This window comes from Vulpes vulpes, chromosome 14 (genome assembly GCF_048418805.1).
Source record: "Vulpes vulpes isolate BD-2025 chromosome 14, VulVul3, whole genome shotgun sequence".
NCBI classification, from domain to species: domain Eukaryota; kingdom Metazoa; phylum Chordata; class Mammalia; order Carnivora; family Canidae; genus Vulpes; species Vulpes vulpes.
Window position 1 is genome coordinate 48049129 of NC_132793.1, and position 288358 is coordinate 48337486.

Genomic DNA, 288358 nt, shown 5'->3' on the forward strand with positions numbered 1-288358 from the left:
AGCGCTGAGAGGGGACCTCCTTGGCTTGTTCCCGCTCACAGGAGATGATTTCAGGTTTTTACCCTTGAGGATGATGTCAGCTGCGGGCCTTCCTAGCGGCCTTTATTCTGTTGATAGACATTTCCTCAAAACCCACTATGCTTTTGATGTTGTATTTTGTCAAATGCTTTTTCTGCAACTCTTGAGGGTATTGTATGCATTTTGCCCTTTCTCTTGTTTTTTGTTTTTTGTTTTTTTTTAAAGATTTTATTTATATATCCTTGAGAGACACAGAGAGACAGAGAGAGAAGCAGAGACACAGGCAGAGGGAGAAGGCGGCTCCATGTAGGGAACCCAACATGGGACTCGATCCCGGGACTCCAGGATCACGCCCTGGGCCGAAGGCAGGTGCTAAAGTGCTGAGCCACCCGGGCCGCCCCATGTCCTTTCTCTGGTTAATGGGATGGATTGTGCTGACTGATGGACAGAGGGACCGTGGGTAGGACATGGGCAAATGGATGAACAATAGGAAAAGCTACAAGCGTCTGGTTCTAAATAAATAAATCTCAGAAATTTAGAAAGTACAGCCTAGGCAATAGAGTCAGTACTGTTGTGACAACTTTGTATGGGGCCGACAGTGACGTCGCTTCTCGTGGGGGGAGCTGAGTAAGGCACAGAATTGTCAAGTCACTAGTTGTAGCCCTGAAACTACTGTCACATTGTGTGTCGACTGTACTTCAATAAATATCAAGGAAAAGGGGTTTCTGGTAGGACTCCTGGTGGGTCCGTGAAAGGCATTTACAAGGTCGTTACACACTCGAAGGCACCTCTGCAGAGGGGATCAAGATGCTCACATGTCTTCATGTTAATTTTTAGAAGATTTACTTGAGGGAGGGGCGGAGGGAGAGGGGGAACCTGGAGCAGACTCCTCATCCACCAGAGCCCGAGCCCCACGCAAGGCTCTACGCCACAACCTCGAGATCCTGACTTGAGCCAAACTCAAGAGTCGACGTGGAACCGACTGAACCACCCAAGAGCCCCTCAAATGTTCCTAACTGCAACCCCATGCTGTGAACTCTGGGGGTCGGGGGGGGGGGACGTCTGTGACCCCCAGTCTGCCTTGAAGGGCAGGAGGCCTGCAGGGCCCGAGGATGGGAACTGAGGATGTGGGAGGCTGCCTGCATCCCCTTCCCACCCGGTGTGGGGACAGGACCCTCCCCCGGGACCCTCAGCCTTCAGGGTGAAGGGCTAAGTGCTGATTGGACCCTGCCTGCCCACAGTGATGATGCGGGACCCCACTCTGGGTGGAACTGTGGTGCCCCCGGGTTCCACCGCTGCCTGATGCCCACTCTGCATCTGCAGACCTTCGGAAACACCGGTGCTCCGGATCTGGCCCGCAGCAACCTGACTCTCCTGCTCTCCCCAGTAGCCCAGTACTCCTCTCTCCTCAGTACCCCAACTCTCCCACTCTCCCCAGTACCCCAGTACTCCCACTCTCCCCAGTAGCCCAGACCCTCCCACTCTCCCCAGTACCCCAGTACTCCCACTCTCCCCAGTACCCCCACCCTCCCACTCTCCCCAGTACCCCCACCCTCCCACTCTCCCCAGTACCCCCACCCTCCCACTCTCCCCAGTACCCCAGTACTCCCACTCTCCCCAGTACCCCCACCCTCCCACTCTCCCCAGTACCCCCACCCTCCCACTCTCCCCAGTACCCCCACCCTCCCACTGTCCCCAGTACCCCAACCCTCCCACTCTCCCCAGTACCCCCACCCTCCCACTCTCCCCAGTACCCCAGTGCATAAAGAGGAGGCACTCACACAGCGACAGGTCACAGGTGAGTGGCAGCTGATCCCTGCTCCCCGCGGGCCACAGTGGGGCCTGTGGGGCCGGGTGGGGGCACAGGCCTCCCACGCTGGGGTCCACAACACCCCGACTCCCCATGCAATGACTACAGCCCTTCCACAGCCCCACGGGGTGAGAGCGGCCACCCTACTGCCCCCGTCTAGGGAAGGAGGCTGCAGTCGGAACTCAGGCAGCTCCCCCGGAAACCCCGCTCCCCTGTAAGCCCTGGGCTGTGCAGAGACCCAAGCCATGACCTTTCCAGCCTGTCCTAGATGCATGGACCCCGACAGGGGTGACTGACACCCACCCATCCCACCCTGTGCCCGCTGGGTCCCCCTGGCCCGTGAGTAGGCTTGCTCTTCATGCACTGGAATGTGGAGTCCCCCGTGCTCCGCCAGGCCCCCCTCAGGCTATTTACACATCACTGCCCTCAGGGTGGGGAGTTTGGTCGCACTCTTGCTGGCATCAGGTTTTAATTTTGATGAAGTCCAGTCCGTCACTTTCTCCCCTTGGTCATGTGCTTGTGGAATCTAAGAGAAACCTTCGATACCTCCCCCCCCAAGCCCGCAGGGACACTCGCTGGCCAGCCCACCCACCACCATCTCTGCACCAGCCCCGGGCTGGGAGTTGTTACCCCCAAGCATCAGGTGGGCAGTTCCCTGGAGCCCCTGGGTCCCCCGCCCGTGTGCTCCTGATACCAGGGTGGGAGTGCTCTGTGACCCCAGTATGACGGTGTGTCCTGGGACAGTGGCTGGGAAGGTGGACTGTAGGTGGGCAAGGGACAGACAGGCAGCGAGGGCTCGTGTGTGATGCTCCAGCCCAGCCTGTGCCCCTCGGGGCTAGGGGGTTGTCTCCGGCTCCAGTCAGACAGAGAGGCACCTGCCCATGGGGAGCACCCGGACACATGTGTCCTCGGAAGGTTCTCACGCCCCGTCATTCTTGGATGTGTTTGGATTGCAGCACGATGCAGGAGGACCCGGAGACCCTGCTGGCCTTGCAAAGGGCCAATATCGTGGCCCAGCACCATCAGGTGAGGCCCAGAAGGGACCATAGACACTACACACCCACAACAGAGGGGACAATACCTGCAAGAGCAGGTGAGGCTCAAGAGGGGATCAGAGCCAAGGATGAGCCAGGTCAGTCCAGACAAGGACTATAGTCACCAGGAACAAGTGAGACCCTGGGGATGGTCCCAGTGTCAGTAGCAAGTAAGGGTCCATCCTGGATCCTAGTCATTGGCAGCTGAGGAGCCCAGTCACCAGGTACAGGTGAGGCCCAGGTGGGGACCACAGTCACCAGGTCCAGATGAAGACCACAGCTACCAGGTCCAGGTGAGCCCAGGTGGGGACCAGAGTCACCAGGTTCAGGTGAGGCCAAGGTGGGGACCACAGTCGCAGATCCACATGAGGCTCAGGTGGAGACCAGAGTCACCTAGGTGAAGCCCAGTTGGGGACTAGAGTCACCAGGTCTGGGTGAGGCCCAACTGGGGACCAGAGTCACCAGGTCCGGGTAAGGGCCAGGTAGGGATCAGAGTCACCAGGTCAAGTGAGGCCCAAGTGGGGGCCATAGTCACCAGGTCAGGTGAGGCCCAGGTAGGAACCAGTCACCAGGTCCAGGTGAAGCCCAGTGGGGGACCACAGTCACCGGGTCCAGGTGAGGCCACAGTGGGGATCACAGTCACCAGTTCCAGGTGAGGTTCAGGTGGGGACCAGAGTCACCAGGTTCAGGTGAGGCCAAGATGGGGACCAGAGTCACCAGGTTCAGGTGAGGCCAAGGTGGGGACCACAGTCGCAGATCCACATGAGGCCCAGGTGGGGACCAGAGTTACTAGGCCCAGGTGAGGCCCTGTTGGGGACCAGAGTCACCAGGCCCGGGTGAGGCCCATTTGAGGACTAGAGTCACCAGGTCTGGGTGAGGCCCAATGGGGGACCAGAGTCACCAGGTCCGGGTGAGGCCCAGGTAGGGATCAGAGTCACCAGGTCCAGGCGAAGCTCAGTGGGGGACCACAGTCACCGGGTCCAGGTGAGGTCCAGGCGGGGATCAGAACCACCAGCTACAGGTGAGGTCCATCTGTGAACCACAGTCTACTGGGTCCAGGTGAGGCCCAGGTGGGGACCACAGTCACCAGGTCAGGGGAGCCCAGGTAGGGCCCATGGTCACCAGGTCCAGGTGATGCCCAGGCGGGGCACCACAGTCACCAGGTCCAGGTGAGAGCCAGGTGGATACCAGAGTCACCAGGTCCAGGTGAGGCCCCGGTGGTGACCACAGTCACCAGGTCAGGTCAGGCCCAGGTGAGGACCACAGTCACCAGGTCAGGTCAGGCCCAGGTGGGGATTGTCACTGATAGATAGAAGCAGGTGAGGCTGTCAGGCTGCGCCCACCAGGCAGACAGGCCCTTCCTCTGTTGCCTGGCCAATCTCAGAGGGGCGGCGCTCCCTCAGGATTCAGGGGAGGGAGGAGCCCTTCTGCTCCCTCCTGTCCCCATTTCCCTCTCTGATCGGTCCCCACCACGGAACCCCCTCTGTTGCAGGCGCACCAAGCAGGGTATCCGCAGGACCTGTCACTGTGGAAGGTCACCGACCACCAGGGCTTTCTGCAGTGAGTCCCCTGGACACCCCTCATCCATCTCAGGGGGGGTGGCATTTGCAGGAACACCTCTCTGGAGACTGACCACCCCCCCCCCAGGTCAGGACCTCGTCCCCTGGAGCCCTCTGAGGGCCATGTCTGCGCTAGGCTGCAGCTGAGACACCCCAGAGGCCGACCCGGGTGTTGGCAGGAAGGGAGCTGGGCCCAGGGGAGGCCCCTGGACACTCAGAGGAGGGGCCTCCACGCCTGCTTCGGGCAGGCCCAGGTGTCTGCCTCCTGCATCGCGGGGGGGGGGGGGTGAGGCGGGCAGGGGGGCGTCCAGTCCCTTCAGCAGGGGATTCCGTGGGTGAGGGGCTCTGGGGCCAGGGCATGCTCTCCGTTGGGGGATGGCCTGGTCTGGGGTGAGTCTGCAGGGGTGCTCTCACCCACACCCCCCAGCCAGGGCCCCCACAGTCCCGAAGGCTTCTGCGGGGCTGCAGGTAGATGCCGGGGACCAGGCCAGGGCAGGGAGGGAGGGGGAGCCGCAGAGGGAGGGCCTGACCAGGCAGGAGGAGGGAAGAGGAGGAGGGGGCTGCCCTGGGCGGGAACAGGGAGGGAGGGGATAGCCCAGTGGCCTAGGTCACAGGGAACGAGGCTGATGGGTCAACAGCTCCACGAGAACCTGATGGACGCTGGAGACCCCAGGTGGGGCCCCCTCAGCCCTGCTCATGGCCCAGTGGCTGCTGGGATGGCTCATGGGTGGGTCGTGCTCAGGGGCTCCGACAGGACAGGAGGTGAAATGGGCCAGAGGCAGAGGTGACAGCAGAGAGGGGAGTCAGGGGACAGCAGGGGGACGGCCAGGGGGCAGGGGGAGGCCAGCTGGATGCTGGGCAGTCAGGCCCTGGGGAGGCGGGGGGACCTCAGCGGGATGGTCACGGGGCACCCAGGCCACGCTGACAGCTCTCGGGCTGGTCCATCGAGGAGGGGGGCAGGTCACCCCCTGGGGGTGCCGAGGGGTCCCCGCCCAGCCCACCACCAGCAAACACCCTTCTCAGACCCCCCCAGAACGCCGCCCCCACCCACCCTCAGGCCACTGGCAGCCCCTGCCCTCCGTGGAGGAGCCCTGCCCTCCCCAGGCCCCTGGGTGCAGACAGGGGGTGGGGGCAGTGCTGTGGGGCCAGGGCCTCAGGGCTCTGCGTCTCTTGCCTTCCAGGGACAAGGAGCTGCCCCGCCCCAGCCCCCGGGAGGCCAAGGTGAGAGCCCGTCCTGGGCCCCGGGCAGAACGTGGAGGGGGGCTGTCTGCACCCCATCCCCCAGGACAGCCCCGGGCGTCTCCCCAGTCCCCTGTCCCAGCGCTGCACGGGCTGCTGGGAATGCACCCCAGACCCGGAGCTGTGGTCCGCGGGGGGCCCTGTGCCTTCCTGGCTCCTCCGGGTCCCCGCGGGGGACTAGACGCGGCCCGAGCGCCCACCTCCCATGGCTGGAGCCTCATCTGCGGCCCCCGCTTGTCCTCTTCCAGAAACTCCGCCAGGAGACCCGGTGCGCAGACAAATGGATAAAAATGCTCAAGCAATGAGACCACTACCTCCCCAGCGAGAAGGTGGGGTGCTGGGTGCCCCCAAGGTCTCCGTCCTGACAGGGCTGGGGGGCCGCCCTCAGTGTCCTCCTGCCCCATCCTCGGGGGAGCCCCCTGCCTGGGGTAGTCTGCTGGGAGCCCGGGTCTCCCTCCCCAGGCCCCGGGATGGCAGTGGGGGAGCGTCGGGTCGGGGCCACAGTCCCTGCTCCTCATGGGGGACGGGGCCCAGCTCCAGGGAGACTCAGCCTCTCCGCAGACACTATGGAGCTGAAGCCGGAATCTTTTTTTTTTTTTTTTAATTTTTTTTTTTTAATTTATGATAGTCACAGAGAGATAGAGAGAGGCAGAGACACAAGCAGAGGGAGAAGCAGGCTCCATGCACCGGGAGCCCGACGTGGGATTCGATCCCGGGTCTCCAGGATCGCGCCCTGGGCCAAAGGCAGGCGCCAAACCGCTGCGCCACCCAGGGATCCCTGAGGCCGGAATCTTCTAGATGCCTCACGCTCCCTGGGCTCCAAGGGGCCGCCCTGGGCCCCTCTCACCAGCACTGCCTTCCTCCCCGCAGCTGCGACGCCGGGTCTACAAGGGGGTCCCGCCCCAGGTGCGGGGACAGGTGTGGCTGCGATTGCTGAACGTCGACCAGGTTAAGGCCAGGAATGCCGGGAAATACCAGGTGGGACCCGACCCGTCCACTCCCCGTGGACCCTCGGTCCCCTCCCTGCCCAGGGCTGACCCTCCGTGTCCCCTCCCCACCCAGGCTGATCCTCCACGTCCCCTCCTAATCCAGGGCTGACCCTCAGTCCCCTCCCCGCCCACGACAGCTGGGCACAGGCCCTCACGCAGGCCCCGCGGGCACGGTGGGCACTCCCGCCGTCCCCGGCCTCCCAGGGGAAGGGTGGAGGTTCCTGCAGGACACACTCCCATGGTGGCCCCGGGGCTCCCTGCCCAGGACGGCAGCTGCTGACAGGTCGGGGTCTGTGTCCCTGATGCCAGCTCCTCCTCCCAGGGTCTCCTCACAGGAAATGAAGGAGGCGGCCCTGGTCTCCTCCAGGGACATCACGCAGGTAGACCTGGATGTCAACCGGACGTTCCGCAGTCACACCATGTTCTGGGACCGCTACGGGGTCAGGTGAGGCTGCTGGGCCAGTGGGGTTCGGGGCCCCAGGGGAGGCCCGGGGGCTTCTGTGCAGGGGACACGGGGTCTCTGAGGCCGGGAGGAGCGACGGCAGCAAACAACACACTGCTGCATGGTAGGGTGCTAGGGATGACCCCTATGCCCCCACCCCCAGGGTCTCGGGGATGGGGAGGCCCCAGGACGGGACTCCATCTGGCTCCAGGGGTCACCATCTGAGCTGAACCCCAAGGGGGTGAGGGGCGGCCCCATGAAGAGCAGGGGGCCGGGGTGGGGGCGTGGGGGGCAGTAAAGAGATCTGGGGGCCAGGTGGCCCGGCCGCGGCTGGACCGGGACACGTGGACCCGACGAGGGTCGGACAGGTCAGGGTGACACCCCCTCTCGGTGTTTTATGTACTTCTGAATTCTGGGCATTTTATTCTAGATAGTTTGCAGTTGGTGAGCACACACAGCATGACGACCCCCAGACGCCGCCCCGGTCCAGGCAGGCCCTGCGCGAAGCACACGGGGCCCCAGGGGCAGGGGTCACAGCAAACCCCAGACTGGGGTTGCCTTTATCTGTAGACATCTCCGTGTGCACCTTAGAGAAGGGGGTGCCCTGTGTCCGCAGCCCCCCACCACATTCCCCTCAACCACCGCCCCCACGCCATCCCCCCACACCATCCCCCCACACCATCCCCCACCCCCCCACCCCCCCACCCCTACACTATCGGTCCCGCCCCCCCCACAAGGACCCGGTGCAGCTGCCCCCTGTGGGACATGCTCAGCCTCCCCGGCCACCTTGGGGTTCTCTGGACGGCCTGCTCCCGTCAGAAGCCCGGGTGTCCCGTAGAGTCCCCAGGGGCGGTGCGGGGAGGGGGAAGGCAAGGAGCCCCCAACGGGGGGTGCAGGTGGGTGGAGCAGAGGGTGCAGCTCCCTCTGTGTGCAGCGGGCGGGGTGTGTGGGAGCCCGGGACCCCAGGGGTGACCTGCAGGGGCAGCAGGGGCGAGGCTGGGGAGCCGCCAGGCAAGGGTGGCTGGGCTTCCCGGGGGGCCGCTCGGACCGTCTCCCCACGAGAACTCGGTGCTCCTCCCTGCAGGGAACCTGCTGCCCCCCGGGGCCCCCGCGGCCCTCAGAGCGCGGCCAGGTCAGGCTGACCTGTGACCCCCGGCCCGGGGGGAGCCGGCCTCCAGCAGCCCGGGCCGGGGGCCGCAGAGACGGGGTGCAGACTCAGGCCGCCGTGCGAGGGGCATTGGGCAGCTCCTGGCAGCGCTGAGGGGGCCGCACCCCGTACCACCCCCCCGTGCTCAGATAGTGACCCCAGGGGTTCCCAGCCTGTATGCGGGTCACACCTGCACGATGTTCCCTGCTCTCCTCACGGCGGCTCAGACCTGGAGCCCCGAGATGCTCTGGGATGGGTGGACCTGGGGTCCCCCCCACAGAGTCCAGTCCAGGGACACCTGGGTAGGCCTGGGGGTGTGCTCAGGGCCACGGATGCCCCGGCAGCGTGGGCTCAGGGCAGGGGCCACGTGGGGCTGGTGGTGTTCCCGGGACTCGGGGCCAGGCCAGGGCAGGGGAGGAGAGGCGTCAGGGGCTGCGGGGACCGGGGCAGGGGGAGCGCTGGCTCCCAGGGGGCGTGCAGGGGGGACTGCTCCAGGGCTGGAGGGGTGCTGGCAGCGCTGGGGGAACCTGGAGCTGCACACCCCATGGCGGGAGCCGCACCGAGGCGTCGGACACCCCAGGGTGCACTGAACCCCCGGCACGCTGCACGTGTGAGGTCACCGCCTGTCCTCGTGCGCAGACCTGACCCCAGAGATCGGCCCCCGCGGAGGGGCCCTGAGGGCCGTGGAGCCTGCAGGGCGGGTGTCGGCACCTCGGCGGCCTCGCTGGGCGGGGACTGATTGAGCAGAGCCCCCCGCTGTCCCCCCTCCTAGGCAGCGAGCCCTGTTCCATGTGCTGGCGGCCTACTCGGTGTAGGACACCGTGAGTGTCCCTGCCCCCGCCTCCTGCCCCGTGGGCGGCCTTGTCCTGAGTGCTGGTGACCAGCGGGACTCACAGTTAGGGCCCCAGCTCCATGGCCCCAAGATGCCGGGAAGGGTCTCTCTCCTCCGGCACGGGCAGGGGGCGGGGTGCAGACCTCCCAGGGGAGGCAGGGCCTGCGTGCCCGAGGGCCGGGGCTGCCCGGGGCCCCCGCGTGCACCGCGGCCGTCCTAGAGCTCAGGTCTGGACCCTGACAGACGGCACGACTGACGAGAGCCCGGGTGGGGAAGGCTCCCACTCCCCCGAAGGGCACGAGGCCGAGGCACCCAGGAGGCCGCCCCATTCCATGGCGCATTCCAGAAGGGTCCCCGAGGACCCCAGCTCACACGCTCCCCAGCTCTGTGGGGTGTCCTGGCCCAGCTCCCCTCGTGGGACCTCCCAGGGGCCACAGTCAGGTCCCCCCCACCGACCTGCCCCCCGGGGGGTCTCCAGACCTGGCGGGTCCCCTGCAGCCTGGCATAGCTCATGGAGGCCCCTCCTGCTGGTCTGAGGACGGGGACCCTGGCACGGCGGCCACAGGGCTCGGTAGCAGGGCCCGGGGTGCTGGCCCCCGAGCTGGTCTGGGTGGCCCTCACCTGCCCCCCTGCCCTTGGGGGCCCCCTCCAGGAGCCCGGGCTGTGAGGGTGCTGGGGGAGCCTGACGCCCGCAGGGAGGGCTCAGAGGGGGCCTCGGGGCGCACGCCCTCCGTGGGGCTCTGGCGCAGCTGATGACAGACGATAGGCACGCCATGCACGGTAGGGGCCCGCTGGGCCGCCGGGCGGGAGGGGAGCTCAGGAGGGCCTCCCTGCAGGCTGCTGCATCGGGGGGCAGGTGGGGACCCCCCAGCCCGCTCCCCCCTCGGGCAAGGGCCCTGCCTCCCAGGTAGCCTGGGAGCCACGGCCACCCACCCCACCGTCTGCAGGCCGGGCTCGCACTCCCGCTGCTCCTCCAGCCTCCCGCCCGGCTGCCTGCTTGCCCCCCAGACCCCCTGCCAGCCCACGGCCACACGGGGCCCAGGGGGCAGGGTCTCCCCCTCCCGGGGGCCCCCAGCCTCACTCCAAGCCTCACAGAGGGCCGTGCATGCTCATCACCCTCCCCGTGGCCTGCACCTACTGCCCCTCGGGGCTGGGGACCTGCCTGTCCCCGTGGTGGCCTCTGCAGGAGAGAGGGTGCTGGGTCAGCCGGGCCTGGTCCTTAGTCCCCAGCCCATGCCCCACGGGGTCTCTGTGAGGACGAGGGTCCCCAGGCCCCGCACCCCCAGCCTGGGAGGCAGCCCTGCCCTCTGGGAAGAGTGGGTCCAGTCAGGGCTCCGAGGGCGGTGGGCACACAGGGGGCAGGGCATGGGGGGAGGCCCCTGCCCCGACACCCCCCACCCTGCCTGGTGCAGGAGGAGGCCCTGACCGTGGGGGCCTTGGGCCTTCTCAGGCTTCTTTGTCCTGGGCTTCCAGAAGCTCCTCAGGTTCCAGGCTCATCATGAGCGCGTCCTCCAAAGAGCTCTTCCCAACCTGAGGAAGCACATGGCGAGTGGGAGCTCCTGAGGCTCCATCCCCGGGGCCCAGGGCAGGGGGTGGGGGGCACGGCCCTCCGAGCTGCCCAGAGTTGGGTCACGTTCCTCCCCCTGGGGCCCGGGGGGCGCCCTCGGGGCTGGGTAGGGCCGTGGGGAGCGCGTCCACCCAGCTCCAGGGGCCGCAGCGTGGGGCCTGAGCACCTCCTGCCCTCCTGCCAGGATGAGGAGCAGATGTCCACCGGCATCTATACCCCAAAGTGGTTCCTGCAGTGCTTCCTCAGCCGGGTGAGGCCCCCCCGGGACCCTCGCTCCCAGACCTGCCCCCTGCCCCCGGGGGGGGCCAGCTCAGCCCCACCCTCCAGACGAGCCAGGCCCGACCCCGGGGCCCTGAGGCTGAGGCTGAGGCTCACAGCCCAGCCCGTCCTGGAGAAGCCCAGAGGGTCCCTGGACGAGGTTCCGGGGGGCGGGCCGTCTCTGCCTCAGCTCCCCCGGGGGAGGCCGGGTCAGCCCGGGGTGTGGACGGGCCCTCAGCCCATCGGACGGCCAGCCTGGGGTCCTCTCGAGGCGTGGTATCGTCAAGTGCGGGCAGAGTCTGTGCCCCCCGGGGTGCGGGAGGTGCTGGCCGGGGTCGGAACCCAGAGCGGCCGGAGCCCTGATCTCCCTGGGAGGAGGGCACACACGGGGGGGCTGTGGGGCCTCGTCGGAGGCAGCCGGGGGCCAGATGGCAGGCCTAGCCTAGCTCTAGCCGAGCCCCCCAGGGGCCCTGCTCAGGCCACTCCTCCCACCCCGCTGTCCCCTAGACCCCCTTCTCACTCACCCTGAAGCTGTGAGATGTTTATATCCTGGATGGGGAGAGGGTGCTCACAGCCATGGCCTATATCATCCTCAAGGTGCACAAGAGTAAGTGAGCCCCTGGGAGCCCAGGTGTGCCAGGGGCGGGGGGCAGGGGTGGTGACCCTGTGCCCTGAGCAGCACCCAGACCTGGGTCAGGGGGATGGCGGGGCAGGTGGGTGCAGCGGGGCTCCCTCAGAGGAGCAGCAGGCAGGGGCCACCCCGGCCAGCACACTGCCCATGGCGCTCCTGGGCACAGCGGGACCCCAGCCGCTGGCCTGGGGGCACCGGGGGCCCCAGGGCGGGGCCCTCTGGGTCTGACTCTCGCCCACCGCCCAGAGCGCCTCCTGAAGCTGCCCCTGGAAGGGCTCCGGGAGTTCCTCCAGGACTCTCTGGCCCAGCCCTGGGCCCTGGAGGACGAGGCGGTGCTCAGACACCTTCGGGCCTCCATGATCCAGCTCTGGAGGATTTGGTGCGACCTGCCCCCGCCAGGTGGGCTCAGGGCCCCGGCCCCTCCCGACTCGGCCTGCTGGGGCCGCCCACAGGGGACAGAGCCCCCAGGTCCCCGTCCTCATCTCTGGGGCTCTCCTCTTCCGCTCTAGCCTCGGAGACCCCAGGCCAGGGCTGGGCGTGCAGGCACCCACTGCAGGGCCCGGGCACCAGTGTGGGGAGCTGAGCACAGGGTCAGGCCGGGGGGCCACGCAGAAGCCGTGGGGACCCCTGGGGCCCCCAGCAGGGGACACACAGCCTGCTGGAGACACTGACCCCGTCGGCCTCTTTCCAGCGGGACCTGAGGAGTTCCCCATGAGGCCCCTGGGCCTGGAGCGAGTATCCCCGGCACCCGGGCCTCTCCTCCCTTCTCCGGCCTCTGAGACACCGCCCAGGGTGGAGGACCAGGCCTCCCCAGGACCAGCCACCCAGCCTGAGTCACCCGGACCACCTCCCAGCCAGGCATCATCCAACTTCCTCCCCAGTGATGGAACTCCCTCCCCACCCTCCCAGTGCAACAAGACGGTGCAGGTAGGCAGCCCCCAGACATGGGCGTGAAAACAAAAAACGGGGTCCCCTTCCCTTCGGCACCTGCCTGGGCCATCCCAGAGGCCCCACAACGGACCAGGCCTTGGAGCACCCCTGGGACTCCCATCACGGGGTCCCCCCAGCCCCCTAGGGACGATGCTGTCAGGCCCAGGACACCCTTCCTCCCCGTGGCCACTGCAGCTCGTGCCCCTCACTGGGCAGTGATGGGCACAGCCAGGGCAGAGCCAAGGCGGCGCTGAGCCCGCTGCCCCGAGGCCCCACACAGGCCCGGGACCCTCTGCCCTCCGTGTCCATGGGGCAGCTCGATGCTCACAGGCCTCGGGGGCAGAGCGTGATGGTGAGTGTGGGGGCCCGGAGGCTCTGGCCCGCCATCACCGTGCCCTGCCTCGTCTCGCTGTCCCTCCTGGAGGGCGGCACCCCCCACACAGGACACCAGCCCCTGACCCAGAGGGACCTGGGTTGGCCTGGCCCAGGGCTCTGTGGGGGTAGGGGTGACTCGAGCCCCCCCGAAGCCCAGCACCAATGGGACCCAGCGCCCCGGGGCACTGGCCAGGCCTGCGTTCTGGCCCCGGGCTGAGCGAGCCCTCTCACAGCTGGACGTGGCCTCCTGGGCCCTGGGAGTGCCCCACAGATCCAGGTCGCTGACCTAGGGCAGCCCTGGGGATCCTGGGACACCCCAGGGCAGGGTAGCAGGGGCAGACCCGTGGGCCCCACCCACACCCACACCAGGAGGCAGGCTCCTCCACGTGCTGGGGCTCCAGCAGTCAGTCACCTGGCCCCAGAGGGCCCGAGGCCGGGGTCCAACTGCCCTGTGGGGACCCAGCACAGGAGCCCATGGGCCGCAGGTCCAGGTCAGCCCTGCTGTCCTCAGAACCGCCTCTCAATGTCCCAACCTCAGGACACGCGCCCCCCACCCGGAGTCCGCACACGCTCCCAGGTGGGGGACTCCAGCACCCGCACTCCCTTGGGATTCCCGCTTTCCTCTAAGGACAAGAAGGTCTCCCAGGGGAAGGCACGCACCCTCGGCTCTGAGCCCTTGTTTGCTGTTGCAAGTTCAATAAAGTGTTGTTGTGTGAAAATGCATGGCCGGCTCGTTTCTGCGTCTCCCGGAGCTCTGTGCACGGGGTGCGGAGAGACCCCCAGAGAGGAGGAAGGGGCACTGCCCAGGCCCCGACCAGCCCCTGCAGGGGCGCCGCCAGGCACACACAGCTGACGTCCCCAGGCTTCCAGGGGCAGCCAGACGCCAGGGTCAGGACCCCGCAGACTCTACTGCGACTCAGCCTGTGCCCACGGCCAACACAGGCCTGGGACAGAGAGACAGCGGGGAGCCTCAGGTCACCAAGGTCTGTGCTAAGCGCCCTGGGAGGTCTGTGCTCCCTCTGTTCAGGGGGCCTGGGCTGCCCGGGCTCCGGGGCGCTTCCTCCCCTCCCCGCCCCATGCCTGTGCACCTGAGGCACAGAGGGCCGGCGGGGCGGTCAGCGTGGCCCTGGAGGGGACGTCAGGACAGCAGGCCCTTGCAGCTCACACACCTGGGCCACCCTCACCGGGCGGGCTCAGCATGCACACCTGGTGCTGTTGGATCTCTCGCACCAGAGTGTGGAGGGCACCCTGCACGCCCTAGAGAGTAGGGGCTGGTGAGCGTGGGGCTCGGCCTGAAGGCCAAACAGCGCAGGGGACCAAGGGACCCCAACCCCATCCCCACCCCGACTCCCACACACAGGCAGCCCCAGGGCTCCCCCCATCGGCAGCCGGCTCCTCAGGAGCTCCCCCCAGGGCGGCCCGAGGTCTGGCTCCCCGCTGGAGAGGCATCAGGGAGAAGAGAAGCAGCTGGCGCTTGGCGGGACCCAGTGCCGACATGGGAATGTGGCCGAGCCGGACCTTCCAGCTCAGCTGACCCTCCGGCAGGATGGCACGGCACAAGGGAGCCTGGGTCGGCCAGGAGAACCCAGCTAGCCGCCCAGCGCCAGCACCAGAAATGATGGTGTTTCAACCATTTTGGTGTCAAGATGACGCGCCCCTAGGATCAGATCACTGCACAGTGACAGACACACACACACACACCCCAAACCCAACAAATGTCGGAATCCCCCGAATGTTGTCAAACAGCAGCCGGATGGTTACAGACACGATGCTGGGGTCCCCGGTAGGACACATGGAGGACGCTACAAACCACGGCTGCAGAGGCACTGGAGGACCGGGTATGTGCCTGCAGGTGCCGACGGGGTGCGTGGGGCGGCGGGAAGCACCCTACAGAGGGGGGCCCCTCCTGGGAAAGGATGCCAGGCCCCTGCGAAGGCTCCGGATGCTGACATCTGTCCTCCTCTCCTTCAGCTTCTGGTTTCCCCCCTATTTTGTTCTTCCTGATTCTCCTTTGGCCTCCACTCTGCATCCGAGCCACTGACCACCCAGGCTTCTTTACGACGTCGGGTCCCAAAAGGAGGCCGAGCTCTGGCTCCCGGGATCAGGAAGGATCATCGCTGAGATTTATGCTGATTCCCTGAGCTCCTGCCTTCCCGGCTCTTCTGTCCTGCAGAACGAGGGGAGGCACAGGCCTTACAGGGAAGGAGGCCCACTCCCACTCGGGTGGGAGGATCCCTCGTGGAGGACGTCATCTGGGCCAAGGAGTGCAAGCGGGGCCATCAAGAACAGGTCGCAGGTTAGACATAGTCTGCTTTGAGGTTTGTCCTGAAGCGAGCACTTACCTTCGATGTCACGGTTATTAGTTCATCCATTTATTATTTGTTAAAGATTTTATTTTTATGTCCTCTCTACACCCAACATGGAGTTCAAACTCACAATCCTCAGATCAAGGTCCCCTGACCAGGCCAGCCAGGCACCCCAGGGCCATGTTTCTCATCTCTTTGCTGGCTCGCCTGTCTCTGCATCCAATTGGGACATCAAGTCCATGATGGTGGAGCTTTAGCTACCTCCGAACCTAGAACGTTTTCGCTGTGTCCCCATCCTAGAACGACCTTCGCCGTTGAATAGCAATTTAAATTAATCGGCAGTCAAATGACTCCTGGTAAAGGAAATGGCCAACGTGTCGTGTGTGGGCCCTGCTCCCTGGGCTCCCGGGGAGGATCTGCTTTCTTTAACATCAATCAAGGTCCCAATGACTCCACCGCACCTTGATGCGGGGGCTCAGTTTCTGCCCTGACACAGGCAGCACGTCGGCTTCAATTAATACCTATCAATCAATCAAAGGGAGCCTGGCCGCTCGGTGTGGTTCTGTGGTTCGTAAGAACATGTGACTCTTGTTCTTGGGGCGGAGAGTTCAAGCCCCATGTGGGTGTAGAGATGACAGAAAAATAAAATCTTAAAAAGAAAATCAGTCAGTCGGTCTGGGGGAGACACAGCCCCGGATCCCACAGGGGCAGGGAGCCAGCTGACGGGTCTACGCACAGTATTAGAAGCAGCAGAGCACAAAGTCAGAACTTCCAGAAGTCTGCTAGAGGGGGGGACACGCCGGCCTCGACGGTGCTCGGGAGGCGAAGTGGGGGGCGGCCCCTGGAGCGACGGGGTGGGCTCAGGGTCCCCGGGGTCCCAAGGACGGTTCCCAGGCCCAGGAGCGGGGACCCCGGGCGAGAGCCGCGGGACTAGGGCCAGCTGTCTGCCCTGTGCAGCCATAAACTGCAAACCCCTGTGCAGTCTCGGGGCCGCGTCCCTGGGCCGGGCCAGCAAAGGCCACAAGTGGGAGGAAACACTCCGGGCAGGAGGAGCACGGGTCTCCCCCAGGGCAGCCCCTAAAACTTGGAGGTTTGAAACTCAGTCACTTGTCCGAGATCAATAAACAAGCAGAAGCTGGGCCGCAGGCAGGGTGAGCACAGGGTCTGTAGAAGCGGCGGAGGCCGGGGGCCGGGGACTCCTCTGCGGAGGCCCCTGCAGACCGGGGGGCGTGATGCTCAGCCCCAGGCCCAGGGGACCCGGCCCCCCGCCCGCATCCCGCCCTCAGCGCCGAAGCTCCGGGGCAGCACAGCGCCGCCCGCGGGAGGCCAGACCCCGCCTCCGACCCGCAGGTGCATTCCCCCCAGGCAGGTGCATCGCTCCCGAGGCAGGTGCGCTCCTGACGTCAGCGCAGCGGCCCCGCCCCCAGACCCCGCCCCGACCCCTCGCTGCCACCAGGTGGACCGACCGCAGAGGCCGTCCAGCTCCAGCTCCGCGGGGCCGTGGTGGAGCTTCCTCTGTACTTTATTTGCTTTATTTTCATTTTACTTGCTTTATTTTCATTTCTTTTCTTAGATTCTTTTGTATTAATTGCTTAACTTTAATTTTTATGTATATACCTTATGTATTTCTTATTTTTGCTTACTTACATTGTGCTTAATTTTCTTTCTCATTGTGCTTAATTTTCTTTCTTATTTTGGGATTTAGATTCCTTTAACAAGCAGGCCAAAACACACACAGGATCTAGGTTTTTTTGGGGGGCAGTTATTGTTGTTTTTCTCGTTTTTTTCTTTTTCTTCCTTCTTTTCAGGAAAAAATGATGAGGTGGAGAAATTCACCTCAAAAAAAGAACATGAGGTAGTACAACTAGGGAGTTAATCAATACAGATATGAGACGTCTGAACTAGAATTTAAAACAATGATTAGAGCAGCCCGGGTGGCTCACTGGTTAGGCGCCACCTTCAGCTCAGGGCCTGATCCTGGAGACCGGGGGGTGGAGTCCTGCGTCAGGCTCCCTGCGTGGAACCTGCTTCTCTCTCTGCCTCTCTCTCTGTCTAGCATGAATAAGTAAATAAATCTTTAAAAAAATAAAATAATGATTATAAAGATAGCAGCTGGGCTGGAAAAAGAGCACAGAAGAAAACTAGAGAATCCCTTACTGTAGAAATAAAAGGTCTAAAATCTAGTCAGGCCAACATTAAAAATGCCATAACTGAGATGCAACCCAAGTGGAAGCCATAAAATCAAGAAAGGTAATGGACCACAGAGGCAGACTTAGGGAACTCAGACATACAAAGTGAACTTGCAGAAATCTGTTGCATTTCTATGCAACAATAATGAGGCAGCAGGAAGAGAAATTGAGGACTCAATCCCATTTATACTAACACCAAAAACAATAAGACATATAGGATTAAGCCTAACCAAGGAGGTGAATGCCCTGTACTGTAAATCCTATAAAACACTGATGAAAGAAATTGAAGATGACACAAACAAATAGAAAGGCATTTCATGTTCATGGATTGGAAGAACAAATATTGTTTTGTTTGTTTGTTTGTTTAGATTTTATTTATTTATTCATGAGAAACAGGCAGACACAGGCAGAGGGAGAAGCAGGCTCCATGCAGGGAGCCCAACATGGGACTCCATCCCAGGCCTCCAGGATCACACTCTGGGCTGAAGGTGGCGCTAAACCTCTGAGCCACCCAGGCTGCTCTGTTGTTTAAAAGGCTATATACCACTCAAAGCAATCTACACATTTAATGCGATCCCCATCAACATAGCAATAGCATTTTTCACAGGGCTGGAACAAATGATCCTAAAATTTGTATAGAACCACGAAAGATTGGAAATAGCCAAAACAGCTTTAAAAAAAAAAAAAAAACAAAGCTGGCGTTTCAGACTTCAAGCTATATTACAGAGCTCTAGTGATCCAAAGAGTATGGTGTGGGCACAAGAAGTAGACCCTTAGATCAATAGAACAGAATGGGAAACCAGAACAAGACACACACCTGTAACTCTATGATCAATTAATCTTCAACAAAGCAGGAAAGAATATCCAACGGCAAAAAGACAGTCTCTTCAACAAACAGTGTTGGGAAAACTAGGCAGCCACGTGCAGAAGAATGAAACAGGACCACTTTCTTACACCATGTATGTAAAAAATAAATTCAAAATGGCTTAAAGACCTAAATGTGAGGCCTAAAACCATAAAAAGAAGAAAAGATAGGCAGCAATGTCTTTGACATTGGCCATTGGATCTTCTTTCTAGATACGCCTCTGAGGTGAGGGAAACAAAAGCAAAATAAACTGTTGGGACTTCATCAAGTTGAAAACATACTGCACAGTGGAGGAAACAACCGTAGCTAGAAGGCAACATAAAAATGAAAGGAGATATTTGTAAACGACACATCCAATAAAGAGTTAGTATCCAAAATACATAAAGCAAATATAAATCTCAGCTTCCTAAACACAAATTATCCAACTGCAGATGGGCAGAAGACATGAATGGACTTTGTCTCTGACAAGACATCCAGATGGCCACCAGACACATGGAAAGACACTCAGTGTCACCCATCATCAGGGAAATACAAACCAAAACCACAATGAGATGTCACCTGACAGCCGTCAGAATGGCTAAAATTAACAACACAAGAAACAACAGGTGTTGGTGAGGCTATGGAGAAGGGGGAGCCCCCTTACACTCCTGGTGGGCACGCGAACAGGTGCAGCCACTGTGGAAAACAGTGTGGAGGGTCCTCAAGAAGTTACAAACAGAGCTACCCTATGATTCCAGAATTGCACAGCGAGGTACTTGCCCCGAGGATACAGAAGTACAGATTCGAAGGGGGACGCGCAGTCCAGTGTCTGTAGCAGTGTCATCAACAGCAGCCGAACGGTGGACACAGCCCAGGCGTCCACTGACAGATGAGTGGGCACAGACGATGGGGGAAATACAGTCACTTCGACGTCACTCGGTCATCAGAAGGGATGGAATGAAGCCATTGACAACGACGTGGGAGAACCGGAAAGGACCGATGCTAAATGAACTAAGTCAGTCAGAGAAAGACAAATACCATACGATTGCATTCACATGTGGATTTTAAGAAACCAAACAAACTGGCAAGGGGCCGGGGGGGGGGCGGCGTGATGAGAGAAGCAAACCAAGAAACACACTCTTAACCATAGAGAATAAACTAATGAATACCAGAGGAATCTAGGGAAATGGGGGATGGGGATGACGGGGGGCACCTGTGACAAGTACCAGGCATTGTAACCAATGGTTGAATCACTACGTGGTACACCTGAAACTATATTATACTGTGTTAACAAACAGGAATTCAAGTAAAACTTTAACAATTGCTAGTATTGATGAAATGGAGGTAAAACAAGAGATAAAAACATAAAGGAAACTGAAAATCCAAATAAAGAGTATTCAGAGCTAAAAACCCCCTCCTTATCCCAGCTCAGGAGATGCCTGCCATGTCTATTCTCACCCCAGCAGAAGTCTGGGGTTTGATTCTCTGGAGAGGCCTCTGAATGGAGGAATGCCAGGCACATACCCTAACCCAAAACCTAAACAAAACACTTAGAACTAACCCATGAAGATACTGGAGGTCCCAGTGCCAGGCACATGACCAGATCCAATCTCTACCCGTATACAGACAATAACCCTAACCCTAATCTTAATCCTAACCTTCACATAGCGTAACACTAGACCTATTATTAACTGAAAACCAAACACTAACTACTAGCACTTAATCCACACACCCAACCCTGACTCTAACAATAACACCATGCCTACCACTACCCCAAGCCTAACCCCTAACCCTTAAACCTAACCCATAACCCTAAACCATAACTCCTAATGCCAACCCTAACCCCAACCATAACTTCAACCCTCACCTGAACCCCAACAAAAACCCTTACCATACCTCCTAACCCTAACACTTAAACCTAACCCTAAGCCTAACCCATACCCTAAACTGAACCCTAACCCAAACCCAAACCCTAACCTGAACACAAACCATAACCTGAACCCAAACATGACCTAAGACTGAACCCCTAACCCGAACCCTACCCTAACCCAAACCCAAACTCTAACCCAACCCTAACCAGAACCCTAACCTGAGCCCTAACCCAAACCTGAACCTGAACCCTAACCCAAAACCAACCCGAACCCGAACCCCTAACCTGAATCTGAACCCTAACCCTAACCCAAACCTGAAACTTAACCCCAACCCCAACCCAAACCCTAACCCGAACCCTAACCCGAACCCCAGCCCTCTAACCTTAACCCTAACTCTAACCCTAACACTAACCCTAACCCTAACCCCTAACCCTCTAACCCAAACCCTAGCCCTAACCCTCTAACCCTAACCCTAACCCTCTAACCTTAACCCTAACTCTAACCCTAACACTAACGCTAACCCCTACCCCTCTAACCCGAACCCTAACCTGAACCTGAACCCTAACCGTAACCCTAACCCTGACACTTCCCCTTCCCCTAAACCTATGCCTACCTCTACCTCTAGCCCTAAGCCTACAATTACCATTACCTCTATCCCAACACCTACCCATACTTTTAACCCTTTTCCCTACCTCCACTCCTAACCATTACACAACCCTACTGTAAACCTCCTCCTCCTCCTACCCCTACATCTAGTCCTACCCCTATCCCTATACCTACCCCTAAACTTTATACTATGCCTCGCTCTACTTCTAAATCTACCCCTATCCCTACCCCTAACCTAGCCTTTTTGTACAGCACATGTCCATTGTGCCTCCACACATCTCTTATGATAGGTTGTTTTTTTTTCATCAAATTCATTTGTTATTTTCCTTTTTGGTTAAAATGTAATTGAATATTTAACCTATCTCAACAGTAGTGTGTAGGCGCAATGGAAAATAGCCATACTGAAGTCTGAGAAACATAAGTTTCTATACCATAAGTTGCACTAAAGCTGAGATATTTTCTAAGTTATGCTTTGAATCCCCAGTGCAGAGAGTGTCCTTGTGTGGTGGGCACTCTCTGAACAGTTGCTCATTAATGCCTCGGCTAAGGAGTAAGGAATCACCAAGTACGTGTTGCGGTTACTGAGGAGTTGGTGGTGGGATGTAAAAGCCTACTACAGGGGCACCTGGGTGGCTCAGTGCTTGAGCGTCTGCCTCTGGCCCAGGGCGTGACCCCAGGGTCCTGGGATCGAGTCCTGCATCGGGCTTCCTGCATGGAGCCTGCTTCTCTGTCTGCCTGGGTCTCTGCCTCTCTCTCTCTCTCTCTCTGTTTCTCTCATGCATAAATAAATAACATCATTAAAAAATATATATATATATTCCTTTAAAAAATAATTTCTTAATTCAAAAAAGTCAGAGATACGATCTCTATAACCGTTAAGAATTCTATTAATTTCTTGTCCTGGATGAAGGGATTATTTTTGACTAAAATTTCAGAAGCTAAGTAACTAACACACTAATTACTATGTTGAGTCTTTGAACAAATGTTGTAAGCATGGTAGATGCCGGCTTGTTTTTCTTTAACTGAACTTTCAAGCATCTTAACTGGGAAAATATGTTTGTCTCATAGCATCTGTAACATTGAATTCTTTAAAAGAAAAGGTTCTGTCGAAACTGCAAACGGATCTAAAGAGGTACTTCTCCAACCACACATTCTGGAAATAATCAGCTCAGTTTGGCTCCGTAAGTTTCCTAGAGTCTGCACGGGGCTCAGAGTTTGGATATTGCAGACAGAGGCCACCGGTGATAGGGCGGCCTTCGCTTTCCCCAGAACATACGAGGAAGCCAGAATCCCAAACACCAACAGCCTGTTTTTAAATTTATACCAGCAGGGGGTGGACGTTCCCTTTTCCCATTTTTAAATTTTATAGCACAGGCTGACTTTGGCTGTCCCCAGGAAACTACTTCCAAGGAGGTAGTGTAATCACATTATTTTCTGGCTAAATGACTCAGTCTCTGAAGAAACCCTTTCCTACATAACAAGACCTTGAACCCTTAGAATTGCCCAGTGCTGACCCTCTCTCACTCCGTATGTTGGTTTTATATTGCAGCTCTAACGAGCTGCCACAGATTTGGTAGCTTTTAAACAATACACATTTACTTTTTTTAAACTTTTATTTATTTATTCATGAGAGAGAGAGAGAGGCAGAGACCCAAGCAGAGGGCGAAGCAGGCTCCCTGTGGGGACTCCGAGGTGGGACTCGATCCCGGGGCCCCGGGGTCACGTCCTGGGCCAAAGGCAGACGCTCAACCGCTAAGCCCCCCAGGCATCCCAACAATACACGTATTATCTTAGGGTTTTCTTGGTGAAAAGCCCAGCATGATCTCACTGGACTGAGACAGAGGCGTCGGCAGGGCTGCATCCTCCTGCGGGGGCTCTGGGGCCACGTCCTGTCCCCTGCCCTTCCCAGCTCCCGGGACCATCTGCATTCTTTGGCTCCTGCCCCCTTCCCCCATCTTCCAAGCCAGGACAAAGGTGGATTCCTCTTACATCTCCTCACTCTGACCTGCATCATCCCATCTCTCTGTGACTCACCCCACCTCCTCTTCCATCTTTAAGGACCCTTGTGATGATGTTCAGCCCACCCAGAGGACCCAGCACAAGCTCCCCATCTGAGAGTCAGCCAAGCAGCAACCTTAACTCCAGCACCAATTATTTTTTTCCTTTTCCTTTACATATTTATAGATTCCAGGGATTAGGATGGAGATTTGGGGGGCATCAGCATCCCTGCCCTGTAGCTTTCTCTGTGTCTGTCTCCCCTCTCACTCCCATTTCCAGGAATCAGGGACTACACATTTTTTTCAGCACATGGAAATTACTAGTTTTAGTAATTTGAAATTATGGAGTTATGTCTCCCTTGTTTGTTGTGCTTGGGATCACTAAGCATTTTTAAATGTACCAGTTTGAAATGCAATCAAATTAAAAATTAATGAGATATGGGATGCCTATGTCTCTGCCTCTCTCTCTGTGTGTCTCTCATGAATAAATAAATAAAATCTTTAAAAAATTATTGAGATATAACTTACAATGAAATGCTGTTGACTTTTACAAAATTAAAACATTTTATTTTGAAGAAACTGTGGAGTCATATCTAGTTGTAAGACAAGAGACACAGTTGGCCCTTTCCCTAGTTTCCCACGACAGGAACATCTTACAAGACTATAGCATATTATCACAACCAGCATACTGACAGGACACAGTCAAGACAAACCACATTTTCATTGCCTTTTATGTTGTCTAGGTGTCAAGTGTTATGACATATTCCAAATGAAAACCTTTCTATGACTTTTATGTGCCTTTCTCTCAGCTTTGCTGAAGAGCATCACCTTAAAATGACCAAAACCTATTTTTCAGAGCTGCCAAACATACTGCAAACATAATCCTAAAATTGTACTGACTAAATTTTAGGTGCCATAGATGAACTAGCAGAATATAACCTCAAATAAGGGATTGAGAGCAATGCACAGGGTAGCAACAGGCATCTGGGAATTCCGCCCCCCCCCCCCAAGCAGCACAGTGGGGAGGGAGGCGGGCAGTCAGCGTTTGCCACTTTGGTGACCAGAAGTCACCAACCATGTGACCTACCCTACTAGTGCCAGCTGCCGCCTCTACCATCCATTCTCCTCCTCCCCTCAAAGGGCTTGCTGAGAAGCCTCATTTTCTGGCCTTCTCACAGCCTCACATGATGAGATGTGGCAACTGTCTTTGGGTAAGGAGATGTGAGCACAGGGTCGCTAGCCTAGGACTTCTGGGAAGTTCTCAAAAAAAAAAAAAAGTGGCCGACTTTTCTTCACTCCTTTCTCTTTGTTTCTTCCTGTGCCAAATCTGTGATCATCTTGGCAGAGAAGCAAAATAGTAGATTTTGTGGTCTCCAAAGACCTGGGAGCCACCAAGCCAGCCCCGGAGGGCCTAACTCTAGACTCCTTTTACTGAAAGAGTGATAAACTTCTATCTTCTTTAAGCCAATATTGGGCTATTTTCTGTTTTATGCAGACAGTAGTCCAAACCAAGGTGGGTGGTCTTCTTATCTAGAGGCAGAGACCGTTCTCATTTGAGGCTTGAGGTTGCTCTACGGATTTAGGGGAAAAAAATTTCAATAGGCCTTTTGATCATACAAAATCCAAGGCCCCAAAGGATTCTGGACAGAAGATTTTCGGGTCACTGGAAGGTAAACAGCTCTGCAGAATGATGCAGAGTTGGAACTTCCCTTGAGCAGAGAAAGGGTTAGGACTGTAGAGAAAGGAAAAGGCAGGAGGGTTTGGGTTCCCCTCATTTTAGGAGGGAAACGAGGTATAGGGTAGAGTTTAGGGTCAGGGATTCCCACATGTGTCATCTATTCTCTCAAAGATGTCCCTGCCAGCAGGGGCCAAAGGAGGGTGACAGCCAGTGTAGCACCTCTGCAGGGATGGATCCAGACCAGGGTATCAGTATGCATTAATTTAAAGTGGATTTTTTTCTCCTTTTCTGCTCAGTAATTTTCTTTGCTCACGTTAAGCACAGTGAACATCGGTTTTGTTTTATTTTGTTTTGTTTCGTTTGACTTCTCAGCATCCAATCTCCCCCTGGTAGCATGAAGATGTCTTCCTTCAGGGGCTGTTTCTCCCCCACTCTCCTCCCTGTGTTTGGGTGGCTCTGACTCCCCATCCCCAACCCCTTCATTGAGGCTCTCAGTCTCCAAGAGCATTCGTCACAGTGATTATTTAAGGGATATGCTAGGAGCCCAAGCCAAGTCCAAAGACCCAATGCTGGATGTTTGCTGGGCTTAATGGGAAGGAAAGAATCGCCTTCTTTCTGCTCAACTTGCTAAAGTGCTGGCACATAAGCCCTGAGATTCTGTGTGTTATGTAACACATGGAGAGAAGAGCAGCATAAAAAAATTATAAGAGATTGACAGTAATTGAGCAATAGCCCAAAGCAAGAGGGTAACCTTGGGGGTGGAAATGGGAACTTAGGCTCTGCTCCTTTGGCACTGAACAGTCTCAGAAACCTGAAGAAATCAGGAACGTTCCAGTTACAATAATAAAATCAATATATCATGAATGAAATATGATTTCATCAGAAAACTGCTCCCAGGTCCACGTGGAAAGAGCTGAATCAGACAGTTGGCTAGCGTCCTCTACATCTCTCAAAAGCACAATGAGCCAACAAGGCATGGAGGGGAGAGCCTGCGAGAGATCCGAGAGGCTGAATCTGGCGCTGCCTTTCCAAGTCCCAGAGACTGAAGACACACTGAGCAGCCACCTTGACCGTCTGCTTTTAGGACTTCATATAATGGCACTGAATAGACCCTTACCCTTTCAGTGTCACTCAGCTGAGGCTCTGTGTCAACTCAATAGTCTTCCACCAACAGGAAGAAAATATCACAGGATGCCTGGGTGCCTCCGTCAGCTCAACTTTTAGCTTCAGCTCAGGTCATGATCTCAGAGGCATGAGATTGAGCCCCATGTTGGCCTCTGGCTCAGCACAGAGTCTGCTGGAGATTCCCTCTCCCTCCTCCTCTGCCCCTCCCCCAACTTGTGCACATGCTCTCTCTCTCTCAAATAAATAAATAAATCTTAAAAAAAAAAAAGATGACAATATCACATCTGATGTAGCTTCCCATTAGCACTATTAAGGCTGATGCAGGGCCCTCCCTAGGAGATGGGCAGAGTCCACAGCAAAACCAATACAAACTGCAGTTGGGGGGTCCCTGGGGGGCTCAGCAGTTGAGCATCTGCCTTCAGCTCAGGGCATGACCCTGGGTCACATTGGGCTCCCCGCAGGGAGCCTGCTTCCCCCTTGGCCTGTGTCTCTGCCTCTCTCTCTCTATGTTGCTCATGAATATGTAAATAAAATAATTTTTAAAAAACCCTTACAGCTGAGAGGCCAAGTCCAAGTCTCAGATCTGGATGGTCCTAAACAGAATCAGAATTTGGGGAAAGGGCATGGAATTGGAAGAGGGGTTTTGGGTGAGGAGGCTACACTTTCTGAGTCATAGACACAGTAATAAAAGATCAAGTTGGGGGCCACCCAGTGTCCCAGTTGGTTGGGCATCAGACTCTTGGTTTGGCCTCCGGTCCTAAGATCGAGCCCCCCATCTGGCACCATGCTCAGTGGGGAGTCTGCTTGAGACTCTCCCTCTCCCTCTGCTCCTCTGTCCGTGTCCCCCAAATAAATAAATAAATAAATCATTAAAAAAATGTTAAGTTGGAAATGAACAAAGACATTTTAGCAATTGTTCTGATCAGCTGGGAGGGGCTGCAGCCTAGCCTTTGCTGGCTGGCCTCTGAGGAGTGGAGCTGGTCTAAGCGCAGGGAGCCGGGGGATAGGAACAGGGCCCTATTTTTGGTTCTAATCCTTTACATGCTAGAAGGTTCCCTGCTCACTAGGGGCAAAAGCCATATTCATTAATGTTAAAATGACTATTTTAAAATTCCTTTGTCCTAAAAAGTGTAAACATCCATGAAGAGGATAACACATTAAACTTTACCCCTCATATTTACATTCTTACTGAGAAATTTCTTTTTTTAAGCAAAACTTAAGTGCCCTCTATTTTATTACTTAAAAGAGCTACATTGTTTCTACTAGTAAATTATTTTCTAAAAGTTAATTTTCCTAACTTTGAAAATGAAAAGTCCATGCAAATCAATGAAGGAATCATGCTGGAAATAAATAACATATGTAATTTTTGTGGATAAAAAGCCAAAGCCATTATATTATTAATATGCAAAAATGGATTGTTAATTTCCATACATTTGCCTATATACATATTATTGTTTTCATGACAACGAAGCATATAAACCATAAATTTATAGTTTCCAAACTTATATAAGTCTTTTTTTTTTTTTTTTTTTTTGCAATTAGCAAGAGGGTTTATTGGACGTTTGCCCAAACGGGCTCTCCGCCTCCGAAGAGGAAGAGAGCCCCGATTAGCAATTACAGGTATCTTTTAAAGGCAAAAGGAAAAAAAAACCGCTTAAAGACAAAAGAACCTCGGGAGTCGCATAGCATTCAGGTTATTGATTTCACAGAGGGTCAACATGAACCTATTCAGGGACATTCCAATCAGGGTGTGGGGGGAAATGGTTTTCTTATTGTAAACAGAATGCTTTTAGTTGCTAAAATTTCAGGAAGACGCCTGGATGGGCTGCCTCTGGATTAGGGCTGGCCCTACTTACAAGGGGGGAGGTTTCTTCATTCCCTCCTCTTGTTTGGGCTGATTTTAACCTTAAAATCTTAGGGAACATTTATTTCTTCAGTTTGGAGGGCCCGACATTGCTGAGTTAATACCAGAGCTTGGGTAATAAACAATCTTTCTCGGATGAACTGGAGCGGCCAGTTGAGGACTCAGGGGACGAAAGTTAGCAGCAGGAGCAGGATAACTAGAGGGCCCATAATGGTAGAGATTAGGGTGGTTAACCAGGGAGACTGATTAAACCAGCTTTCAAACCAGCCCTGCTGGGCCTCCCGGTCCCTTTGTCTTTTATTTAACCTTTCCCTGAGTTTGGCCATGGAGTCTCTGATGACTCCAGAATGGCCTGCATAGAAACAGCATTTTTCTCCTAGGGCTGCACACAGTCCTCCCTCTTTCAGGAATAGTAAATCCAAGCCTCTCCTGTTTTGGAGTACTACTTCTGAAAGTGAGGTGAGGGACTGTTCTAACTTAGAAACGGACTGCTCTAGTGCCCGTAGATCCTCATCTACAGCTGCCTGGAGTTCTATATAACATCGTGAGCCCTGGATCAGAGCAGCTGCGCCAGTACCCACCCCAGTAGCGACCCCTAGTCCCAACATAACGGCTAGGGTTAGGGAGACAGGTTCGCGCCAAAAACGGGTGGGATGTTCATTATACTGATTTTCTAGAGTTTCAGCAGGGTGATAGAACACCCTGGGTATGATCTGCACCATGACACAGAAGTCGTTTGAGCTATTTAGAACCTTAGCTAACACACAGGGGGTGAGGACTTTGTTGCATGCCCACCAAGTTCCCGGCTGGGGCTCCAGGTAAGAGTCAGTCCCTAAAATCGGGGCGGTAGTATTGCAGAGTTCCTGGTAACCCCGGGTGAGTATAGTTAGCCTTGACAGTGATGGAATCCCAGGAGGAGGAGGGCCTCTCATCCTGTATCTCCCTAGTCTCGCACCCTCAATTTTTACAATAGAAGTATTCCCCTCCTCCACAGGTGGGATTTAGCCTGCGATCTCTGTGGTACCCGGGACAGACATAAAAGGGAAGAGTGCTTAGCATGGCCCTTCTGTCAGGCGTGCCACATCCTCCCCATGGGTCTAATCCCAGTCGCCCTGGAGGGCTTTCTCGGTTAGAGGCTCTAGAGGTGTCGAAGTATCCCTCTAGGTCCCATGGGCTAGGGGCCCCTATGGTTAGCTTGCATAGGTCAGGATATAGGTAGGGCCACCAGGTTCCCACAGGGGCGGTCTTAGTTATAGACCAAACCTCGTCACCCCCAGACGTTAGTACCTGCCAGGTTAACCTTTTGAGGGCATGAGGGTCACCTCTGGCGGAGGTGAAGAGCGCTAGGAGAGGTAGGAATATAACAACTGTCATTGAACAATTTTTTGAAAGTCTTATCTTGAGCGGGTTTTGGGTGCAGTGGAGCTTCCATTGGAGTGGCTCGTCCAGTCCGCCTGGCTGGTGTCAGCGGTGCTCGTTGATGGGGCGCGCTTGACATGTGAGGCGTGGACCCAAGCAGCAATGCCGTCTACCTTTAAGGCGGTTGGGGTGGTCAGTAGTACAGTAAATGGGCCCTTCCAGCGGGGCTCAAGCGTCCTGGACTGATGTTTCCTGATGTAGACGGAGTCACCGATCTGGAACGGGTGTGGGTTGGTTGTGTCTCCGGGGCGGTAGACAGCCGCAAGGGGTTTCCAGATCTGGCGCTGGATAATCTGGAGCGCCTTTAGCCTGTCCTGTAAACCGGGAGTGTTAGCAAGAGGGTCAATAGCAGAATCTAGCAAGTCCGTTACTGGTGGGGGACCTCCATAGAGAAGCTCGTAAGGAGTTAGCCCATGGCGCGCGGGAGAGTTCTGGACTCAGAACAGGACCATAGGGAGGAGTTGGACCCAGTCTCTAGTGCCAGTCTCCAATGTCAATTTGGTTAGGGTCTCTTTAATTGTTCTATTTATTCTTTCTACCTGCCCTGAGCTCTGGGGTCTGTATGCACAATGTAATTTTTAATTTATCCCCAGTAATCTGGCCACCAACTGACTTACCTGGGAGACGAAGGCGGGGCCGTTGTCCGACCCTATTACCTTGGGCAGTCCAAACCAGGGGAAAATTTCTTCTAGGATTTTCTTGACAACCACCTGGGCAGTTTCTCGTTTGGTGAGGAAGGCTTCTGTCCATCCTCCTGTGGGCCTAGTGCAGCGGCTCGTGCTGTTTCATCGGCCATCCTGTTCCCCTCTGCTACTGGGTCGTTGCCGTCCTGATGCCCAGGACAGTGAATTATCTACCACGGCCGCCCCGGCTTTACGTTCACCATTTCGTAGAAAGCTACTCCCCTCGGTGTACCAGGTTGCTTCAGCATCTGGCAAAGGCTGGTCCGTCAAGTCCCTTCTGGTGCCATGGACCTCAGCTAGGATCTGGTGGCAATCATGCATTACCAGGGAGGGGGACTCGGCTTCTGGAAGCAAGGTGGCCGGGTTTAGGGATGTAGCCGTTCCGAACCGTATCCGCTCAGAATTCAGTAACATGGCCTGATAATGGGTGACCTGGCGTTTGAGAGCCATCGATCAGGGGGCTGGCGGATGACTGTCTCTATGGCATGGGGGGGCCACCACAGTGAGGGGTTGGCTGAAGGCCAACTTATCTGAGGCTTTTACCAGGACTGCCACAGCCACTATTATTCGGAGACATGGGGGCCATCCTGCAGCCACTCTGTCTAATTTTCTTTTGAAAAGTATGCCACGGGCCTTTTCCAGGGTCCCAGTTTCTGAGTTAGGACCCCTTTGGGTATTCCTTGGTGTTCATCAGCATATAGCGCAAATGGCTTGGTTACATCTGGGAGGCTCAGGGCAGGGGCGGTCAATAAGGCCCTTTTTATTTTGTCAAAAGCCAATTGTTGCTCCTTTCCCCAGTGGTAGGGGGTGTTGGATTTCGTGAGAGGATATAGGGGAGCCGCCAGCTCTGCAAACCCGGGTACCCAGAGGTGGCAGAACCCAGCACTGCCGAGGAACTCTCGTAGCCCTCTGGCACTAGTGGGTGCTGGGATCAGGGCTACAGCCTTTTTGCGGCCCTCCGTCAGCCACCTCTGGCCTCCTTCCAGGAGATATCCCAGATAGGTCACTCGTCTCTGGCCTATTTGGGCCTTTTTGGCGGAGGCCCTATACCCCAGTCCTCCCAGTCTCTCGAGCAGGGCCCCCGTACCTTTTACACAATCCTGTTCTGTCTTAGCTGCTATGAGCAAATCAAACACGTACTTCAGGAGAACGAGGTCCGGATGGCCAACTCAGAAGTCTGCCAAGTCCTGATGCAAGGCTTCGTTGAACAAGGTGGGGGAGTTTTTGAATCCCTGTGGTAGCTTTGTCCAAGTGAGTTGTCCTGAGAATCCCGTCTCAGGATCTTTCCATTTAAAGGCAAAAATAGGCTGGCTTTGAGAGCTTAACTTTAGGCAAAAGAATGCATCTTCTAGATAGAGCTTAAGGGTCCTTCTGCCTCAGTTAAAACTGAATGTTGAGCTCCCGTAGCAACCAGGAAGGTCACTGGTTGACCCCCCCACTTTAAGGGTTATCCGAGGCTGGGGGGGGGGGGGGCTCCTGGCCCTGACATCCCTACTCTTCATCCTCTAGGGACAGTACGGGAATGGGCTTCTTCTTAGGTCCCTGCGTTTGGCCCTTCTTTGGACAATCTTTAACCCAATGTCCTTTTTCCTTGCAGTAGGCACGCTGGTCTCGTTCAACCCGTGGTCTTCTTTTGTCTCCCAGGTCCTTACTCTGTCCTGACTTACTCTGCCCTGAGCCCTGTACTACGGTGGCCAGTATCCCAGTCAGTTCTTTATTGCGTTTCCTTTATCTCTTTTATTTTGTCTCTCTCTCTCTCTCTCTCTCTCCTCTCTCTCTCTAAGTATACATACGGTAGCCCTCCATTAATCTTTCCAGAAAACCTGCCGGCGTCTCATCTTTTCCCTGCACTATAGCACGTACCTTTGCCAAATTGGTGGGGCGACGCCCTGCCCCTCTGAGACCCGCTAGGAGTACCTGGCGATAGAGACGGAGCCGCTCCCTCCCAGCAGCAGTGTCATAGTCCCAGGTCGGGGGAACCAAGGGGAAAACATCCTCAATTTCATTAGGCAGCTGGGTCGGCCTCCCATCCGCCCCGGGGACGTTTTTCTGTAGACGCGCGGTCTCTCCTCCGTGGTGAGGAGAGTCTGCAGGAGCTGATCAGGGTGCCCATGGGGTCCTGGCTGAAAGACCGGGGCCTTCACCTCCTACCGGTCTTAGGATTGAGCCTGGGGCGTCTCGGATCCCGGACGAGCCCCCAAATGTTGGACCCTGGCTCACGGGTGCCAACGTGTCCCGGCGGACGCCCCAGAGACTCAGACCCCAGACAGGCAGATGCAATTAGCAAGAGGGTTTATTGGACGTTTGCGCAAACGGGCTCTCCGCCTCCGAAGAGGAAGAGAGCCCAAACTTATATAAGTCTTAAAGATTATCTACTTCTGGCTTTGGAGTGCCATTTCTTCAGAGGTATTTGTTTGGGAAAGAATAGCAAATAATGATGAGCAGGCCGACTGCCAGGTTTCTTAAGAACTGCTGGCTTGGCCTCGTTTTGGTACTTACATTAAAGACTGTTTATTTAATTTTCTACAGAAGAGAATTTGCATCACTAAACTTGAAATATATACTATGCATCACCTAACTTGGGTAAAACACCCATCCTGCCAGTACACCATAATTAGAAAACAACCATAAAAGCTATGTATAAAGCTATGTATCTGTAAAAAACATATGTTAGTTTTTTACAAATTTAAAGCTTTATTTGCAAAGCATCAGCCCACTCTGTACAGGTGCTACGCCTATCATGAATTCTCACTTAAGCTTATGTCCCTGGTCCTGCTTACTGCTCTCTCTTCCCTTCTCCCAGCTAACTCCACCCCCCTGCTCTGAGCTAGTTAGCCACATCTGTGTGCCCTTGCACACTTTGTACTTTTTTTTTTAAGGTGTTACTTATCTATTCATAAGAGACACAGAAAGAGGCAGAGACACAGGCACAGGCAGAGGGAGAAGCAGGCTTCATGCGGGGAGCCCGATGTGGGACTCCATCCCGGAATCCTGGGATCACGACTTGAGCCGAAGGTCAGGGCTCAACCGCTGAGCTCCCCAGCGGCCCTCTACCTACTGTTTTAATTAGACAAACTCATATATGCGGGTATTTCCTCCTCACTGTTTTACAAAATAAAGGGAGGATTATAAAATTCCTTGTATTCCCTTTCTTGGTAAAAATACATAGTGGAAATCTCTCCAAGTCACTTGAAGGATTGCTCACTCACTCTGTATAATAGTCTGTGTTGCCTAATCTTCGATGATGTGAATATTCCATTGAGTCAATTATTTCCTTAGTGATGGTCATACACTTTGTTTCCAATTTTTTGTCCCTACAAAAAGTGCTGCAATAAAATAGCACATGTTTTTATGTACTAGTGTCTTTTTTTAAAATTTTATTTGTTTATTTATTCATGAAAGACACACAGAGAGAGAGGCAGAGACACAGGCAGAGGGAGAAGCAGGCCCCATGCAAGGAGCCCGACGTGGGACTCAATCCCGGGTCTCCAGGATCACACCCTGGGCTGAAGGCAGGCGCTAAACCGCTGAGCCACCTGGGCTGCCCTGTACTAGTGTCTTTATTTGCAAGGACCAGCAGGAAAAAGATGATCAAGGCAAAGGGATATATGTTTCTTGTTTTAATAGGTCCTGCCAGATTGCACTGGCGGTGATGTGGACGGAATCCATAGCTCCCAGTGTAGTGTATGAGTGGGCCCTCCCCTGTCCTCCTGCACTCCCCACTGCTGCCACTGGCCACGGATATTGTTCTTCTCCATGATCCCATCTTCGGAAGAAGTAACTTGTTTTTTTAAATATTCATCTTTGTTAATTGTGTCTCACATGCATACACGAGAAGCTCTGGGTCAGGGTCAGGTTCCTGGGGCCTCCCAGGATGTGAGTGGGCCGCCCCCTGCTCCCATTCTAGTCCAGCTGATGTCTCTCTCACCCATGGGGGCTCCTGGGCTGCCCTCGTCTCTGCAGATGCACACAGACCTTTCTTTCACCCTAACAGGTGAACTGTACCTAAGCTGGGTGAAGTTTCTTGGGTAGGGTTTTTGTTATTTTGTTTGGAACTGCGTGGGCATTTTATTTTATTCTCTCTAGTTTTAGATTTTTAATGCAAAATATGATGTCAGGCTGATATTTTTCCTTTTTAAGTAAATTCTTCTTTCTTTCCAATAGATTCTAAAATTAGTATTTTGAAAAAAATAAAATAAAATCAGTACTTCGACACTTAGAACTTAGGAATTTTACCAGAACATGCTTGTGTTTAAGTAGGTATATCTGTTGTTGCTTTTAATCAATCTGACTGGAATTCTGTAAGGCCTTTCAATCTCCAGATTCAAATTTTTCTTTAGCTCTGAAAATTTTTCTTCCTTTTTTTTATTCCATTATTGCCTCTCCTCCATCTGTTCCTTTTTCTCCTTCTAGTAATCTTGCATCTCCTGCATCTGTCCTCTGCGTCTTGATTTTTTTCACCATTTCTATTGCTCTTTTTCCTCTGTATTTTGAAATATTTCTTCCACTTTCCACCACTTACTCAGGTTCCAACATTACCATCTTTTCTTTATTTTTATTTTTTAAATTTTTATTTACTTATTTTAAGTACTTTCTACACCCAATGTGGGGCTCAAACTCATAACTCCAAGATCAAAAGTCAAACACTCTCCCAACAGAGCCAGCCATGTATCCCATTCTTTAAATTTATCTACTAACCAGTAAAATGAGAAAATAATGCTTAATTATTTTCAGATATTCTCTTTCATGTTATTACTGAATCTTATTAAAGTGTGTTACTTTTGGGGGGCACCTGGGTGGCTCAGTCAGCTAGGTGTCTGCCTTCAGCTCAGGTCATGATATCCAGGCCCACATCGGGCTCTCCCTATGTCCCTCCCCCTCACTTGTGCTCTCTCTGTCTCTCTCAAAATAAGTGAATAAAATCTTTTTTAAAAAGTCCGTTATTTTTTTGGTAGATGGCTCAAGCTGTCATCTTTCTCCTACAGCAGTTTGCATTTTGTAAGGAGTCATCTGGTTCATTCATTATCTATTGCTGAAAAAAAAATCACCTCAAAACGTTGTGTCTGAAAATAACAAGCATGGATCATCTCTGGAGAATTCAAATGGAATAAAAGGGCACCCAAGAAAAGTAAAATCTTTCTGTCCCAGGGATCCAGTTCCATCTATCCAACCACCTACCCAGAGATAAGTATATTTTACCGCTAAAAATATTTCTAAGTGTAAATAACAAAATCTTTGCCTTTTTGTTTTGATAATTTCAGATTTACAAAAATAGTACCAAAAAACCCACATACCCTTCACCTAAACTTCTCAAATGTTAGCATTTTGCCACATTTGTTTTATTATTCTTTCTCTCATAAATATATAATTTTCCTCTCTATATAAGTGTTCTCTTACTCTCTCATACACACATACACACATACATATCACATGCACACTTTTTTCTGAACAAGTTGAGATTGGATTGCAAATATAATGCCTATTTATATCTGTGTTTCCTGAAAATAAGATCATTTTCCTTTATAAACATAGTATAATTATAAAAATCAAGAGAATAACATCAATTTGATATTATTATCTAATCTACAGACCTTATTCAAATGTTACTAACTACTCTACTAATGTCTTTTATAGCAGAAGAAAAAGAATTGTTTTCTGCTTCAAGATCCAATCCAAGATCACACATTGCATTTAGTTGTCATGCCTGTTTAGTCTCCTTTAAATTGGAAGAGTTCCTCAGTCTTTGTTTTTCTATAGATAATATTTTTATAAAATCACAAATATAATAATTCTATTTATACTTATGTCCCTTATCTTTTTCCCTTACCAATCTAATGTTCCATTTCAGTACATATGTATTATCTCATTCCCTTCATCGACTACACAGTAATGTATCAGTCAGGATGATCTGGATTTCGCCATGATAACAAAAATACCAGAATCTCAGTGGCTTAATGCTGCAAATTCTTGTGCATGTGACATCTGTTTGTCCTCCTTATGAAGGCGCAGTGGTCTGGCTGCTTCTGTCTCATGACTCTCCCTCCTGGGGTGTGTTTCTACAATTGTGGCACCAGAAGAGCTTGGGGAACCTCACGTGGACTCTTAAAATCCTTTAAAATTTTCAGACGACAAAACAAATCACATCAGCATGCCCACCCTCAAAGGGGCAGAAATGTATTCCTTCCACCTACCCAGAAGGAAAAGGAATCAAGAAATACTGGCAAGACTGGTAATATCAACCACATGTGTCATTGACTGGGCATACCATAACTTATTTAAGTAGTTCCTTATTTATGTACATTTAGATTGCTTCTGTTTTTTTTTATCTTTACACATTTATTTTTGCCACTCACTTGCATATCTACGTATAAATTCCAAGAAATGGAATTGCAAAGCAAAGGGAATGTACATCTAAAGTTTAGGCTGCCATTTTGAGCTTTACGCAAGATGAGTGAACAGTGGGAGCCAGACAACAGAGGCAGAGACAGGAAAACAAAAGAAAGGAATGGGACAGGCAGAGAAAGTAGATTTCAAGACTGACTTTCCAATTTACAAGCCCCTTGAATCTTGACTGTTCGTGTCTATTAAACTGCAGTTTGCATTCAATAAGCTCTTGTTTTTACTTCTGCATGTTTGGGTGGGTTTCTGCTACTTGCCCTAAGTTGCAGCACAATTGGAGGGGACAGAAAGAAGGATGGCATAATCATTGCTCTCAATTCAGTTTCCAACCCAGTAAAGAGCTGAACACTCAGTCACCAAACCAAAGTTCCTCCACTGGACCAGTGTTTTGTAAGCTCAGCTGCTTTTAAATTCAGTGTGATGGTTGATAGAAGTGAAGCTTACCTAGATCTGGAATAAGAGCACAGCCAAGGAAAGTCAGGAAAGTCTTGCTTTTAAATTCCCTCTCAGGATACATTCTTCACATTTTTGAAAACCCAGCTCAGGTTCTACTTCATGAAGTGTCATCAGTTGCTACCAGAGCTCACCCTGATCTCCATTTTTCTAAATGCTTGTAACACAAGACAATCAGCCCACATTTGATTTTATACTGTTCTCTGTCTTAATGCTAGAATGAGTTTTTAAGTTCTTTGAGAAAATATTTTATATCTATTTTGAATTTCCGAAGAACCCTGTGGATAAAACACCTAATAAAGGTGCAACTATTGAGTGACCGCTTCTACCTAAGTTATATAAACCTGACTTAAGTTGAGTGTATTTATAAACCATAAAAAAATGAAGGACAACTCATCTAAAACCAACATGTGGTTCCCATCTGCCACATTTCCCAAGGAATATGGATTATTGCCTTGGTGATATAACTGCAGCAATTCTGAAAATGGAAAGCAGACACCTGTGGTACCATCCTAGGGACTACAGACCTTTTTCTCATACTTGTATGAACTTACGTGAGCCTACCCACATTCTAGATGCATATTTGTAGAATATGATACTTACTGTCACTAATCACTCTGTAGGTTTATTTATTCTAAAGTATTAGAAGCCTCTTTCCCCCTTTCTTGGACAATCATTCTATAAATGTCGGTATATATCATTCCCCTGAATTTTTTTTGTTACTTTTACCATACTACTACGCATCCATAAATAATATATATCATTGTTAGGGGTACCTGGCTGATTCAGTTGGTAAAGCATGTGATTCTTGATCTTGGGATCATGACTTCAGGCCCCATATTGGGCACAGAGCTTACTTAAAAAAGAAAAGAAATATATATATATATATATATATATATATATATATATATACACACACACACAACATTGTTGCCCATGCATGCTTTAAGTTATAAATGCTGTCATACACTTATTATTCTACAACTTCCCTTTTTCCTCTTCATAATATATACTTGTTATTTATCTCATGTTAATATGGTAACTCTCAATCACTAAACTATCTAGAATTTCATTTTCACAAACCAATTTTCCTGTTGATGTACATTTAAGTTACTTCCAGTTTTTCCTAGTTTCAAAAATTTGCTGCAGGGAATGTTCTTGTACATATTTACCTATGTACATACACAAGAGCTTGCCTGTGGTATGTACCTAACAAATGGAATTGCTGGAGAAGCATATCAATTTTGATAATGCCTCCATTTGATAAATAGCTCTCCAAAATGGTTGTAGCATTTGGACTCCCACCAACAATAAATGAAAGTGCCATTTCCCTTATACCCTTCCTTGATTTGTGTTAATTTGGTCTGTCACAATGCACAGACTTTAATAAAACAAGCCTTGCCCTGACCACTGTATGGTTTTGAGGAACAATATCTTGTGATCCACCAGATGGAAAGCTCTCATTCCTTTGTTATATATCAATTCAATCAAGATTTTCAATTTTATTTCTTTTGGCCAGCTTTATCTATTAATTAAAGGGATGGTAAGATCTTCCCTCTTGATTATGACTTGGTTAAACATCCTTTCATGGTTCTTGATTGCTCTATCATCTGGTAAATTATTCTTTTTTTTTTTTATCAAAGAGTTTTACTTGTAACTCCAAATGATGCTTTTTATCTTAAATTCCATTTGTTTGCTACTAATTCCATTAAATGCTCTTATTCTTCTGCATGCTTTTCTTTTTCATTTGTATTTGATTGTTACAATTTTCCTTTTATTTTCAAATTTCTGGATAGTTTTAAGTGTGTTTCTTATGTATGTATGCAGCAATCTCTACACCCAATGTGGGGCTTAAACTCACGACCTTGATATCAAGAGTTGCGTGTCACATATTCTACTGACTAAGCCAGCCAGGCACCCCTTAAGTGTGTTTCTTGAACTAGATACAGTTTTATTTCTTTGTTAGCTTGCTTGCTTAATAACCAAATGGGATGATTTTTTTTAGTAAATGAGTTCTATCCAGGGAACTGAAACAATGATCCTGGTGTATTTCAATTTATTCCACCATCTAATTTGGGTCTTCTCTTTACTATCCTTCTCCTTTATTTTTATTCCTTTTCTCTCTTCTTTAGGGCTGACAAAGTTTTCTATATTCTCTTTCCTCCTTTGTTGATTTCAAAGCAATGCATTGTTTCTATTTTTTTTTTAATTTTTTTTTTATTTATTTATGATAGTCATACAGAGAGAAAGAGAGAGGCAGAGACACAGGCGGAGGGAGAAGCAGGCTCCATGCGCCGGGAGCCTGATGTGGGATTCGATCCCGGATCTCCAGGATCGCGCCCTGGGCCAAAGGCAGGCGCCAAACCGCCAAACCGCTGCGCCACCCAGGGATCCCGATCTTTTTTTTTTTTTTTTTTTTTTTAAGATTTTATTCATTTATTCATGAGACACACACACACACACACACACACACACACACACACACACACAGGCAGAGTCACAGGCAGAGGGAGAAGCAGGCTCCATGCAGGAAGCCTGACATGGGACTCGATCCCGGGTCTTCAGGATCACCCCCTGGGCTGAAGGCGGCACTAAACCGCTGAGCCACCTGGGCTGCCCAGTGATCATTTTTTAAAAGATATATTTATTTGAGAGAGAAAGAGACTGAGATAGAGAAAGAGATCATGAGCAGGAGAGGCAGAGGGAGAGAATCTCAAGCAAAATCCATGCTGAGTGCAGAGCCAGACGCGGGGATTGATCCCAGGACTCTGAGATCATGACCTGAGCCGAAACCAAGAAAGAGTTAGATGCTTAGCCAACTGAGCTACCCATGTGTTCCTATCTAAATTATCATTATCTGAGCTCACTATTTTTTCTTCCATCTAATTTCTTCCTTCTAGGTTAGCTATTCTTCCTATTGCAGTATACCTTTTAATAGGTCTGTGGTTAGTAAGTTCTCTTATTTTTGTATATCTTTTTGCATATTTTGTCTTTCTAAGTATGTATTTTCACCAAGCATTTATGCTACCTTTCCTTTTTTTACACACTTCTAAAACCTTACTTATACAAAAAACTCACTTGTGTTTAAAAGAATTAGCACGAGAGAAAGAAAAACAGGAAAGATAGAGCAAAAGACATGCCCCTTAGTAATATTCAGTGTGGAGGTGGGATTTTGGTTTCTCTAGAATTGAGTATTTAGTGCTTTTTATAAACAACAACAACAAAAATAGAGGTCCCCCAGAGCCCATGGCTATTCTGTTACCCACATCCCACCAAGAAAAAGAGTGCCAGGAAAAGAGCCAAAGAGAAATCAAGAAAGGAACCAGGTCCAGATGGTGGCAATTTCCCCTGTGCAGTATGTTCTTAGGGTCAAAGAGGAGAAAAGGCTCCTTTTTTGCCAGAAAAGGAGTGGGAAGAAATGGGAAGGGGGAAAGGGTAAAAAAAGGATTTTAATGCACAGGGGAAGGAAGAGGGGTGATGAGTTGTGCACTTTTCTCCTACCCCACAGTATCAACATATAAGGAGTTGGGGAAAGAGAAGGATAAAGATTTCCAGTTGTACTGAACACTTTCAATAGAACTAAGTGTAACTAATAAATTGAGGAGTTTTCCATTATGGAAGTATCTTGCCAACTAAATAAAGAAGTAAAAATTACATTTGAATATCACCATTTTAATTTTGTAGTGAATTAATGTAGTACTGGCTGCCTATATCACACAGAGAGATAATTAGCTATTACAGATCTCCTACATGCCGCCTACAAAGAAGCTGGACCCAAAATTATGTCTGATTTTGACTGAGTTCATAAATGCATTACCAGTTAATAGAAAATACAGAACTGGGTAAATTACATGAAAATGCGATCAGCAAAATCCAGATGTGAGAGGCCATACAAGACAAATCAAACAACCCAGTTTCTTCCAGAACTAAGCTCTAAAGGGAAAGGTGGAGGAGAGAGGCAAAGGTGGAGATTTGGAAGAATCTTGAAAGATGTATACTCTTTAAAAATCAAGTTAAGTCATAGGGTTTAGAGATGTCTTGGGTGACAGTGTATAAATAAAACAAGCAAATGAAGACCATATAAGTGAAGATGTGGTTACCTTGAGGTGAAAAGGAGTGCATCGGGACTGGGACAGGGTAAATGAAGGAAGTCTGGAGCGCCTGGGGAATGGACCCACTTGGGTTAGAGCACAGAGCAAGACCAAGTCCTCAGCTCTCAGGGAGTCTGCATCGTATTGGGAGAGATACGCCAATAAATGTATAATACCACGACTGTCAGTGATATTAGTGATAAATGCTCAAAAAAATACAAAGTGTGATTGAGTCCAAACCTCTAAATAAATGACAACTGAGTTTCACTCCTAACATAAAATATATGGAAAAGATAATTAGTTGATAAAGTCAATAAGCAACATCATTTTTTCCTATGTATGGCCAATTAAGAGAAAAAAGTAAAGACAAAAGGAAGGAAATGAGAGAAAAAGAAGTAGAATCACAGAAGGCAAGGCTGAAGATAATACACGGGAAGAGAGACACCCACCAAGGGATAAAGGAGTATGCACATCCCAAAGCCAGAATTTCATGGAGTAAAACCCTTTACTACTGCTATAGATTCACGCCTCTGTGTAGAGACAGGGGTATATTCTCTTGGAGCTCCCCTTTCAGATGACCTTAAGTCAAGGTCTGGAGACCCTAGGTTTGCCCTAAAATTTGCTTCCCATGTGGATTCAAACACCCCGGACTGAAGTGACACTTTATAACCACATTTCTGAGAACAGATTTTGTAAGGAAAATAACAGTGAAAGATGTGTACCTGCCGCAGAGGTGCCTGAGCAAACCCCCGGGTTGGCCGGGAGTGCTGACACGACAGGTCAGGCTTCCCCTTTCCTTGCAGGCAGGCAGGGTCACAAACGGATGCCAGAGGATGCGGAATGTGTGCTCTCTGTTCACCTTGGAAGGTTCATTTATAGCTCATTTCTCCGGATGCAAAAAGGAAGTCAATCTCACCACCTACAACAGTAACAAAAATGGCAACAAAACTATGGTTTTAAATTTCTTCCCCTTGTGGAAGCTTCAGTTTGTCCTGTTATTACTGGATTTATTAGAAATAACTATCCAAGTCAATAAAACCACAAAAAGTTATAAGCCCTATCTCATCTAGAACGATGGATCCCAAACGCAGCCACAATTCACTTTAAATATATATAGTTTATGAATATTACATTATATACAAACTTATATATTATATAATAATTGTATAATAATATTTTGGCTATATTTTGACTTATAAGGATAGAGATTATTGACATTAATTTGTAGACTGAGAGGACAGAAGGTCATCAGAGCAATAATCCACATTTAGCAGTACAATCTCAACCAAATGCTGTCTCCTAAGTTTTCCTGTAATACTGATTTTTTTCTTTGTAACAAAAATGGATTTTATCTTAGTTATAAAAGTAATATTAAAAAGTAACACATTAAATTAATGGACTAATAAACATTAAAAAAATGCTGCGAGGGATGCCTGACTGGCTCCGTCAGTGGAGTGTGCAACTCTTGATTTCTGGGTTGAGTTTGAGGCCCACATTGGAGCAGAGATAACTTAAAGATAAAATCTTTCAAAAAAAAAAAAGAGGGGCATCTGGGTTGCTCAGTCAGTTAAGCATCTGCCTTCAGCTCAGGTCATGATCTCAGAGCCCTGGGACTGAGCCCCTCTTTGGGCTCCCTGTTCAGTGGGGAGTCTGCTTCTCCCTCTCCCTCTGCCGCTCCCCTCACTCGTGTGCATACATGCACTCTCTCTCGCTAATAAATAAATAAAATACTTTTTAAAAAGATGCTTCAGAAAAAAAAGTAATACAAACTCCTTATTTTTAAAATTTAAACACTAGAGGGGTGCCTGAGTGGCTCATCTGACTCTTGGTTTTGGCTCAGGTCATGATCTCAGGGTTGTGAGATGGATCCCCCACAACGGCTTCGTGCTCAGCAGAGTCTGAATTTCAGGTTCTCTCTCCCTCTGCCCCTCCCAGTCATGCTGCCTTTCTTTCTCTCTGAAATAAATAAATAAATCCTTAAAAACTTAAACAGTAGAAAAAGTAGGAAAAACTAAAAAAAAAAACAAAAAACAAAGGAGCAGAAAAACTATAAATCACTTGTACTCTCAACCAAGAAATCTACATACCTTTGCCTGTACATATGTGCACACATGGGCACACACACACACACACACACACACATTTTACAAAAGCAGGATCACTCAAAACATGTTGTTTTATAACCTTATTTCTTACTTAATATATCATAGATATTCCTGATATATTGTACAATGAAAAAGGAAGTGACTGAGTAATATATATACGTTCAAGTATGACTCATATTTTCTTTAAGAACTCTATAAGAAGAGCACACCAACCACTCTTGATCTTAGGGTTGTGAGTTTGAACCCATGTTGGGTGTAGCAGTTACTTAAAAATAAAATCTTAAAAAAAGGAAAAGAAAAAGACTTTTATAAGTTTATATCTAGATATAAATATAAATCTAGATACACTGAAACATGATTTTATTAGCACAGGAAGTGATCTGGCAAGGTACAAACTGAATTTTTAACAGCAGGAAGTGGGATGAAAGAGTAAATAAAAGAAACATTACATTTTTATTTTATATATGTCTGCATTATCTATTCCAAAAATGCATGTACTATTTCAGAAATTAATAAAGGTACACATCACAAATAGCTTTTCACATTAATTAAAATTATTTGTGTTACCATTTTTAATTGTTCTATACTATTCTGTGGCATTAAATTAGCATTTAGCCCATTGTCTACTTACAGGTTTTTTTTTTTTTTTTTTTTTTTTTTTTAAAGATTTTATTTATTTATTCTTGAGAGATAGAAGGAGAGACAGAGCCAGAGACACAGGCAGAGCCAGAGACACAGGCAGAGGGAGAAGCAGGCTCCATGCACCGAGAGCCCAACGTGGGATTCGATCCAGGGTCTCCAGGACCGCGCCCTGGGCCAAAGGCAGGCGCCAAACCGCTGCGCCACCCAGGGATCCCTACTTACAGGTTTTTAAGCTGCTTCCCATCTTCTGGTATTAAAGTGATCTTGATATCCTTATCTGTGCTATCTGCAGTGTTTCATCGGCCCTGGGTATTATCAGTATTAGTATTTTTTTTAACCCATTAACCAAAAATAGTATCTCGTTATTTTAACTCACAGTTTTGGATTATAAGTGAGATTAATGTTTCCCGAGCTTGTTGTGTATTTTTCTTATGAATTGTAATATTCGTGTATTTTGTCCACTTTTCTTGAAATTTTCCTATTTTTTTTTAGATAAACTGCTTACATATAAAGTTATTAACGTTGTCCGTGATATATATATGAAATACTTTTCCAGATATGCCTTTTCGCTTTTAGATTTTTGTTTTGCTTTTTTCTTTTTTTGCCTTTCTTCTTCACTTTTTTTCATGTATTCATATATATATATATATATATATATATATATATATATATATATATAATGGTTTCTGTCCCTATGTTGTTTTACTTCTCTGGTTTGTCCATTCTTGTACCAGGATCCATGGTTTCAACTGCCATAGTTATATACCTTCTAAGGCAATCTCTCCTCATACTTTTATTTTTTTGAATGTTCCTAGTTATTTTTGCATGCTTATTCTTTGGTGAAATTTGGAAACCTTTTGTCAAATCATAAATGTTGGGATTGTGTTAAACTTATAGGTACATTCGGGGAGAACTAACTTATTTATAATACTGAATATGTCCCAAATCTTTTATGTTCCTCAGTCAAGTTATATAGTTTCCTTCAAATATGTCCATCACTTACCTTGTCAAACTTTTGCTAATCTATTTTATGTTGTGTGTTAATTAATGCCAATGGGAATTTTTATTTTTGCTTAGCAGTATCACCAACATTTTGCAGGTATTCAACAAGCACTTGTTGAATGAGTAAGTGCAAAACAGAATAAACTTTTAAAAGACATGAAAGCTTTATAGGCTAAGGGAGCAACGTGCCTTAATATCTGAAATAGCTGAGTTTAATTATACTAACACAAAAGAAGCAGCCAACCTCGCTTGCTTAGGGCTCATATTTCAAAGTGACTCGGAGTCCAGGCCTCCCTGTCACTAAACCACACATGGTGCACCTGGGGACATCACAGGTACTCCGAGGAGGAAGTGGCAGCTATGCTTCTCCATGCCTAGATTTCACCGCTTCGGGTTAAGGGCTTCCTTTCTCTGGATATGCAAACAATTCTGCGAAAGGTGATAGAACACTAAGTGCTGAGCCGCTACAGTTTGGGACACCTTTGTATGAATTCCCTCTCAGTTGCTTCCCAACTTGCAGCTAACTAGGAAGGGTTTTTGAGAAGAGAATTACAAGAGCAAAGAACAGGGATATTGGACATATGGGGTGTGTAGAGGTAAAAAAAAATAGAGAGAAGGAAGCTAAAATTTCTGAATTTCTTTGGGCAGGAAATGCATCTTGTTGATCCTTAAGGTACCGCTTCGCACAGGACAGTTACCGCGCAGACGTGTGTAAAACGGGTGAGTCAGAGGGTGGACAGCTCTGCTCACTTGCCTCTGAGCAAGTCTCAGCTTTGCCTCTGAGTTGTTCTGCCCAAAGCTGCAGTGTCTGGGCTATTTTGGGGTGCCCCTTGCTCTGCTACTCTGACCTCCTTCCCTCAGAATTACTCATACAGGATGGGATGCCAGATGCTCATTGCTAACAGATGTTTGTTCGCTGCTACAACAAACAAACGCTGACTGCTAACACAGCCTGCGTGGAAGTAAACCCGTAAGCTGACTACTTATACAGGATAAATGCCTCCGTGTAGAGTGAAGAGATGATGATCATCAGATATTTGGTCAGTCAACAATTAGTTCTCCTTCCCACTCCTCATGGTTCTGATCATTTCAATACTGACCCCACTCGGGAAGTATGAGGAGACCAGGAGACAAGGAATAAACAACAGATCTTTTCCCACTGTTGGTGTTTATGAACTTATTATATAATGTAGAAAACAATGGCTCAACCCGGGAGTCACCAGTCCCCCAGCTCCGGTTGGATCTGAGGAAACAGGAGGAAAGCTAATGGAGCAGGAGAGCATCTGCTGCTAGCACAGGAGAGGATGCCGGGTAGAAAGCGAAGAAATGGGATCATGTGATAGCCAAATTGAGACTTTTCTTATTGATAACAATTTTCTCTTTGGTGATGAAAAAAATACATTGTGTTAAGATGCTAAAGTTTATTTCAAATCCTCAGTGATGGACACCAAATGTTGCTATGGCAATTATCTCCTGTGAGATTCACAAAGCTTGGGCCTTGTCTATCTTGGTTATCTTGGTTCCCATGAACCTTCAGCGCTCACCAGATAGTGGGTACTCTGTAAATAGCTGTTGAATGGATGATTCATTATTATTATTCATTATCCTTCTGAAAATGAGTAGAAAACCTTCAACAAATTAAATTTAAATAATTGGGAAGGGACTTCGAGGGTGGAGGAGTGTATTCTGTGATCTATTTTATGCCTGACAAAAGAGTGCTGACCATTCCTTGGTCTCAAACTAAGTCACCCAGGAAAAGCTACCCAAGTCCAGTTCTCTGTTGAAAGGTCTTAACCTGGGGCTGTCTACACCGAGTAATTATTCATATAACTTTTACTGGCAAAATCCTAAGATACATGCTTAACTCTCCACTTTCGTCTGTCAATGTAGGTGCGATCTAAGGCAAGGGAAAGGAAGTCACGCTAAACAAATTGATGCAGGTTTTCAGTCTAAGCTGACTTTTTCCCCTTTATTCTCCTGTGAATTAATATGAGTTAGAGAAAGTGATTTGAAGTAACTCTATAAAATAATTTGTTTTTAAAAGATTACTCTGAAATAGAGCTGATATTATCTTTCCATCAATTAAGATTAACTGCCTATCCTTCACTTGATTTTGCACTCAAACCTTTTGTGGCTTATTTAAGACATCTGCATCTAGTCCAAATTGTGGCATTGTTTCACATCAAATAGAAGTTGTGAACCTAATATGAAGCAAACTAAGTGTAAAGGTCCTCCTGCACGTTAAAGACACAAGTTGTGAGTAATCACATCCCCAGAGAATCCAGCACCAGAAACGCCTCCTTTAATCCATTTCATATGCCACTGTGTGGAGCTAGAAACATACCAGATATACACGTGATACAGATTTTGGTACTGTGTTCAACATAAATTTAGTTTTTATTTACAAAATCAGAAGTTACAGTTCTAATGATTGATGTTTTCAAGTTCCAGCTGTTTCCATAAGAACGATCATTAAAAATATCAACATTTTCAGTAAATTTGATAAAGCTGGCTACAATTACACACACAACAGTTGGTGCTTTTTGGAGATAGTTTACATCATGATCTCTTAAACTAATAATTTCTCACTTTCAGCAGTTTTTGTTATGGTGGCCAATAGGTAGAGTTGTTACAAGCAAAGGTGTGAAAAAAAAATCAAGCTGCCCCCCACTCCAAAACCATATTCCAAAGCCTCCAACACAACTTTGTTATTAATCTACAACAGCAATGATTTTAAATGGAATGTTCTGGATAATAAGCTAAAGGCCACATGGTCAAGTCATTCCCACCTAGTTGTACTGCCCTGCTCATAATAAAGCAAAAGTTACTTATGTATTCAAAGGAAGAAGCATGTCCTTGAGTCAACATAGCATGATCGATGTCTAAGAGCTGGAAGATGTTGAACCAGAACTCATCCAGAAAAGGCTGAAAGGCAGAGACCAAGGAGAAGGAGGGAGCATTTGGAGACTACACAGTGGTAAAGGGCTGCATAAATCAGCTTGCTACATGTCAGAGACCAGCTGGACTTGACCTGACACACGCTGTAGGGTCAGTTCCTTGCTCCTATCTATGCAGGACTGGAGGGTCCATTTCCCTTGGCCACTGATTAGTCAAAGGGTCCTAGACAAAACTAGGAAATTAGAAATTTTGTTGTACTACCGTGTGCCTTGGGAAAGCCTACTCCTTTAATTCTCAAGCACCTGGTGCCTCCACCTCATTAAAATGTGTTCTCAGATTCTTCACACACACAAATTGCTTAACACAAAATAGATGCTCAGGATAATTTTTCGTTTTCCTCCTCCTTTGCCACAAATTACTGATGAAAATGTGCTTTTATCTCTTCTATTTTTATTTTCACAGATACCAAATCCTGGAATCCACAGAATGAGACAAGAGGGAGGAATTTTAAGCAATTTTTAACTCTTGAGACTGTCAGCTTCATTTGTATATGGGTCTTCTGGGATAGCTCACACCTCAGCACACTCCATGAGGCCAGGCAATCTTCAGAGTGCTTTACATGGAATATGTCGTTTCCCCCACAACCCTATGAGGTAATATATTAGTCCATTTGGGCAGCTATGACAAAAACAGACTGGGTGACTTAATATTTATTTCTCACAGTTCTGGAGGCTAGGATATTCAAGATTAAGATACCAGCAGATTCGGGAGCTGGTGAGAGCTCACGTCCTGGTTTATAGAAAGCCACCTTCTCTGTGTCCATACAGGGTGGGAGGGGTGAGGAAGCAATCTGGGGTCCCTTCTAAAAGGGCACTACTTTCATCATTAAGGCTCCACTCTCATGACCTAGTCACTCCCTAAAGGCCCCGCCTCCAAGTATGGTCAACTTTCGGGTTAGGTTCAACATGTGAATTTGGGGACGACACACACAGTGAACCGATAGCAGGGAGTTACTAATGTTAGCTTCATTTTATAGGCTGAGGAAAGTGGGGTTTGGAAGTTGAGAACTTTCCTAAAATGACACAGTGAGCAAGAAATGGAGCCAGGACATCTGCTGTGGGGCCCATGCTTAGCCTGTGCCATGTCCTGAGTGGGCTCTCACTGTGAGGGAAAGGACTACCAGTTGATTAATCTCAACATGTTCAGTTTTTTCAGGGACCCTGATGCTGGTTTATGGATCCCCCATCTAAGGCTGGTGTGATAGACAAAATAATGACCTCCCGAAGATGTCTATACCCAAGAATCCAGAATTTGTAAGTTTGTCCCCTTACATGGCAAAAGGAACTTTGCAGATGTCATTAAAGCTATGGACCTTAAAATTGGGAGATTATTTTGGATTATCTGGGTGGGATCAATTTAATCACATGAGACCTTAAAAATGGAAGTGGAAGTCAGCCACTGGGGCAGAGAGATGAGACCAAAGAAAAAAGGAAGAGAAATTTCAAGTATGATAGGGATTCAACCCACTGCTGCTGGCTTTGAAGATGAGGAAGGAAATGGGGACCTCAGTCCTACCCCCACAGGGACCAGAGTTCTGCTAACAACCGCAAATAACCAAATACACACACACACACACACACACACACACACACACACAAACAAAAAACCCCACAAAAAACAAAAAACAAAAAAACCCCCAAAAAAACAAAAATGAAAAAACCCTGATCTCCCTCTGAGCCTCTAAAAAGGAATGCAACCCTGCTGATGATAACTTGATTTAGTCCAGTGAGACTTGTGTCAGATGTCTGATGTCGAGGACTGCAAGATAATAAACATTTGCCGTTTTAAGTCACCAAGCTTGTGGTAATTTGTTGCAACAGCAATAGGAAATTAATAGCTGGTTAGTTCCTTTATTCAAGTTAACTAAATTCCCCTAATGCCTAGACAAGAAAGGAAATGCACAAAATTGTGTGACTCTAGTCCTTCTCTTACATGGAGAGAAAAGCAAAAATGTATGAGGCGAATCTGGATTGTTCTCTGTGGTTTAAACCACATCCTAGGGGCAGTGGACACAATACCACCCTAGTATGGGTCTAAAAGCCATTGTTTGTCCAGAACTGGATTAACTGGTCTCAAACCTAGAGACATCATCTCTCAGGGACTTGTTTTCTATCTGTCTCCTGAGCAGGTGCCATTAGAGGAGTGAAAGGGTGAATCAGAGCACACTTTTATATCTGGTGAAAGATTTTGGATTTATGTGCAATAGTAATGACATATGGCATTTGATTTTAGAATAGAAATAGTTTGCTAAAGAAAAGGATATTCCTAGGTTGATTTATTTGCAATTATGAGCAGTAATTTTCTAAAATTCAGCTTCCTGTTTGATCAATGGTAATAAAATGCTTTGTTTACGTTTTTAGCAGAAAAGGTTTAAGAATAAGACAAAAGAGGGGCACCTGGGTGGCTGAGTGGTTAAGGGTCTGCCTTCAGCTCAGGGTGTGACCCCGGGGTTCTGGGGTCGAGTCCCACATCGGGCTCCCTGCAGGGAGCCTGCTTCTCCCTCTGCCTATGTCTCTGCCTCTTTCTGTGTGTCTCTCATGAATAAATAAAGTCTTATTTTAAAAAAGGGATTAAGAAAAATGAAAAAACAAAACATAACTCAAATGCATTCAGTGAAACCCTGTAATGTTCACGTATTATTTCCTTGAACTCTCTTGCCTAAGTTGCACCCAGGCTGCATTGCCCTCCCGTTGCCTGGCAAGTCAGCGTCTTGGGTTTTGTTCACTTTGTCTCTCCCTTCTTTGCATCACACCTCCGGCCATCCTCTGGCAGCATGAGGGGCTGTGCCACCATGGCCTGGGGGTCCCCTGACTGGGAAGCGGCTGCCTCATTGGTGCCAGGCTCCGACAAAAGCCAGGGCCGCCGCCACGTGGGTTCGTTGGGGGGTTAATAGAGAGAGTACCGAGGAGGGTATGCATGCCTTCTTCCTGACATATGTGACAGAATCATGACTTCGGACAGTTCCGAAATTTTAACCCGAAGAGACAGGTTATGGAGAGAGCACAGATCCTCGGCAGAGTTTTCTTCTGGAGCCTGTGAACGATACAGTAATAACATTTGCATCATCCCGGGTCGGTTGGGCTTCCACCCTAGGAACTGCCAAAGTCAACCTGCTTCAGGCCAGCCTTGTCCGCGGCCTTCCCGGCAATGACCTGGTTGTCCGGTTCTGGGTCTGCCGCCAGGATACACCGCGTAGATGCAGGTGAGTGAATAGCCTGAGACGTAGGGCCAAGTTCTCATCTTCTGCATCGCTTTCTCATCATGCAAGGGTCTACACTTTGTAGACATGACTGGATGACCTAAAGGGCTCACACTCCCCACACTGATTGTATTTCTTAAAAGTAAGAATTATGTAATATTCTTCTATCTCAATTTTAGTATCTAGCTGTGCTTTTTTGTTTCTTAAATTACTTAAGTCTGATTTTGCATTAAACACTCTTCTGAAAATCTTGCAAATTGTGATTTATTTAACCATCATGATGACCCTGTGAAAGTAGGTACTATTGTTATCCCTATTTTATGGATGAGAGAATGGAAGCACAGAGAGCTTATGTAACTTCCCTAAAGTCACACAGCTAAATGGTGGTGCTGGGCCACCACCCATCCAAGCTGGATCCCAGAGACAGGGCCCACAAACTATGCCGTACTGTGCTGCTTTGTCTTACTAGTACTAGGTAGAGTGCTGAAGGAAGGAAAAAATTTGGAATCTAAGTCAGGAGAAAATTGAGGAAGGAGCAATATTTATACAAAAGAAATACAAATGAATAGTATGTTTCCAGATACTTCATGCATAATTGATATAGTACAAATGGTAACACTGTATGAAACAGTGATAAAAATCTAGGCTGATTTGAATATATAACTTAAAAGAATTTGGCTCCTTGGCTAAAAGACCTTAAACATTTCAAATTGTGAATCATTTGAAGCACTCAAAAATATGACCCCGACTTCCAGGTAAGTAATAATTATTGTATTCATTTAGTAGGTAATTAAACAAACTTATAACTGGCTTAAAAGTTCCAAATTCAGCTATTTTTGTAAGCAGTTATGATGGTTTTCTGGGGCTGCTATAACAAAGTACCACAAAATGATTGTCTTAAATAACAGAAATTACCATCTCACAGATCTGGATGTCAGAAGTGTAAAATCAAGGTTTCCACAGAGTTGCTTTCTTCTGCGGGCTGTGAGGAAAGGATCTGCTCCAGCCCTCCTTGGCATAGAGACAGCAGACTTCTCCCTGTGTGTCTCACATTCTTCCTCTGTGTATCTGTCTCTGCGTCCAAATCCCTTTTTTTTTTTTTTTTTTTATTTATTTATGATAGTCACAGAGAGAGAGAGAGAGAGGCAGAGACACAGGCGGAGGGAGAAGCAGGCTCCATGCACCGGGAGCCTGATATGGGATTCGATCCCGGGTCTCCAGGATCGCGCCCTGGGCCAAAGGCAGGCGCCAAACCACTGCGCCACCCAGGGATCCCTTTTTTTTTTTTTTTTTTTTAAGAGAAAGAACATGCAAGGAAGACAAGGGCAGAAAGAGAGACAGGGAATCTTTAAAAACATTTTTTAACGATTTATTTATTTGAGAGAGAGAGAATAGGAGGAGAGGGAGAGGGACAGGGAGAAACTCAAGCAGACGCATCATTGAGCATGGAGCCCAATGTGGGGCTCCATCCCACTACCTTGAGATCACGACCTGAGCTGAAACCAAGAGTCAGAGGCTTAACCAACTGCACCACCCAGGTGCCCCTAGGGAGAGAGAATATCTTAAGCAGGCTCCACATCCAGGCTCATGCTGGGCTGGATCTCACAACCCTGAGATCATGGCCTGATCCAAAATCAAGAGTCAGGTGCTTAACTGACTGAGCCACCAAGGAACTATTGGATCAGAGCCCATCATAATCACCTCCTCTTAACTTGATTGCCTTTGTAAACACCCTTTCTTCAAAATGTCACATTCTGAGGTATGGAGGGTTAGGATTCCAACATATCTTTTTTGGGAAGGACCAATTCAACCCATACTGGCAGCATAATATAGGGGTAAGAGACTGGGTCTGAATTCTAGCTGATATTTATTAGTCATGACACCTTGCTATATCTGATTTCCTTCCCTTATATGAGTGTAAAACAGGTAGTAACTGCCCCATGCTAGCATGAGGATTAAATGAATTAGTACATGTAGCACTTAGATTACTGGGTAGTACAATGTGTGTTACATATCCATTTATTCAAAAACTAGTTTCTGAAAACCTATTAAGTACCAGGCAATATTCTAGGTGTTTGAGATACAGGAGAGCACTTGTGTTTTTGTTTTTGTTTTTTTGTTTTGTTTTGTTTTGTTTTGTTTTAGATTTTATTTATTTATTAATGACAGACACAGAGAGGCAGAGAGCTAGGCAGAGGGAGGAGCAGGCTTCCTGCAAGCAGCCTGATGTGGGACTCGATCCTCGGACCCCAGGATCACGCCCTGGAGGCTGCCCAAGAGCACTTATCTTGAGGAGCACCCAGGAATGTGCAGAACTGTTGAATCACCACATTATATACCTGAAGCTGACATAACACTGTATGCTGACTATGCTGGAATTAAAATAAATGAATAAAACAACATCATTTAAAAAATATATATTTTTAAAAAGTAGAACATGTGGACTGTCAGACATACTATGGGCTATGGAGAAAAATAAAGCCAGACACGGGGTAGAGACGCTGGGGGTTACAATTCAGGGTCAGAGAAGGTCCGGCTGAGGTGCCATTTGAGCAAAGACCTGCAAAGTGAGAGGACCCAGCTACGGGGTTACCTGGAGCTCTTCAGTTAGGAGACCCTCCACCCCGAGGGTCTGCACCCCGAGGACCTGCATCCTGAGGGGCCTCCACCCCGAGGGCCTCCACCCCGAGGGGCCTGCACCCCGAGGGCCTGCACCCCGAGAGGCCTCCACCCCGAGGGGCCTGCACCCCGAGGGTCTGCACCCCGAGGACCTGCATCCCGAGGGGCCTCCACCCCGAGGGCCTCCACCCCGAGGGCCTCCACCCCGAGGGGCCTGCACCCCGAGGGCCTACAGCTGTCCCTGGGCCGTCCCGAGACCACGGAGGAGGCTGGGCCGAGTTCCGGCCGCGGGAGAAGCAGGCCTCGCGCGGCGCTGCCTAGGGTGCCCGCCCCGCCCCGCCCCGAGCGGCTCGCGCTCGCTTTACCTTCCGCCGGGAAAGGCTGCGGGGGGGCGGGGCTGCGTCCACCGGCGCGGTCCGCCCCGCCCCGCCCCTCCCCTCCGCCCCGCCCCTCCCCTCCGCCCCGCCCCGCCCCGCCCCGCCCCGCTCGGCGGCCCCGCAGTCGGAGCAGCCCGGGCGGCGCGCAGGTCCTCGCCAGCCTCGCCATGTCTGCGGCCGTGAGGCAGAGGTTCGACCGGTTCCTGCAGGAGAAGAACTGCATGACCGACCTGCTGGCCAGGCTCGAGGCCCGGAGCGGCGTGAACCGCAGATACATCGCGCTCGGTGGGTGCAGGGCGGGGCGGGGCGGGGGCGGGCGGAGGGGTCCCGGGGCCTCGCGGGGCCGCCCGTGCCGGCGGGGGAGGGGAGGGGAGGGGAGGGGGGAGGGGAGGGGAGGGGAGGGGAGGGGACGGAGGGGAGGGGATAGGGGGGAGGGGGAGGGGAGGGGACGGAGGGGAGGGGAGGGGGGGAGGGCACGGGGGTGCGGCGGCGCTGACGTGTCGGTCCCCGCGGCCGAGCGCCGAGTCCCGGTGGCTGCGCGCAGGCTGGGCGCGGGCGGCGGGGCCTCTGCGGGCGGGGCGGGCGCTCCCGGAGGGCGGGGGGGAGCGGGGGGGAGCGGGGGGGGAGCGGAGGGAGCGGAGGGGGGCGGAGGGGGCTCTGCGGCTCCCGGTGGAGCGCGGCGGGGCGGCGGGGGCCCGGGGGCGGAGAGCGCGGGGCGCCCGGCTTAGGACCCGGGCCGCGGCCCGCTTCTCCCCTCCCGCCCCAGGTGCCGTCGGGCTGCTGGCCTTGTACCTGGTGTTCGGCTATGGAGCCTCTCTCCTCTGCAACTTGATAGGATTCGGCTACCCAGCCTACGTCTCGTAAGTGGCCCCGGCAACCCCCCCTCCCCGCCCCTCTCCCCTCCCCTCCCCTCCCCTCCCCCCCTCCCCTCCCCTCCCCCCCCTCCCCTCCCCTCCCCCCCTCCCCTCCCCTCCCCTCCCCCCCCTCCCCGGCCGGGGCGGCCCCAGGCCTGCTCTCCCCCGTCTCCCGGAGCGGCCGCGCACTAGAGGGCACACACTGCCCGAGGTCACGCACTTCGGAGCCTCCCCTGATGACAAGCCCAAGTGCCTTCCTCCCCGCAGCCTGGGGCGGCGGTGCCGGGTGATGCGGGCGCAGCAGAGGGCCCCGGAGTCCCGCCTGCAGGGCTGGGGAGGCCTCAGCGGGTCCGCAGAACTGATCCCTCCTCCTCAGTGATTATCTTACGATATAAGTCACCTTATACTTACGTGCATAACAGTAAACCCCATCAAATGAGACTTCCATAATTCAGAATTAAAGTGAATGCTTGGGGGACAGTTTTGCCTGCTTCATTTTGAAAAGACTGGCCGCTTACTACAGGCAAATGGAAAACATTTACCCTAGTATAAAAACAAAAACAACCTTACAAGATGTATCCCTAATATATAACTCCTTGGTTCTATAAATTTCTCATTTATGTGATTACACTTAAAAATCAATCTTAGCAGATTAGGTTCTGAATTTGTTAGTACCTGACGTTTTTACTCTACAGTGTTCTCTCCCTTTTTTTTTTTTTTTTTTTTTTTAAAGATTTTATTTGGGCAGCCCGGGTGGCTCAGCGGTTGAGCAGCGCCGCCTTCAGCCCAGGGCGTGCCGCCAGGGTCCTGGGATCAAATCCCAGTAGAGCTCCCGGCAAGAGGCCTGCTTCTATCTCTGCCTCTCTCTCTGCCTGTGTCTCTGCCTCTCTCTCTCTCTCTCATAAATAAATAAATAAAATCTTAAAAAAAAAAAAAGATTTTATTTATTCATGAGAGGCACATGGAGAGAGGCAGAGACACAGGCAGAGGGAGAAGTTGAGCAGGGAGCCTGATGCAGGACTCGATCCCCAGACTCTGGGATCAGGACCTGAGCTGAAGGCAGGCCCTCAACCACTGAGCTACCTAGGGGCCCCTACAATGTTTGTTTTGAAAAATATTCTACAGTTTCATGTTTTCATTCACTCAAATCAGAATTCTTCACCACAAATGAACTGTTTTACTCTGTAGCTCTACCTAAGAAAGCTGGTGGGTTTTATTTTCATTGAGTTGGTTTCTGCAACTTCTCTCAACCGTAGTAATGATAAAGGAAAAAAGAATTTTCGGCTGGGAGGCTAACAGATGACGCATTTATTGTATCTTGTGTCTATTACAGGACAAGCTAGAATTTTAGTATCTGACTAGAAAGGAGGAAACATGTTTTAGAAGTGGCAATTTGAACAATTAAATTGAAGTTACATAAGTAGTTACTGTATTAGTTTCCTGCAGACACTTAGCACTCCACAAAGTCTGGCTACATTAGGATGCTACTTGTTAGGAATTTGGAGCCCCTGTCTTCATGCTCAGAAAAGCATTTACCCTCTTCCAGCATTACCCGCTGAAGCACCATCCAAGTTGCATGTGTGTACCAAAGAAGGGCAGACCAGGAAAACTGGTTTGTTTGGCTTTCGGGTCCCTGAAAAAAAGTACAAGAATAGCGGTTTTCCATTATTGACTGATAATACGGTGTGTATAAAAAGTTTGTAGTTAACAGTGATTCAAATGGCTCACACGATGTGTCTGTGCCATCAGACAAAATAACATTAAAGTACATTCCTTTTCTTTTGATTGTGTATTCTGCTCGCAAGAGTTCCTTTAATAAGAGTTTGAAGGATTTTTCAGGTTTGGGCTTTTAAAAGTTATTGAGCACATTTTGAACAGATCTTGGGTGGCAATTTAATAATTGCCTAGCTGCTCGAGCTATTTTGAACCAGCAGGGAATATGAATTTTTGGAAATACTGAATAGCATAAAACTCTTTTTCTATATCAGTACCATTTGGTACATAATCCTGTGGGAAAAATAACCTTCTCTGTTGGTGTGATGTCATTGGTGTGGGCTTTAGAACAGTAAAAATCTTTTTCTCGGGGAGATATGCAAGTCCAGGCGTGTGCAGAGGTGGATGTGACCGCAGACAGAACTCCAGTATGTTTCTCCTTCAGCTGAAGTGAATTAATTCTAGCAGGAATCTCTTTTTCAGTCCTATTTTTTTTTTTTTTTTTTTTAGATTTTACTTATTTATTCATGAGAGGCACAGACCTCAGGATCATGACCTGAGCCAAAGGCAGATGCTCAACCACTGAGCCACCCAGTTGCCCCCTTTTTGTTTTAAATCATTTGTTTGTGGTCATTCTTTCATTCTCTGCATAGTCAACTGAATAGTATTGCATCTTTTTACTTCCAAGAAGCTAAATGTTCCTGTCTATTGCTCGGGATTCTGTGAAATGATAGAGACGTTCATATTTCTAAGTGAGTCAGGTATGTGGGTTTTTCATGTTTTGGAATTATTCCATTCACTAAATATATATACTTTTCTATTTGAATATTCTGAGACAAAGTGATATATGTACTACACTATACCAGGAGCTGGAGAAGTGCTAAAATCTAATATTATTATTAATGATTTCAGCAGAAATTCAGGAAATAATGAGTATCTCTAGGTGCAAGTATCTCTGGAGTATTTATTTATAGTAACATATAATTATATGTGAATATATTTATAGTAAATATGCTTCTTTTTATAGACCCAACTCTTTCACCTTTAAAATACGATTCTCTGACCATATAGAGTGAAGGTAATGGAGTGAAGATTGCTCTCTGTGGGTACTTGGACTTTTCCCTGAAACAGTGGTTCTCAGCCCTGGGTGCCCATTGGAGTTATCTGAGGAGCCTTCAGAAATACTAATGCCTGGGCCCCACCTCCAGAGATTCTGGTGTAATTGGTCTGAGGTGCAGCCTGGGCTTTGGGGGTCTAAGTCTCCTCCATCTTTTAATCTGTAAAGGATTCTAACATCAGCCAGTGTCTTGGAACCCTGATGTCGAGCGGCAGCAGAAACTGGTGCGTGTTACGCTTGATGGAGTGAAGGATGGGGAAACACCCTACTGCCCCTGGGACCCTGCCTGACCTCTGCTTTGCCAGGGTGGCTTGGGACTGTGCACAGAAGCAGACCGCCCCCCACTGAGTAGCCTTCAGGCAGTCAGTGTTAAACATGAGTCTCATCAGGTTCGTTCATTGCTTAACCAGGGTAATTGTGTGACTGCTGGGAAATTGTTGACAATGGTGCTATTAGTTCTTCTGAAAAGTCTGGGTTTATCTGTTTAGCAGGAATCGAGTCCAGCCCGTTCCAGGTGTGGGGGGCAGCACTTCAGCTGTGCTGTGGCCCACGGTGGCCGCGCGCTCCGTGCCCTGAAGGGACCAGAGTGACGGCAGTAAGCGGGGAGGTGCGGGTGGTGGGTGCCATGGAGGCCATGAGCCATGGGGAAGGTCGGCAGGGAGCTGGGCTGCTGGGCAACGGGAAGGGTCCCCATGGGTATTTCTGGGAGCTCCTGCTTGAGCTCGGCTGGAGAATGGCGGGGCCGCGTGTGCCCGGGCCGAGCAAGGTGAGGAGCCCGGGGGCAGGTGCCATCGTGCGGGGGCCACGGCCGGGGGGTCGGTGCGCGTGTATTCCGGGTGGTTGTAGGGAGTTTGCAGGTTTTCGGGTCGCCTCGGCTGGGTTTTAAGTGGGTGACATGCTAGGACTTATGTCTTGCGGTGTCGGGGCTGCGGCGAGCTGCCTGGCCCAGTGTCGCCAGCCGGGCTGTGGTCACCGCCTCCGTCCGGGCTGCCGTGCCATCGGGTCAGCGCTGGTCTCAGGGCTGAGCCCTGGGAGACGGCGGCTGGACCTGGCTTACCTGGCTTCAGGTCAGGGCGCGGCCAGCGGGGACCGGCAGTGGGGACCCGGCGCTGTGGCTGCCGCTCTCGCCTCGGGAGGCCGCCCCTCTGCTGCTCACGCCTGTTTTCTGTGCTGTCATTTCCGTTGGAGCGCAGAGCCTTTGATCTTCTACCTGTTTGCAGACCTTCTGGCCAGACTGTACAGGAATCTGAAGCCTGATTCTAGCCGCCTCCTGTCGAGCTGTCGGCAGGGTCGCCGTCCTCCCTGCTGCACTCCATTTCCGAGAAGGAGGGCCCCTGCATCGGGCGAACCCCTGTCACCACGGTACACCACCCCATGTCGCCCCATTTCTCTGCTGACCTATAATTCACATGCAGCCCTTTCAGAGTGTGCGGTTCTATGCGTGGCGTATTCATAAAGTTGTGCAGCCCATCAGCGCTGCCTGATTCCAGCACGTTTTTGTTGCCGCCCCCCGCAAAGAGACTGGATCCGTTAGCAGTCACTCCCTGTTTCTCCTGTGTCTCAGTTTCCAGAAACCACTTAGTGCTCTCTATCCCCGTGGGTGGGCCTTTTCTGGACAGTCCGTATCTGCGGAATCCTATAACGTGGCCTTTCTTCCCAGTGTAGCCCTGCTGCCCGTGGCATTGCACAGATCAGAGTCTGAGAGATGCCCCCAGGAGCGGGTGCTGTGCTGTGCCCTCCTGTACAGAGTCCCTTGCCACAGACCTAAGGCAGCCCCCACCGGGGTCCCCGACTGGGTGCTAGTCTTGTCCTTGCTGCTTTGGTCAAATGGAATTATGAGGGAAAGTCTAATGACTTTATTTTCTATTTTGATTTTTGCCCTGCTGAGAAAGGAAAGGAGGAGAGTTTTTCATCCTGTCCAGCAACTTTAAACAATTTGACAAACAAAACAAAAACTATTTTTCATTTTATTTCCTACTTAAAAAAATATGTTTTATCTGTTTATTCACGAGAGACAGAGACACAGGCAGAGAGAGAAGCAGGCTCCCTGGGAGGAGCCCGATGTGGGACTCGATCCCGGGACCCCGAGGTCACACCCTGGGCCACAGGCAGGCGCTAACCCCCTGAGCCCCCCGGGCGCCCCAGTTCACCACCTTCCTGGGACTGTCAGAGTTGGGCTGTAGAGATCAGGCATGTAATCTACTTCCTTTCGTTTTCAAATGATCCAGGTGCAGAGGGAGGTAGAGTACGTTTCCCAAGGTCGCACCGAGACCCAGTTACTAAACAGGAGTGTGAAAGCGCAGTTAGGCGGGTTTTAGTACTAAGCTCAAAAAGACTAAATGTGAGTCCAGCATTTGGTGGCTGTATTCAGACTGATGTTTGGCAGCACCTTTGAAATCTCATGCCCCCTTCATTGAGGTGTCATTTTATCTTCTGTGTCGTCACCAGCCCACGTTAAACTGTGCCACCAGGCCAGGTAGCTGTTTGTGTGGCTGCTTACCTGTGTGGCACTTGGTTTCCCAGACACCTGTGTATCCCTGTGTAAGTGCTTTACAAATACAGCGTGTTTAACGCTTACGGCACCCTGATGACGTAAGTACTCCATTCCTATTTCACAGATGAGGAAACAGAGGAAATAACTTGATCAGGTTCTCACAAACGGTAGATGGTGAGATTATATATAAACCCAGGGAGCCTGGCTGGGCCGCTCGATGGAGCAGAAGACTTTTAATGTTGGGGGTTGTAAATTCAAGCCCCAGATTGGGCATAGAGCTTACCTTTAAAATTAATAGATGGGGCACCTGGGTGGTTCAGTTAGTTAAGCGACTGCCTTCAGCTCAGGTCGTGGTCCCCGGGTGCTGGGATCGAGTCCCGTTCTTCCTCTCGCTCTCTCTCAAATAAATGATTTAAATAAATAAATAAACCGAACAAACGCGGGGACTCTGGTTCCAAAGTCCACGTTCTAACTTTTCTGTTACGCTGATTTCCGCGTGGCCTTCCAGCTATCTCGGACCCACGCCATACCCAGGCGGAGATGAAACGTGAGCTGTTGATGCAGACTTTCTCTCCTCCGTATGATGCTCTCAGTACCTTGTCTGCAGGTGGTGTGTCTTTCCTCTCAGATAGGGTCCTGCTCTCCCAAATCATATATCTGCATGCACACAGCCATTTGCAGCGTTTTGTGGACAGGAGTTAGAATGTATTACTAACAAGTTCTTTCGCTTGTTACGTAGCATTGGTTTATAATAGCAGCAGCTTAAGTAATTATTTGCAGACTTGCTCTGTTTTCCCAGGCAAGCCCGTCTGATGGTGCTCACTGACTTGGATTTCCTGAGGGAGTGGGGCCCTGCCTTTGGTTCTCTATCAGGAGGCACACAGTCTCAGGAGAAGATGTTTGGGGATGACTCCTGTGAGGACAGATCAGATCAGAAAGGGGATGGTGACGGGGGTAAATTTGGAAAACACACTGTCAAAATAACTAAGAACTGTAATCCAGGATCCCTGGGTGTGGCTTAGCAGTTGAGCATCTGCCTTGGGCTCAGGGTATAATCCTGGGGTCCCGGGATCGAGTCCCGCGTCGGCCTCCCCACAGGGAGCCTGCTTCTTCCTCTGCCTGTGTCTCTACCTCTCTCTCTTAATGAATGAATAAATAAATGAATCTTAAAAAAAAAAACAACTGTAATATAATTAACCACAAGTAAAAGACACAGCATTTTCTTAGTTAATGATTCACAGCACACAAGGTGCAGGAGCTTAGGTTACAAAGGCCTGAAACCTCCTCATTTAAGATTTGCTGTGTCGGACTCCTAGATGGAGGTTTGGTACCCAGAGGAGACTTGGAGAAGGTGGCCCTGGCATGACTGGCAGTTGAGCACCACTTGTTTCAGAAAAGCAAGTCGTCTGAAGCACAGTCCGGCTTCCCCAGTGGCGCTGCACGATGTGTATTTGTGGTTCTCAGACTCATTAGTAAGGGGCTTTGTTTTCTTTGTGTCTGTGTGTGATGCCAGAACTGGTAATCATATCTTTTTTTCTTTTTTCTTTATTTATATTTTCTACTGAGTTGCTGATGTTCCTCATACACTAGCTCTGCCCTCTGCAGCTCTGAGTGCTTACGAGCAGAGCAGTGGATGCCCCCACTTTGACTGCTCTGGGTAGCGTGACGCACATGCATGTTCTGGCCAACCCCGCACTTGGATCGGTAACTGGCATCTTGCAAATTTTTGTCTTGAGTATCCTGAGATCTTAGACTTTTAAACATTTTACTTTTGTCAGCTTTTTTACTGTTTTTTTTTACTTAGTATTACTACTAATGCTGCTGAACTATTTTAAGATGGAGTTGTAGGGAAAAAAAACTAGGAAAAGTAATAAAATATCCTTATAACAGCATGTCACTACTTTTGTGGGTGATTACAGCCAGCGTTTTGGTCAGTTTTTTTCCTCCCTTGCCTGTGCTGTAAGAGAAAAGAAAGTCTTAAGGAGCAAGTAAGATGAATGATTTAAATTACTTATTCATGATCTACTTTGTGGCTCAAAAGCAGTTGTGGGGAGAGCATTCCTAATGCTCTGTTCTAGAATGTGCCTGTGAATTTTAGTGATGCTTTCCCCCCCTGTATATGAGGGCCCTGGAGATACAGTTTATCTGTCCTTCTGCTTTTACCTACTCCATCCTGGAGTTCTCTCTGTCAGGACTGGCTTTAAATAAATATTCCTCATCTCTTAAGGTATTTCCAACGACTAGAAATACATACAGAACATTTTAAGGTATTTTGTGACTGTTGACAACATTACCAATGAATGAATTTTGAGGAATAGTGAGTTAATATATAGAAGTTGAGGGGCGCCTGGGTGGCTGAGTTGGTTAAATCTGCCTTCGGCTCAAGCCGTGATCTCAAGGTCCTGGGATGGAGTCCCATGTCCAGCTCCCTGCTCAGCGGGGAGTCTACTGCTCCCACTCCCTCTCCCTCCGCCTGCTGGTCCCCCCCTGCTTGTGTTCTCTCCCCCTCTGTCAAGTAAAATCTTAAAAAAATATAGAAGTTGAAAAACAGTTTCAAAAATTGTTCATGAAGTGGCTTTTTGTAGCAGTCGAAGTGTGAGTGGGTGCTGTAGAAATCTCCTCTGCCTTCAGTCTGTCATACCCCTCGCGCACTCTCCTGGCTCCCAGGAGTCACTTCTCAGCCCTTCTCAACCACGTGGCCACTGTGTACATCCTGCGGCCTCTGATAGGGAGGCCAGGTGATCTGGTGAAGGGATCGCTTACACGTTCGAGGTAACTCACTGTACCAGCCTATCTTCATGTGGCCCCCTTTGGGAAAGGTTGGTTTAGATTGTGCTTGTCCAGGTTGCACTAGAGACTCAGTGAAACTTGCTGATGCTATATTTGACACAGATATCATATTTACAGAGCCATCAGTTTTAGTGACAAAGGTTGTTCCAGTAGGATTCACATCTGCTGTTTTATTGCTTTAGGGATAGGTTTTTTAACTGTCACATACTGTAAGGCATTCAGTTTTGAGTTATAAAATGTTAGAGGCACCTCAGTGGCTCCGTCAGTTAAGCATCCAATTCTTGATCTCAGCTCAGGTTGTAGTCTTGGGCCTGTGGGTTGGAGCCCTGTGTTGGGCTCCACGTTGGGTGGAGTTAGCTAGGTTAGGTCCTAGAGATGAAGCTGCGGGGGGAGAGGCACCTTTCACAGATTGGAAGACCACAAACGAGCTACTGGACTTGGGTCACGGGTCTCTTGGGGCAAAGTCAGGCGTAGGCGTAGGTGTAGGGATGCCGGAATTCTCTGGCCTGCACGCTTTAACATTCCTCATGTTCTCTATTTGATGGACTGAATCTTTCATTTTGCATTAAAACACATAATGGTGGACAGTTGGTAAAAAAGACCATTGTAATTAAACACCAAAATGTTTGACTAATGAATGACGGCTTTTGTTGTAATATTCAGTCTCCATTAGAGATGTTTTATAGACTCATCTTCAAATGTATTTGCCTGTGAATTTAGCTAATTTATGTATTTCGCTTAGTCATTTTACATAGGAGAACACCGTATTATAGAGTAAATGAGCATGGTGTTTTTTTCATTGTCCTTGTATAGTCACCTCAGAAGATACTTTTCTACATATTTAGGAGGCCTATCTAGCTAGCTAGCTTATATCTTTTTTCTTTCTTTTTTTTTGAATGAGGAAGGCTGGGCATGATATAAACGGTAAATAAACAAAATGGTTTTATTGTATGTACAGGATCCTTTCTCTTGCTTTGAGGGCACAACTGCTCTGTGGTGGAAAACAAGTGTAACTTTGAGTGCCCATAGCTTCTTACCTTTTTTTCCATAAAGAAGACAAATCTTTTCTTTATAAGCATGGAAACAAATTAGTGTTTGTGTCTTAAAATGTGTAATATTTTTCTCTTGTAATTTTTTCCTTGCAATTTTTTTTTCCTTCTCATTTGCAATGGCATTCTCTTAAACCAAAGTAATAAAAAATAGGAAAACCATTTTGAAGTCTCAGGAATTCCCACATCACACTCTGGTAAACACAGCAGAAGCAGCCCTACACCTCTTAGGTGCTGTGGATGGTCGTGCTGTGTGTCTGCTGTATCAAAAAGGGTTATAAACATTACGGTCTGTAGTCTTCATATTCAAGCTTCAATAATCTACCTCAAACTCTAGAGTACTTGCTATTAAATAGGACTTACCACATTCAAAATAAAACAAAGCAAATGGATCCCAGGCAGATTTCTTTCTGTTCTTTACCAACAGCATATCTCAAAGCTGTTTATTATAGGGCTTTTTAATTAAGTGTCTGGCAATATAGTTGACTCATTAAAATTAGAATTCTCTGGATGGCTACAACTGGTTTTAGTAGTAAAGCCAGTGCTTTGAAGAAATATATTACTTAATTTTATGTTACCTGGCTAATTTGAATATATGTGAACCATGTACAGTACAGGTGGCATGTACTGGAATTTCTTTGGTGTGAGTGATCAGAAGTGTATGTATATGGATCTGATAATTCCTAGTTCTATTAACCCTTGGGCAAATAGCTTAAATTTCATAAACCTCAATTTTCTTACAAGTAAAAGGGGTGGGTAGTATATGTCAAACAGCACGGAATCTAATAATCAGTAAGTGCTTAATTAAGGGTGGTTACTTTTATTAACCTACAAAGAAGAAAACTGAATTATAGTTGTGATTAATTTGATGTCATTGAGCTTTTAAATGATTAAAAGAGGCATCTGGGTGGCTCAGTCAGTTAAGCATCTGCCTTTAGCTCAGGTCATGACCCTGGGTCCTGGGATCAAGCCCCATGTCAGGCTCCCTGCTAAGCTCTCGCTCTCCCTCTGCCCCTCCCCCACTCCTGTTCTCTCTGGGTCTCTATCTCAAACGAATAAAATTTTTATAAAAAAGGCATAAACAGATGGGCCACGAAGGCTGGTGGAGGCAGCCATTACCTGTCACTGAAGCCCAGTGGTCTGGCCAGTGGGCTCTGTGCGCATCAATACCAATGCAATGCTAACGCAAACATTTTTTTAAAAAATATTTATTTATTCATGAGAGAGACACACAGAGAGAGGCAGAGACACAGGCAGTGGGAGAAGCAGGCTCCCTGCAGGGAGCCCAATGTGGGACTCGATCCCGGGACCCCGGGGTCACGCCCTGAGCTGAAGGCAGACACTCAACTGCTGAGCCGCCCGGGCGCCCCTAACAAAGAATTTTTGCCAGTCCACCTTCACACCATGGGCCTGAAAATTGTTCTCAGCAGTGTCCAAGTTCCCATTGGCCTGCAGATGGGATCTGGGGATTTCAGCTCTATTCTCTGTAGCATTTGGGATTTGGAGAGTGAGGGATAATTAAAATCCGTGGATAATTCTCTAATTCCCTTGTAGGCTTATTAACAATGCTGTTAACCCTCTACAACTTCTACTTAGTCAGGAGGACTGGAGGATTCTTATCACTTGCTTTACTTTTCAGTCTCTTACTTCCCTGTAATAATAAATTACTACCAGGTTATAAGTATTTATCTATTAGGGTAATATTTAACGAGAGCTTACTTGGTTTGTCATTGATTCTGACTGTTTTATGTGTATTAATTTAATCTTCATAACAACATGATAAGGTTTATCGTTCCTGCTTGACAAATGAGGACAGGAAGGCCCAAAATAACTTGCTCGAGGTCCTGTGGCTACTAAGTGGTAGAACCAGATTACAAGGTGCGTGCCAAGGATGGTGAACTGATGCCAAGCCAGATGAGCATTGGGAAGGAGTGAAGGGGAAAGCCTGGTGATTCCACAGTCCAGTGTAATTAGTAATTTTTGATAGTTTAATAGAAGATTAGAATGAGTCCGTCCCATGTGATGGGCTGTTGGACTCTGTTCTCTTCGGTATTTATGTGTGTATTGTTGAAGGCCTTTTAATGCTCTAAAATACAGCAGTGTGTCTGATCATGGTTAGAGAAGTTTGAGTTGTTTCCTCAAGAGAGAAATTAAATGAATGTTCCTGATGCTCACCTCAGTGTGTAACAAAGCCCTAGAGAGGGCTAGTCTCATAGGAGGAAGTAGTTGTAGAAAGTCTGGTGCTCATTTTTTTTTTCTCCCATATAGAAATCTTTTTCCTTCCTCTTGTTACGAAAAAATAGTACAGGCTCATTGCAAAGACCTTAAAATGAAATTCCGCAATCCCGATGCCCAGGATTAACTTTATACAATTTGAAATTTATATTTCTGGACACCATTCTTAGTCTGTAAACACAAAAGATTATGTGTTTGCCTCTTTTTCAAGATACAGAAGTAGTGATCTTTTTACATTCAGCACTGTATCTTGGGCATCATTCTCTGTTAATATCCTTTTTAAAGGCTTCAGAATATTTCGTTGTGTGGACCCACCAGCGTATAATCACACCATTCATTGCTGTCCTTAAAAAGCGTGTGGACCTATGCTTCTGTAATATTTTATTTTGAAGTTGAAGTTCAACAGTATTTTATTTCCAGTTGAAGTTCATTTTAGTATCCGTCTTTCCTCTTTGAGCTTCATATTTCAGCCTATAAAATAGAGTAGGAATAGTTGGTCTCAAAGATAGCTTCCAACTCAACGTTGTACAGTTTCTGCTCTCTGAAATTTTAGAACTGCTGGCCACTCCCATACCTATTATTGACTGTCGTCTTCAGCAGCCTGGCTGTGTCCTTACCGCTCACTCAGGCCTCCTTTCCTTTGTGCCACTTGCTCCCGGTAGGCCAAGCCCTGCCCCTGGAACATGGCAGGTGGCTGAGTTGAGAGAGAACAAAGCCCTGAGAGTGGCCAGGCAAAGGGCCGGTGGTGAGAATATGGCAGTAAGAGTCTGCACAGAGCAAAGACCATGATGTCTGTCTTTTACGAGTGTGTTCCCCCAGAAGTTGTTCTGAAAACAGGTTCAGCGTCGGTGGTGCAACGAACGTATCCCACCCGAGGGCAATGTAAAACAGAGATCATTTAAGACAGTGGCCGAGGCCTGTGGGAGAGTGGTTGGAATTGTTCCCAGCTGCTTTTGGGACAGTTCCAGAGCTCCTCTAGGGTTTAGCTGGGGATTGAAAACCCTGGGGGAGGTGAGTGTTCTAGCCAAACAAATAGAGGACTTTCAGTTGTTCTTGAAATTTTAGCAAAGAGTCTTGATGAGCAGATGTTTTTACTTTGAATTCTTTTACAAACTTGAGAATGTTCAGGTGGGCATTCTAGATCATCATAGAGTGACTCATCCTGACTGTAGCAGAGGCTTTATTCAGTTTGCCTTCCCTCTCTACCTTTTCTTTTCTCTTGGCCTCCTATTCATTGCTGGAAGGGGGTAGCTGCCTACTCTTTGCCACACCTGAGACTCAGCCTTGATTGGCAGGACTGAAACTTGGCTCAGCCTTAGGATCACCTGTACAACTTCCTTAAAGCGTATACCTATGCTCTATCTGCCAGAGCCGCCTTAGGATCACCTGTACAACTTCCTTAAAGCGTATACCTGTGCTCTATCTGCCAGAGCCGGAGTACCAGGCCTGAAAAGGCCCCAGGCATGTGTCTGTCTAATGAGTTCTGTAGCTGGAGCAACAGTGGACTAGGGCACCACCTCAGAGTCCTGTCCTGTGTCCTTCCAGTTGCTCTCCCTGCCCTCCACCTAGGTAAGCAGGGTGGAGGGTGGAATGGCTCTCTAAGGATCTGGACCTTGAGACCGACATTGCCTCTTGTTTGTCTTCTGTGACCCAATTTACCACTGCTGAGCCTTGGGTTTCTTCAGCACGAGACTGGATCATTGTGGTCTCTTCCAAAAGGAAGACAATGAACTCTTTTTGTATTTATATTCATGTACATATTTATTAAATGCCTACTTGGTACCAAACATTTTGCTAAGTGTTGTACAGCCTGGTGGTGAGTTGTTCTAGGAAACAGGGAAACTAGGAAAATAGCCTGGAATAGTGAAACAGGCACAGGCTTTGTTGGGGTTAACTTTGGGTATAAATCCAATCTCTGCTACTTCTCCTCCCTCCCCTCCTCCCTCCCTCCTTCACTCCTTCCTCCCTCCCTCCTTCCTTCCTCCTTCCCTTCCTCCCTCCCTTCCTCCCTCCCAACACGGGGGCTTGAACTCATGACCCCGAGATCAAGAGTTGCTTGCTCTACCCACTGAGCCCGACAGGCACCCCCAATCTCTGCTGCTTGTAGCTAGGAGCCCTGCACCTGTTCTTTTTCTTCCTTAAGCCTCAGTCTTTTCCTCAAAAATGAAAGTAACAGTACCTATTTCCTAGGGCCAATATGAAGTTAAATAATTATTAGGTAAAATTTAACCAAGGATGTGAAAGACCTGTACTCTGAAAACTCTGAGGCATTGATGAAGAGGACACAAATGGAAAGATCCCACGCTCATGGATTAGAAGAATATTGTTAAAATGTCCAGACTAACTCAAAGCAATCTACAGATTCAGTATAATCCCTATCAAAATGCCAATAGCACTTTTCAGAGACTTTGAGGAAATAATCCTAACATTGGTATGGAATCCCACAGCAATGCTGAGGAAGAACAGAGCTGCAGGTATCACAGTCCCAGATGCCAGGATCTGCTACGAGGCTGCAGTAAAGCAGTGGTATCTGCGCAAATACAGACACGGGCCAACGGAACCGAGTAGAAAGCCCAGAGATAAACTCATGCTTATGTGGCCGGTTACTCTACAATAAAGGAGGCAAGAATTTGAAGTGGGGAAGAGAGAGTCTTGTCAGCAAATGACGTTGGGGGAAAATTACTGGTTCCTACATCTCCCAGTCTTTGTGCCATTTTGAGCAGAATGGAAATGACCTAAAGGCACAGAGTGCTTCTTCAGATTTAAGATGAGTCCCCATGTGGCCTGAGAAGTTGCCACCTCCTCGTGGCTGGCCTGGGTTGGGATGTGACCCCGTATATGTGCGAGGCAGGAGAGTGTATTGCCGAGTATCACCTGTGTCCACTCACTTGGAAAACGAAGTATAAAAGTAAATAGCATTCAGGAAATGACAGGTTTTTTTTGTTTTGTTTTTGTTTTTTTTTAAGATTTTATTTATTTGAGAGACTGAGCACGAGCAGGGGGAGGGGTCCAAGGAGAAGCAGACTGTTCTGCTGAGCGGGAAGCCCGACTTGGGGCTTGATCCCAGGACCCCAGGATCGTGAGCTGAGCAGAAGGCAGACGCTTAACCTGCTGAGCCACCCAGGTGCCCCAGGAAGCAGCAGTTTTAAGCCCTTCTCTTCCCTCCCCAAACTATACTGGGGCGCTTCGTCTCTTTGAGCCTCAGGCTTGGCACCTGCAGACTACCTCTTACGTTCTTTCTTTTGCCTAATTTATGATGTTATGACACGTAGACATTTTCATGTGAACTTTGTGCTATTTTAGATTAAAACAATAATTAAATGTTCAATCCAATGAGAGATTCTATTAAAAATCTCTTCAGCATAATAAGACTCTGGGGGGTGGCATCTGGTGGCTCAGTGGTTGAGCATCTGCCTTTGGCTGAGGTCATGACCCCGGGGTCCCAGGATCAAGTCCCGCATCGGAGTCCCCGGCAGGGAGCCTGCTTCTCCCTCGGCCTGAGTCTCTGCCTCTCTCCGCACCTCTCATGAATAAGTAAATAAAATATTTAATAATAATAGTAATAAGACTCTGTGGTCTTGTCCTGTCTTCTTTCATGTGCCTTGGTTTTCTCCAAAGCCGGGGTCAGCCTGCGAGGTCAGTTTTGGTCTCTCCAGCATTCTGCACGGCGTTCTGAGTGTATTAACTTGGAAGCTTTGAATGTGCAGTGCTCATGGGTTAGAGGACTCACCATTTATTTTTTTTTTATTCCTTGAAGCACTGACCTTGAACCGTTGGAGTGGCTTTTCTGGTTTTGAATCTGTGGATCGTGACTAACCTCTTAAAAGTGATGACACAGATGGAATTGAAAATATCAGGATGTTTCCGTGGAATGCTTGTTTCAGTTTCTGCATGTGGGTTGGCTTCTGGACCTAGTCACGAATTGCTTTGGTTCCTAAAAGCAGGACCACGCGGGAGCTAGAACTGCACCCCTTCTGCCCAGGTGTGACGTGTGAGAAATCTTTATCACGCTCATAACCTAAAATATGCACTGCAGTAGAGATGCGAGGAAGGTGGCCTCGCGTGGGGCCGCTCTTAGGTGTCTGGTGCGCTTGCCTCTGCTTGTCCTTGGGTCTCCGTTACTCTGCAGCCCCGAGGAGAGCGGAAGCCCGAGCCCACGCGGCGCAGCGACGCCTCCTCGGGCTCTGCATCCACTTGCCCATCCTCCTGTGTGAACAGACCTCTTGCGGAGCCTTGCCTCTGCGAGTGTGGGCTTCACGGCTTGTGGCCTCCCTCCCGCCCTCCCGCCCTGTGCTCATCCCTGCAGCTGCCCTTGGCCTCCTTGGGGAGCCCATGTTACCAGGTGTTTTCAGGAGTTAGCCCATCTCATAGGTAACCAGATGCATACTTCTTCTGGTTTACTATTTTATTTTAGTTCAACTCAGTTGTGGTAAGTGTCCAGACATATGTCAGGACAGGGTAAAAAAATAGGAATTCAGGTTTACCTGAATTCTGAAGAATGAAGAAATTTGTAGGCCTGGGAGAAATTTCTGTGATTCAGAAGTAAAAGATTATTTTAAATTTATTTCCATTCATTTGCAGAATGGAATTTGAGCAGTAGTTGCTGCTGAGAGAGTCCTTGATGTTAAGATGAGGGGAGGAGAGCCCCCACTCTAGGCCCCATGAAGTAGTCAGAAGCGAATGGATGCCATGACGTTGGTTTTCACCTGTGCATTATGCAGCAAGTCGTAGACTTCAGCAGTATCTGGACTGTGTTCCAGAAGTTCCTTTATGGAAATTTCTACTTACCCATAATACACCTCAGTTATTAAAAGCACGTAGGGGCTAAGTTCCCACAAGAGAATTATGTTTGTTTTTGAAGATTTTGAGTAATCTCTACCCCCAACATGGGGCTACACCAACAACCCCACGATCCAGAGTCGCATAGTCCACCTACTGAGCCAGCCTGGCGCCCCACCAAGAGAGAATCCCTGATGTGTCCCTGGGGCAGGATGCTGCTTGGGGATTCTCGGTCATTGGTGGGATCTCTGGTGCCTGGAGGGAGGCACAGGCAGGGTGGAAATCTGGGGGGGAAGCTAGTGCAGGTTTCTTTGGTGACCAGAAGACGCGTAACCAGTGGTTACCATGGCTTGTCTTATTTCCACATCGCTTCCTTCTGTTGTATTCTTATCTCAGGGGCGTGTGCAGACATTTGCCTGAGTTTCCTACGTGGTGTTGGAGGGCAGGCTGTCACAGTCTACTGTGTGAAAGTGTCTCATTGACGTTACATGTTGTTATATGTGCTTTTTTATTGCCTTTCAGAATTAAAGCCATAGAGAGTCCCAACAAAGAAGATGATACCCAGTGGTTGACCTACTGGGTCGTGTATGGGGTGTTCAGCATTGCTGAATTTTTCTCCGACCTCTTCCTCTCATGGGTCCCCTTCTACTACATGCTGAAGGTATGTTGGCTTCTCTTGAACTGCTCTTTTTCTTTCCATCTATGTATTTGCTTTGCGTCCAACCACTAAAATAAACTCCACTCAGAGTCTATATAGAGGAATAGGGACAGATGCTTAAATGCTGAACATTTGTGGCTCTGCCTCCCCTTAGAAACAGGAAGACTGAGTTTGAGACATCTAACTTACTTTGTATACCGTCCTGGAAATAGCCAAAGCAATTGTGTATTCAAGATGTGTTTGATGATCAAAGTTGGAAACACTGTGACCTAGCACAAACATCGCTGCTTACCAGGATCCTGTCTGTAAGCGGAATTGTCTGTGTTTGAGGGGAAGCACTGCAAATTTTGGCCAGTCATTGGTTATTCACTGGTTATCCTGTACACTGCTGTGCAGGAGTTATTGTTTCTAGAAGAAAAAAGTACTTACTTCTTATATAGGTTCAGAGAAAGATGTGAAATGCACTCTCTGGGGAAGTCACTTTGATAACGTCGCAGGTGTGGTAGCCAGGGATCCGCCCCACCACACCTTGTGTCTGGGAGTGAACTGACCCTGGTGACCACCGAGGCAGGAAAAGGATTAGGAAGTTGAAACTCATTCCTAATGGCACCTGTATCGATTCTGAATGAGAAAGTTAGCATCTTTCAGTAGCTATGGTGCACAGTCTATTGGAAACCTTAAATACTCTTACTAAGTGTTTTCTCTGTGTGACTTTTTTTTTTTTAATTTTTATTTATTTATGATAGTCACAGAGAGAAAGAGAGAAAGGCAGAGACATAGGCAGAGGGAGAAGCAGGCTCCATGCACCGGGAGCCTGACATGGGATTCGATCCTGGGTCTCCAGGATCGCGCCCTGGGCCAAAGGCAGGCACCAAACCGCTGCGCCACCCAGGGATCCCTCTCTGTGTGACTTTTAAAGGATTTTGTTTATTTGAGAGAGAATGAGTGGTGCAGAGGGGTGGAGAGAGAGAGAAGCAGACTCCCTGCTGAGCGGGGAGCCCGATGGTGATGATGATGATGATGATGATGCAGATGCAGGGCTGCGTCCCAGGACCCTAGGATCACGATCTGAGCCAAAGGCAGACGTGGAACCAACTGAGCCACCCAGGCGCCCCTCTTTGTGACTTCTGTAGTTTGCCTCACTTCTGTACCTCAACGTTAAGAACATTTTCCTATACTTTTTTTTCTGAAACAGTGGTTTTGGCATAGAAGTCCTGTCCTTGCTGAGGCGCCAAGGAAAATGAGTGGAACTGAGTAGCCAGGGCTCTTCCTCCTCATCCCCTCCGGCTCTGCCCCCTGAGCATTACAACTTACCAGCATCTCCTTCTAATGCTGCTGGGGGAGCGGAGGGTGCTCCCTTGGCCCAAGGGACGATTTAGTGGGAGAAGGGTGAGGAACGCTGGTTCCTTTAGTGTCTGGGGCTTCCTTCCCACAGCCTACTGGGACCAGCATGGACTGGCATATGGCTTTCCTCCATCCCATGCCTAACAGACTAGCTGATACTCCTGGAGGAAAGCGAGCTTACAGGCCACCGTAACAAGATATTTGAGAAGTACAACCATTTCAGAAGCAAGACAACACTATCAATTAGAGAATCCTGTCAGCAGTAGAAATACTAGAACCGAGTAGCCAAGATCTAAGTGAGGTTGCTAGCAGGCGAGACATAACAATATGAAATAGGAACAGGAAAACATAGGAGAGAGCCAAGGAAAAATAGGAGATAGGGAAAGAGTTGAAATAAAGAACACACTGTATTGCATAAATAACAGAAGGAACAAACTGGGAAACTAGAGGGGAAGATCGAAAATACACACGTACACATATATTTCTTTTTTTTTTTTTTTTTGTACACATATATTTCAAAGTAATCTATAGACTCAATGCATTCCTTATCAAAATACCAAGGGCATTTTACATAGAACTGGAATAAATATTCCTCAAGTTTGTATGGAACCACAGAAGACCCCGAATGACCAAGGTAGTTTTGAAAAAGAACAACAGAGCTGGAGGTCTCGCAATCCCAGATTTCGTGATATGCTGCCAATCAAAATAGTATGGCCCTGCCACAAAAATAGACACATAGATCAAAAGAACAGAATAGAGCCCCCAGGAATATGCTTTATGATTAATTAACCTATGACAAAGGAGGCAAGAATATACCATGGGGAAAGGATAATCTCTTCAATAAATGGTGCTAGGAATACCGGACCACTTTCTTACACCATATACAAAAGTAAACTCAAAATGGGTTAAATACTTAAATGTGAGGCCTGAAACCATAAAACTCCTAAAAGAAAATATATAGGTAGTAATTTCTTTGACATTGAATTTAGCCATATATTTCTAGATCTGTCGTCTTAGGCAAGAGAAACGGAAGCAAAAAGTAAACTCTTGGGACTACATCAAAATAAAAAGCTTTTGAGGGAAACTGTCAACAAAACAAAACAGGCAACCTGCTGAATGAGAGGAAATATATGCAAATGATGTATCTATGGAGGGGTTAATATTCAAAATATATAAAGAATTCATGCAACTCAACACCTCTAAGCAACAAACCAACCAAACCCCAAAAAATCTAATTAGTAAATGGCAGGAAGCCTGAGTAGGCATTTTTCCAAAGAAGACAGATTGCCAAGAGACACATGAAAACATGTCATTTCAACGTTATTAATCGTCAGGTAAGTGCATGTCTCAAAAGCCACACTGCGGTATCACCTCACACCAGATTGCCTAGTATCAAAAAGACAAGAAATAGCAAGTGTTGGTGAGGATGTAGGGATAAGGCAACCTTCATGTATTTTTGGTAAGAATATAAATTGGTGCAGCCACTATGGAAAACAGTATAGAAGGTCCTCAGAATTAAAATTCTATACCATATGATCCCATAATTCTACTACTGGGCATTTACCCAAAGAAGATGCAACTGCTTATTCAAAAAAATACATGCACCTCTATGGTTTTTGCAGCATTATTTATGGTAGCTGAAGTACGGAAGCAACGTGAGTGTCGTCAATAAATGGATTGATAAAGACACACACACATACACGTGTACACACTGGAATATTACTCGGCCATAAAAAAGAATGAGATCTGGCCATTCACAACAACATGGAGGGACCTGGAGGGTATTAGGCCAAGAGAAGTAAGTCAGAGAAAGACAAATACCATATGTGAATTATACATAGCATTTAAAAAAACAAAATAAAAACCAGAAACAGAGAACAAACTGGTGTTGCTAAAGGGGAGGAGGGTGAAGGGGATTAAGAGGCACAAAATTCCAGTTATAAAGTAAATAAGTCACAGGGATGAAAAATACAGCCTAGGGAATATAGTTGGTTATTACCGTGGTAACTCTTAGTGGTGACAGATGTGCCCGTACGTGGTGGGCCTTGAGTAGTACGTGTAACTGTGGGATCACTGTGGTATACCCGAGCCTCAGATAACGTTGCTGACTAAACAGCCATTAGACAAAAAAGACTGAAGGGGAGGGGCACCCGGGTGGCCCAGGGGGTCCGGTGTCTGCCTTCAGTTCAGGTCCTGATCTCAGGGTCCTGGGTTGGAGCCCCACGTAGGGCTCCCTGTGGACGGGGGAGCCTGTGTCTCCCTCTCCCTCTGCCTCTCCCCACCCTTGTACTGTCTCTCTCCCTCTCTCTCTCAAATAAATAAAATCTTAAAGAAAAAAAGACAAGAGAAAACAACATAGGAATAAAAACCCAGTATATCCATATACAGTTAAATGGAATGAAATGATCTATATCTATAGAAATTTTGCATTATTCAGTAATTATAAAAAATTGTGGAACGTTACATATTAGGGCACCATTTATGGTAAAAAAAAAAAAAAGAAAAACCCAAAAAGCAGTTAAAATTTTTAAATTTTAAATGAAATTTAAATGAAAATTTATATTAAAAATTTAAATGAAAATACACCCATTATAATTTCTTTACATTTTTAAAACTTTATTTATTTGAGAGAGAGACTGAGTGAGAGAGGGAGAGCACAGGCAGGGGGAGGGGCAGAGGGAGAAGGAGAAGCAGACTCCCCGCCGACCAGGGAGCCTGATACGGGACTTGATCCCAGGACCCTGGGATCGTGACCTGAGCCAAAGGCAGACCACTCAGTTACCCAGGCACCCTATAATTCTTAATTTTGAGTGACACAACCACAGAATGCCTTGTAAGATGGCTGAAAAATTTTCAAGACAAACTTTTTTAAGGTCTGTGGTAAGATTTAAGCTTTCAGATTGCTGGGTTTTCTGTGTGTTTTTGTTATACGGAGACATTTTGCGTTTACAGAAATATTTTTGTAATCTTATTTCGGTGTCACATATTTTAAACTACAAACAATGTTCAGGTCCTCAAGAAGATTCACTTAATGGTAGTGACGTCACAATGTAGTCTCTAGGGAAGGGAGCTGGGCCTTGCCCCTGCTTGTTGCAGTGCCCAGGGCCCTGTCACTCACCCCGGGAGCTGACCTCAGAGTTCCAGCACGTGACCCCAGCCTGCTCTTGATCACCTCTGCTAGTGGAGGCCACAGGTACAGAGACGATCCCAAATAAGAGATAAGTGCTAACTCATTTATATTTGGTTTTGAAGGACGTTACAAAAGTGGCTTTGCAGCAAAATTTTCTTCCCTAATAGTAAAACAAATGTGCATCCGTTAGTAGTCTTGTGGCATCAATGAGGAGGAGAGAGTTTCCTGCACATTCCAAATTGGTAATGTACTTGAGATGATTAAAAATTGATTGTGCTGTCAATCAAAATGCTTTCTTCGTTCAGTAGTGCACATTCTGAGTGGCTGCAGAGAACAGACTGAGAAAAAGCCTCGGAACTGCAGAGTGGGTAGGAAAGTGCCCCCCGCCCCCGTTTTTTATTATTTAAAGATTTTATTTATTTCTTTGGGAGAACACACAAGCCAGAGCAGTGGGGCAGAGGAAGAAGCAGGCCCCCCCCTGAGCAGGGAGCCGGTTACGGGGCTCCATCCTAGGACCCCGAGATCATGACCTGAGCTGAAGGGGCCCCCCGAAAAGAGCTAGCATAGGGCATCCGCAGTTGCTACAATCACCTGGTGATGTATGAAGTAGGAAAAGAGGCCTGAGTAACGACGAGTTTAATATTTATCTTTTGTATAATTAACATTGTTGGTATTTCCTCTAAAGCAGCTTAAGACCAGTAGTGGCAGGGTGGCTCTGTCGGTTAAGCATTTGCCTTTGGCTCAGGTGACGATCTTAAGAGTCCTTAGAGTCCCCACTTTGGGCTCCACACTCAGCAGCGTCTGCTTTTCTCTCTGTGCCTCCCCCTCCACTCACGCTCTCTCAAAAAATAAAATAATAATCTTTAAAGCAGCCGAGGATTGGAGGAAAATAAGAGGAATCAATCATTAGGCATCAAAGATCAGTTGACAATGTACAGTCTCTTCAGCTAGAGCGTTACTCTGGGGTCGGTCTTTAAACAGGAGGGGGTTAAAAAATTAACAGGAGGGGGTTATTTTTTGTTTTTAAAATTTATTTATTTGAGAGAGGGAGCAGCAGGGAGAGGGAGAAGCAGTCCCCCTGAGCAGGGAGCCTGATGTGGGGCCCCCTCCCAGGACCTGAGTCATGACCTGGGCTGAAGGCAGATGTTTAAGTAACTGAGCCACCCAGGTGTCCCTTAAGCAGAAGACTTTAAAAAGAAATGTAAAAGCCCTTTTTTTTCTCCTCTGATCATGAAAGTGTTCAGTTCTTCATTCAGAAGGTATTTAGGGACGCCTGGGGGGCTCAGCGGTTGAGCATCTTCCTTCAGCCCAGAGTGTGACCCTGGGTCCTGGGATTGAGTCCCTCGTCGGGCCCCCCCGCAGGGAGCCTGCTTCTCCCCCTGCCTGGGTCTCTCACTCTCTCTGTGTGTCTTGTGAGTAAATAAATAAAATATTTAAAAGGGAAGCAACAAGGATACTTATTTAGCCCCTCTAGGTCTAGGGCCGGAATCTGCTGTAGGTCAGGGGGTACTTGGGCGAAGGGAAGCCTGTGGCTGCCGGGCCGTTTGCACCCGTCGGGCCGGGCTTGGGTCCACGCTGTGCGCTCAGGGAGCAGCGCCTACAGCCCCTCTGCCCTTAGCATCTCCGTCGTCCTGGTTTTTCCGTGTGTGTGTCAGTCCCGGCCACGAGGCCGCGCGGAGCCCGGGTGTGCTTGGACCACACACACGCACGCTGGCTCCGTTTCCAGTTCTCATGCACGGGCAGTGCTCCGTCCTGCAGCCCAGCCTTGTCTGCCCGCTTGCCCACCGTGGGGGCAACTGCTGGCCCGAGTGCCCGAGCGGGCCTGGGGCCTGCAGGCCACGGCGTCACACCTCCTCTCTACCCTCTGGGTCATTTCCCAGATTCATTCTTAGACTTTTGAAACAAGGTTGAATAAACCCAACCGTCACCTGTCCCCGACCCCTCTGGGTTGGATGCCTGTGCTCTGGGCGGCCCCCTGCCAGGTGTCCTGAGCCTGTTTCTGATCAGGCGACCGGGGCCTGTCAGCAGGTCGCGGTGGGGATGTGGCTGCCGTGGGGTTGGCACGAACTCGGGTAGCCGATTCCCAACTGCAGGGCCGTTCCCCAAACTGCAGGCCACAGTGGGCTCTGTGTGCTGTGCGAGTGTCGGCCTTGCTGCTTTGAGGGCAGCTCGACTAACAGGCCGCTGGGGGCGCCTCGGTGGCTCAGTTAAGCATCTGACTCTTTTTTTAAAAACTCTTTTATTTATTTATTCATGAGACACACAGAGAGAGGCAGAGACCCAGGCAGAGGAGGCAGCAGGCTCCCTGCGGGGACCCTGACGTGGGACTCGATCCCGGCACCCAGGGTCACACCCTGGGCTGAGGGCAGATGCTCAACCCCTGAGCCCCCAGGCAGCCCAAGCAGCTGACTCTTGATTTCGGCTCGGGTCATGATCTCAGGGTCCTGGGATTGAGCCCCACATCAGGCTCCTTGCTCAGCTGAGTCTGCTTGTCCCTCTCCCTCTGCTCCTCTCTCTCTTTCTCTCAAAAAAATAAATAAATGCAGTCTTTAAAAACATAATAAAACAATGGTCAGATCTGTGTACCTCGGGTACTCCTGGGCCCTAGAATACTTATGCAGGTTGAGAGAAGGAAGTGAGTTATAAAAGCTGGTGGCTGAATCACCGTGAGAGTTGAACAGTAATTATCTTTATTCTTTAATATGCGTAAGCTATTTCATTTGAAAACTGGAAAACGCTAATGAGAGCAGTAATTATGCCACGGTCCCAAGAGGGTACCGGGAAGCCAGCAGCAGAGCAGAGGATAGCCGGTGACGTCAACGAGGGACGAGACTATAGGCACTCAGGTCTGCTTCTGTCCAGTGGTCTCGCCTTCATCCAGAAGGGACGAGTGAATGAGCTCCTCTGGGTTGCCGACGGTGGCTGTCTGCACGGGAGACCATGCTTCAGAGGTTCTCAACAACAGTAAGAACTGTAGGACTTGGTAATACTACTGCCATCTTATATACTTTTTAAAAAGAATCTGTGTATTTATTCGTGAGAGACACACAGAGAGAGGCAGAGACACAGGCGGAGGGAGAAGCAGGCTCCATGCTGGGAGCCGGACGGGGGACTCGATCTTGGGACCTCGAGGTCACGACCTGGGCCGAAGGCAGACGCTCAACCACTGAGCCCCTCTTACATACTTTCTTCAACTACCTTAATTTGTGATTTTCCTACAATACTACAGAAGAGCAAATTGACTCTTGAGAGGTTATGACTTTACGTCAAGTCACAAGATGAAATAGGTAATCAACGACGGCTAACCCAGTGTGTCATTTCCACATCACGTCGATGCCTGTGCTTACATACGGGCATCCATCTCTGCATCACTATCCATTCCTGAAGATTAAACATCCTGCATAGGAACCAGCCAAGAGACTATTTCCTACACTTTTAAATGGTGAAAATTAAGATGTGTAAATCTAAGACTCCATACCAGTTTTCCCAAATTATTAGTCAAACACATAAAAATACCCCATATAAATAACAAATATGCAACACGCCAAGCTCTCCAAAGAGCATAGTTGGTAAGAAGTTGCTGGCTTCACAGCACACCTCCCTGAATACTCGGCATATTCTTTAAATATCCACATGGAATTCTACTTTAATGCCAAGAACATGGTTTTTCCTTTTCCTGCGTATCATTTTATTTAAGTTGTTGTATAGAGTTTTGAGTATGTATGTAAGCAGCCAATGGAAAACATCGTACAATGTTTGGATATTAAAAACCAGAAGTCCTGGGGCGCCTGGGTGGCTCAGTCAGTTAAGTGTCCGACTCTAGGTTTCGGCTCAGGGTGTGACCCCGGGGTCCCGGGATCAAGTCCCACGTCAGGCTCCTTGCATGCTTCTCCCTCTGCCTGGGTCTCTGCCTCTCTCTGTGTCTCATGAATAAATAAAATGTTTAAAAGAGAGAGAGACAGAGACAGAGATGGCTAAAACCTCTTGCAGCTATAAACTAAAAAGTGATCCAAGTTAGGAAGGAAATGAACACTAGGACTCGGTGTGTTTTCCGTCTTGGCCTTTCCTCACTAGGCCGTGTTGGGTGTTTTTTCCATCTGACAAGAGCGCCCTTGTACCTAGAGAAGGCACCGGAAATGCTGTTGGAGAACGCAGCCGAGGCAGTGCCTGGGCAGAGACGGGGGTGGGGTGGGCCCTTACCAAGGCCGCTGTGCTGCTGTCTCTGCAGTGCGGCTTCCTGCTGTGGTGCATGGCTCCGAGCCCCTCTAACGGGGCCGAGCTGCTCTACAGGCGCATCATCCAGCCTGTCTTCCTGAAGCATGAGTCCCAGGTGGACACCATGGTGAATGACTTCAAGGATAAAGCCAAAGAGACTGTGGATACCATCACGAAAGAAGGTAAGACTCCGGGGCAGTTGAGGGCAAGCAGGTAGGAGGGCCTGGGAGGCCTGGGAGGCCTGGGAGGCCTGGGGCCCAGGTAACAAGCTGCTTCTCCGCCTCCCCTGCCAGCTGCCCTCAGCTAAATGCCGAGGCTACTCTGCGATTTCTTTACCAACACTTTGCCTGTTGCCCTTTACTTTTCCCGAGATTCTCCCTCCAGGCCCCATTTAAGGCACGGTTCAGTCAGTGTGTTAGGAAAACTGACTTTCCTGTGGTGGGCAGACATCTTAGAGAACCGTCTAATCATATACAAGTATGAACTGTCTCACTCATTTCAGGTTGAACTGTTTGTTTTTGTTATAGGTCAAGAGAATGTCCTTCCAGTTCTCATTCGTTTATGCAACATTTATTGATGCGCGTAACACGTGCCAAGCCTGTTCCTAGCCCTGGGGCTGGGCCATTGAGCCACACAGACCATAGTACTCAAACTCATGAAGCTGACGACACTCATGTTGAGAGAGAGTAAAGTTTTAGAAGTTATATGATACAGTTAACAGGTGATAGAGAAGTTTTGGGGCTGAAGGGAAGTTACAATTTTAAATAGAATGATTTAGGGAATCCTCACCAAGAAGGCGATACTGAATCAGACTTGAAACCACAGGGAAGAATGTTCCAGACAGAGAAAGCTGCGTGTGCAGAGCGGAGGTGGGAACGGTGTGGTTGGAAGGGGGTGATCCCGAAGAGGAGGAGGAGATAGGTCAGAGAGGTTGGGTAGCAGAGGCTGAAGAAGAGAGGTCATGGAAGGCCTTCTAGGCTTTTGTGGAGGCTTTGGGTTTAACTCTGAGATGGGTGCTGGTGGAGACTTTGAGCAGGGGAGCCGCATGATCCGTCCTGTGTTAAGAGTAGACTGAAGGGACAGGGAGGGACTCAGGAGAGCAGTTGGAAGTTGCCTGCAGTGACCCGGCTGGAGAGGTGGCTTGGGTCAGAATAGTCCCAGTAGGAGACCAGAAGGCATTGGGGTCTGACACACTGAAGGTAGAGCCAGTAGGATTTGCTTATGGATCAGGTGTGGAGTAGGAGAGCCGGGTCATGCATGAAGCCAAGCTTTTCAGCCAAAACGGATGGGAGGATAGAATTGCCACAGAGCTGGGCAAGACTAGGTGTCCTAGGGTTAGAAGGGAAAACGGAGTTCAGTTCTGGACATGAGACCAGGTGAGATCACAAAGGGAATGGATATAGTTAGGAAAGCTGAGGCCTAACACTGAGCCAGGGTCCCCGGTGATGAGACACTGGGGAGATGAGCAGCAACAGACAAAGCAAACTGATAAGGAGTGGCCAGTTGTGATAGCCAGAGCGCGTGTGACTGGTTCCTCGGGGCCAAGGGAGTGTTCCAGAGGAGGCAGTGGCTGTGTCACCCGCTGCAGACAGGTCTTCTGTAAGGGGCAGCTGAAAACCGGCCATGACCCTTGACGGCCAGGAAGGCCCTAGTGGTCTTGGCAAAACAGGTTGCGGAGCGAAGGCGCTGAAATCCTGGTCCCAGGGGGTGTGGGAGAGGGGAGGCAAAGTGGGGGAAAGAGAAGCCTTTGGGAAATTCCTTGGAAAAGGTGAAGAATGGGGTTGCAACTGGGAAGAGGCGCTAGGGTCCTGGGGCTGTTTTTTTTCTTCTTAAGGTAGAAGGAACAACATACGTTTGGAAGTTCATGGGAATGGCCTGGTAGGGAGCAAAGAACTGATGGGAGTGAGGGGAGTTCTAGAACCCCGTCCTTGATTAGCCCTGAGGAGCTAGATCTCGAGTCCAAGCAGGCACGGTCCGGGGTAGGCAGTCTGCTTACGGAGCGGTGAGGGTTCGGAGGGTAGAATTCGGTGTTTCATCACTTAGATACCCGGCCCCGCGCTCATCACCGGCGGCCTCCCCGGTGCCGGTGCCTGGCCCACCTCCTCTGCCTCCCCTCGGTGCGAGGCTCATACAGGCTCCTTCTCCTCCCCCTTCCCGTTTGCTCAGCTGTTCTTCCTTACGTTGCACGCGTGAGAGCACATGCTTTGTCTGTGACCTGGCGGCGTGGCCGCTGCCCGCATGCACATCCCCGCACACAGCAGCTGCTCGGTCTGTCCATCGGCCGTGGACGTGGCCTCTGTGCTTTGGCTTCTGCTGCGTAGACACGGGTGCGTGGCCCGGGAGGCGAGTGTGCGTGCGGCGGGGCCTCCAGGGAGCTCGCCTTGGGCTGCTCCGGGGTGGGCAGTGGGCCGGGCGGCCACGGATTCGGAGCTGCGGGAGGCTCCTGGGCGGCTGTGGGGGTGCTATGGGCCTCCTGGGCCCGCTCCCTGGACGCCCCTGCCTCGGCCTCCCGCAGCCTCCCTCCTGCTGAGGTGCCACACCGGGCCCCGAGTCGCCTTGACACGATTCTCTTTACCGCTCACAGCCAAGAAAGCAGCAGTGACCTTGCTCGGTGACGAAAAGAAGAGCACCTAAGCCACCAACCTCGCTGCCCTCCGCGTAGCGCCCGTGTTGCATTAGGGACCGCGCTATAATCATCTTAGTAATGTTGCCTTGGAAACATTTTTGATATATTAAAAAAGAATGTGTTAAGGTTTCTTGCTTACTTTTACTGTCTGTATACACAAGGAGCATTTACATGCATTTACTGCAGTGGGCAGTGTCCAAATTTTGGAAAATATACTTTGCCTCTGAGTAGGACAAGACGTGTTAACTATCCTGCAGGAAACACAAACTGGAAATTATTTGTCCCACAGGCTTTGTACTTGTGCAGGCTCTCTCTGCATGCGTTTCCTCTGTACTTCTATTTTAGGGTGATCTTTAAGGTTCTACTTCATGAAATGTACAAATTTGTATTAAATGTTTTTAATGTATTTGTGCATACATATATGTAGGGAAATGTTACTGCCTGATGGTGACACGTATGCTTGTAGGGAGCACCCGCCAAAACCTAAAGGCTCTAGTGCTGGTGTGATGTTAAATACTTCAGAGAACTAGTGCAGATGACTGTTTCCGGTGAATAGCTGAATGATGAGCGAGCTTGAGTGGACACTGGTCTGGTTGTTCCCCTAACCTCATAGCACCTGGACACCAGGACAGCTGCGTAAAGCAGTCACTTCAGTGACAAGTGGGGAAAGGTGCAGACACACCAGGAAGCACACAGCTCCCTGAGAACCAGGAACACTGTCTGGTGGCCTTCCAGAAAACCTGTTTAGATTTGTCTGTTTCCAAGATGCCGTAATGGAAACAATTCCTGGTTTCTCCTTCAAAGCTGAGCAACAAGTTGGTTTAGTCTTGTTTCGTACCTAGTCTTTTTTTTTTTTTCTTAAACCAGTTAAAGGCGCCTCTAGACTTGCCCATCTCTAGTGACATGTGTGTCCTTGTTTGTATCATTAGTTGCATGCTAATGATGACACCAGGCTCCAAGAGCAATTCTGGGAGAATGAAACCACGATACAACCTATAATCTACTTGGCAGTGAAGTCAAACTATCACTTTCTTTCTCTGGCCTTTAAAGTCAATTGCAAGAAGCCTCCCCAGTTTACAAGTCAGGATCTTTTGTGGTCCATTTAAGTGCTTTTATCTTTGTACTTGGAAATATTCTGTACTTCGTTTTGATAAACTGCAGATAACTAGTATAAGTACAGAACAAAAAGTTAAAATTAAGGTTTCCACCATGATCAGCCAGCTTACAGGAACCTTGTCAACTCATCTGGACTAGAAAAATGGAACTTCACACCAACCAGACTGCTAGGATCATTCTGAATTAGACTACACTGACTAAAACAAAACCGAGTGTAACAAAACTGACAAGTTTTAATACCCAGCCTGGAAAATGCGTTTTAAGGCAAAAGAAAGGATTAGTTCTCCTTTGGGTAATAGGCAAGACCATAATGACGTCTTATCATGTAAAAAATATGAAAGATATCAAAAGTTTGGGACAATGTCACATAAATATTATTATATGGATTAAGGCACTTTATTTCCTGGTGACACGGTGGTGATCATAAGGCATCTTATTAAAGAAAAAAAAAAAACTTTTAGAAAACAAGCAGTTAATGGTTATCAGGAGAAAATCAGGCCTTAGATCAAAAAAAAGTACCTCTACAAGTATTTAAATCCCTTTCCCAATGATAAATTACACTTTTCTTGGTGGCAGAAGAATGAAAATTAGCAACTTCTATCTTACAGAATGTATAATCCGATTGTTAGTATATAGAATGTACGACTCACTATATACAAAATATCAGGCAAGAGGGGGAAACATAAATGCTACTATTGCTCATAACTACTTACAGGCTGATACCAGTTTAGAATCTATTACAGTAAGAAAACATATTCTGAATGCATTTTTTTCTTTTGTCCTTTTAGCTTTTTCCTATGGTGCATTCTGTAAGAAATTTAAGTTGCTGTTTTTGGCCGTCAAGGTGTACATATTGACGACAGAAGCTAATGAGTTGAGCAATTCTGTCTCAGATTTCCCAAGTAACATATTGCCAGGGCGAGAGTATTTGAAAAACTAATTGAGCCTGTGTCTAGCTAGAAGACAAGCACTTATTTGTGTATGAATGGTGTTTGAGGGGTACCTCAAGTCAGAGAATCTCCACAATCTCCACGGTTCTTCCCCCACTTGAAAGCTTTCAGACCAACAGCTTCTGCTACTCTGGGATCTTCTAACCGTAGCCTGAGGAGAATGAGCAAAGCCTTTTAAACAGGTTACTACCACCCATCCTGAAGATGTGATATATTAAATGGAAAAGGATGTAAATAAAACTGTTATCCTATTGAACTCTGGTTTCATTTTTATGTTCTGGGGCTTTAAACAAATTTAGAATCATTTAAGCAAAGTCTGAAGTAAATCCAGACAAATGAACCTGCTATTTCTCACCCCATTTCCTCACCTGGACTCAGCTTTTCCCCTGGTGGTCACTACCTATCAGAGGAAGGACCTCCGAGGGAGAATATACCAATTATGAAGTTTCTAGCAATTACCAGGTTTAAAAGGAACCTAAGTGCTTTCTCCTGCGTATCATGTTATACACCGTCTCACAGAAGTTGATGTAGGAAATGCTTCTTGTAGGTACCTCCAGATTATTCTGTACTTTAGAGAGACCAAGGAAGGGGGAACTTGATAATTTTATTAAAAATACCTGCTTGTGGAGCTGCTTCAGCTTTTTTTTTCCAGCATTGGCTTTTACACGTCTGTATACCTAGAATCGTGGTGTCTCACGGAGTTCACATCCTTAGCCATCCCGTATGAAGTTCTATGTAGTACAGTGGGAAAGTAAATATATGTGAGAGTGACCTTATACATTCTACTGGCAATATTAGCTTATAAAATCTTATAAACCTCAGAGAGGATTAAGAGCAATAAGGAGGTTCTTTGGTTAAATCATTGGTTTTCAAACTTGAGTGTGCGCTGCATTTTCTCTGTGGGGGAGGGGATTGTTACAACTGATTGGCGATCCCATCCCCCAGAATTTCTGATTCAGTAGGTCTCGGGTAGACTGAAAATTTGCAATTTCCAATAAATTCCTAGGCAATGCTGATGGTCCAGGAACCACACTTAGAGGTAAAACCACTGGGTTAGGTAAATGCTGTCTTTACTTAGTAGACAGTGGTTTAGCTCTGGCTGCATATTACAGTCGCTTGAGAAACTTTCCAAAAATGCTGGTATCTGCTCCCACTACCAGAAATTCTGACTAATCTACTATATACCCAGGCATCATTATGCTTTTAAAGCTCTAGGATGAGGGCCGCCTGGATGGCTCAAGGAGTTACGCATCTGCCTTCAGCTCCGGTCAGGATCCCAGGGTCCTGGGGTGGAGCCACTTGTCGAGCTTCCTATTCAGCGGAGAGACTACTCCTCCCGCTGCTTCTCCCCCTCCTTGTGCATGCTCACACTGTCAAATAAATCATCTTAAAAAAAAAAAAAACAAAAAACTAAAGCTCTAGGGTGATTCTAGTCTGTAGCTAGGGTTGAGAGCTCACATACACTAATGAGGTCAAGAATCCCAAGGTCTGGAGAGTTTGTCTTAGCTCATTAGTTCACCAGGCGTGTGCTTCCTGATGCTGCTCTAACACATTGCCACAAGTATAATAGCTCAAAACAGTAGACACTTAGTAGCTTACCGTTCTGGAGGTGAGACATCCAAAAAAGTGTGCAGGGCTGCATTCCTTCTGGAGACTATAGGGGGAGAATCTTTTTTCCCCTTACTTCCTTCAGCTGGAAGCTGCTCGCATTCATTGGCCTGTGGCCCCTTAGTCCTGCAACTTCGGCTTTTTAGAAGGATCCTAGCAGGCTACATTCTCCAGCTGAAGATACTTCACATCTGCAAGGCCTTTTGCCATGGAAGGTACTATTCACGAGGGTTTTTTTTTTGGGGGGGTGGGGGTGGACAACATTATCCAGCCTACCACACCTAATCTCTTTGGTACAGAAACTTCATTATAAAGTCCCCAAAATCTTGGGGCACCTGGGGGGCTCACCGGTTGAGCATATGCCTTCGACTCAAGGAGTGATTCCAGAGTCCCAGGATTGAGTCCCACATCGGGCTTCCCCCTCAGGGAGCCTGCTTCTCTGCCTCTCTCTGTGTCTCTCATGAACAAATACATAAAATCTTAAAAAAAAAAAAAAGTCCCCCAAATCCAAATAACTCCATTGAGAAATCTTAATATTGGGAGGGAACTTAAAAAAAAAAAATGAAGAAATACCTATCCTCTTCCAAGTGGAAGATTGGCAGTTTGTCCTCCAGAGACAGTGAGTACCTTTGGAGTGGGAGGACACAGGAAGAGTCAAGGGAGGGAAATTGCATTAAAAACAGGACTGAGGATTCATCGCTGAGACCCATTTTGCCCCATCTTCCCCCACTGGGCTCCCAGACCCTTATCCTCCTGGAAGTTTGTCAGACTCCTCTAGGGAACAGATCAGGCTAAGAGGCAACATTTCTGATCTTGGAAATTTTCCCTAAAAGGATATCGGAGCCAGATACCCCTCTAGGGAGACAGTCTACAAACCCCTTATGTGCTCAGAATGTCCAGTCAACTTTTATGTTTTTTACTCTTAAATTTAGCCATCAGTGTAAAGCAATACAAAACCAAAAAACTCATGAGTCTAAGGAAAGCAACCTAACATATCAGGAATCAAAATTAAACAAAAGAAACTGGAAATAAAAAAATATAAACCATATCTTTTGAGAAATAAGGACTACACCTATGAATTAAGAACAGAAATCAGGTCACCCAGGTGGCTCAGTTGAGTGTCTGACTCTCGGTTTCGGCTCAGGTCATTATCTCAGGGTTGTGGAACTGAGTCCCGGGTTGGCTTGATGGTCAGTATAGAGTCTGCTTGAGATTCTCTCTCCTTCTCTTCCTCTAGCTTGTGCTTTCTCTCAAATACATAAATAAAAAATCTTTTTAAAAAAATGCTAGAAAAAGGAAATATTCAGATGACGAGAACTTGGAGAAGTTGAAAATACAAGAAAAATGAGAAGTTCAACAGAGGGGCTGGAAGAGCTAAGGAATTCTAGGAGATAGAACATAAATAAGCAAAGAAATGGAAATGGAAAAAAAAAAAAAAGAGAGAAAACTACGAACTAGTCCAGCACATCCAATATCCAAATAAGGAGTCCCAAGATCAGAAACGGTAGAAAAACCATTGATGAAATTTTCAAGAAAATTCCCAGAACTGAAGAATACAAGTTTCCAAATTGAAAGGGTCCATCAGGTACCCAGTACAATAGACAACGAAAGGGCCCACACAAAGCACACAATTGTGGTATTTTAGAATACCGAGATGTGGTTAGTTTCAACAAGAAAAATGTGGGTGACAAAAAAAATGTGGGTGACAAAAGATCATGAACTACAATGGCTTAGACTTCCCTGCAGCTGTAACATTAGAAGACCATGAAGAAATGTCCTTGAACTTCTGAAATAAAATTATTTCCAATTCTAATTCTATACTTAGCCAATCTGTGTGGGGGTAGAATCAGGACACTTTCGTACGAGGTCTAAGGACATTTATCTCCCTTGTGTTTTTCCCAGGAAGATCCGGAAGATGGGCTCCAAACAAGTGACCCAAGGAAGAATGCATGGGATATCATAATACAGGATGTACAAAACAGCAAAGAAGTAAAGCAAGTCACTCTGGTGAAGAGAACCCAGAGTGAAGCTGTGCACTAGGCCTACAGGGTAATAGGTAGAGACTAGAGCCAGGTAAAAGGTTCCAGAAGAAACTTCTTTAAAAAGGTGAAATTAAACTATCCAATGTGAACAGTTAGGTACTTACATACTTACTTATCTCCACGCCCAGCATGGAGCCCAACACGGGGCTTACTCAAGACCTTGAAGCCAAGACCTGAGCTGAGATCAAGAATCAGATGCCCAACAGACTGAGCCAGGTGCCCTTGAACAAACTTTTTTATAAAAAGATTTGAGAGAGATCACAAGCGGAGGGGCAGAGGAGAGTGAGAATCTCAAGCAGACTTCATGCTGAGCTCGCAGCCTGAGTCAGGGCTCGATCACTCCCATGACCCTGAGATCATGACCTCAGCTGAGATCAAGAGTCAGATGCTTAACTGCAGCACCCAGGTGGTGAACAAACGTTTGAAAGGACATTTTGATAACTGATAATTTATGAATGAATTTTAAAAATTAAGCAAATAAAATTAGCTCTGAGGAAAACACAAATCCAGAAAACAAAAACAATAGCATACTTCAGTGTTTCTCACTTTAATGTGCATAGTTGTACGTAGGGAATCTTTTAAATTCTGGGCTGGGGGCCAGAGTTTCTGCATTTTTCACAATCTCCTTTCACAGCACAGGGGAGAGACCAGTGCTGCTGGGCCCCTGACCATACTTTTGAGTAGCAAAGTACAGCTATGAATGAAATACAGGATAAACTATGAATAGTGATTAAATTTGTTAGGAGGGAGGATGGGAAGTATACATTAGGGGTGAAGGAAGGAAAACTAAAGCGCCCTCTTCTATAGATTTAAGTTAATGCCCAAAACTGAAATTATTAAAACTAGCTGGCCCTTTAAATTATGTATCATATTGGTAATAAAGTTCTTAAAAAGTAGGCAAAGGATGTGAATAGAAATCACTGAAATGAATACAAATGGCATTTAAACATGACTAAATGCTCAGTCTTGTTCACTAGAAAAGATTCTATTTTCAACTTGACTAATTCAATTATGCACTGAATCCAACTGTGAAGAAACAGCAACACAATGTTGCAGCAAGAGTTCTGAAACCTTTTCTGACAACCTTCACTGCCCCATAACCAAAGTAATTTTAGACTCAGTCATCTTTCTGTGACAAATTTTTAAGGCGACTGCCCCCAATACCCAGTCTCAATTTTCTTCCTTGGCTGCCTCTATTTTCATTACTGAAAAAGCCATATAGTCCCTCCCCTGGCACTTCTTGCAGCTGAAGATGGACCTGAGCCACAGTTCTCCACAATGGGACTTCAAGAAAGTTGGCTGGGAGGGATTTCGAGAAATCTTTAGCTTTCCTTTTAAGGGGGGAGGCAAAGTGGCTGGCACAGCTATCTTTTCATTCTGCCTTCAACTCTGATGTGACATTTGATGCTCCATCAGTCCTGTTATAAACTTGAGACAACAATCCTAGGGATGCTGGAAACCATGGATAGTGGAATGGAAATAAAGAAGAGAGCATCACTGAGCAGCTGAACATTCATAACAACCTTTGGATTTCAGGCCTTCCCCCCAAAAATAATTCCTGCTTAAGATCCTCATTGTTTTGTTACACATATTCATAAGTGATACATTTTCTAGAGGGCTGCTTGGATACTGCCCCAATATTTATTTTTAAGTCAAATATATAAACTGCTATACTATTATGTTCACTCTAAGACATGTTAACAACACAAATTATTAGAGGAAAAAGAAGTAAAGACTAATATCTCTCCTTGCATGTCCTGGATCATCTTCATAAAACTTGGGTAAGTCCATCTAAAACTCTGGGTTCACTTATTTTGTAATCAAGTGGAATTTCTCAAGCAATAAAAACTTACAGAAAATGGGATTTACTAGAAGGATATAACGTACAATTCATAGAATTCACAGAAGAGCCTCAAGAACTTAGATATTTGTAGACCATTACGTATGTTAGCTGCCATCACCTGTATGTCCATGTTTCTGATCCAGATTTAAATTCCTGAGAAATAAAGCATTGGCCTGGCTGGGGTCATACGCTGTGTTCAAGAGGCAGCCCTGTAATTAACAGCCCTTCCAGAAGCATATGGAGTCAGAGAAGGCAGTTCCCCAAATGACGCTCAACAGACAAATGGCTGGACGGGGACCTTCCTTTCACAAAACTACCACTTTCAGAAACCGTGCTTTGGAATAAAGGCAGAATCACCAATCCAATTCAGTTTCTTGAAAAAAAAAAAAAAAAAGTACATATCAAGGTGTTAAAAGTGTGGATAATTTTAGAATTCCAATTAAAATAATGTTCTTAAACCTACAAAGTAAGCAAATCTAAAGCTTAAAATCCAGGACTTTCCATACATCAAAAAAACTAGCAATTGAACATTCAATTATGACAAATGATTAAAATAATAGGAGCTATAGACTGGCTGGCTGTTCATAAAGGTCCAAGAGAATTTAACCATTTTCTTCTAGTTTTAAGCTCACACTAAGCTTCCAACTACCCATTTATTCTCTTAAATTATTTCCTCTACTGGCACTGATTCACAAGCAAAGGAGCAAAAGCTACAAAAGTCAGTTTCAAATTTTATTTCATGAACTAGATGTTGAAGAAAATGTGTATTTCGAATCTTTAATTAAACTCATTTATCTAAAACATGTTTACACACAGGATACAGGGTTTCAAGTAACTTATGGTAGAGTTCACTGTCCATTTAAAAGTATGCTTCTTTCTTCCACAAAAACTGCATTGAAAAGCAAACAAATTTTCTTTTATACTGCGTAAGAGCTAGATGCAAAGTTCTGATGCAAATTTACTTCACTGTCAACTCTGATGCTGAAGCTGAGAGGCAGAGATGTCCATAGTTCGGTTAAATGATGCAAATAAAAAGCTTCTGTTTCTCTTAAATTAGAAGCCTTCGTTCATGGTCTCTCTCAGTAGTACCAGACGTGGCTCCCATACGCGGTCACTTCTTCTTCTTTCCTTTTCCTTTTTTACTTCCCTCTCCTTGCTGAAGACTTTGGTCCCCACCTCCTGTTTTTTGTGTCCTTGTTTTTAGTTTAGGTATCATTTCTGCTGCATACAACATTACTGACTTACCTGGGAACAAGAAGTTAGGCTTAGTATATACTCTAAGGACTAAGACCTATAAGCTCATTAATCTGAAAATCATAAAGTTCAAGAAACTGTCACCACATGAGGAAAATGACAGATTAAAAAAAATATATATATATATATAAAGACAGGACTTACTCAAGTGGGAGCTTTCCTGGAGAAAATGTGCTAAGAACAATACTGAAATATTAAACTGAACAAAATAAAAATTTTAAACATTTTATTTGAAATGCAAATCTTGGTCCTGGTTCTAATAGTTGACTTGAAGATCAAAGAAGTTGAAATATAACAATTTGGAACCAGAGACATGGTATCATTGATTTTAAGCTAAAGAAACATGCAGCCTCTCAATCTTGTAACAAAAACCCAAAGTCATCCAGCAACAAAAGATGTTACTCATGCGCCCAGATGATTTACTGTGCACAGGTACCCTGCTCTGTGCACCAACTACCTCCTCCAGATCTAGTAGCTACTTTCCACACTCTGAGCCCCTCAGCTCTTTCTCTTTTTCTTATTGGACACAGCAACATTTTTCAACTGTAATTTTTACTTATATTTTATTTACTGGTCGAAAGTTTTTTGTCTCTTGATTGTTGTCTTTTGCATTTTTTAAAAAAGATTACATTTCAGAGAGTGAGCATGAGGTAGAGAGAGGGGTAGAGGGAGAAGCAGGCTCCCGAATTGAGCAGGATCCTGGAATCATGACCTGGGCTGAAGGCAGATGCTTAACGAACTGGAACTGAGAAACCCAAGCTCACCTGTCGTTTGATTTTTAAGAGATAGTAAAGGAAGATGTCAAAGAGTAGAAATATACTAGAATATACTATCTGTTATTACAGAGTCAGAATCCTGTTTTTAGAAATATCTACCTATCTGGACAGGTTTTAGCACAAAAAAACCCAATCTATTTTAATTAAACTAAAAGTCATTTAATTGCCATTTTGAGGTTATTGTGACAAAAAAATTTAACAGCTCCATTTAAGAAGTTAAATTTTTTAGAAATAAAGAATTCAGAGAAGAATTATGTGCAAAAAAAAAAAAAAAGATTCATCTTCCCAAAACTCATTAGTTATTTTGGAATACTGATGTCCAATTCTGTTTAGTTTAGTTTTTTTTTTTTTTTTTTTTTTTAAAGACATAAAACACTAGAGGGGTGCCTGGGCAGCTGGTTGAGCATTTGCCTTCAGCTTGGGTCATGATCCCAGGGCCCTGGGATCAAGCGCCACATCAGGCTCCTATTCCACGGGGAGCTTGTTTCTCCCTCTGCCTCTGCCTGCTGCTCCCCTTACTTTGTGCTGTCAAATAAATAAATCTTCAAAAAAGTAAATAAAGAAAACACTATAGAGAGAATATTAGTCTTCTCTGACCACCATCACTGTGACCCCACTTCCCACCCCCTGCTCATCATTAAGTTACCTTCTATTTTAAGACTGAGGTTTTCTTTCAGTCCATTTAAAAAATTTACATATACAGTATCAATAAACAGCATTTTATATATACATGTAAATAAACAGTAACATTTTGTCTTTAAATGTACCACAGTGGTATCACACCATGCATTTCTTTTGCTGTTTTCACTCAGTATGGCTTTTTAGATTAATGACAGAAATTATTAACAGACCTCAAAGGCCTCCAGGATCTGAAATGGCAATTAACATCTGACCATTCAATAATCTTACATTCTTAACCTGGGAATAATGACAGATTTCCAGAGGTTTATAAAAAGTTCATAAAACAAATTTTGAGAAACAACTGGTAGGTTTAATCACATTCTCAGAGGTCCTTTATTTAAAAGAAGCGAGAGCCACTGTTTTCCTTTATCTCAGCAGTAGTCCTTTCCTAAATTCATCTGCAGAACGCAAATTATGTTACCTTTTAAAAGGTCAGTTTTGGAACCTTTTTTGCAGAGTAGAGGAATAACCTGTCCCCAGACTTTATTCGTTCATTAAAAAAAGCTTACGTGATGGGAACTGTACGAGACAGAGGCTGCCGTCTTCCTGCTTGAGTTGGACCCGGACTCTGCCCCTGTACTGAACATCACGATTCCACTCTCTAGAGTACATTTTATTTTTCTAACATAAACAAAACAAAACATACACAAAAAACAGGCTTTAAAAAGTTGTTACACCAGTGAGACTAAGTAGGAAAAATAGTGAAGAAAGAACCACCTCTTACCTCAAGGAATACATTAAGTCCGACTGCTGAGCACACATCTTGAATCTCAGTAGCTGTAGGATTTTCAACAGCCTGAACAGTTAAAAACAACAACACTCAACAGCTAACCTTAAGTAGATGCTGCTATATTGTTGCGTAAATCATTTCAAATATGAGGATCACAACACTTACCAAAACCTTAGACTGCTGTTTCCACTGTAATTTTTAATATTGCAGGAATAACACTGATTTCACACTGTGTGTCCATCTCCCTTCTAACAGAACATGAACATCACAAAGGCAGGGCCGGTTTGGTTTATCAGTAGATTCCCAAGTATCTGGCGTGATGTTTGGAACATAGTAGGTGCTCAATGAATACTGATCAAACTATTACAGGTACCACCACATAAGAAAATTGTTTGGTAGTATCCACTAAAGCTAAACACGTGCATTCTTTATGGCTGTCCAATTCTACTTTTAGGTACGCATCCAAAGATAAAAAACAGGTTCTGTAGAAGACAAGCTCAAGAATGCTGACAGCACGGGTATGTATAATAGCCTCAAATTAGAAACCACCTCGTTATCTATCAACCGTAGAATGGGCTGTGATACGCTGATACAATTCAGCACTAAAGAGCAGTGGTTTTCAGCAAGGCATTTTTGCCCCATGACATTTAGCAATTCTAGGAGACGTTTTTACTTGTCACAGGAGTCAGGGAAGGCACTGGCATCTAGTGGGGAGAGGCCAAAGATGCTGCTCAACAACCTAAGATGCACAGACCAGACCCCATAACGAAGACTAGTCAATTTGGCTCAAGATGTCAGTGGTGCTGCTGCTGAGAAACCCTGCTACAGAGCAATGGGAATTAATAAGCCACACTAATAAACGTGAATAAATTTAAGCTTAAAGTTTGGTGAAAAAAGACAGACACTGAAATACATAGTGTATAACGCCTTTTACATAAACTCAAAAACAAGCAAAAGTAATGTATTGTGTTGGAAGTTAGGACAGTGGCTATCCCCGTTTGTGAGTACATGTGGCGTGAGAAATGACTGGAGGAGGCAGAGCAATCTTCCTGGGTACCAATCACGTTCTTTTTTTAATCTGGGTGCTTGGTTACCCTTGTGTATTCAGTCTGTAAAAGTTAATCAAGACACACACCTGTATGTACGCTGTACATCAATGCAGTTTAAACCAAGTCGGTTATTCTCCAAAATACGTGAGAGCTTGCTGGCAGAGGCCCGTCACAGGGGTTGACGTTGGGCACTACCCTGGCTCAGGGCCCTGGTGGCTCTCCCACCCGGGGCAGCAGAGCACACTTCCCTTCGCATTTAAGTAGCAAAACAGGAGACATTAACACAAAAATAACGCGTTGCTTCAGGCCAAGTTGCCTCGGATCTGTTGTTAATTACAAAATTTAAGCAACTCTTAAAAGGCAACATGACATTAATTTTGAAAGTAAGAAGTGGGCAGCCCAGGGTGTGACCCGGAGGTCCCGGGATCAAGTCCCACGTCGGGCTCCCTACATGGAGCCTGCTTCTCCCTTTGCCTGTGTCTCTGCCTCTATGTCTCTCATGAATAAATACATAAAATCTTAAAAAAAAAAAAAGGCAGCAGCTACAAAGCCCCATCACTTGGCATTAGGCACTTGCACACAGGCCAGCAGGCCAAACGAGAACTTGAATTTTCCCATCCAAACAGCGCAAGGGAGAAATCCTATTATTCAAAACTGTGACACCCTACTTTTTAGAGGTATTAATTTTAAACTTTACCCCTCCAAACACACACACACACAACAGACAAGAGACATAAAACCATAAAGGTCAACAGATCTAAACTCTCTGCACGTCTCGGGGCACCTGGTGGCGTCGGACGGGTGACTCCGGCTCAGCCTGCGGTCTCCGGGCGGCGGGGTGCAGCCCATGCGGGGCCGCGCAGCAGGGAGCCTGCTGGGGGGTCTCTCCCCGCACCCCCCGCCCCCTTGCTCTCTCTTTAGAAAACGAAGCTCTCTGCGGGTCTGGCTCGGTGACCCGAGTGCCCCTGGCACGATGCTGCCGCGCGCTGTCCTCCGCCGGGCCGGGCAGCCCGCAGCCAACCGCCTGCCGACCCCTGCCGCGCGGGCTCCTCGGGCTCCGGCCCCCACAGCCCCGCCAGGCCGGGCGACGCAGGGAGGGGCCCGCAGGCGCAGGCGCAGGCCGCCCTCACCTTGCTGATGGGGATGCGCCGGCCCTCGGCGATGGTCTTCTTGTTGTTCAGGTACGCGGGGTAGATGCAGATGAACCTGCGGAGGAAGCATGGCGGCGTCCACACCCGCGGCGTCGGGGTCGCCGGCGCCCGGTCCCCGCGGACGCCGTTGCCCTCCGGGTCGCCCCCTCCCGCTCCACCGCCTGGGACGGAAACCACCTCCCGGGCCCGCGCAGCCCGCCGGGCGCTCAGGCCCCGGGTCGGCAGCCAGCAGGCCGGGCCGCCGGGGCCGCTCCGCGCGGCGGGCGGGGGCGGGGCGGCGGCGGCGGCGGCGCGCAGGACCCCGGGACCCACCTGTCCTGCTCGGCCGGGGACCGCGCGGCGGCGCACGCCATCTCCGCCGGGGACCGGGGCGCGCGGGCCGGAAGCGCGCGGAGAGCGCCGGGCCACCGCGGCTTCCGGCGGAAGTCCTGCCCGCCGCCCGCTAGGCGGCCGAGCGCCGCCGCTCGTTGGCCGTGGCGCCTGTCTCTCAGCGCCCGCCGCCTAGTTGTGACGTGGCGTCCGCGCGCCCGCTCTCGCGAGAGGCTGCCCAGCCCCTCCCGCTGTCCCCCGGGGCGGGTCCGCGCCGACTTGCCGGCCGCGGGCTCCGCTCACCCTCGGGGTGGCCCCGGGCGCGGGGTCAGCTCGGGGGCCGCCGGCGCTCAAGTCCCCGCGCTCCGGGCGCCGGTGCGCATCGCCGGGGGGCGGGCAGGTGCGGCCCGTCACGGAACGTGCAGGGCAGGTGCGCAGCACCTGGGAGCGTCCGGGGCGCACCTGCGCGGTGCAGGATCGGCCGCCCGGGTGGGGGGGTTGGGGGCGGGAGCACCGCGCCGCGTGACGGGCCGCGCGTCGGGGTCAGGGTTAGGGCGCGGACCACCGGGGGGCTGCGCAGGTGAGGCCGGAGAGGCCCCGCGGGTGCCGGTCCCCGAGCGCAGGTGGAACAGGTGCACCGGGCGTTGGTCGCGGCCTGTTGCTGTACGTGCCCGGGAGCACAGAGGCAGCAGAGGTCGTTTCAGGGCGAGAGGTGGGACCGGAGAACGGAAGGTGATGCGGGGCCTTCGGGATTCAGGTCGGGTTTGCAAAGGTGGCTTTTCTCCAACAGTCTTCCTTCCCTGACCGGGTGCTTGAGGCTCGGGGGCGGGGGGGACTTAGGGCGACATTTTCCAAGAACGTTGCATGAGACCCGAAAGCAGGAGGAAGAGAGGGAAGCGCAGGTGGCGGGTGTCCGGCAGGGGCCGCGCGCTCCGACAGGTCGGGGTGAGGGGCACGTACGGCTGCGTGCTCGGCCAGGGCGTGACCCCGGTCCCGGGATCGAGTCCGCCTGGGGTGCCCGTGGGGAGCCTGCTTCTTAAAGAAGTGATGAGGGAGGAAACAATGAATTAGATGGCGTCTGTGCGGCAAGTGACCTCATGTCTCCGTTGCATCCAAGGCACTTGGAGAAGCTGCTGCAGCCACTGCAACAAATGTCCGGGATGCAGATCGAGGTCACGAGGTGCCTGTGGTCCCGTGTGTCGCCGGCGAGGGGCCTCGGGCACTGTGGTGCGGCTCCTGCCGGGCTCAGCCTGTTGGTGGCCTTAGGGTGTGACGGGCCGGTGACGTGGGGACGCACGGCTGTGAAAGCCTGGTTTCCCCCAAGGCTGCGGTTAGGGTGGTGCCCGGCCCCATGGAGCCTCCCCGAGTCTGCGCTTCGGTGCGAGGCCGCTCCAGGCGGTGACGTGCCTGCCTCAGCCCGGGGCCGGTGCCAGCGTCCTGGTGGCTGCCGCTCTTCCTGGTGTCCCGGGCTCTTCCTCCCCATGCTCACTCCCTGTCTCTCTCTCTGTCTCTCCCTTTGTCTGTCTCTGTCTCTCCCTCTGTGTCTCTCTCCATTTCTCTGTCTCTTCCTCTCTGTCTCTCCATTTGTGTCTCTCCCTGTCTCTCTCCCTGGCTCTCCATCTCTATCTCTCTCTGTCTCTCTCCCTGTCTCTCCCTCTCTCTCCCTCTCTGTCTCTTCCTCTCCGTCTCTGTCTCTCTCCGTCTCTCAAATGAATAACCACCAAGCCCCCGGCGGTGGCCACCACGACCGGCCTCGGAGCAATGCTTGCAGCACTGGGCCCTGGGCCTCGCTGCTGTGTGTCGCCCGCGGGCCGGCGCCTGGAAGCCTGCTGCGTCAGGTGCTGGTGCGGGTCCCAGAGGCGCGGGCCGCGGGCCGCCGTGGCTCTGGGAGGGCACCAAGGGGCAGGAGGGCAGGCGGCCGGCGGCGGGCAGCAGTGGGCCCAGGTCAGGTCGGGGGGGTGGGGGGGATGGGCCCAGGTCAGGGCCTAGGTCAGGGCCCAGGCTCCCTGCCCCGGGTGAAGGCGGGTGTGGAGCGGCCTGCGGGCCTGTCCCGGGGACACGGCCGCAGAGCTGCGCAGGCATCCAGGCCGGGTCAGCGACACAGGGCGTCAGGCTTCGCAGTGGGTGGGCCGCGCCCCCCGTTACCCGGTCACCCGCATGTGTGACCCGGGTCCTCCCTCCCTGTGGGTGCCTCAGGGCCCGTGGCCGCGGCTGCAGATCCCGGGGAGGCCGCCCAACCTTTCCGGCGCCTGCGTCAGCTCGTGTGTCCTGTGATGCAGCTCGGGGACGGGGATAGGGATGGCCCAACTGTGGCATCTTTGAAGGTATTCCTACCAGAGAATCAGAAGTCACAGTTTTCTATTTTTTCTTTTCAGATAGGCTGCACGCCCAGCGAGGCGCTCGCCGCGGGGCCCGAACCCCCAACCCTGAGACCGAGGCAGGGGCTGAAGTTAAAGTCCCGCCGCTTATCAGAGCTGAGCCATCGGGATCCCCGAGGTCACTCCTGCGGGGGACAGGGTTTGGCCCAGGTACGCGAGCGCCGGGGTCAGCGACCGGCCCGGTGACCGAGCTCCTAGCACCAGGGGGTGGCACAACACGCTGCTGAGGCGTCAGCCCTTTGGCATGGCGTCTGTAGCCGGGCTGGGCCAGTAGCCTCGAAGGAAAATCCCCTTTAATGAAACTATCTCATTGACAGTCCCTTAAGGCTTTGCGCACAAGCCGCGATGGGCGCTGCTTCCGTTTGTAGAGGATCGCAGCGCAGCGTGTGGACCCGAGTGGCTCCCGACAGCCGGCCGCGCGCGCAGCTCCGGGGTCGCCTCCGGGGACAGACAGCTGATCCAGATGGGTGTCGGGACAGTATCACGGCGCGGTTTCTGCTCCTGCAAGGTGACAGAGGTGGCAACGCCGGCGCAGCAGCAGGAACGCGGGTCACAGGAGAACATTGACCGGCCCGAAGACTCGGGGCCAAAAGGCTCACGATCAAGAGTCAGGGTCATGGAAGAAAGAGCTGGACCCAGGCCAGTGCCATTCCTGTATTTCAAGGACAAACGTAAAACCCTACGAACACCAAGATGGGAAGTGGAAGTTGTGTCCAACGGAAACACCTGGACTCCTACTTGAGCTTGTTAGCCACAGCGCACACGGACGAGTCGTGAGCGGAGTTGTGACCCCAGTTATCCTTGGTGTAATGGCAAACCAGGATTTTTATAGACTTTAATGATTTATGCGAGCGAGTGAGCGCACACATGTGCACACGAGCGCGGGGAGGAGGACGCGCAGAGCGATGGGGATGAGCAGGCTCCTTGCTGAGTGGTGACACCGACTCGGGGCTCGTCCCAGGAGCCCAAGTCATGACCTGAGCCGAAGTCGGACGCTTAACGGCCCGAGCCCCCTGGGCACCCCAAGAAAACCATTTTAACCCAGCTGTCGGACTTAGAAGGTGGTCCCCACCTGCTTCACCGGGGACAGGTGGCTGCAGGGATGCTGCGCTGAAGCCAAGCTGTGGGAGCCCACGGGGCTGGGGACGGAGAGAGGCAGCTGAGGAGCCGCGTGGACGCTTCCAGCTACTTGGTAAACTCCGAAAATGGAGGAGAACGTGACGGTGAAGCGAACCGCAAGTGTAAGGATCCTGCGAATCAGAGCCAGGGGAGCATGCGGATCCTGGAGCCGGACTCGCCAAGCACGTAGGCTTCCAGCCCCAACAGCCTGCTTCTAAAGTGCCGTCGCCACTGCACCTCCAGTTTCTCGGACCCCGACCGCCCCTTCTGCGGGCTCCTTGTCCTTCGTCCTCATGGGTGTCCCATGAGTCCCCCAACCTTGCCTCCCTCCAGCAGGCCGGTGACCTCTCCCGCGCCTCCCGCCTCAGTGCCCCGCTTGGCTTCACGGCCCAGCAGCCGGCCACACCGTTGTCATAGCAAGGACCTCGAGAACCTTCCTTGAGCAAAGGCCCGGCGTCTGGAGGGAGCTTGCGGCTTCAAGTAAAAACGGCTCCTTTTGTAAAGACCAAGTCCTCTGTCAAACACCAGGGCTCACTTGTTACCCAGATTTTGTTAATATTTTGTAATTTTGATTCATGTGTTTGATGCTAAGTCATTTGAGAGGTAAGGACCGTTGCGATGTTCATATCCTTCTTCATGATGCCGGATGCCTTGTCCCCGAACGGGACGGACATAAGTTTGCCTTAACTGCTTTCTTTGCATTCATCTCTGCAAGTGTGTTTGTACTTTTAGTTTTGGCCGTTCTGGATCATTGCAGTGTGTCTTTTAGGAACAGTAGTGCGGCCGGAGGACCCTATTTGATTCCAATGAGAGTCATTATTTTATTATATATGTTTAATCCATTTTTCCATGGTATTACTGTGTCATGCTATGCTTCTTTGTGGCTAATTCTCCCTTTATTTCTCCCGTTCTTTGATATCTCCACCAAGCATTCTGAATTGTTGTCTTTGGCTAGTGAATTAGGTGGAAAATTTTATTTTTTAACTTTGGGGTTACCATTAAACTAAATAATTGAATTTTTGCTTTTTGTTTAAGTTAAAACATTATTGACACTGCCAAATAAAACTAGAAATTTAGCATACTTTTACATCTTTCCTCCCCTCGTAACTCATTTTCCAATTTGGGTTAGAATACTCTGGAATTTAAGATCATGAAAATTATCAAACATTTCATCTTTTCAGTTTTCAGTTATGTAGACATTCACGCTGAGATGATCAGATTAATCACAATCATTAACATATTTATTCACCTTTAAAAGTTTTATTGCTCAAACTTTGTTTCCTTAATACTTTTCCATTTAATCGTTTGGGCAGCAGGAAGTTTTCGTGGCGTCTGGTTGCTCGCTGCTTTGGAAGGCCGCTCGGGGACTTGGAGTGTTCCAGACCATAAGCCCCTTCCTCTGGGGAAACAAGTCAGAGCAGCCCCGTTCCCCGGCCCCAGCCCGGCCCCAGCCGAGCCAGCCGCGCGGGCCCGCCCCTCCCCGGTCCAGCCTGCCCGTGAGCCTCTGCGGCCTCCTGCGTCCTGCAGCGCTGAGCAGCCGTGACGGCTGCAAGGTCCCAGGGGTGCAGCTGTCGCAGGTGAACCAAGTGTTACTTCAGTTGCTCGCGGCACTCAGGTGGCACCTCCAAGTCCCTTCCAAACACTGTACATATGGTTCCATTGTTTTGCTTTTTTGCAGGCAAAGCTGATACCAACCTGATTTTTTTTTTTTTTTTTTGGCAGCCTATTCCCCACAGATGTTTTTAGAAAAGTTTCTCTTTGAAATTAAGAACCGGAGGTGTGTCTAACTGAGGTCTTCAACTCAGCCTAATGCTACAAAGATCGTTCAGTTCCGGCACTCAGTCTCCAACCAGAAGTTTCCTTTGGGACTCTTACTTCAGGTTGATTGGCTCTTTTTTTTTTTTTTTTTTTTTAAGCCAGGCAAGTCTTTGGTCACCAGCTAGTTGGCGAAGAATCTCTGCTGCGTCAAGGTGCCAGCAGGCATGTCGGGAAAGCCCGGGCGCACGGATCAGCGACCAACCGTGGGGCTGGTTAGATGCCGAAGGGAGGTGTAGGGGGACCAGGTAGTGCTTGGCCTCGCTCCTAACAGTTATTCTTCACTAGTGCTGCTTTAGGTTAACGGTCCCCTTCACCAGTATACACGATGTTGAGTATTTTTAATTAAAGTAAAAATCACATAACTTAGGAAAATGAGTGAGTAGTCACAAATGTAGAGAATTATCCTAAATATCAGAAGGAAGCAAGTGTATTTAGCACCAAGAACAATATCACACACAGAGCACACAAGGTTGGAAGAAGCATCAGTGGCCTAACGTACACCGGGATCTAGTTTCATAGCCCACACCACAGGAGAAGGGCAGGAAAACGACCTAGTGTTTACAGGAGGTACAGTCCATAGTTTGTGACATTACATAGTATTTTAAGGTCCGTATAGTACGAGGGAATTAGAAGTTTAAAAATAATTTATATACTCTATTTCAACCACTGTGACTTTTGAAAAATTATTTCTATTTGGTAAATTTTGATGATCTGACTACTCAAATACTCCAGCTCTCAGCAGTTTCCTTTTTGCGTTTCTGGCGCGCTGCTGTTCTTTTCCTATTTTAGATACAAAGAAACTACATGATAAATTCAGATGTGCAGCTGGCTGCCATCCTCAGCAAGAGCATCGTCCTCACTTAACCTTGGGGTAACATGCTCTATATTTTATGGAAAAAAATATTTTAACGTACAGTACTTTCTGTTTCATTTGGGCTTATCTTTACTTCCCTGTCGTTGACTTTCCCTTTAGTACTCAGGTAATTTGGAAAGTTTATGCCACAGTTAATTGGTCCTTAGTCCCACTGCGTATCAGCAAATCAGGCGCATTTTCATCTGAAATGATTCTGAGGACAGAATTACTGGTCTCTTCTGACCTGACTGCAAATCCAAATTAGGTGTTTGCTGAAATTTGCCTTTGCGGTAACTGTCCCGAGTCTGAACATCAACCAATGTCTCAAAAAGTCTGTCTTTGCAATCGACCCCCGTCGGGTAGGCTCGTCCACACGGGGCACGGGCCTGCGGGGACACCTCACCAGCTTGAGGTCCGCTGCGGGGGAGGCAGCAGCGCCGGACGGGGCCAGTGCTCGGGCCCTGCTGCCAAGGGGAGGCCGTGGGGCCGCTGGGCGACGCTGGGCGACATTGGGCCCGCGCGTGTCCCTCTCCGCAGCACCCGGTGACCTTCTGGAAGTACAGCTGCAATTCGCCTCTTGGCCGATTCAGAGCTACGCTACCTCGAGTCCCCAACAACTTTTCCAGTGGGCAGTGGGGCCTGCCCCCCCAGGGAGGGGGGCGACAGAAATTCCTGAGTTTTCTGGTGTGTGGAAGGCACTTTTTTTTTCATTTCCAGCATCGATAATGGTGTTTTTCTTACTTGAAAAGGCAATTTTATTCTGACTTACATCCCATCTCTTTCCATTAAAGTATTTGAAGGGCTCCTAAAAAGTGGCATGCAGTTAATTCCGAAAAATAGAGGAAATAAATATGATCTTTATGCACGAATCCCTGTTAGAGAAAGCAGCCTTTGAAAAAAACATAAATTATTATTATTCACGGATGATCTCATTCAGATAAAACAGCACAAATTTAAATGTTGACAGATCCATGAATCGAGGTGTTTGCAGAGTGGTACAACGCGGGGCCTGGGCCCTGCGGTATTTCCAGGCACCGGTAAGGACGGGGGAGGGACAGGGAGGCTCCCGGGTAAGGACAGGGGAGGGACAGGGAGGCTCCCGGGACTTCATGGGCGTCGCAGGGACGCGCTTACTCCTCGAGCCCTTCCCTGTGGCCACTGCACCCACTCTCTCTTCCCTTCGCCAAATGCAGAGCGCAGGAATGTAATCACGTACCCAACAAGTACGTGAGCATCTACCCTTCTCACCCTCTGGCCACCCGGGACCAGATCTTTCTGGGAAGATAAATTACCTGCTGACGCCTGTAGCCGTCCGCGCCTTCCCGCTGGGAAGAGGGGGGGGGGGCACCTGAACACGGCCCGCAGCTCTGCCCACCACAGCCAAGCCTTCCTCAACTCCCAGGGGACTTAGATGCTCTTCTGAGTACCTTAATGGTATTAAATCTACCTCCGAGGTTCCACATGATTTGTATTTTCGGAGCAGGGCAAAAGGCTGAGGCCTCTGGCTGCTGGAATTTTGCCCTAAGGTACAGGGTGAGAAAAGGGGCTCCTTCGAGGGGAGGGGCGACAGAGGGAAGCGAAGAGACAAGACATTACACTCCAGGGCGGCCTCGGAAGACACTACGTATACCGAAGAATAATCAACTTTTCAAGTATAGAATTCTTTCTATTAAGAAAAAAAGAGACATTCCGTGTGGATCTATGATGCTCAGTGTCCGGTCCTGCACTGGGTAGCTCACGCTGCCAGTATACGAATCTGTCTTAAATCCACTCCAGTGGACTAAGAAAAAATACTAACTATTGGGAGTGCTAAGCTAATCCCATATATGAAAAGTAAGTTTCAGGAACGGTTAAGTGCCAGCAGTTAGCTTCAATTGTTTTTATTACAGTAAGAGGAATTTTACTCTTAATGCATAGAATTTGAAGAAAATTTTATATAAGCTATTAAAAGAGGCCTTTTTGACAATTATTAATACAAATGTGAAATAAGACCCTTCAAACAAATACCAATTTCAGTAATAGTTTACATACAGCAATAATTTATTCTGAAATGTTCATTTAGTTTCTGTTGAGACACGATTTGTGTCTCGTTAATAAAAGCAGCCATCTCACCTCAAATACCAGAATATACAACAAGTTACAGCATAGCAAAATCCTACCTACTTTCAGATAAAATCTAGTTCAGGTAAAATAGTTTCATTCAATGCTTTACAGTGACACAGATTTTTTGTTTTTTTTTTTGTTGTTGTTGTTTTGAGCACAAAATAGTGTAGCGTGTTACACCGCAGCTATCTCTATGCACATGTGACCACAGAACCGTTAATCGTTACTTCGGAAGGTGAACCATCAGTCTCATTCATGCAGCAAAGCAAAGCAGGCTGGGTAAACTTGTTCGTCGGGAACCATATTACTGTGAATTTCACAGCCACATGATTAATTGTGATGTTAGAGGGACTCACGAGGACTAAAACAATGTTTTTTTTTTTGCATAAACACAGATTTCTCCCTGATGTCAGTTTAGTCAGTTTATAATCTAGAAATGACTGAGGACAGCAATATCTCATACCCTCTATCTGTAGTGTTCATTATTTTAGGACAAGCAATAATTAAAGGGCGAGGGAAGGGATGCTACTTAAATACGTGGCAAACAGACTGTACAAATATACTTGGCTTTACCACCTTCTTCCTAACTACCAAGGGCGCTTCCCAAAATATGACCAGTGAAGACAAAGGATACTATCAAATATGGCTTCCAGAACAAACCCTCTAACAATCAAACCTATTTACACAATTTTTCAGTCTCTTTAAAGTTTCGTCTGAAACAGGATTTCTACACAGCGGCTGTGACGGACAGCTTCCCGAGTGCCACCATCCCGGCTGTCACACGGACGTCACGAGGTAAGACCCGGAATGGCGCTTAGGGCTCTGGGTTCCGCCGGACTCGGCGCCGTCAGTCTTGGAATCCCGTTTCTTCGTGGCGGTGGCCACCGGCGTGGGGATCTGGGACGGCCGGGCTGACGTGCCGTCCGCGCTGCTCTTCCGAGGGCTCGGGTTGTAATTAAAGGGGGTCACTCTGGCAGCGACGGTCCCGCTGGGGGAACTGTGCTTGCTTGAGCTGCTGGAGCTGAACGGGGTGCGCTCGGCTGCACAACTCTCGTTCACCTCTGGTGCAGCGACAGGGTTACTCAGTCCCGGTTTTGCCTCCGTTCCCTTCTGGTCGGGGGCCTCTACCTGGATAAAGGAGTTCAGGCGGTTTTCCAAACCCACGGCGCGTACGGGGCCACTGCCGTTACCCACACTTGGTTTTCCCTGATTATCTTTTGCATCTTTAGCGTTTGGGTTCCCCTTTTCCAAAACAGTGTCAATCACAGGGGGCGTGTTTCCTGTTGGGGATCTCCCGGATCGAGGGTTGTTAATGGGACAGTCCTCAATTCTCACCCAAACATCCTCTGTTTTAGAAACAGCAGGTGCCATTTGATAAATTAGAGTCTTTGATTCAGCACCATTTGCAGCACCTGAGGAAGTGGTCTGAGAGGTACTATTTGTGGGAGAAATATCATTTTCTTTTATTTTTCTCCATGTTCCTTTTGTGGATACTTGGTTTTCCTTCGTTTGTTTGGTTCCTGAAATCGAGTTCACGTGTTTTTCATCCTCACTTTTTGCTTTTTCACTGGATTCCGATGAAGCAGAAAGAATGGAGGATGAACTTCCAGTTCTTCTCCAAGTGCTTACTCGAGGAAGGGATGACGAATGCTTGCTGTGCTCCCGTTTCCAGGTTCCTGACCTATTAATTGGAAGTCTCGAAGGACTTTCAGAATGGGAGCGTGCAATATCATGGCGCTTTGCTGGTCTTCCGTCATTGTACTCTATGGTGGGACTGAGATTAGGTGGGAGTTTGCGCCACCCACCAGACTGAATGGATGGATGTGCAGACAGAGACATATCAGGAAGGGAAGGGCTTAAAACTGGAGTCTGTGCCTGGGACCTAGTGGGAGAATCTGGTCTAGAAGATGGAGAGAGAGATTCAAATGAAGCAGATTCCTCCAATTTTCTCCTTAGGGTTGGGCTTGGAGCTTCTTTGATGAAAGTTGACTGGCGTACTAATACAGGTCTCTCTGACCTATCGGATTCACTTCCACTCGATTTAGTTGAAGACATTCTAGAAAGCTCCACCTTTTTGTTGGATCCATTGCTATTACTCATCTGATTCAGTCCTTTGGAGGCAGACTCACTTCTTGGGATACTACTGCCATTCTTGGATAAACCCGTTTGTTTGCTAAGGTTCTGCTGACTCATCTGTCTGCCTGGAGACGTATAGGACATCTTCCCAGACCCGGAGGACTTGGTCGATGCAGTACTAGGGGATGAAGTCCTTGGCAACTGAGATAATTTGTTAGGAGGACTTATTCCATTCCTACCAGGAGAAATGGAGTTCCGCCCTGGAGACTGCATGGGTCTACTTAATGGCTGTTGGGCAGGTCTCGAAGGAGTGGAATCTCTCGATCCTGATCTAGATGGCCCTTTATTTGCCCCAGCTGGCTGGGGGGCCGGCCTGGTCACAGGGCTTAATTCTGACTTCACGGATGGTTTGGTTCCTCTAGGAGAAGTGGTGGCTGTCTGACCCTCACTGGGACTTTTGGAGGCTGGAGTCTTAAGGGGTGGACCTTTTTTAGAAACCGGACTTGTACTTGAAGAGCTGTTTCGAACTCCTGGAATATGAATCATTGTCCTGCCTCGAGAGAGCGAAGGCATGTTTGCTTGAAGGGGCTGTTTCATTTGGCTTAAAACCTCCGAATTAGATCGAATTTTTCCAGTAATTAAACTTTTATAAACTTTTTTGCCTCCTTTGATTCCTTTATTTTCAGATTCTATCTTTTTAGTTTCCAATGTACTCTTCTCCCCGGGTTTTAGAATTCGTGGGCCCTTATTACTTGTAAAGGGTTTTTCCTCTTGGTCGGGTGTAAGATGAAATGGTGACCCCAGACTGATTCCCGATTTCAGTGAAAGGATGGAATCTGAGTCGGATGAAGCTTGTCTAGACAAACAGGCAGCAGCGGCAGCTTGATGTAAACTACTTACTATGGAATTTGCACCTTCCTGAATAGCTTTCCAATCAAAATTTTCTGAATCTGGGGATAAACCATGTTCTGAATCTGGTCTCTGTATATCTTTCAAATCAAGTGTCAAGTCTTCTGCTAATATGCCGCTCATGTTTCTGGGACTATGCTTTTCAGTATCACCCTTGAGTCTTGAAGGCTTTTTCTTTTTTGGCATTGCAGAACTTATACACTCCTGCAACAGGTCGTCTTCAGAATCAATGCTTAGAGAACTGAGAGAACTGTTTCTCGAGAAACAAACGGGAGTGTCTTCAACGTGAAAGGATTTAGGTGCGTAACCCGATGCCTGAGGTTTACTGGGTTCTCCCTGGGAGTCAGGGGGCTCGGCCTCTTTAAGAGGTTCATTTTCTTTGTTATTGTTGTTTTCTTGGTCAATGTCACTAAGAGAACTTAGAGAGGAGTTCCGAGAAAAGCACACTGGAGTATTTTCGATAGCAAAATTCTGCAATTTCTCATCAGTTGCTGCCCCTCTGTCTGGTAGGTCTTTGGAGGACTGTGGAAACGTGGGCTGCTTCTGCAGCACGGGTTTAGACTGACCTCGATTTACGGGGTGTTTTGTAACAGCCTGGGTTTTATTAGCGGATTGTTGGTTAGAGGTTGGTTCTGTGTGGCTGGGGACTTTAGCTTCTGAGTCTTTATTTTCTTTCCCTTTTCTTAATTCAGCCTTTTCCCTGGAAAGGTCAACATCATCATCCTCAAAATCTAGAGAACTCAAAGAATCATTTCGTGAAAAACAGTACGGAGTTCCTTCAATGGGCGTGTAGTGATGAGGTGAATCGAAAGTAAAACTTCCTCTGACTCGATCTTCGTTATTTGGTAGCTTATCATTGAAGTCCTTGGAATTATTTTTCAAGTTCTGTTTCTTTGAATCTTTATTGTCTGAGAAAGTTCTTTCAGCATTTACATTATTTTTCGAGTCTGTGTGTTTTCTTACACGTGTCCTGTATTCGGCGCTCTGTGGTATAGGTTTTACTGGTGAAGTAGGTTTCTTTTTCTTGCCATCTAACTGATTTTTGTTAGTTCCAGATGAAGACACAGACGCCTGCTGGACCTGGTCCATTATCTTCTTCACACGGAAAGGCTTGTGACTTTTTCCTTTGGGCATAGCAGAATTAATGCACTCTGCAAGAATATCCCCCTCTTCTGTTTTACTGTCATCCAGCTCAGGTATAGTCACCGCCGGGGCTTTTCCTCTTTGAGCCTCGTCTGTACTTCTGCCTTCTGTAGGAATGGTATCTCGTTTCTCAAATTCACTTGGCTGTGCCCCGGCTCTAACCCCTTCTCCAGCAGCTAACTCATTTGGAGGAGATTCTATTGTCAGATCGCTTAGAGACGTAGCTGTGGAGAAGTTGATAGGCGTCCCTTCGACACAGTACACCCGTGGCATATCCTCTCCTGGGGTGAAGCTAACATGCTTTTGCGCCTGTAACCTGTTTTGCGAGGGAAGGAGTTTGTAGACGGGGAGTTGACTTGGCTTCCTTGCCACAGGGGGAGGTAATTTTGGAGCAGTCTGGGCTGGTTTTTTGGCTTTGCGTGAAGATTTTGTTGGCATGGCAGAAATAATACACTCTTCAAGTATTTCAATATCATCATCATCTGAGTCGTCTAACAGGTCTTTTTCAGAATCAGTAGGCTTTTTGGGCTCTTTTTCCTGGTTCTCATTTGCTTCTTCAGGCTGCTCAGACTCAGTTTCATTCCCATTGTCGTTTTCCTGAACTGGAGGCATTATTCTTAATTCCACGTCTTTCTGTATAAATGGCTCATCAAGGCTCAGAGCACTCAGGCTGGATGAACAAGAAAATCCATCCGGAGTACTTTCTGTGGCAAAATGCAATAGGGTGTCAGCATCTGGAAGAACCTGGACTCTCTGAACTGCAGCATTCACAGCAGCTTGCTTAGGGCCGCTCTCTCTCTTCTCGGCAGCAGAGGCTTTGTTTTTAGGGACCTCTCGCTTAGTCTGAACTGTCTGAGGGGGAGGAGGAGGGGTTTTACTCCTGCTTGGCGGCATGGTTTGTCCTGGGCTATCTGGAAGGTCACTGGGGCTTATAATGCCACTCACCATGCCACTGCAGGGTTCGCTCTGAACAGAGCTGGCAATTGAACGACTCTCAAAACTGTCGAGCGAACTGACTGACGTACACCTGCTAAACATGAGCGGAGTCTCCTGAACATAGTGCTCTGGTGGACTTTTAGGAGTCTGAGCACCACTTTTTGATGGAGATTTGGCCCCTGAAGAAAATTCAACAGCTTTGTGCCTGGTTGACTCTGCCGATAAACCAGAAGCCTGAAGTCTGCTGGATTTGGTTCTGATGTGCGGTGACGCTGCTGGAACCTCACTCACAGCATCTTCTGTTGTCCTTGTCCCACTGTTTTCTTTGATTTCTGCTCTTTGTAGGGTATTAGCTGACTCTGCCTCCTGCGGTGCTGGGTCACATCCGATCTCATCTTCAGCTGAGGACAGAGAGGATAGTGAACTGCAACGCGAGAAACAAATTGGGGTGTCCTCTACACAGTATGTCTGTATCGTTTCCTGGTTGATAGAGGGAACTTTGCAGGAGTTGGCTTTTGGGGTCTGGCCATTTCTACTTTGTGCTGAGCTGGGATGGTGCTGAGTCTGCCTCTTGGCACTGGATGAAGGCGTGGATGTATTCTCACTGCTTGCAGAGAGGTGTTCAGTTTTAGCGCTTTGCCCAGAGGAATTCTTTGAGAATGAAAATGGTGGTTTCTGTGAGGAAGGAATGTCTGTGGCATATTTTAAACTATAATCAATAGGCTGATCCACGTGATGTTTTTCTTCATTGTACTTTATGCTATAATTTGTTGGTCTTTCTTCTTCCTCGTGTTGCTCTTCCTCAGAGTAACGTTCACTATAGTTGGTTGGCTTATCGTCTTCATAGTCATCTTCCTGACACAAAGACTGGTTTACGTTTTGATTAATTCCATGATTAGAACCTACTCGATTTGTTTCTGAACCACTGGCTCCTCTTGACCTATATGGGGAAACACATTCCTGCTGTCCAAAATGTGGCTGGAACTTGAGGTGTTTATCATCAGTGCTCTCAGTGTATACGGGGTAAGTTGTGCTTTGACTTCTTGATTGTCTTTGCTCACTTTGTTTTATTTCGTCTTCTATTATATGCTTGGGTCTTGCCCATCTTTCATTCTGTGAGGGGCTTTGCCTTCCAGAGTTCAACTGCTCGTCTGAATACTTAAGACTATAATTTATGGGTGTATCTAGCTCTCCATCGTTGTCATCCATATGATTTGCACTATGTATTTTATGGGCTAGGTCAGCTGGGTATTGACCATAGCTGCAAAATTTACTTTCGTCATCTTCAGAATAGGATTCAATGGAAGGCTTCATCTGACCTCTTTTGCCATAACCATCACTACTACTGACACTGTTTAAACTATCATTTGAAGATCTCTTGTATTCCAATTTAGCATAAGGCACAGGACACGTCCTGTTTGAATTTTCTGACTTCGTGAAGCTGTATGTGTTTGCATGTGTGTGGGCAGTCGAGCTTCTTCTTAGTGTGTTCCTCTCATCTGTCCCACAGTGTAACTCAGTGGTAGACCCAGAACTTCTGTCTTCCTGGGAGGTGTGAATGGCTGATACTTCTTCCATGACTTTGGCAATCTGGGCGGCCGTGGTGGAAATCTGCAAACCTCGCTTTGAAGACGTGCCTGGATTTTCCGTTGCTGGGTGGTAGTTGCCTAAGCTAATTCCTCGTTCTCTCTCCAAACTTCTATCTTTTTCAGAACGAGAACTGTCTAAACTTCCTCTTGATGAAGAAGAGCTGGGCAACACTGTAGTATTTAAATATGGTGAAAGGACAGTCATATTTCCAGCATTAAAATTGTCTGACCTATTATCATCATGTCGATTGGTGTCAAAAACATAGTCACCATACAGATTTGGCTTGTGTCGTTGCTTATTACGATGAGATGCCTTGGGACTTAAATTGTCAATATTGTCAAAAGTTTCTGATAAATGCTGAGCATCTAATTCTGCTTCTAGGGCTTTTTGTTTCCTGACATGAAGAGATGGCAAGCTTGAACCAGGAGACATAATATTGGCATCCTTATACTTTGCAGGTCTATTAGCCATGAGATTCCTTAAAGCTGCGGCACTTCCCATAGCAATCATTTTGTGCTTTGAATGAATGAGGTTCTTGAGCATGCTGACTGCCCCCATGTCCCATAATGCTTCTTGGTCTTTTGGATTTCTTGCTGAGAGATTCCACAAGGTTCCACATGCATTACTAACTATTGTCAAACTGTGAGATTTCAAGTGTTGCAATAAGGTTTGCAGGCAGTTGTTCTCTCTTAGGATTTGCCTGAAATAAAAATAAGAGATCCAAAATTAAGGTAAAAATCTGATTATAACAAATAAAAGATGAGACAACAAATTTAAGTCTAAAGAGATTATTAATAGGCATAATAAAACTGCACCAAATTATACTACAAATTTCAAGCACTTCACATCTTCCTTTGTTCCTAGTTCATTTAATGTTAATTTTTTAAAAGTACTCATATGTCAGGCTGAAAGAAGTAAAAGTGTAATCTATTCTGCATTTCCTATTCCGACCCAATAGGTTTTAAATTTTTTTTCCTGGGGCACTTGGGTGGCTCAGTCAGTTGAGTATCCAACTCTTGATTTTGGCTCAGGTCATGATCTCAGGGTTTTGAGATGGAGCCTTGCGTCGGACTCCCCAGTCACCGAGCAGAGCAGTCGACTAGGGGATTCTCTGTCTCTCTCTCTCTCTCCCCCTCCCTCTACTGTCCCCCCCACTCAGCAATGTGCACACGCACTCTCTCTAAAATACTTAAATAAACCTTAAAATAAAATTAATTTTTTTTTTTTTCCTGAGCAGATACATTTGCTCTATTGACATAGTGAGAGTTCCTTGATGAATGTGTCATGAACTCTTATGCTGGGCAGGTCACTGTGGTAACTCAGTCTATGGATGGGTGCCACAGGGCTGACAACAAAGACATCCTGGAAGGGATGGCGGAATCGATCGCTCGATCTTCACGTAGCCAGGGAGCACACTGTAGGCTCTGAGATTGGCAAACTGACTTTTCAGAATAACCTCTATGCTCCTGGATGGATTTTGTGACAATGCCCTCCTCCTTAGAAGCGTGCTCTGCCAAACTGTGTAGTTGTTACTTCCAAAGAAGGGTGTTGAAAATTTAAAGATAATTATAAAAATAAAGGTTGAGAGTTAGCAATTTGGGACTTGGAAGAGCTGTAGCTTGTTTAATGCATGGTCAACTTAAGATTAATGATAGAACTTTAGAGGGCTTTAAAACGGATGGGCAACGGTGGACAATGAGCTTTAACATGACAATCTCTCAGCAGCCCAACAGACACCTGCGTGCTTACTGAGCTTAAGAGGTCTTTGCATGGCAGAGGGGGCTATAAGGCTTGTTTGTGCATCAAAAACCTCAAGAGAAGATGTTCACATTCTTTACAAGTTTTGTTACTAACAATAACTCATGGTCTTTCTGAAAATGACAAGCACTACTGGATAATAAATAAATACGCTGTGAAAATACCCAAACGTATACTTTTTTGAGGGGGAGGAAGGACAGAGGAAGGAGGAGAGAGACAGTCTCAAGCAGACTCCACACCCATCGAAGCCCAATGCGGGGCTCCACCTCATGACCCTGAGATCATGACCTGAGTTGACAAAACACAAAACCCAAGTTCTGAAAACGTGTGCCGTGTATCTGAGATGCTTTCTTAGGTTTCACAGCCCTAGATGAATGGCTGTTGGCTAAATATGATTACTTAATATAATCTCCATAATATAATAATGATATTAAGACACTATTAAGAAAAATGTCAACTATTGGGGATGTCTGGGTGACTCAGTTGGCTAGATGTCTCACTCTTGATTTTGTCTCAGGTCATGATCTCAGGGTCCTGGGATCAAGCCCCGTGTCAGGCTCCACACTTGGTAGGGAATCTGCTTCTCTCCCTCTACCCCTCCCCTCATCTCTCTCTCTCTCAAATAAATAAATAAATCTTAAAAAAATATTAAACTACTGGATTCTCTGGATCATATCCATAGATTGTTTTTTTATAATCCTTATATTCCTTTATGCCATACTAACATAAACAATGGGATTTCGTTCTCTGTAGCATTCGTGACTTTTTCCCCCATTATATGGATTATACTTACCAACTATCATTTGTTTATTTCTAAACATCTTTATACTATAAACTTTTATTAGAATAAGTATACTAACAAGTAAGTTAGGGATTAATAGCTATCTTTTCGCTGTAATAAATTTGGTTTAGCACTTGCACAATTACACAAAATAGTGCTTACAACTAGGTCTTCCTGAGGGTATGAATTCTACACTAATTCATTTAAAAGTCATATAAAACTCTGTATTTACCTGTGGTCCTCGTTTGTAGCTATCAAGCTGGACACATTCCGTAATATCCCACCTCCACTTTCGATAATGGCTAAAGTATTTGTCTGGCTTCGGTAAGTGAGAGTGCCAACCAGGAACGCAAGTGCACCATCCACAGCACATATATCAGCTTTATTCTCAGTGCAGTGTGCTGACAAATTCCATAAGGCACTCAATACGCTTTTGAGGGTTGATTCCTGTTAAGAAACATGTGTCATCTAATTAGAGTTGGAATTGGCCTCTTACAATTTCTATGCCTACTTCTATTGAGTAAGTTGTTACTGTTAGTATCTCCCCTGCCGTTCACAGGCAACGTATCAGGTGCTCCACATTTAGAAAAACTGATAAAACACCCAACAGAACTTAAGTTAGTGAGATTCCCCACAGAACAAGCAGGATACTCAATTAATGACCGTTTTGAACTTTATTCTAAGTGTTTAGATGTACACACGTATCTTACAAAAGCTCTTATTAGAATATGAAATATAACTGATGTGCATTCTGAAAAGATAACATTTGCATGATAATAGAAACCAGAAAAAAAACCCCACCCCTACATGCTTATATGGAAAAATGTCTAAGACATATTATTAAATAAAAAGAGCAAGTTACAGAGCATATGTACAATATTCTGTTTGTATACAAAGCAGACATATATGCTTCTTTGTGGCTGATTCAAAAGTAACAATATAACTTATTACAAAGTAAGCATATTGGAAAAACTCCCAAGTCCTTAACTCCCACAGAAACAAAGTAATTCCAGAAACCAGAACTTCCTTGGCATAAAACATCATAGGTAGTAAACCAGTAATAAACCAGTAAACCGTCAACTTGTAATTGCTACAAAAAACCAAACACTGAGTATATAATTAAGGATATCTGGTTAAAACTCGCCAAGATCCTGATGTCAGTTTTTCTTACTATAAATCAACCAAGGAACAAACACTCATTGAAAATCTACTCTGTGACTAGAGGCACTCCAGAGGATACCAATGTGGCAAACTGACACCTGCTAATAATTTACCACGGGGAAAAAAAGGGCAAAACCATACATAAACAAAGGGAAGATTACTGCTATTTGAATTTAATCGAACAAATAAAATATTTCATGGAGGAAAGCAGCTCTGTGGAAGATAAGACCTGTTGTTGCTCCCGGCATGGAAGTGGGAATCAGCAAGGGAGGACTGAAGAATATAAAGACGACACAGAGGAGATCCAAGTCCAGGTGAGGGGAGACAGTAAAAGAAGGCCTTGAGTGTCAGGGCAAACACTTTGGGCTCAACCCAATAAACAGCTGCTGGGTCCTCTTCATCAAGAAATTAAGAGAATTTAGGAGAGCAAGTACTATTTATCAGGAGGCAGGGCAGAAGTGCTTTCACCGATGGAGAAATGAGAAGGTTAGGAGCTCAATTTTAGTTACACTGTGGTTGAGGTAGAGATGGGACATTCAGAGTATCCTGAGAACAGAGAAAACAGCAACAGTTTAGCAGTGTGAAGTGAGCTCAACTACAAATGGCCCAGAGATCAGAGGTGAGGGTTTTGTTTCAAAGCTTTATAGTTAGAGGAGATGAGAAATGATTAGAAGTTGCTAAGTATAGGTGGTAAAAACAAAGGAAGGAGTTTCAGTGTGATCCAAAAGTATCAAATATAGGTGTAGGTAGAAAAGAAATCCCAAATTAATCTATAAACCTAGATTTGGTTAGAAACAAAATTAGAAGGACCTGAAGGTATGGCCAGTGAAGAAATGGGGCTGGTGACTTATTCATTGTTTTGGTTGCTACGGAAATGGGAGAAACATTGCAGGAGTTACAAGAAGCAACAGATAAGGGTTGTTTGTTTGTTTTCAAAATATTGGGCTTCTTAAAGACAGAGTTGAAACAAAAAAGCTCTCTATACCCAGTAGAGAAGATACAGAAGACAGGAGTGAGGGACTCACAGCTTTGAGTAAACAGCATTGCTTGGGGCACAGAGTGCAGGGAAGGAAAGGTTCTGTGGAAGAGAGTAGGGGCGAGCCCAGTGAGCTTAAAATGAGCAGTGCATGGGGATTGGAAAGGTAATTCTAACTCTCCTGCTCATTAGTAGTGAAGCTGAAAAGGAAGAGATGATGAATTAAAAAGAGAATGTTCTGAATGACTATTGCATTGAATGTAGAAAAAGAAGTAAAAGGTAAATTCTAACACTGTTAACCAGAAGCAGGCCCAAACCAGAACCGGATATTTAAATTTCTGCTGAGCCAGTTTTTCCAAGACTGGGCTTTCCATTTACAGATGAAAAAAAAATTTTACAGATGAAAAAAAATTTATAGATGATGATCTTTTAAAATACTACTCTTCCTTTTAAAGGAGCAGGGTATGTCTTTCCATTCATTATGGTCTTCTTTTGCATTTCTCAGTAGGGTAATAAGCCTTTTAATCTAGATTTCTCAATTTGTAGCAACAAGTTTGTATAAAGACCTTTGGGGTCCTTGAAACAAAGTCATGAGCTCTTAGCAAGAGTACAAGTTCTCATGTCTGTTTTCATACAGACACATTAAATCTTTCTGAAAATACACACTTGATTAGATTAGGGAGTCGTAAAGTGTGGACTCTAGTTTTTTGGTATAATTTTAGTGAGGTATAATTGGAGAATAAACCGCATTTTTCAAATGTGCAGTACGATCACTTCTGATGTAGGAGTATACCTGGAAACCACTGCTACAATCAAGATAACATTTATTACCCCCAAATTTCCTAGTACCCTCTTGTAATCCACTCCCAGCTCCAGGCAACTGTAGATCTGTTTTCTGTCATTATAAATTATTGCATGTATCAGCAGTTCATTTTTTAGAAAGTTTTTATTTTTTTAAAGATTTTATTTATTTATTCATGAGAGACAGAGAGAGAGGCAGAGACACAGGCAGAGGGAGAAGCAGGCTCCACGCAGGGGAGCCTGATGCGGGACTCGATCCTGGGGCCCCGGGGTCATGACCTGAGCTGAAGGCAGATGCTCAACCACTGAGCCACCCTGGCGTCTGGATAGTCCAATTTTAAAATAGCCAAATGGTATGCCATTGTGGACCTCCCCTAATTTGTTTATCCATTCACCTGTTGATGGGCACTGGAATTACTTCTAGTTTTTGGCTATCAAACACTACTGTTGCAAACATCTGTGCTTAAGACTGTGTGGATACACGTTTTTGTTTCTCTTAGGTAAATACTTAGGATTGGAATGACTGGGTTGTGTGCTTAGTGTATGTTGAACTTTAAAACACTGCCAAATGTTCTTCAAAGTGGCATACCATCTTACATTCCCACCAGCAGTGCAAGAGAATTCCAGCTGCTTAATGTCCTTGACAACACTTGGGTAATCTTTTACATTTTAACCAATATAATTTGTATAATGGTATCTCACTGTAGTTTTAACTTGTATTTCCCTCATGGCTAATGGTGTTGAGTATCTTTTCAAGTATCTTGGGCCATTCATCTATCTTCTTTCCTGCAAGAAATACAAGTGTTCTGGGGTGGCTGAGTGGCTCAGTCGGTTAAACATCTGCCTTCAGCTCAGGTCACGATCTTGGAATCCTGAGATGGAGCCCCACGTCGGGGGGCTCCTTCACCCTATCCCTCTGCTGTTCCCCCTGCTTGTGCTCTCTTGCTTGCGCACTTGCTCCTAAATAAGATCTTAAAAACAACAACAAAAAAGAAAGAAATACAAGTATTCTGCCGATTCAAGAGTGTTTTAAAGGTATTTTTATGTAGACCCTAAGTATATTTGAATATTATTATTACAATCAGTTTTTAGGTTGAATACTTTTTTCTTTTTTTTTAAATATTTTTTTAAAGGTTTTTTTTTATTTATTTATGATAGTCACAGAGAGAGAGAGAGGCAGAGTCACAGGCAGAGGGAGAAGCAGGCTCCATGCACCAGGAGCCCGACGTGGGATTCGATCCCGGGTCTCCAGGATCGCGCCCTGGGCCAAAGGCAGGCGCCAAACCGCTGCGCCACCCAGGGATCCGGTTGAATACTTTTTTCTAATGATTTTTCAGTTGATTTTCTTGGGTTTTCCTTGTATAAAATACTTTCACAAAAATACATAAATAAAAACAAAAAATTCTTTGCCTTCTCTAAAAAGGAAATTTTGAAGAAAAAAAATGCAGGGTCTAGCAGGACTGGTTGGGTGAAAGGAAGCCCAAATTAGCTAAGCAATCTGCTTAGTCCCTCCCAAATTCCAAGTTTAATTATTTCTTTTTAAGTTAGCTTAGTTTCTGAAGTAGATATGCCACCTGATGATATTTCCTTTTGTCAACAAATTATTATTTGAAGAATTCTTTACCCCTGGGTATGATTACCTCTTGATAAGGTGACTATCAGAAATGAGGACTCTGGAGAGCACGGAGGTAACAATGATACCACATACACAGTGATTCTCCACTTGGGGTGGTTTTTCCCCTTCGCCCCTCTGGGGCACCTTTGGTAATATGTGGACATATCTTTCATTGTCATGACTGAGAGGAAGTGTATTAGTATCTAGTGGGCAAAGGTCAAAGATGTGCTTAACATCCTATAAGGCACAGGTCAGTCCCTTTAAAACAAGCAGTTATCTGGTCCAAGATACAAACAGCGTCAAACCTGAAAAGCCCTGACTTATCCTAGGCTGCTTTGTACAATCTTTTCCATCTTAATACTTTATGAGTTTGGATTAAGTCTAAGAACTGGTGAGATAAGCAGGTCAGAAATTAGGGAATCTCAAGGGTGGGAAAGGGTAGCAAAAAAGTAACCCAAAATGAAATCCAAATTAGAATGTTAAATGCTTTCAAAGGTACCTTTTTAACTTCCAAAGCACATTCCATCAATGCTTTCACACTTCCAACTTCACGCAATGTCTTTTTACTATTTACATCTGCTCGCCAAGACAAATTCCTCAAAACACTTGCAATAACCTGAAAATGAAATTAATTCTAGAATAATTTGGAACATAAAATAACATACGGTTGCTTTGTTTTTAATGCTAGTGGTAAGAGTAGAAGTCTACTAATAAATTCCTCCTAAATGTTAATATAGTGCCAAAAGGAATTCGTACAATGTAATTGTTTTCCTTTATTCTGGAGTTAAAGTAACCATAATTGAAACACGAGATACTGAATACTCAGCGACAGCTTGAATTAATCTAAGTCAAGGTATTAATCCACTAATATCCAGGAAAAACATCTGAAATTCTAACTGGTACCTGCTGTAAGTCCTCACTTTCAGATTTTAGTTGGGCCACAAGTGCTCTCATGCAGCCTTTCATAGAGCAGAGTGTAGCCTGTAAAATGAGAAATGGAACAGAGGGTCAATAACAAGGCAACTTGAAGCTGTGCTCTATTTTTGACTAATAAACTTTGAACCCAGTTTTAGTGGTCTCATTTTAATCAGCCTAATATTTTACCAATAAAGACCTAGAACCAGATTACAGAAAGGAAGTCCTTTGTGATCTGTTCTCTTAGTAAACTGGAAAAGTAAAATGAGTAAGTGAAAAGAAATGATAGGCAAAGGGTTTTAAGGTCAAGTCTCTTATTTGGATGGAAGGGATATATGTATAACACATCTGTCAATAGGATTTTTAGATTTTTGCTCTCATTCCTGGGAATAGTATTTTAAAGCGATTATATCATCAATCCATTACTGTGTTCCATATTTTGCCTTTGTTTAGGCATAAAACTATCAGATGAGTAAAAATATGCAGTGGTGTTTGAAGTTCAGTTTTTTAAATCAGTGTTTAATCAGGAGTGGAAAAAGAAAATTAGTGAAAAGCAGTTTGTACAAAACTAACTCATACCAGAGATACATAAGAAATGGATCTTATAAAACGTACCTTGTTGGCTACATCTCCAAAAGTCAAGTTTGTCAGAGCCATTCCAGCATATCGTCTTAATGTAATACTGTAGTGGTCATTAGTTAGCCCATACATTTCACAGTCCACTTGCAATAATTCTGCAATGGCCTGTAGTCCCCCTAATTTAAGAAGGGCAAGAGGAAAAAGACAATAATCTAAAATAAAACAAGTGGTACCTAGTTTAAAAATTAGGAAAAAAATCTCAAAGAATGAGGATATACGGTTTAAAAACATCTTTAGAATTACAAGCTACAAAAAATGTTATAAAGAACTTCTGTGTAATACTCATAAAATACAACTGATATTTTCTGCCAGTCTTCTCCACCCTCCACACTCTTGCCTTACTGAGTGATGTGAGCATTATACTTTATTTACTACACGTATACTGTATCTTGTCATTGATGAAGAAGACTATGTTCTAACACTAGGTCTTCCTGCACAAGGCAGAGAAAGGTAACTTATTTTTATTATTACAACTTTATAGATAGTCTCCAATGTTACACCTTAGAAATCCTGAAACTTCTAAATGAAAACTGTGAATGAAGCAAGCCTATTTTTTTATGAAGAATCATCTGTTCAACATATTACTAAGTTCTATAAAACCACTTATTATTCAAGTATTTTAAAGAATTTCTTACTTTTCTTTGGTACTCACAAGTGTCAAATACCAACTACGCTAGAATTTAGTACTTTCTTTCCCCTGGATTCCCACCACTGGGTATGCTCAACAATTCCCACAGTGATCAACACTAGGAAGGCAAAGAGAAAAAGGAAAAGGAAAGGGAAAGACAGAAAGGAAAGGGTAATAACAAAACAGAACCAAGAAAACAAAGGTAAAGCAAAATGGTGAGTAAATGTATAAAATAAAAATGGACATGGAAGCTATTCAAAATATTATTTATCATCAGTACTAATCATCATGGGACTGGGCAAATATTTTTGTCACAGAGAAGTGGCTTAGACAGAAAAAAGAAGGATGAACATAAACAGGTGATTTTTGGAAATTCTAAGTCTAAACAGCCAGGTTATTAATCTGGAAGAGGACCTGTACATTTAGTATTTTCATGAATTATCTAGAAGAGGAATCTGCAAGTTCACAAAACAAAGTTCTGACTGGGGTCAAGAATTCCAAGCCAGGAGAATTAACTGTAGGAAGATTGGTGCAAATCTTTAGGACTAGCAGCAATGGCAGATAAGTTTGAATGTAGATAAGTGAAAAATAATTTGGTTAAGGAAAGCCCAAACCGTATTTAGGAAGATTTTCCTCCATCCACCCATGATGATGGAAAAATACATATCCAGTGAACACAATACAGTCACTATTTTTATGGATCTTATACATTAGAACAAAAGCAGACTCTTGAACAACTAATTTACATATAATGGACTATGTAGAAGCATAGGGAAAGGTAACAGGTGGACTGAACCTAGATTGAGAGTACCTAGAAAAAGGCTGAGGAAATAATGTTTAAGTTAAGAAAGACTTAAGGGATGAATGAGTATCTAAGATGAGTGGGGCAGGAATAATTAAGAAAAAAAAAAAAAACATTTTAGGCAGATGAAACAGTATATGCAAGAGCCCGTGAGCCTAAAATACTATGAGAAGGTCTCACGGTGAGGCTACAAAATGGGTAGAGGCCATATCACGTAAGACTTTATATGTCACCCCAAGGATTTCAGCCAGAGGAAGGAATGATTAAATATACATCCTAAACAGATTCCTGTGGTTGCAGAATGGATACCTGTAAGTGCAGAGCCAAGTAAGACAAAGATGTGCAGAGTAGGAGAGATAATAGTGGCCTGAACTGGGGCTGAAAAGGAGAGCAATGATTTGAGATAAATCTAAGAAGGAAAATTAAAGTACTCAGTTACTCAGTGCAGGGGATAAGGAGGATAGAGTTACGGGATGTCTTCTAAGATTCTGGCCTGAGGAACTGGGCTGACTGGCATATGCCATTTTCTGAGAAAAAGAAATCTGGAAGAGACAGAGATTTGGGGCTGAAGGAAATAACAAATTCATTTGGGGCAGCTGAGTTTAAAGATGTCTGAAAAATCATGTACGTGAAGATATCAGACGAAGAATGTGTGATGTGTCTCAAACTCAGGAGAGGGAACATGGAAAATGTAAATCTGAAAAACACTGTAACTGAAGCCATAGATTGGAGGATATTGTTTAGGGAGAGATGAAGAAAACCTAGGACGGAGCTCTGAGGAAGTCCCACCATTTAATACTTGAGTAAAAGAAAAGGAGCCAATGAAAGAACTGAGGGCTTTTGACTCAGGGAATTGAATTGAGAGTGACTGATGATCTAAAGACCGTGGCCCTACATAATGAATGATAGGGTCACCTAGATGTTGAGCATATTTATAAAGCAGGCTATTGATACCAAAGCAAAACATACTGCGCTTTGTGCCTATGTAAAATCCTGCCTCGTATGGCAATATCTGTGATACTTTCTTAAGGAAAGTGAAATGATCTAATAATAAAGAAGGTCTCAAGAAGGCACTAAATGAACAGTTGTTTTTTTTTTTTTAATGTAAAAACTAAAACACTTAGGATTTGAACCTGAAAACAAAGATTAAAGAAGGATATGGTCAGTATCAACAAAAGCATGGAGAAAAAAGAACATCTGATAAAATTTAGGATATCAGATAAAAGAGAGAGCTTTTTATGATTTCAGGCCAATACAAAGAAACATTTCTGTAAATTTTAAGGCAACCAATACAATTCATGTCAAAACTATAAATGGATTCACAAATATATGATGTGAATTCATGACTGACAATAAAAAAACAGGTTGCCCTTAGAAAACTAAGACTGTTTCAAGGTAATACGCAGAGGTGATAAGCATAGCCTTTCACAGTTTGCTCAGTGTGTTTAAAAAAAAAAAAAAAAAAAAAGTGGTCCAGATGGACCAGATATTACCCAATGTGTGATCTCATAACCTCAGAGCTAGTAGAGGACCAATGGTTTGAACAGAAACCATTCAACAGAACCCTTAAATTTAGATTTATATATATATAAAGGATAATAGAAAGATGACATTTAGTTTTAAAGAGTACATTGTTTTACTTTTCCTCGGGCTAGATAGTCACCATTAGCATGAAATGCCTTACTCTAAAATAAACATTAGGGACCCAACATAAAATACTGGTGTTTCATGAAATTTCCTGATCCTAAGAATCACCTGGGCCACTAATTAAATGATTCCTAGGAGAATCGCCCCAAGCCTTCTTGCTACAGGGCCAGAGAACCCATGCAGTTTGACACGTATCTGGTGATTATCATCTAGTTTTGGAAATACTACTACAAATAGATCATGAGCTCTTTGAAAGCCAGGACCGTATCTTCACCATTTTCACACGTAGTGCCTAGCACAGTTTCTGGACAGAGCTGGGACTTCACCAATGTACACATCAAAGATAGTATAGTCTAAAACCTGTCATACTAATAGTGCAAACCTAAATGACCTTGATGAGTTGTAGAATCTTCCTGTGTATACAAATGACAGTCCCAGCTCACTGGGCTTAGGAATTTCCCTTCATCTATTTGGGACTTCATTCCTCCTTATCCCTCACTGTCAGATACCTTGCGCTTCCTTACTCCCATCTCCCTACAAGCCACAAACCTTGATTTTTCTTTTGCTTTGTGCAGAGTCCGAGGCTAGGAATGAGAAGAAGGTAATCCCCTGTGGCTCTGTCCCCAACAGTCACACCCCCAGAGGCCCCATCCTGCTCCTCACCTGAAAGCCCCTGCCCTAGCTCCTGTGATGAAATGCCCCGGGTAGCCTTCCTACCTGAAGAAGGAAGAGGAACAAATACTGAGTCTAGGTTTTACTTTGAAATTCAGATGATTAATGTGTCAGTCCTAGTCTACAGTTCATTGGAACACAGGGACATTTACAGAAAAACCTTTGCAGTAGTTTAAAATTGGATTATTTTTCTTGTTCATTCATAATTTTTATCCCTTTCCCATTATTAACGAGCATAAAAAAATACTCAACCATAACATTTTCACAAACGCTGAAACTATTATTGAGGAGGGGAGAATTCATAAGATCACACTCAGGAGCCTGGGGGTGGGGGAAGGAAAGAGAATCAGATGGGCCAACCACAAGGGGCCGTGGGAAGAAAAGCATGGCTGGAGGGCAGGCCTGAGATCACAAAGTACGTAGCCCCCAAAGTGATGACTCTGAAGGAGACAACACTCATTTTTGGCCCTGCAGGTTCTCTGTATTTAAGAGTCTCATGACTTTGTGACTTTTAAGATAAATGATGAATGATAATGATGAGGGTGGTAGGAATTAAAGTGGGGGCTGGGATGTAACGTAAAATAAACAGCACAAAAAGCAAGGGCACAGCTACACTAAGATGGGAACTCAGTGTACGGTTCTTGCTTGTCGCACAACTAGAGAGATCCAGTTCACATGAGATGGCTCAGCATGATGCAATTATAAATACCACATGTGCAAAATGAACCTAGAAATCAAAGAAAAACCGTTACATGACAAATGGGGTGCACAAAAATGCAGGTTATAAAAGGTTTAGAGTGTATGATAACACATACATAAAAGAGTAATCCTTCCAAAATCAGTGGAATTTTTCTAACTGAAATTAGAGCATAATGCTTTTCTTCATTAACCACTTTCAAAGATATCATGCTGTTTATCACGAAAATCTACAGTAAAGTACTGATAACCATGAAGGTAAATGAGAATCTTTATTATAATTTCTCCTGGTGTCCATCAGAAGTGGCTGAGTTCAAGAACAATCACCAGCTCCGTATTTCAAAACAATATAAATTACCCTCCCCGTCAACTATCACATAGGGTCTACTGTGGCAACAGGGGCAAGGACCGGCCCATTTTGTAGTTTTTCTAATTGCTGGCTAAGGTTTTAAAAAGCCAAGTTAGTTTATACAGGGCAGCAGTTTCTATCATTAAGAACCTTTTCTCCTCTGGAAACCAGAGTATAATCATTTGCTGCAAGGAGGAAGCAGGTGGTAAATAGAAATTAGTGGCCTCATATCCAGTTCAACAATGATGAAAAATCTTCAGTACTCTTCTATGGCATTAAGAAGCATTTTTGTCTTACCAAGTTCATTCATTGCATGTCTATGCTCTTCATCAAATGAAAGTTTCATTAGAACACACACAGCAGGACAGATCTGATGTTCAACAGGAGCTGGCACTGAAAAATAGAATGGACATAAACCATAATGCTTTATTTTCTCAAAAGCAATGTTTGTTATACTTAAAAAAAGCAGGGCTCACTAATATATCTCTAATGTGAGTAGTTTAGTAGATCAACAAGTATTTGCTGAGTAGATGAATAAATACTACCAACATGAAAAAGAAAATATGAGTAAAGGGTTTTTCTTGGTTCTGGAAAAATGTTTACTATTTATCTGCCTTTAACTCTTAGAATAAATCCTTTGCAGGTTTATGCCATAACTCAAATAATAATTTAAAATAATGTTGAATATATAAAAGACTAAAATACTTTGGTATAAAGCTGCTTTGTTATAGTTTCTATTTAAACTGTTGTCATTGAGTGAGGGTTAAAAGCACCTATTTGTGTTACAAATGTAGCAAAGACGTCTGGCACAAACCTAGTTGAGAAAGCTTACCATGTAGATTAGGTAGGAAACAAAAACCTAAAGAGGTGTCCAAGAAAATGTACCTCCACATTTAATACCATGCACACAGTTTCAAAGCTCATTATTTGAAATAAAAATTTAAAAAGTCTATTTTTCAGAAGTAGTATTTATTTTATTTAACTATTTTGAGAATAGTTATTAAGATCACAAAATACAAGTTATAACATAATTGTGGATACCCACAGAAAAAAAATCCAGAAAAGAAAAACAGTATTTTCGCAGTTAAGTATCTTAGTTTTCCTTCTCCCAAGGACAGATATAAAGGACTATTTCTGCTATTTTCTTATTCTTGAAAATTTGTGAATTTTAAAGAAATTCACCTTTATACCTAAGCTAAAAAAAAAATCTGCTAAAGCTTCATGGGTGTTCTCATCACTACCCCTCCTCCTCTCCCTGAATCAGCAGTGATACAATCGTCCCGTCCTCTGCGCGCGTGTGTTCTTACCAGGTCAAAGGAAGGTCTTACCTTATATACTTACTGCTTTTGGCTCTTGCTACAGGAATGAGGTAAGTAATGTCCCCAAGGGTCCCAATTCCCAACGTCCCTGCTCCTGATGGAGAGGGGTTAGTAGCCCAGGGTTTCTCCCTCAGCAAAGAGCTGAGCGGGTGATCACTCCCAGCAACTAGGACCCATCATCGCCTGAAGCAGGATGGTGCAGTGAGAAGAGCACGGGCTTGAGAGTCAGGAGATCTGGCCTCTGGTCCTGGCTCCACCACACACTAGCTGTGAAGCTACAGGCAAGTCTTTTAGCCTTTCTGAGCCTCAGTTTCTTCATCTGTAAAATGAATATGATAATACCTTCCCTTCCTACTTGAGGAGGCTGTTGTGAGGCTCAAATAACAGAACAAATATAACACAGCTCTGTAACCACTGAGCAGTGTTGTGCAAATGTAGATTATGGCTTGGCACTAACAGTGGAAGGAACCAAAGTACTTTCTTGAGCTTAATCTATAAAATAGAAGGGATGGAAACACAATTGCTCAAAGTTTTTTCTAGATCTACTGCACTATGACTGTAAATCTCTCTTGATTTCCTGTTCTTTTTTGCTTGCATAGAACTGCATGTAACATTTTCCTTTATTACAGTTTTTCTAGAAAAATACAGACTTAAGTTTTAAGCTATGTTAGCAATGCAGGTGGCTACTATACGTTTCCCACTCCTACTCATAAAGACAACATACAGGCTAAAAAAAGTTTCCATTTAGAAAGCTCTTACATTTACTTTGTAACATGCACTATAGTGAACATACTTGGATTTTTGTCCTGGTCCATGCCTTGTTCATGGGCTTCCTGCCACTCCCAACAGGTTTCACAGTAAGCTCGTATCTGTTCCAAAAGATGAAGGACTCGGATTTCACGCCTGCCTCTCTTGTCATCAGGCTGTGAGTGAATGATGTTGTGAAGTGCTGCACTGGCCCTGGCCCGAGCCTCTTTACTGCCCCGGGAATTTCCCAACAACACAGAGTCTTTGTCATTGCCATGTAAAAGCTGGATGAGGAGAGGAAGACATCCAGACTGTCGCATGGATATACAGCTGTCTTGGGAGCTAGACATAGCTAGCAAAGTTCGCGACATATCATCCTTATCATGAGTACCAAGCATTGACAACAATGAATACACCATTTCCACCTGTGGGCCAAATGAGTTTAGAAACAAAATTATGACTTTAATATCCAAATGCTAACACCAATGAAGTGATGAATGGGATATTTATTGTAACTCACTAAAAAGAAAAACAAAACCCCTTTCTAGGATGAAGTAATGAGCATGATTTCGAAATCCATATAATCATCACCAATTTGTTTATATGAGTAAACAGAAGTAGCAGTGGCATACAGTGTTGAAAGAGAAAGTAGTTCTCACATACTTAAATGTTTGTCTGGATCAGCTGATTATAGGGAGTGACAACTGATATATATACACACAGACACAAACTTTGGAATGTGGTTTATTTAAATATTTTACATAATTTTAAATATTTAAAAATAAAATTTTATTTTACTTCTTTTAATTTACGACTATAATCAATAAATAGAAAACACTTTTCAACAATTATTATTTACTAAGCACTAGTTCTGGACAATCACTAACCCTTAACAGATTATAGTATTGTTAAAAGTATGTGATTTCTCCCTTATACATATAAAAATATTTTGTCATAAAAAGAATGCCATGATCATATAGGGAGGACAGAGGCCAGGATTCTTAGTGAAAAAAAAAAAAATAGAAAAGAAAAAAAAAGAATTTAAAGCATCCAGTAAGCATCAATTACTCTCTGACCATAAATTCTAAGGGTTTACTCAGAAGCAGATTAGAAACTGGAAACAGTACGCAGTTGTCCTCGACTGTGATTATTAGCCTTATTTCAAAGCCAGAGCTATTACCTAAAAGCAAAGGCACAAGGAGCGTATACAAGGAGCGTATCATCTCTATAAATCAGTAGCAATTTAGGCCCTCCCAGGACACCTCTGGCAATGTTTTGGAGACATTTTTGGTGGTTACAACTATGAGAGGAAGTGCTATGGACACCTAGGTAAAGACCTGGGTTACTGCTAAACTTAACACTAAACAAAGAACTATCCAGCCAAAAATGCTGAGGCTGAGAAACTCTAAATAAACATGCACTACTCTTAGATATTAATGTTTTAGGAAGACAGTACAGAACTGTGGACAAATTGGGTTTTCAAATTCTGGCTCCACCATTCAGGAATAAACTGCGTGACACTACCATGTTACTTGATTTCTCTGAGTCCCAATTTTCTCAATGGCAAAATGGACAAATTTACCTGACAAGGTTGTCTCTGTGAAGGTTAAATGAAATAATACAGGAATAGGAGAGTAGCTGGCATTCAAAAATGCAGTACAGTTTAATATTATCATTCATATATCACTTCAAGAGGCAAAGGTATCCTCGCTATTCCAGCCCCAGTATTCCTGCGACAGTACTGGTGAATATTAGATTTTCTTTAGAGTAAGAACCATACGCTGATGTTAGACAGACCTGGGGCTGAGGTCTAATTTAAATATGCAACAGCTGCCTGAACTTTTTTTGTTTCAGTTCTCTCATTTAAAAAAGAGGCACAACAATACCTCACAGTGTTTTTGAGAAGATCAGAGAAAGTGTACATACAACTTCTAGCACAGTTATTGGCCTACCAGAGGATGCTATGGTGAGTTATTAGCAGCTGTTCTGAGGTATTAAAAGGATTAATACCACTGATTAAATTCATTTTCTAAATCAACATTACTTATTTTGGTAATGGTTTTCATAAGAGCCATTATACTGTTAAAGAAAGAGTAAGTGGGCTATGCTATGAGAACAGTTAATGGGATTATTTATATTTAACAGAAAATATCCTATTTAGTAATATTTTTTTTTATTTAGTAATATTAGAATTTCATCTTTGTCAATATAATATTAAAGACTCTGGTTTTAAAACTACAATAAAATAACTATTTTCTTTTTAAACACACCATTTCTCAAGTCCTAAAATATTTGCTAATATCTGAGAGACCAAGAAAACTCACTTATCAGCAATGGGTAATATTCCATTTCAGTAATTTCTCCACCTACTTAAATAAATTTATTAAACACTCATTATGTGCAGGCTCTGTGCTAGATGCCAAAGAAGATTTTTATTTTTTTTTAAAGGCCCTATTCCCCAAGAGAATTTCATGCAAATTGCAGTGATTCAAAGGAGGTAGACAGACCACATGGGGAGGTAAGAGGACACTGGGACTCAGAAAGAAGAGTTCTGAGGGCTGACAGCCATTTGTGGTGGTGAAGAAAGTGGAGGTGTGAGCCACTGTAAGAGGCAGGAAGTCACAGGGGATGCTTGGGGACCAGTAAAGAAGCCAGGGTGGCTGAAGCTTAGGATATGTGCAGAAGTGAATAGTAAGGCTCAGAAGGAAAAAAAAAAACAAACAAACAAAAAAACAACTAGGTAAATTGGCTCTTTTTATAATCCTCATTTTTCCTTTGTGCTCTTTTGTATAAAAAGATGCTTCTTTAAGAATTAGAGACTGTGGTGATGGAACCAGAATTCTCCTCTAGTTGAATTTAAAAGATGAGTGAAGAATGTTTTAGCAAAGTATTCATAGTATTAGTGACTAGAGGTTATAATCTTCTGTTACCTTGGTGCCCAGATGACTTGTCAACCTTCGAGGAGCAGAGTGTGTGCTACTAGAACTCAAAACGCTTGCTGTTTCATGATCCATTCGTGCAGCTGAACCCTAGAGATTAAGCAAATTATGGATAGTATAATTTAGAATATAGATAAATAGAGCTAATTTCACGTTAAGGGTGTACAAATGAACTGTCTTTAGGATAAATAGCTAAATACAGTATTAAAAGTCGTGGACATTTTAACTGCTTAAAATGAGTATTTTTACTTGTGAACCTAAGTAGATTAAAAAAAAAAAAACCTGAAGAAAAGGAGATTTATTACAAAATATAGTTAAATACAGTGTGGAAGTAACTAAATACTGAAGAAATTCTAAGACTGATATTTCTTCACAGATCAAAAGACATGAAAGCACATTCAGTTAAAGATAAATTTATTGATAGAAAGCTTTATTAATGAATGAAATGCTCTAAACTACCACAAAACTAATTAGGGATACAGTATAGCCCAAGTTCTCCAGAAGCTCACAGTACAGAAAGGTCTGTTTAAAACTTCCTTTAAAATTAGAGAAAGACATGAAAAAAATAAATAATTGCAGTGGGATATGATAAGCATCATAATAGAAAAATGTATAAAATACTGAGGGGAAAAAATAATAAAATATTGGAGGAAAACAGGAAGACACTATTAAAGGCTGCATAAAGGAGCGCCTGGGGGCTCAGTCAGCTAAGCATCTGTCTGCCTTCAGCTCAGGTCACGATCCCAGGGTCCTGGGATGGAGCCCCCCATAGGGCTCCCTGCTCAGCAGGAACCTGCTTCTCCCTCTCCCTCTGTCTGTGCTGTCAAATAAATACATTTTAAAGTAAATAAATACAGGCTGGATTAAATATGTAATATTCAGGGTAGGCCTTGAATTTTCCTAAGGTAGGAGACAAATGGAACAGTCTGTGTAAAGGTAGAAGTATGGCCAGCACGAAGTGCTTAATTGAACAGAACACAAGGTGTATGGTGGGAGATAAAGGCTGCGTTACATTATTAACACATGAGTCATTTTAAAGATGTTGCTTTCGAGCTGTGGGTGTTGCTTTCTGCAGGAGGATGGCACAACCTGACTTATACCTTTTTAAATTCATTTTTTAAATTTATTAAATTTTACTAGATTACTAGATTATTAAATCAAGAGTTGCATGCTCTTCTGACTGAAACAGCCAGACAACCACAGAATTACATCTTTAAAAGAGTGTAAAAGACAGGATGGAGAGATCACAGGTGTGAAATCAGGACATGGGTACTTTCAATAGCTGAACAGTCATGAGGGCACAAAGTAAAGAAGTGAGAACAGGGAACTGGGGATACCCTATATTTAGAGAGCAGAGTCAATTGGTTTGCTAACTGACCAGAAATGAGTCAAGAGATGCTGGGAGCCTAGCGCAACTTGGAGGCACTGAACTTGGATAAATGGGTGGATAATGCAGGTATTAATCAGTGTGGAAACTGAGATACTCATTCAATATACTAACATCCTGTAAAAATACTCAAGGGGCATCTGAAAATGCAACTCTGGACAAGAGTAGGGGATACACATAAATATGTGAGACCTATCAAAATATAGGCCGTAGCTAAAGCCATTCGTTCATGATTAAGAATAAGGATTATAAGAATAACATTCAACTAGAAAGCAGTATTGGCAGGTAGTCTATTGAAATTCTTAATCTTTTAAAAGGAGAAGAATGTCAACTCTTTGAGGACAGAGACTTTATCCTGTTCACTGCTGTATTCTCAGTACCAAGGACAGTTGTAAGTTGACAGTGGGCATCCACAAACTATTTGTTGAGTTATGAAGAGGAGCTAGCTAAAGTCTAAGAGTATCTGGGGAGGGGACACCTTGGCCGGTTCTTTCACCTGTAGCTGCTCTGGCTAATGTGAGAAGAGGGTGTGGCAAAGAGAAAACCATGATGGGAAACACAGGTTTGAGGCCTGTATGTTGTTTATCTCCACCCCGGAAGGTACAAAGAGTTGGAGTAAGTCAGTATTTCTGAATTTTGGAACCAACACACCTTGCAATTTCCTTTGTGTATAAAGTTTTTTTGCGATGTTAAAAACTTCCTTGTTAGCTAGCAACCTTAACTGTTTGTGTGCTAATTTCTACTGGTAGACAACACAGAAAATTGTTAATGATCATTTCTAAGTGACTAGTCAAGATTGTAATAAGTAACAGTTCAATGTTCATACAGAGACTTTGGAATTTGTTATAAAAAGTCCTTAAATACGTAATACTCTAAAGCTCATTTTTCAAAGGCCTGCTGCTACAGGCCTCATAATAAGCCAAGGTTAAGCTTTTATGACTAGTCCACAAAAGCTATTTTAGACTATCATTCATAATAATGTTTTTAAAAGAAAATTACATTTGTAAATGTAGTCTTAAAAAAAAGAAGCTGTAAGACTCATTCGATTCTATTCTTAAAACGGGTACATTTTCTCGTGCGTTAAACTTCCCTCAACAAAGTTGACTTTAAGAAGTCCCAACTTGAGGAGCACCTGGGTGGCTCAGCGGTTGAGCATGTGCCTTTGGCTCAAGGCATGATCCCGGGGTTCCGGAATCCAGTCCCACATCGGCCTCCCCGCGGGAAGCCTGCCTCTCTCTCATGAATAAATAAATAACATTAAAAAAAAGTCCCAGCTTGAGTGGGCTTTATGTCTCCCCATATAAAAGCATGAAGACCCACTTATTCACACACACACAAAGCGAAATCTAGGGTTGGAATAAGAATACCAGTAGAGTCCCAGAGGGGCCCCTTTCCCGTCTCTACTCCCCATTGGAGGTTAGATGCTTTATGCTGATGAGCCCTTTAGGGATACTTCTCAATGTGGAGCAGCTGGTTAACACTCCTGAGGGCAGGGAGAAGGGGCAGGAGAGAAAGATTCATCCTGCATTTCTTTCTACTGCTGCCAGCTACGGGGTGCTTTTATAATGGCTTTTCAATTCATAAACAAATATTTATGAGCTTCTGCTACTTTCTGGGTACAGCACTAGTCCTTAAGGACATAACTGGGAGAGACATTCCCGCCCTCACTGCCTAGAGCCTCTAGACGAGGAGCTCAACACATAGATGCAGAGTGAAGGGCCTGGGCAGAGGCTGCGTGAATACACAGAAAGCAAATACTCGCTCTTGTGAGTCCAGTGAGGGCTTCCTAGAAAAGGTGATGCAGGTATTGCACACTTCCGGAAGAAAGTTTGTGTAATGCGACTTTGCTTCCTGAGCAGCAAGTGGCAGCGAGTGGATCTGCCATTGCTCTGAACGACGTCAATGAGCACCTGTGCTCTATCTTGATTTATTTTGTGCATCTGTGAGCAAGATGTGTCCTAAGATATCAGAAAAGCCTGAGAGAGATTATTTTTTTAGGTCTAGGAATGCTTGAAATTTTTTTCATACAAATAAATGGTAATTGCTTCTTTGGTTTAGGCTATTTTGCCTTAGGAACACTACTTTTAGTTAAAGGGGAGTCCTATGTCTGATTTTGGACTTGAACCATGAGGAGTTTAGCCAATAAAAAAAGGAGGGGCAGCCCAAGGCAGAAGCATCAAGCAAAGGTAAGAAAGTGCGGTGTGCGGTGGCGGGGGTGGGGGGGGGACAAAACTGCAAATAAATTTGGAAACAAATAGCTTACTACAGTTGTAATAAAGAGGATGGATTTGAGGGACCAAGACTCAGGATAGAGAATAGTCAGGGATTTTTGTTTTTGTTTTTGTTTTAGATTTTAAATTCAGGCAAGGGGGTACACCTGGGTTGCTCAGCGGTTTAGCACCTGCCTTCAGCTCACGGTGTGATCCTGGAGACCCGGAATCAAGTCCCACATCGGGCTCCCCGCATGGAGCCTGCTTCTCCCTCTGCCTGGGTCTCTGCCCCCCCCCCCTCTCTCTCTCTCTCTCTCTCTGTCTCTCTCGATCTCTCATGAATAAATAAACCTTTAAAAATAATTAATTCAGGCAAGGAGCCTTTTTTGGTCTACAAGAAAAGATGAATAACTCCTTATCCTGAAGCAAACATACTATTTTGAGGCTATCTGATGTTTGTGGTAGGCAGGCTGTAGGAGAACCCCCGATGATCCCTGTCTCCTGGCAGTCATGCCCTTATGTAATATAATCCCCTCATTTTGAGTATGGGCTGGATTTAGGGACTGTATTCCAGTGAAGAGAATGCTGCAGGTGAGAAGTCATTCCAAGATAAGGTTACAAAGACCGTGGCTTCCATCGTGAGTACTCTCTCTCGTTCTCTCAGCTACTATGTTGTGAACTGCTCCATGGTCAGGTGCAGGTGGCAAGGAGCTGATTTCTCTGGCCAACAACCAATGAGGACATGAGGCCTGCCGACGCCATGTGGGTGAGCTCAGAAGCAGATCTTCCTAGTCAACCCTTAAAAATGACTGTGCTCTGAGCCAACGCCATGACCGTAGCCTGATGGTCATATAATCAGAAGCACTCAGCTAGGCTGCACCAGGACTCCTGACCTACAGAAACAACAATAAACATCTGCTGTTTTAAGCTACTACACTTGTAGCTAACTAACACCGTTTGAAACAAAACAGAAAGAAGGGACTAAATTACAAAACAAGGGAAAACCTCCTTCTATAATGTAACATGTCCCTGACATTCATTTCATTTCAGTGTAGACATCAAATTACCTTTAAGCTTCAATCTTAGTATCTTCCTGTACAGAAAGAAATCAGCTCTTTGATTTTGGAACACCTCCTCTTCTTCCAATCTATCTAGCTAGAAATCCAGATGCATTTATTATAAAGAGATACCAAGAGAACATTCCAGTACACACATGGCTCTAAAACTTGGGCCTTGAGAATCTTCCCTGGGCCCTTTTATTACTAGACCTGTGCCAACATCTTTCAGAGTGACTTAGAGATGATAACCCATAAGAAATGGTAACTTTCTATGAAGTGTTTTCTACCAACTCACGAGTAAATTCTGAAGAAACTTAAGTGTGATTAACTCCCTCACAAACTCAAGACCCATTTAAAGCAGTCGTGTTGCACATCTCTGGAATTGGCCTTGCTCACTGTTCAAGATGCAAGTGTTCTCTACCTCATTCTCAACTCTCAGGCCTGAAGTGCTTTTCCTCACTGTCTTCTCTCTGCCACCCTTCCTTGGGGAACCCAGATCCATGCTGCACGAACCCTCAACTTGTCACTTGTTGCTTGTGTTACTCCTGGCCTTACCTGAAACCTGGCTCTCAGGGAAAACCCCTTCTCCCTGCACCTTCTCTCCAATGAGCCATGTACTTTGGAGTGAAAATAAACAAATGTTCTTGCTAGTTTTCAATAGCTTTACTCCATGGTTATTCCATCCCACCTGCCTGCAAACACTGTTTTTTCTACACCCTGATAAAGACTACTGAGCAGTATTTGAGAAATTTGAGCACGTGAGAAAATAAGGATGCTCCAGGATGCTGTGTATTTAACATTTATGGGTACCAATACATTTGGGCCCTTAAATAGTTGAGTTTGGAACTGAAGGGAAGGGTGTATGTGGTGACAACTCCTTATTTTCTGCTTATTCATCCTTAAATCCACTGTCAATATAGACGGGCACTCAAAAGTTCACGAAGGGGGAGGTCTATGCCTGATGGCTGCACTTAGCACAGCTGGGCTCTGCACTCAGTAGGGAATCTGCTCTGGATTCTGTCTTTTCTCCTCCTGCTTACTCACTTTAGAATGTGACTCCAGGGGTTCTATTTCACAGGCAGTGGGAGTCTGAGTTACTGTGAAACCTAGCCTGAGGGGAGGAAAGAAGCAAGCATTTACCCTTTTTTCCTTCCATATAAATTGTATGTGGAAGTAATCAAATAGTATGCAAGAAATTTTTAATAGAAATTTCCCAGCTAAATTTGTGCCCCCCTAATGAATTAATAGTTCTGGGCATAAGTTATCAGTTACTCTTAATATCACAAAAAGACAGACAACCAGACATTATGTATTTCCTGATTAAAGACCAAAAGACCACAATGCCACTCTGAAAAAGAACTGCAAACTCAAAACAACAACAAAAAAACCAGTTTGTTCAGAAAACAATTGAAAATCCAAAGCTGATTTTATCTCTAGATCCAAATACCAACTTATAGTAAATACAGGGGATAGAGAAAAATGTCAAACTACACACCACAGAGATGTTACCAGTGAAATCCAGACTATGGAAAATTGTATGAAACAAACAAAATTCAAAATTGGTTCTTCAACAAATAAACATCCAGAAAACAAAAGAGCCAAAAAAGAATCTGTAGACTAAAAGAAATTTGGAGATTTATTAACTAATTCCAAAGCATGAACCCTACCTGGAAAGAGTCAAATAAACTAAAAAATTATGACATTTATGAAACAATTCCAAATTTGAATCCTGACTGGACAGTGATGCTATTACTGTTAGTTCCTTTGGGAGTGTCATTATATACTTTTAGTTCTTTTTTTTTTTATTTTTTTAAAGTAAGCTCTACACCTAATCTGGAGCTTGAACTCACAACCCCAAGATCAAGTCACATGGTCTACCAGCTGAACCAAGCACCCCAACAGCTTTGTGTGTATATATATAAAATATATTCTAAAATTTATTTTAGAGAGAGAGCGTGTGCATGCCCACACATGCGTAGGGGGAGGGGCACAGGGGGACAGAGAATCTAGAGCATATTCCCTGCTGAGTATGGGACTGTGGAGCCCATCTCAGAGCTCTATTCTACAACACAGAGATCATAACCTGAGCCGAAATCGTCTGACTCTCAACCAACTGAGCCACCCAGGTGCCCCCCGCCCCGCAGTTATATATTTTTAAAAAGTGTTCTTATCTTTTGGAAATATGGAGTGAAATATTTATGGAAGAACTGATGACAATGTCAGATCATTCTCAAAAATAAAATAGGAGGGCAAAGTAGAATAGGGTATATGAGGATTACTCTATTATTTTATCTGCCTCTGTATATGTTTGAAAAATTTTAATAGTAAAAAGTTTTAAAACACTTACTAGCAGCAAAAGGTTCTCCTATCATTTCATTTCTTTCCCACTCTTGGCTGAACTTCATCACTACTTACTGGCTATCACGAGAGATCTGGTTTTAAACTTTAAATAGAAAAGCTAAGAACTAATTCATAAATGAATTACACATGTAGTTATATACTAAGCAAGCAGGGATCTGACCTGTATAATTTATTTCCATCTTTGTCTTTCCATTTAATTTCCAGGGGAGATTAATCACAGACCAAGAAACACTATTTCTAGGGCGCCTGGGTGGCTCAGTCAGTTAAGCATCTGCCTTTGGCTCAGGCCAAGATCCTAGGGTCCTGGAATCGGGCTTCCTGCTCAGCAGAGCATCTGCTTCTCCCTCAACCCCTCTCCCCTGCTCACGCTTTCTCTCTTTCAAATAAATAAAATCTTAGAAAAAAAAAACAAAAAAAAAAAACCCCACTGTTTCTAGAAGGGATGCCAGATCTTCCTTCCAACCAACATCTATTTACTGTTATCAACTATTACCAAGGGACTGTGAGGATATGAAAACTAGATGAAATCTTTGCCCTCCTAGAGCTATTGTCTAGTGGGAGTAATCAATATTAATCAAATAATCACACAAATAAATGTAAAATTGCAAATGTGGTACTCTTCAAAGGAGCGGAATGTTCTAGGACAGTCTATGACAGTGGGATTTGAACTGTTGGAGCCTGTTAGAAATTCATGCTTAAGTGCAAAGACACCTGAACTGATGTTAATGGAGTGAAACAGGATGAGAAGAGCACTGTAAAAGAAGGGACGTAGACTGTGCACAGGCTGCAGGAAAGGGAGGCCCAATAAATATCAGGTACTTGAAAGGCCAGGGTTGCTGAAGTAGTGAGAGCCAAGTGTGATGTAAAGCCAACAAATTAGGTGGGAGCCAGGTTGTATAGGTCATAGTAAAGCACCGTCTTACTCTAAGAGCCAAGGGAAACCAATAAAGTTTTACAAAGAGGGTGATTTACTCTTTGCAAAGATCATTCCGGCAGATTGGATGTAGACAGGAAACCAGGGGAGAGAGGGTGTAGGATGAACTTTCATGTAGCAGTAATGGCAAGTGCAGCAGGATAGGAGCTTTGCTGGATGCTATTTTGATCCTGAGAAAGTCAGAGACTCATTTTCATTTTTAGTTATTGTCAATGGTTTTAATTTCTGGAGCCAAAAATAAAATAAATGAACAAATCCCAAGAGGCTGTCATGTGTAGAGATCCTATGAAGACAGCTTAAAGGAACCTCGGCTAACTCAATCACAGTCCCCATGGGCATATATCACTTGGCTACATCAGGATTTGGAGCAGCTGTAGTACTGTTTTTCACAGTAACTAAAAGTAACCAATAAATGGCAATAGCAGTGCCATGCAAACACTGATTTGGTGGCAAGGTCTATGGCTGATATTGCCAGACAAAAGTGCTTGTCATGTTTACCATGCAATCTACAGAACTATCAGAATTCACCATTTGCAGAATGAATGAATGCTTGCCTCTGATTCACTATTTTTAATAGATCTCATGCTCATTACAAAAAATTCAAATACATAGAAATGTAAATATGAACGTAAAAACAACAAAAATCCTAACAGATATAATATTGGTAACATTTTGAACATTCCTCCAGACATTCGTCTATGCATGTACACATGTATACATATGTGTAATATGAAAGAATATTTGTTTTATTTATTTTTTTAAAAAGATTCTTATTTATTTATTCATGAGATAGAAAGAGAGAGAGAGAGAGAGAGGCAGAGACACAGGCAGAGGGAGAAGCAGGCTCCATGCAGGGAGCCCGACGTGGGACTTGATCCCAGGACTCCAGGATCAGGCCCTGGGCTGAAGGTGGCGCTAAACCATTGAGCCACCCGGGCAGCCCAGAATATTTGTTTTAAAGAAAAAAATGTTATGGTGAGCAATGGAAATACAGTTCAGCTTAAAAAAAATTTTTTTTTAAGTAGGCTCCACGCCCAGTGTGGAGTCCAACATGGGGCTTGAACTCATGACCCTGAGATCAAGAAGTGAGGGGAGATCAAGAGTCAGAAGCTTAGAGGACTGAGCTGCCCCACCGTAGGATTTTAAAGAGGAGGACTGGCAATTAAACCTACGATAAGTTGTGCTCAATTCTATGAGAACATAAATAGAGAGTACCTGAGAGCACTGTATCAGTTCTAGGGGAGTGAGGACAAGGAAAATGTCCTGGAAGAAATGGTATTTAAGCTAAGGGGGAAGGATAGGTAGGACTAAAACAGAGGAGAGTCCCAGGCAGAGCACGTCACGTAGAAAGCCTGAACACACTCGAGGGACCTGAGTGTGATGGGAGTGTGGAGGGTGAGGGAGTGTGAGAAATGTGGGCAAGTCATCAGAGAGCAGGCATCAAAGAATCTAGATTTTGTTCTATGGGCACTGAAAGGTTTAAACAACTAAGTTATATGGTGTTGTGGAAGGACCACTCTGATTACAATATGAAAAATATACTAGAAAAGTCAAGGCTGAAATAAAAGTTAGATCTCTATATAAGCAGAGATATAAATGATCATTTCTAACATTTGTATGGATGTACCATGAAGGCTCTGTAAGGCCTTGGACTATCTGTCCTCTTCTATTCTCTATCTCCAGAGTCCAAGACAGCACCTAGCAGATAATATTAACTTGAAAAATAATTATTAGTTATTAAAAATAAGCTATTATGTTTAATGAGTATCTACTATATACCAAGAACTGTGTTAACTGCATATTGTATTTAGTTCTCAGAGCTCTACCATCTTATATTGCTAAAGAGCAAACACTAAAATTCAGTTTTTTTATATTTATATATTTTTATTGAAGTTTGATTTGTCAAAATATAGTATAACACCCAGTGCTCATCCCGTCAAGTCCCCCCCCCATCAGTGCCTGTCACCTAGTCACCCCAACCCCCTGCCCACCACCCCTTCCACTACCCGTTGTTCATTTCCCAGAGTTAGGAGTCTCTCATGTTCGGTCTCCTTCTCTAATTTTTCCCACTCATAAGATTCAGTGTTTATACTTGTCCAAGATTAGTCTCTTAGCTAGATAGTAGGGGAGTGGGATTAATCCCCATCTACAGGGCCATTTAACCACTTATCCCAGTCAAATGACTGATATTTTAATCAATTACAAACTGATTAATATATTCAAGTTATTTCTAATTTTTGCTATTACAAATAATATGATGAATCTTTCCAAACATGTCTGAAGATTCTTCACCTACTACCCCATAAGCATAAAATTTTAAGATACTGTAATGGTGAACCACAGGGCAGATATAAAATTGCTCTTTGGAAAGCTTCCATTTCAACTAAAAAGAGAATATAGGAATGCCTGTCAACCTACCATTACCAATACTGAATGTATTGATCTCTGCTTACTCAATGGCATACAAAAAGAAAAAATATATATCATTTTGGCTGTAGTTTGTATTTACAAATCATTACTAATAAAATTATCACCTTTCCATATGTTTGAAAGTCATTCTATTTTTCCTTTTAGTTCCTGTTCATGTCATGTCATTAGTTTATGTTTTAATGATCTTTAGTTAATTTACAAGCTTCATGTATTTGGAAATGCAACTTTTTCCTTATTATAAATATTTGTAGATAATGAGATCTTAGTTTTTGTTTGTCTTGTAACCTTGCCGTGACTTTAGGATGTACTTAAGTTTTACATTTTTATGTGAAAGCTGCTGATTTTTTCTTTTAAGTTTTCCCAGTCACCTCATGATTATAACAATTCTATCCATATTTTTCTAATCTTTTTATATTTAATAGTTTACATTTTGACATTAAATCTAATCTCAGAATTAATTCTGATGTAAAAAGTGTGATAAGGATTCAATTATTATTTTTTAAATGGATAGCCAGTTTACTGGATCAGTGAGACTTTAAAATACATAATAACTGGGATATGACCCAAAGCATTAATAGTTGGTCTAATCCTAGCAAATAGCTTTTTTCTGTCAAGAACACTTTTCTTTTCTTAGGAAAACATAAACTTCCCAAATAATTCCCTAAAGGTAGAAAAGAAATAACTCAAATATGCTAAATATAATTTCTTTTTCCCCAACTTACCAATCTGTAACCAGAGTTTTTCCCAGTATAATGCTAACTAGTAATACTAAAATGAAATGTCTTTTTTAACTCACTAAAATAAATTTAAATACTCAACTATGAGACATTTTAAGCTTTAAATTTTAATCCATGCTCTTTTAAAAATATATATTATCATCAAAAATAACCTAGACTCTGCAGTACAGGAATATTTTATATCAATAGTGGGGAAGTTATCTTTAAAAACTTAGTAAAATTCTATTTTAAAAAATCATTTACAATATAAAAATATTGAAAAAAATATGGAGAAGATCAAACACCCCCCAAAAATTCTGTCATATTATGATGCATTCAGATAAAACTTTAACAGAAGACTAATGCAGAAAAACAAGATAACAGTGCTACATTAAAAAAAAAAATCAAGTTGACTTCCACAATTTTGCTAAAAACCACGTGATAATGATTAAACAATCAGGCTATGTCTCTACTTTTTAGGAGCATTAGTATCATTTTTTTTCAATTACAAAATTTGGATTTCTAGATTTACATAGCCTTGAAGTACAACAGAAAACAAAAATGATAACAAAGTCCTTATGATCACTTTTAAAAACATAAAAATGTCTTTGCAAAGAATGCCTTAGAGAAAGAGCAAATCTGTTCAATGCAAGCAATAATAACTAGGTCAAATCATACATATAACCAAAATGCACCTTAGCATTTATTTTTCAAAAAGCCCTCTACTCACGCTTATCATTTAAGCCTAAACAGAAACACACAATTTAGAGCTAGAAAACATACTTAGACAATCTGAAAGCGTTATTGTTAGATGTAATAAAAATGACACAGCAATCTGGCACTGAACGCTTCTGGAGATAACCACTCAGGACTAAGGAAATTGATAAGATTCACAGATCACTCTGAGGACTATCTCACACCATATTCCTTTAAAAATATTTAAATAGCTAACTAAAAAGAAAACCAATGAGATGATGTATTTACCTGAGCACTACCAGAAGTTGCCATGTTGATTTCTCCCACTCCTTGACCTTCATTCTGCCGCTCAGCTTCATGTGAGCCGGCTTCATGCTTGCTCTGAGATGATCTCTGTTAATACAGAGTTAACATCATTACATACAAAAATGGTGAATGCTGTCTTAGCCCACAGCTTTTTTCCTTTCCTGTATTAAAGCTTTGGATGCATCAATTATACAGGTTTACAAAAGCTCGGAGCCACACTTTATAACCTCCAGCATGGTTGGCAGTTGACTATTTCAGTGAAAGGAAAGTGAAGTGTGTCCCTTGAGCATTAGAGCTGCACAAGACAAAGGATTTCCTGAGACTCACAGAAACACCATCTTCCACCAGCTGTGCTCACATCACTATCAGGGGTATAACCCAACTACAACAAATAATTGTCTCTTTCGCAAGGTCACATGGATCTGGCATTTAATGGTGTTGCAAATGTAACAGTTAAACCATTACCTAAGCTTACAAATACATTCTGTATATTTATACAAAGAATATATATATATACATCTTCTGCTAATAAAAGTCATATGAAATCAATAAGCTCTCAGATTCTGATATGAATAAAACCAAAAACCCTTTCTAATGTAACCACCATCTGTTATATGAAATGAAAATGATAGATTATATCCAGTGAAAGCAGGCATCTCAGGATAGATTATAACCCAGTATAAAGCAGTCACTCTATAAAAATACCACTGCAGTATCAAAATAGTAAAATAATTTTCCATTATCTTTTATGGAAACACAAATGTGCTTGCTCTAGGAAAATGATACTCAAAAATAAAAATTACACTTTAAAAAACGTGACATGTTTTATAATGGATAATTAGATTACAAAATGGCTTCCACTGGGACTTCTTTAAACATCAAACTTTCCTAGGCCATTTAAAATGTGACTTAGAAGTTAATTTGTATGCAATATTTCCATCAATAAACTAGTATAAGTTATATATAGGCAAAAATGAAGTAGGCCCAATAATTCAGAAATAGAAGAAAAAATGGTATCATCTGAAAATCACACTATAAAATTCAACAAATTCAATCAAAATAGACACATTACAAAATCAACAGAGACAAAATGAATTAAAAACCCACTAAAAACACAAAGATTTGAAACAATTAAGGATGTCAATGTAAAAGTAATTACTGAGCATCTGTTATGTTAATTACTTGTACAGCGCAGAATACAGTGTTGGCAACACATGACACGGTTCTACATGCTCCTCAAGCTCACAGTCTCATCAGGCATACTATCAAATAATGAGAAAACAATAAAGTTAAAAAACTTTGATAAGCACACTGAAAAAAAGAGTATAAGGTGCTGTGAGACTATACAAGCAGAGGGGGGATATCACATGGCCTAAGAGTTTGGGAAACAGCCCTCTTAGGAAGTGCTGTTTAAACTGAGATCTAGGGGATCCTTGGGTGGCTCAGCAGTTTAGCACCTGCCTTTGGCCCAGGACATGATCCTGGGGACCCGGGATCGAGTCTCGCGTCGAACTCCCTGCATGGAGCCTGCTCCTCCCTCTGCCTGTGTCTCTGCCTCTCTCTCTGTGTGTGTCTCTCATGAATAAATAAATAAAATCTTAAAAAAAAAAAAAATAACTAGGGATCCCTGGGTGGCGCAGCGGTTTGGCGCCTGCCTTTGGCCCAGGGCGCGATCCTGGAGACCCGGGATCGAGTCCCACATCGGGCTTCCGGTGCATGGAGCCTGCTTCTCCCTCTGCCTGTGTCTCTGCATCTCTCTCTCTCTCTCTCTGTGACTATCATAAATAAATAAAAATTTAAAAAAAAAATCTTAAAAAAAAAATAAATAACTAAACTGAGATCTAAAGAGTAAGAGTTCTGGGAAAAGGGACAAGGTTAGGGGAAGGTTTTAGGTAAACAGATCATATGCAAAGGACCTGGGGTAGGAGGGGGGTGGTTTGTTCTAGTATATCAGAAAAATCATGGTGCAGAGAGTAGAAAAAAAGATGGTAAAAAAAAAAAATCTTATCGATTTTGTTGAATTTTAGTGTGATTCTCATAGGTCACTCCTGCCCTCACATAACAAATACCAGACTATTAATGGGAAAAGTTCACGTAAATTGATTTTTTAAGGTCAAATTTTAATTTTAAATGTCTAAGCAAGTAAGAAACGTAGAGCAGGCCAGTTTGGAAGCTAATGTATTAATTTAAGCATGAGATGATGGTACTTGAAACTACACGAGCAGCGACAGGGATAAAAGAATTAGGGACAAAGAGGTAAATCTGAAGGACTTGATATTACTGGATATGGAGAGAAGATCTGGTATCAAGAATTACTCCTACATTCCTTAGCTCACACAACTGAATAATGATGGTGCCACTTGCAAAGAAGATAATACTAAGGAAATGAGGTTTTTTTGGAGGAGACAGCATAGTAAGAAGGAGTTAGGAGGAGAAGACCATTAATTATGTTTGAATATGCTGGATTTAAGGTATCTTTGAGACATCTAAGTGGACATGCAGAGAAGGCACATACATTTAGGAGTCTGGAACTCAGGGCTAGAAAAATGCATCTCAGAGCCAACAGCACATAAAAGGTCAGTGAAGCTATAAGCAAAAACGAGATCATTTAAGTGAAAGATAATACAGATAAAAGAAATAAAGACTTAAGGAATGTGTACAATTAAGGTCCAGATAAAAGAACATGGGCCCATAAAAGCCAAAGAGGTAGGAAAAAACCAAAAAGTGTTACCATAAATTCCAAGAGAAGAATATTTCAAGGAATAATCAGTGTTCAATAACATAGAAAATGTCAAGATGAAGACTGAAAATATCAATTTAATTAATAACACAGAAGTCATGATGGGAGTAGAGACTATCTGGATTGGTATGTTTTAAGGGTTAATGGTGGGGAAGAAATACAGACCTGGGAGTCTCGAAACCCACTTTGGGCAGGTGAATGGCAAGAGGATGAGAGAGGTTAAGGGGGCAGATGAAGGAACATGGTTGCAGGGAGAGGCAGAATTGAGGAGGGTTCACTTTGTATTTCAAAAAATAAGACATAAGCATGTTTAAATGTCAAGGCAAACATGTCACAGAAGAGGAAGAAGATAAATTGTGAGGAAAAAAGAGATAAGAGTAAGAAGTTTCTGAAAAGGCAAGAGTTGAAAATCCAAAGCATAGGCAGGAAGGGAAAATGCTTCCTGATAGGAGGGACAGGCAGTTGTGATGACAGGTACCATTTTTCTCTTTGAAGGAGGAAATGGAATTATTAGAGACAGGGAGATTAGTAAAGTCATTTCCAAGGGGAGGAGAAGGGGGACCCACAGAAACACAGTCCTGAAGGATTACCAGGCCTGTTTGATGAAGGATGATGAATATGATAAAGTTAAAAAAGTTTGTTTCCTATGCACTAATCTCTTGGCATCTACTGACTTATTTAATCCTACCAACCCTGTGCAGTAGGCATTACCATCCCCACTTTGCAGATAAAGAAACTGAGGCAGAGAAGATAAGAATTTGGCTTTAGGTCACATATTTAGTAAATGGCAGGTGGGATGGCAAGTCTGACTCCAGGACCCAAACTAATCCCTACCACTTACTATCTTTACTTCTTTCCTCCTCCTTCTTTTCTTTTTTGTTATTTGCTTCCCTTTTCTCTTACTGACCCTAGGCTACAGGCCTGCCTGCACTTTACCATTGTCCAATTTTAGTATCTGTGCTGCTGAAGTGAGCACTCTTTGATGCTAACATCAAAGGCAAAGAAACTGTTGCTGATTCCTATGAAAGAATAATCCTAACTAGCATCCTCATTTCCAGAGTTGCTGCACTACTTGCCAGTTTTCTACCATATGGCTAAAAAAATAGTAATAAAAAAAACCTGAGATATTTACATACCACAACAGTCACTCATTTTAAGCGTACCAGTTATTTGTAAATGTACCAAGCATCACCACAATCCAGTTTTAGAACATTTTCATCATTTTAATAGGATCCCTTGTGCTCATTTATAGCTAATCCTCATTCCTACTCATATCCTGGCTTGACTTACTGTCTTTATAAATTTGACTTTTCAAGACATTTCTTATACATGATGTATGTGGACTTAGATGTCTGTTTTCTCTTACTTAGCACACTGTTTTTGAGCTTGACCCATGCTACAGTATGCATCACCAATCTGTTCCTTTTTATTGCAGAACAGTGTTTGGTTGTAAAGATATATATACCACATTGTGTTTAATCATTCACCTGTTGATACACATTTGCATGGTTTCTTCTTTGGGGGCTACTATGAGTAATACTTCTATGAACATTCAAGTTAAAGTCTTCGTGTGAACATATGTTTTCACTTCTCTTGGAGAGGCTCCCTGAAGTGGAACTGCGTCACATGGTAACTCTATGTTTAATATCCTTAACTGCGAGACTTTTCCAAGGTGATGTACATTTTACATTCCCAGTAGCAACGTATGGTGGCTTCTATTTATCCACATCCTTCAGGGCTTATTATCTGTCTTTATGATCATAGCCATCCTAATGGGTGTAAAGTAGTATCTCACTGTGACTTTGATTTTGATTTCCTGAATGACTAATGATGGTGAGCATATTTTCATTTGCTTACCACTCCTTCCTGTATATTTTCTGGTGAAATGTCTATTCAAATCTTTTGCCCATTTTTAAATTGAGCTGTTTCCTTATTAATGAGTTGCAAAAGTACTTTGCATATGATTTTAATAAATATTTCCACTGGCTTCTTTTAAAAAAAAGATTTATTTACTTATTTGTCTCAAATGAGACATGCATGTATGTGTGCACACAAGACAGTGAGAGTGGGAGGAGGGGCAGAGGGAGATAACCTCCAGCAGACTTCCTGCCGAGAGTGGACCAACACAGGACTCCATCTCAGGACGTAAGCTAAAATGAAGAGTCAGATGCTTAACTGACTGAGCCACTTGGCTCTCTCACTGGCTCTTTACAACCAGGCTACAGTTCTTACAACTTCCATCTTTTTGATCTCCCCAAATGTATTTGCTTGTGAGTGAATAACCTACCTTTTCTGAAAGATATACAAGAAAGTGGTAGAACTGGTTGCCTCACATATCTTTTTGTGATTTTTGATATTTGAATCATGTGCAATAATCACATCACTTGAATTACGTACTACATCTAGACTCTAAACCAGAGTTGTCAACATGTAGGACAAAGACAGCACTATATGCATGCTTCATGGTGAAGAAATTATTTTACAGCTATCTTTTCTTGTCTACACTGTATATATAAACTAATTTATGAGTGTTCAAATCCTAGTTTTCTCCATTTTCCAGCCTCTCCCACTTAGCTATATGAGCTAAACAACAATAATAAAGAAACTTTGAAAAGCAAATTTAAGAAAACGGTTTTTGTTCTTTCTTAAATGTAACATGGTACCTTCCTTTAATCTACATTTGCTGAACTCACAGACTAAATGTAACCACTGTAGGCTATGACGGACCTAATCATTTTCATAACAAAAGAAAGTAAGAAGACATTGCATCACGACGGTGGACAGTTGGTCCCAGATCCAATGACATGAATAAAAAGTTTTGAATAAATACAAAAAACACGAACAAGTCTCCACCTGCAAAAGACTTAGAACCACGCTGGAAAATAAGGCTGGCAATTTACAAATGACAATTTCTTAGGGCTTTCCACAGGCCAGAAAGTTGGTGGTAAACTGGAAATACTGGCAGGGAGTATGTCATAGTGGGGAAATGATAACAGAAGGCTTGTGTAACAATATTAATAGCAAACAAAATGAAATTCAAAGTGAAGAGCATTAAATGTAATAGTGAAAGCTATTTCATGCAAATAAAAGATTCAATCAACCAGAAAAAATACATGTGAATATTCATTCTGAAATATAGAAGAACCTGTTAGATGTAGACAACCAGGATATAAGAAATAATCAGGATATTAGAAAGGCAGAGAAAAAAAAAAAAAACTGTAACTAAAGAAACGAGAAGAACAACAGCAGCAAAAACTCAGAGTAGAAAATATAAGAGAAAATATAAAATGTAGTGCTCCTCAATAAAAACAAAAGGCTGCCTCTTTAAAAATAGTTTAAAAAATAGAGTGTAGTAAGCTTAATCAAGGGGAAAAAAGATAAACTACACTGGAAAGCCAAAGGGGTAGCAACACCCAGAATACTGCCTGCCATACAACAGTAGAGTGAAATGGACAAAGAAGCAGAGATACGGTTCTCTTTTCCCCAGAACCCAGTCCTTAAGAATCAACATTGCAGAATTGGTATTCTTACTTCCCAGCTTTCAGTTGTTATTTATACAGCTTAAGACATTTACATTCCTGTTTTGCCTGGTTTTTTTGATTCCCTTTCCTTTTTTAGAATGTTTTAGGGCTTTCCTTTTATTCCTAGTGAAATGATACTATATCATGATGTGCCTGCTGTGGGACTATTTTCATTGGTGGTATTGGATGCTTAAGAGACCATTTTATTTGGAAAACTATACCTCTCGATTCTAGGGTATTTTATTTCTGTGACATTTCCTCTCTCTAGCTCTTCCATTCTTCTTCTCGAACTCCGTTTTATTTGGACAGTGAACCTTCCAGGAATGATTCTCTGATTTTCTCAGTTTTTCTGTTTTCCATCTCTTATCTTTCTGTTCCATTTTCTGAGAAATGTATCTTCTAACCTGAGTTTTCATTTCCGCTACCACACTTTTAATTCCCAAGAACGCTTTCTTGAATTCTCTGAATGTTTTGCATACCATTGTTTCCTTCCACTATGGATGCCATCTCTTTATCTGAGAATATTAATGTTAGTTTTAGGTTTTAAAGTGTTCTTCTCTCTGCAGAGTATCTTTTTCCATTATATCTTTCTTATTAGGAAATTTCTTAAAATACCTGGTAGTCTTTAGCTGTCCATCCCTACTTCACAACGGGCCAGCTGCCTATGAAAAGGCTAAGCGACACTCTATGCATGTGGGATGAAGACTGGCAACTAAGGCTGTTGTATGGGGTGGTCCCAGCTGGGTTATTTTATTGAGGAACCCTCCAATGTCAGCACCTTTAGATCTGTTTTCTTGGGTTAGTCACATTTCCTAGAGAAGTTGCTTCTAGGAACTTTCCTGTATTATAAGCCTAGATGCCAGTGAGGGTTTTGGCATCCAATGAGTAAATTTTTACTTATTTCAGTTTTTAGTATGATACCCCAACTTCAGTTACACTAGGGTTACCCCTATCTAAAGACCCTTTCTTTTTACCCTTTCTAGAAGACTCTCATTTTTTGCTGGGATTAGAAAGAAGTTATCTGGCTACGAAGAATTCAAGACAGCCTCTGGAAGCTCCACCTGCTTCTTGACAAATTTTCAATCATCCTCTTATTAAAATTTAGTCCTCATATCCAGAGGTGCTTATTTTGGAAGGTATTAGGACTCCACGGTATAAAATGAGTTGCTTCATGGCTTCCTACTGCTGACTACAGGGTTAATCCACTATCATATGCTAAACAGTGCATCCATTTACCTGCTGTCCACCTTCCCCAATTTTATTATGTCACCTCTCCTGTCTTTGTGTCTTTTTCATTTTATCCTTTTACTGTAATTTTAATGAGAATTTTAAAGCAATCCTCATTAAATTTGTATGATCAGTTTTAATCATGAAATGCATACAGGTAATAGCTTATTTCCTAGTTGATAATAGCCAAAGATTCTATGTAATCTGATCACTGAAGTAAAGTATCTATTTATGGCTCTATAAATTTTAATTGAGTAGGAGTTATTAAAAGATCAACATAATCAAGCTTTTTGATAATTCATTTAATTTCATGGAAAAACTTAGGAAGTGTCTCAATTCCCTATAAGAACATCTATATTTCAATGATACCACGTTAATTATACATATTTTCTTTTCTTAGAATAACTCTATGTATATAACTATACGTATATACAACAACAACAAAAAGAACACTCAATTTACTAACCTCTGCTTCTGTTGCTTGGGACTGTAAAAGCTGTCGTATACGAAGTATGTCCTTCTCTATTTGTTGAATTCTGGTTACTCTTCGCTAAAAGAAAGTAAGTGACCAAATTAGATCTACTTTTATTAAAAACATTAGTGTAAATAGTCTTACTATGGCTATCATTTAACAGCTTAGGGTTATGCTAAATCATTTTTAGAAGTTAGAAATGTATATATATTCACACTGATGACATATCGGTACAGTTCAGTTTTTTAATACTCATAATTCCATATAACAGTTTAGAAAAACTGCACCAATAAAAGTCACATATCAAATTGCATGATGCATGTGGTACAAAAATTGGTATTTAAGTTATCCTCAAAAAATAGTTCAACAAAGAGAAAAGTATAACTAAATTTGATCTTAATTTGATCTAATTTGATCTAATCCAAATGCCAGTATAATGTAATAGATTAATGGAAAGCATAGTATACAAAGGGAAAGAGCATCTGATTTGTTTTAGTAAACATCAGGGTTTAACCTATAGGATTAACCTGTCCAAGAGTTACTCCTATTACAAGACAGTAGTAGTATCTTTCAGATGTAGCTTTCCCAAATACCTTCTACAGTGAAACATTATTTTGATTCCCAACACTAGGATCAGAAAGCTGTTAGCTTATGCTTTCCCACTATCCTAACACTATTAAGTGAACACAAAGCACTTACTATATAGATGGAGCAGCATGGAATTGAAACAGTGTGGGAAAAGTGCTTTTACAAAAGGCTAGATTTTGGGATGCCTGGTTGGTTAGCCTTCAACTGGAGGTCAGTTAAGCCTCCAACCCTTGACTTCAGCTCAGGTCATGATCTCAGGCTCATGAGATTGAAACCTATGTTGGGTACTGGGCTCAGTGGCTCCCTGGAGAGCCTGCTTAAAATTCTCTCTCTCCCTCTGCCCCTCCCCCCACCCCTGTTCTCATGCTCTCTGTAAAAAAAAAAAAAAGCTAGATTTTGCTTTAATTTAATGAGCACAAGTGGAAGTAAGAAAAATAAAATCATTTGTATTTGAAAACCTTGCAAACTCAAATTATTTTAATTACCTCCATGACAATGAATACATACCTTTTAGAAATAAGTAGTAATTCTACAGTAGACATCTTAACATCAAGGCATCAGAAATTATAAGAATAATTGTTTTGATGGGGGGGAATGTGTTAGAGGCTACATGGAGTCATTTCTGAACTATTTCTAATTATGTGTTCCATCAACAAAAGATGCCTGAGTGTGTATATACCAATAGATAAATACTAGAAGTACGGAAAAAGTTAATAGTTAAAAAACTTACATATAAAATTTACTCACTGATCATATCTAGTTTTGCTTAAATACAATGTCCCTTTGATTTTATTATCCAGGAAAAACACTTAATTGCTACTATTACCCAATGTCACAATAAGCAACCACAAGAAAAACTCAAAAAACAGCCTCCAAACTAAGTCCTTCCTTCCTCTCTCCCTTTCCCCATAATACAACTATGCTGATTATGTATTGTGATTATGAAAATAGTGAACTAAACGTAAATAATATTCTCTAACAAAGCTTTCCACATCTAATTTACTCATGAAAACATGCTGAAGGAGAAATGCCTCTATTTTTGGTAGTTTTCCAAAGATACTGAGACAATGACTGAACACCTCTACAACCAGATGATACACATTTTCTGGCTTTATATGAAACAAAGCTTTACACAATTAGCTTTATAATACTTGTTTTTCCCTTTCTCTATCTAACAAGTGCCCCTCCACCAATAAAATCTTTTGTTAAATTTTTAATTTTAATTCCAGGATAGGACACATACAGTGCTGTATTAGTTTCAGGTGTATAATACAGTAGTTCTACACACTGCTCAGTTCCACATCATTATAAGTACACTCCTTAATCCCTATTACTTATTTTACTCATTGCCCCCCCCCCCCCCCCCCCCCCCCCCGGTAACCATCAGTTTGTTCTCTATAGTTAAGAGTCTGCTCCTTGGTTTGTCTCTTTTTTTCCCTTTGTTCATTTGTTTCTTAAACTCCACATGTGAATGAAGTCATATGACATTTGTCTTTCTCTGAATTATTTCATTTAGCATTATACTCTATCTCCAACCATGTCACTGAAAATGGCTAGATTTCATTCTTTTTTTTTTAGGGATAAGTAATATTCTACTATACACACACACACACACACACACACACACACACACACACACACTCTTTATCCGTTTAGTGTTGATGGACACTTGAGCTGTTTCTTTCATTTGGCTATTATAAACAGTGTTGCAAGAAACACAGTGGGGCACATTTTTAAATTAGTGTTTTCATATCCTTTGGGTAAATATCCAGTGGTGCAATTACTCGACTGTAGGGTAATTCTGTATTTAGCTTTATGAGGAAACTCCATACTGTCTTCCACAGTGGCTGCACCAGTCTGAATTACTACCAACAGTGCAAGAGGGTTCGTTTTCTCCATATCCTCACCAACACCTGTTTCTCATGTTTCTGATTTCAGCCATTCTGATAAGTGTGACATGCAATCTCACTGTGGTTTTGATCTGCATTTCCCTGATGATGAGTGATGATGTGCATCTTTTCATGTCTGTTGGCCATCTGGACGTCTTCTCTGGTGAAATGTCTGTTCGTGTCTTCTGACCATTTTTTCATTGGATTATCTGGTTTTTGGGTGTTGAGTTGTATAAGCTCTTTATGTATTTTGGATATTGACCCTTTATCAGATATGTCATGTGCAAATATATTTTCTCATTCAGTCGGCTTTTAGTTTTGTTGTCTCCTTTGCTGTGCAGAAGCCTTTTGTTTTGATGTAGTCCCAATCGTTTATTTTTGCTCGTTTCCCTTGCTTCAGGGGACCTATCTGGAAAAAAAGTTGCTACAGTCACTATCTGAGAGATTACTGCCCATGCTCTTTTCTAGGATTTTTATTTATGGTTTCAAGTCTCACCCTTAGGTCTTTAATCCATTTTGAATTCATTTTGTGCATGGTCTAAGAAAGTGGTCCAGTCTTTTGCATGCTGTCCAGTTTTTTCAACACTATTTGATGAAGAGACTCTCTTTTATCCCCACTGCATTTATTGCCTCTTTTGTTGAAGATTAATTGACCATATAATTGTGGGTTTGTTTCTGGGCTTTCTATTCTGTTCCATCTGATCTATGTGTCTTTGTGCCAGTTCCACACTGTTTTGATTTCTACAGCTTTGTAGTAACTTGAAATCTGGAATTGTGATACTTTCAGCTTTGTTTATTCTTTTACAAGACTGTTTTAGGTATTTGGGTCTTTTGTGGTTTCATATGCATTTTAGGATTGTTTGTTCTAGTTCTGTGAAAAATGCTATTGGTATTTGGATTGCATTAAATGTGTTACATTGCTTCGGGTAGTAAGGATATCTTAATATTTGTTCTCCCAATCCATGAGCATGGAATGTCTTCCCATTTCTTTGTGTCATCTTCAGTCTCTTTTCATCAGTGTTTTAGGTCTTTCACCTCCTTGGTTAGGTTTATTCCTAAGTATTTTATTATTTTTGCTGCAGTTGTAAATGGGATTGCTTTCTTAACTTCTCTGTTACTGCATTATCAATGTATTGAAATGCAACAGGTTTTTATGCAGTGATTTTGTATCCTAGGATCTTACTGAATTTGTCAATTCTAGTAGTTTTTTGGTGGAGTCTCCAGGGTTTTCTATATACAGTGTCATGTAATCTGCAAATGATGAAAATTTTACTTCTTCCTTACCAATCTGGATGCCTTTTATTATTTTTTCTTATCTGACTGCTGTGGCTAGGACTTCCAGTATTATGTTAATAAAAGTGAGAGTGGATATCCTTGCCTTGTTTTTCAACTTAGGGAAAAAGTTCTCAGTTTTTTCCCATTGAGGATGATGTTAACTCTGGGTTTTTCATATAAGGCTTTTATTATGTTGAGGTATGTTCCATCGAGACCTACTTTGTGAAGGGTTTTTACCCTTTCTCTTATTAATGTGATGCATCATGTTGATTGATTTGCAAATATCCAACCACCCTTGCACCCTGGAAATAATCCCCCTTGATGGTGATGAGTGATTTTTAAAATGTATTGTTGGATTCAGCTTGCTAATATTATGTTGGGGTAATGCATGAATTTAGAAGTTTTCCCTCCTTTTTTTTTTTTTAATTTTTGGGAAGTTTGAGAAGAATAGGTATTAACTCTTCTTTAAATGTTTGGTCGAATTCTGCTGTGAAGTCATCTAGTCTGGACTTGTTTGCTGGCAGTCTTTTGATTACTAATTCAATTTCTGGTCTGTTCCAATTTTCTGTTTCTTCCTGATTCAATCTGGAAGGTTCTTATTTCTAAGAATTTATTCATTTCTTCTAGGTTGTCCAATTTGTTGGCATATAATTTTTTATAACACCCTTATAATCCTGTGATATCATTTGTTATTTCTCCTCTTTCATTTCTGATTTTGAGTCCTCTTTGAGTCTCACTAAAGGCTTATGAAGCCTTTAGTTTGTTCATCTTTTTAAAGAACCAGCTCCTGGTTTCATTGATCTGTTCTATTGGTTTTTTTAAGTTTCTATTTTGTTTATTTTTGCTCTAATTTTTATTATTTCCTTCCTTCTACCAGTTTTGGGTTTTGTTTGTTCTTCTGTTTTAGCTCCTGTAAGTGAAAAGCTAAATTTTTTGATTTGAGATTTTCATATTTCTTGAGGTAGGCTTGTATTGCTATAAACTTCCCTTTTAGAATAGCTTTTGCGGAATCTCAAAGATTTCAGACCATTGTATTTTCATTTTTATTTGTCTCCATGTATTTTTTTGATTTCCTCTTTGATTTCTTGGTTGACTCTATACATTGTTTGGCAGCATGTTATTTAGCCTCAGATATCTGTGGTCTTTCCAGATTTTTTCTTGTGGTTCATTTCTGGTTTCATGGTGGTGTGGTCAGAAAAGATGCATAAGTTGATTTTGATTTTTTTGTATTTGTTGAGACTTGTTTTGTGGCCTAATATGTGATCTACTCTGGAGAAAGTTCCATGGGCACTTGAAAAGATTGTGTATTTTGCTGTTTTAGGACAGAATGTCCTGAATATGTATCTGTTAAATCCACCTAGTCCAATGTGTCATTCAAAGCCAGTTTCCTTCTTGATTTTGTTTAGATGATGTAAGTAGGGTGCCCACTGATGTAAGTAGGGTGGTTGAAGTCCCTTCTATTATTGTATTACCACCTATTACTTCCTTTACGCTTGTTAGTAACTGTTTTAAATATTTGGGTGCCAAAATACTCACAGTTGTTAAGATTTCCCTGCCGGATCGTCCTTTTAATGATTATATAGTGTCCTTCTTTGTCTCTTGTTTCAAAGTCTATTTTGTCAGATAGAAGTATTGCTATCTCAGCTTCTTTCACATCCATTTGCATGTTTCTCCATTCCTTTACTTTCAATCTGCATGTGTTTTTAGGTCTGAAATGAGACCCAGCATATAGATGTTTTTTTTTTTTTAATCCATTTGTCACCCTATGTCTTACAATTGGAGCATTTAGTCCATTTGCAAAGTAATTATTGATAGGTATGTATTTATTGTCATTCTGTTGCTTGTGTTATGGTTGTTCTTATAGTTTTTCTCTGTTTCTTTCTTCTCTTGCTCTCTTCTCACGATTAGTTGACTTGCTTTAGGGATATGCTTGGATTCCTTTCTTTTTTATTTTTGCATATTATTGGTTTTTGATTTGTAGTTACCATTGGGTTTGTATGCAACATCTTCTGTATACAGCAGTCTATACTAAAATGAAGGTTCCTTAAGTAGAACCCATTCTTAATTCCTCTCCTCTCCATGTTTTAGGTATATGGTATCATACTTTACATCTTTTTATTTTGTTAAGTCCTTTGGCTGATTTTGATCAATATACTTATTTTTACTATTTTTGTGCTTCCTATTTCCTTACTCTTGTGTATGGTCTTTACTTTCCACTTGAAGAGTCCCCCTTTAACTTTTCTTGTAGGGCTGGTTTAGTGGTAATGAATTCCTTTACTTTTCTGTGTGTCTGGGAAACTCGATCTCTCTTTTTATTCTGAATGAGCCTTGCTGGAGACAGTATTTTTGCCTGTTTTTGTTTGTTTTTTTGTTTGTTTTTTTCCTTTCAGTACTTTGAATATGTCATGCTATTCCTTTCTGGTCTACAAAGTTTCTGCTGAAAAATCTGATGGCCTTATAAGGTTTCCCTTGTATGTAACGGCTTTCTTTTCTCTTGCTGCTTTTAAAATTCTCTCTTCATCACTACTTTCTGCCACCTTAATTACTATGGGTCTTGGTGTGGACGTCCTTGGGCTGATTTTGTTAGGGGATCTTTGTGACTCCTGGATGTGCATTTCTGTTTCCTTCCCCAGATTCAGTTAGTTTTCAGCTATTATTTCTTCAAATAAATTTTCTGCCCCCTTTTCTCTCTCTTTTCCTTATGGAATCTCTATGATGCAAATGTTATCATGCTTGATGGTGTCACTGAGTTCCCTATGTCTATTCTCATTTTGCATAATTTTTTTTCTCATCTGCTCAGCTTGATTACTTTTCATTACTCTGTCCTCTAAGTCACTGATTCTTTCTTCTGCTTCTACTATTTATTCTATCTAGTGTAATTTTAATTCCTTTATCGTGTTCTTCACTCTGACTGGTTCTTTTTTATCTCATTGTTAAGGGTCTCACTGATGTTCTCCACTCTTTTCTCAAGCCCAGTGAGTATATTAATGATCATTTTTTTGAATTCTCAGGCACATTACATATCTCTGTTTTACTTAGGGCTCCTGCTGTGATTCTGTCCTATTGTTTCATTTCAGATATATTTTTCTGTCTCTTCATTTTGTCTAGCTCTCTGTATCTGCTTCTCTGTGTTAGGAAAGACAGCTATGTTTCCTGCACCTCAAAGTAATGGCCTTATGAAGAAGAGGTCCTATAGTGCCCTGCTGTGCAAAGTCCTATGTTTACCAGAATGTGGTGCTTTAAGGCTATCTTCTATGTGTGATGTGTGTGCCCTGCTGTTGTAGCTGAGCTGTTTTTCCCTTCAGTCTAGTTATCTGCAATGGCTCTCTTCCCCCTGTTGTGGGCAGTGTCTGGTTCCTATGGTGTTAGTGGGCCAGTCTGGGGATGCCTTGGATTTAGGTTGAGTCAGACCAGATGTTTCCTAGAGATTCTGTAGCATCAAACTGCTGTGTGCTTCCCCTGTGTTGTCCTGAGCAGCTTTTGTTGGTGGGTGCCACCTGCAGTCACACCACTTGTCTGCTTCCAGCCTGCTGCCAGGGCCTCCTCTGAAATGGTGTGTATGGCTATCTTTCCCTTTCTCTGGGGTAGGAGTCATTATGGAGTGTGCTGGCCACTGTAGGGGCTGCCCACACACTGCCAGGCCTGCAGCACTGTCCTATATAGGCTCTGGCTAAGACAGTATTGGAGAGAGCAGGTCTCCCATAGCACAGAGCTAGGGGGCAGTGCCAGAAGCCCTACAGTGCTGGGCTTAAAGCTGCCTAATGGGCTCCTTAGAAGCATAGCCTGGGGGTGGGGGGGTGGCAACCAATAAAATCTTAAATTAAAATTTTTAATATTTAAAAGATGAAAATAGGAAATTATATCTAATATTCCTCTTGATTTCTGTATTGCCAATATGCCAATAAATCTCTAAGTCATTCTGTCTTGATACCCACTGATAGAGGATTTCTAATAATGTAACTTCTGTGCTTTCGTTTCTCAAAATGAAAATGGATGAAGTCAGTAGTATTTCTTTCCTTTTTTTAAATATGATAACCTTGAATATTTATGAAATTATGCTTAGTAATAAGTAGCTTAAAAGTTCAGGGTTATGTAGTTGGTGTGACTTTCAAAAAACTGATTTTAAAAAATTATAATAAAGTTCAATACAGATTCAGGATAAGTCTTAACAAACTGGGAACAGAAGGTAAATTCCTCAACTTGAGAAAGGTTATCTACCAAAAACTGAGTAAACAACACATTTAACAGTGAAATTTTAAGAGGAGTCCCTTTAGAGTCATAATAAGACAGAGAAGACCAGTATCACTGCTTCTTATTCAAATATGTATTAGAGTTCTTATGTAATATATAGAGAGAAAAAAACTGAAAAGGGCAAACAAAATTATCATTATTTCGCAAACAATACAAAAAAAAATCCAACTGTCATATTTGATAGTGATGTGGAAAATGCAAGAAAATCTTAAACTACTGAGACAATTTAATAAAAGAGCTCAAGGAAGTTCCTGGATACTTATTACTTAAAAGTAATTTAGCAATCATAGTTAATCTCATTTATAACAGTAACAAAAACTATATTACATCTAGAAATAAATTTAAAAAGATGTATAAAATCTTTATAGAGAACACCACAAAACTTTATTGAGGGACATAAAATAACACCTAAAAGAGTGAAGAAATAAAATTAATAACACCTAATATATACTGAGTGTTTACTATGGGTCAGATTCTAAGTGCTTTTACATGTATTAACTCATTAACTCATTCAGTTTAGCATTAGATTTTACCAATGAGAAAACTGAGGCAGAAAATTTACCCAAAATCAGTGCTTGGTGTAAGTAGCTTGTCTAGAATTAGAACCCAGGAGGACAGGCTCCACAGGCCATCCTTTCAAACAAGAACTAATCTTTATATTGTAAAGATACGAATTCTCCTCAAATCAATTTATAAATTCAATGTAATTCTAAAGAAAATGTATCAGGCTGTTTTTTTAATTAGAGAAGCTGATAATAAATTTCAGATGAAAAAGTAATGAACTGGAATATAACTAGATTTTTACAAACAAAAAGAGGAGAACTCACTCTACCTGGTACTAAGATTCATAAAACTACTGCAAATAAAACAAATGTATTGTCAGTGCAGGCAAAGAGAAACTAAAATAAATGAGTGGAACAGAGTCTAGAAATATTCAGCAAATATAAACTTACCATATGCCAGAGATGATGTTACTAATCAATGGGGAAATAGTGGAATATCAAATAAAGATAATGAGTAATTTAGTTAAAAACGTAAATATGCATGTATCTCTGTGTATATATTATTACATATAATTGATCATATATTAATAGACTAATATTTATTTAAAATGTAAGTTATATATTAAATAATTACGTATATATACATACTCGGGGGTATCTATGTGAAATTAGATCCCTACCTCCAAAACATACACAGTTGCATGTTGGAGATGAATTAAAGGCCTAATAATAAAAATAAAACATTAAAACTATTAGAAATAATAGAAGGATAACTTATGATTTCAAGATAGGAAAAAGTAATAGGAAAAGTAATTCATAGAAAGCACAACTATGATAATATAATTAATTTAGCTCTACAACAAAACTAATTTTTGTTATCACAAAGCTAAAATAGGCAATAGATTTTGCAGGGAGGGGTTGTGATGTGTATTATCTATAACAAAGTGGTATTAAAAGAATATTAATACAACTTGCAAGTATTTAAGAGTAAGACATTTAACATAATAGAAAAACGGGAAAAAGATGAATAACAGGAAGTTCAAAAGTCTAATAAGTATATGAAAAAATATTCAACTTCAGTAGTATTCAGGAAAATATAAGTTAAACAAGCTAATGTTTCATTGCCCACCAACTGTTAATTATGAGTCTGACTCCAAGTGTTGGAGACATATAGAAGAAATGAAAAATTATAGTAAAATGGAAGTGTAAAGAACTTTCACCCTACCAATCCCTAGTCCCCAAAAGTTAGCTCTAGTAACAACTTGGTGTACATTTCCCCAGCCTTTGCTTACAGGTATATAGGAAAGTAGGGACCATCATACTAAGTGCCCATATATATGCTGAACAAATAAAAAGTAAGTAAATAACCAGACTGTTAGCAGAGATAGCTGGAGACAGAAAATCTCACACAGGCATAGGCAAGAATGGATTTTATTTTGAATTTCCCTTGTTTACCAGTCATCTGTATGTGTTTACTAATCATCTGCATTTTCTTTTCAATAAATTGATTACATCCTCTACCCATTAAAAAAAGAGTTGCCTTTTTCTTACTAGTTGTAGGAATTCTTACATTATAGGACTAATGACCGTTCTTTTATGTGTCAAAAATATTTTCCCTTGGTTTATCTTCTGCAGAATGAATCCAATATAGTGAAATTTACCAGTTTTTTTCTTTAAAAAATAGTGCTTTGTGTCTTTTTTAGGAAATCCTTTATTACTCCAATATTAGAAAGATATTCATGTATGGTTTTCTACTGAAAGGCTTATTCTTGTAAAGATTTATTTGAGAGAGAGAGAGAGAGACACAAAGAGAGTGCAAGCGGGGGAGGGGCAGAGGGAGAAGGGGAGGGAGGGAATCTGAGGCAGACTCCCTGCTGAGTGGCAGCATGATGTGCAGTTTCATCCCAAGACCCTGAGATCACGAACTGAGCCGAAACCAAGAGTTGGACACTTAAATGACTGAGCCACCCGGGCACTCAAAAGGTTTATTTTTAAAGTTTTACTTTTGGCATTTAAGACGCTAACTTGAATGGGACAGGGGTGAGAGGAAATTTTTTATTTATTTTTTATTTTTTTTTTTATTTATGATAGTCACAGAGAGAGAGAGAGAGAGAGACAGAGGCAGAGATATAGGCAGAGGGAGAAGCAGGCTCCATGCACCGGGAGCCCGACGTGGGATTCAATCCCGGGTCTCCAGGATCGCGCCCTGGGCCAAAGGCAAGCGCTAAACCGCTGCACCACCCAAGGATCCCTTTTTTTGGGGGGGGAGGGGGGGTGAGAGGAAATTAAAAAGTGTATTACATATACGAATTACAACATAACTAACATAGATATATTAGTTGAGTCTCTAGCTTCATCGTGAAACTAATAGGTACGGACTATAAAATGTACCATGGTACTGGTGTTTAAGTATCTCCTTAGTCTATCTCCATACTGTAGCATAAAATGAATATATAGTATGTTTAGAAAGCTACTATATAAAAGGTAAAGACTACACTTTGGGGATGTAAAATGTCATGTATGAATGATTTTAAAACTATAAAATAAACTCTTTAGAATACAAAAATGTATTTATACCACTCATATGAATGTATATTCTCCCTGTTATTTACTATTCCTTTAAATAAAATCTTTCAAATAATGTTTTCTTAACAAATTTCTCCTAAAAGTTTTCCTTTCCTTTTTTTTTTTTTTTCCTTTTTAAATGTTCGTACTTACTTTGAAACAGACAAGGTAAACAGCAAAGCCTCCTCAGGGCTTAAAAACATTAGCCAGTAATATACTTGTGTAAATATAAAAGTCTAAATTCAATAATGTATGAAAATGCATAGCAAACAGCGAAGCTATTTACTATTCTTTCTTGACATCAGTTGAGGGGAGATATATGGGAATGTTCTCCATCCAACTCATCTTATCTTTCTCACTGTTCTATGTTTTCTCTCTACTTTCCTTAAATGAGGAATTCCCTTTTCATATGCACCTTAAACAGCAGCGAAATATTCTGAATGTCATCACACATACTTAGATTACAGGAAGTAAAAATCTGTGAAGTTAGCCATCAGTTACCAGACGACCAGCACCTAACCCTTTTTCTCTCTTATAATTCCAGGGCAGAGCTGAACAGTATCAGAGAAATGAAATATGGTGAAGGTGAAATTATGTGAACATTGGTTATGTTGCCCAGGAGCCATGATAAATTATTATTGTGAAGTTCTGCCAAAGTGAAAGTAGACTTATAAATATCTTTAATAATATTTAATCAATGTTAACAGAGCTATAATTCATTACATTCTTAATAGCTCTTCTCTAGCCTCTGCTGTTTTATAGTTTAATAATAAATAATTTACCTGCGCTCTTTTTTCCATATCCTGGCAAGTACCTAGTTGTTCTTCCATTGCAACTCTGATTTGCCTTGCTTCATATTCTAATTGTCTTCTGGTCATATCTGTTTGCAAGGAAAACTAAAACCACAAATTAAATTGAAATGTTAATATCTCATGTTATGTGTTTATCAGTAGAAGCAAAATGCATAAAAATACCAATAAATAAAATGAGTATCAAATATGTACGTTATTACACATAACTAGATTATTTTTTACTTTATGGAATCCTAAAATTTGATTACAGGTGCCGGGCTCAGTCTGGATCCCTCATGTGAAATGCTGAGTTGAAACACTTTTATTAAAAAAAAAAAGAAACACTTTTATTGCCCCATAGCCATAAATGTTTTTATGTAAATTGTACTGATTCATTTAAAATATCTAATTGGCCCAGCTAAGGTAAGCCTTCTTCAGTTCCCATGTACTACTTTGTTAGAAATTAGTATATTAATATGGACAACATAAAAAAATTAAGAAGTAGTTCATCATCCTTAAGTTTATACCTCAACTTAAGGATTGTTATAAATGTTCATACTGAACAGAGAAAATCGTTCGTAAGATGAAGAAAATGTATAAGGAAAAACTCTTTATTTATTGCAGATAATCATAAATTGCAAAACAACACAAACTTTCTGGTAAAAATCCAAAAGTGAAACAAAGTTGAAATAAACAAGAAGTACTTCTTCATGCAGGGGTTGTTAATTCATTTAACCCTCTAATCAATTAACTCTGTAATTAAAATTCCAGGCACTGAGATAACTCCTAGGCATACAAAAGCATGAAAAGGACAAGGTAATGTAACTTATAAACGCATGCTCCAGGAGGTAATAATAGCTAAAAGTCTGATTAAATAAAATTATAATGGGCCATGAAGGAAATGAGAAAGTGGTATAGATTTTTTATGCTCTATATACTCAGAAGAAAGCTGTGCGAGACCTGTGTCAGACTCAGAGTAACATTCTATAGGTCCAAGGATTCTATACTGCATTGTCAGTTAAATCAGGGAAGCTCTCACCCTTTTCCCTTGCAATAATGCAGATGACATTCCACAGATAATGTATTTCTATAGGCATACCCAAATTATGGGTTGCAATACAGATGAAATAGTCTGTATGTTATTTCTAAGTCCCAATGAGCCAGTCCTAACTCCACTTATTTATTCTCCATTTCCCAAAAATCCCTGCAAAAAAAAGTTGAACATAACAATGTTGCAATAATGTGGTTTAGATCTGATATTTTAAAAGCAATGTCTAATATCTTGATAAGTATTTACATATGAAAGTGTTAAATTGCTTCCCAATATAAACACATAATTTGTGAAATTAAAAAATATTTATGACATATAAGCAGTTTACATTTGCTAATGCTGTGAAATGGCCTATGTTTTACATATCCTATTAAATAAATGTGATTATTTAATAAATATGGAAAGAATTTATTTGACAACTCCTCTTTGTTTCAGATATTAACCAACTGCTTTCTAACTGTCACACAAACTTGAGCTCTTTCCTAAACCTGATTTCATATAGACAACTGGACTCTAAATTTTGTATATTTTAAATATCAATGAGAATGGTGAGCAAAACTATGCTCAGGTATTTTTTGAGTAAAAATCCCACCAAAACTTCCTGAGTTCCTAATCCTTGTATGCCAGTAACTTTCCATTAACTGTTCTTTTACTATCTGGGTCTCCTCAACTCCCAGGAAGATGTCAAGGACATTGTCAGGAAAAGGGATCCTTTTCTTCCTCTCAAAATCTTAAACGATTGTTCTAGGAGACTACACACGTAAGCTTCCGCTTCTAAGCTCCTTCCAGACAATGCCCACTCAGGAAATCTGGTAAAGTACTTGTTTTGAAAGTGCTCCTTTCTACTTTTGTTTTCATTTATATCCTCACAAAAGTGTTATTAGAAAATTAAAACTCTAAGCTAACAGAGGACAATATATCTTTTATTCTATTTTTCTCTTTTTAAAAAATATTTATGGGCAACAGTTAGAATACAATCTTGTTCAAAATTATTAATGTATTCCAGAACATTCAGAACGTTCACGTTATCCCATGAATAAAATAGCTGACATGGAAAGCTTGGGGAAAGAAAGGCTGACAAGATGAAGTTCTTTTTCACATGTTATATTTGCAAATAAACACACTTTTGTACTTGTAAAAAGTCTTAAGATCCTGGCCAAAAGATTTTGTTATTTATAATAACTGGAATAGCACTCAAATTATCTTTAAAGACACTTTTATTACAAAAACTATATGGCATGTAAAGTGGTTCAAAAGATAGATGGTAATAAACATTTTCAGAGTATGTTTGGTAATTCAACAGACAGAATTGAAAAACCAGTTACCTAGTTGAATTGAGTCCTTTAGAATGCAAACCTAATAGATTTTCTTAATTGATGGTTTAAAATAAATATCTGCTTGAGCATAATGAAGTTTATATCACCTTTACAAACAAAAATTCATTACTTACTATATATTTGAGTTTAAAGTTAGATAAAACATATTACAGTATACAAATAACTAAAAATGCAATTATCTTGAATGTTTTTTTTTATCTTGAATTTTTTAAATGAGTAACGTAGGTACTTTTAAGAGATCAAAGTTATTAAAGTCTAAAATAGGTCATAATGCTAAGTTACTTACATTTTCAGTTAAAGGGAGACTATCTATTCTTTTAGTGAGATTCTGAAGTTGAGCATAATACCAATCTTTTTCCTTTTCTTCTTTGTCAAGATCAGCAAGAAGTAATGATCTGTTTTTTTAAAAAAAAAGACAAGTTTACACAATGCCAATAGAGTACATAAACAGTAATTCTTATCAGCTGCAATTATAATGTTCTCTACTTAACCTAAAGTTTTAATAATGAATAAGCAGAACACTTTGATTTTGGATTTTTGAAGGTGGGACTTAGAATATTATAATCGTTAAAATTTGAGTATTAAAAAATTCTTGGGCAGCCCCGGTGGCGCAGCGGTTCAGCACCGCCTGCAGCCCGGGGTGTGATCCTGGAGACCCAGGATCGAGTCCCACATCAGGCTTCCTGCATGGAGCCTGCTTCTCCCTCTGCCTGTGTCTCTGCCTCTCTCTTTGCTCTGTCTGAATGAATAAATAAATAAATCTTAAAAAAACAATAAAATAAAATAAAAAATAAAAAATTCTTACTTTTTCACCTAAATAAGATACTCAACATCCTTACTAGAACATTTACATTTCAACCTAAGGCTTTCTTCACATTTATTTACAGTCTAAAGATATCATGATGGTTTGCAGAAAAAAAGTACAGATATAACAAAACCCAAAAATTAATATAAGAATAAAAAGAGTAAGGAAAAGCAGTAATTACACAAAAAACAAACCTAGAGTATAGGAAGCCACTGCCCTGGACACAGATGTGGCTTTCAGCTTCTCAAAATAATGGGAAATATTTTGTCACTGTGCACTTCTCCAAAGACATACAGATGGCCAAAAAACACATGAAAAGATGCTCAACATCATTCATCATCAGGGAAATGCAAATCAAAACTACAGTAAGATATCACTTCACATCTGTCAAAATGGCTAAAATCCAAAACACAAGAAACAAGTGTTGGTGAAGATGGGAATAAAAAGGAACCTTCCTGCACTTTGGTGGGAATGCAAACTGGTACAGTTACTGTGGAAAACAGTATGGAGGGTCCTCAAAAAATTAAAAAATAGAACTACCTTATGCTCCAGTAATTCTACTAGTGGGTATTTACCCAATGAATATGAAAACACTAATTCACAAACATACATATACCCCTATGTTTATTGCGGCATTATTTATAATGGCCAAATCATGAAAGCAAACCAAGTATCCATCGACAGATGAATGGATAAAGAAGAATAGATACATATATGTATACGGCTAGGGCTGAAATGATAAATGGGAAAATAAAGTGAATGTGAAGAACCATGTTAGAGTTGCTTTATCAACTGATATATATTTATATATACACACACATATATACGTGTAAAGGCATACCCAAACACACACACACACACAAACTATAGAATATTACTCAGCCATAAAAAAGAATGAAATCTTGCCATTTGCAAAATATGGATGAATCTAGAGAACATAATGCTAAGCGAGATAAGTCATTCAGACACATACCATATGATCTCACTCACGTGGAATTAAGGTATACAACGATGACCAATATAAAAAAGAAGAAAAGAAAAAGAAAAAGAAAAAAAGAGACAAACCAAAAAACAGACTACAGAGAATGAACTAATGTTACAAGAGGAGAGGTTGGTGGGGGGAGGGGAGGTGGAATAGGTGAAGGGGATTAAGAGTACACCTATCATTAAGAGCACCGACTAATGTACAGAATTGGTGAATCACCATAGATTGTATACCTGAAACTAACATATAGTTAACTATATTACAATTAAAAGAAAAAGATTAGTTGCAGAAACTTTAAAACAAAATATTGTGTATATTCCCAGAGATTCTACAAAAATGCAATGATCTACATGTATACTTACATGTACATTTTTAAACATGAACAATAGTTTATTACTCTATGTATTGCCCTATTAACTTTTTATCACTTAAAAATCGATCTTGGGAGATCATTCTGTGTCAGAAAAGAAAAAGGTCCTACGTATTTTTTGTTAGCTAGCTGCATAGTATTCATGAGTCCATAATGGGATACATTATAACCAGTTTTGTTTTAAAGGGCATTTAGGGCCTTCCTAATCTTTTGCTATTATCAACAATGCTACACTGAATATGCTTATAGATAGTCCCATTTCACAAACGTGCAAGCATGTATATAAGATAAATTCCTAGGGTATGTAAATTTTTAACTTACCGCTCTTATTAGATGTTGTACCAATGTATGCTCCTACCACTTTCACCAACATAAATGTTTGACCAAACTTTATTTCTGCATATCTAGTTTGTTGTTTTTTTTTTTTAACAGTGTATCACTAAGGTTTTAATTTGATTTCTTTTAGTGTAAGGTTAAGCATTTTTTTTTTTCAAGTTTAAAAACCATTTGTATTTCTTCACCTATAGCTTTTTCTTACTTTTTTATAGGGCCTCATCTATATTAAGAATGATTATACTTTTGGTTATATGGGTTATAAATATATTTTCTCTGTTTATCACTTGTCTTTTAACTTTGTTTACAATGTCTTTGTCATGTAGAAGATTCTGATTTTTTTTTTTGTTAGTCAAATTTGTGGATATTTTCTATTATCACTCCTGGAGTTTGCTCATCTACAGAGATGTTCCCCTCTAGTATTGTTACTTTAAAATTTTATTTGATTATATTGTTTTGAAAATATGTTCGCCTGTGAGTATGTGGAAGGTTATATTCTTGCTAAAATTCCCTTTCCTTTACTGAGAAACAATTAAAAATATAAGAAATAAGCCTTCATTTTTGATGTGGCAACGTCAGCATTGAGGGAATCCATGAGATAGTAAGCCCCTGCTTATTATGATGTAGCAACCTTGGGACCAATGAGAAGCTGTCTCCTCCCTCCCATTTCTGACAACAGAAGCAGGAAAAAGCACCAGAGAAAGCCTGAACCCCTTTCACAAGCTGTTGTAAAGACGAGATTTAATTATATTTTTCAGTGCTCCCTGGTGAGAACTAGCAGGACCTACCAGGACTTAGGTGCTGAACAAATAGTGATGCTACTATTTCCTCTGATTACTCTCCAATAAATGGGCTAAGTAAGAGCTGGGCATTATAAGTGTTTAAATTGATAGGCCAATGTTAATAAAGGCGGTAGAAAAAAAAAAAAATAAAGGCGGTAGAGTGAGGCGAGGCTATGGGGAATAGGGACAAGCTGTTATTGTCAAGTTTAGGGTGAAACAATGGTAAAATGCTATGGGGAAGCCACGGTTACATTTGAGCCAAAATGTTAACAAGTGGTTAAATGATAGTGATTGACAACAGTGCTTAGGCTCAGAACTGAAACCAGGTCTAGACTCAGAGGCAGGTAGGTCTTTAGTGTTTAGACTTTTTTAAACAATTGTTAAGTCTTCTCTAAAATGCAAGTTTCATGTCATCTTAGTCCTCTAGCTGACTCAGGGTCACCTAAAAGAGCATGGCACATTATGTACTATGCATTTAATAAATATTTGTTAAATGAGTGAATAGCTAACACGACAACAGCTTACATTTTTTGAATGTTCTAAGAACTAGACATAGCACTAAGTATTTTTTTAAAATCTAATTTAATCCTTACAACATCCTTTGAGATAGTTATTCTTAGGCTCACTCTTCAGACTGGAAAACTGAGGTTCAAAAAGGTTAAAGAGCTGTGTAGCTAGGTTTGAGCCCTGGCTTGACTACTTTCTAGCACTTACCTTGGGCAATACACAAAACAAGAAAAAAAGAGACAGAGAAACAGTGAACCTGTAACTTAAAAGGGAGAAAAAAAGAAGAGAAAAAACAGGGGAGAAAATCAAAGAAATTACATGACAGAATTTTCAAAAGCTGAAAATTCTGAAAATAAATTTTCCAGATTAAAAGGGCACAGTGAGTACCCCGCATGACAGATGAAGAAAACACATATACTGAGGCATTCTAAAAGCTTCTACAAAAAAAAAAAAAAAAAAAAAAGCTTCTACAGAAGAAAAATGGCAACCCTCAAGGGAATGAGAATCAGACTGGTATTAAATTTCTCATCAAAGACACTGATTATGAAGAAGGAAAACGAGTTTGAGCCTAGACCTCTCTAACCTATCAACTGCATGAGAGCAAAGTAACGGTTCTGTCATATATGCAAGGACCCAACATCCTCCTCCAACGTAGTGAAAACCAAGAGGACGCAAGACATCTTAGAAGTACATACACACGTACGCTCCTCTCTGTCTCTACTTAATAAACTTGGGACTTTATCTACATGGAGCAAAGTACGTTCCTAGGAAAGGGGGCACAGTCACATATCCTGTGTCTCTTAACAGAGTTCAAAGGGGACAAAGACAGAAGACTGTGGACCCAGTTAGCTTCCTATTCACAATAGTGTTTCCTATGTTGTCTGATAGAAATAGTTTTGGTTCAAGGTGTGAAACAGATTCATGTAAACTCAAGAGGAAATAAAGCTTAGTGCTACATCTATTTTTATAGATGCACACACTTAAAACTAGAGAGACAGCACGCAAAAAGTCTTTTGCCTTTCAGTTAGATATGCTGGACATTTTTACATTAACAACCACTTTTCACAACTCTGCAAGGTAGAACCATATCCCTATTTTACAGGAGAAAACACAAAATTTAATGACATGACCAAGGTTACAGAGCTAATATGTAATGTTTATACATTTTAACATTGCTTGAATGTTTAATAAAACTTTTAGGAATATAAAAATGGTGAGTTATTCGTGCATTAAGGAATTCCGTAACCTTTTACAAAACACTTGATAAAGTTCTATAATGATATATAGTCTAGTATCTGTAGCAAGATTTTAACTTCAGTAAGAGAAAAAGTAATAAATTAACTGTGAGAAACTAAATAATATACGTCAAGCAGTGTTTTTTAAGATACTGAAACTGATAAATTAATGTTATATTTGTGGCTACTTTTAATAGGACTTCCCTAATGGAAACAGTTACCTCAGACTGACTCTCTAGTTACTCAGTTTATTTCAAAAGGTAACAAAAAATTCAAATAAAAATCAGTTACATATTTTAACCTGACCTAAATACTGTGATCATGTGTCTTATTCAACCTACAGGGCATGTGAAGTATTTAAGTAACAAAGTACAAGTCTTAGAATCCCAAGAATTGCCTCCTTTACATTTTCTTTTTTTTTTTTTTTTTTAAGATTTTATTTATTTATGCATGAGACACACACACACACACACAGAGGGAGGCAGAGGGAGAAGCAGGCTCCATGCAGGGAGCCCAATGGGGGATTCGATTCCAGGACCCTGGGAACACGACCTGGGCCAAAGGCAGACACTCAATCACTTAGGCACCCAGGTGCTCTACATTTTCATATTTAATATTGTCTCATTACATTTTTGGATTTAATATAAGTATGATCAGTAACATACTACCTTTGAATTAATAAATGTAAACAGCTCTCTTAAGTGTTCATGATTACCTGCCATTCATGCTTCATAATTCCTATCTTATATTACAAAATGACAAAATAATAGTAAAAATTGGGAGTATACAAGTTTATGATTTAATGAAGAAAAGTTACCTCTCTTTCTCAAGTTCCTCTAAATAACCAGTATTCTCTCTGCTTCCGTTTACAAACCCTCTTCTTGGAAATGAACCCATAGGAACAGGACTGCACTCTCCCGAACGACTAGATACAGATCCTTCGCGGCTTCCATAAGAACGGAGGGACATTTTTGACCGTAGTTTCACTCCAGGGAAATTACTGCTATCTAAGTTAAGTTCTAAATGGAAGAGAGACAAGTTTTTATATAATAATTGCTTTAAGGGATCTAAAATATTGCTAATGCAATTATATTCTCTTGGAAATAAAATATAGATTCATATTTTAGTCCTCAAATTTTAACCCATTTTATAATATAATTGAATATATATTATATATATTACATAAAGCCTGCAGGAGTACTAAATTATGGCAGCTATAGAGCAGCAAATTTATGCAGGGAACAGAGAATCCTTACCACAAATGCTAATGTGTTCTATATACAAATATCAAATCATTAAAAAAGTGTTCACTGCAACTCTACATTTCTGATAGAGGAGGCCACAAAGACACATGATTGAATAAACAATTATTTAGGAATAGAATGACTAAATTTTCCCTCCAAAATAGCTTCAGTCACAGAAAAAGGAATACATTAAAGAAAAATCACACAAAATGTCTTTCCTTAAATTACGACTAAATAATAATATATTTTAGGACGCAAAGGTAATTTCTCAGCCTAGTTTCAACTATAATAATTAAACACTCTTCCTGTTTTGATACCTGAATTTTTAAGCAACAAAATGAGAAAGTTATTTTTCAAAATTCTATGAAAAATGGCATATAATCAGCTAACGTAAGTGGGAAGATCAAACACTTGTATTCTGGATGGAACAGAGGAGGACACTATTCCTTTAAGTAAGACAACAGGTCCAGTCTGTGGCACACAGCTTACTCAAGGTCTATACAGTGACTGGAAGAAGAGCAATGAGCTTTAAAAAGAGCTGAAAATGATCAAATAAGGAATCTATAATAATTTAAAGTCAGTTAAATGCTTCACTTAAGGAATGACAAGCAAGTAGACATTTTACATTATCCATATTTTACCAACTGAATCCTAATAGACAAGGCTGTTTTACCAGGAAAACTGAAACCAACATTTAAAGAAGCTGTATTTGGATATACATTATTTTTAAAATATTTTTATTTATTATTTATTTGAGAGAAAGAGTGTGTGTGCAAGAGAACACAAGCAAGAGGAGCCATAGAGGGAGATGGAGGAGCAGACTCTCCCATGAGCAAGCAGCATGACATGGGGCTCCATCCCAGGACCCTTGAGATCATGACCTGAGCTGAAGGCAGATGCTTAACTGACTGAGCCACCCAGGTGTCCCTAAAAAATTATTTTAAAACACTTTTAAAAAATCTACCTTTGAGACGCTCTAATAAGTCAATCTGTCCAGAAGAAGCCATAGCTTCATCTTCAATACTTCCTTGTAGTTGTTTAAGTACTTCCTGCAAAAAAGAACACAACATATTACCATGACAAAATTTTAAATAACTTCTTGAAAATATGATTCTAAGTTTCTTGGCATTTCGGTATGCTGGGGGAAAGAAAGTTTCAGATCAACCTGAAAATATATGTTAAGCTGTAAAGCACTTTACGTATATTACCTATTATTTAATTATGAATAATCAATTACATCCCACAATAGTGATATTTTGTGATAATGGAGATTATAGAGAGTCTCCATAAGACACATTAATCCCTAACTTTTAAAACAATACAACAAGGTGAATTATTCTCATTTTTCAGGTGGGTCAAGCAAGACTCACAGCCCCTGCCCAAGCTGCAAAAGCTAGTTATGTGTTTAGAATCCATGTCTCTGAAGCTTATACCAACACGACCATGAAAAACACCAAATTAACAATTATAATATGAGCTAAATTGAACTTAAATAAACAAAAACCGATGGAAATAAAGCAATTATAATGTGCTGTTTAATTTTACATATTTGAGCTTTTATATTCCATATCTCAGTACAGTCTACTAGCATATTGATTTACATTCAGCAGGTACTGCAATGACCGTATGCTCACTGCCTCCTGACTTTTGATGACATTGTTTCCTTTCCCATTTAAATCCTTCTCTTGATAAATTTCCCTCAAATTATGTTGGAAACTCATTTCCACCAGTTCTTCTGCATGTTCCTTAATTATAATTTGTATTTTTTTCTTTCATATTCCGGGACCTTCCATTCGAGTTCCTAGCAGAGTCCTTATTGGCCAATCAGGTTTCCAAATACTAGACTATGTTTATGATCTTATAACTATGCGCAGTATTCTCCAATATGAAAAGTGATCCATAAGCAGATTGAAAAGGAAATTTATCAAAAAATAAGTCCAACAAAGACAATTTTACTGGTTTACCTTGAGTGACATTATCAGCATTAAAAAAAGAATCCCCACGTTAACAAGAAAGCCTGTGGCCTTAAAATCTGACCTTCTAGACCACATTGGAGGTGACTGATAATTCATGTTTGGGTTATTACGGCTGAAATGTATCACATCTGTGGGAGAGGAAACCAATCTGTACAGGGATACCATCCTTGAATCAATGTAGGGTACTCTACAATGTCTATTATAAACTTCAGGACACCATCTCCTCCATAAAGGACTATCATTTGATATGATTGAGGACTATCATTTATTAAGTTATCTGTGTTTTTTTAGGATCCCAATTCTCCTTCCATCCATCCACTGCTACTACTTGTACTCTTTCAGTGATCCTTTAATCTCATCCCTATTTCTTATACTCCCTAGCCTCATAATTCAACAACTACCCTTCTGCAGATAACTTCAAATTGTATGTCTCTAATCCTAACATCACTTGCAAACTTCAGATTCACTTTCCTAATTTGAGTGACAGATGCTTTACATTTGGATGGTATGGACTTCCTATGTAAATGTCCAGAACTATCATTTTGTGCCACTACAATTTGTTTTTTGCCTTGTATCCTCTCAGTACATTTCCCTGTTTTACACATATTTCTGTCACACACACATACACACACACCAAGTATTTTAACAGTTTGTAGCAATACCTTGTAATCAACAGCAAAGCAGTATTCCTTTTGCCACTAGATGGTACTATTGTATAAGTTTCAGAAATTCTTAAATTACCTAGTTGAAGCAGATCCACCTTGCCTTTCTTCAGTAAATAGGTTAATGAGCAGGAAACAGGATTCAAGATTATATAATGTAGTCCAAAGAATAATAAGTGATTTCGGGCAAATAACCAATGTTTTGGATTGACTTTAATCCAATGTGGGAAGTGCCAAGCGTCTTTTCACAAATCAGTATTCTATGACAAAACAAATGGTCATGGCTCCTGCTCTTGAACAGCTTATATACATAAATAATTTCATTATAAGGTTGTAACTGCTATGATACCATATGACTAATCTTAAAGGACTATGTGGATGGCTCTGCAAGGATGTCTGCAGAAGCACTTACTGAATAATAATCAATTCATGGTTGAATTCAGACATATCTAAAGTACCAATATTCATGATGTGTAATATGATACACCACATGGATAAATGGTTAACCTGATATTCCACGGTAGAGACTTAAGGGTCTGACTTGTATTTTTACTCCAAGACATTCCTCCAGGGTAGGCTAAAATGTCTCCCAAAAATAAATTTTGAATTTGCTCAAGGACTTAAGCAAAAATTTAAAAGGGATCTCAGAATTGTGCACTATAAGACAGGACTTCCAGGTGGGCTTGCCAAGAGGAATTTTTTGCTAGGTACACCTCCCAAAGTAGATGAAAGAGCAGCCCTGTTGGGAATTTTTAATTTTGTTATCTTTAAACTTTTAAAACCACATATCATGTACAATAATTTTAGATATATTGTGTTAATCAGTATTAAAATAGCAAACTATTCTTTAATACTAGATAACTGATTTGGCTGTTTTTGAGGTCACCCAATTTGTGGTGAGAAAACATGTTTGCTTATAAAGTCTACCTTATTTCCAAAAGGACTGGAGGTAGGTACCTTAGAGATCTGTCCTCATCAAGGACAGTTTTTAACCATAGAAATAGGTAGGTAGAGTAGAAAAGATGGATAGATAGAATAGTACATACAAGTAAAAGGTTGAACTGTTAGGATATTGACAATAAAGGGTAAAGGAGGAGCAAAAACAGTTCAGTGATGTATAGAGGCTTGAAGAATAAGGGAGACCTCAAATTGTACAAAAAAGAACTATAAGAAAATAGGCAATGAATAAGGAATAAGAGTAGTGAAAAGACAGGAAGAACAGGGTGAGGCACCCAGATGCTAAAACAGCCAAGAGGCAGAAACAACACAAAGCAGAAAGATTTTTTAAAAGAGAAAGAGGTTAACAGTTTTGTTGATGTTTTCCAAATCTATAAAGTTATTAAGTTCAGGGAGAAGGGAATCTGCCTAAGTACCTGGAAATTAAAATAGCTAAAAATTTAACCTCAATTATTTTGAAATTAGAACGTATCTTCCCCACTGCAGACTGAATATTTTATAAGTTTTCTTGGAGGTTATCACAACTTTTCAATGCTAGTCAGCAAACCAATTTCAGGACATGAGAGAGCCGTGGAAATGGTCTAGGCTAGTGCGATGCCTGTATTTTCCAAATAAGACACCTTAAGGCCAGAAGGGTACCTAAAGGTGATATAGCTTGGCTCGTGGCAAAACAAAGAATAGGACAAGGTACTGACTTTCAGTTCCGGACTCTTCCTACTAGGGCATTTTATTTTTCTTGATCATTTATCACTGACTGCTTCACTGTAGTGGAGAGAAGATCTGGGAGAGTGGGGGAAAAAACCCTATATTTAGTAAGAGATACTCTAAAGTGAAACTAGTTTCTATGAATTACACAGATCACCCAGCCTCAGTATAGTGATACTAAAGCTGGTCCCTTATTTTTAAGCTTAAAAATAACTAAGAACAAACTAGCCCTTGGGTTTTTACAATTATTTTCTATGATTTGCCGGGTTAAATATATTTTGTTCAAAATATACATGCTAACTTTGCAAGAAAGAGTTTACATATTGCTGCTTAACTTAAAATACACTTTTAAGTAAGTGAAGTATCTAACCCCAACTTTATAGGAGGGAATACTGAATAAAAATGGATAAACTACAATTAAAAGTCACAGTCTTGATACCTTCATATTAGATGCCTCAGTTTCCAGTTTTGTAAGATGATTGGAATTATCTTCTAGCTCTTGTCGAAGATTTGAGTTCTCCATCTTCAGTGCCTCAACTTGCTTTAACAACTGATCATATGAAGCTGCAGCCATCCTTGGCTACCCTTGGACCTATAAGGTTAAAAAGGATTTTGAAATTCACTACTAAAAATATTGTGGCTGCTTGTTTACAAAGAAAGGGATAAAGAAACAAAACTCTGGAGACATTTAATAACAATACTGTTTGTTCAAGCAGCACCGCCTAAGAGGATGAAACACGAGAGTTTTAGCTGAAGACAAGGAGAACTAAAATAGAAGAACCTCAGTAGTGCTTGATAACATGCGCCTTTTCCACAGGTGGATGAGATTTGTCAGGCTAGAATTTTTTTCAAGTTTTTAAAGATACTTTAACTGGTGTTATAGGTAAAATTTATGTATTGAAATGTAATCATTGATAAGAAATTCATATTGGTAATATTATTTACGGATTTTGTTCAACAATCACGTAATTTTAAAGCCAGAATGAATTAATGAGATTGGGTATTACAGTCTATCACTTTGATAGAAAGCTAGTCTTAAATATCATCCATTGGAAAGTATTTCTGAACTTCCAAGAAAGACTCATTAAAAAGGCAGCCATTTAACAAAGTATAGATACACAGAACAGCATTAGATTGAGACTTCATATCTTTTTGATAGGAAGATGATAAGTAAGACTTACTAATATAAAGTTCTACTACATTTATTCAAAAAGGTGAATATAATAGGCCATCCTATAGCACATGTGGTCTTGGGATCCACTGTGCTCAGACTAAGGTCAAAAGACACATAAAGAAAATGGATGAGTTTAGAAGCAGAGATTGTCAAAGAGAAGTCTTAATTGCCAGAGTTTGGCAATTAATTATATCACTGTGGAAGAAGGGGGAGAAAAGCAAGATATAGAAGATAGCCAGGTAGTAAGAAGTCTTTAGCATGAACTAGAGAATGCTAGGAGTTAGACTAAGACTAACCAAGTTCAGAAGACCCAGATTCTCTTTTTAGTTTAATCCCAAACTCAATTTGGAATAAACAAAATTCTGCCTATCTTAATTTAGAGCTAAAAAAAGTATTACAAAATTTTTCTCATAAACAATACTTAAAGATCTTGACGCAAGAAAATGCATCTGGAATAAAATCCACTACAAAATAAGGCAGACGGGTTTAACACTGGCTAGTCACTACAGTTATCGGGGTTCAGCAACTGGAAGACCTTTAACAAGGGAAATCAAAGGACTCAGGTGTAGCCACTCTCCAATGAATTAATGAAGAGGAAGTGAGTCCTGGAGGTGGGCAATCACTCACAGAAGTCTTTATATTGAAAACAGCGAGAACTGGATTTATATTTGGAGACACAGGTCTTAATTTCAGGGTTGGTTATAATTGACTTTGCCCCTCCATTTTAATTCATTTCACCATTTGTAAAATGATTATCTACTAGCACAAATATGATTTACAGGAATACTGTAAGAATTAAGGATGAAAAGGCAGGTTGAAAAGTGATATGTAAAGCTAAGTTATATTATCAAAATACCTATGTAACGTGTCTTCCTTAGTAAGACCTAATGTCAACGTGTTGTTACAAGTTGCTCTCCCCTGACCAAGGGACAAGAGGTAAGGAAATAATTCAGCTACTTGAAAAGGACAGAGACATCTCAAAAATGAAGGAGAAATCCACAGGTTTGATCATCCGCTCCACTTTATCCCAGTAACAAGCAGGTCTGAAAACACATAGCACATTACAAACTATGTAACAGAATTGGGTCTGACAATATAATAATGCAAGCCCTGAAATTCTTTACCCCAAATAGTTTTAGCAGGCTATTTTGCACTAAAATAATAAAACAACATAAAAGGTAGTAACACAGAGGAAGAGACAGATACACACAGGTTGAGACACGGAGGTTATAACCTTACACAATCACAGAAAAGCCAGATGGGCAAAATGAGCAAAGACTACGTGCCCTTTATTGAAGGGGGAAGGGGATCCCCGGGTGGCGCAGCGGTTTAGCGCCCGCCTTTGGCCCAGGGCGCGATCCTGGAGACCCGGGATCGAATCCCATGTCGGGCTCCCTGCATGGAGCCTGCTTCTCCCTCTGCCTGTGTCTCTGCCTCTCTCTCTCTGTCTCTCTCTGTGACTATCATAAATAAACAAAATTAAAAAAAAAAATATTGAAGAGGGAAAATCCAACTCTTTAAATGGACAAAAACATTTGAACATCTTTTTGCCCCTCCAGAATCACAGGCATTAAAGTCATTTCTGCTCTAGAATGCAAGATATTTCATATAATTTGATGGCAAAAAAGATGCTGCTCCCTGGAGTAATGCCTCTTTGTATCCTTTTAAGATGTTGCAACCACCTTTCCCTAACTTAAAACTGCTTTATGTAAAATTTGAGAAATCATAAACTTACTTTAGAATGCCTTTTATGCAATCATGAGAATTTCATACGAAATATATCTTAACTACAAGCCACTCAACATTAAAAAAAATCAAAATTTATCTCATGAAATGGGGAAAACCTCTGAATCTTTCACTTTGATGAGAGTATACAAACATCCCAATTTATTTTTCTGTAGTGTCAAGATGCCCATTACAGAGACTCTCACCCAAGAGTACAGTAGGGAAGAAGAAAGCAAAGGGACTGTTATTTACATTTTTATTCAAATATTCACTGAGAAACAAATTTACAAGTATCCTAAGAAATTAATGCAAGGAGGAAAAAAAGTTTCAGGCTAGCAAGAGGATATTCAATTAGAATTCAATTTGGAGTTATCATTATTAATAATGTAAGAAGTTTAGAATCACTTTTTTTTAACTAGTGCAATTGTTTTTATTGTTTTGTTTTGATGATTAAAAAGGATGTATCTGCCAGCACTTTTAGATGGCAATAAGAGGAAAACACCAACAGAAAGAGAAGAAAGCAAAAGAATCATAAGACTACTTTGTTCAACTGTATATGCAAATAAATTTGAAAACTTAAATAATTTTCTAGAAAATGTATTTATCAAAATTAACCCTAAAGAGACAGAGAAAATCCAACATTTCCAATAAAAATCACTATTAAAAAATTGACATCATTCAACATACTATTAGATCTCTATAGAAAAAAATGATTATGCCAAAGATGGTGAAAATATGTTCTTCAAATTCAGTGCCCATTCTTGTTGAGAATACTGAATGTAAAAGGACTTTTGTTTAAATGTGATCCCTACCAACCCCAAAGCCGGCACCATAAGTAATGTGGAAACGGTAGATCGATTCCAAAAGTCAGGGGAAGTCCATCTTTACCACTGTTACTCAGTATACTAGTCAGCACAATTAAACAATTAAGTTAGCAACAAATACTATTGCAGATGACATAATTACATACCTAGAAGATCCCAAAAAACCAACTAATATCACTGTAAGATAATCGATTAATTTAGTGAAGTCCAAAATATACAGAAATATTTCCTTTATATCTTTCCTTTATGAGCAAAGAGAAATCAGATAGAAGATGAAATGGAAAAAAAAAAAGTCCTATTTATAATTTTTGGAAGTATAAAATACTTAGGCATAAACTGAACAAAAAGAATCCAAAACATTTATGAGGAAAACTATAAACATACCATGTTCACGTACATAAAGATTCAGAATCATGAAGATATCATTTCCCCCCAAGTTAATTTATAAATCTTAGGTAGTCCCAAATAAAAATGCTATTATGTAAGGTTTGTTTTCTGCAGCTAGACATTTGGAAAAACCAAAAAAAAAAAAAAGTAAAGTATGAAAAGAAGGAACAGAACTATCACATACTAAAATACTGTACAAAGCCTTTATAAATAAAACAGTTAAATGCATTGTATCAATTACTTAATTTCTTAGTCCTGATACTTGTACTGTGGATATGTAAGATGTTAACATTAGGGAAAGCTGGGAAGCTGAGTGAAGGGTATAGGGAAACTTACGGTTCTGTTTTTCCAACTGTTTTGTAAACCCAAAGTTATTTTAAAAATACCAAAGTTTTTAAAAGCTATGATATTGTCATATGAATAGGTCAACTATGGGAACACGTGGATGCACACACACACACAAATGACAAAGTAAATATATGTAGATTTAGTCATAATGAAGGTAGCATCTCAAATACACGTGAAAAGATGGACTTGAACTAAGTGGCACTGGGCAACAAGGCAGCCATAAGAAAAAAGATAAAACTGCATCTACTCCTCATACTAAATACTAAGGTAAACTGCAAAAGGAACAGAGATTTAATGTTTAAGAACATTACATGGCATTTAAATAATGAAAAGTTTTGTTTTTTCAATTAAAGATATTTAAATGGAATATACTCTGTTTCAAGAAGTTCTGTGAAGTGATGGTATCTGTTACCAATACCGGGTTACTTGAAGCAAGTGGGAAAGTTTTTATTTGGTACACAAGCATAACTACTTCTAAATAGAGTACAACCAAGCAGTGGAATACTACATTGGTATTAAAAAGAATAAGGTTGATGTTAAAAAGAGGGCAAAAAAATAAAAAGAGTGCAGGTCACTATATCTCATATAGTCCACCCTGTTATATTAAAAGAACTGTGTGAGGATAAAAAATGTCATTAAGAGGATATACAAAAATACAGCCATTGCCTCTAGAAAAAAGGTCAAGGTCTGAGAAGCAGCCTTCCTTTTTACTGATTACCCTTTTGTACAGTTTGAAGATCAAAGCAAAAAAGTTGGTTCTTTGAAAAGGCTAAATATGATTACACAGAGAAGAAACTAAACACAGAACTTGAACAAAATTGTGGAGGGTGGGGAAGGCTGATTTAAGAAGAAAGAGAAAATCTTAATGGTTCTGTAACTATTGAAAAATTAGAGCAGTACTTAAATATTTTCACCCTTCTCCCAACACACACAAAAAAAACCCTAACATTTAAGAAACAAATCCTTTCAACCTTATAAAAACTTTCCCAAGAATAGAAATAAATAGGAAATAGTCCCCCAAAGCATTCAATGGGGCCAATATAATTGTGATATAAAAGTCAAAGGTTAGGGGCACGTGGGTGGTTCAGTCAGTTGAGTGACTGCCTCCAGTTCAGGTGATGATCCCAGGGTCCTAGGTGGAGCCCTGCATCTGGCCCCCTGCTCAGCGGGAGCCTGCTTCTCCCTCTCCCTCTGCAGCTCCCTCCTTGTGTGTTCTTGCTTTCTCTCAAATAAAAAAATAAAATCTTAAAAAAAAAAAAGTCAAAGGTAGTGTGAAAAATAATTAAGGGCTAATAGTATAAACATTGATGCAAAAATCCTCAACAAAGGATCAGGAAACAGAATATATTATTATACAGTAAAGAAAGTATAGCAGAATCAGGTTGAATTTATCCTATGAATGCAAGGATAGTTTAACATTAGATATGACATTCACTACATTTAAATGCTAAAGAAAAAAATCATAAGATCATTTCAATATACAAAAAACATCTGATATGTCATTAGCTATTCAAGGTTAAAACTCTTAATAAACTGGAAACAGAAGGGAAGCTTCCAAAAAGCTACAGTAAACATTTTTAACAGTGAAATGTTAGAGGCATTCTTTTTAAAATCAAGAACAAGATAAGGATGTCTACTATTACCACTTTCATTCAACATAATCCTGCAAGCCTTAATTAGCACAGAAAATTTTTACAAAGAATAATGACCGGAAAGGCAGAAACAAAACAGAAAAATCTTAAATATGAAAATTTAACAAGTTTCTCAGATAAAAAAATCAACATACGGAAAAAAATTTAATTCCCGGCAGAGCCCCTCACCTATTTTTAATTCTTTTCTCTTTATTTAACAACCATGTAGGTTCTCATCCTCCAATCTACTTCTCTTTCTATTCTCTACTAAGACCCAATAGGTGATGATATTCAGTTTCTTATCTGCTATATTTTTTGCCCATTTCTTTCTTCCTTCCTTACATCCTGTAAACAGCTACTCAATTTGGCTAGACTCCATTCTAGCCCATCCCAAGTGAGGACAAGCTCCAAGATGGCCACCAGAATTATATGAAGCAAAGGTTGGCAAACGTTTCCTGCAAAGGTCAGATAATAAAATAGGCTTTATGGGCCATATGATGTCTGTCACAACTACCTTTGTTGCTTTAACACAAAAGCAGCCACAGATAATATATAAATAATGGGCATGACCAGGGGTGCCTGGATGGCTCAGCTGATTAAGTGTCCAGCTCTTGATTTAGGCTTGATCATGGGGTCCCGGGGTGGAGCCCCACATTGGGCTCTGCACTGAGCAGTGTGTCTGCCTGAGATTCTCTCTCTCCCTCTGCTTCTCATTCCATTTGCATGCATGTAAGGGGCACGACCATGTTCCAATATAATAACTTAGTTTACAAAAACAGAAGTGGTTTGCTGACCCCTGACCCAGAGGATGAATTCCCAATTCTGCTTTTAAACACCCCATGGTATGCCAAATAATTTTAAAGGCCATTGAAAAATTCTTAAGATTAGTATTTCACTTTTAAATAACAGGAAGTAAACTGCTATGCTGGAAAGAGCAGAGAACTAGGAAGTCTTAAGGTCCTTGATTAATTTTCAGCAATCATTTTTAATTTCCATTTCTTTGTCTTCCAGAAATTTGTTGGAATCTTTATTTGGCTCCCTCTCACTCTCTGGCATTATAAATACATACCTTTTCACATATTTTTAAACATCATTTAAATGGGGTCTTGGGAGAAAGAGGTGACAAATATAAGTGATTAATTCACTTGCTGGCATTAGATATTCTAATTTTAGATTAGGATTTTTAATTCATAGAGAATTTCTAGTTTTATATATGGTATAAGTGTACTGCTTTAACTTTATTGTCTCTCATATGGATAACCAATTACATCAGCACTATTTATTAAACCATTTCCTTTCCCTTGAACAGAAATGTGTTTCTTATCATATGCTAAATTCTCACATATACTTAAAACTGTCACTGCATTATGCTTATACTGAAAAGGTTACATTTCTATGATAATCTTAGCTCTCTGTGTTATGAATAATTCAGGTCCTTCAATCAAATTTTCTAGTGCTGTTTTGTTTTGTTTTCCAAGGGAAGATCCTATGCCTTTTCTATCAAATTTATTTCTGGGTGCTTTTTGTTGTTGTTTGATTTGCCCTGAATAAACCCCACCATTCCATGCCAGATACTGCTAATACAGACAAAAGCTACTGATTTTATTTAATACATACCCCTTATGCATCCACCTTTTCAAATTATTCCGTGAATTCTAATAGCTTTTCTTGTGGATTTTCTGGGTATAATCATGTAATTTTTAAGTAAAGATCATCTTGTCTCTTCTTTTCCAGTATTTATACTTCATTCCTTTTTCTTAACTGTTAGCTAGAAACTTCAAAATAATGTTGAAAAGTGATCTTATACCTGATTTCAATAGGAATGGTTTAGTGTTTCACCATTTATAGTCTTACTCATAAGATTTCAATAAATATTTTTTAGGTATTTTAAATTTTTATTAGGAGTAGTTTCTAAATGCTTTTACAGCACCTTTTAACATATTACCTATACAGTTTTTTCTTTTAATTTGTTGCTGTCAATTACAAGATTTTCTCATTTTGACCCATTGTCCTCCTCCATTCCTACAATAAACCATACTTATTCATGTTTTATGACTTTACTAGTTTGTTCATTTTTCAACACTGCATATGGAATTTTTAATTTTTATAAGAAACAAGTATATAGTTTGAAATTTTTTATCTTGAGAGGTTCTGAATTAAGTTTATGGTAAATTTATAAAGTGAATTGGTAGGAAGTTTCTCATCTTAATCTCATATGGCCTAATAGTTTAAGTAACTTATCTATTCTTTGAAAGTCAGCTGGAATTCAGATCAGAAGGTTTAGAGGAAAATACTTTTAAGTATTTTAAATTTCTTCTGTGGTTAAGTCTTTTCATGTTTTCTTTATATTCTTGTATAGATTTGATTCATTAATAGTTCATCAGTAAATTATTTCCTGTAGCTTTTCAACCGAGTATTACCGCAGAGTTGTACATATTCTCTCATTTAAAAATTTGCCTCCTTTCTCATCCATGCTCTGTTCTTTTGCTCTCTTAATCAGACTTTGTAGGGTTTCATCTATTTTACTGACCTTTACCAAAAAAAAATCAACTTTTGGCGTTTTATCTTTTGTACAACTTTGTTTACTACTGTATCATTTCTGTATTTATCTTTACTAATTATATTCTCTTATTTTCCATAGATCTATTCTGTTCATCGTTAAAGTGAATATTAATTCATTTATTTCCTTACTTTATTTCCATGTTCATTTATCAGTTCCTACCTTAGTAATACAAATACTTAAGGATATTAATTTTCTTCTCACTATAGCCTTGGCTATGTTCCCTAAGCTTTAGTATGAAGTGTTTTCCTCTTTATTTTTTGATAATTTATAATTCAATAGATTTCCTCTTTGATCTACGGGGTATCTGGAAGATCCTTCCTAATTATTAGGTGTATAAAATGACTTTTGAGTCATTTTTTTATTGCCACTAATTTTTTTGTTTATTAGACTGATTAGAGACTGTTGCCTACAAAAGTATTATTTAGAAATTTTTTTTAAATATTTGTCGTGTAGCCAAGAACGTGACTAATTTCCATAAATATCTCCCTGAAATTTTAAAAGGAAAAAGTGTAAAAAGTTCTATCATTTAAATCCTCTATATATGTGTTTTTCTGTGTATTTGGTATGTGAAATTTAGAAGGCCTACATCATTTATTGCATATTTACAATATGCTATGTAGTATAAGTGCCCTACATACATATCTCATTTACTCTTCAAAATTGTATGGCATGCATCACTTACCATCTTAGGGTTAAAGGAGATGAGACTTCAAAATGCTACATAACTTTCCTAAGGAACACATCAAGTTGCTAAGTCAGAATTTAGATTCCTGTTTCTAATGCTCATGCTTTTAAAGACCATATAATACTACCTCTGTGTGGGCTTTCATGACCTGTTATCCTGATAGCAGTCTACCTTCCAAACTTATTTTCTATTAGGTTTCAATATAACCCTCCTCAAGTCCCTTGTACTTTTGTTCACAATTCATCTCCTTTTTGAACGCCTCATCCTTTCTTCCTCTGCTTTGCTAACATCATCTCCGTCCTTTAAGGCCCAGTTCTGTACCCTTACATAAAAACCTCCTGTCTCCTCCAGCCAATGAGTCTCCCTGCTGACTACGTAACATAAAACTTGGCTTACTTACTCCAAATATTTCATTTCACTCTGGTGAGCTTTGTTTCTCCACCTTTAAGACAGTTTTATTATTGAATACTTAGCTTTTCTAATTCCCAAAATGGTTTATTCTGTGACAGCCACAAAAAAACAAAAACACACAAGAATAAACTGAAGCAGTGCTTTATGAGCTATGGAAGGCAAAGAAGAGAAAAAGAGGGTACAAATTCAAAGAATGTGTAAGATGACTTTTCCATTAAAATAGTAAGATGATAGATGTCTCTCTGTGGCTATACAATTTAAATCAGTGAACATTTGAGAACTTATTATTCACAAGATACCATACAAATGTTATAAGGAGATTTTATAGGCTAAATTGTGTTCCCCAAAAAGATATGTTGAGTCACAGGTAAGCTAGACCCTAGTATCTCTGAAAAGTGACCTTATTTGGAAAAAGGGTCTTTGCACATGTAATCAAGTGGAGATGAAGTCTTACTGGATTAGGGTGGGCTCTAAACCCAATGACTGGTACCTTTAAAGGAAAGTCATGTGAAGAAATGGACACAGAGACCTGGGGAAAACATCTTGTGATGATGAAGGCAAAGACTGCAGGGAGTCAGCTGCAAGAAAAGGAATGCCAAAGACTGCCAGCAACCACCAGGAGCTAGGAAGAGAGGCATGGAACAGATTCTCCCTCAGTGTCTCCAGAAGGAACCAACCTTACCGACACCTTGACTCTGCACTTGTAGCCTCCAGAACTGTGAGGGAATAGATTTCCATGGTTTTAAGCCACCAGTCTGTGGTACTCAGTCACAAGAGCCTTTCAAGACTGGGGCGGGGGGGGGGGGGGGGGGGGGGCGCGACGGCACTAAGTTAACACGTTAACACATTCCTTATTCTCAAGTATCTTATTATCTAGCAAGGAGTAATATTTCAGTAGCAAGGGTAAATTGGGTCAGTACCTAAATGTATCAGATGCTTGTGCCCCACCTTACATTCTCTTGGCTTCCTTTAACTCTAGTCACTAGTGCATCAATCAGCTCACTGCAGGTGTAAACTGACAGTTAATTAGCTGCACCGACTGGCTATCTTTTGCATTGTGTCCTAGGGATACCCCAGGATGGGTCCCCAACATCCATGCATGTGCAACCTATAAAAGAATGAACATTTGATGGAGCAATCCTTGACTAAAGGGAAATGGAAGCTAGTATATATAATTATTTCCTGTGGTTGGACAATCCTACATGGACTTTCTGGTTCCTCAGAAAGTCCTGACAGATCAAGCCACAGTTGTCCAAAGTGGTGACCAACTTGAGAACATTTGCTTTTGCTGGCTGTCCGTCTTCCCTACCTTAACTCCCTTGTAGCCCTCCGCTCTTGGGTCACTTCCCAAAAAAGTATTTCACCCAAGACCTTGTCTCAAGATTCTGACTTACAGGGGAACCTGGGCTAAGATACAAATTACCTATAATTCAAAGGCAAATTTGTATTCAAAAACATTTGGTAGAATACTGTGGCAGTTACACCTTGCTCAGAAAATTAGGAAAAGCTTTCAGAATGTAAAAGCATTTAAGAAAGGACTTGAAAGATGGCGTAATTGCTAATAAATGTGAATAGTAGTTCAGAAAACGGAACAGCATAATCAAAGTTCAGAGGTTGGAAAAATGATGTCTATTTGGTGGAGTAGATGGCAGTTTAATTTAGCTGAAATTCACTGTAGAGGAATTTGGGAAAAGAGGGAGGGGAAAGAGCATAAATATGAACTGGAACCACACAGTGGCTAGGTGATTTCACAATGTAAGGAAGAGGAGGTCTGGATAGAGTAGCTACAGAAATGATGGGATAAAAAGCTTAAAAGGTACAAGGCCAAGTCACTTTAACATTTCTCAGTTTCTGTTATAAACTATCTCAGAAGTAGCTAACACAATGACATAGATTTAGTGATAATAAAACCAAGACTCTAAAAATAGCTGGTGGAAGGTGGAAATATATTTTAATATTCTTCAATGTTATATTTACCATATGAGTGACATTATATACTACAATTTAAATAAATCTGGTAAACGAAAATGTGAATTTACCTAAAAAAGTAACATTCATTCACCAAAGTATAACTCAAAAGAAACGTCTCAAAAACATCAGCCTAAAAGAACTACTGTATGTATGTGTGTGTGTATTACATGTGCCGTTAGTAGACAGAATAATGGCCCCATGAAGACATCCACATTCTCATTCCTGAAACCCACGAATGTGTTATTTTACATGGTTAAAGGGACTTTGTATGTGTGATTAAGTTAAGGATCTTGACTTAATCACACACAGGAAGATTTCCCTGAATGACTTAGGTGGACCTAAGGTAAGCACAAGGGTTCTTCTTAAGGAGATGGTAGGGTCAGAGTCAGAGAAGCAAAGGGCCAGAGAGAGATTTAGAATGCTGCTGGCACTGAAGATAGAGGAAGGGACCACAAGCCAGTACAGGTAGCCTCTAGAAGCCAGAAAAAAGGAAGTGGATTCTCCTCGACAGCCTCTGGAAGAAGTGCAGCACTGCTGCTATTTTGATTTTGTGAAACCAGTGAAAACCAATTTCACGCTTCTGACCTCTAGGGTTTTAATACAATAAACTTGTGCTGTGTTAAATCACCAAATTTGTGGTTATTTGTTACAAAAGCAATAGGAAAAAATACTCTATCATCCAGTGATCCTTCTCCTAGGAATAAATTCCACTGAAACTTCATACTGGCCATGCGGTGATCTTAAAATATATCCACAATTTCTTTGACTCTATTCCTTCAAAAGGTAGAGCTTAATTTATCTCTTCTCATGTAGACTAGACTTAATGACTCATTTCTAATAAAGAAAATATGGTAGCAGTATGGCTTTTGAGACTATGTCATAGATGGCTTCCATCTTGTTCTTTCTCTCCGGGATCAGTGGAAGAAGCCAGCTGCCCTGTCATGAAGATATTCAAGCAGCTTCACGGAGAGGCCTATGGCAAAGCACTAAGGCCTCTTGCCAACAGTCAAAAGAAAAAGACTATGTGAGTGAGCCATCTTGGAAGTGGATGCTCATTTAGTCAAGCCTTCAGATGCCTGCAGCCCTAGCTGACATCTTGACTGCAACTTCACAAAAGATTCTGAGCCAGACCACACAATTAAGGCATTCTTGAATTTCTGCTCCATAGAAACTCTAATAAGTATTTGTTGTTTAAGCCACTAAGATTTGAGATAATTTGTTATATGAGTATGTCTAGCATAGTCTAAAAATAAAATTTAGGATGGGGTGTCTCGGTGGCTCAGTCAGTTAAGCATCCAACTCTTGATTTCAGCTCAGATCATGACCACAGGGGTTGTGAGATGGAACTCTGCTGGGCATGGAGCCTGCTTGAGATTCTCTCTCTCTCTCTGCCCCTACCACCACCTCCACCCCCCCCCCCCGAAAAAGAAAAACCAAATTTGGATACATACCCCAGAGAAATGAAAGCAGGGAGTTAAAGAGATTATCTGTACGCTCACATTCACAGCAGCATTATTCACAATAGCAAAAGGTTTTGGAAGCAACTCAAGAGTCCGTCCACAGATGAACGGATAAACAAAATGTGGTATACATACAATATTACTTAGCCTTAAAAGGAAAGGAATTATTAAACATGTTACAACATGGATGAACCTTGAGGACATGATGCCAAGTGAAATAAGTCACAGAAAGACAAATATTGTATTGTATTTAATGGGTACTGACTTTCAGTTGGGGAATATGAAAAAGTTCTGGGGATGGACTGGATACATTCACAACAATATGAATGTACTTAATACCACAGAACTATTATGTACTCAATAAAGGTTAAGATGGTATATTTTAGGTATATGTATTTTACCATAATAAAATTCTCATTAACTACAGGAAAAATAGGCACACAAAATTACACTAAATATTTCACAAGAACTGATACATATTTAAGAACATATCTGAATGAGCGCCCAAAAAGGGAGTGTATGGTATGAGAAGAAAGGGGATAAAGCTTGCCCTATATGGAATGATGATACCATGATCTGATTTACAAAAAACAATTTTCAAGAACATATCTAATACATAAACATGTGAAATGCCACTTGTACCAAATCAAGAGCTGGTGTAACTTTCCTTCTGGAAGTTGACCCTACGGAAGTCAAGAACCATAGGTTACTGTCTATTAGAACTAGATGTAGAAATCCTTTCATCTAACCTTCTCATTTTACATTCGAGACCCTTAATACTTCAAAGTAATTTACTTTTCAGAATTATCTGTGATTCCAAGCAGACTTTACAAAGCACAGTGTTTCAAATAGCAAACTACCACATTCCTCTAAACTAGAAGATATTTTAGATGATGTAAACCTTTAAAGATACTATGAATAGCCAAAGCAATCAATGTTTAAATAGCAATAACATTTCACTCAGTTCTATTATGTGTCTTAGAAGTAAGTTTCCATGTCTTATCTGACTCTCTAGCACATATTACAGGTCTGGCATTTATTAGGTACTCAAAAATACAGTGAATGGACACTCTCAGGTGTTATTCATCTTCTCTGTATCAAACCGCCCTATCTCATCTTATGTGCTATTTAATGTTTCATTCAGACTGTAATACCAAAAAAAAAAAGAAGAAGAAGAAAGAAAGAAAGAGAAGAAAGAAAGCGAGAAAGAGAAAGGAAAAAAAGGAGAGGGAGAAGGTCAAAATGAAGAACACTCTAATGTACTAAAATTGAATAGGGATCCCTCGGTGGCTCAGCAGTTTAGTGCTGCCTTCGGCCCAGGGCATGATCCCGGAGTTCTGGGACCAAGTCCCACATCAGGCTCCCTGCATGGAGCCTGCTTCTCCCTCTGCCTGTGTCTCTGCCTCTCTCTCTCTCTCTGACTCTCATGAATAAATACATAAAATCTTTTTTTAAAAAATTAAATTAAATATAATATTTAATTATAAATATATATTAAAAGGCTGGTTAAATTATGTGTAAATAATGAGAGTAAAAAATAGAGAAAAATGCTAAGACAAAAGTCCACACAACATCAATAAAATAGCTTTCAGTCCATAGACATACTTATGAACATTTAACTTTTTAGTTCCTTAATGGTTCAATTTCAAAGGCCACAAAAACCAGTAGTTTAGTCTTATATTATGTATTTTATAAAAGGGAAAAGAAATAAACTTTTCTTATTTTAGTTCTTATTTAATTGCAGAAAATACCCCAATCTATTGCTATCCTATTTAGAACTGTGCATATGATTAATGAGATGATCTTTAAAAAGGAATATGTTACGAATGTCATTATGAAAACTGCTGTCTCTCCACTTGCTTAGCCATCAGGTATTTTACAAAGCATTCTTATTGTATCATGGTTAAAAACTCAATACCAAGTACAATTTTTCACTTAATGAATAATTTGCGATGGCTTCTATTGCTCTTCAAATAATTTCTATTATTTACCATTTTGTGCTTTATGTAATGAGACATATTATGAAATAGTTTTATAGCTCTATGTTCTTTATATCCTTATACAATACGTGACCTTGAATAAAGTCAGAACATAACTTAAAATACTCTTAATATTTAAAATGAAAATAATGCTACACTGAGCTATTTAGATAGTAAAAGAACCATAAACTCTCAAAGACTATGAATCTTTGAGACTCAAAGAACTGAGTTTCAAAGGACTGAATGGCATTAGCTATTAAACTTCATTTGCAACTTTAGTGTGATGTCTTTAATTCTAGCTACATTTTCCATCAGATTTAAAAAAGAGATCTTAAGGACTATTAACCCTTGTATCCATCTATGATCAAATAATTCTTAAAGCAGAAATATTTATTTATTTAAATTTTAAAAATGATTTTATTTATTCATTCATGAGACAGAGAGAGAGGCAGAGACACAGGCAGAGGGAGAAGCAGGTTCCACGCAGGGAGACAGCGGGGGGGGGGGGGGGGGGGACTCAATCCCAGGACCCCAGAATCACACCCTGGGCTGAAGGCGGAGCTAAACCGCTGAGCCACCTGGGCTGCCCAGAGACAATTATTTAAATAAAGAATAAAATTGGTTTAATTTATCCGTGGAAACTGTATATAGACTAATTTATTCAAGTCCAATTCCTTATTATGCTGGAAAAAAAACTACTGAAACGAAATTCCAGGCTCTCAGAAGACTTTCCACCATATAAGCACTATTTAAGAGACACTGTCACTGATCTTGGAGGGCTTTACAAAGCCACTGCCATCCAGTTCAGGGAGAAGGGAGGTGTGGCAGGCTGGCCACCATAATATGCATAAAGACAAGGTATTTTAAACTGTATTTAATCTGAAGACATATTTTTTAGACATTTAAGAAAAAGAAAAAATAAGTGCAATGAAAACACTATGAATAGTATATCTTATGAGTACTGACTAAACAGAAATACATCTAAAGGATAAACCTTGGAGCTTTAATTTAAAATATTTGGCTTTCCAGTTTATTCAATAATATGTAAAAGTAGCCAAAGAGTACTATAAAATTACATACAGATCTTAAATATTAAACCTATGAAAAAATGTGTCACTATAATTTTTCATAAAGTAATTGACATTATCGCGATTTATTCCTGAATAACCCAGTTGATGGCATAAAGCTAACTAACAAAGGAAAAGAGCCACACTGCTTCATACATAATTTATTAACATTTCCTATAGGATTTATGTTTAAGCGAAGAATTCTAACATCTGTCCTGTGATGCAGAATCAAAGCGTCCGATACATTCCACTGTCAAAACATTCACAGCTTGCTAGTTTTCCCACTTTAAAAGAATGAAGCCTATTTTTCCCTCCTATTCGGGTTGCGATTACGATTACCGACGCAGGGTCCCGCCAACGGCCTGGTGCCCCCCGCTGCGGCCAGCCCTGTGGCGGAGGAGTGGGCCCAGCGGGGGCAGGGCAAAGCCGCAGGCGCCCAGGAAGGGCCTCGCTGACCCGGCCCAGGCCGGTGCCTCGGGCCGCCCTGCGCGCGCAGGTGCAGGTGCAGGTGCAGGTGCAGGCGCATGGGCGCCCACGCCGGCACTGGGGACCAGGGTCTCCGTCCACCCAAGGCCGCGCGCGCCCCGGGGTGCCTGCCTCTGCTCCCCTCGCCCCTGCGCGGAGCCTGCCCCTGCTCCCCTCCCCTCGCCCCTGCGCGGAGCCTGCCCTTGCTCCCCTCCCCCCGCCCCTTGCAAGCCGCCGGGCCGCTCGGCCCATCACCGCGGCCAGCAGCTCGGCGCCCCTCCCGGCCACCAGCGCCTCGGCCCTGTGGCCGGGGAGGGAACAGGCCTTTCAGCAGGCTGCAGCCTTTGCTTCTCGCCTTGAATATGCCCCATTCTTTGTTGTCCTCAGCCCGTTTCCTTAGATACTGCTACTGCACTCGGGCAGCAGCATCAAGAACACAAGACCTCCCACTAGCCCCGCAGCAGCCCCTTCCGCAGACTCCCCGACAGTCCTGCCCCTCCCCCCTGCTTCCTCCGAGGCGGGGAGCCCTGGCCAGCCGCGCAGGAAATCCATCCCCGGCGCCGCAGTCGCGGGGGAGGGGAGGGGGAAGAGGCGGAGGGGGAGGTGAGGGAGGGGGAGAGGGGACGAGGGGGAGGGAGGGGAGGAAGGAAGGAGGGGGAGGCCGAAGGGGAGGGCGAGGAGGGGGAGGAGGAGGAGGAGGAGGGGGAGGAGGAGGCGGGAGGGGAGGAGGGGGCCGGGGACCGGGACCCAGACGGGGAGACGCCCCTGCCTCCCGGCTGCTGCGCGGCCGGGCCGCGGTACAGGTGCAGGTGCAGCGGGTGCGACGGAGCCCCGGCCCCCGCCCCACCCCCGCCAGCCGGGCCCCGCCGCCGCCGCCCCAGCACCTACCCCATCTCCCCGGCGCCCCCCGCGGCCCCAGCACCTGCCCCGTCCCCCGACCCCTCCCCCGCGGCCCCAGCACCTGCCCCATCTCCCCATCTCCCGGCCCCCGCCTGCCGGGCCGGGCGGGGCCGGGCCGGGCCGCCGGTGCAGGTGCAGCGGGTGCGAGGGAGCCCCGGCCCCTGCCCCCCCCCGGCCAACCGGGCCCCCACCCGCCGCCGCCCCAGCACCTACCCCATCCCCTTGACCCCCGTCCCCCATCTCCCCCGCCCCGGCCCCAGCACCTGCCCCACCTCCTCGCCCCCCAGGTCCCCGTCTCCCCGGCCGCAGCACCTGCCCCATCTCTCGGCCCTCCCCGCGCCCCGCGTCCCCCGCCCCCTGCCGCCGCAGCACCTACCCCATCTCCGAGCCCCGCAGCACCTCCATTCCGTCTTCACTGACACCCGGGCCAGCTACGCCAGGACAGCCCAGGTGGGTCACGTGCGCGCGCGGCCGGCCAATCCGCGGGGCGGCACCAGCGCATCACCCCGCCGCCCGCCCGCGCCCCGCCCCGCGCCCCGCCCCCGCGCCCCTCGGGGTGCCCTTCACCTCCCGGCCCCCCGGCCGCGGACCGCGGGGTGGGGGTGGGGGTGGGGGGGGCCCGCGGGGCGGAAAGGCTAGTGCGAGATGCTGGGGGGATACATTCTATCTCCTGTGCTGAGATTCACGTACGGGCCGCACAGAGGAGAGGAGCCCTATTAGTGCGTTGTAACAGATAGTTATAGATCACAAGTCGCTGACTCAATCTGTTTGAATGAAAAACACAGTGACCACTAAAGCTCTTGGTGGCAGCAGAGCGGCTGGGGTGCGGATCCGGGAGGAGCCTCTGCTCCCGGCTTAGGGCTTGGGTGCACTTTAGTCATTCCAGGGCGCAGGGCTTCAACTTCCTCTGCAAAATGGGAGAAGCATGGAAGAAAGGGGTTAATACAAAGGACGCGGTGCTGTCAGCTGCTACTAACCTGAAATTACTTAATGCGAATTTTGTGTTTCATTTATTTATTTATTAAAATTTTTATTTGAGAAGGGGGGAAAGTGTGGGGAGAGCCCCAGAGGGAGAGGGAGCAGCAAACTCCCCAGTGAGCAGAGAGCCCAACGCAGGGCTCCATCCCGGGACCCTGAGCCCAAGGCAGAGGCAGAGGAAGGCAGCCTTAGCTTAACCCACTGAGCCACCAGGGTGCCCCGCTACATTTTATTTAAATCAAACCGAGTGAAGCTTAACTTACTAATTTTTATTTGTAAGTTGGAAGGGCAAATTCAAATTGCCAAGAATTTAAAATAGATTTAAATTTTGGTTTAAATGGGAGGAGACCGGTGTCCATGATCTATTTCAAATTTAAAAGGATATTTAACTTCAGGTTTTTAAATGAAATGTTATTTATCATAATCTTTTACTTGTTAAATTAATAACATGAAAAGCAGCAAGCTATCAACAGTATGTTTGAAGCAATTCCATTTTATTAAAAATTGTATGAACTAGAAAAGTAATAGACACAGCAAAATGCTCATGGATGTGCATACAACCAGTGCTCATAGTGGTCATACTTGGAAATTAGGATTTTTAGCGTTTTTCTCTTTTTCCTTTGTGCTTCTGAGTATTTTTTCTCTTTGTGTCTATCTTATAATGCCTGATATACATAGCAAACACCCTCCAAATATTTGTTGGGTGAACATATGGGCAAACACTGACCACTTGTTACTAGTAATTAGAAAAATTGTATTTTAAAGGTTTAAATATATTTAGAAACAGTTCCCCTTCATATTTGAAAGGAAATGTGCATCAATTTGATTGTATTTCAAATGGCCCTTTCGTCAGGATGACTTAGTTTTACAAAAGGCTTTCAACTGTCCCTTACTGAAAGTGCATGATTCACTGAACAAGACTTAATTATATAGTCACTATTTGTAACAAATTCAGAATAGACAATTCCTCATAAGGCCTATACTTGTGGAAAGAAAAAAATACGCTTCAAATCAAAGAATACACTTTAGAAGCTCCTAAAAATAACTTGAGTATCCTAAGAAACAATTCTATTACTCTTGACTCAGACTATGATTCAAGTTGTTATTCAATAAACTAGGTTGTAGCCAAAATATTTGTCTAAATTTTTACTGTTATGTATTGCACAAGTCAATCAGTGATTCACATGACAAAACTTTCAAGAAGGCTCTGACCATTACATGTCCGTTAACCATAATTCAAATCTAAAAACAAGCCAATCTAAAAACTTCACATTTCACAATATTGCCAACTGAATTATTAAGATTTTCTCCTTAAGGATTCCACAAAATTTGATTTGAATTTTATTTTTAAAATATATTTAGCTGGGATCCCTGGGTGGCGCAGCGGTTTGGCGCCTGCCTTTGGCCCAGGGCGCGATCCTGGAGACCTGGGATCGAATCCCACGTCAGGCTCCCGGTGCATGGAGCCTGTTTCTCCCTCTGCCTGTGTCTCTGCCTCTCTCTCTCTCTCTCTCTCTCTCTGTGTGACTATCATAAATAAAAAATATATATATATATATTTAGCTATTTTAAAAACAATAATTAAAGACATATACAATCAAAATGTATTGGGCCAAATTCGAACACAAGGAAGATCATTAAAACATTAACTGGTGCTACCACGTTTGTTATGTATCTCAGAACTCCTGCCAACCCTGTTTAAATACACTACATATATACGTATGCACTAAAAATATTTTCATGATTAACATGAAACACTACAGAAATGAATGTATGTTAAAGCTATTGGAAGACTACACCTAACATGCCTTTCTTTGATTTTATATATCTGTTCATTTATGATCATTGCAACTGTTTTCAGTAAATGTAAGTAAATGTTATAATTATGAACACATGGTTCATCTTTAAAAAAAAACTTTCTAAACCTTCGGCAGCTTAAAAAATTAATGACTGAATAGAATTTTTAATGTCAAAAAAAAGAATTTTTAATGTCTTAAATCTTGCATTCCATTTTAACAGACACATTTGGCCTAATTTTAAGGCTTATAATTTCAAAGCCTGACAAGAAGAATATGTGCAACATTATTAACTAGTATAAAAGAAGTAAAAATTAGTGCTCCTTTCTGTTGTCTTAATTCACTCTTGTGCTTTGTCAACATTTAACTCTTTCTCTTTATTAGATACCTCAGATATATCGAAATAGAACAGATCTATGCCTACGTAGCTATCAACAAAGCTTTTTTCTTTAAAAATAAAAATTATGTATTGAAAAAGCACATACTAGTATAAATCTATGTTCTCTAGGTGCTAAGCCAAAAAAGCTCAGATTCATTTGGACACCTCAGGTCTTTAGATTTATACTGGGTTGACAGTAAGACAAAAAAGCATAAGAAGAGAAAAAAATGAGACCAATTTCAAAGGCCAAATTGGTTATGAAGACCAGTTCTCCCATCTTTTCTGTATTTTTTCACAGGACATGGGAAGGAGATGAACTGTTGGAATGGCAATGGGACTTTTAGTGACATATAAACTAAGTGGGAGACAGAATCACACTCTTCTACAAGATAGATTTATCTGTATATTGTGTTACCTCAAGAGGCAAAAATTTCTCAAAATAAAATTTCCTAGCACTAATACTAAAAGCTAACATCGTTTTTCTCCCTCCAATCTTTCTCCTCTCTAATCGGCAAATACCAAAATAGGTTTTTACACTCCGGCTCAAAGAACATTTCACGGCTTTCCACTGCTAACAGTGGCACTGAGACAACTTGGAGTTTAATCATGGAGTGCCCTGAATGGCATATTAATTAGTCTTCCTACACTAAAAGGCTTCCTACATGTATTGTTTCCTATGGCTGCCGTAACAAATTACCACAACGTTCATGCTTTAAAACAACAAAATGGGTTATTTCACACTTTTGTGGTTCAGAAGTCCCAGATGAGTCTCACTCTAAGCTAAAATCAAGGTATATCTCTACAGGGCTGCCCACCTTTCTGAAGGCCCTAAAGGAAAATTCTGTTTTCCTGTCCTTTCCAGTTTCCAGAGACTGAATACACTCCTTGGCCCAAGGCCTCCTTCCTCTATATTCAAAGCTAGCAACAGTGCATCGAGTCTTCACTTTATAGCACTCTGATCTTGCTGCTACTGTCCTCTCTTTCTTTGGCCCTTGTTCTACTTCCCTCTTAGACTTTTAAAACTCACTTCAAGGACCCTTACACTGGTCCACCTCAACAATCCAGGATAATCTCCCTATTTTCAGGTCACCTCATTAGCGACTTTCTTCCATCTGCAACCTTAAATCCCCTTTGTTACATAATCAAACATATTTACGGGTTCTGGGGATTAAGAAGTGGACACCTTTGGGGAGCCATTATTCTGCCTACCACCTACAGCTTCAACTTCAACTATTTCAGAACTTGCATCCTAATAATAGTACAATCACACTAAATACTTAGCCATTTCTATAACTCACCTTAAATGTAGGGCTTTTGTTTTTATTCTAATATGATACAGTAGAAGGTTCCAGCATATGGAGATGGAAGACTTAGGTTCAAAGTTCTGAATCATTTCTGTAGCTCTATGACTGGTAAATCACTTAACTACTCTAAGCTCTGGCTACTTTTTCATCTGTAACATGAGAATAACTGTTTGGCTTATTTTACAGAGCTGTTTAAGGATCAAATGCATAATTCTAAACAAATTTTATAAATTATAAAAGACTTTTTTAAATTAAAGGATTACTCATTGTTCTGTTGGTCCAAACTAACACTCCGTTTAGACATACAATTCCATGAAGTAATCTACCATCCCATCTAGAATCTAGAATCCATTCCCTCTCCTCCACTGGTACTATCTCTTTTGTGGCACAAACACATTTTGTACCTTGGTGTGCACATCTCCTTTCCCATTCCTGACTATAATAATCTTGAAGAATTACACTTGACTTCATCTTGTATGTCTCACGGTGTGTATCACAGTATTTTGTGCATTGCAGGTATCCATTAAATATTAATATAAGGAGTGATTTAAAATTAATCTCCAAAGGGCATCCAATGAAGATACTCTCATGGAAAGTAGAGCAAATGCTGAAAATGAGTATTATTGCAAAATACAACTTTTTACAGAGGACACAGAATGCTTTAAATAAAAAAACACTGGGTCTTGCAGATGGGAAAAATTAACATTTTTGCAGCCTTGGGACTAAGATTCTAAAGTTATGCGGCTGCATAGTAGGATCACTTCAGGAGCCTGAAGATTTTAAAACACCATTACATCAGAATCTCTACAAACAAGCCCTAGGCACTAGAATGTGCTATCAGGATTGAGAAGTATGGAGCACTACTTTAGCTTCTGCTGCCAAAGTTCCTACTGTATGATGGGACGGAGGCCATTCTGAAATGCCTTTAAATTAGAGTGTTATATAGCTTGAGGCATCTGCTTACAGGAGAAAAATTTCCTATTAGGTGATATTTAATTAAAATAATATTGTGAGTCAGTGAGGATACATGAAAATAGGTAGTAGTTTCAAAGGTCCTTAAAATGTTTAAAATGCTTATAGAAGGGGTTCTGGGGGGGGGGGGGGGCTTAGCAGTTTAGCGCCTGCCTTCCGCCCAAGGCATAATCCTGGGGTCCTGGGATCAAGTCCCACATCAGGCTCCCTACATGGAGCCTGCTTCTCCCTCCGCCTGTGTCTCTGCCTCTGTGTGTGTGTGTGTGTGTGTTCTGTGTATCTCTCATGAATAAATAAATAAAATCTTAAAATAAAATAAAATAAAATAAAATAAAATAAAATACCTATAGAAGTTCAGTTAAAAGAAATCATCCTATGTACAATTAGATACATGCCCAAGAGTTAAATCAAAGACACTCAGTACTGTTTACACTAGTGAAATGTTAGAAACAACCTCAATGATTGATAACCACTTGGTTAATTATACTTGTGGTACACTTAAAGAGGATTAAAATTATGTCAGATATACAACTGCATAAAAAAGCATAAAATACTTAGGAATAAATTAACCAAACAGATGAAAGATGTGTACACTGAAAACTGTAAGACACTGATGAAAGAAGTTAAAGAAAACACAAACACAGATATTCCATGATTATAGGTTAAGAATTAATACTGTTAAACTGTCTATACTACTCAAAGCAATCTACAGATTTAACGTAATCTCCATCAAAACCCCAACAGCATTTTACACAGAAACAGAACAAGCCTAGTATTTGTATGAAACCACAAAAGACCCTGAATAGCCAAAGTGATCTTGAGAAAGAACAAAGCTGGAGTTCTTGATTTCACTTTCTGATTTCAAATTGTATTACAAAGCTAGAGTAATAAGAACAATATAGTACTGGCATAAAAACAGATGCATAGGGATGCCTGGCTGGCTCAGTCAGTACAGTATGTGACTCTTGATCTTAGGGTAATGAGTTTTGAGCCTCACCCTGGGTGTAGAGATTACTTTAAAAAATACACACACAAAATCAGACATAGTTATCAATGGAACCGAAAACAAAGCCCAGAAATAAATGGATGCACATATGGTCAAGTTAATTTACAACAAAGGAGCAAAGAATATACAATGGGAAAAGTACAGTCCAGGTGCTGAGGAAACTGGACAGCCACGTGCCAAGAATGCCCTGTTTTGCACCATACACAAAAATCAACTCAAAATGGATTAAACAAGACTCAAATTTAAGACCTGAAAGTATAAAACTCCTAGAAGAAAACAGAATGGATAGGATCCCTGACAGTGGTCTAAGCAATGGTTTTTTGAATTTGACACCAAAAGCGAAAACAGACAAGTGGGGCTACATCAAATTAAAAAGCTTCTGCATAGCAAAAGAAACCATCAACAAAATGAAAAGGTAACCTACTGAATGAGAGAAAATATCCGCAAATCATATATATATCCAGTAAAGGGTTAATACCCAACCTAGATAAAGAACTCACAGAACTGAATAGCAAAAAACACAAACAAAAAATCCAAATAAATGTACTAAAAAATGGGAAGAGAAACTGACATTTTTCCAAAGAAGACATCCAAATGGCCAATATGGGTACATGAAAAAGTGCCCAACATCACTCACCATTCAGAGAAATGTAAATCAAAACCACAATTATCACCTCTCAGCTGTTAGAATGACCATTATCAAAAAAGACAAGAGATAGGTATTGGGAGGATGCAGTGAAAAGGCAACCCTTGGGAAGCCTGGGTGGCTCAGTGAGTGGCTGCCTTTGGCTCAGGGCGTGACCCTGGGGTCCTGGGATCGAGTCCCACATCGGGCTCCCTGCATGGAGCCTGCTTCTCCCTCTACCTGGGTCTCTGCCTCTCTCTGTGTCTCTCATGAATAAATAAATAAAATATTTTTTTAAAAAAAGGCAACCTTTGTGCACCACTGGTATGGATGTAAACTGAGAGAGCCATTAAGGAAAACAATATTTTCAAGAAGTTAAAAACAGAACTACCATAAGATCCAGCAATCCCATTTCTGGGTATATATCCAAATGAAATGAAAACAGGATATGGAAGAGATAGCTGTACTCCCATGTTTATTGCAAAATATCATAAAATTCATATAATACTGAGTGAAAATGTAGAATACTACATGCTTAATATGATACCGATTAGCTTTTCCTTTAAAAAAAAATTATATATATGTGCACAGAGAAGATGAGAAGCTAAACCAAAATATCAAGTGTGTCATCCCTGGGTGTAGGAATACAGAAATTCTAGTTTTTCTGATTTTATAAAATTTCCACAATGTAGCACACATCACAATACATATTATCTATAATTTTCTTTTAAAGTCAAATACTTCTGGGCAGCCCTGGGGCTCAGCGGTTTAGCGCCTGCCTTCAGCCCAGGGTGTGATCCTGGAGACCTGGGATGGAGTCCCGCATCAGGCTTCCTGCGTGGAGCCTGCTTCTCCATCTGCCTGGGTCTCTGCCTCTCTGTGTCTCTCATGAATAAATAAATAAAATCTTTAAAAAATAAAAATAAAAAATAAAGTTAAATACTTCTAAGGTTGACACAATTTGAAATCACACTTGAAGGAGAGAGCTATGTAACACTCTAATTTAAGGGCGTTTCAGAATGGCCTCCCTCCCATCGTACAGTAGGAACTCTGGCAGCAGAAGCTAAAGTAGTGCTCCATACTTCTCAATCCTGGTAGCACATACTAGTGCCTAGGCCTTGTTTTTAACAATTTCATTTATTTGAAAGAGAGAAAGCACAAGTGGGGGGAGGGGCAGAAGGAGAGGGAGAAGCAGACTCCCCACTGGGCAGGGAGCCCAAGGACGCAGGGCTCGACCCCAGGACCCTGAGATCATGACCTGAACTGAAGGCAGATTAACCAACTGAGCCACCCAGGCGCCCAGAGGTTTGATTTTTTTATTTAGATGTCACACAAAAGTGGTACCATGCAGCAAGTCTGTCTTATTTCACTTAGCATAATGCTTTCAGGGTCCATCCATGTTGCAAATGGCAGGGTTTTTTTTCCCATGGTTGAATAATATTCCATTGTGTGTATGTACACACACACCCCCACACATTGTCTTTATCCATTGATAAACACTTAGGTTGTTTCCATATCTTGGCTATTATGGGTAATTCTGGGGTCGTTTTGTGGGAGTATGGCAAATACAAGGCAGTGTGCATGGCAGCAGGCACATTAGTAAAGGCAAAAGAAATAAAGAAAAGCCATGAATGACTCAATCATGGCTACTCTGAGTTAATTCTGCTTCATTGCCCTCATATGACTTAAAAAACGCTAACTATGTACTAGGTTAAATATGCCCTAGTGTTATTCTTAGTGAATATGCTACATTACATGGTAAAAAGGACTTGACACATATAATTAAGGTTATTAATTAGTTGACTTTAAAATAGAGAGCTATAACTGGAATTTTTTAAGAATGGTCCTGGGTGGGCCCACAAATGAGCCCTCAAAAGCTTCTAAGCAGTCAGTGACTTCCTAATGAAATTCAAATAAATTACAAAATCCTTACTTTGGTGTATAAAACTAACCTCTGCTTCCATTTCCACTCTCTTCCCCTACCCCACCCTCTCCTTGCTCTGTGTTATGCTTCTGTATTGCCTTTCCTTCAACCTTAGAACTCTGCTCCCAAATTTTCAAATGACTGCTCCATCTTATCATTTGTCTCTTGGCATAAAAGTCACATCTTCAAAAAGAGCTTCTATGATTACTTTATGAACATTGGTACTGTCCTTAAACTTTCTACCACAACATGCTATTTTCTCCTCAAATCATTTAGGATCTGAACGGCACTATCTCTGTACCTATGCATTTATTTTTCTGTCTCCCTCATTGCTTGCTAAACTGGAATATAAATTCCATGAGGACAAACATAATGTCTACTACTGGTTTAGATTCTTGTGCACTGCTATTTCCTTTGCACCTAGAACGTGCTTGGTACACAATACACATTCAATACATACTGCTGAATGTATGAATGTAGTAGATATAAAGATGAGTAAGATATCAATTTAGAATCAAGTAGGGGACCTAAACATTTACAACAAAGTTTTAATACAAGGCAACGTGTATAAAAGGATGAGGGATTACATGATTTCTGGCTAGGTGACCAACAAAGATTTCAGAAAATAGGAATAGAACTAGACTTGAAAGGTGTTTAGGAATTTTTCAGGGCTAAGATTTTGATTTTGTCTGTTAGGTTAAAAAATTTAAACTTTGCCTTATGGGCGATTAAAAATACAGGCATTTCAAATAAATTAGGATACACGATTAGAGACGAGCCATAAAAATTAAACTAGTTTCTAGTTCCTACTCAAGAGGATAATCAGAAATTATATGGTATATTACTACTAATTTATAGTTAAATTTAATAACCAAAGACTTATTCAATTGCAAAATATAATGGCAGGGAGAAACACTCAACTTTATACTCTACAAGAAACTTAGTTTTCCTTTATTTGGTGTTATTTTAGCAATTTTGACAACACTGTTTATTAATTTTATGTTGCTAATAAAACAACAACAAAAATCCCACAAAGTCATCTTTGGTAACCATTTTCTATAACTAATACAGTATTAAAATATTTGCACATTAAGAGGGGGATATTTTGTTTTCTAAATCCTTTTTTTAAAAAAAAAGATTTATCTATTATTTTAGGGAGTGACGGGGGGCTGGCAGAGGAAGGCACAGAGGAAGAGGGAGAAAGAGAATCCCAAGCAAATTCCCTACCCAACGTGGAGCCCAACATAAGACTCAATCCGACAACCCCAAGATTGTGACCTTAGCTGAAACCCAGAGTCAGATGTTCAACCACTGAGCCACCCAGGTGCCCCCTGTTTTCTAAATTCTTAACATATCTTAAGCAGGTAAAGTTCCAGGTTTAGAGTATCCAGTGTTTTAAACTATCCTCTTGGGGGAAAAAATTCTGACCAATTTTCTAAAAACTAACTGTTTAAAACAAGACTTTGTGCTTTCTCTTTAAAAAAAAAGAAAAAAAAAGTATGTCTTGTTTAATGTTGTTAACTTTGATCTTTACTGAAAATGGAAAAACTGTAAGATTGTTCCCCAAAATACAACGTATAAACCCTATTCATTAAGATACATTTTAGGGATCCCTGGGTGGCGCAGCGGTTTGGCGCCTGCCTTTGGCCCAGGGCGCGATCCTGGAGACCCGGGATCGAATCCCACGTCGGGCTCCCGGTGCATGGAGCCTGCTTCTCCCTCTGCCTGTGTCTCTGCCTCTCTCTCTCTCTCTCTCTGTGTGACTATCATAAATAAAAAAAATAAAAAAAAAAATTAAAAGATACATTTTAATAGTAATAGCCAATGGAATTCAGTTACCAAAACAGCACAAAATGTTTATGGTATCAATGTCAATTCGAGAAAAAGAAGCACACAAAATGAGTTTTTTAAAATAGTCTTTCTCATGGGGCTACTGGCTAGCTCAGTCAGTGAAGCATTTAACTCTTGATCTTGGTAGTCACAAGTTCAAGCCTCATGTCAGATGTAGAGATTACTTAAAAATAAAATCTTTAGGGGCGCCTGGCTGATTCAATTGGTTAAGCATCAGACTCTCGATTTCAGCTCAGGTCATGATCTCTGGGTTGTAAGATTGAGCCCCGCAGCAAGCTTTGTGCTCAGTGGGGGAGTCTGCTTGAGATGCTCTCCCTCCGCCCCTCCCCCTCTGCACTTTCTCTCTCATTCTCTCAAATAGATAAACCTTTTTTTTTTAGATAAATCTTTAAAAAAATTCTTAAAATAAATAAAAGACTTTCTTCAAGGAAAACATAATTAAAAATTAATATCACTTTAACATTTAAATTATCATAAAATACCTATACTACTCGACGGATCATTTATCAATTTATAGCATACACATTGATGTTAAAAACAAAATTTGGGGACACCTAGGTGGCTCAGCGGTTGAGTGCGTGCCTTCAGCTCAGGGCATGACCCCGGGGTCCTGGGATCAAGTCCTGCATCGGGCTCCCTGCGTGGAGCCTGCTTCTCCCTCTGCCTCTCTCTCTGTGTCTCTCATGAATAAGTAAAATCTTAAAAAAAAAAAAAAATCGGTGTACATAACAGAATAAATTACAGCCTAATAGTGGCACTTACTTTATTACAATCTTAAACCAAATACTTGAGTAAAGATTTTTATTCTCATACCAATATCCTCATATCATTACCTTAGATGAGGAAATAATCACTTTTTCAACAACCTATATACCTATTGCGTTTGGTATTGTCCAATTCTATGTTACTTGCTTCCTTTTTGAAAATATTCCCTTCCTCTTGCTTTTTGCTGAATTTTAAACACATAAAGCAAAGTACAGACTATAAAACTATTTCACTTCTGAGCACTTGGGGATAAATATTTGCTATTATAGGCTAAATCATCCAAACATGTTAAGTAAAATGATAAAAAGATCTACCTAGCATTATTGGACTATATCAATCAAACTTCTGGTCACCTAGAGTGCCCCTAACAGCACCTAACATACCGATTCATTTTAAGATTTAGGATAATGAGTTATCTAATAAAAGAATTCAAAATGAATACTTAATATTATGTTTTAAGAGAGAAGTGAGAAAGTCAAGGCAAATGAAAAAATGTAATTCCCTCTTTCAATATAATGATTTTAAAACTAGAACTTCACATTTACTTTGTGAGTCTTTCTAAACTTACTTTGCCAAGTCATCCAAGATTGGGTAGAATTATTTGAGGTGTCATAGCTTTTACTGAAATAAAAAGACTTCTTAAGAACTGGACTAAATTTCACTTCACATTCCACTACCTTTCTCAATATACAACATTAATCATAAACATCTTTTAAAAAAAAAAAAAAAAAAAAACATTTTATTGGGCAGCCCGGGTGGCTCAGCGGTTTAGCGCCACCTTCGGCTCAGGGCCTGATCCTGGAGACCCGGGATCGAGTCCCACGGCAGGCTCCCTGCATGAAGCCTGCTTCTCCCTCTGCCTGGGTCTCTGCCTCTCTCTCTTTGCCTCTCTCTCTCTGCCTCTGTTTTGTGTGTGTGTGTGTGTGTGTCTATGAATAAATAAATAAAATCTTTAACAAAACAAAACAAACATTTTATTTATTTATTTGACAGAGAGTGAGCAAGTTGGAGCACAAGCAGGGAGAGGGGCAGAGGGAGAGGGAGAAGCAGATTCCCTCGCTAAGCAGACAGCCCAATGCCATGGGACTTGACCCTAGGACCCCAGGATCCTGACCTGAGCTGAAAGCAGACGCTTAACCCACTGAGCCACCCAGGCGCCCCAATCAATAAGCATTTTGGTCCCAAACCAGCCTGTACCTAACACAATACAGACAAGGCATTTTCTTAATCTTTCCCAAAGAAGGTCTGCAATTTAATTCAAACAGTTGGATCTGCTCATTAAAACACTTTAGACTTTCATAAAAAGGAGATCTTTTTGATATTCATTCTTTTACAACAGAGAATGCAAAATTCTTTACAAAAAAAAAAAAAATCTCCTATGCAGTGATAAGGTATTTGGGCTGGATTTATCAACCATTTATTTTATGCCAACAGTCTATATAAAATATCATTTGCCTGGAAGCTTGGAGGATTGATTCTCACCCTGTTCCCACTTCTTTTGAAATAGTTTGGTTTTTTTTTTTTTTGGTCCCATACTACTCTAGTATTGAGAACACTATGCTGCTTGAAATGTTTTAAAAACTACTCAAGGAACTTAAGAGTGGTTTCCTCTGGGGAAGAGAATTGAGTGGTGCTTTAATTTTTACTGCTTAAACTTTTTTTTTCTTTTAAGTAAGTGCTACAAATAATGTGGGGCTTGAACTCACAACCCCAAGATGAAGACTTCCATGTTCTACCAACTGAGCCAGCCTAGCACCCCCTTTACTATTTACATTTTTAATAGTGATCTGTACTACTTTTACATTAACAAACAAAAAAACTCTTAAGCTATACCTAACAAAAAATAATCCAGGGATGCCGGGGTGGCTTAGTGGTTGAGCATCTGCCTTTGGCTCAGGGTGTGATCCTGGGGTCCTGGGATCAAGTCCCACATCGGGCTCCTCTGCCTGTGTCTCTCATGAAAAAATACATAAAAATCTTTTTTAAAAAATCCATAACTGTTACCTTTTACAAAGACCCTTTAAGATTATCATTTTCCACCTTTCATGGTATTCAACTGGTGACAAAAGTTCAAGCTCATTAGCAACACATGTAAGGTCCTTTAAGATCTGAGCCCTTCATACCTCTCCAGGCCATCCAACTACTCTAGTACTCCAACCAACTCGACTCCTCTGCACCCACCACCAACTCATACTATTTTATCTCCTGGAAGATTTTCACTCCCACTTTTTCACTTACCTAATGCTAATCCATTTTTAAGATTCCAAGTTGTTTTCTCACTAGTCCCAATATCTGTATGATGCTAAACCTCAAATTTGTATCTCCATCCCAATCCTCTCCTCTGAATATCCAACTATCTCATATGTCATTTGATGTCCAAGACATTTAAACTAAACAGACACTTGATTTACAAATCTCCCTGCCTCTAGCCTGCCACACTTAAATCCTCAAGTTCTCACTCCTCTAAAGACTCTCAAACATTACACATGGGTAATTTTTTTTGTTTTATCTTACAGTGGCAGCCTTACTCTTCCATACCATTCCAGCAGCATAAATATGCCAACACCTTACATTTCTGCAGATTATAATCAGAATTGATTATTTTGTAAGTGAAAGATGCCCTACATCCACTCCAATTTCCAGATGACACCTGGATTCAAGGGCTAGATTAAAGTAATAACATCTATAGATGACATAGCAAAGATTTCAGTAATATGTTAAAGCTAAAGGACATATCCTACAATTTCTAAGAGGAAGCTAGTGTTAGTATCTTTAGATAGTCCCCATTTACACGATTTTTCTTCTCATCAGACAACAAACTTGATTAAAAAAAAATTATTGCAACAAGCTTGTCAATCAAACATGCATTTTCCTGAGCAGCACATAAATAAAAGGGATAGAGTGTCCTGAAAGCCTTAGGCTTTTCTGCATGATTCTACCTTGAGATTACCACAAATATCAAATGTAAGAGTGCTGGTCCAATCCTTATTTAAATGGAGCCAGGTGCTATGGTTGGGAGGTACTACTTCAATCACATTCCAAGGAATATTAAACCCAATAATCTTTAAAATGCTGGTATTCAAGCCTGTTATGCTGTTGTCCCGTGCCTAATAGATCTGACCTGTAGATCAATAAGATAGTGAAGAAGTGACTTTTGAGGCTAGGTCCCCAAAGACATTGCAGCTTCCACCTTGAGGCCAGCAACCATGCTATGAAGATACTCCGGTAAACCTAAAGAAAGGCCAACATGGGGCCCAAACCAGCACCAACTTGTCAGCCAAATGAGGGAGTGAGTGAGTGAGTGATCTTGGAAGCAGATCCTCTAGGCCCAGGAAAGTCAACAAATGTTCCTCATGTAGACAAGAAATAAGTAGAACACACAGATTCTTCCACTCTATTGTAATTCACAATGGAAATTCCAAACAACCACCTTTTTGTGTGGTTAGCAAAAGAGCTACTCTAGTCAGATTTTCCCAAATTAACTTTTAATCATGGGACCACTTTTGTTAAACTCCAAATCAGCAGGATTTTCACACAGAAGTATCAGATAATTAGATTTAAATAGAAAGTTGTTTATCCCCTTGCAGTATCTGTTTTATACTTTTTAAAGTAAAAACTCTTCTGGAGCCTGAATAAGAGTTATCATTATGATTTAAAATTCTTAAGTATGTCATGTTGCAGAATGCTAATTTTTGATGAAAACGCAAATCATTCTACCATATTAGCATATGTATTTGCCTTCTTAAAGGGCATCCACAAGTAATGTTTTTAAAATTTTTGGTTTCTGTGGACTCCAGTTTGAAAGACTAAACAAGAAAATGGCAACAGTGTTTGCTTCTGCAGAGAGGATGCAGGTGGCTGAAGGACAGGGCTAGATTTATTTTCATTTCATACATACTCTCTTGTACTTTTTGAAATGGGTGCTATATGCATGGAGTATCTGCTCAAAGATAATAAAGTCTCTTTTCCTGATGAAGCTATATTTTTTGTTTAAAATGAGAGACACCTAAAACAACCTCAGTACTTATTCAAAACCATGCTCGTTACTTTTTTTAAGTTGGCTAAGTAAGACATTATCTTGGTATCTTAATAGTGTCTACATTTCAGTTTGAGGCCAAGAAGCAAGTTATATATTTTTTTACAACTCTGGGAACAACCAAGATGATAACAAGAAACAATCTGGCTTTGACAACATAAAAACAGAATATGATTTTTTAAATTTCACATGTAGATCAGCTTTAGAATAGTTGTTTGAGATGGCTGCTCCTTATAGCACTTCAGAAAAATATTTTTAAAAAACATAGTTAAAATATAGTATGCCCTCATTTTGTAGACACAGACATTATATACAAGTAGGTTAAGTAAGGGGTGCCCGGATGGCTCAACTGTTTAATCACCTGCCCTTGGCTCAGGTCATGATCCCAGGTTCTGGGATGGAGCCTTACACTGGGCTCTCTGCTGGGCAGGGAGTCGCTTCTCCCTCCCTCTCCCTCCGCCTGCCCTTCCCCCTGCTTGTGCGTGCCTGTGCGCGCGCGCACTCTCTCTCTCTCTCTCTCTGTCAAATAAATAAATATTTTTTTAAAAATTGTGATTGGCTACAAAAGCTCTCAAATACTTAAAAAAAAGATCAAATGATTTGTCCTGATCTAGCTAAAGACAGTACAAAATATTTGACTTCAGGTTTCATTCTCCACTGAACTAAAGTAGTTATTTCTGATTTAGAAATCTAAATATATTTATCTTAAAATAGAGATGTCTTCCTATACCACTGGTTGGTCCTTAACCTCAATAAAAAATGGACAACTATAATGAGGATATATGTACTACGTAAATATCACGTTAAATACCCTAATTAAAATTAAATGATGAGCATGGGTAACACAAGTAATAAAAGCAGAAGCCTTCACTACTAGGTTTATAGACGGCCTTCAGTAACTTCATTAAGAACCAATAAAAGACCAACGAAAGATTTTAATTTGCTACTCAGTAACAGTGAGATATATTAGGAATAGAATTACCCCTCCCCGACCCCCCATACAACAATCTGCTTTTGGGGGGCATATAAAGCAGTATACCAAACACTGGTCACAGAAAATGAGAACTCTTTTCCCATTCAGTTGCTCTTAAAAGTTCCTAACATTTAACATTTTGGCAAGAAAATTGTCACAGTTTAAGTCCAGTCTTCTCAGTGCTAGTAATAATATTTAATTAGCAGGCAGTTATCTGAATTGAGATACAAAACTTTGTCAAAGACCTAATTCTACGCTGAATCAAAAAATCTCATTAGTATAATAAAAACTAATATAAAATCATAGCATGTGGTAACATTATGAAATATCATCAAGTTGTGGTGGGAAAATCCTACCAATACGTACTTCCAAAAGACAGCATATAAATTTCTATGAAAGTGAAGCAATAATTGGATTTAAAACTGACATAATAAAAAAAAAAAACTGACATAATACATTACTTTGGTATAACAGAACTCATATTTCTCAGTTTTTATGAGTAGGTATTAACTTTCTGTGAGAATCTGAAACTTGTTTCAACTTAGGTTACTCTGCAATTCGTCAAAATATATGTTTTATGAGTGAGTGTTCAACCAAATGAGCACAAGAATTAAAATACATTTGTAGGTTTTGTCCAGTGTGACATTTTTTCCAAGTTTATTTTAACTGATAGCTGACATCATTTTTCAGTGATGCTAATGCGTAAACTAATGTTTGTTAAAGAAAACAGAGGAAGAACTCTTGTGTTAGCATGAAGCTATAAAAGAAATGTTATTGAAATATTAGAAAAGATATCAGAGTCTCTGAACTGAAACTATAACAAAGAAAAAGAAGACAAGAAATGAAAGATTAGAATAAGAAGGGTAGAATGTCATAGGCCTAAATAAACAGAGGTACTAAAATCCAGGTCTAGTGAACAAAAGAATGTAACACGGAAAATGTGTGCTACAGTGGTGTGGAAGGATTCCAAGATTTTGGAACCAAGAGTTAAGGAGTACATTGATGAAGGGGCACCTGGGTGACTCACTGGTTGAGCATCTGGGTTGCGGGATCGAGTCCCACCTCGTCTTAAAAAAAAAAAAGTATATTGATGAAATACACTCAGTGTTATTATGCTACAACATACTCTAGAAGTACTTATTCTAACCTAAGAGCTGCTTTGTACATTATCAAAATAAAAATCTTCAAAAAACATATGAAAGTCCAATTTAGGAACAGTACAGACATTAACAAATGCTGAGACTGAATGCTGAGACCAATTCATATGAATTTAATCAATGACAGCAAACTAAGAAATTAAAAACTAGACTCCACAAATTGAATTTAGAAAGTATAAAATTAGTTGTATTTGTAATAAATATATAATCAAGATGCTTTAATATTTTATCAGATCTTAATAGTTGCTAATAAATCATTGTCTTAGTTGTGTCTGGAATAGCTATAGTATCATATGGCTGAAAAGAAACTCAAGAAACCATAAAAAGGAAGAGATGTGGATACTGGGTCAGTACAACTTTAGGCAAATCAAGTCACCCAGACTTCCTTGAGCCTCTGTTTTAACATATTTAAAATGGGAGAGGGGCAGGAACAGAGGGCACATGAAAGACTCACTGCCTTGTCTTTCCCAGTGCTAAAATTCTCCGTCACTTCACTTCATTCTTCAGTTCTTTGAAGGGCAGTGAGCAAATCTAAAACAAAGAAGCTGTTTAAATCTGACACAGCCGGGAAAGTGAAAGGAATTGTAATTAACAAGAAACTTTGTATTTTCTTTTAGGAGAAAAAATAAGCAAACAGGAGAATTCTAGATTTCCTTAAAAGAGAACTGCGTTTGTATTTTGTGGATGCATCAATGTAATCACAAAGTGACAGATGGCATTTCATGGTAACAGCTGTGATTAATATCAAGTTAAACATCTTTAAAATAAAAATATATTGGTATGTTATATAAAATTTTCAACACCCCTCCAACCACAGAATGTAAATTTATATAAACTACTCCAGTTTAGTTTGTATGGTAAGATTTCTAACCTGTGTGTTTAACCTATTTAATCAATTCAATTTCCAAAACAAATGCAAATTATATATATAATACTTTAAATAGATGTGGGTTCAAAGGTTCAAAATTCATATTCTGTCCCTGAGATATACCAAAAATTATTTAGGAAAATAAAATAGAAATCACAACATCCATATGGCATATAGAAAGCTGTCACAATTACTGGACACGAACCTCACTTCCAACAAAATTACTCAAGGACAGATGTTTGCAGTCCTTCCTCAGCTCAGTGCATTTTCCCTCCCTCTTCACATATCTCCACTTCAAAAAATGTTCACAATACATCTCCTTGTTCACGGAAAGGACAATTCCTATCCCAATGTACTACCTACGTTACACGTATTTTCATTACACATTATTTCTGACTTCTCCAGTCAAAGAAAATATCCTCTGTCTCCTTCCCTTGGGGCTTTGCAAAGAAATGGACTAATGTAATAAACAATGCTGAGCATTAAAAGGCAAGCATACCTTCATGTTTACCTTTTCCAGATATCTCATTTGTAACATAAAAGGAACCTTAACACAAAGAAATGACTACTGTAGAAATGTCAAGTTCTCCTTGAACAAGTTAGTCAAAGAAATATTTGGACTTGATTGTAGAAATTGCAGACTATGCAATTCAAACAGTTATCCTTTTGAAGTCAATTTTAAAAACTAGACAAAATATTAAAATTATCTTCTTAAAAGCATCAAATAACTAACAGCATGGTGAGGGGTGAATAACCAGCTCAAATCCACCAGAAGTTGAAACCCAGAAAGGTGAGCTCAGCTTTTGTCTTCCATGGATTTGTCAAAAAAGAAGTATTTAGGAGGCTGAACTTTGTGATTTGTTGCTTGACTTCCAGGACTGGGGAACAAAAGTTAGAATCTGGAACCCACCAATGATAAAGACCATAATAAAAACATCATTGGCTTTGGGCTTGGACTCCACAGGGATGCATCCTAAGGCAAGTAAGAGGGAACCAGAAGGTAGCCCAGAAAAGTTAAAAGATTTGGAATTGGATTAACATGGTCTCACACTCCAAGACACTTAGCAACGGCAAATGAAAATCTCTGAAGAAAAATTAACTTCACCTTATACATCAAATTATTTCTGCAAAGACAACAGTTTAGGTCCACAGAGAGCTGACATGTTGGAATTACAAAACACACACTGGGACCCCTGGGTGGTTCACTGGTTGAGTGTCTCTGCATTCATTCAGCTCAGGGCGTGATCCCAGGGTCCTGGGATCCAGTCCTGCATCGGGCTCCCCCCAGGGAGCCTGCTTCTCTCTCTATGTCTCTGCCTCTCTCTGTGTGTCTCTCATGAATAAATAAAATCTTAAAAAAAAAAAAAAAAAGACACAGACTGAAAAATACAACATTCAAGGAAGTCAAGTGAAGCTTGACTATTTTTGCATGGAAATGAAAACTATACAAAGTGACACGGTAGATATGAAAAAAGACAAAATAAAACTTCCAGTAACTAGTAAAAGAAGAAAGAAAAAAAGAAAAACTAGTAAAAACGAGTAAAAGAAGAAAGAAAGAGGGATCCCTGGGTGGCACAGCGGTTTGGCGCCTGCCTTTGGCCCAGGGCGCGATCCTGGAGACCCGGGATCGAGTCCCACGTCGGGCTCCCGGTGCATGGAGCCTGCTTCTCCCTCTGCCTATGTCTCTGCCTCTCTCTCTCTCTATCATAAATAAATAATAAAAAAAAAAAATTATAAAAAAAAAAAAAAAAAGAAGAAAGAAAGAAAAAAAGAAAGAGGTTGTAACTTCCAAATAGTAAGAGAAAAAAAAATCTGAAACAAAAAAATAGGCAACTTGTCTAAATGGCAAGAAAGTGGAGAAAAGGGAACTAACAAGCAGGGCAAATATAAAATATATAGTAAGATAGGAGAGTTAAATCCAACCATGTCACAGAAGAGACACACCAAAAACATAAGAACGCAAGAAGGTTGAAGGTAAAAGAATAGAAAAAGATATACCACACAAGCAATAATGAAGAGAAAGCTGGTGTTGTTACAGCACTCTCAAACTAAACTAAACTTAAATGCAAAAAAAGGGCCATCCAAATAAAATAGGAACACTCCATACTATAAGTCACAAAGAAGATATAGTTACTGTGCATTTTCATGCATCTACTAGCACAGCCTCAAATACATAAAACAAAAACTGAGAGAACTACAAGGGGAAACAGTCAAATCCACAATCATAATTGGATATATTTTAACATACTTTTATATTTGATAAACAAAAAAAGATCACTAATGATGCTAAAGATATGAATTACAAGATTAATAAACATGACCTAGTGAAAACATATGGAACACTGCACTCAACTGCAGAGGAACAAAAGATAATATACTGGGCCATAATGCACATCTTAAATTTTAAAGGTCTGAAACCACAGACTGTTGAATCAGTGTATTCTCTACCTTTTACAGTTGTTAGAAATCAAAAAATTATTAAAAAGTAACTAGATTATCTCCATGTGTTTAGAAATTAAGAAATATAAAACTTCCAACTAATCTAAAAGTCAAAGTTTAATACCAATAAAAATTAGAAAACATTTTAAGTGAATAATAAAAATACTACACATCATAATTTAAGTAATAGAACTAGCTAAAACAGTGCTTAGAGGGAAACAGCCTTAAATGCATATAATTAAAAGGAAGAAATACTGGAAAGTAGTCAACTATAAGAAATTAATAAAAGAAAAAGTAACCCCCAAAAAGGAAAAGGAAGGAAATAAAGCAGAAATTAGTGCAAAAGAACACAAACATGCAATAAAAAGGATCAGCAAGACTCAAAATTTAGTTCTTTTGAAAGACTACTAAATCTCTGATAAGACTGATAAAGGAAAAAGAGGTTATCTTATAGACTGTATCAGACAAAAGAAGGGGTTTCTTTCTTGAAGCCATTAATATATAATTTTGCGAAGGTAAATTAAAAAGTGTGGATGAAAAAACCAACCTCTGAAGGGAAAAATTACAAAATAATCAAGAGACCGAAAACCTGAATAGGCTTATAAGAAAGGGGAAATCTGATTAATAATCAAAAACCTTTCCAAAAAGAAAATTCTCAGCTCAGATGGCTTCTCTGCCAGATTGCAGTAACAAATAAATCTAATCATACACAAACTTTTCCAGAATAGAAAATACGGGTCAGTTTACCTTATGAGGCTAGCACAACAATGATTTCAAATCTTGAGAAGAACAATGTAGGCCATCTCATTCCTGAACATTGATGCAAACTTTCAGGAAAATATTAATAAACTGAACAAACCAGGAACAATTTGAAAACAAAGTACAGTAAAACTAAATTAGGTTTATCAGTAATTAAACATTTAAATAAAATTCAATATATTAACACACTAAAAGAAAATTCATATGGTAATAAAAAGTCGTAAAATAAAAAAGTATTAAATTCAAACAAGCAGAACAAGACACAAAATTGTTAGTAAATGAGATATAGGAGGGAACTTATTTTTTTTAAGTTTTTATTTTAATCACCCAGTGCTCATTATGAGAAGTGTACTCATATCCCAACCTCATCTATTTCCCTCATCCTCCCACCCTGGTAACCATCAGTTTGTTTGTTCTCTTAAGTTAAGAGCCTGTTGGGACACCTGGGTGGCTCAGTGGTTGATCTTCTGCTTCCGCTTGGCTCATGGCCTGTTCCAGGAGTCCAGGGATGGAGTCCCGCATCGGGGCATCGGGAGCCTGCTTCTCCCTCTGCCTGTCTCTGCCTCTCTCATGAATAAATAAATATTTATATATTTTTTAAAGTTAAGAGTCTCTTTCTTGGTTTGTCTTTTTTTTTTTCTTTGCTCATTTGTTTTGTTTCTTAAATACCACATACGAGTGAGATCATATGGTACTTGTCTGAAACTTATCTGCTTAGCATTATACTCTTTAGCTCCATCCATGTCATTGCAAATGGCAAGATTTCATTATCTTTAATGGCTGAATAACATTTCATCATATATATATATACACACACACACACACACACACACACACACACACACCATTTCTTTACCCATTCATCAATGGATGAACACTTGGGCTGCTTCTGTACCTTGGCCATTGTAAATAATGCTGCAGTAAACACAGGGGTACATGTATTCCTTTGATTGTAAATAATGCTGCAATAAACACAGGGGTACATGTATTCCTTTGATTGTAAATAATGTTGCAATAAACACAGGGGTACATGTATTCCTTTGAATTAGTGTTTTTGTATCCTTTGGGTAAATACCCAGTACTGTGATCACTGGATTGTAGGGTAATTCTATTTTTAACCTTTTGAGGAAACTCCATTCTGCTTTTCCACAGTGGCTGCACCAGTTTGCATTCCCACCAACGGTGCACAAGGGTGCACCATTTCTCCACAGCCTCACCGACACCTGTTGCTATTTAGCCATTCCGACTGGTGTGAAGTGATATCTCATTGCAGTTTTGATTCGTATTTCCCTGATGGTGAGAGATGTGGGGAAATGTCTATTCACGCCTTCAGCCCATTTTTTCATGGGATTATTTGGTTTTTGAGTGTCGAGTTGTATGTGTTCTTTTTATATTTTGGATACTGACTCTATCAGATGTCATGTGCAAATATCTTCTCTCATTCTGGAAGTTATCTTTTAGTTTCACTGACTGCTTCCTTTGCTGTGCAAGCTTTTTATTTTGATGTAGTCCCAATAGTTAATTTTTACTTTTGTTCTCAGGGGACCTATCTAGAAAAAAAAGTTGCTGTCAGAGAAGAGTTGCTAATGTCAAAGAAATTCTTGCCTGTGTTCTTTTCTAGAATTTGTATGGTTTCAGGTCTCACGTTCAGGTCGTTCATCCATTTTGAATTTAGTTTTGTGTTTGGTGTGAGAAAGTTGTCCTTTTTTTCTTCTTTATGTTGCTGTCCAGTTTTCCCAACACCATCTGTTGAAGAGACTGTCTTTTTCCCATTGCATAATCTATTCCTGCTTGAAGATTAATTGACCATATTCTTGTGGGATTATTAATCCATATGTCTATTTTTGTGCCAATTCCATACTATTTTGATTATTACAGCTTTGTAATATGATTTCAATTCTAGAATTGTGATACCTCCAGCTTAGCTTTTCTTTTTCAAGATTGTTTTGGCTCTTCAGGGCCTTTTGTGGTCTTACACACATTTTAGGATTATTTGTTCTACTTCTGTGAAAAATGCCACTGGTATTTGTATAGGGATCGCATTAAATGTGTAGATTGCTTTGGGTAGTAGAGACATTTTAACAGTATCTGTTCTTCCAATCCATGAGTATAGAATGTGAATTGTTGTTTTCAATATCTTTCATCAGTGTTTTATAGTTTTCAGAGTACATGTCTTTTACCTCTTTGGTTAGGTTTACTCCTGGGTATCTTATTATTTTTGGTGTAATTGTAAATGCAATGGTTTTCTTAATTTCTCTTTCTGCTGCTTCATTATTGGTGTATAGAAATGCAACAAATTTCTGCAGACAGATTTTGAGAAGGGAACTTCTTTAATATGATAAAGGTTTTAACAAAAACAAAAAACAAAAAACATAACTTCAGCAAATGTACTTGAAAGTGAAATATTAAAAGCTTTCTCTTTGAGATCAGGAACAAGACAGGGATAGCAGCCCTGGGATGATGCAGTGTTCTATTTCTTAACCTGGGTAATAATTTCATGTGTGTTTACAATAAAATATTAATCTCTTTACTTCTTTTTAAAGATTTTATTTATTCCTTCATGAGAGAGAGAGACAGACAGACAGATAGACACAGGCCGAGGGAGAAGCAAGCTTCATGCAGGAAGCCAGATGTGGAACTCAATCCCGGGTCTCCAGGATCACATCCTGGGCTGAAGGCGGCACTAAACCGCTGAGCCACCTGGGCTGCCCTTTATTTTATGTTTTATGTACAATCTGGAATATATGTTATAAATTTTTTTTTTTTTTTTTTTTTATGATAGTCACACACACAGAGAGAGAGAGAGAGGCAGAGACACAGGCAGAGGGAGAAGCAGGCTCCATGCACCGGGAGCCCGATGTGGGATTCGATCCCGGGTCTCCAGAATCGCGCCCTGGGCCAAAGGCAGGCGCCAAACCACTGCGCCACCCAGGGATCCCCTGGAATATATGTTATAGAAAAAAAGGATAATACTTGGAGATGGACAAAAGGCTGATTTAAGACTATCACTAAAGCTCAGCAATTCTGTAGGTCCTAATTTTTCCCCCATTATGATTAATTTCAAATCAATGAATATTTATTGTGCCTATGAGACATTGTACAATCTTGGCAACTGCATTGTTTTTTTTTTAAATTTTTTTTTTAATTTTTATTTATTTATGATAGTCACAGAGAGATAGAGAGAGAGGCAGAGACACAGGCAGAGGGAGAAGCAGGCTCCATGCACCGGGAGCCCGACGTGGGATTCGATCCCGGGTCTCCAGGATCGCGCCCTGGGCCAAAGGCAGGCGCCAAACCGCTGCGCCACCCAGGGATCCCGGCAACATGCATTGTTATCCTTAAAGATGTCTGTAGTAGATCATCCAGTAACTCCATTATCTATGAACCCATCTTAAAGAAAAAAGCCAAGATAAAGAGAAAAAGAAATCTGTAATATGCTAAGATGTTCACTGCACACATGAAAATAAAATGGAAAACAACTAAGTAACCAACCATGGGGAATAGTTAAAAATAATTCTTACAATGGATTAAACAGTCAATAAAAATATGATTTACCGGAGTCTAAAAAAGTACACAGTCTAATTTTTTTAATTGAAAATATACACAAACAACTTATACTATGACTAAAGGTGGGATATGTCTTAGGCACAGAAAAAAGAATGAGAAGGTGGGTGAGAGGGAATGGGGGAGACAAAAGCTCTACTGGTTTTCTTTATATGATGAGCTTATGGATATTATCTGTACTTTTTATTTTCTGAACTTCCTGTGATGACTGTATAAAGCTTTAATAACTGGGTATATAAGAACTGAAGAAGATAATCAGAAGCCAAAGTATCTTATTTTAATTACTTCAAAATGTAACTAAAATTTCAGTCAATTTTTATCTCAGTATGATTTTATTCAAGTAAATTATTTCCTAGCAGTTAAGCTGTGTAAGTCTATAATTTGCTAATTATTTATAATAATTTCTAATTATATTTAGTGCTTTAAATCATATAACATTAAAAATAATAATTAGACCTCTAAAGACATATCATCTCCAGATTTCTGGCCATAATTCTAAACCAGATTACTCTTTGATAACTAAAAGAGAAAATGATTTATAAACAGGCTTCCAGCAGTCATTTCTGTAAAAGCAAAATAACTGTTAGTCTCTAAATAAAAGACGGTTATAGCTCCTCACTTTCTTGAACAGCCATTTTCCACCTCAGGTGTGCCAATACCCTGGTATTTTCTGACCAGCTGTGAGGTATGTCTCAAGTAACTTGTTATCAATCATAACGTATAAATGTGTTTAATGCTTATCACAGTGTGGAACATTCCAGTACACTTTGATGAGATGGAAAGAAGACAATAGAGATAAACCTTACACTTTGGGAATTCCACACTCACTTATTCAACATTTACTGAGCATCTATTAGAGGCCAGTAACTAAAGGCCCTGTGCAAACAACAGAAACAATTGAAAATTATTAGGTCACAAGGTTAAATATAACTGTCATTTTACAATTTAAAGCTTTGAATAGACTAACCGAATCCTACTTTTCACTACTTGCCAGCACAAACTTTTCTTCCTAGTTCTCTGATATTCTAGCCTTCCTTGCTGCTGAACCTCTGCTCAGGCTGCTCCCCAGCCTAAGTGCTTTTTGTTCACTCACCAGCATCTGTAGAATTCTCACCATAGGCCAGCCACTGCACTTGAAATGAGAAGGAAAAAGCCTTTTCTAATCTTTCTGTTCTTTGAAGTCCAGATTGAGTTCCATTTCTTTCTCAGAGAACTACTCATTATCCTCTTCATAATCTGAATGCTGTAAGTATTATTATCCAACCCAATGGCCTCCAATCTTTAAGGTCAGCAGTCATTTTTATTATCACAATGTTTCATGAATCTCATTCTCACTCTTCAGGTGATCTCATCTGGTCCCATGACCCTAAATACCATCTATACACTGATAACTTTCAAACATACCTCCAGCTCCACCTCTCCCTTGAACTCCTAATAGACATGCCTATTCAACGTCTCCACTTAAACACGGCCACATCAGTGAGGGAGACAGAACACGAGAGACTCCTAACTCTGGGAAACAAACAAGGGGTAGTGGAAGGGGAGGTGGGTGGGGCGTTGGGGTGACTGGGTGATGGGCACTGGGGGGGGGCACTTGCGGGATGAGCACTGGGTGTTATGCTAAATGTTGGCAAATTGAACTCCAATAAAAAAAAATAAAAATAAAAAATAAAAAAAAATAAAGATATGTTTTTAAATTAAAAAAAAAACATGGCCACACCCCACACAAAACCCCTCATTTACACTCATTTACATTTTCAAACCCGTTTTCCACCTATTCCCTTCCCCAAAGCCCCCATTTCAGTAAAATGTGCCACTTTTCACCCAGTTGTCATGTTGAAAACCTTGGGAATCACCCTTTACTTCTGTTTCCCTCACATTACACATCTAATCCATCAGTGAACCCTAATTACTCTAACTTTTTTTTCTTTAAAGATTTTATTTTGAGAGAGAGAGGGAGGGAGAGAGGGTGTGAGTGGGGGGGTGGGCAGAGGAGAGACTCTCAAGCAGACTGAAGGCTGGGCATGGAGCCTGACATGGGGCTTGATCTCACACACCTGAGGTCGTGACCAGAGCCAGAATCAAGAGCTGGACACTTAACCGACTGGGCCACCCTGGCGCCCCTCTCCTTTCCAGTATATCAAAAATTTCCTAATTGGTTTTCCTGCTTCCATTCTAGCCTTCAACTTTCAACATATAATCAGAGTAATTCTAAAACAAAACAAAACAAACCATCCAGTTCAATCTGGATATTTCCATGCTTGAAACACTTCAATGATTTTCATTTCACTCGGAGTAAAATTGAATCTTTAAATGACCTTCAGTGCCCTACTTGATCTAGCCTCCGCCTGTCCTACCAACTGTCCTACCACCCTCCCCCCCTTCACTCACTGCTTCAGCCACACTGGCCTCCCTGTTGTTCTCCAACGTGACAAACACTCTGTCTCAGAAGGTGCTACTCCCTCTAACTGAACATTTCCCCTCAGAGAGCTCCCCGGCTTACCCCCGTCACTGCCTTCAGGTCTCTCAGCTCAAAGGGCTTCTCAACAAGCCCTTCCCTCACCAACCTATCTAACGTAGCATGCTGTTACTCTTTTACCCACTGAACCTGCTTTATTTATGTCAAAGTCCATTAACTACCGTGTGTGTGTGTGTGTGTGTGTGTGTGTTCGTGTGTGTTCACATGGATAATGTTTACGGACAGCACCCCTAACATTTACACTCAGAGAGGCACGGGCCTGGTTTTGTTCGCCATTGTTGCCACATTATATGCACACAGCAGACCCTCAAGAATATTTACGGGATGAATGATGGTAACTGCTTTTAGTTTTGTTGAGAAAATAATGAAAAAACACTGCTAGAATTCAGTAAGGCTTTAGAATGAATTTATACTCTATTAATTACAAGAGCATTATATATATGCTTTGGTGGTAAAAGGAGTACGATGTACGTAATTCAGGGTTCAATAACAACTGAGGAGTGGAGCCTTCTTAAAATTCTCTATCCCTTCCCACATCCTTCCGTCCTGTGTCCTTCATTAATTCTTTCAATAAATGGTCACTGTGTATCTGGCTAAAGCCAGAGTATTCTAGACATTAAGAACACAAAAATAAGACAAAGTAATGCATTGAGTAGATAAAAATAACACTTACAGGATATGACATACACCAGAGATACAAATATAGATTATAAAATTGTAGTGCAACAGGGGATACAATCAACATTTTTAAGGTAGGCGTTTAGGGCGTTTAGCAGTGATGATCACAAATACTCCCAAAATCAAATAACAGAAGGTATTCTTCTGTTTACTTTATATGTGAAATGAGGGTTTTAAGTCTTAAAGAGCTATAGTAATTTGCTACCATGAGATAAGCTAGCCCGAGAGTGAAACCAAAACAAGGGGAATGACACAGCTGAACAAATCACAGAGAAACTGAGCCAAGTCCTTGATGATTTCAGGCTGGATAAAGCCTTAGATAAAGTTTAGCTACAAGATCTAATCATTCCCTTTATTGTTTAAGCAGCTTGAATTTGGTTTTCTATCACCTGCAATATAAGAATACAAGTTAATGTCTATGAATTCTTTCAAAAAGCAAAACCACTGTGACAACCAAAAATGTCCCCATATATTTTCCAAATTCCTCCCAATCCCAACGAGAAAAACAAATCTATTTCCTAATAGTTTTATATGTACCCATTTACCTCAGTGGTTCCACCAGGTACACATAAGTGTGCATAACAACAACCTTAGAAGAACAGGGATGCATAATCCAGTTTTAATCAGTCATTTATGACTATCTCAATGTTTGACCAAAATCATACATATAGCTTCAATCAACTCTTGGGATAAACAGTGCTGTAAGTATGCTCCTACTACTGGAAAGTTCTTATTTACATTTACTTCTCCATAAAACATGATAGAGATACGTCACTGAGTCACTGATATTGTTGGTCACGTTACCCTCAGCCATTCACGTAACTTCCTCCTAGACTGAAATGCCAGATAATGATCTTTCCAGCCCCCTGCAAGCAGGGCATGAACCTGCCAGGATGACATCTGACATAGGGCTTCTGTGAAAGGTTTATCATTTGCCTAATCAAGAGACTGGAGGGCAAGCTTCCCCCTATCTTTGTTTAACTGTGTGAGAATGTGAGGTCTGGAGCAGACAGTAATGTGCAAAAAGGAGAGGAAGAGCCTGAGCCCAAGGATCAACACACTAAGGATGAAGATGAAAAGCACCTCGATCCTTGATATAACATCACTGTACAGCTACACTGACTGACCAGGAATCCTCTAACTCTGGACTTCTTTTTATGTGAAATATTGTTTACTGTTGGTTGCTATTATGTAACCCAAGGCCAAACTAACATAAGATATATTCAAGATCTGACAGCTGCTCAAAGTGGGAGAACCAAGATGACTGCATGATTAGAGTGGGTGGCTAGGAGAAAGATGTTTACAAAAGAGACATTAGAAGGAAGAGAAACACATATACACACATGCACATGTAAACACACTAGGTGAGGGAAGGTGGCCTAAACCAAACTTCATCTGATTCTGTTTGGTATGAGGTAAGCTTATGACAGTACACGTCAGAGATAGAGAGCAAGCAATGTAGGTGGGAAGTCAAGTTAACAGAACTGAAAAACATCCACATAAAAATGGTGATTTAGGCCATTAAAAATAGGGCACAACCACCAAGACAACACAATGAAAAGCACAGAAATCCTTGAGTATACTCCTCACCCATGGTCATTTTAGATGAGGCTCATCTACCAGTTTGGCCAATTAAAATAATTCCACCCCTCTTGACAAAGATACTGTGACAGACTCGGCAGCAGGACCTTCTCCATGGGTTCAATAAGAATAGAGGTTAGGGCTTTTGGGAAGAGGCTGGACGAGAATCCCTCTCTCTTGCTTTGGAAATCAAGAACATTGTTATCAGCCACTTTTTTTTTTTTTTTAAACTAGGGGGGAAGCTAGTCTGAGCATAAAGCCCAAACAGGAGGACAAAACTGAGATAATAGCAGAAAAATGGAACTTCAGCCCCGATGATGTAAGCCTGTTCCTGAAACCCATTCCACCTATACACTTGCCAATTATAGACGCCAACACATTATTTTTGCTTTCAAATCCAGTTTGCATCCTAACTAATGTAGGAACCACTACGTTTGGGGGTTAGAACAGTGTAGGAAATGTGAGAAAACTTTCAGAGACGGGAGAGAATCGTGACATACGATGCAGAAGAACCAAGAAATCAGATAATCTTATTCCTACAGAGTATATTTCACATATGGTCTTATGAAACCAGGATAACCGAGGAAAGGCCATCAGATTTGGTGATCAGGAGGTCACAGGCGACCTTTAGAGTAGCAACTTCAGTGTTGAAATTTAAAGGAAGTCTGAGTGCAAAGGAAATAATTATTTATATTTATTAGGAACTCCATAACGTACCAAACACTCGGGTGGACATTTAACAAGTGTTAAACTCCTTCAATTATGACTCTAAGTTTAATGTTCTATTTTATAGATAAAGAATAGAGTGAGTAGTAACTTGCCCACAGCCACATAGCCACTAAGTGGTTTTAAGAGACTCAAAAGTCAATGTTCTTCCTACTACACCAGGCTCTCCTGGAATGAAAGGATGAAAATGCAGTGGCACAGTGGGCTCAAAACCCGGACTGGGGTTCCTTGAGTTGCATGGCACACAGCCCCCTGTTTGGCAGCTGGGACAGGAGCACCTAGGTAGGCTGGAGGGAGAGGCTGGAGAAGGAATGATAGAGGACAGTTCTACAGAAAGGAAGGCGGGGAGGGAGGATTGTGGACACATCTGCAGGGGACTGCTCCTGCAAAAGAGGAAGGACAGTTCTTCCTCTGAGATAGCAGTAAATAAGGAAATGATACTGAGAACAGAAAAGAATATGCACCTCAGACAGTTGAGAATTTTCTCAGGAAAGGAAGAGATCAAGTTACTTGCTATAAAAACCTTCAGGAAATGAGACAGAAAGAAACACAATCAGCACTAAAGACCCGGCGGAGAGTACAGCACCAACTGGTATGAAAACTAACCGGTATCCACCCATAACTGTCTCTTTATCCTTCAGGATCTCAGGGGTCAAGCTGAAAGAGCTGGCAAGGAGGCTTATTCTGGACTGGGCACTAGAAAGGAAAATCTACAGAAAAATAAAGCATTCTAGGGCGTCAACGAGCGCTTGGTGAAGCCTGATGACAGTGCGGCCCTGGTTGCACACGGAGGCAAGCGAGATCAGCAGGAGGCTACCGGGAGGGATGAACAGGGAGACGGGGTTCACGGGGACCCTGGGAGGGGGTGCCAAGCACGTTAGCTAAGGGCCGGAGAGTAAGAGCTTAAGGGCGCTTGCGACCCGAGGTGCGTTTGGACGCGAGCCTTCAAAATATTTTGCCAGAGGCAGAGAGCCGCGGACGGGAGCCCCGCGTCCCACGCTCCCCCAAGCCGGAGCCACAGAGCCGAGGGATGACCCTTCTGGAAGCGTCTGTCCTTGGCTGCGGAAAAGTGAGGGCTCAAAACCAACACGGAACCCACGAGCCCGGACAGGAATCAAGCCCCGAAATGCTCCGCCTTTTTTGAACTAAACAATCCTACCCCTAAATTTAAGCCATTAAAAGAAGGAAATTCATGGAGAGGTGCCCAGAGGCGGAGGCGGGGGCGGGGGCGGGGGCGGGGCCGACCCGGAGACCCCTTCCGAGGCGGCGGGCGCGGCAGGCCGCGGGGCAGCAGGGCAGGGTCGGTCCCCCGCCAGCCCGCCCGCTCCGGCCTCCGCGGGCTGTCATCGTACCCGCACGGGGCCGGCCCGCCCGCCACCGAGGAAGCCGGTGCCCCCACGGCGCCCGCGCAGGGGGACGGGCCGGGGGGCTGGGGCGGCCCCGCGCCGGCCCGCCCACCGCCTTCTGCTGCACTGTCAAGTCCCGTCGTGGCCGGCGAGTGGCGGCAGCAACCGGGAATCCAAGCCTCGGGAAGTCTTGGGTCCAAGACCCTTTTCTCCGCTCCCGTCCTTGGTAAGGACAACAAAGAGCTGGTACCACCGGGAAGCTCAGGCCTCGGGGCGGGACGGCGCACTCGCAGGGCCCGGGAGGCCGCGCCCCCCCTCGCGTCGGGCTCCGCGCTCCCCCGGCCCGCGCCGCTCTGCCCTCGGGGCGCTCCGGGCGGCCCCGGGAGCCTCCCGGGCGGTCCACTGGGGGGAGGGGGCGGGGCGGGGCGGGGGTCGCGGGGGGCGGGGCGGGGCACCCGGGGGGGGGCCGCGGGGCTCGCCGGCCGGGTCCCCCGGGGGGGCCGCGGAGGCGCGGGGGGCAGGGTCGGGCCGCCAGCGACCGGCTCCGAGCGGCAGCCCCCCGCGTCGGCCGCGCCCCACTCACCTGCCGGACGCCGCCGAGCGCTTCCTCTCCGCCGGGACGCAGCCGCCGCCGCCGCCGGAGCTCCGGGAGCCGCGGGCGCAGGGCGGCCACAGGCAGGCGCAGCGGCGACCGGACCCGAGCCCAGCGAGGCGCACATAGGCGGCGCCGCGCGTCCCGTCCTCAGCAGCGGCCCGCGGCGCCCCCCGGGCACGGCATCGCGCCACCGCGGCCGCCGCTCACCCAGCAGCCGCCGGGTTTCCGGGGGCCACACTCCGCCCCCTGGCTACTTGGCCTCCGCCATCTTGCCGGAGGCGGGAGGAGTGCAGCGCGCATGCGTGCGCAAGGGGCGCCGGCGTGCCGCTCCGCGCGGGGTCCGCAGTGCGCAGGCGCCGCGCTGCGGGGCCCGGGCCGTGACGTCACGGATCCGTCCCCGCGGCGCCTGCGGTCCGCGCGGCCCGACCCGCTGCTGCGGCTGTGAGCTCGGAGGCCGAGGAACAGAGCGCTCCTGCTCGCCCTGCGTCAGTCGGTCGGCGTGGGGGCCCAGGCGGGCGCAGGCGAAGCCCCGGCGCACCTGGCCGGCCGCGGGGGGCGGGGACGGCGTGCGGCCCTGCATCCCTGCATCCCGGTCCAGCTGCGCGCACCTGCGCCCCCCCCCACCCCATCTTAACTCGAAGCCTACGTGTTCTGGGCAGTCCTCGTGTGTCTCGCAATTCTACCTGTTCCTTCGCCTTTACTTCTGGCGTGATTTCATTCAAGATTAGTTCACCAAATAATATTTGAGTTTTATTAGGTACTTGACAGTGTTACCTAGGCTCCAGGTTTATAGCAGAAGGAAATACGAAGTCACGGCCCTGACCTTGCAGCGGGAAACAATGGGCAGTGAAAGACCTCGCAGGGTCACCGTGGGGGGGGGGGTAAGGACCGGGAAGGGCGATCCCCGCCCGAGGCGATGGGCGATCCCGAGGTGATGGGCGACCCCGAGGCGATGGGCGATCCCCGAGGCGATGGGCGATCCCGAGGTGATGGGTGACCCCGAGGTGATGGGCGATCCCCGCGGCCATGGGCGATCCCCAAGGCGATGGGCGATCCCCGCGGCCATGGGCGATCCCCGCAGCCATGGGCGATCCCGAGGCGATGGGCGACCCCCAGGTGATGGGCGATCCCCGCGGCCATGGGCGATCCCCGAGGCGATGGGCGATCCCCGCGACCATGGGCGATCCCCGAGGTGATGGGCGATCCCCGAGGCGATGGGCGATCCCCGCGGCCATGGGCCTTGGCGCTCCAAGGGGGACGCCTGACCCGGCCGGCTGAGCTCGGGGCCGGGGCCAGGGCAGAGCCTCCCGGGCAGCCGCACGTCAAATGCAGAGGCCTGGGCTGGGAATGAAGACGGGGAGGAACGGACGCTCGGTGGGATGGACGGTGGAGGGAGAGGAGGCGGGAAGAGGCGGGGGTCAGGTCACGTAGGGCGTTGAGGCCCTGGTAGGAGTTGGGTTTTCCTGCAAGGCCTGGGCCACCTCGTGGACGCTGCTCCAACCGCTTCTCAGGTACGGAAGCTTCTGACTGTTCCACTGCTCTGCACTCGCTGATCCCACGGCCTCGAAGGCCTCCCTACCCTTTACATGTCTAGCTTGTCACCCTTCAGGTTTCAGCGTCGCTGCTGTCACCTGAGAAAGGCCATCGTTCCTCAGCTACGTCTCCTTCCTGCTCTCCGATTAGGTTCCAATATTGCACCCAATCATTTCCTCCACTTTTGTTTTTCTATTTCACCCGTCCACTCACCCCGCCTCTCCTCCAGTAACCTAGTGTGTTCTCTGTATTTAAGAATCTGGTTTGGGGCACCCAGGTGGCTCAGTCAGTTAAGGATCTGACTCTTGATTTTGGTCCAGGTCATGATCTCAGGATGATGGGATCACACCCCAGTTCACCCCAGTTGAGCCCCGCATAATGCTCTGTGCTCAGCTTGCAGCCTGCTTAAGAGTCTCTGGCTTCCTCTCCCCTCTCCGCTCGTGCATGTACTATCTCTCTCTTTCTTTCAAAAAACAAACATAAAAATCTGTTTTTTGTCTCCTTTTTTCTTTGTTTATTAATTTGTTTTGTTTCTTAAATTCCACATGAATAAAAGGTATCTGCCTCTGTCTAACTTTTTTCACTTAGCGTTATACTCTCTAGGCCCATCCATGTTGCAAATGGCAAGATCTCATTTTTTTTTATGGCTGAGTAATATTACATTTCATATATATATCTCACATCTGTATCCATTCATCTGTGGATGAACACTTGGGTCGCTTCCATATCTGGGCTACTGTAAATAATGCTGCAATAACATAGGGGCACATGTATCTTTTCAGAATAGTGTTTTTGCTTTCTTGAGCATCTTTTCACGTGTCTGTCGGGCATCTGCATGTTTGTTTTCGAAAGATACTTATTCAGTCCCCTGCCCATTTTTAAATTGGATTATTTGTGGAGTGTTTTTGCTATTGAAGTGTATAAATTCTTTATATATTTTGGATATTAGCCCCTTACTGGATATGTCATTTGCAAAATCTTCTCTCACTTAGTAGGATGCTTTCTCATTTTATTGATGGTTCCCTTCACTGTAAAAAGCCTTTTATTTTGGTGTAGTCCCAATAGTTTAATTTTGTCTTTGTTTCCTTTGCCTGAGGAGACATATCTAGAAAATGTTTTTACAGCTGATATTAAAAAAATCACTGGCTACATTTCCTTCTAGGATTTTTATGGTTTCAGGTCTCAAATTTAAGTCTTTAATCCGTTGTGAGTTTATTTTTGTGTGTGGTATAAGAAGGTGATCCAGTTTCATTCTTTTGCATGTAGCTGTCCAGTTATCCCACTGCCATTTGTTGAAGAAACTGTCTTTTTTCCCCCATTGTATATTCTTGCCTCCTCTGTTGTAGATCAATTGACCGTATGTAGGTTTGTTTCTGGGCTGCCTCTTCTGTTCCATTGATCTATGTGTCTGTTTTTGTGCCAGTACCATACTGTTTTTTTTTTTCCATACTGTTTTGATTACAACAGCTTTATAGTATAACTTGAAATCTGGAATTGTGATATCTCCAGTTTGTTGTTCTTTCTCAAAATTGCTTTGGCTATACAGGGTCTTTTGTGGTTCATACATGTTTGTTCTATGAAAAATGTTAATATTTTTATAAGGATTGCATTAAATCTGTAGGTTGCTCTGGGTAATAGGGACATTTTAACAATACTGGTGCTTCCAGTCAACAATGAGCATGCAGTATATTTCCACGTGTTTGTGTCATCTTCAATTTCATCAATGTTATATAGTTTTTGGAGTACAAGTCTTTCACCTCCTTGGTTAGTTTATTCCAAGGTATTTTATTATTTTTGGTGCAATTATAAAGGGATTGTTTTCTCAATTTCTCTTTCTGCTACTTCATTATTAGTGTATAGAAATGCAACAGATTTCTGTATATTAATTTTGCATTCTGTGACTTTACTGAATTCATTTATCAATCCTAGTTGTTTGGTGGAGTCTTCAATTTCCTATATATAGTGTTATGTAATCTGCACATAGTGAAAGTTTTACTTCTTCCCTGCCATGTGGATGGCTTTTTATTTTTGTTGTTTTTGTTAACTTAGTGGTGTCACTAGGACTTCCAGTACTATGCTGAATAGAAGTGGTGAGAGTAGACTCCTTGAAACATCAACCTTCCAAAACTGAATCAGGAAGAAATAGGAAACGTGAACAGATGAAGTACTAGCAAGGAAGTTGAATCAGTAATCAAAAATCTCCCAACAAACAAAAGTCCACGACCAGATGGCTTCACAAATAAGTTCTGTGAAACGTTTAAAGAAGAGTTAATACCTCTTCTCAAACTATTCCAAAAAATAAGAGAGGAAGGAAAACTTCCAAATTCATTCTACAAGGCTAGTGTTACCCGGATACCAAATCAGATGAAAACACTACAAAAAACCCGCAAAACTGCAGGCCAATATCTCCGATGAACACAGATGCAAAAATCCTCAACAAAATGTTAGCAAATCAACTAACTGTAGCAATACATTAAAAAATCGTTCATCATGATCAAGTGGGATTTATTCCAGGGATGTAAGGGTAGTTCAATATTCACAGATCAATCAACGTGATCTATCTACAAGAGAAAGGATAAAAGACATGTGATCATCTCAGTAGATACAGAAAAAGCACTGACAAAGTACAGCATTCATTCATGATAAAAACCGTCATCAAAGTAGGTCTAGAGGGAACACAGCTCAACATGATAAAGGCCATATATGAAAAACCCACGGTTAATGGTGAGAAACTGAGAGCCTTTCCTCATCTATGATCAGGAACAAGACAAGGATGTCCACTCTCACATTTCTGTTTGACATATTGATTGTTAAATTCTATATTTATTGTTTCTTCACTGTCCCATTAAATTGTGAACTCCATGAAAGTGAAGATATTCTGTTTCCCAATGAACACCCTGTGCCTAGCACCATGCCTGGCAAGAGCAGTCACTCAATAAATGTTGGCTGAATTAATGAATGTGGAAGTTTATCAGTACCTAAGCAGTCCGTGACATTCAACACTGTTTTTCACTTGTTAGTTTTTAAAATTAAATGCAAGTCATTTCCTATTTATATATCTCCTCAACTAGATTACAAATAGGGACTTTAAAAAGAGAGAGGGAGAGAGAAAGAATAAGATGGAGAAGAGTAGGTGATGGTGGGGCAGTGGGCATATGTTTGCAAGACTGGGAAGAGGAAGGCGTCCATTTAATGGAGAGTCTATTTTATGTGTTCTGCACAATGCTAGGTCTTCAGTCCTCACCACAGCCCTGCTAGATAGTTCTCTTCATTTTGATACATAGAAAAATTAGAGAGATTAAGCCACTTGCCCAAAGTCATATATTAAGAAATAATGCTAACCCTGAAGCCCACACTCTGCCCATCTAGAGAAACTGGATTTGGAAACAGGCCTATTTGGTGATTTGATTCTATATCATTAGCATGCTTTCATTAGAGACTTGAGCTACTGCCATTTACGAATCCTGATCATGTTGCTATTCTTGTAGGCTCTCAACAAGGGGCCTGATTGGAAATTGCTGTTATTCTTTTCTTTTGGACGGGAGCGGAGCTGATTTTACCAGTTCATTTTCATGTTTTTTAAAAAAAATTTATTCCTTTTTATTAATAAGTTCTATATGTTTCATCAGAGGAAAAGAGAGATACCAGAGATTTGGGTGCGTATCTAAATGCTAGCTGCATCCCCTTGGTTAGGCTTGTTCCCGTATGGCTAGCTCTCTCATCCAGGTCCCAAGTAATACTTTGCACATCAAGACAGTTCTCTGGCAAAGAATGACAGCTCACCACAACAATCACTTACCCCATTTACTCATCAGAATTACATACCATCATTTCCCTCTAAACAGGATAGCTGCCTCGGGATAGCTGGGGAGAACTACAGGAAAGGACGGGGCTGCTGTCTTATATCTGGGGCCATTCCTTATATGAGGGAAGTAATAGACGATAACTCTTGATAATATACACTTGTCAACTGAGCCCAGTTAGTCCATATGGACGCCCAATAGCAAACGGGAATGCATACCTGAGGAGACTCCCTCACCTTCCCCGCTGTAGTGTAATTCCTCCTTGGAATAAATCCCAGAAACAAGATGATATCTTCAGTTTCTGTGGTATTCTCTTCTCCTATGGTGACCATCTGTTAGGAGTTGAACATGCCTCCCCCAACCAAAAAAAAAGAAAAAGAAAAAGAAAAAGATATGTTGAGTCCTAAACTCTAGTAGTAAAGAATGTGAATAGGATCATTCCATATAAAATTAACTACATTAAAATGAGGTCATACTGGAGTCGGATGACCAATAGCTAGTGTCCTCATGAGAAGCAGCCATATGAAGGAAGAGACACAGGGAGAAAGCCATGTGGTGACAAAGGCGGAGCTAGAATTATGCAGCTACAGGCCAAGAAACACTAAAGACTTCTGGCAAACCACCAGAACTTAGGAAAAGACAAGCAAGAATTTCCCTCCAGTTTTCAGAGGGAGGATGGCCCTGCCACCTTGACTTCAGACCAACAGCCTCCAGATCTGTGAGACAATAAATTTCCATTGTTGTAAGCCACTTGGTGTGTGGCTCTTTGTTTCCGCAGCCCTAGAAGTGCATAAACCATCTTAGGTATATTGGAGGGGGAGGTGGGCGGTGAGGAGGTCTGGGCTACTGTCCCCATTTGGCAGCAGACCAGCAGCAGGACCTGGGCTGGTCACTCCACCTCCTGAGCAAGCCTCCTCCTCTGTGTGAACAGGGGTAATGACAGCTTCTGCCTCCCTCAGAGATCTGAGTGATAACTAGCAAGTCTTCCTTCAGAGGTGCTGCGACCGAGATGGCCTGACAGCTCCTGAGAAACAGCTACGCGAAAGACAGGGCAGGGCGCCTGCCCTGGGGAATGTCAGTCTGGCTGCAGGGCCCTTTCCCGTGTAAGATGAGTCGCACAGGCCAAGCGCCAAGTGCGTGCTTGGGGCCTGATCCACTATTGATATCAAAAGGAGGAAGGATCACTGTGGACTGGGGTGGGAAGACAGTCTTCACGAAGGACCTTAGCTTATAAAGGGATTTTTTAGAAGACTATTGGATACCCGCAGTATGTTCGGGACCGATCCATAGCATTAGCCCCACAAGCAGTCCCAAGAAACCACCCCTGCACCTACTGTGGGGTACAGCCACCAACACTAGGCCTTGCCCTGGACACGGGCTGATGCTACTCCCACCTGGAAAGCTAGACACAGTCTCATCTGCTGCCACTGCTCTCAGTAGGACAGAGGCTCACTGTGACTTAACCACACTTGCTTTCCATCCCAAGCCTGGGAGCAGATGATTAACACAGCCCAGTCATATGTTAACCGTCTAGCTCAATGCTGTGCAATAGAAATATAATGCCAGCCGCATCCATAATCCTAAATTTCCTAGTAGCCACATTAAGAAAATCATAGAAAAAAGTGAAATTAATTTTAATGATATATTTTATTTAACCCAATATATCCAAAATATTATCATTTCAACATGTGACACTAGCTGCTTTCAAAGGTTCAATGGCTATGTGGCCAGTGGTTATCATATTTGACAGTACAGGTCTAATAGGAAGGCCAAGAAAATAAGTGGGTAGACTTGTGATTTCCACAGTGAGAGGTGGGTTTGGCTTCATAAAGAAGGCCATTTCCCTAATACGAGAAGGGGGATCGGACGCAATCTTGTAGATAAAAGATACACTTGAATGAAAACCAAAATGGGATTATAGAAAAAAAAAAATGAAGGACTTTTATTATTAATTTTAATGTGTTGTGCCTGGGAGTCATTGACCATTTCTGAACTGGGGAAATACTTTGGAAAGTTTAAGAAAGTTACCATGTAGATGTAGGTATAGCTTTAAAGACACTAGAATTGGGACGCCTCGGGGGCTCAGGGGTTGGGTATCTGCCTGTGGCTCAATCGTGACCCCGGGTCCCGGAATTGAGTCCTGCGTCGGGCTCCCTGCATGGAGCCCGCTTCTCCCTCAGCCTGTGTCTCTGCCTCTCTCTCTGTGTGTGTCTCTCATGAATAAATAATTAAATCTTAAAAAAAAAAAAGAACACTCAAATTGGAATTAGGAGTCCTGCATTTTAGTTACGGCTTCCTATCTGTGAAGCCTTAGGCAAGCCGCGTCTTGGAATCTTCTCATGTTCAGAAGTGAGGATGATGATATCTGTGTCCCAGGCTTGTGAGGATTCAGTGAAATAAGGTGTGTGAAAATGCACAACGGCTAACAAGCACTCAACAGATGTTCCTTGAAGCTGAATATCTAGTGGAGATTTAGATGAACAGCAAGGAGGTTGAACTATTTCTCAAAGCCAAGAGAAATACTCTAGAAAAAAGCTAGAAATAGGTATTTCAGATATTTCAATTCTGCCTCGGTTTGAACCAGTTAAAACACGTACTCGTTTCATTGAACAAAGGGGGAAAAAGAGAGAGACAAACCAAGAAACAGACTCTCAACTCTAGAGAACAAAGCGATGGTTATGGGGGGGGGGGCGTGGGGGAAATAGGTGATGGGGATGGAGAGGGCACTTACCCATGAGCACCGAGTAATGTGCAGAATGTGGAATCACTGCAGTGGACACCTGAAAGTAATATAGCACCGCATGTTAGCTATACTGGAATCAAAATTAAAGACTTAACTAAAAATATGCATGTGTCTCTTCGATGGCCCATTTCTTCCTTGAGGCCTCCTCCTGGCCATTCCTGGCTGGAGGTGGTCTCTCCAGTGGTCTGGAGTTCTCTCCTTTGGACGATATGACCTGGTGTGTTGGACTCATGCCTCATCTTCACAGGGAACAGACATGAGGGCAGAGACCATGTCTCATTCATCTTTTTTTTCCTTTAAAAATTTATTTTTTTATTTTTTTATTTTTTTTGAGAGAGTGGGAGGGAGGGGCAGAGGGAGAGGGACAGAGGGAATCTCAAGCAGACTCCTGCTGAGCACGGAGCCTGACACAGGGCTCGATCCCATGACCCTGAGATGATGACCTGAGCCAAAATCAAGAGCCTGATGCTTAACTGACTGAGCCGCCCAGGGGCCCCTCATTCATCTTTGAATCTATCCTCCCACATTGTCTTGAACTGGAAGCATCCAGACAAACCAGATTAGCAAAATCTGGTAATTTTCTTTTAAGATTTTATTTTTAGGTAATCTCTCCGCTCAATGTAGGACTCAAACCAGAACATTGAGATCAAGAGCCACACACTCCACCAACTGAGCCAGCCAGGTGCCCCAAAATTTGGTAATTCTAGAAACTGAATAGTGACTACCATGAATACCCATTATTCCTATTCTCATTACTTTTGGTTTTGCTTGGAAATTTTCACAATAAAAAGTCAAAAAAAAAATCCAGGAAATCTCTCCTTTGTGATAGTGGAACAAGTTTAATTCTCTCTGTATCCCATTAAAATGCCAGCAGTAGGGCTTAATTTTCCACAAAACTAGAGGAAGTTAAACTTCAAGGGCCCTTGCTTGCACAGATGCTTCCCAAGGTCCTGGAAGGTGCCTTAACAATATGCTCACATATTTACAAGTTTTTTTAAAGTCTGAAAAAGAAAAAAATAATAAAAGAAAATATGAAAACACAATATATTTCGGTTGTATTGGTTAAGGGCATTGTCTCTTCTGATTTCCCCTCTGGCATAGTTCTCCTCGTGTCAGGTAGCACTACAGTGGCTGTCGTCATGTTTGGGGTCCAGCTAGAGGGAAGCTGTGTTTCAGATACAATTTGTTTGAATTACAAGCTACTACTAATAACAAGTTGTAAAGTTGAAGAAAAAAAAAAACTATCCGTAATAACAGTTTTTTTTTTTTTTTTTGCTCAACTATGCTTGAAGAAAGACTGAATTATCTTTCTGTTCAACCTATAAATTTTGATAGAATAAAATCACTATCCTAAGGAAAGCCAATTAAAAAACATCCAGACCAAAAAAATCCACAAATCAAAAAACCCCACATCCAGACACCTCCCACCCCAAATGCAGGGGAGAAGTGTTATAGAAGTGTGTCCGTATATTATAGCATATGCTGTGTGTGTGTGTAGAGGATAGTTGTTGGGATCATAATAATGTTCCATGGTGATAGCAATTATGCTTGTAGGGAGCATAGCACAGAACAGAGTTGTTGAATCACTGTGCCGTGCACTTCAAACTAATATAATGTTGTATATCAACTATACTTCAATTTAAAAAAATATGCTGGGGGGGTACCTGGGTGGCTCAGTCCATTGAGCACTTTGAGAAACAGTAACACCAATTTTACACAGTCTCTTCCAGAGAATAGAAGAGGAGGTAGTATTTCTCTGCTTACTTAGTGAGGCCAGCGTTACTCTGACACCAAAACTAGAAAAAAAAACAGTATAATAATAAAAAAAAAAAAAACTACAGGGCAACATCTCTCATAAATGCAGATGCAAATATCATCAAAAAATGTTAGCAAGTCAAATCCAACAATTAAAAGGTATCTTTTAATTAAATTTTTATTTGGATTTTTATAAAATTTCATATTAAAAATAGGCATAACCAAGCAGGATGTGTTGCAGGTACGCATGGCTGACTCAACATTCAAAAATCAATTCATACAAGTCTATACTGTGATTTGCATGTCAAAAGGCTAAAGAAGCAAAGACAGGATCTTATCCGCTGATGCAGAAACACACCTGAGAGGCTCCAGACCAACACCTTGCATGCGCCTCCTACAACGTTGGTGCCACTCCCAGCGGGACATACAGGTGAATACGGGGAACGGGGAATGGGAGAGTGTCCCGACAACTGAGGAGGGATTGTGACAACTATCTGGAAACAGAAAGTGATGGAAGAACTAAGGTGCAGGAGACCCTGGGATCCGAATGTGAGCAGGGATGGGAGCAGGAGGCCCCATGCTCAGAGGGCTCCGGAGCAGCTGTGGCTCCGCAGTGCTGCCCACCCAGTGCTCCCTAAGCCTTTTCACATCCTGGCACAGGTGGGGAGTAGGACTACGTATAAGGGAACGGGGTACGGAAACTTCCAGATTCCCAAGTTTCACGTGGCCTGTCTCTAAAAGTGATTCGCCTAAAGCAGCATCAGGAGTCAAGGTGATTCTTCTCCTTTCTGGGCTCGGGTTTCGGGGTTTCGCAACAGCTCTCCCACCACCTCACCGAAGAGAAGCAGCCCTCAGTGATCCACCACCCGGAGGCCACGCAGAGGCAGGGCGTGACATTAATCAGTGCCCAACAAATGCCCCACTCCATCTCATGCAAATTAAGACACTGATGTCTAATAAACTTTAATTCTTGTGCTAATAACCTTTCTTTAATCAATAAGAATACATTGTTTAACACCTTGTCTTATGGTCACAAAAATATAATAAATTCTATTTGTTTCTAGCAGAAAAGTAGGAGAAGGTTATTAGTAAGAGCTTGCACGCTCCCCCAGGTTCACACGGAGTGACAAGTAACGCACGTGCCCCACGCTCCAGTGGCCCCCACGCTGGAGGCAACTGTGAAGCGATGCTTTTGGCCCTGGTCAAAAATAGAGACTTCCCAGCCCAAGTGACTGCGATGAAGTAAGCAGCTGCAGAGGCTGGGCTTTTCCATCTAATGACAGAAAGAAAGAAAACACTCCATCTGGGGGAAAACTGATAATCAGCCATGCCCAGCTCCATGCCCAGCTCCTGGGCATCCGGCTTTCAAGTGGGCTGAGCACGGCGAGCCTGTTCCCGGGCATCCTTTTACCGAAAATGCTCTCTATTCCTCTAGTCTCTAAAAGGACAGCACCTCTGCCACTTTAAATATCAAGTTACCCAAGATTTGTCTCAGATTTTTTTCATATTACCGCTGTGTCATATATTAATTGCAGAAAATTTGGAAACGACAGAAAATCACAAGAAGGAGGAACAAACATCACCATCCGAGATTCACGTTCTGACGACTGTCTGCCCACGTTTGACACTAAAAGTAAAAGGCATTTCGGCCTAACAGTGTTTCTCCCTCATCAAACCCCATAGAGTGTTTTGGTGGGTGAACCCTCCTGAGGGACACCAAGCCGGTTACCCCCAAGCCCAGGCCGGGGAGTGGCCTAGTGACAGTAGTGGCCCCGGGGGCGCCCCTGGGCGGCAACGGGGCTGCGGGAGGGCTGGGGGCCTGGCCGGTGCGTCTCAGGAAGCTCTGAGCCGGTCACCAAACACGGTCATCACTAAGAATTAAATGACATAAACGGGCCCCCGAGGGCTCAGCACTTGAGCAGCTGCCCTTGGCCCAGGCTGTGACCCCGGGGTCCCCGCATCCAGTCCTGCGTCGGGCTCCCCGCAGGGACCCTGCTTCTCCCTCTGCCTCTCTCTGTGTCCCATAAATAAAAAATCTTAAAAAAAAAAAAACCTAAATGATATAAACTTACAATTAAATTATATTCAAAACAAAGGTAATAAACACTCAAAACTCATCACTTTTTAATCGTTTTACCACATTTTGTTATTACCTATGTTGCTGGTGTTGTTTCCATCTACCTAATCTATAGGGCGGAGGAGATACTATATAATAGTTTTCTGGGGCACATCTTTTTTGTTGAATTAGTCATTCATTTCTTTTTATTGCCCTACCTGATTGCAGTTTACAGAACCATAGTTTGTTACCCATTCGTGGGCTGAAGAACATTTGGGTTGCTTTTAGTCTGGAATAATTGGCTTGTTTGTTCATTTATTCAAAGGCTGTTTTTAAAGGATTTTATTTTAAAGTAATCTCTACACCCAACATGGGGTTCAAACCCCCAACCCTGAGATCAAGACTCACATGCTCCACCCACTGAGGCAGCCGGGAGTCAAAAAAAACAATTTTTTTAAGAGCAGTTTTAGGTTCACACCACCAAACTGAGAGGACGGTACAGAGATTTCCCATATACTCCAGGCCTCCCCTCGCTGGACTCCCCAACTACCAACCTCAGCACCAAGGGAGTGCGCTTTTACCACCAGGCAGGAAGCTACGTGGCCCTGTCACAATCACCTCAAGCCCATGGGTCACCTTCGGGTTCACCGTTGGTGTTGCATAGTCTCTGGGTTTGCACAAATGTGCAATGACCACATCCACGATGTGACCCTACACACAGTGCCTTCACTGCCCTAACGAGCTAGGTTCTGACAGTCCATCCTGCATTATCCCTGGGCTGCAGGCTACGGCCACCCCTGAGGTTTTATAGTCTCCGTGGTTTGGGGGCACCTGTGTCACAGCTGGTTGGGCCTCCAACCCTTGGCTTCAGCTCAGGTTCTGGTCTCAGGGTCACGAAATGGGGCCTGCACAAGGCTCTGTGCTCAGGGCGGAGTCTGCTCAAGACTCTCCCTCTGCCCTGCCCCCTGCACGCTCTCTCTCTAGCGCTCTCCAATAAATAAATAAATAAATCTTTAAAAAAAATCTTAATGAAGTCCAAATTATCAGGGTTTTTTTTAATGCATCATGTTTTAATTTATTTTTATTTTTTATTTTATTATTTTTTTGCATCATGTTTTTAGTGTTTGTAGATAAGAAATGTTGCCCAACCCAAGGTCACAAAACTCTTCTATGATATTTTCCATTAAGTTTTACAGTTACAGGTTTTATATTTCTGCCTGTGATCTATTTTTGCATATGATACAAGATAAAGGAGAGGTTCTCTCTCTCTTTTTTTTTGCTTTCTTTCTTTTATCTTTTTTGCATATGTACATCCAATTGTTCCAGAATCATTTTTGGAAAGACTATTGTCTTTTCATTGAATTTTCTTTGCATCTTTGTTGAGAAACAGTTGACTCTATGTATGTATATGGGTTATGTTAGAATTTTTAAGTAAGACCTTTTCCGTCAGAGACTATGAGTGACTGTTTTCTGGGGAGAAAAGCAGTAAGTCCGAGGGCCAGAGACACTATCCTCATCTTCCCAGGGCTTAGGAAATTCTTGAAGCAGGAAGGTTGGAGGAAGGCTTAGGACTAGGTTTGCTTTCCCGTGAACTAGAAGACACACATTTTTTGGTTGATTACCAACTACCCTGCTGATTGGGTTTCATATATCTCTGAATACAAGGCAATCCTGAATATAAGGAAATCCTCCATTTTTTTTCCAATAAAATAATTTCCAAAGACTTTTTTAGGTCAACTTGAATGTGATATGTACTTTCAGGGGTACAAAAAAAAAAGTCAAATCTCCCTTTGTTTAAAAAAAAAAATTTTTTTATTGGCAAATTGAACACCAATAAAAAATAAATTTATTATTAAAAAAACCTTTTTTATAATTAACAATTATTTATAAAAAATCCCATATTATATAATACGATATCTACATTTAGGAATGTTGCTTTTTCTCTTCTTTTTTATCAGGACATAATTTTACTTAAGTTTTTCCCATGTATATTTATCAGAATCCATTTCTTGCATCATCTAACCTAGTTTTTTCAGAGCACACCAGCACCTCTATGTTATGTGAAATACATATCTGAGGCTCTGCGTGAAGCTGTCTTCAGCAATATTAGCACAAGCCACAAGCACCTATTTGCCTAACATTTAGAGTAGCTGAAATTTTTATTCATTCTCAACTCATGCATTCATGAGTTCTACCCCATAACTATTTACAGTGGGTTTCTTTCTTTTAAGAAAATGCATCTAGGAATTTTATTATGCCTCTTCCAGTCTCCCTACCAAGAAGGATAGTGGTAGAAAGGGGAGAAAAGTAAGGCGCTAAACCCCCTAAGACTCAGAGCAGGGATTGTGCAGATGGGGAACTGAGGAACAGGGACTGATCAATGGGGTCGAGTCACCTCCCAGGAACGCCTTCATGGGGCAGATAGCGAGTCATGGGGGGAAGGTGAAGCATCCTGGGCTGTAGGGTGAGAAGGACAGTCTGAGGTTTGGGGGGGGCTTTGCTCCTTGCCTGATTCAGAATCCAAAGTCTGGATTCAGAATCCAAAGTCTCCCCAACATCCCCGACCAGCACGAGTGGGCTTATATTGTGATGGCTCATTTGCAAGTCTTGGGCTTTAATTTCTTTCCTCCAACTCGGCTGCCTTCAGGGAGCCCGGTGAAGTGGAGAGCAGTGAGGGTCTCACCGAAGGCGGCTTGTCCTCTGCTCAGGCTCCTGAAGACAACCAGGAGAGCCTGCCTTAAGCCTCCGTCGCTGTGTCTTCTGAAAGCCTCCATATTTCTCTTTGGAAGGCCACGTGTTTCGTACAGCTGAGCTGGCGTGGACACCTCAGGGTGTCCTGTCCAGGTTCTCGCCCTGTCCCATCTCCCCCGTGTCCCGTGGGAAGGCATCTGTGCGTGCGCACACGTGTGCTCCCCACTAGGCCATGAGCTCTTAGGTGACGAGGCCCTTCCGCAGACCAAACATCATGCTAGTCGGCAGAGGACAGATATTTAGAGTCCGTCTCCAATGTCACAGAGCTGCCGATGACGGGTGAGTTCCGAGCTAGGCGCAGAGGATTGTCCTCGCACAGCATCTCCTGCCTGAAGAGTTCAGGCTACCTGCTGTTCACTCTCACTTATATTCAGTCCTCCTGTGACAGGGACTCTCAGCCCTCGATGTGAATATTGGGGGAGCCCTGCCCCAGGCCAAGGGGAATGGGCAACAAAGAAAAGTCCCTCCACTAAGAAAGAGAGTAGCAGTAGCGTCACTAGATGCTATGTTCTTGGTGGAGGTTGGGTACTGGTGTGGATTCTGTTGCCATTTGCAGACAAAAGCCCTCATGCCGGCGTAGAGTAGGGGCCTTCTCCCTTGGACATAATGAATCCAGTCAACCAGGTGGATGCTGACAATTTCTCTCTTGAGCTACTCAGGTGCGAGTCACTGGGGTCAGGCCTTGGTGCCCATCCTCACAGTCATACGTGTCCGGTGATCCCAGTGAAGCCCTGGGCTTCTCATGCAGCAAGTGGTTCTTGCTGGTCTCAGCTTCTTTCCTATGGGTTAAGGGCCAGCAGTAGACAAGTCTTTGATCATTAATAGTTCCAGTGCATCTAACCCATCCGTTCCCAAGCAATTTCTCCCCAAGATGCTCCTGCAACAGAAAGCTATGATCTAGAAACTAGTCCTGGGTACTTTTGGTATGTGGGGATGGGGGCTTGTAGGGGGTATTGAGGCCTGCAGGATGCCCTCTGCTCAACAGTGGACAAGCCAACGAGGCTGGAGGAATGCACAGGCTGTGGCCTGGAAGCCCCTCAAGGGTCACCGGGAGCCGAGTTTCCCGGGAATCGTATCCTCAGAGCCTACACCTACTCGCTAGCAGTTCTGTGGGGACCTCATGAAGTATCTGTGGTTTCCATAGCTGGAGGCACACAGCACTCGGAGCTTCCTCCCACCTTCTCCACTGCCCACCCCCTCCCTCAGCAGACGACCCATGATAGCCATGACACCTGCCTTACCCCTGGGCTGCTTATCTGCACCGGATCCCAGGGCTTCACTGGGATCACCAGACACGTATGGTTTCCTTTCACTCGAGTCGAGGGAATAATAGGCTTTAAGAAAATTATTATTTAAGGCAGAAGTGTCTTGTCTTACAGAGCTCTGCGACGTCTCCTGCATCAACCCCCCGCCCCCGACCCAGAGACACTAGCGATCCGTGTGACCGTGCAGGCCCATTAGTCGCCTAGGATTCCCGGGGACACGTCGGTTATCTTTGTAGGAATACCTTGTGCCGCCGCCACACGTGGTGGACGTCACTTTAAAATACAACAGCCTCGCCTCTTCATGTGTATGCAATTTCATTTTTCAAGTAATAGGTCTTTTCACACAGGATTTGCTTTGGTCTAACCCTTACAGTGTCTGTGCAACTAAGCAATAACGCGAGCCAGAGGTCAGTGCGTGTTATTCCTAACATTGATTCTGTCTATTAGACGTTTTAAAAAAATAAAATAAACGTTTTACTTTTTCCAAATGCTCGCGGTAGTTTGATGCTTATGTTTCAAACCCCTCTGCTGACCCACGCTGTCCCGGTAAGACACGAATAGCAGAGCATTAAACTAATCTCCACAGCAACTAGTTTCCTAAACACCGGATTATGGCTTTGTTACAGAAAGTAGCAGATGGGAGGAAGAGCTGAGAAAAACAAAGCTCCCTTCAAAACACGATATTTTTACAACAGTTTTAAAAACCTATAGCAAAGGGGATACCGAGTAGTAAGCTTCTGAGGAAGCTGCATAATATTTTCCATCAAATCTCATATTTACTTCCAAGAACTGTGCTTGGAACCAAAATCTTATTTCACAAATGAGCTCATGGATGTGACATACGGGTGACGGAGCACTTTTTGGTGAAGTCTCCTGGGAGGAGCTATTGGGATGTGCTGCTCCTCGGTCTGTCACCCACGGATCCCACCCACAAACTGCCCTTTCAGGGGTAAATGAAGAAGACGCTAGACTGACCTTTAGTAAGGGCACAAAACTGGGTTGAATTTGTTAGGGGCTCAGGTGGGAGGGATGTGATCCGGCCACTTGCTGCTGGGAACAGGGCAGGGAAGGCGGGTGAGGCCTCCGGACTGGAGCCACCAACCCTGATGCCAGGGATCGGGACAGGCAGGGCTGCCCTGAGCTTCGTGACTCCAAGGGGCTGAGCGGCCTCGATGGCCTCCCGTCCCGGGCGGCAGCGGGCAGGGCCGTGTGGTGGGCTTCGCCCCCAGGCCCCACTAGCTCCCGCTGGACGCCTTTTCGTTGCACTTAGGGCCCCTGGCAAGCCATTGGTGGGGGGTCCTCCAGACCTAAACCCACCAGAGCATCAGCTGGATCAAAGAGACTCTGAAAATTGAGGCAAATGCTCTAAGTAGTTCTTTCAAGATTGTGCTCACATCATTTCGTGGGTGGGGCTGAAGGTTAAAGTGATCCTTTTGGAAAGTGTGTTAATACGGACGAAGCTGCTAGATGACATTGGGCTGTAGCGTTTATGAGGAGCAAACGACAGAGGACAGCTCGCTGCCGGGAGGTTGTAGGGACGAGTGTGCACGGGCTGTAACGTTGAGAGGAGTAGTCCTGACGGTGACGGTGGCTCCCCCGGGTTGGGCAGTAGCGTGGGACATCCCGGATGAAGGTGGGCTTTTGGAGCCCATCGGTGCCTCTGCCCCCCCCCAGAATCACACATCTGTCTTTAGTTTCCTGTCCTGGTCAAACAAGCTCCAGCCTGGTCTGTACCCAGCGAGCGCAGAGGCCTGGGCCTGCGGGGCGAGCGAATGCCAACGAGCCCTGCTCCCGCCTGTGGGGCCTGGAAGCACCGAGTGGCAGCACCTGGCACCGCGCAGACGAGGCCTCACCCAGTCGGGGGAAGGGCCGGGGGGGCCACAGGAGTGACCCGCTTCAGGCCGCAGGACGGACCCCGGGGCAGCGCGGGCACAGTCGAGCTCTCCCAGTAAACGGAAAACAGAGCCGCCTTCTACCAGGAAAAAAAAAATTGTTCATAATAAACAGAGTATGCTAAAAAAATGGTTTCTGTTGTGGAAGATCAAGTGGGTTTCTTTAAGGTGGGCATTCTCTTAATTTAAATATCTATAAAACGAACTTCATCTGTGCATTCAATGACTCTAGCTGGTTCTCCCCAAGCATCCCACATCGGGCAGCATTCCCCCAAGAGCGGCTGCTGCGGGGTGGGGGGCGGCTGAGGACGGGAGCTGCCAAGGCTGAACGACTAAAAATGATCCTAAGTTGAAAGAAGCGGAGGGTCCCCCACCCGGTCACACGGTCACATTCACAACAGTTGCACACGCACTTCTATGATCCACGACAGATGTGGCCCGTCCGCAGGCCCAGGAGCGTAAACACTGACCTCTCCTCGTACCCGGGAGCAGGTGGGGGGACGGCGGTCTCCGGCCTGTGACTTTGTGCAAAGCAGACGTTGGTCTTGAAACTACACCGTGGGCCTTTGTGCCTCCTGATGGGGACCAGGGCCGTGCTCGAGGTGCGGCCGTGCACCTGCAGGGAGCACCTAGCCGGCAGCCACGGGAACCCGGCACCCGCAGGCCCACTCCGGCCGCGACCTGCCTCCTGGCAGTTCAGACCCGGGGGCGTCCAGCCCTTGACTCAGGCCTGGCTCCCACGGGGAAGGCAGGTGACAGTCCCCCAGGAACCGCCCAGTCGCACAGCCCCACCCCCACTGCCACCTGCTCTGCAAAGCACCTTTCCCGCTCTGGGAAAGTCTGTGCAACAGACTCGTTCTCCTCCTTCTGCAGCGTGACCCCCTGGAGTCGATGGGCCGTACCTGAGCGCACAGCAGCAGGGCGCATGCTGCACCTGCGAGCACAGGTGTGAGCTCTTGCTCTCCATCTGGGCCGGGGGGCCCTTCTACTTGGATGATTCTTTCGGATGACGGCCTCAAAATATTTTAAATAAATTTCACTGCATATCAAATACATGGAGAAACTCTCTGGGGAATAATGTGCCAGAAATTCGCCTGCACATTTTCCACGTCCTCAAGCTGATAGGCCATCAGTGCTGCGCTCCTTGTTTTCTTTCCATCAGAGACTGTGGTTTTCATCTGTTATTTCCTGCCTGGTGAGGTTTAAAAATTGTTCTAATGTTGCTATAACAAAGGCTTTGCTCACTGGTTTGTTTTTCTTTTATTGATGGTGAAACATGGTAGGAATAGTATTTGGTTGCTGTGTGGACACTGGGCAGATGGCAGGGGAATGGAGGGGAGGGAATCAGTTGAGAAATGGAAACCTGGCTCTCTGCTTCTGAGCAGGTGCTGCTCTAGGACACAGCGGGTCGGGTTCACGTTCTCTGAATCCCTTTGATGCCTTTTTTTTTTTTGAAGGATGAGTGGCAACATATTTTATTTTATATTTAATAAAAGTTTTTGCTGTTATAGCCTCACATACTCAGATGTATCCAAACCTCCTGAATAGATAATAATGATAATTTTCTGCAAAATGGATGAGCAGGACTTTTTTTTTAATAATAAATTTATTTTTTATTGGTGTTCAATTTGCCAACATACAGAATAACACCCAGGGCTCATCCCATCAAGTGCCCCCCTCAGTGCCCGTCACCCATTCACCCCCACCCCTTCCCTCCTCCCCTTCCACCACCCCTAGTTCTTTTCCCAGAGTTAGGAGTCTTTATGTTCTGTCTCCCTTTCTGATATTTCCCACTCATTCTTTCAAAAACCTGCCTCCAAGGAAGAAAGCTCAGGACGGTTTACACAGATTCCTACTTGATTATTACTAGTTCATGGACTTGGGCACCATGTACGTGGCTTTCTATTTATGGGATCTAATCACAAAGGACATCTTAACCAAAACCAAAACCACTTTCTCTAAACTTTCACTGACATTCAGTCTTTAGTCAAGTCATTATCTTCTCCTAGAAGGTTCTATTAAATTCAAAGAGCGGTCCAAGTCCCTGCTCCGCTGTGTCGGGTACACTTGGACCCAAGCTCGAGCTTGTAAATAAACCCTCGTGTGTTTGCAAAAAAAATAAATTCAAAAAACAAAAATAAAAAATGCTTGGCCGGGAAGAACTATTTTATACCAATATTAGACATTGTAATATGATGACTGGTTAATGGGACGTAGGACACAGAAAAGGGATTTTCTTCATCTTGAAAACTAAATATAATTTATAATTTCATCCTTTTTAGTGTACAGTTCTGGAAGTGTTGACAAATGCAAACAGTCGTGTAACTACCACTGCAACCAAGATTTAAAATAATCCTATCACACCAAAAAATTCCTTCATATCCCTTGGTGTCAATGCCTGAACAATCCCTGATCTGTTTTCTGCTCCTATATGTTTGCTTTTTCCAGAACATCACATAAATTGGGTCATACAGTACATAGAGCCTCATAATGCGTCTGAGATTCATCCACATTGTTTTACATCTCAATAATCTGTCCCTTCTCATTGTTGAGTTGTATCACATTGTGTGGATTTAACAGATTTTGTGTATTTATTGCCCAGCTAAAGGACTGCTATGCACTGAATTGTGTCTCTTCAAAATTCATATGTTGACTTAACCCTCAATGTAACAGTATTTGGAGACGGGCCTTTAGGAGGTGATCAAGGTTGCGTGATGTCAGAAGGGTGGGCCCCTAATCCATAGGGCTGGTGCCTCTATAGGAGGAACAGACACCCGAGCTCCCTCTCTGAGCACACAGGCTGGGGAAAAGCCACGTGAGCACATAGAAGGCAGCGATCCACAAACCAAGAAGAGAGTCCTCACCAGAAACTGAATTGGCTTGTACCTTACCTGGGACCTTCTAGACCTCAAAACTATTAAAAAGTAAACTGCGGTTTAAGCCACCTTGGCTGCGGTGTTTGATGATAGCAGCCTCAGAAGACTGATGCAAGGACATTTGGGTGGTTTTTATCTTTGTGATTATGAATAAGCTGTCATAAGCCAGACTTAGTACGCTTTTAATTTTTAATTTAATTTTTAAAAATAGCTAACACATTTTTGTGGCTCAAGAAAATAAAAAGTAAAAAAAAAAAAAAAAAGAAAGAAAGAAAAAAAGTAATGCTGTAGTGAGTCCAATAGGTGGGCTTGTTCAGCATGTGCTCCAACCTTCCATGAGGTTCAAGCTGAAAAGTGGAAACTACATTTAAATAGATCCTTGAGGGCAGCCCTGGTGGCTCAGCGGTTTAGCTCCTGGCTTTGGCTCAGGGGGTGATCCTGGGGTCCCGGGATCAAGTCCCCCATCGGGCTCCCTGCATGGAGCCTGCTTCTCCCTTGGCCTGGGTCTCTGCCTCTCTCTGTGTGTCTCTCATGAATAAATAAATAAAATCTCAAAAAAAAATAGATCCTTGAAACTAGAGTTTCAGATATGAAATAGACACACAAATCAAATAGAGCCGTATAAAATGTGACCTTGGAAATATGTGGGGAAAGAAATGGCATGGAAGTCACCCATTTTGCTGATGAGAATGGTGTTAGTTGATGCCGAATTGCAGCTAAGCCAGTTCCCTCTAGTCAGCAGTCGTGGCTCTCACTCTGGCTGCTGATCTGTGCAATGGAGCTACACTGAATGGCCCAGGAACCAGAAGTCAGGCCCATGGATTTATCTTCCCCACTGCCCTCACCCCAGTTTCCTGATAGTGGAAGAGCTAGCATGTCCCGGAGCATTATTTGTGTTTAACTGGGAGCTTTCTGGGGGGAGTCTATTCTAGAGTCTACTTTTCCAGCATTTACAGTGGGTTTTGTAAGAATCTAAATTTTTACCTTAAAGGCACTTCTGTTGAAACTAGCCAGAGGGTTTCTAGGAGTTGCAGTAGAATCCTGATGAACTGAGATATACAGTGGAAAGACATCCTTTCCCAGCCACCCAGTTCCCCTTTCCAAAGGCATTCACTATTTTTTTAAAAGAGATTTACTATATTTTTAAATGTTTTTAAATTTAAATTCAATTAATTAGCATCATTAGCTATTAGTTTATTATTAGTTTATTATATTAGATTATTATTATTAGTTTCAGATTATTATTATTATTATTAGTTTTGGAGGTAGAGGTCAGTGACTCATCAGTCTATAACGCCCAGTACTCATCACATCACGTGCCCTCCTTAATGCCCGTCACCCAGTTCCTCCACCCCCTCACCCCCCTGCCCTCCAGCGACCCTCAGTTTGTTTCCTATCGTTAAGAGTCTCTTATGGTTTGTCTCCCTCTCTGATTATGTCTTGTTTTATTTTTCCCTCCCTTCCTCCATACTCCTCTGATTTGTTTCTTAAATTCCACATGGGGTGAAATCATGTGGTATCTGTCTTTCTCTGATTGATTTAGTTTTCTTAGCATAATACCTTCTAGTTCCTTCCATGTTGTTGCAAATGGCAAGATTTGGGGGGCTTTTTGATGACCGAGTAATATTCCATGGTGTATGTAGACCACATCTTCTTTATCCATTCATTTATTGATGGGCATCTGGGCTCTTTCCATAGCTTGGCTACTGTAGACGTTGCTGCTATGAACATTAGGGTGCAGGTGCCCCTTCAGGGTAAATATCTAGTAGTGCAACTGCTGGGTCATAGGGCAGCTCTATTTTTAGCTTTTTGAGGAACATCCATCCTGTGTTCCAGAGCGGCTGCACCAGCTTGCATTCCCACCATATCGCTCCACATCCTCACCAACAGGTGTTGTTTCCTGACTTGGTAATTTTAGCCCTTCTGACAGGTGTGAGATGGTATCTCATTGTGGTTGTGATTTGTATTTCCCTGATGCCGAATGATGCTGAGCATTTTTTTATGTGTCTGTGACCATTTGTTTATCTTCCTTGGAGAAATGTCTGTTCATGTCTTCTGCCCACTTTTGACTGGATTGTTTATTCTTTGCGTGTTGAGTTTGCTGAGTTCTTTATAGATCTTGGATACTAGCCCTTTACCTGGTAAGACATTTGCAAAAATCTCCTCCCATTCTGTAGGTTGTCTTTTGGTTTTGTCGACTGTTTCTTTTGCTGTGCGGAAGCTTTTTATCCTGATGACATCCCAATAGTTCATTTTGCCTTTGTTTCCCTTGCCTTTGGAGACCTAAATGTGAGACAGGAATCCAACATAATTCTAGAAGAGAACACAGGCAGCAACCTCTGTGACTTCGGCTTCAGCAACTTCTGGCTAAACACGTCTCCAGAGGCAATCAGTATTATTAATTTCTCATGTATCTTTCTGGATGTATTTTATACAAATATAATCAAATATAAATTTGTACTCCCTTTTTAAAAAACATGAATTGTAACATATACTCTTCTGCATCAACTTAAAAAACTTTATATCTTAGAAATCTTTTCTGTATCTTCAGTTTCCATTCTCTTTTAGAGTTTCAGAGTATTGCATTATGTGTATGAATGTACAATGATTTATTTAACAAATCCCTTATTGGTGGAAATTTGTTACTTCCAATAGTTTTCTATTACCAACAACACTGCAAGGAACATCATTTTTGTACACTTGCACGTGTACTCGTATAGCTATGGAGTAAAGTCCTAGAATTAGAATTGCAAGGAATATGCATATTTCTAATTTTGATAATATTGCCGAATTTCTCTTCATAGATATTGTCCCAATTCACCTTCTCTTGAGATGTTTGAGAATATCTATTTCTTCATGCCACCAATATAGTATATTATAAGATTTTTATGTTTTTGCCAATCGAATAGGTGAAAGCTATTATGTCATCCTAATTTTATTTATTTTTATATTTTTAAAATATTTTATTTATTTATTCATGAGACACACAGAGAGAGGCAGAGACACAGGCAAAGGGAGAGGCAGGCTCCCTGCGCGGACCCGACACGGGACTCCATCCCGGGACCCCGGAGTCATAGCCTGGGCCTACGACAGGCGCTCAACCGCTAAGCTCCCCAGGCATCCCTTTATCCAAGTTCCTTAAGATGTGGTTTCAGAGAATGTTCTATACCTCCTATATTCTCTTGTATCTCCTACTGTATACTTTCTCTTCAAAGTGTATAGTGGTCAGAAGGAAAAAGCTAGCTAGAGTCCCTCACTATTAGTTACAAATAAAGAAATAATCATAATAATTCAATCATTCCTTAAACATAATGGCCATGGCGGATCATTCTCTGCTCTTTAGTGAAAAACAAAAGAGGATAACTGAGGTCTATGCCTGGAGTACTAGGGTTCATTTCATTGTGGAGAAAAATTGAAGAAATACCAGAATGAAAAAAGAAGATGGCGAAATTGATAGAGTCAAACTAACTGCTCTTAACTCTCTTATGAGTACTTCTGCGTAAAATACTCAGCAGTAGAGACGCTCAGTTCTGTCCTTCACCAAGGACAACAAGGGGGAGAGGAGGGCTCAGCTCTTCTCAGGACTCTGCTGGGTCTCAGGGCGATGTCACTCAGTTGAGAGATGACGGGATCACCGGCATCAGAATCTCCTGGGGTGCTTGCCAAAGAGTATGGTCCTAGGCCCTACCTGGGGTGAGACCCTGAAATTTGAATTTTTTTTAAAAAGCCAGATAATTCTGATGCAGATAGTCCTTGGATCTCATTTTCAAAACAGTGCATGAGAGATGGCTGAGGTCTCCATTCTACCTCATTTAAGCATATCATGGCTTAAATCTAGGCCCTGTCTTCCAGAAAGATGCACACATAGGGACTATGACACACACATGCATAGCATACATACACGGATGGTGATAATTTATTTCAGCGTTTTTCTTGAGAGAAAACCAGACAAGTTGATATTACTGAAACAAATTCATCTAAAAAGTAGACAACTGAGCTTCCAGGATCCATAGGTTTTCTGTGCATAAAACTCGTCAGTCACATCCGAGGTGTCAGGGTCACTAAATGATGCATATCCTCTCACACCTTTTAGTGGGTTGAATATCAAAGGGAGACGGTCCCTGTGGGTGTCACTATGGGCCGTCTCTGGCTTCTAGTCAACACTCTGCAGTGAAAAATGAATGTTTCAATACTTCTCAATAGTCTGCTTAGTAATTTGGAAAGCAGAACCCACCTCTCTGATGCTCACTAAGCATTGTTGGCGAGTGATTTGGACACATTTATCTCCTCTGACACTGCATGATGGAGCCATCTCCTTCCCTGCTCGATGTTGAATGTGACAGGCTGGGAGGTGTGCACTGAACAGGTGTGTGTGCCCTACAGGGGGGAGCCACCGCCTGGGGCACCCGGCCTAAAAAGTTAAACAAACCTGTTCTCCAGTAGCTATTCACGGGGGTATTTGTTATTTGAACCTCTTAGGTAAGGTCTCAGATCTTTCAAGGCTAGGCTCTAGGAGTTAACAAAAGTATTAACCTAAGACTGCAAAAATATATCATTTAAAACTGAGTGGTAAAGCAAACATTAAAAGTTGAGTAAAAGAAACATTCTAAGTGCTTTGCCAACGTTTCGATTCCCGAACCCGGAGAAACTGGTTATAGCAGAAAAATGTGACTTATTAAGACATTTGTAGAAATAGCTTTAAAACTGGCAGAAGAATCTCAGCAGAAGGAGAAGATGGAGGAAGAGGAGGAAGAGGAGGAGGAAGGGAAGGATGAGGATCATCCCTGTAGGATTTTTTGCTGATAATATCTTTTGACCAGAAAAAAAAGATGGGAGGGGGTATTAGGCCGCTGAAGAAAGGAAGAATCCAAGTCCCATGCTTGGATTCATTTCATCAGTCCTCAAATTCATCCAAGAAATGGCATGAGCTTGTAAAAGAAAAGGTGAAGCTGTGGGTTTTCATCGGTGCAGTCAAGTATGTACAGGCTCCTTCTAACTACTTGAGGAGAGATAATTCTAGGAGACAGACTGCTTTTACTGTAGGGGCATGTTCATGCTCTGATTATAAACCCTGGCATGGCAAGGCTTCCCAAACCTGTCTTTACCAATTCATACCTCCCACTTCAACCCTCAACACCATCAACTTAGTTTTTCATTCCAAGAAAAGTGATAAAATCAAATATCACTAAAATCGCCCTTCATATAAAAAGCCTAATTGCAATTTATCCAGTTTCATAGAATTCCGGAACAGCTATTGAAAACTGAGTAACTAAAAGTTACAGATGGTTATAAATATTTCAATCATCAGCTGTGATTAAGTGTAACAAATAAATGTTCTTGATGCTTTTGGAGTCTTGTCCTTTAAGATGGAATCCAAATGTTAAATGCTAAATGTTAGAATTAGGGTAAGAAAATATTCAGAGGAGGCCCTAATAAAGTCAGCTAATATATTTTCTTGAATTGTGACTATTCTCATTCAAGCCCCAAAACCGGTTCTCTAGAGCAATCTTTGACTCTTGTTTTAGGGAAACCTGGGTGGGCTCAGTGGTTGAGCATCTGCCTTCGGCTCAGGTTGTAATCCTGGGGTCCCAGGATCGAGTCCTGCATCGGGCCCCCCTGCATGGAGCCTGCTTCTCCCTCTGCCTGTGTCTCTGCCTCTCTCTGTGTCTCTCATGAACAAATAAATAAAATCTTTTTAAAAACCCAAAACTTTTTTTTAAAGATTAAACTAAAATTTCTGCTTAGTAAGTATTTATTTCCACTATTTTGTGAAAATTAAAAGAAAAAAAAAGGATTTTCATTTCCACTCCTTCTCTAAAGCTCAGGCCACTGGCGATGATTGCAATTGTGTTGAAATTACCAATACATGCAGATAAAACTAGAAGATATGGGAAAGCTGAGGCCAAATGATTTGTTGGAAAGTGAGATTTGGGATGAATAACTTCTATTTTTAAATTCCAATACTGTTGTGATTATGTTGTTTACAAAATAACTTCTTTAAAAAAAGAATCTGATTGACTTGTATACTGAAAACTATAAAGCCTTATTGAAAGAACAAATCAATGGAAAGAAATCCAGTTACAACGGATGGAAAGATGTAATATTGCTCAAGGTGATCTATGAATTCAGTGCAACTTCTGTCAAAATTCCAACATCATTTGCATAAATAGAAAAATCCATGTTAAAATTCATGTGGAATCTCAAGGGACCCCAAATAGCCAAACAATCTTGAAAAGGAAGAACAAAGTTGGAGGTCTCACACTTTATTTTTTTCAAAGCTTACTACAATACCAGAGTAATCAAAACAGTGTACCAACGGGATAAAGACAGACATAGAAACCCATGGAATAGAATAAGGATCTCAGAAATAAACCCTCTCAAATAAGGTCAGATGATTTTTGACAAGGATGCCAAGGCCATTGAATGAAAGAAGGACAGTCTTTTCGATTAATGGTGTTGGGAAAACTGGATATCCCCATGCAAAAGAATGAAGTTAAGCCCTTACTTTATGCCATATGCAAAAGTTCACTCACTATGGATCAAAATCTAAATGTAAGTGCTAAAACCACAAACTCTTGAAAGAAGACAGAGAGCAAAGTCTTTATGATGTTGGATTTGGCAATAACTTTTTGGATACGACACTAAAAGCACAAGCAGCAAAAGAAAAACACATCAGTCGCACTACATCAAAATGAAAACACGTATGTGCATCAAAGGACACTATTAACAGAGTGAAATGGTTACCCAAGGAATGTGAGAAAATATTTGTGAGTTATGTATCTGATAAAAGATTGAGATCTACAGTGTATAAAAAACTCCCACAACTCAACAACAACAAAACAACCTGATTTAAAAAATGGGTAAGAACGTTAATAGGCACTTCTCCAAAGAAGAAACACAAATGGCCAATAAGCACGTGCAAAGATGCTCAACATCATGAGTCATTAGAGAAGAGCAAATAGAATCACAATAGGATACCAGTTCACACTCATTAGGATAGTTGTTATTGAAACAAAAAGCAAAAGACAGAAAACAAAATGTGGTATCAAGAACGTGGCGAAACTGGAACCTTTGTGCACTGTTGGTGGGAATGTCAAATGGTATAGACACCGCGTCAGACAGTATGATAATCTCTCAAAATACTGAAAATTGAGGGGCACTTGGGTGGCTCAGTCAACTATGCATCTGCCTTCGGCTCAGGTCATGATCCCAGGGTCCTGGAATGGAGTCCTGCATTGGGCTCTCTGCTTGGTGGGGAGTCTGTTTCTCCCTCTCCCTCTGCCCTTTCTCCACTAGTGCTCTCCAGCCCCCAATAAATTAAAACATAAATAAATAATTAAATAAATAAATATCTTCTAACAAAATTGAAAATTGAATTACTAAATAAATCCACTTCTGTGCACATACCTAAGAGAAATGAAAGCGGAGATTCAAACAGACATTTATCTACCTATGTTCATGGAGGCATCATTCACAATCACCAATGGTGGAAGTAGCCCTAATGTCCATTGACAATAAGTGGATAAACGATATGTGGTACATACACACAATGGAATAGTATCCTGCCCTAAAAAGGAAGGAAGGGATGACACATGCTACAACATGGATGAGCCCTGAAGACATTATGCTATAAGTCACACAAGTCATCATACTGTATGATTCTTCTTATGTGAAGTTCTTAGAATAGTCAAATTTATAGAGACAGAAAACAGAAATGGTCTTTGCCAGGGGTTGGCCAAGGGGAGAATGGGGAGTTATTATTTAATGGGTATAGGGTTATAAGATGAGAAGAGTTTTGGAGATGGAGGGTGGTGATGGTTGCACAACAAAATGGATGTATTTAATGTCACTGAACTATATGCTTTGAAATAGTTAAAATGAGGGGTGGTTGTTCGGTAGGGTATGTAACTCTGGAGTACGCCCCACGTTGGGTGTAGAGATCATTTAAAAATAAAATTTTAAAAAATATTTTATTTATTTATTTGAGAGAAAGAGAGAGCGAGCAAGCACTAGGAGGGTGAGTGGCAGAGGGAGAGGGAGAAGGAGGCAACCTGCTGAGCAGGGAGCCTGATGCCTGGCTTGGTGTCAGGACCTGGGGATCATAACTGGAGCTGAAGGCAGATGCTGAACTGACGGAGCCACCCAGATGCCCCTAAAAATAAAAAATCTTTATTATTTATTTATTTATTTTAATTAAAAAAGTCTTTAAATACATTGTTAAAATGATAAATTGTGTTATGGATACTTTACCACAATAAAAAGGTCCGATTAAATGCATATTCTAACTCTCTCATCGTAGGCAGGACCTCTGGAGGTCCTGTCCCTTTCTTTTTCTATATTCTCATTCCCTCAGCTTTGTTCTTTTTTTTTTTTTAAGTTTATTTATTTATTCATGAGAGACAGAGATAGAGAGAGGCAGAGACACAGGCAGAGGGAGAAGCAGGCTTTATGCAGGGAGCCTGATGTGGGACTCGATCCCGGGATCCCGGGACCACGACCTGAGCCAAAGGCAGCTGCTCAACCACTGAGCCACCCAGGTGCCCAGCTTTGTTCTTAATGAGATCGTCGCAAATAAATTTCCCCGGTAACACCTTGCAGTAGGCCTCCTCTGACCACTTGCCTGCCAAATTCTCCACTAATGGGCTCGTCTTTTGAGTTACACATATTTACTAACTAGGTAACATGAGTCGGGGGGCCTGTATTTGGTGCTGTGGACAATAACATAGATTATGGGCCCAGTGATTTTCAGCAAAACCTTGACAAGAGAGAGCACCTGGGACACAGAGCACAGAGCAAAGGAAAATGGCACTTGATACACCCATCGGGGGTGGTACAGACCAAAAGTGCTTAAAGAAGTCAGGTAGGGCAGCCTGGGTGGCTCAACAGGTTAGCACCGCCTGTAGCCCAGGGTGTGACCCTGGAGACCCTGGATCGAGTCCCACGTTGAGCTCCCTGCATGGAGCCTGCTTCTCCCTCTGCCTGTGTCTCTGCCCCTCCTTCTCTCTGTCTCTCTCTCTCTCTGTGTGTGTCTTTCATGAATAAATAAATTAAAAAATTTAAAAAAGAAAATTCAGTTAAAAAAGAAAAAAAAGAAGTCAGGTAGAAGGGGCACCTGGGGGCTCAGTGGTTGAGCGTCTGCCTTTGGCTTAGGTCATGACCCTGGGATCGAGTCCCACGCCGGGCTCCCGGCATGGAGCCTGCATCTCTCTGCCTGTGTCTCTGCCTCTCTCTGTGTGTCTCTCATGAATAAATAAATAAAATCTTAAAGAAAGTCAGCTGAGAGAGGTAGAGGTGAAGAAGCTTTGGAGAAAGGGTGGGATCTGGTTACACGTAGGTGGGAAGCCCTGAACCGATGGGCCAACTCATGAGTCAACTACTAAGTGTGTTTTTTCTCAACCTTGGCACCACTGATATTTTGGACTGTACTGTTTTTGTCGTGGGGAGCTGTCCTGAACATTGTAGGATGCTTAGCAGCATCCCTGGATGAGTTGGGACAATCAAAAATAGCTCCAGGGGCGCCTGGGTGGCTTAGTCGCTTAAAGCATCGACTCTTGATGTCAGCTCAGCTCATGATCTCAGGGTCGTGAGATCAAGCCCCCCGCCCCCCGCCCGTTGGGCTCCAAGCTCAACAAAGAGTCTCCTTGAGATTCTCTCCCTCTGCTCCTTTCACTGCCCAAAATAAATTAATTAATTAAAAATAAAATAGATTAATTAATTAAATTATATAAAAAAACAAAAAATAAAAAATAAAATAAATAAAATAAATTATTATATATATATATATATATACATTTCAAGCATGTCTAGAGAAGCATTGATGTATGAACTTGTCCCTGAGGCAGTTTGACCACTGTAGAAAGTTCAGTCATGAGAGTGTCTTTTTTTTTTTAAGATTTTATTTTTATTTATTTACGAGAGACACAGAGGCACAGGCAGAGGGAGAAGCAGGCTCCCTGCGGGGACCTGATCCGGGACTCGAACCCAGGACCCCAGGACTATGACCCAAGCCAAAGGCAGATGCTCAACCACTGAGCCCCCTGGTGCCCCCATGACAGTATCTTTCACCCAATGTGTCCGGGCACCTGACACATAATGGATGGTTTATGAGGCTTTCTGTTCATTCCTTTTAATGGTGTCGTAAGAAAGTTGATCTGAAACTTTTAAAAGAGTTCAGATAGGGAGAGCCTCGACGTAGACGGACCATTTAGGAAACCTTTTCTAATAATTCGGGAAAGAGATATAAAGACCTGAACTAAGGTTGTGATTAGTGGAATAGAAAGGGGGCAGATGTAAGGATTTGTGTGAAGGAAAAATAACCCAAACTTGGGGGTGGGGGGTAATACAAGGGTGAGCTGGGCAGACGGAGGGGGCGCCCTGGTGTTGCTGAGACTCCGGGAAATCAGTGTAGATAGAAGCAGCCGTCTCCAGGCAACTGCAGCCTGAGTGCGGACAGTTACCGGTGATTTCAGATCACGAAAAGAATTTCTCCAGCGAGGAGTCACGCTGCTGTGGAATCACCCTGCAGGTATAGGAGGTGGACAAATTCAGGCTTTCTAGTGTCCCCACAAGAAGAAAAAAAGGAATGTGAGAAGGACAAGAACAAGAGAAAGAGCAGGGCAAAATTTTTCTTTGTTGTTATTATTTTTGCTCAGTAATAGCAGTTGCAGACACGAGGATGAATAAGCTCTGATTTGGGATCCTAAAATCCACATTCGAAGCTCAGCATGTCCCTTTAAAAGCCCCAAAAAGAATTAAAAAAACAAAAAACGCCAACTTTGTGCTTTTTAATATTCTAAGCCATTTCCCCATTTTCGGGAGGAAGTGTAGACAAAGCAGGGGCGACGTTTCAGCGTGAGGGCCTCCCCTGCTCCCAGCCTTGGGAGTCGCTAAGCAGGCGGGCGTCCTATTGTCGCTGGAGAAAGCAGCTGCACAGCTGGATGGAGCCGCCTGTCTCTGCAGCTCGAGACTGTAATTATGCTAAAACGGGATCTGGCAGCAGTGATGCGGAGGCCCTGAGCATCGCCCCTACACTCAGCAACTTCACGGGGGTGAGGACACAATTACCGGGAACAAGATGCGACCAAGTACAAACAGCTCAGCTGTCCAGCTCTTCCAACTTGGACGTCCACAGCCTTGTGCTGACTCCGAACAGGCTTTGCTCTTTTTCTCCCGAAGCCATAATACTTGTAGTTTTCTAGCCTGACTTTTTAGGTGAATGGAAATAATTTTTTTTTTGGAAATAATTTTTTTTAATGCACCAGCCCTCACTCAGTGTAAAGCATCCTCTAGGTGGGCTCGGTAATGCCAGGGGTTGTGCCGAAGTCTGGGTTGGGGTCCTCGGCGCCTGGGACCCCCTTGGCTACCTGCCAGCAGCTGCATCTGCCAAGATGACACGGCCCCGCTGGGAGAAGGGTGGCTGGGCACAGGACGGGGTGCAGGCCTGCAGAGCCCTGACTCCTCTTCTCTGTGACAGGGTGGCAGACGTGGGGCATCAGGGCAGAGGCTCTGGCTGGGGGGCAGCTGCCATCAGAAGCACCTCTCTTCCTCGAGGCCTGTGCCCCGAATGTCCCTGGAACGCTGCTTCCCGAAGGTCGGCAACGGGGCGGGGGGGGGGGGGTGTGGGGAGTGGGGTGGTGCCTGAGGCCAAGCGCACTCAGGCCGGGTCTACACAGGTTCATGGACAACGAGCTTCCTGAATGGTTCTAGAACCACAAAGATCAACGTGTACCTACTTACACAGCCGGCTCTGCTCGGGGCTCAGTCCACCGTCCTCAGGGACGGCTTAGCCAAAGCCTGAGACAACGGGAAGAAGAAGGCGAGAAGTATCGAGAAGAGACAGGAGTGTCAGGATGTCCAAACCACATGATTACCTTCTTGGAAACGTTTCGATAATCAGGAAAAGCAATTATGTCTGATGAGAGGCAGGAGTAAGGAAGCCAGAGGGAACCACAGGCCGCTGAGCCAGTAGGTTTCCTACATAATCAGCAATAATCGATGATAAAATATAAGAAACATTAAGTGAGAAGAATTCTTTAAATAAATCAACGTATGTCCACCCAATGTAATTTATGCAGCATTCCAAAGGCAAAGTGAGCTCTGTAAGAGGACGCGGGAGGGTGGCTCTGACATCCTGGATGAGGAAACTGTGACATCAACATAGCACGTAACGGATTAAAGCAAATAAAATTACGTGTATAAGTGTGTGCGTGTGTGACACGTGGATCTCATACGCGGAAATATAATCCAAAAGAATACAATCCACCCCTTTAAGGCGGTTTCCTCGGCAGTGGGGGAGCAGCTGATTTTCTCTATGTTCTATATTTCTCTTAATATTTTTATGTGACAATTATGTATTATATTTGAAATCCAGAAAAAAGCAACAAAGACTTAAAATTTAAGAAAAAAGAATCTTCCTGAGCTCTCCATTTGTTAGAGCCAGAAAGTACTTAGGGTTCATCTGTTAGCCCAACATACTAAACACTTGAAAGGGGATCCGCCCGTGGCTCAGCCGTTTAGCGCCTGCCTTTGGCCCGGGGCGTGATCGTGGGGTCCCGGGATCGAGTCCCGTGTTGGGCTCATTGCATGGAGCCTGCTTCTCCCTCTGCCTGTGTCTCTGCCTCTCTCTCTCTCTCTCTCTGTGTGGCTATCATAAATAAATAAAAAATTTTTAAAAAAGTTCTAGGGTTCAGATCATAAATGAGAGTAACTGTATTGATATTGTTAAATCAGAACATATTTTATTTTTTTTAAGTTTCAAGTTTTTTAATTTAAAAAAATTTTTTAAAGACGTTATTCATTTATTCATGAGAGACACAGAGAGAGAGAGGCAGAGACATGGGTGGAGGGAGAAGCAGGGTCCCTGTGGGGAGCCCGATGTGAACTCTATCCCAGGACCCTGGGATCATGCCCTGAGCCAAAGGCAGACACTCAACCGCTGAGCCACGCAGGCATCCCAGAACGTATTTTAAAAGATGGACTCAGAGTAGGGAAATTTCTCATTTCCCCTGGTGTTACAACCAACTTTTAATACATTATATTTTCTTCTAATGATGTCAGTAACTTGTGTTTAGTCCAGAAATTTAGAAATAACCAAAAAGCATAAAGAAAAAATATCGTTTATAAAAATAATCTATAAATAGGGCACCTGGGTGGCTTAGTCGGTTAGGGGTCTGCCTTCAGCTCGGGTCATGACCCCAGGTCCTGGGATCAAACCTCACATTGTGCACCCTCTGCTGCTCCCCCTGCTTGTGCTCTCTCTCTCTCTCTCTCTGATAAATAAATAAATTGATAAATTAATAAATTAATAAAATATTTAAAAAAATAATCTGTAATCATGTTTTTCAGGGATAATGAAGATTAACATTTATACTTTTAAATATATACATGCTGAACGTGGGGCTTGAACCTGTGACCCTGGGATTAAGAAGTTCGATGCTCTACCGACCGAGCCAGCTGGGCAGCCCAATAAAGATGAATATTTTTGTGTACATATCTCCCTTTACTCTTTGTATCAATGCATACATATATTTTTGAAAAGAGATCCCAGCTCTTTTCCTCTGACCCAAATGGCGAACAGTTTCCCATGCCATTCTTCAAATATCATTGGGAATTTCCTCTACTTACTATCTTTCATCATAAATAACACTATAATGAATATATTGATGTAAAATTTTTGAGTAAAAAGAATAAGCTCCTTGAGCACAAGAACTATGTCTGTGTTATTTATGACCCACAACTGTGTCCCCAGTGCATAGAATTGAGCCCGATCCTTAGTAGGGGCTCAGTAAGCATTAACGGATACATCTTGCTTGCTCAGGCCCGTAGGGCTCAAGCTTTGCCGTATATGAGAATTATCAGGAGATCTCGTTATAGCCAGATTTCCAGATCTCAGTCTGAATCAGACATATCGATGTTGGGAAGGGCCCAACGTGATTCTGATGATGGGACCAAGCTTTGGGAAACACTGCCTTAGGCTAAATATGTAGACTCAGAATTACCGGATCAAAAGCATAGATATATATTTTTTTTAATAATAAATTTATTTTTTATTGGTGTTCAATTTGCCAACATACAGAATAACACCCAGGGCTCAGATATTTTTAAGGCCTCTGATTTATATTGTTAATTTGCCTTCCTTGAAGGTTTTATCAGCTTACCATTTCATGGCTTTCAAGTATTCTTTCCCTGCTTTATAATATATAAAATCGCCTTTTTTGCTGCCTTTCATCAACACTGCCTTTTCGGGTTAAAAACTCATTACAGATTTGATGAGGATGAGGAAGAGAAAATTGTTTCCCACTAAAAATATAAAAAGTCATATACGAAAATGTATGTAGAATGAACTACTCTTGTTCGCCTCTTGACATATTTGTCTGTTGCCTTGGTTTTTTAAAGAAAAAAATCATTATTTTTGTAAAAATGGCACCGATTATTGTAAAGAATGTGTACATTGTAGAAAAGGGCACCTATAAAGGTTAAAAACGCCTCAGGTTGCACCATGTAGAAATATTTACATTTAACATTAAAAAAGCATGATTTTAGCCGTCTTTGTATGTCCATAGGTAGGTGAACAAGAGATGGATGGTACATGGTTGGTTGGCTGGGTGGAAAGCAAGAGAAAAGCACTTTCATAAAAATGAAGTCATACTACAGATAATGATGAGTATGTTCTCTTTGATACACCTGCGTTCTACTCTCCCTTCCAGGATTTTGTTAATAATCCCATGCCAGAGTTCACACTCTTCGTGAGGGTGTACATTGTACTCTTTCCAGTGGTTCATGGTTTGTAGGTCGGGTTCTCACAGAAGCTCAACCCAAGGCAAGGACATGAGTGGAGGTGGTTTATTTGGAAAATGATCCCAGGAAGCACTGGTGAGGGAAAGAGGTGAGGAAGGGAAGGAAAGGGAGCTGTAGGTGAAGGAAGCACAGCCAGGGCACTTGTGTGGCCCAAGGGAGCTTGATCCCACCAGGGACCTCCTGCAGACTCCACAGAACACATAGCAGACTGGAGGAACTGGGTATTTATCCCCGCTGTTGTCAAGTCATTGGTTGAGCCCTGCTGGGAGGAGGCCTGGATGTCCCAGTACGTCCTGCCTGCCCTACAGGAGGCTAAGGGAGGCCTCCTGGTCAGAAAAGCCCCGGAGAGTTGTAGGTCCTTGGGGCTGGAACCCTGAAAAGCAAACATAGTAACTGTGAGTGCTGAGGGGGTGCGAGTGGAGCCCTAACAGTGTCAGCAGACACCTTTGGGTTTTGAGTTGTTTCTCCAATTCAGCCTGTTGCTTTTTTCCCCTCTATTTTATCCCTTTCTCTCCATATGCTTGCCTATCACTCTCCAGTCAGAAGATGGGAGAGAGATCCGCATATCTGTGTAGGTCTCTCCCCAGATTTGGGAGTATTGGTGAGAACTCTCGGGACTTTGTTGACAGCTTTCTCCAGTTTCTGGGGATGGCAATGAGGTTGGGGGCTGAACTTTCTTGTGTTTCCAGCTTCTCTGCTGTTCTAGAAGATCGTACCTGTCCCTCAACCCTGCACACCCCCAACTCCCCACGATGTTAAAAGTTTATTGAAGTGTGATCTAAAAATATATCCACAAAATCCTCCTAAAAGGCAGAGGCAAATTCCCTCCACTTGGAGTGTGGACTGGACTCAGTGACTGTCTTCTGATGAATAGAATATGGTGGAAGTGAAGAGATTGGCCGAGGGCATGAAAGGCATCCTAATTCTCTTCTTGCTTTCTCTCTCAAATAATTTATTATGAAAGAAGCTAATTACCCCATTGTGAGGACACTGATGGACAGATCCACATGATGGTTTTGGGAACAGCCAGTGAGGGATTAAACAACAACCATGAGTCAAATGAGTGAGTCTGGAAGAGGATCCTCCAGTCCCACTTTGGTCTCAGGATGGAAAGCCCTGAGCCGACCACCCAGGTAAGCTGCTCCCGGTTCTTGATTCGAGACCTGGGACATAAATGTTTTAAGTCACCAACTTTTGGGGTAACTTGTTAAGCACAAGTAGACAATAATACAGTAGCATTAGGGTTTTCCACTTCCTACTTTAGTTCTTTATTTTTTTTTAAAGATTTTATTTATTTATTCACGAGAGACACAGAGAGAGAGGTAGAGACACAGGCAGAGGGAGAAGCAGGCTCCATGCGGGGAGCCCGATGTGGGACCCGATCCCAGGACCCCGGGGTCACACCCTGAGCTGAAGGTAGATGCTCAACCCCCCAGGTGGCCCTCCTAGTTTAGTTCTTTTTTGGTAAATTTGGGGCTGGCTTTTATACTAATTTTTTTCTCTTTTTAAATATGCAATTTTAATTCACCATATGAAGCAACCCTTGATATTAAGTTTCTTGTCTCAAACATAGTATAATACATCAATCTTTGCTCTTGGGGCAGCCCCGGTGGCTCAGCGGTTTAGCGCCGCCTTTAGCCCAGGGTGTGATCCTGGAGTCCCAGGATCGAGTCCCACATCGGGCTCTCTGCATGGAGCCTGCTTCTCCCTCTGCCTGTGTCTCGCCTCTCTCTGTGTCTCTATGAATAAATAAATATAATCTTTTTTTTAAAAAAACTTTGCTCTTTACTCCTTTCTATAACATAAATCCCGGGAGACCTAGGGCATCATCTGTCATATAATTTCCTGGACAAAAAAAAAAAAATTGCTGGATGATAGTGGAGAGTACCTTGTTCAGTATGTCCTTTCCCTTCACATTTTATCTATAAAGAGAACAATGTGAGCGGTTAATGCTTTTGACAGACAGAGGTACTTTAACTGGTTCTAGACAAAAGAAGCCTTTGATGCTGTCTCCAAGACCATCTTTGCTTTTTCCACGGGCTTCCCAAAACTTTCTTGGGTTCCCTGGATTGTCAAATCCCTTCTGTCACCGCCACCACCACGGTCTTTTCCTCTGGTTCAAGCTGATTCTTCGGTATCACTAGGCTCATACTTTTAATTTTCCCTATTTGAAATCAATTAGGAAAGACTTTTTCTTCTATAAAGTTCCCACGGGCATTTCATTTTTAGAAATACTTCACGAAGGGCATGGAGCAGAGGGCGGAATCAGATGACCAAGGAGATGGTGACTCCGTGAAGTTTAAGTAGCATCTCTTAACCCAGAGCTTAATAAAGCAGGTAGTCCGCTTGAGGAAACTTTTGCAACTCAGTTTTTATAATAATGCAATCACTTTAAAATAAGAAATTTCCCATTTTCTTCCCATGCCAGAATTGGGGGGGGGGGTTCCTCACGTCACACTTGATGACTTGGAAAAGGATCGCCAGTAGAAGCGCACAATTAAAAATGTGGAAAGCAAAATCATGCGTATTCTATGTTAAGAAATACGTAGGAATCCTGAGTGTATGTGGGTAAGGACTGAAGGAACGTGAACAGTTCTCTCATTTAGGCCGGACATCATAGGTACCATTGTTGAAACCATAAAATCGAAATCTTTCTGGAAGAAAGAAATGTGGTTGTGGATGCCTGAGTGGATTTCTGTAAACATACAAGGATGCAGAATTTTTAAAAGTCAGTGGGGCCACGGTCGTGCCGGAGACAGAGGGAGGGACTGTCCCCTGAGGCTGGCCGGGGCGGGCTGCCGAGGTGAGGCCTCCCCTGTGTTGGCCAAGAAGCCTCCCCTCCTCCTTCCTCCCCTTTTCATCTTGGCCCCATGTTGCTGGTCGTCTGCTTCTCTTCTCTCTTGATAGAAAACCTTCCAATTAGTTTACCGTTGCCTGTTTTGCCTAAACAAAAATAATGATAATACAGCTTCCCCTGAATGAACTGTGGCAAGTCCTACTCTGAAAACAGAGCGACCGGGCGCAGAACCTGCTGTCCTGTGGGCTCCTGGGAGCCAGGGCCTGCCTCCGTCTTGCACATTGGGGCTCTTGGGAGTGTGGACGTGACCTCGGGGAAGCCAGCAGAGGGGCCTGTGGAGCAGCCTTGCACCTGGAGAGAAGCAGTGGGCTTGCTTTATTAGGTGTCTCCGCAAGCCCGGTGAGCTGCAGCCCACTCACGGAGTCGTGGCCCGGGCCCGGCAGGTGCCGGTGCAGATGTGCACGCGGCCGGCTGGGAAACGGAGCGTGTCCAGGAGGAACCTCGCCCGGAGAAGGGCCGGTCACAGGGCAGGGCCCGGCTGTCCCCCTGTGCCCAGGGAGCTGCTGGATGCCGACCGTTTGTGGCGGCAGAGCGGGCGGCCACCAGGCCTTGGCCTTCGTTGGCAGAGAGGGGTGGAGGCACCCTCAGGCCACGGCCCTGGATCCATGCAGAGGCCCCAGCCCGGAGCCGGGGGCCCGAGCTGAGGCGACCTTGCAGAAAGCTACATTGGTTGGTTTTCATTTTTTTGCTCTTTTCTTCTCAGTCTACCCCTTCCAAGCGGAAGCCCCATGAGGCTGAGGGCCACCAGCTGTTGGGCTCCTTGCTTTCCCCCGCACCAGTGTCCTGACAGGGGGTTCAGCAAACGTGCCCAGGCCGGGCCACGTGGTGCTGGCAGACAGCCCCGGGCCCGGACCGAAGGAAGGGGGTGATGTGTCCCAGGGCCAGCCAGGCAGGGAGGCAGGCGCCTCGTGCAGGGAGGCTCATCCCAGCTGACAGCTCGCGTGCTGGCCTGGTTGATAGGGCCCGGTGGGCCTGAGCTCCCGGCTTCCTAGCCGGGTGGTGCTGGTGTGGAGACCCGCCGGGAGGCCAGGGGTGTGGGGGATGCCTGCAGCGGGGGGTGTTGGCTTGGGGGCAGCCGCCAAGGCGGGCGCTACGGGCGGCCTAGGCTGGGTCTCTAACCTTGGGCCTGGAACCCCGGGACAGGCAGCGTGGCTGGTGCGGCTGGAAGGTGGCTGGGCTCAGTTTCTTGGGTCCATTTCATCCTGCGGCCCGACCTCGTCCTCCAAGGGTCTTCAAAAAGGCAAGTATTTTCGTATCAAAACGTCTGGAACTCACCTAAACTATAAACCCATATGCCTTGCCTCCGCTCTTCCTGTTTTCCATTTCATCCTTCCGAGGGCAAACATCTGTATTTCATGATTTGCATCCTTCTCAGATCTTAATTCCAGGTGTTGAGGACCCTTAGTCAACCAGCACTAGAAACTGTATTGCTTACGTTGAGGGTCTCCCCACCCCAGGGCCGAGGAGTGCACGACCTGCCCCTTCTGAGAAGTTGTTCAGGCTCCACGGCAGGAATCAGGCTCTTACCACCTGAGGGCCAGACCTCAGAGCTGCAGTGATGAAAGGAGGGGAGACCAGCTGCTGCTCGGTCAACATCAAAAGATAAAGGATTTGGGGTGGTGGAAGGGGAGGTGGGTGGGGGGACGGGGCGACTGGGTGATAGGCACTAGGGGGCACTTGACGGATGAGCACTGGGTGTTATGCTATATGTTGGCAAATTGAACACCAATAAAAAATAAATTTATAAAAAAAGATAAAGGATTTGAGGATGAGGACTTGGTAGGTGGCTTTTATCTCCCTTGTACTTAAAATTTTCCCCCAAATGTCAAAAAAAAAAGTATTTATTCCTTTTATTTACAAGTTTAAAAAACGAGGTATTTCTCACAGATGTCCTTGGCTTATTTTCATAAACCACCGTGGATTTATTATTTTGTCTGAATCCTTTTTGAACTTACATATTTTATCTTTGCAACTTGTGAGTGAAAGGACTTTGTAAAGAAAAAAGCCTTGTAAGTTAACTTCCCATGATAAAGTCTTTGATTAAGGGCAAATTTCCAAGCTTATCGTTTTAGAGAATTGTGTGCACCATGCTTCTTGAGTCAAATGATGGTAGAAATGGGTAGGAAATATCAGAAAGGGAGACAGAACATGAAGACTCCTAACTCTGGGAAACGAACTAGGGGTGGTGGAAGGGGAGGTGGGCGGGAGGTGGGGGTGACTGGGTGACGGGGGGGACTGAGGGGGGCACTTGGCGGGATGAGCACTGGGTGTTATTCTGTATGTTGGCAAATTGAACACCCATAAAAAAATAAATTTATTATTAAAAAAATAAATAAATGGTAGTTAGGATCCTCATAAAATTTGCAAATGAATGTAGACCATCTAAGTGCTCTGCTACTTTAAGTTTTGTTTCTCAAGGTAAATGGTAAAGTGAGTTACCTGGAGAGGCCACAGGCCACCTGCGGAGGCCCAGGGGGCGAGCCCGGGGAGGCCTCCCACCTGGTAGCCCCGAGCCCCAGGTGTGTGCTCACGTGCCACGTCTTATGTCACCTGAGGCAGAACTCCCACCATTCTCACCGCACATGGTCAGGAGTAGCAGTACAGGCCCTGCAAGATGAGTCGTCTGATGGTTATGAGGATTTTCTGATACAACGGACAAAATCCAGTAGAGAACAAACTCTGCAAGATGAGGGCAGTGACTCGGTTTCCACAATAAAACAATGGAAAGGAAAGGAAAGAAACATGTTTTCCTTTGGGCGAGAGAAAGAAGGAGAAGGGGGAGGGATTGAGTACGGGTCCCGGTGACGAAATGTTAGCTACCGTTATGTGCCTTCTGCATTAAACTATACAGGAGTTTTCTTAAATCAAGTAAGGCACCCTAAATCATGTATGGCACCCTATTAAGGCCACTTCTAGTGTAACTCAGCGCGCATCCTACGGGCCTCCTGGGCACTCAGGGGTTGCACGGGAGGATAATGCCACCCCTCCCTCCTGCTCCAGGATTGCACGGTTATTAGATGTGCTATATCTAGGACAAATAATTTCTCCTTTTCTCTATCTCCTTAGCCATAAAATCTGGATGAAAATAATAATGCCTGCCTCATAAAGCTGTTGCAAAGATTCGTGACACCTGGTACTTTAGTGCCACGCCTACCACTCAATCTGCATTCGGTAATCGTGCTTTCAGGGGCGCCTGCGTAGCTCAGTTGGTTGAGTGCCTCCCTTTGGCTCAGGTCATGATCCCGGGGTGCTGGGCTTGAGCCCCGCATTGGGGCTTCTCCTTCTCCCTCTGCCCGCGTGTGCATGCTCACGTGCTCTCTCTCTCTCTGTAAAATAAATAAAATCTTAAATAAATAATGCTTTCTATTATTGTTACCACCTTAGTAAATATTTTCCCTGCTCTTAAGCTGATGCTGCAACTGGGGAGATAAGACACGTCCACAGAGAACCACACCCCAAGACCCAAGATGAAGAATAATGCAAGAGCCAGAAAAGTGCTGTTGGAGCACAAGGAAGAGAGAACCATTTTGCATGGCAAAATGCATTTCCTTCAAGATGGAAGAGACTCCTGACCTCCTTCCTCAACAGCCTCACTTGCTCTTGCTTCTAGAGCAAGAGGCTGGACAGAAGGGACACGAAGTTGCGGGGCTTGTATTTGGACTGCGGACGCTTCTCGAAGGGTCTGGCCTCAGACTGGAGGAGCTGCAATCTCTGGATGCTAAGCCACAGGGGGAGCGTGAGGGGTGCAAACTCGCTCTGCTCCCAGGTGTGACTTTTCATGCCTGAGTGGGGACCTGGCCACTGCGGAAGCCTGGGAGAGGAGGGGAGCCCTCCCAGGACAAGGAGGAGGGGAATAAGGCTTGCTAAGCATCGGGAGCACTAGCATCTGGGAAAAGGTGGCTCCCTACACGGAGTGGCCCACGGGGCCTAGTCAGGAGGAGGGTATGGAAGGCGCCTTGGAAGTCCTCCAGCCCCCTCGCCCCCGCCTGACCCCTCTGGGGCAGCCGGTGTCCTGTCCGAAATGCTCGAACACCAGGGGAGAGGGGAGGCCGGGCCTGGCCTTGGCTCAGGAGATGGGGAGTCCTGCCTCCACTCCCTATGGGGTGGCCTTGGATAAGCTGCCCAGCCGCATTGGCTTGCCACTCCCTCAACCGCGAAGCAGCTGTATGAGACCTGCCCTGGGGAGCTCGTGGGACAGTTGGGAAGGTCATGTGAGTTAATGTGCGTGAGACACGAGTTGTTGCATCGGTGGCTCTGCTCTCTTTGCCTTTGACTTGTGTCCTGAGCCTCTTGGAATGAACCAGTGGCTCCGTAAGTGTCTCTGCTACTAGCCTTGACCAGGACCTATCAACAGCAGGCTTTCTCTGTAAAGGTCATTTATACTTGGCATGTTTAAAATTAGTTTTTTTTCATTTATTTTCATTTATTTTTTTCATTTATTTCTTCCCTCAAGGAAATATCTATTCTCTGCATCCTAGAATCCTTACTCATCTTTTTCCTAATTCAACATAAATACTGTAATCACTTTAAACCCACTGGTAGGAAAAGCAGCTTTCTTCAAGATGCCATCATTTGCTATTAAGGGCAGAAGATGAAAATAAAAAGGGTAGAAGATGACCTTGTCTGAAATATGGGATATAATTATTTCCGGTTCTGAAAAAAAAAAAAAACACGGTTCTTTGTGAACAGTCCATGCCTCTGCTTTGCATGTTTCTTTTAAAAGAACTGCAAGCTCTAGGGAGAAACATGCCACAAAAATAGAAATGCCAATCTTTAAAGATCTCAAGGCACTTTCAAAATGATAAATAATTACTTTTTCACAGCATCCCCGATATGATTAATCTTCTTTTAGGAATGAAGCAAGGGAGGGCAACAGAAGTTAAGGGACATGCTCAAGGTTATAAGCAACCAAAACCAGAAGGGAAGCCAGGCTGGAACACTATCCTTCTAACACAAGGGTTTCGTATGTGGGGCCTATCATCTAGGAGCCCGTGATCCAGTGGGGAGCACATGCATGCACATGCACACCCTAATAGCAAGCAAACAGCAACAAATACTATAATTACATACAAAATATTAGGAAAGAGGAGAGGAGAAATTAATTATGACTCAGGCAAAAGAGCAAAAGAAAAATCTGGAAATATTTTTTTTGTAGATGAGCTGAGGCTTAAAGAATGGGCTGAACCTTGAGAGAAGGACACAGGATAGAGAAACAAAGGGGAATCACTGCAGACAGACTGTTCTGCTTTGAGTCAATAACCAGGGTTTGGAAGGTGCGGGAGACGCTCTCATAAAACAGCAAGCAGAACTGGGGTGTGCACGGAGTAGGGATCAGCTTGCCGAAGATGTTGAGTTCGAAACTGAGGCTGGAATGTGTTGGCCATGATGAGTCATCTGTGGCTTTTACGTAGGGAAGATATAAGATGTGTGTTATAATTGGAAGGTTATCATGGCACCAACAGGTAGGATAAATGAGAAGGCCAGATAGCAAACAAAAAACAGGAAATTCATTAATGCTTCCAATCGTTGGAATTTTGGGACCAGTTCGTGCATCCCTGGTGAATTGTTGAGTAGCAGGTCAACAGTGTAACACGTTGAAGCTCAAGTGGTCAGAGCAAGGTCTCAATGATGGGCCAAGGAAAGCTCAAATCGGGGGTTTCACGAAAGAGGAAGGCAATGAGTAACAGAGAGTCAAGAGGCAGAATATAGAATTTGAGTGACTGTATAGACGTGTGACCTGGACACCCAGGATGGGCAGGCCTACGGCAGGAAGATCCTTAAATCACGGCAGGATCTGAGAAAAAAGTGATTTACCTGTTAGCGGCTGACCGGTGTCTTCCCAAAATCCATAGGTTGGAGTCGGAATGCCCAGTACCTCGGAATGTGGCCGTATTTCAAAATAGGTCCTTTAAAGGGGTCATTAAGGCTAAATAAGGTGATTAGGATGGTCTCTAGTCCACAGTGACTGGTGTCCTTAGGAGCAGCCGTCAGGATGTAGATCTGTGCCCGCGGGAGGCCCATGTGAGGCCGCGGACAGAGGCTCGGAATCAAACCAGCCTGCTGACCCCGGAGCTGGACTGCGAGCCTCCAGGGTAGGGACTTGAATCTGCAAGTCTCGCAGCCTGTGGCACTGTTCGGGCAGCCCTGGGACACCAGTGCATCACCGCGGGAGCTAATACAGTAAGTAAATCGCTTCCGTGGGGCCAGAGGACCTCCAGGACTGGGGGGAGCTGGAGAACAGTCAGCGAGAAAGGGAACGGAAATTTAGAGAGGGGGGAAGAGAGACCCTCGGGTAAGTGGAGACACACAGCTCTAAGGGTCGCCAAGCAAGCGGTCCCCTAAACCAGGCAGAATATGTGGTGGCCGCCTCGAGTCGTCCACGCGCTCTGCGGAGTGGCTTTGTTGAATGCGGTCCCCTGCCCAGTCCCGTGCCTTCCCTGTGCCGCCGTCCTCAGCTCAACGTCACCATCGTCCATCTGGATGTGAAGACACGGCACCTGCTCCAAGGGGAGGCCGGTGGGGAGGGGGGTCAGGGTGGTCACAGGAACTCCTAATTGGCCAAGTGATTGGAGGACAGCAGAGCCCAGGGTGATGCGAGGCCTGGCGAGGGCGAGGGACCAGAGTGCGGGGTGTGTAGGGAGCCTCCAGCCCTTCCACGGGAGGCCCTCGTTGTCAGGCAGGGCCAGGACCAGGGAGCGGGTGAGCGCCCGAAGAGGTTCTTGAACTATTTAAATACAAGAGGGGCTTGAAAATAATTCTGCTTACAACTGTCAAGCGCCATGCAGCGCCTCGGGAAACACTTTCAGGTTTAGGGTACGCAGCTGTGGTCCTCAAGTCGGCAGAGCGCTGCTCCCGGCCACCGTCCCAGGGGCGAGCCAGGCCCCGCACAGCATTCCACCGCGCACGCTTCTCCCATCTGACCTCTCGTGGGTTAGCAAGTCTGTGTTTGCAGCAACACAGAGCAATGAATGGCAACATGGGACAGCATTGGGCATGACTGTTCTGTAAGCTCGTGACTCAAAACGTCGACGTTTACATTACGGCTTTTCTGTGGCAACATCTGCTGGAACCACAGAACCCACTAGCGCGGGAGCTGAGTGTTCAAGCACAGAGAAATAACCTCACCCCTTGGCCCCCACGTGTGCAAGGCCCCCAGGCCTCCGCTTACATGGACCCGCCTCCACTCTGAAGCCTTGAGGGCCTCTCGGGGACCTGGAGCCAGCACTCTGCAGGCCCTGGGGTCTCCGACGGGGGAATGGGGGAAATGGGGCCTCCGATCCCAGTGGTGGAGAGCCGAGAGACGGGTCCCAGGGCCACACTGTCGGGGCCCAAGCCTGCGCCCCTCCCCGGCCTCCGGGGGTGCAGCTGTGAGCAAGTGGCCCAGCGTGTCTCTGCCCCTTCCCTCCCTGACACACGCGTCCGGAGGCCCGGATAGGCGTGAGGATGGCGTGCACCCGTCCTGTGTCGCTCGTTGGAGGAGCTGGATGTGACCTGAGCCCTGCACAAGGCACCAGGGGCACAGGCTGCCAGCAAGGGAGGCCGGGCCCTGCCTCCCCCTGGACACCCGCAGCGGGAGGCACAGGGCTCGACCTGGGAGGGCCCCGGCAGGAGCTCAGCGCTCCCGGACGCTGCACACAAGCCCACGTGGCAGCTTCTGCGAGGACTCGGGGGACCCCTGATGGTCCTCGTATCTCGGGACACTTGGCGGCGGAGCTGGCTGGCAGAGATTTGATTTTCAATTTCTGCCCTTGAATTTGTTACCGTGTGCATGAGGATATTTTTCCTTTTTTTTTTTTTTTGTATATTTTCTATTAGAGTTCCATTTGCCAGCATATAGCATAACCCCCAGTGCTCATCCCATCAGGTGCCCCCCTCAGTGCCCATCACCCCAACCCCCCGCCTCCCCTTCCACTGCCCTGTGTTGCTTCCCAGACTCTCATGGTTTGTCTCCCTCTGATTTTTCCCACTAATTTTCTCTCCTTTATTTTTCAAGAAATAAATTTTATTTTATTTTATTTTAACTAAAAGCAAAATAAAACAGTGATAATGCCTGGTGTGTCTGCTTCGGAAGATGTTTTTGAGGATTGAACATAAGGTAATGAATCTAAAGGCATCTTTAGGAACTGGAAAATCCTGTGTCAATGTAATGCATTATTAAAAATAAAAATATGTTTTCTGGAAAAAACAGGAGCCCTGAGTGTACACGGTCGTGAAATACGTAAGGATGGTCTAGACTTTCTGCATAATGGTCAATAATGACCTTAAAACCGTAGGATTAACCGTCCTGCTGACTAGTGACAGCAAGTGGCCCTGGAGTATTAGTAGTATTAGGAGTAACTGGGGTCCCGTGGAAGGCAGAGCTTCTTGTCTTATTTTTCTATTTAAATAAAGGGTCAGGGTCCGTCCCCAAGATGTTTTGCTCTGGAGTCCTAATTATTCTGCAGCTCTGGGGCGGAAAATCAATCCTACAACTTCCCATGTTTCGAGGGTTTCTTCCTTCCTCAGATGAGGGGTAACTATTAAGAAAATGCTTCCAAATTAGGTCTCCTGCATCATCAGATAGTCTGTCCGTGAAGATCTTTCAGTATGAACCCTTTAAAAAGATTGAAATCCATAAGGAATTAAACATCAGGCTAGGATCAAAGGAGAAGGCCCCAGTCGTGCTCCGACGCGGGCCCAGCCAAGAGGAGGCAGGTGGGGAGGAGCCCGAGGACAGTCCTCGTCGTGCTCTCCACCAGGCAGGGCCATTTTCAGTTGATCTTCGGGAAACAGAGTCCTGCCTTCTGCTTAGATTGTGAAGGAGGGGTCCCGCAGGTGCCTATAGCGCTAGGTCCCCCCAGAGCGAGCCTCAGGACGAGCCTGCCGTGGGCGCCTGCGGGCACCGTGAGCCTGGCACCCAGGGCGCAGCGACCTCAGTGCAGCCCAAAGGGGCCCTGCCTGCCCCTTGGGGTGCAGCTCTGTGTGCAGCGTCGCCCCCCACACATACCGTCCTTGGGCTTGGGGCTGCCCCGGGGCACCTGCCTGCCCAGTGTCAGGCCTGGGGGCCTGGGACCTGCTGGGCTCCTGCCTCTTTCCTGCCTGTGGGCAGACACAGGTGCAGCTAGGCGCCCCCTGCGTGTCCCGCTCCCAAGCCTGGAGTGGGTGGCAGGAGCTGCTTTCCCCCGCAGGGCACCGTGTCGGCCCTGGAGGCACAGGTGCGCGGGGTGGCTGCTGCTTCCGAGGCGTCTCCGGGCGCTGGCCAGGGCCTGACCCTGCACGGGGTGGTCTGTAGCCTCCCGACCTGCCGGGCCCACCGGGCGGCTTAGCTGAGTGGCGTCAGGGCGGCCTAGTCCCTCTTCGGCTCCGGGGGGCAGGCCCGGTGGAAGGTGGCTGCTTGCCCTGCACCAGGTGCCCGGAGCCTAGGCCTTGCCTCCCGTCGGTGTTTGGGGAGGGCGGCCTTGCTGCAGGGAGCTGGACGTGGGACTCGATCCCGGGACCTGGGGTCATGGCCTGGGCCAAAGGTGGTGCTACCCCTCTGGGCCCCCCAGGCTGCCCGGCCCGTCGGCATCGTAACGACCTTGGCCAGGCCGCTGTCACCGTCCCCGTCCTGCCACAGCGGGGCCAGCCGCCGGGTGACGACCGGGCCCTGCCCTGAGACTGCCCGGGGTGGCCGCCGGGTCCCGGGTGCCCAGCCTGCATGCAGGGGAGCGGCGCCAAGAGCTGGCGGGCAGGGGCGGCGGGTGGGCACGTCGGGCGAGTTGGTCTGGCCTAAGCATGAGGCGAACCAGGGGAGGGGACAGCAGGAAGGCAGGACGAAGGCAATTGGCTCCGTGTCGTCCCTGCAGGGGCCGGGCCAGGACGAGGGGAGCCTGCGTTCATGGGGGCGACCCCGGTGTGTCGTCGCCCTGCAGGTCACGGCCGGGACCCCTGGTCAGGAAGCTGCCCCCGGGGCTTCGCACCTGTAACCGGGACCCGACCTGTGCACCTGTGCCCCACCCCGCAACCCGCCCCCCGGGCAGGCGAGGTGACCCTGCTGTCCCCGAGGGAACATGGTCACCCGAGGCGCAGGAGGTTTGCCACGACGGGGCCCCAAGGCCCTCCAGCCCCCCGACTTCACCGGGTGCCCCTTGTGTCACGGAGCCTCCTTGGCTTCACCTGGGTGGCCACCGCCCCCCGCCGGGCTCCCAAGCAGCGCCTGGGCTGTCAGCCCCCATGTGGCGGAACACCTGGAACACCTGGGAGGCAGCTGGCCGCTTCCATCCCCCTTTACGGGCCGATTGTTCCTCGAAGGCTTGTGTGAACCAAAAGGCTCCAGTCGCTTCGCCGTTTATTAGACTCTCCTTCCCTGCAGGTAACCTGTAGACGCGGCCGTGACCTTTGACCCAATAAGGGTGCATCGTTTCTTACAAGAAAAGTAGACGCTCAATCCAGTTTGCCCTGTTCTCCCTTCCCTCCATGATGGGAAAGTTTGGAGCTCAGAACCACAGGCCGGGATGCGAGGCAGCTGCTCGCCCCGGGCAGACCGGAATGACCTGTCCCAGGTGAGGCGGTGTTGTTTCCAGAGGCAAAATGGGCCCAAAAAAGCTTTCTGGCGTGTCCAAAAAATCCGATTAGCCGATAGCACTTTAGCCATGAGGAGTCACATTTAGGTGAAAACAACGACAATGATCATTATTTCTACCACTGCTGTGCTCGGTGCCTTTGCCCGGAATGTCCTCCACGCGCATGGCAGGTGGGGCCCGGCACGGTGGGTCGCCGCCACCCGACAGCGGCTTCTCGTGCTGGGATTGTGGAATTCGCAGCCTCCATGGGTGTGGGCCGCTTCCGGGGAAAAATGCGTATTCTCAGAACACATTCCTCTCATCCCGCTTCTTATTCCAATGACAATTCACGGCCAGGGCGTTATGGGCCGCACAGCCGAGGACCAGTATTTGCTGTTTCCTTGCAGGACATGCTGGGGATGCTGGCAGGACGCCCGCCCCCAAGGGCGCCGACCCGCCTTCCTCTCCAGACGCTACAGGGCATCACATGCCCAGTTTTCAAAAGGACGTGTCCCCACCTTGCTGACAATTTTCCCCGTTGGAAGTGGGCTGTGGGTCTTTCTAGAAGCTCCTGTTCCAGGCACATAAAAGGGATCTGGGGTCCCGACCCCGTGCGACCCGCGCTGTCACTTCCAGGGATGGCCCAGCTGGCCGAGCTCCCCCGGGAAGAGTGTCACAGGGGGTGGATGAGCAGGACTGCCCGGGCTCCCAAACAAGACGGGTGTTCTTACAGGCCTTTCTCTGCCTCGCTTAGGTTACTTCCATGGGGATCCGAATTGAAAGTCCGGGATGTATCGCACTTACCAAAGCCCTTGAACCACCCCTTCCCTCTGGGCCTCGTGCCGGCCTCCGAGGGGGCGTCTTTCCATCATTCTCGTTCTCTAGGCAGGGACGGGACACAGACCGGTTGGGGCTTCAGTCATTTCCCCCCTTACTTCCCTTATCGTGTCACTTAGCACACTTGGCCGTCAGGACTTATTTGATGTCACAAGACCTCAAGCTTGACAACGGCTTCTATCCCCATCACCATGTCCCAGGCACCTAGCAAGTGCCAGTCCGTAGAAATAATGATTTGTCGGAAGAATAAATAAGTGAATGAATGGTAACAAAGAAAAGCTGTGTTCTGGAGGAAGAAAAAGACACAGAACTGATTTTCCAGTGGGATGTAAGCGAACAAGACTACTTTGTCCCAGATGGGCTGGGATTCAAGCAACAGCGAGTGTGAGCGCCAACCCAATTTTTCACATGCCTGCACTGAAAATCTGCAAGACGCATGGAAATGCACACCACTCGTCTTAAGCCTCTCCCGCGACGTGCCTGCATCCCCATCCCCGTCCCCGTCAGTAGCCCTGCCGCCAGGAGCCGCGGCGAGACACCCCCCTTCACGTGCTGCCCGGCTGCACCTCATCCAGGTGATGTTGCACCTGCAGGAGCTGAAACCGCAGGTCCCGTGGCTGCTAACCACGGGCCGTCCCCAGGACGCAGGCTTCCGCTCAGGTGCACCTCAGGTGCCCATGCCCAGCCTACCTGCCCTCCCCTTTCCCGCCTCTCAAACCCCAGGTGCTGGGTCATCGCTGAATGCCCGCCTCGCCGCAGGGCTCTCCCCTGGGCTCCCCACTCCGGCAGGGGAGCATAGCAGGTGGCAGGACTTCGGGGGTCATCGGGTCATACCGATCAGTGTCGGGGGGGGGGCGGTATCCCGGTGTCACACTCAATGGGGCGTCCACCACTCCAGGCTTCTGCCCCCAGATCCGACTCGGAGCCCTGGAAACGTGACGGCTGGACCCAGAGTGGCTCAGCTCGCGGCCGGCAGTGCGGGCCCCACTGTCCCCCACCACCTCTGGGGTCACAAGCCCGGGGTGTTGCCTTTCCTGCCCTAACACCTGCTCAAAGAACTTCATTCGAGTAAATCACACGAAACCATTTGACAGTGGCTCCGGCAGAGAGGACGGGGCTCAGGGCTGGGTCTGACATGCTCAGCAGCGCGTGAGAACCCAGCGAGGCAAGCGCTCTGGGCTCCGTGCAGGGCCCCCCAAACGTTGTTCTTATTTGAACGGGAGGGTTGTCAGGATACGGCTTCTGAAGCGGAGATGCGCACAAAATTCACTATGAATACCTAGGGAAGGAAAGTTGGGGTCAGGACAGAAGAGGTCTTGAGAAGGAAAGATAGCAAAACGAAAATATGAGTTTTTACAGCTGGTCTTCTGCAGATTAGTCACTGAATTAACTCAGAGTGGAAGCAATGAAAGCGCCATCAGAGTGTACATCTATCCAGTTACGGTGACACTGAGCTTCTGAACAGGTCGGGAGTTAGGAAAGTAGTTGCTAGTCTTGCTTTTGTCCTTTATGTGTAGGGCTTTAGGCAAACCACTCCCTCTTTTAAACCCCGTTTTCCTCATTTGCGGAACATGGGGCCTGGGTTTGAGAACGTCTAGGGTGCTCTCCGCAGGTAATAAGTCTCTGGTTCATTGGAATATTGCAGCTATCTAGAGGAAGCCAGCACACTCTTGTGTTTGGTGAACTGAGGTTAGCCTTTGCGCCGTCACTTAAGCGGCAATTTCAGTGAAATCATCTGTAACCGAATTTGTTACCTTAAGAAAAAAAAAAAAGAGCCCGATCCTACAGGAGCACGTCTGAGAATGTTAAACTGCACTGAGCATTTCAACCTGACATGTGAAAAAGCAATCGTAACATGAGTGGTAATGTTAGAATATTAAATAGAAAGATAACTCTAGTGGCGTCAACTGTGGCACAAAGAAAAATACAAAAGCGCGTGACCCCTGTTCCTCGTCACTGTGGGATTCGGAGACCACCTCTTGCCGTTGCAAAGCATTTGTGGCCAGGAAAAGAATGTCTCCTTCGAACCCTAGGAGAAGAACCAGGGGGATTAGGATTTTGGGAATACTGTCTCCCGGACTCAAAAAGCAAGACTCCTCGATAATTTATACAATTATAAGAGAGTATTCCTCAGCTGAGGCCCCCGGTATGCCTGCCTCCGAATCCCCCGCAGTAGGAAAGCGCCTACCCTCGGGCCCTGCTCAGACCTGGGGAGTCTGCACTCTAGAAGCCGGTGCCTTAACAAGCACCCCCGATGCAGGAAGAGACTTGAGAACTAAAGGTCTAGACACGTACTTGAGGGATAAAGGCCTTCTCTGCAGCAAACACCAGAATGGCCCACGGGAGAAAGAGAACCTTCCGGTCCTTACGAATAAGCAAAGGTACTTGATGTTAGGTTATCAGCATCCAGTTAGGAATATTCCTAGAATTTCTTAGAATTTCCTAGAATTAACAGGGCACTTGGTGTTAGGTTATAAGCATCCAGTTAGGAATATTCCTAGAATTTCTTAGAATTTCCTAGAATTAAGAAGGGGCATCCGCCGTGAGCTTGGCCTCTGGTGGAAGCCGCCAAGTATAGTGTTGAGAGTGCTGGCTTGCAGAATGGGCAGGACTGGGCCGGCTTCTCACCTCTGCTTAACTCCAGGCAAGAATGCAAACTGGGAAATTGGTGTGAGCACTTAGTTTTCCTAACAACTGTACATCCTAGCGCCGCATGATAAGATCTCAGTAAATATTAATGTTTGTATTAGTTTCCTATTGCTGCTGTAACAAATGATCACAAACTTGGTGATTTAAAACAACGTAATTTATTCTTTTACAGTTCTACAGGGATGCATCCCTTTTTTTGTTTTTTTTTATTCATTTTTATTTTTTATTTTTTTAAATATTTTATTTATTTATTCATGAGACAGACACAGAGAGAGAGAAGCAGAAACACAGGCAGAGGGAGGAGCAGGCTCCATGCAGGGAGCCCGACATGGGACTCGATCCAGGGACTCTGGGATCACGACCTGAGCCGAAGGCAAGTGCTCAACCACTGAGCCACCCAGGGATCCCTGTTTTATCTTTTTAGATTTTATTTATTTATTTATTTATTTATTTATTTATTTATTTATTTAAAAATTTTTTGATATTTTTTTTATTGCAGTTCAATTTGCGAACATACAGCATCCCTTTTGGAAGCCCTAGGGGAGAGTCCATTTCCAGCTGCTGGAGCAACCCACAGTCTTTAGCTCATGGCCCCATTCTCCATCTGTAAGACCAGGACTAGCATATCCTCAAATCACTCCTTCCCTGACCTCTGCTTTGGTTGTCACATCTCCTTCTCCTACTTTGGCCTCTACCTCCCTCTCTCGTGATGACGCTGGAGCCACCCAGAGCGCTCAGGACAACCTCCCCAGCAAGATAGCCTCTATTTAATCACACCTGCAAAGCTCTTTTGCCCGTGTAAGGCAACATTGCCACAGGTTCCGGGGATTAGGACAGAGACATCTATGAGGGGAGGCCATTGCTCTGTCTATACAATGTTGTCTAACAAAAGTTTCTTAGCTTTTCTAATTCTTGGGGCTCTCCTCTGTAAAATGGAGTTTCTGTAAGGATTGAGTGGAGTAATGACTATAAATGCACAATTAAAGGCAAGCTAATGTTATTATGCCTTCTAATCATTCTAGAATAAATTGCTTATAAGAAAGTGACTTAAATATACTAAACTTGCATTGATTTCCTTCTTGCTAGTACTTCATTACTAGGGGTAAATGTTTAAATTCAGAAGAAGACCTCAGAAAACTTTTAAGGGCCTCCTATATCAGTCAGGGTCTAGAACATGAAATAGAACAACTCTAGGTATTTTTTTTTTAATTTTCTTTTATTTTATTTATTTATTTATTTATGATAGTCACAGAGAGAGAGAGAGGCAGAGACACAGGCAGAGGGAGAAGCAGGCTCCATACACCGGGAGCCTGATGTGGGATTCGATCCCGGGTCTCCAGGATCGCGCCCTGGGCCAAAGGCAGGCGCCAAACCGCTGCGCCACCCAGGGATCCCAACTCTAGGTATTTTTAATAGAAAGGAATTTAATACGGGGCATTAGGTAATTCTAAAACCATTGGATAGAGGAGCAGGAATCAGCTGTGACTACTGGCAATATCGAGTTTAAGGCCTCACAGCTGTAGAGGGAGTCTAGGGACCAGGAAGCCACTGCCATAGTGAACACAACCAACCTCCCCACCCCCGTAAGGCCTCTCTACCTCTTAAAGCAGGAGATTAGACATTGGAAGTATGAGTCCAGCTACCACCTGCCTCTTGACACTCTAGACCATGTTTGCAGGTAGAAAGAGTCACAGGAAGACGTTCTTGGCTTCATTCCCGTACCCTAAATCAACTGTAAGTGCATCTCATTGCCAGGGCCCATGTGGTATCCAGAAGTCCAGCATCTAGGCAGCCTGGAAAACGTCTGTTTCAGCTTTCTAGCCTCCTCTATAGGAAAGCACAGTGAATGAGATTGAACGTATGCTGAGCAACAGTTAGGCATGCCCAAGCCAGCCTCTCTCTAGAACCTTCTATTTGCTTTTTTTTTTAAGAGGGAGGAGGGGCAGAGGGAGATTGAGAATCTTAAGCAGGCTCCACGCCCAGCACAGAGCCTGACTCAGGGCTCTGTCTCACGACCCCGAGATCATGCCCTGAGCCAAAATCAGCAGATGGACGCTTGACCAGCTGAGCCACCCAGGTGCCCCAATTTGGCATTTGAAATATGTACCTTGGAGGGAAGCCCCCTTTCCTATGATATGTTGCACTGCAGGGCTTGAGAATATTCTAAAATCCTCCTAACTGGATCATCTAGATCTCAGAAGAAATTATTCTCCTGAAAGATTAAACATTTCTCCTAAGAAAACTTCTCCTTTGGTGAAATTCCCAACTTTTCTTTCTTTAAAGGTTATAGATTATGCAATACATTTCTAAGTTGAATATTTAAGAAATCTTTTGTGTAAATTAATATGGATTAAAGATTCTGAGAAGCTAACATGGCCTGGAAATTGCCACTGGCAGTCTTTTATTATTTTTTTAAATTTTATTTATTTATTTATTTATTTATTTATTTATTTATTTATTTTTGCCACTAGCAGTCTTAACACAAGTCTAAAACATAGTAGGTGCTCAATAATTATGTTTCCTTTCCCAAAATGTGAATCGGCCAGCCTATAGATTCTCCACATTAGAATTGTTAAGAGTATGATTAATGAGTTAAAATGTACATGGCCAATTTAAATACTGAGGGATAATGCTTAAAGCAGAGTGTGGAAGGGTTTAATCATGATCAAATTTACACCTTTTATCAAGTGGGTTCTCAGTAAGAATTCTCTTTTCTTCTATTGCCCATATTGCTTCTGCAGAGAACCTTTGATTTGGGCCTCCCCCAAGCCCATTTAGCCATCTTTCAGTTCCAGCGCACCTCCCAGCCCTACTGTGCCACATGGCTTTAGCCACACTAGCCACTCCCTTGGTATGACCTTGAACCTAGTACACAATTTCTAAACCCTCTGACATAGTCTCAGGAAGCACGGAAACAAAATAGAACCACAAAAGAGCAAATCACACATGGTCCCTTGCATTTATTTGTTTTTCAGGGGAAGAAGAATAATTTTGAACTGTAACACTGGAATTACGTGATGTGAAGTGGAAAATGACTACTCTTTGCAGAAGCTGAAATTGCTTTTTTGGCACCTAAACACGCAACTATAATGCATCAATTTGGTAGCCTACTGTCAAGCAAAAGAAGGTCTATATTTTTGGATTAAGAACATGACAATCTCTTCCATGACACTAATTTACATAGATTGATGTCACCTTTAATACTATGTAGGTTGTAATTTCTGTTTAATTATTCCAACTGCCCCATTGCTTTAAATAGGTAAGGATATCTTCTTAACTGCATTTGTTAGAAAGATCTTATGTTGAACCCAAAACTCTGGTTTCTAAGTCTGAAGTGACAAGTTTAGAGCACTGTTGCAGCAGTACATCTTGGGCTGGTTGGTCCGTGATGTGCCCAGCCTCCGTGACGTCTCTCCCACAGTGGTGTGTTTGGAAAGGCCTAGCATATGTGGCCCTGTGCCAAGTAATTGAGGGGCACATTTTTTTCTTGTGAATCGAATGAAACACCGCTCGGCAGACCCACCCACAGAAGGCCCCAGGAACAGCTGGGTGGAATTAAATGGCATTTATTCCTATATTGGTTATGGCCAGGAGCCAGGAATCCTACACCCAAGATGCATGCAGCCTCAGGCACACAAGAGCCTTGGTATTGATTGTGGCTGGAGCTCCACTCTCACTGTGGACAGGATGTAAATGATTGATTTTCTATTAAAAAATTCCTGAAGGATATGGAGGGACTGTTTATTTTTTTTGCTCCAGGTCCGGTTTCCCTGATACCCATGTAATTCTCACGTGTCTACACAAGAAAGGGGAGAATTGTGCAATTATGCCATAGACTCCGATGACTCACACAGAGTAATCCGGGCAGAAATGTCCACAAGGATCTAGTCTCAGGTTCACTGAGCAATTATCTAGTGATTTCATGTGACATTTTGAGGACTGGACTTAGGGTTGGAAAAACTTGATATTATGAAAATATAATTTCCCTCAAATTATCCTGTATGTTCATCTGGAAGATTAAAGGTGCTGAAATAGCTAAGAATGTTTTGAAAACGAACATAAAGGGCTGATGAGGTGGTGACCAGCCTTATCAGATGAAAAAAGATGCTGTAAAGCTATAGTGACTTGAACGTTGTGGTGTTATGTGAGGGAGATATTCAGATGAATAGAACAGAACAGACAAGACCTATTAGCCATGGGTATTTAGAATATAATACATTTTGTAATTCAGATCAATGAAGAAAATATGGATTGCTCAGGAAGTTCTGTAAGGACATTTGGAAAATAATTCAATCATGTATTGCCTCTCAGGATATACCACTTATCTCCAACTAAACCCAAATCCAAATGGGTTAGAGATTTACACATTTAAAGATATATGAGAGACTGAAAGAAAATATAGGGGAATTTGTGTGTGTTTGTGTGTGGTGATGTAGACGTAGAGAAGCCTTTTAAAATACAACTCGAAACCCTGGAATCATAATAGAAAAGAAGGCTTCTTTTGGCTCTACCAAACTAAAATGAATGGTTCATAGAAAGAGAAATACAAATTCCTATAAAAATATGCTCATTCTCATAATTAAATAAATGCAGATAAGCATAAAAAGGATGCTTTTTTGCCTATCAGGCAACTTTTTATTTAATTTTTAAAAAAGGTTTTTAAACATTTATGTATTTGAGAGAGAAAAAGAGCAGAGTGAGTGAGAACATGAGTGGGGGTGGGTAGGGCCAGAGGGAGAAAGAGAAGCAGACTCCTGTTGAGCAGGGAGCCGGTTCGGGGACTCAATTCCAGGACTTCAGGATCATGCCCTGAGCCAAAGGCAGATGCTTAACCAACTGAGCCACCCAGGTGCCCCAATGAGGCAACTTTTTAAAGTTTCAAAACGAATATTGGTGAGAGAGTGAAGAAAGGAGTGGTTTCATATGCTTGTTGGAAGCGTAACATGATACAACCTTTGTGAAGGCAATTTGATGCCATCCATCATATTTTAAATGTACATAACATTTGTCTAACAATTACACTTTGATATTACAGCAAAAACACAGCAAGGTGTTTATTGCAGCATTACTTGTACAACAACAGCTATAACAGAAACAACCTAAATGTCAGCAAGGGAAACAACAAGTTGAATCATGATGTAGCCATGTGATGGAATATTATTTAACTATTAAAAAAGGCATAAGTACTGATATATAAAAATCACAAGACGTATAAATGAATGAGAAAAGTTCATGACACCAAAAATTCTTAAAAATATGTAATAAAAACACGATTACAGAAGTAAATTTTTTGAAAAGCAATATACATACAATATAAATGTAGGCACATGCACATCATGTATTTTTTTAAATGAAAACTATTAACAGTAATTATCTTTAGGGGGAGGTTCCAGGGATAGTAGCATGCATTTATGTATGTGTCATGGGTGGTGGGTAGGAGTGGGGAGATGAGTAAAAATCAACTGTGGAAAAGGTTGATTTGAGCTAATCTGTAATGTGGCCTTGAATGCCAAGTTAAAGATTTAGAACTTGAATGTAGGCAACAGTTAAGAATTATCGATGGTAGGGACACCTGGGAGGCTCAGTGGTTGAGCATCTGCCTTCAGCTCAGGGCGTGACCCCGGGGTCCTGGGATCTAGTCCTGCATCGGGCTCCCTGCATGGAGCCTGCTTCTCCCTCTGCCTGTGTCTCTGCCTGTCTCTCTGTGTCTCTCATGAATAAATAACAAAAATATTTTAAAAAAAGAATTATAGATGGTAGGAAATAGAAGAAATAAAAAAGTATATAGAAATAAATGAAAATGGAAACACAATGGTTCAAACCTTTGGGATGCAGCAAAAGCAGTTCTAAGAGGGAAGTTTATAGCAATACAGGTCTATCTCAAGAAGCCAGAAAAATCTCAAATAAACAACCTAACTTTCCATATAAAGGAGCTAGAAAAAGAACAACAACAAAACTTAAATTGAAGGAAGGAAATACTAAAAACTAGAGCAGAAATAAATGACATAGAAACTAAAAAACCTCCACAAAACAAGAGATCAATGAAACCAGGAGATGGTTCTTTGAAAAAAATCAATGAAATTAATAAGCCTCCAGCAAGACCAATCACAAAAATAGAGACAGGGACCAAATAATCAAAGCCACAAATGAGAGAGGAGCAATCACAACCAATACCACAGAAAAACAAACAATTATAAGAAAATATTATGAAAAACTATATGCCACAAACTGGACAACCTGGAAGAAATGGATAAATCCCTAGAAACACATAAAAATTACCAAAACTGAAACAGGAAGAAAAAGAAAATTTAAACAGGCGATTACAGGCAATGAAATTGAATCAATAATCAAAAACCTCCCAACACATAAAAGTCCAGGGCCCCATAGCTTCACAGTGGAATTCTACCGAATATTTAAAGAATCAAAATACCTATTCTGCTCAAAATATTCCAAAAAATAGAAAAGGAAAGAAAACTTCCAAATTTATTCCATACAGCCAGCATTACCCTGACACCAAAGCTAGAAAAAGACAACACACAGAAAGAGAACTACAGTCCAATATCTCCCATGAACATAAATGCAAAAATCCTCCGTGAAATACTGGCAAACTGGGGGCGCCTGGACGGCTAGTCCATTGAGTGACTGACTCCTGATTTCGGCTCAGGTTGGGGGTCTCAGGGTCGTGAGGCAAAGCCTCACGCTGAGGCTCAGCGCTCAGCCGGGGGAGCTGCTGGTCTCCCTTTCACTCTCCCTCTGCCCTTCCCTCTGCATGCACTTGTGCTCTCTAGTCTCTCAAATAAATCAATAATTCTTTTTAATCAAATACTAGCAAACTAAAGCCAACAATACATTAAACAAATCACTCACCACGACCAAGTGGGATTTATTCCTGGATTGCAAGGATGGCTCAATATCCACAAATCAAACAAACATGATATATTACATCAATAAGTGAAAGGATAAGAATCATATGATCACTTCAATAGATACAAAAAATCTACACATTTACTACAAACCATATCAAGATACCAATAGCATTTTTCACAGAACTGGAATATCCTAAAATTTGTGTAGGATAAAAGATTTGAATAGTAGAGCAATTTTGAAAAAGCAAAACAAAGCGGGAAGCATTACAATTTCAGACTTCAAGTCATATTTACAGAGCTGTAGTGATCAAAACACATGGTATGGCGCAAAAATAGACACATAGGGTCAATAGGACAAAATTAAAACCCCAGAAATATATGGTCAATCCATCTTTGACCAAGTGGGAAAGACTATGCAATGGGAAAAAAACGGTCTCTTCAACAGATGGTGTTGGGAAAACTGGACAGCAACATGCGAAAAGAACACAAAAGAATGGACGATTTTCTTACACCAAACACAAAATTAAATTCAAAATGGATGAAAGGCCTGAACGTAAGACCTGAAACTGTACAAATCCTAGATAAGAACACAGGCAATAATTTCTTTGACATTATCAACTCTTCTCTGACAGTAGCAACTTTTTTTCTCGATACGTCCCCTGAGATAAGGGGAACAAAAGTAAAAATTAACTATTGGGACTACGTCAAAATAAAAAGCTTGCACAGCGAAGGAAGCAGTCTTCCTCTGAATACGTAACATTAACAAAGCTCAAAATCAAAAGAAAAATAAATGAGATGCAGTGGAAACTTTTCCTCTTATCCCATCTTTCGTCCTCCCAGTTCACCATCTCCCCAGTAAAGGTGTCTTCTGTTTCCCACAGTGTCTCTGTGTTTTTATAAGCAAATGTAATTATAGGTATTTTTTGATTAATGGTAGTTATTTTTTCTTTTCCTTTTATGCAAAAAAGTTGCATAAAGTTGGAGTATCACACATAACGATCAGCACTTTGCTTTTTTCGAACTTAATCTCGGTTTTCGAGATCCTTTTATATTACTATACACAGATCTGACCTCATCCTTCTGCATGGACGCACATTTGCTTGCATCCCGTGGATGCCCGTGATTTATTTAAGGAGTCCACTTTCGTTGGCTATTTCCATTGCCTCCGTGTTTTTCTACAAGAAAGAGACTTTTACAAACCTAAAAATGCAATATTTAAGATTTCCATATTCCAGTACCTCATAGGCTTCAACCGTTTTTGGACCAACGCTGGTGGTGGACTGACCGATGGGATCTTACGTGCATCTTCCAGGAACATCAGGCCTAATGATCCTTTTGCACATTGTCCAATGGCTCTGTAGGCCTGTAGGACCGTAGGACCCGTAGGACCCATGGGACCCGTAGGACCCGTGGGACCCGTAGGACCCATGGGACCCGTGGGACCCTAGGATCCCTGATTGTGGTGTCAGAAGCAGCCGTCGAAGCCCCCACGGGAGCCACAGCAGCGTCCGTGCCTGCGGCTCTTCAGGACCCTGACCTTCCGTCCCAACTACGCCAGCACCGTGTCACACACTGTCGCTGCTCCTAGAGCTAAAGGGTTGCGCCGGGGGGTTTAGTGTCTACTGCTCTCAACACGACTTCGGGTGGAGGTGAACACATTCATTGATGTTGAAGGCTCCTCGTGGGCTCCGGCCCCTGGAGTTAAGGGCCATGTGCTCTCCTCTTACCCCGTCCCCTCTGGGGGCAGCGCCCCCACTGCCTCTGGGGGTGATGCTCCCGGGAGAGCAGCTTCTGTCTGTGACGGAGGCCCTGGCTCCGGCCCTGGCTGACCAGTTGTGTTTCTGGCGCTTTCCTTCCATGATCACTCTTCTTTCCTGGCTTCTTGATTTTGAGTCTTGGTGGAAAGACGTCCTCTACTCCGAGGTGATGAGCCACCCCCGTTCACGCTGCTGCAGCCGCGGCCATGCTCGGCGCCCTGGCGGACCTGGGATTTGTCTCACCGCTCGGGCCGCTGAAGACCCTTGCAGCCTGCCTGGCACGACGTTGTGGCCGGTGTCGAGGCGACATGAAGCTCAGTGCCACTTCCCACCCGACGTGGGCCCACGATCACCGTTGGCATTCCCTGGCCCGGGGCAGCTGGCCCTCCATTCCGTGCCGCAGAGCACGAGCAAGGGCCTGGCTGGGGACAGGCGGCCCCGAGGGACGGCACGGGTCAGGGCCACCGGCTGTCAGTCTGTGTTCCCCCGGAGCTTGTGAAGGTTGAGGTGGCCTGTTCTAGCCGGTGGGACGTGGGGAAAGCTGTGGAGGGGTGCTGGAGGGGGTGCTGCTCACGCTGAAAGGGTGAGATCTGAGACTGAAAGGGCTAGATCTCCTCTTCGGCTAGGAGAGGCACCTTGAGGCCCACGTGGGAGCCCACTCAGCAAAGCCTGAGCCGCCACCGGGCCGAGCGGGGCCGAGAGGAGCTCTTCCTCGCTGCTCGGTGGCCACGCGGGCTGGCCGGTCAGCCGTTGCCCCCCAGGGCCAGGTCCCTGGACGCTGGGCATGCCGGAGACGCGGTCCCAGGATCACAGAACATCCCGCTGGGAGGGCTGGCTTCCTCCTTTGTTTATCCATGAGACGCAGAGAGAGGCAGAGACCCAGGCAGAGGGAGAAGCAGGCGTCCTGCGGGGAGCCCACGTGGGACCCAATCTCGGGACCCAGGGTCACGCCCTGGGCCGCAGCAGAGGCTCCACGCTGAGCCCCCAGGTGTCCCCTGGTGAGACGTCCTACGGTGGCCGTCGGCCGGGTGCCCCAGCCTCACATACCGACCTTCACAGTGGGCCGGCTCTGGGTGACGCCGCTGCCGCAGGGTGCTGCACGGAGCAGCCACCAAGGACTACGGACGACCGCGCAGGTACGCACGTGAAAATTCCCAATAGGAACTTCAGTGTAAACATGTGGCTTGTACCCGAAACAGAATTTTGTATGATTTTACTCTCCCAGATTTAATGGAATTTAAAATTGGGCTGTGTTGTTTGTTACAGGCTTGAGGAACTAATTTGAGTCTTTAAAATATTACATAAAAGTAGTATTTATCTTGATCACTGGGTCTCCTGGTGCCACCTTGTATTTTGTACGTGAGGTCCCAGCCACCACACCCTTGGGGCAACACTGTGTGGGTAAGGTTTCTGGATAATGTGGCCAAAATCTCTGCTCTGTAACTTTGGGGACAGATAGCTCCCCATTTTAAAGGTGACTGGTTTTCCAGAACCTCTGTGGGTTGCACCCTGCCTTCCTTAGTTAGCATCTTCATGTTATGAGAAATGCAAAAAAAAGAAAAAAAGAAAAGGAAAAAGAAAAAGAGAAAAGGAAAGGAAAGAGGGAGAGAGGAAGCCAGGCAGCCCACTGAATAAGCTCCAACAGCAATTCCGGGTGTGGGACTTTTGAAAATTGATATCGAAAGGCAAAAGCGCATCGTTGATTGCGGATCAAGTCAGCAGATTGTCAGGCCCCAGGCAGTTCATGGAGAAAGCTCTTCAGAAGCTGAATTTGTTTTAGTATAATAGCAGGTGTTTCCATCTTTCTAACCCACGGGCACCTGGAGTACGTCGTGCCATCAGGGTGGGACGGGAGACACGTCCCAGTGGCCACGTCCTCCCTGGTGCCCACGTCCTCCCAAGACCACGTCCTCCCAAGGCCACGTCCTCCTGGTGACCACGTCCTCCCGGTGGCCATGTCCTCCCAAGACCACATCCTCCCAAGGCCACGTCCTCCTGGTGACCACGTCCTCCCGTGTCCTCATGCCACCGCACAGGCTCCGGGGCGGCTCCTCAGCGGGAGGCAGGAAGGGAAGGGGACAAGGTCGCGATCAGTGGCTGTGGGGACTGCAGGGCGGGGCCACCCGGTGTGCGATTCAGGCCATCAACAGGGCTTTCAGCACGGGATTCGAGTGGGTCGGCAAGGACCACGATAGAAGTAAGGACCGGAAACTGGAGGGAAGATGCGCGTCTCACTAGACAGCCTCTTGGCAGGGACGTCCAGCGGGAGGCCTCACCAGGCTGCGGCCGCAGCTCTGTGCAGAGGAGTCCGGGCGCCAGGCGGCCTCCGTCGGGCCACCAGCTCATTAGTATTTAAATCAGCTCATAAATATTTCCTGTGAATCCGCAGGGCCTGAGGCTTTCCCGCTGTTCATCTCCCGTCTCCCGTTGTCGTTCCTCAGTGCTGCCTAGTGATGCGGGTGAAGCGGGATGAAGGGGGAGCCGAGGGAGCCTTGCCGGGGGAGCAAGGTGAGAGCAGGACGCAGACGAAGTCTCACTCCCTTTCCTTTGCACAAACAAAATCCTCTAACGATGGGCCCAGGGAGTCCGTACGGAGTGAGAGCAGCCCCAAAGCACATGCCGAGCCAGTTCATCCTGAACGAGTTTGCTCTTTAAAAGCCTTGAAACACGGACAGAGCGTCTCACTGCAGGTGGCCCCGGACGTGCCCACTGGCATGGGCGGGAGAAGCAGGCTCCTGCAGGGACCCCACGCGGGACTCGATCTCGGGACCCCAGGGTCACGCCCTGAGCCTGGGGCAGATGCTGCACCGCGGAGCCACCCGGGCATCCCGATATGTGAATTTTAGAATGAGTCCAGATCATTCTGTGGTTGATGGTAGTGATGGTCTCCTTAGCAGGAGCACCCACTCCCAGGAGCGATGGCTTTTCTGACGTCGTCCGTCCGAAAGGTGTGAGCATCACAGAGAAGCAGAACTGTGGGGCCGGAGGAGAGGGGACGCTG

At 43.8% G+C, this 288358-nt stretch overlaps 3 protein-coding genes and 3 long non-coding RNA genes across 37 annotated transcripts; 4 read left to right on the plus strand and 2 right to left on the minus strand.

Moving 5' to 3' along the window:
* The first annotated feature begins 53326 nt into the window (after nt 1–53326).
* Nucleotides 53327–90874, plus strand: REEP5 (receptor accessory protein 5). 3 transcript variants are annotated; one of them, XM_072736576.1, is made up of 5 exons: nt 53327–53543; nt 54025–54118; nt 70812–70950; nt 79650–79818; nt 82221–84584. In XM_072736576.1, the coding sequence occupies exons 1-5, from the start codon at nt 53426–53428 to the stop codon at nt 82268–82270; spliced, it is 570 nt and encodes a 189-aa protein (XP_072592677.1). In that variant the 5' UTR covers nt 53327–53425; the 3' UTR covers nt 82271–84584. The 3 variants fall into 3 exon arrangements, with proteins under 3 accessions (XP_072592677.1, XP_072592678.1, XP_072592679.1); XM_072736578.1 differs by lacking the exon at nt 82221–84584 and adding an exon at nt 81803–81991 and having other exon boundaries at nt 53356–53543; XM_072736577.1 differs by lacking the exons at nt 79650–79818; nt 82221–84584 and adding an exon at nt 87839–90874 and having other exon boundaries at nt 53355–53543.
* On the plus strand, nt 57111–58304 carry LOC140595415 (uncharacterized). Of its 2 annotated transcripts, none has more exons than XR_011997001.1 (3): nt 57111–57331; nt 57431–57537; nt 58163–58303. It is a non-coding gene; the product is annotated as an uncharacterized lncRNA (long non-coding RNA). The 2 variants fall into 2 exon arrangements; XR_011997000.1 differs by having other exon boundaries at nt 57192–57331; nt 57412–57537; nt 58163–58304.
* SRP19 (signal recognition particle 19) lies at nt 90541–95904 on the minus strand. Its single transcript, XM_072736579.1, has 5 exons — nt 95775–95904; nt 95442–95517; nt 93257–93328; nt 93042–93153; nt 90541–91066 (listed from the first exon to the last, which is right to left on the minus strand). Exons 1-5 carry the CDS (start codon nt 95813–95815, stop codon nt 90933–90935), a joined length of 435 nt encoding a protein of 144 aa, XP_072592680.1. The 5' UTR covers nt 95816–95904; the 3' UTR covers nt 90541–90932.
* A 7899-nt stretch (nt 95905–103803) lies between these two features.
* Nucleotides 103804–224529, minus strand: APC (APC regulator of WNT signaling pathway). 29 transcript variants are annotated; one of them, XM_072736553.1, is made up of 18 exons: nt 191977–192017; nt 174450–174602; nt 172428–172608; nt 170675–170759; nt 169284–169485; nt 163736–163844; nt 161053–161166; nt 149194–149277; nt 141222–141326; nt 129133–129231; nt 126249–126627; nt 124434–124529; nt 123083–123136; nt 119319–119458; nt 118692–118769; nt 118288–118404; nt 113468–113682; nt 103804–111396 (listed from the first exon to the last, which is right to left on the minus strand). In XM_072736553.1, the coding sequence occupies exons 4-18, from the start codon at nt 170715–170717 to the stop codon at nt 104820–104822; spliced, it is 8412 nt and encodes a 2803-aa protein (XP_072592654.1). In that variant the 5' UTR covers nt 170718–170759; nt 172428–172608; nt 174450–174602; nt 191977–192017; the 3' UTR covers nt 103804–104819. The 29 variants fall into 29 exon arrangements, with proteins under 29 accessions (XP_072592654.1, XP_072592661.1, XP_072592646.1 ...); XM_072736560.1 differs by lacking the exons at nt 172428–172608; nt 191977–192017 and adding an exon at nt 224390–224529 and having other exon boundaries at nt 126249–126324; XM_072736545.1 differs by lacking the exons at nt 172428–172608; nt 191977–192017 and adding an exon at nt 224390–224529.
* LOC140595416 (uncharacterized) lies at nt 222970–223653 on the plus strand. The gene is made up of 2 exons (XR_011997002.1): nt 222970–223052; nt 223423–223653. It is a non-coding gene; the product is annotated as an uncharacterized lncRNA (long non-coding RNA).
* Nucleotides 223906–235902, plus strand: LOC140595414 (uncharacterized). The gene is made up of 3 exons (XR_011996999.1): nt 223906–224032; nt 234477–234665; nt 235771–235902. It is a non-coding gene; the product is annotated as an uncharacterized lncRNA (long non-coding RNA).
* Nucleotides 235903–288358: the final 52456 nt, after the last annotated feature.

Excerpts from the sequence above, each read along its gene's own strand:
- REEP5 (XM_072736578.1), top strand. The coding sequence starts at position 53,426 with ATGTCTGCGGCCGTGAGGCAGAGGTTCGACCGGTTCCTGCAGGAGAAG. Across the intron at positions 53,544-54,024 it reads CCGCAGATACATCGCGCTCG|GTGCCGTCGGGCTGCTGGCC; the intron begins GTGGGTGCAGGG and ends CTCCCGCCCCAG. Across the intron at positions 70,951-79,649 it reads CCTTCTACTACATGCTGAAG|TGCGGCTTCCTGCTGTGGTG; the intron begins GTATGTTGGCTT and ends CTGTCTCTGCAG.
- SRP19 (XM_072736579.1), bottom strand. The coding sequence starts at position 95,815 with ATGGCGTGCGCCGCCGCGCGGTCCCCGGCCGAGCAGGACAG. Across the intron at positions 93,329-95,441 it reads GGCGCATCCCCATCAGCAAG|GCTGTTGAAAATCCTACAGC; the intron begins GTGAGGGCGGCC and ends TTAACTGTTCAG. Across the intron at positions 91,067-93,041 it reads TCTCGTACAGTTCCCATCAC|GTAAGTCAGTAATGTTGTAT; the intron begins GTAAGCTTTTTT and ends TCTTGTTCCCAG.
- APC (XM_072736545.1), bottom strand. The coding sequence starts at position 174,584 with ATGGCTGCAGCTTCATATGATCAGTTGTTAAAGCAAGTTGAGGCACTG. Across the intron at positions 163,845-169,283 it reads GAGGAACTTGAGAAAGAGAG|ATCATTACTTCTTGCTGATC; the intron begins GTAACTTTTCTT and ends TTAAAAAAACAG. Across the intron at positions 126,628-129,132 it reads CAAGTCATCTGGGCACCAAG|GTGGAAATGGTGTATTCATT; the intron begins GTAACAGAAGAT and ends TTTGGCCCACAG.